We start from the raw sequence: 249,411 nt of genomic DNA on the forward strand, positions 1-249,411 counted from the left end.
TGATCCTGTTGGGTCCTCTGTATTATTCCAGCATCTACCAATGGTGTTTGGATGTTTTTTTGGAGCAATGGCTTCACATAAATAATGGACACTGGTGGGTGCCACTGAAGGTGACACAAGGGATGGCTGCATAGTTTAGCCACATGAGGTCAGCAAAGTGACAGGAGAAAGCCAGGACTGACCCTTCCACTATAATATGGCTGGCCCATGTAAGTGGGCAAGGTCACAGCTTAGAAAATCCCTTAAATGGTCTTTTTATTACTATTTTTTTTCAGAGCACCCATGGTTTGTCTGGATGAAACTGAATGCTTAAGTCTTCTGCAAAAGAAGCACCAAGCTGTCAAGCACAACACTGCTGTTAATTGTGCTGCGGCTTGCACTGTGCATAAAGAGGAGGCCAAGCTGCCTGAGCTCATGCCCACTGCCAGCTAAATGATCGCCTTTCATTGCAGATACTGCTGACTTCACTGTCTTAAAGACAAAATTGAATTATTTCCCAATACTTTAAGGACAGACAGTTTTGCAATACCCAAATAACCCCTTCTTCTCTGAAAGCTACTGCAGTAGTCACCAGTGGAGCTTTGCCTTTGTTTGCTTAATTTGGACCTATTGGTACAAATCTGATTGGGAGATAGTCATGTTTTCATCTGAAGCATTTTAAATTGGCCACGATTTGGGTCACACCACTGAACTGATTCATCCAAACCAGTATGGCAATATCAATTTTCTTGTAACTGTTTAATAATCTACTTCTATAATCTTAACTCATCCCATCCTTTAAATGATTTTTTGGTACTCTTGGGAATCTCTTGAGCTAGCACACACATTATTTGTGGATTTATTATCATGAAATACTACTTCTTTAGAATAAGGAAATCCTTTGCTTGACTTTGGTATGTTTGTGATAATTTTTTCTTCAGGGGTCTTAATAGAGCAGGTTTCTCTTGGAGGTAGTAGGGGCCAAAGTTTCTCCTGCCATCACCCATCCGTAGGCTGCTTTGTGACAAGGACCTGCTGTCGCCGGAGTAACGATGCTGGTGTAAGTGCTTATCGTTAGCTCAGCAATATTACGTGAGGTCTTTGCCTTCTGCCAGTATGCCTTCTGCAGCGGCCGGTGGCTCAGTGCTGCACAACAATGTGTCTGTGGACAGGGCAGGCAGAGACTTCGCGTGCTGCCCAATTTCCACTTCGACTAGAAGACCTAAGCGATCCTCAGAGTCTTTAGCCATAACTCTATGCAGCTTGGCAGTGTGATTTCACACAAGTAATCTTAGCTTTTGGCCCATAGCTTTAAAGCATGTCTAGATCTGTCAGGTCTTTGCTTCTAGAGAGATAAGCTACAATGGAATGTAGGGCATTATTTTTTATATATATATATTTAAGAAGTGTCAAGCACAGAGCAAGTGACAGTTCTAACCTTGTTACCAGTGTGTAGATAATGTTGGTGTTGGTGTTTTGTTTTTTGTTTGGTTTTTGCTCTTTTTTCTTTTTCTTTTTTTTTAAGGCTATTTATAATTCTTTGCTGCATTTCTCTTATTTCATCCATACCATTCAATGTTTTCCAGCAACACTAACCAGTAGTGGATTAGGCTGAGGTTCTTCGGCCAGCTCCCAGCTGATGCAGCGCAGCATGCTTCTCACTTACCAATTTCAGAGGCTGCAGGTCCATACTGGCAGGGAACCTCTTTGATATTGCTCTGTAAAAGTGTATTTCAATACAAGCTTATTCTTGATTTCTTTAATGTAGAATCCCAAAATTTCTATTTTTTTTTTCCTCAGCTAAAAATCCCTACCTCTCCACCCCATCCCCCCAAACTATCGGCGGTGAATTCTGTCTAGACGCATTTAGAATGTGGGTCAAGTAAATGAATGATACTAATTGCTATGTTGGGAGGGATTTCCACTGAGTATTTGGGCTCCAGATTCTAGCTAATGCTAAGAGGCCGTCGTACAAAGCCTATGCAGCTAAGAACAGAAGCATACGGAGTATTTTTATACTCTTAGTGACTAAAATATTTCTTTCTCAAGTCGCTAATTAGATAGGGAACATTTTGTATTCTGAAGGTGAAATGGTAGGTCAGTCCTTTGTAGCTACAAAAGTTGTAGTAGCCTATATAAGTAGCCTGGTGCTGTGATGTGGCTGCTTTGTGCTGCGGTGTTAAGGATAAACAACTAGGGACTGCAAAGGTGTGAGAACTGATTTAGATGTCAAGGTCTTTATAAATGAGAGGTAAGGATTCAGTCAACGGGCCAGGATGCTTAGGGGATCACCATCCAACTACGGGGCTGAGAGGGGGATTGCCATTTGTTTTTGCAATTATCATGTCGAGCCTTTTCTGCTTTACCAGCGTATACACCTGAACTGACTTCCTTCGTAGAAGAGTATGTCTCAGAAAACTCATTTGTAATGCTGAAATGGAGTTTGTATATTATTTTAAGCTATTGCCAGCAGTCCCTGCTCTGCCCTAAAGCCCATCTCTGTACTTTTCCCCAAGAGATAAAACCATATAGGTGAGAATGAAACATGGGAAAGCTGGATTTGTAAACTTGTCTTGCAGAAAAGATGAAAGAAATGGCAGATGAAAGGACTCCTGACATCCCAGGGAAACTTCCTAGTTCTTAATTCCTTAAAGCAGCAATGACAGTCTTTTACATTAGCTCCCCCCTTGTTTAATCTTTACTTTTCCCCTTGCTCTTCAACACTGTGCAGTACTTTTTAGGTAAAATGAATGCTTATCTGACCTCTGTATTGAATGCCATTTTCCCTTCCAACCTGCAGGTAAAAATCTTTCTGCACTTCAGCATCCTGTAATTTAGGGAGTGGAAGAGGTAGAGGGGGAAGCAGAGGCAGTGGCCGATTTTTTTTAATAGAACTGTGCTTATGCCTGACTTTGCCCCATCAGATCTGAATTCACTGGTGTTGAAGTAATGGCATCTCGCTGTCTTTGTTTGCACTGTCAGCAGGGATGAGCGTGAGTGCTTGTGTCTGTGCATGGTAAGCAGTTAAAAATAAAAACAAAAAACCACGCAAATGCAGAGTTGTTTCCTAATGCAGTAAGTGTCCCTAAATGAAGGTGTTTACCTGAACGCCGCGGGCACATTCCACTTGGTGCAACAGTAACCCCGGGTGTTTCTTTCCAAGACTGAGACCAGCTCACATTCCTCACCAACAAGCACTCGTAAATCCATCTGTGCACTGCTGTCTGATGTCTGTCTTGTTAGCAAATGTCAGCTGAAACTTGTGCTGCCCTTTTGTGTGTGTGCACAGACTGGCCTGTCTGTAGGACAGCTCTGGCGTGGTACAAAAAAAAAAAAAAAAAATTGTATCTAGTCTTCGGGTGTCATTTTTGTTGTGTAGAACTCTGCTTTCGAATGCTTTCTTCTCTAAGCTGTAAGTTAGCCAAAAAATGGCCCAGGAGGACCAGAGGTTCAGGGAAGAGGGAGAGTTGATCTCTGGGGCTGGTGTGTCCATGTTGTGAGTACATCAGTCTCCGCTGAGATTTTGCTGTGCCTTCCACAGGGCAAGTTACCTGATGTTACCCTCTTGAAGGTAAAAAACCATTGCCTGGGGCCATGAAAAACAATACCGTGTGACTCTGAGTCATTCTGCGTGTAACACCCCTAAAAAGTTTCAGCTGATCTTTCCCTTTCCCTCTGTACACGTGAACACAGTATGGGTTTGTACAAACAACTTAAATCTATTTTGAAAAAAAAAGACAGTGATAGGAATACAAAAGCACCCCCACCACCCAAAATCCTTGGTAAACTGCGTTGGAGCCTCTTCTGACTGCAGATATCCCTGTTCTTTTCCAACAGCCTGTTTAACTCTGTGTATGTGTGCTCAGTGGCCTCTCTATTTTTGTACAAGCACTGTCATCTGGATGTGTGCCCACCTGATTTTTCACACTGCAAACATGTCCATTGGGTGTAAAGAAATTGCTGTTTGTTTGTTTTGTTGTTTTTTTTCTTTTCCTTTTAAATTGTCGGCTTAGTTCTACAAGAGAACAGACTACCTGCTTTTGTAGCCTGAACATGTATGTAGTTAAGTATGTTATGCTCTTCATTTCTTGCAAATAAATATTTTCTGTAGAAAAAGCAAGTATCACCTGTTTGCTTTCCTGCTGGCTGGAAAAGGTCCGGCCTCCTGGCTTTCCCAAGCGCGGTGCCGAGCATGGTGCAGCCACCCAGAAGCTCAGTACTACACAGAAGGGCAAAAGCAGCAGTGGGGTTTCTGCTGAAGCTTCCCTTCCCTTCCCTTCCCTTCCCTTCCCTTCCCTTCCCTTCCCTTCCCTTCCCTTCCCTTCCCTTCCCTTCCCTTCCCTTCCCTTCCCTTCCCTTCCCTTCCCTTCCCTTCCCTTCCCTTCCCTTCCCTTCCCTTCCCTTCCCTTCCCTTCCCTTCCCTTCCCTTCCCTTCCCTTCCCTTCCCTTCCCTTCCCTCTGGCAATGGGGACAACTTGGCAGTGGATGGCCTAGTGCAGATGTGACTATCACCATTTGCAGAGCTGCTCTCACAAATGGTGTGGTCGTCTGTGCTCTGCCAGTTTTCTACTAGGAAATGGACCTCGTGTACCAATAGCATGCATCTCTAAAATGGCAACACAGAGCTCATCCTCTGCAGAAAATGCCAGCGATGGAAATAACGGTTCCAATTTTGCTGAACCGACCATGGGAGCATGACAAATGGGTTTGGTGCCTCCTTTTTGAGGCCTCTTAAAGCATCTCGTGTAGAGGCTGCGGCAGGCAGTGTACCATGAACACGGGAACACCCTGGCCCGCACTGAATTTGTGTCTGATGCAGATTTTCAGAAATGCCTTGATTTGGGGCCAGAGAGGTTAAGGTAGCACAAGAAATCTGCAGTGAAGCAAAAAATAGCTCTTCTCTCCTAATCCATACACCGGTGCTTTAACCCAAGGACTGCCTTTGCTGGGCACCACCACTTCATATCAGAAGAGAAGGAGATTGGAGCGAGAGGCATCGTTTTGTCTGCCCTGTCCTCTTGGTCTGCCCCATCTCACACTCTGTCTTTGTGCAGTGCTGTACGGGAACAGTCTTCAAGGTGGAGCCTGGTTCTGTCATGAAAGATGTGGGGAGAGAGGGGCTTTGCTTTGCCCTTCCAGATCTGCATCCCGCTCCTTTTCTCTGCTCTCATTGTTTCAGAGAGCACTGCAGCCGCTGTCTCTCTGTTGCTGGATGCCCCTTGCTTTCTGAGCAGATAATTTCACAGGCCAGAGCTATCGATCCGGGGCACTTGTTAGCAGCATCGAGCCTCGCAAAACATTTTTACAGGGAAATTGTTAGACCGTGACTGCTTGTGGAAGTCACCCTCAGCCTCATTTTATCTGAGCTCAGTTCCTCCGAGAACACCAAACACCAGTGGGGGATTAACAATGGGTTAAAAACCTCACCGGGTCTCAGCATCACCCTTACAGCACCATACAGCAGGCGAAGCCGTAGGGAGCCTGTGATTAAAAAAGAAACCCACGCATCCAGTGGAGAAACACTGGGTGATGAGCTGTCGTGCTCGCTACCTCTCACCCCTCGGTACGTGCTGTTCCCTGGAAAGCCTGCTTCTGCTTGGATTCAGGGCACTGACACTCTTCCTCAGGCTCATTCCCTCTGTGAAGCAGGAGGAAGGATGCAGTGCAGCTTGCACATGCCCATCCCAGCATGGTTTGGGTAGCGAATCTCCATCTTTTGCTCTTGTACAAGCCTCATGCCTGTTTTATAATCACACGGACTTCAGCCCTGCAGATATTTTGTGGTGGATGCATTAGCAGTGCTCTCTTTCCTTGTTTGTTTGCTTGGGGCTTTTTAGAAAAATAGACCCCATTAGATGGGAATTTAAAAGCAGTGAGGAAAAGCCTACACCTTTGCCATAAAGGAAATTATTCTGCGGCAGTCATGTAGAGAGCAAGGGCAGGGACTGAGGAAAGGAGCTCCTGGGACTAGCCCTGCCCATGGTGTGCGGGGAACTTGGCGGACTCTTCTCTGGGCTTCAGTTTCGTGGTCTATGAAAGGGGGATAATGGCTTTCTCCTCTACATAAAGATAAACCAAAGAAAGGAGATCTGGTGGAATTAGTAATTAAAAACAAGATCATATTTTGCTTCACGTAGAGTGAATAATGCTTGTGTGCCCTGTCTCCCTCTGATCTGGGCTTCAAAAAGTTGAAGCGGATGATTTGACTTCTCATTTTCTTGGTGCTGTCTCACAAGGGCTTTGAGCACTCCACACAGGAGCCATGTTATAAGGAATGACTTGTTTAACTTTTCATAATTGAGTTAATCTGAAGTTGTATTTGCAAGAGCTGTAGATATTACTATAAAGTTATCTTTTCTGAGTACCTCCAGTAAGGAGGAAGATGCATGGCCTGGCCCTTATCTTTGCTGTGACACAACTGACAAAAAAAAAATATTGCAGAGCAAATCCACGGCTGCTGGGTTGTCTCCCTTTGGTCAAAGTGGTGCTGAGGTTCTGGTTACCCCCCTGTTAAGCTGTTTTGGTGAATTCCTGGGCTTGATCTGTGGAGGTTGTGAGGTGCAGCACCGAGGTGCTTCCAAGCCAGGAGCAGGCCCTTGTCACTGCCACGGAGCACCTCAGCAACAGGAGCCAGGGCCTGCTTCTAGCTGTGGCAGCAGGCGTGGAGGAAGGGGAGCAGCAATGCTGCAAAATAGCTGAAATTTGGTTAAAACAAACAAACAAACAAACAAACAAACAAAAACGAAGCTCACCAGATGCAAACTGCCTGGTGAGGTTGCTCTGCCCAGCAGGAGAAGCTGAGGAGGCGAGGGCAGATCTCCATGTGTCACCTCAGCCACTGTCAGTCCCTGCAGAATAAGCAGTGCCTAAACCTCAAGCACTGACCCCAAGTGAGGGGTTGTTATTTGTGTTATATTGAGGGTGAATTTGGTATGACCCTAAGGAGTATGGGCCTTCCTAGTAGACTCCTCCCCGGCCAGCCTGGCACACCAACCATGTAAGGTTATCTCACCCCTTTCTTCCCCCTCCCTTTTTATTTTTCTTCATATTTTCACCTATTTACTCTTAGGAATTAGATTTTCAGTCCTTTCCCTTCTGAATAAAACTCATCAGCCTGTGCACACTGGGGTGTTCAGGACAGGCTTTAGCAGGCACATGAATGACGGAATAAACCTCCTTCTCCTGGCTTGACTCCAAAAGGCTGAATTCCCTCCTTCCTCAGCATTTCCTGCTCCATTCCTCCATCCACCTGCTGTAAGATCCCCCCAAGAGAAGTGCCTGCTACACACCAAAGTTCACCAGCTCCCCTGATGAGCAGGGGGCCCCGCCACTGAGCCAGCTCGAGGAAGGAGATACCTGCTGTGGGAGTTCAGGCTTTTGCCAGCACAGTGCTCCCAGATATTGCCAAAACCTGCTGGAAATCTATCTCTGTGCTCCTCTTTCCCCCCTGGTGCAGCAGTAGGTCTGCAGGCACACCTACAAGTGAATTTGAGGAAGTTTTTGCTGTCGTTGCCTGCCTAAAACCCCCACAGTTGCCAGCTGTGCCGCAGGTGTGGCTGTGTGAGCAGGGCTTTCCTTCTCCAGCCTCGGGTTCGCTCACAATCGCTCACATTCAGCAAAAGGTATAGGAAGTTGCTTTATGACTTCACGTTGCAAATGAGTCATGCAAATCGCAGCAGTCAGAGGCAAAGCAGGTAATCCCAGCACACGGTGGGTGCTACCAATGAGCAGGAGCCACAATATGTTTTTTGCTGGGAAAGGAGCATGTGGCTCACTGGTATGGATGCAGGCTGAAGGAGGGTTTGGAAACTCATTTGCTCTTGGGCTTTGCACCAGTGCTTGGGGGCAACAGGAGCAGTTTGCAGGGGCACAGCCCACGGAGCTGCTCTCCCATGGAGCGAGGGCTAAGAGGAGCAGGGCTGTGAGATGGGGAACACTGTTCTGCTCTCCAAGTGCAAAATTCGCGTGGAACCAAAGTGTTTTTGCACAAGCCACTGGCATCTTTCCAGAGCAACAGCACATATGGCTCTCAACAACACCAAAGGCTCAAAGGCGCTTTAAGTGACTGGAGCAGGGCTTATAGCAATGCTTCACGTCCCTGAAGCTGGATTTTGGGGTAGGTCTGAAAAGATCTCTGGTTCCATCCCAAAATGTTGTAGCTTCTTTCTGTGAAAAGGGTGGCCACATGCTCTTAAAGTGGATGCTTTCACTAGCACTACTGGCTGTTAGCTTCCCTGCAAGTTCATCTGGAGGCTTTCTGAGGTCCCATGGAAGAGGCAGGGAAGCTTCCAGCAGAGCTCCTGCTGCCCTGCAGATCTCTGTACGCAGCTGAGAGCAGGATCTGGACCGTAATTTAACAGCTCTGCACAACAGCTTTAGTTGTGTTTCTCCGAAGCCATGTTTTACATTGTTTAACTGTGCTTTCTTCCATGTGCTTCATTAGTAACTAAAAGTAGTCTGATGTTTGCGGGAGGAAATGTACGTACAGATTGGAGGAAGCGTGTGCACATAGATCCTTCGTGCATATGGATGGAATATAATTTTGAAGGTTGGCTAAACTTTTAAAATGCTCGAAGTGTAGCAAAGAGAGATACTTTTCATCACCCTTCTCTCCTGCCAACAGGGGATGGGAAAACATTGGTTGGACAGCTCGGGGAGCCTGTCATTACTGAAGTCGAAGCAAGTGATGTACACATGATGTGTGCTAAGTATGGATAAGCTGAAACTTTAAATAGGCTTGGAGGAGGAGCAAAGCTCAGGTTTAAAGAGCCAACTGACTGGCTTAACGCTGGCTCACTTACACCCAAGGTGTTGCAACATCTGGTGTAACTCTGGTGCCTATGGCAGCACGTAAATGCTGCTTTCCTGTGTGCCTTTGGGCTTTGTCACGGGCTGTGCTGGTGCAGTATCACAAAGTATCACAAAGAGGGAGGGGAATGGAAATTCATGAAAATGTATGAAATCTTTTCCTGTAGGGCTTGCCTTCTCAGGAGAGCAGTGATGTTCAGTTTTCTCCTCTTTTATTTATTTATTTATTCTTTCAGCTTGCCATGCTTTCTATCACTTTGCCTTGGATGGGTTTTGGATGCAGAAGATAAAGCACTTAAAGCATAATTTGTGCTACAATTTTTGTATAGCCCCAGACCTTGATCTTTTCCATTCTTTTTTAGTCTCATTCCCAATGCTAGATCATGTGCTTAAACAGGACCCACCTCCAAAGTTTTTCTTCATTTCCCCCAGTGGGCTAGGGGGCTAATGTGGTGGGAGGACAAGTCATTTTACTATTAGACACTATGAGGTTTGTGACGGAAACAGTACCCTGCTCTGTGGGGCTGGCTGTTTGGGCTGTGAGCATGTAAAGGCAGATTCCCAGAAAAAAAAAAAAAAAAAAAAAAGAAGAAGAAAAAGAAAATAATGAGGAAAAAGAAAATGAAGAAAAAGAAAATGAAAGAGAGAAAAAAAGGAAAAGATAAAAAGGAAAAGAGAAAAAAGAAAAAAAAAATAAAAGAAACGGAAAAGAAGGGAAAGAAAAAAGGGAAAGAAAAAGGGGAAGGAAAAAAAGGAAAAAGAAAAAGAAGAAAAGGGAAGAAAAAGGAAAAAAAAGAAAAAAAGAAGGAAAAAAGAAAAAGAAAATAATGTAGAACAAGAAAATGAAGAAAAGTAAAATGAAAGAGAAGAAAAAAAGGAAAAGAAAAAAGGGAAAGAAAAAGGGGAAGGAAAAAAAAGGAAAAAGAAAAAAAAAATAAAAAGGAAGAAAAAGGAAAAAAAGAAAAAGGAAGAAAAAGGAAAAAGAAAATAAAGTGGAATAAAATAAAATGGAATATAAAATAAAATAAAATAAAATAAAATAAAATAAAATAAAATAAAATAAAATAAAATAAAATAAAATAAAATAAAATAAAATAAAATAAAATAAAACAATTTTTTTAATTATTAAGCCCCCCCCCAAAGCGGCCGCCGCGCTCCCGGTCCCCGATCCCGCGGGGGCGTGTCCGGGCGTGGCGGGGCGTGTCCCGCCCGCGGCTCCCCGCGCTCCGATTGGCGGCCGGCGGCGGGGGCGTGCCCCGGGGGGGCGTGCCCCGGCCGGGAGTTTCCCACAATGCCCCGCTGCGGTGCGGCCGCCGATGGATGCTGCGCGCCCGCGCTGCCATTTGCAGCCGCCGCGGCTCGCAGCGCGCCCCGGGGCCCCGGCAGCGCCGGCGCCCCCCCCGGCCCCCGCCGCGCCCCAGCGCCTGCAGCCGCCGCCCGCCGCCCCCCGGCCGCCCCCCCCCCACCCTCCTCTTCCTCCTCCTCCTCTTCCTCGTCCTCCTTCGCGGCCCCCCGCCGCAATGAATCCCCCCGCCGCGGCCGGCGGCGAGGAGCCGGGGGCGGCGGGCGGCTGCCGGGGGGCCGAGGGCGGCGGGGAAGCGGTGGGAGCCGCGGGGGTCCCGGAGGAGCCGGGGCTGGGCGAGGAGTCGCTGGAGGAGAAGCTGCGGAGCCTCACCTTCAGGAAGCAGGTGTCCTACAGGTGGGTGCCGGTGCCCGTGCCCTGCTGCCCCCCGCTGTCCCCCGTGCGGTGTGCCGGAGCACGGGCAGGGCGCTGCTTTCATAACCAGGGTCCTGCGTTTTTGCCGCTCTGCCTCCATCCCGTGCCCGCCGTGCCGAGCACACCGGCTCCTTCCTCCTGGGAACGCACCTGTGTGGGGATGTGGGCGGTGGGGGTTTGGCCGCTCTGCTCCTACCGCCGGCGATCTGCTCGCGGTCAGCAGCTGCTGACAGCCAGGCACCGCCGTCTGAGATGCTTCATGCAAAAAAAGTTCTTCGGTCTTACCTAATTCTGGCTGCAGAGGCAGCACGCCATCAGCTACCGGTGCTGGAGCGTGCTAGGGATGAGCGCTCTTAGCCGAGAGGATAGGAAGCACTGAGCTGCTCCTCGTTCCCTCTCCGCAGCGAAAGAGGGCTTCTAGGCTTAGGTAGGCAAGAGAAGAATCTCCTCTGACACGGAGTTACTTTTTTTTTTTTCATGCTGTCAGCTTTAATCTGAGATAGCTTAGTAATGGTTTGAGTCCCTGCATGTGGTAGGGCTTAAGAATGATGTAATTAAACACTCTTCAGAGCTGAAGTTTTATATAATCATCTATGCAGGGAGACCTCCTCGTAAGGGTGATGGTCTCAGTGGTGAGTGTAAAGTTTGGGGTGATACATCCAGGATTCAGTAGGGTGAGTGATATGAAAAGGAGAAACTTAATGAACACCTAAAGGGCATTACGTTACACCAGTAACCTCTTGGTACTTTTGCACCCCTATCCTGCTAGTTTCTCTAGCACAGACCGCTTAGCAGCATGTTGCCTATTGCTGGTAAAGGCAGATTCTGTAGGTGGGCTACTGAAGTAATGGTTAACGAGGCAGGTTTGCTAATGGGTATCATCTTAGCAGAGAAGTCATGGGGTTTGTAACACATGTTTTTGGAGATACTTCTACTCAGGCTGTACGTTTTCATTTTTATTTCGTTAGTTTGGGCATCTTCCCCTTCTGAGGAGAGGTGGGGGATATTAAAATCTGTAGTACCCTGCTCTCTAGACTATCTAGAAGTGTGCTACAGCCATGGGTATTCAGGTTTTCTGCATGGTGTATATTTGTAAGGGTTTTATAATAAATGTTAGGAGAAATGCAGGGTTTATTTCTTCTTCCTCCTGCTTTTCTCCTCCTCCAGCTAGGCAGGTGTATGACAATTCCTGAACCTTTAGATAAGAAAGTCTTTTCCTAAGTGCCTCTTGATGCACATTACTCATGCAGTTTGACTTAGACTACGTGCTAGAAAGTACTTTTTCTTTGTATCCTTAGATTTCCACACTTTTTCCTCTGGAACTGGTTTTCTACAAATTATGTGTGTGCGCTCATTTATCCATGGGAATGATCGGAGTAGATAGAAGAACAGAAGACTTTCATAAAGGACCTCTGCTGAGCTCTCCACACCCTGCAACCCCCAGCCTCCTCAAATTGCTACCATTATCCCTATAAATTATGGTGTTGAAATACATTTGTAAATGTAAATGACATATATATATTTTTAAATCTATTTATGTTGGTGGTACTTGGGCTCCCTTATCCACTAGTACAATGGAAGCTATTCAAGGCTTTGTAGTGCCTTTCAAACAGCTCATATAGGATTCTCCATACGTATGTTACATTGACAAACACCCATATATCTTTATTTATATGAGCAGAAAAAACAACAACAGCAAAAAACATAATTAGAACTTGCTTTAAATAATACAGATATCTGCAAATGCACGTAACAATTCTGTTGTTGACAACGGAAGAAATGAAATATGTGGCTGAAAGAGAGGTCAAGGTATTTCTACAAGGGGGAAAAAAAGGAAAGTTGGGGAAAAAACACATTTTCCGTACCAGTTCTATGTTAATCACTCCCTATCATGCAAACATGATTTACCTGAATTTAGCTGAAAGTATTATCCTTTTTTTCCTTATTTTTGTTGCTAAAAAGCAAGAATTTTATTGTAATACATAACTATTTAACTAATGACATAGCTTTTATTGCATATGCATAACATGTTGATGCCTCCAGAAGTGTACAAAAATCTGAGCAACAGGGTTCAGAAAACAGCATTTTGCACTGGCATGGCCGGTAGCTTACAATACAGAAATGGCTGTGGCAAATATGTAGTGGATTTGTGTGGTAAATACATGTATTAGGCATGCACCTCCCCCATATCATGCCATAAGTTTTTCTGATTTAAAGGAAAAAGTTCCTGTAAATACTACAGGTATGTTGCATAGGGAGCTCCCAAGCCCCATTGACCTCGCTGTGTTCCCAGCCATCACATAGCACCTTACATCTCATGCTCCCAAAGCTTTTTTCCCTGCACCAAACACTCTTAATTCCTTTAAGAATAGATGTCTGCTTGCTGTTTTCTTTCCAGTAATGTGATATAATTATGTATACATACGCAGTGGGGATACGCCACTTATCTGTGCTTGTGCGTGAGTTAATGGCTTTAAAGCGTGCCTGTTTGTGTGCGTGTCTATGTGTTGCCAACACACATTACTTAAGCGGATCTTAATTTGCAGACGGGGTGCCTGCCCTTCCCGATACACCACGCCGTGAGCAGCGGTGCTGCCACAGCTCAGCCCACAGCTGGAGGTTACTGCTTGTCCCATTGTGGGGCTGGGTAGGGAGCAGGGAGACAGTCTGAAACCCAGGGTGTCCCCTCCTTGGTGAGGGGCATCTTGCAGAGCTGGTCTCTGTGCAATCCAAATGGAAACTCAGAGAAATGGTCGCCTTTTTCATCCTCGTGCACTTAAATGAGGACAGACTATGTAGGAGCTGCATGTGAACTTTGGAATGCCAGCAGATAAACAGCCATTTCTAGGGCTAATTTTTACCCTACAGATATGGAATTAAGCATCTTAAAGACTCTGGCTTTCCTGCTTACAAATCTGAACCATGGGCTCAGAGTGAAAAATATGTTTTTCTCATAAACTGATAGAACTCAAATTCACTGCAAAGAAATTGGCAACTGGAGAGAAGGGGGGAAAAAAAATGAATCAAATATGTATCCCTGCTAAAGAGAAATGCTCTCAGCAGATTGACTGGTTCTTGGAGTTGTATTTACCTCCTCTATTGCTAGGTCTGGCTGATATGTACTAGGTGTTGTGACATGAGCAATAGGCAAAATTTTCTTCCCTTTAAATTTTTATCGTTATTTTTGTCACTGCGGGGTGCTGTGAAGAACTCTACAGTCTCTTTTAGCTAAAGTATAAATGAACTTTCTTCCAAATATTTTTTGAAATTACAATAAATGAAGCTATTACCAAAGATAAGCTCAATAAGAATATTTGTGCAATAAAAGGCTATTGCTACAGAAAGCCTGGGCAATAAAGCTCCACCCTGCAGATTTCCTGCAGGTGTTTGCAGATTCATCTGAAAAATAATCATGTTATTTTAATTGTTTAAGCTTAAAGAAATGGTAAAATATCCAAAACGCAAACAGCGGCAACAACAACAAAACCTAAGCAAAAAAATAACTCAAACCATCAATAATGCAAATGGTTTTTAATTTCTTAATAATTATTATCTAGAAATCCAGGGAATCTTGGTTAGCGGCCTTGGGAAGGAAAAAAAAGTAAGTCTGAAGTTTTAATGGCCCTCTTGTGAGAGCTCAAGTGGCGTTTGGCAACCATTTGTCACTAGGGGATAGTTTGTCTAGAGCAATGTAATTTCACTTTGACGAAGTGGAGGAATGCTGCCTGATGTTGTGCATGGCAGACTTTAGGATTCTTACTTGTATGTGGCTTGGATTCCCCAAAACTGGGGCTGTTAGGAGACCCTTGGAACGGCCCACTGCTGGTAGGCAGCAGGCTGGTGGTGTGCTTGTTTGGCTCAGGTTGTTCGCCTGAGCTGGAGATGCTGAGTTTCACTTTTAGTAATGGAAGTGGACAGAGGTGGTGGTTTTCTTATCTTGCCATGCCCGTTGGAGCCCAGATCCGCTCAGAGGTGTCTCTGTTTGAAATGGGTGGGTTGAGCTTCCACACCTGGTGCTTCTCTGACCAGCCATGAAAAGTTGCTTGGTGCCTTCCCGTGTTAAGTGGGTAGGTCTGCAAACACACCAAGAACCAAGCTGACCTCTCCGCCCACACCATCAGCAATATGTGGCTGGTAGTTCTGGCAAAAAGGGGCCAGAATGATAATCAGAGTGGGTTTTGTTCCTGCATTTGCAGGGGAAAAGTCATGGCTGAGGAATCCTGGGAAGTTCCCCAATTCAACAGGCCTCATCACTGCTGATGTGTTTGGATGAGACAGAGAACACGAGTACCTGGGATTACAGATGAATCCTTGGACCAAAATAGAAACTTAAGGACAGGAAACATCCTTGGGCTTTGCTTTATTTATTTACAGATGTGATGATGATCATAGGACTCGCATCACATCTCAGCAAACGTTAAATAGAGAACAGGATGGTAGAGGTGTCTCCTATTACTAAAACTTAATTATTTTATGAAATATGACAGCATTTACTAGTGTACTGTGAAGCCTTATAAATAATTAAAGCTGACTGACATTTGTAAAAATGAAAACATCCAACACAAACCGCCGATCTTTTGATTTTTGTTTATTTCTTATATTCAGGTTTCCTTGCATCTTGATATGTCCTATTTCTATAAATTAGCAAGGTTGTTCTGCATGAAGATGATGGACGTATTTTTATCTTCTATCAAATGTCAAGAAAATAATGCTCGCTCTCTGGCCTAATCTTGTAAGATCTGCTTATGCCGTTCTTTTGTTAGAGTTTCGGGTATGCACTATACAGGGTTGGTACCACCCACTCGCACAACAGTGACTCAATTTACTTTGTCACCCAAAACACCCATCCCCACTTCATCATTTTCTCCCAAAGGACACCACTTCTTACTTTTAGGCACATGAAGGAACCTTTGTAATGCTGGCTTTCATGTATAAAGCTTTGAGGAAAGAAATGGAAGCCCTGTGTTGTGCTGGAACAAATGCGGAGAAAGGCTAGGGTAGTTGAGAAACAAAGACTAATACCATGGGAAAAACAGGTTTACCTTTAAAATTCCCTACTGACTTAGAGAGATGGCTGCAAGGCTGGCCATCAGTGTCTCAAGGTCACACAAAGTTACAGGACTAGTTTTTTGAAGTCAGAACATGCCTCTTCCATTCTCCCTTTTTATATGAAGTTAGCAGTACTTTGCAAAAGACACACTGTGAATGATAATTCTGAGTAAAGCTGTATGTGTGCTGCAGTGGCATTACGTATGTGCTCACAAGTAGAAAAAAAAACAAGGGATTTGAAATGGGGAGCCTCTACGAGCGCATGACAAAGCTGTTGTGTAGCACTGGCACAAACCTGTAGTCTCAGATTGCCCTGGGACTCCTGCAGATGGAAAATGTTATCAGGTAATAAATGCTGAATCAGCTGCCACGCAAGTTCGATGAGGTGGAAAGGCACTGTTGTTCTGGCCATTCCTTGGGAAGAAATGAGCAGGTAGGCAGGTCTTACCAGGGCTGGTCATGGGGCTGACTAAATGATTTGATTGAAGCTTCTCCAGGTTTTTGGCAGATTTTCGTTTGGCCAACTTGGCAACATAGATGGGATATCGGGGAGGTGATGCATACATGCACTACTCTTCTGTGCTCTTGTGCTTCACAGCCTGGACATGAGACACTGGCAATCGGCTGAAGGATTCTCCAGATATTAAAGAAGGAGGGGAGAAATTGGGTAAGGGATACTTGCAGTGTTGTGGCCACTTTTAGTTTCAGAACTGACTACGAGGAGCCTCACCTTGGAGTAAAAGGGATGCAGAAAGCTGGAGCTCCTTTCTCTCTCCCCGACACTCCCAAACCCTAAGTTTTTATTAACACTTTGTAAGTGGAAGAGATGTGTTAACTCAGTTATGCACTTGTGGGGGATGTGGTGTGTATGAAAAAAAGGTGTAAGAGTACATTGGGAAAAGCTTGTATGTGTCCATAGACATCTCTGTGTGGGCTAGTGCTGGGTATTTGCTGGCTATGTGGGTAAGGTGATGTCATGGTGCATAACCTTAGGGCAAAGGAAGGTGTGTGACAGGACAGGGACATGGAGGACTCCACTGTGTGTTTTACAGGTTGTGTTTATGTGGGAATATCACCTGTACTTTCTAGTAAATAATTTTGTGTGGGCCGAGACTTCTCTTTTTGTCTGCTCTGTGACTATGTGCAGGAACATAAGCTGAAGGGTTGCTGTTACATTACTAATTCAGTGTACTGTGTGCAGTTTTTCTCCCTTTATTTAAGTGTCTTTCTGTGGAGGTAATAGGTATTTATGAACATAAAATAATAAGGTGTTTGCTCATGGTTAAGGCCTTGGGTCTGTCTGAAAGAGCTGTAGCCATATCTAAAGCCCCCAGGTCTCTCTGGTTTCAGCTCTCATTTCACTTTATACTATTCTTTCTATTTCTCTTTCCTGCTTCTCTTGGTGTAGGTGTGCTGGCTTGTGTGTACAGTTGCTGCCCTGGGGCCCATGTAGTGGCAGTCCCTCAGCTCTCCTGTGCTGAGCTTCTGGTAAGGCCATCCCTGATGCATGTGCAACCCATCTGATGCTGCCAGCAAGGAAGATGATAGAAACCCAGTCAACTCATAAAGCCTTCCCCTAACTTCCCTGGAAATGTGCCATCTGCATTTTGCTTATTAAATGAATTCATCGATCAAGATTAAGATATGTGCAGCCCTCACACCCACACCACCTCATCTAGTGTGTGCTGGCTGTCACATGCCACAGGTTGGCCATGATCCTGCACAGCTTTCCCTATCCAGACTGTGCCTGAATGTGTCTCTGAGGATAACACTGGGCTTGGGATGACTGTGGTTAGGAAGAGAAGTGGGGTATTTCACCTTAAATTTCACTAGAATTGTGTCTCAATTATAACAGACCTTAGTCTCCCTGTCTGTAGATGAGAACTGGGAATGGAGTAGGAGACAGCATAGTGTCAAGGAACAATGCTTTGCTTTTTTAACATGAAAAAATCTGGTTTGTTGGTCAGATCCTTACCTGAAGTGGAAAATCTACTGCTTGTCCATTGTACAGTGTTTTTCAAAGTGGATTTGCAAATAGTCAAATTCTGCACTACCTTTGTTAGGCAGGTGTTACCACTTATGGATGGGGAAAGCTGAGACAAAGGAAGATAGTGACCTACATGTATTCAAGGTGGCATGTGGAGTCTGTGTGCTAAGCTGGGAACCAGTCCTCAACCCTCTAGCTCTGACAGCAAGCCGCTCTTCTAGGGGAAGGAGGAAGGATTAAAACTGCAAAATTCAGAGAAAACCTGAACTCTGGGGAAGCAGTAGAGGACATCTGTGCATGAATACTGTGGTTGGATCTTCTTAGCAAGTACCATATTCCCAGGTTTTGCCTCTGAATTATTGTGCATGGAGCAAGTGGGACAGTTCATTTTTAAAGAGCTACGCTAGCCCGAGGCTGCCACAGGGCACTAACTGGTTGTTCTGAATTTCCTAGCACCTCCAACTAATGTAATAAAATGGCTCTGCTTAAATGCAAATAAGGACTGGTGGTGGTGGTGGTGGGGAAGAGTTTATTTGTTCTAGTGGTCATCAATTACAGCACTCTTGGCAAAGTAAGTAGGTGTAGGGCTTGGTCTGTCGATGCTTTGGGACTGAGCTTGATACTTCTCCCATCCTTTCTGTACTGTGTTTTTGAGGAAACACGGTGGATTGCAACTTTTTTTTCTTTCTAGAAAAAGTCTTGGTAATGAGGTCCTGAACCTTTCAGTCCTGGATTTCCCTGCAAGTGGAGTTCTGAATGGCACTGCCAGGCTCCCCTTCTGATTAACAGCTGTTCGAAAGCTTATCTCTCTGCAAAAATTACAGTTCACGATGGGAAACTGCTTTTCATCATCTGGTGTGTCTGCACTTTGAGGGGTAGCAGTTCCCAGTTCTTCCTAGAAGGTTTTCCAGATCATTGGCCCTCCATAGTACATTACACTAATCCCCATTGTCGTAGACAAATGGCCACATATTTACAGAGAATAGAGGTGTCTAATTGAGGCATACACTAACTTTCTGCATCATTGCTCCTCCTGCATATCTTTGTGGGTAAACATGGGGTACGAGTAGCTGGAGGATGTTACTTTCTCTGGCTGCCAGTGAGGAATATGCCGTGAGCAATGAGTTTACTCACTGGGATCAGGGAATGGTGCCGCTGGCTGCCCTATAGCCTCAGCTAGGCTATAGATCCACTGCAGAGATGAATAATATTGATGGCTTTGGTTGTTTGACAGTATGTAAGAGCCCCTGGTGGAAAGATGTGGGCTCTCTTTGAATGTTCATGGACTTGGAGGGCGTTGTTTGTCTGGGTATGAGAGGTGTAGGTGCATATAGTGGGAAAGGAGTAGGTGAATACCCTGTCTTGCCTTGTTTTATCTTCTTCAGATGGATTAAAAATTCATTTTTCCCTTTCCATTACTAAATGTGTTTAATATGTACAGTCCTAACCAAACATACTTTAGATCTACAATACACAAGTGTCTGGGAGTATGACCTGACACTGTTTACAGGAGGAGAAAATGAAATTCTCATTTAATATAAACACTTATTTAAAAAAAAAATCTTGTGCGTATGCAGTGCTTGTTTCATATTTGTAATTTCTTTCTAATGTTTCTGAGCTTGACTTTCCTTAAAAACAAAGTGAACCCCCTAACAGGCAGATTATATGCCTTCTAAGCTGTATGACTCATTGGGAAACTTGACCCACTGGGGAACATTTTCCAAGTGGGGCAGGGATTAAGCTTCAATTGCACAGATTCATCAAAGATGATGAGTTGGACAACTTAGAATCCCTCTGTGCTCTGAAACTGCTCCCTGATGCTGTGTAATATGCAGGAGAGGGGACTGTCTGTGATGCCCTGAGAGGTGCCGTGGGGTTTCTGGGCACCATAGGAGAGGGTGAGGAAGTGAAATGGCTTTGAAGCCTGTTAGCATTAAAAGATGATGAGAAAATACCTTCCTGTCATCACTTTATTTCATTAGGTTGCTAATGAGTTTCCTCTAGGGATGGTAATGGGGTAGTTCTTATGCTTTTATCCAATTAGTGAATGATCCCAGGAGGACATCCTTTTGTTGTGAAAACACATCGAGTTTCATTCCAACTGGAGCGCTGCATCCTGCAGGTTCTCTGAAGGCAATGAAATGCCATGTGTAGGTGCATGCAAGGCCAGGTCCTTGGGTATTAATTGCTGATGTTAGCTTGAGTTATGGTTTCAAGATGATGCCCTAGAGGGCAATGGACTCTCCTGTGGAACAAGTGAAATGCCAGTGATGTGAATAAAGTTTCATTATGAGTTTTGAGGTTAGTTGTAAGTCGAGACACTGAGACTCATGTTAAAAACCTGTCTAGATAGGAAACAAAAGAAAAATGCCTTTGATGCTGTTGCCTTCAGGTATATCCAGTACCAGTGTGTTGCCAGCTGCTTATGCTCATAGGATCCTTAGCTGCTGGTGCTGCAGTCACCTCCAGGTTTCAGCCTAATTTAAGAAGACATTGAAGAAGGAATTAGTAGCTGTAGCGATGCAGCCGGCATGTTTGGTTGCAGGTGGCCTTCCATTAGCCGAGAGCAACTTAAGCGATTCTTCATTTTACCTCTGCAGGTAGCCAACAGTAGCAACTGTCACTTCTGCAGAGCAGTACATTTTGCTTTGAAGCAGGTCATTTCTCATTGTACTTGTGTTGTCCCTGGCCAGGTTTTGCTGAAATTGAATTCCTGGATTTCTTTAGTTTTTGTGAGCTGCTCTTTCTCCCTTTGCATTCTGTAGCTTGCCTTTGCTGCCCTGTCTTCAGCCTTGCAGCATGCTTCTGGCTTTTTCCCGATTCCTGCCGATACGCTGGTGCTTTGTGTGGGTTTATGTATCTGTGTGGTGCATGTACGCTGAACAAAGAACACACAGCTACATAGACACCATGCTTCACGTTCTACAAGGTTAAGATTAAATTATTCAGCTTGCTCCAACAGGTTTTTTCCTGTCTGCCATGGCCAGTGTGAGCTTTATAGTCTGCTGCTGCATCTCTGATCAAGATGCTGCTTCCTTTCCCCCTTTCCATCTGTAGTACTGGAGTTTCTCAAGCTCTACTGTGGAAGAGTATGTTACAGTGGCTGCAAAGTAGTACATCTTTCAAGTGCAACCGGATATAAAGACAGACAGCTTTTGGACTTCTCTGAGTCATTGCAATCCTATAGCAAAAGGAAGGAGGCAACAGTTGCTTTCTTCAGCTTTTCAGGCTTCATAACTCATTGAAGAAATGCTGAGAAGTGCTCAGCAGACCCTGCTGATACATGACAAATAGTACTGGAGTAGACTAACAGTGGCTTGAATACAAGGTATCATGGTGATGCTTGGATGGTCTCTTTTGGCCTTGTGAATCTTGATTTGCTCTTTGCTGGTCAGGCTGGAACAATGTTTTTTTCATTTCATTGAGTCTGATGTGGGCCATATCATCACTTGACAAATGTGCTATGATCCGGGGTAAACAGTAAGCTTACAAAGCGCTGGGTTATCTGGTCTCTGTCTTGTCAGCTCTTATTTTCTTTCCTTTCAGTGGATAGTGGGAGGGATGACTAATGTTGGCTGTGATGCTGGGGCAATTATGAGCTGGACTGAGACCAATATAACAGTCAAGATGTCCCCTCACAAAGCTTGTGTGCTGTGTTCAGAAACTAACCGTTTGACCAGGATTCAGACAAGTGAGCTAGCAGTGACAGTTCTGTCCTGTAATATCTCTTTTCCTAACAAACCTTATCTGTTTGAAAGGGAGAAAAGCTAACCCTCAGCAAGGGTGGCTGTTGACAGTCTGGCCTGGAGGGCTTAGCTGCCCCTCAGTGGAAGGGCTGGCTGGAGCACAGCTTTTCTGCTTTCCAGAAAGGATACTGCAAGTATTTTTTCCCTGGGAATAGCCTGGACTCCTCCAGCCCACAGCAAGTTTTTGTGCATATCGCTGCCTCATCCTTCTTGGGAGCGTGATGACCATCAACAAAAGCCAAGTATTGCATTTCCAAGCATTACATTTGCCTACATGCTTGAACAAGCACAATCAAGCTGGAAGCATGTTATGAATTGCTTCCCAGGGCACTATGGACCCAGAGAACTTGTGAGCTCTCCCATTACTGAAGAACATGTCTTAAAAGAATCTCACATATATATAATTTAAATGAAGTCAGTTCTGCTCTTTTTTTTTTTTTTTTTCTTTTTCCTTTTTTTTTTTTTCCTTTTCTTTCTTTTATGAAAAAGCACAGAGCTAAGCTATCTCTGGCAATTACTGGTAACCAGAAGACATCTTCAGTGTGACGCACAAACATTTTTAATTTCCTCAGCTGTAGTCTCCCAGTGTCAGTGTATTCAAGACCAAGTAATGCATTCTTCCCAATTTTCACCTCGAGACCGGTGAAAATGTGAGAGATCAGATAATAGAAGACTTTAAAGAAAAGCCTCTTCCTGGGTTGGGCAATATGGTCTTCTCTCCTTCTACCCACCTCCTCAAGTGCAGAAGGGAAAGTAACCAAATATAATCCTGTCATCAGCTCTGATAGGGCTGTGAAAATAGCTTCAGCCTGTTCATACAATAGCTGCTTACATTTTCAATTCCCTTTTTTCTAAGAAAGATTTGCAGCTTAGCATTCATATTAGTACCTGGTTTTGTACAGATAAAACAAATATACAAAGTGAATACAGAGAAAGAGCAAGCCACAGCTGCTGAACCCCTGTGTGGGGTTCCTCTCTCTTCACAGCCCCTGCTGTCTCTCTACTGGAAGACAAAAGGGAATGACTAATTTTGGGAGGGAAATGGAAAGAACTGGGAACCCGTGTTTGTGAAAGAGCTGTGTTCTTACCTCCTAGCTCCCCCTAATTGACAAAGGCCTTTGTTTACCCAAGGAAAGCTGTAGCACAGAGAGCAGCAGCTATGTTTTCCATCACGTGCAGACTGCACCTCTCTCCTGACTTAGCAGAAAAGAAAGGGAATTCACTTTCTTTCTAGTCTTTGGCCTTCATCCTGAGATTACTCATGCTTTTTGCTTCCTGAAATTCAGAGATCGTTCTCTTTCACACATGAACTGCCAAGACACCAGATGGCCTTGCCTTTCTGCCACCAATGACCTTATTTTGCTATTCTTTGCAGCTGTGCAATGTCCTAAATGAAAGCTGCAGCTGAAGGTCTCCTGGAGGATGTGGATGTGGTTCCCAGTTGGGTCTGGAAGCTCAGGCTATGCTTGCTTCTCCCATCTGCTTGCATTTGATGGATCTCCTGGTCATTAAAATACATTTTAATCACTTCAGCCTCTGTCATACATTTGGGCCTTTAGCTGACCAAAGACAGGAATTTCCATTGGGTCACATGTAATTGAGATGAGGAAAAGATGGGATGGTGTGAAGTATCACTTAGACTGAGGTAGATGATGCTTTAATGCAGCAAATTTCCCACGTTTAAAAGAGGCCATTAGTGATGTGAAACAAAAAAAAAAAAAAAAGAAAAAAAAAAAAAAAAGAGGAGGAAATAAGCTGGGATGGAAGACTGTAGCCCGACTTTCCCTTCTCTGATCCAAAGGCTGAAAAAATGAGAGAAAGATGTTAAATCCCCTCCACTGAGAGAAGCAGCCTGCTGTCTCAAAAGGCTGCCAAGTCAGATTTCCACCCCGTCACGCTGGGAATAGTGGCCAAAGAATGTGGGGCTCTCCTGGGTCTTGTGTCTGAGCCGTGCCCAAGCACTTACCCTCAGTGTCTACGCAGAGGCGTGCCAGATACCCCCTTCCCCAAGCCCTTCCTCACCGCCCCAGCACCCAGCCAGAGCTTTGTTTCTGATTCAGTCACTCTGAAAACAGTGTCACAATTTGTCAGGTGCTGAGAGTGATATTTGCTTGATGGAAATGTTGGCCCTATTGTGAATCAAATCTAACAGCTTTTCACAGCGAGGTTGTAAGACAATGAGGCGAATTTACTACACATGCAGACAAAGCAGCTTCTATTATGTGTGAAAACATAAATAATAGGGGGATAAATGCAAAACAGTGAGATCATCTTAAAGAATCTTTTCCAGGTATCATTAAGCTTTCGCAGGCACAATAGTACATGTCGGTGTACAACTCTGATGGCAGAGGAATACAAACTAGTCAGTGATGCAAACCAGCAGGTGTGTCTGAAGGGTTCAATCCTGAGTCACAGGTGCATGCAAAAACTTGAGGGTGGCTTCACAGACTTCCGTGAGAGAGCTGTTCAAACAGAGCAGCGATGGCAAAACCTATTACCGTTCCTTAAAATAGTGACCTCTCACTCTAAATTGAAAGAGAAGGCAAATTGTATATGAGGTAGTACCTCTGAAGGTACCACAGAATGCATATTCACTTGTAATTCGGTTCTTCTATGGTGGAGAAAGCTGAAATATTTGCCGTGAAATGTTTTTTAGTCTGCTGACATAAGCATGTTTTCCAACTGAAGTCTTCTGGGGAAGATGCTAATTTTGTTTTCAAAAAATAGATGAGCAATGAATTCAAATATTCATCATAACTTCTGATCCTATTAACTGAAATACAGAATAGTTGATATTATAATTCTTTAGAATATCTTTATGCTGAGTTATTTTTTATTTTCCTTCAGATTCAGAAGAAAAGTTATTTTGTTTTGATTTGAAATATCAAAATTTCCCAACAAATGGAAATGCTGAGTTCTGGCAAGCCAAAGTTGTTATCTCTTAGCATCAGTGAAGCTAGCTTGGTCATGATTAATCTTTTATGATAGAATAGTGTTGTCATAACCATATTTAGTGTTAATCAACCAAATGATACTTAGCCTCCTCAGAAGGACCAGAGACTAGAACCTGAAAGATGAATTGTCCTCCGACTGCTAGCAGGAGCTGCTTGATGTCATGATTAAAGTATATTAAGGGGCTAATATTGGGTACTGGATGGTTGTTCACATTTTTATGGATAAACAGGGAGGTCATTCTTCAGGGAGGTTTGAAAGCTGAATGTACACAAGGCATACAGTTAGGGTTTTGTTTTATTTTGTTTTATTCTTTGCTTCTCTTTCTGAGACTCTTCTGCACCTGCCTCCAGAGCTACTGGCAGAATGCACCTAGTAACATTAAAACCCAAGAATTCACTTATTGGGTATTAACTCTTGCCTTATACAGAGAATGAAAGTGACCACTGGTTTCTAGGGTTGGAAAGGCCTAAGGAAAATATTGCTTCCTCTCCTCCTGCATGTCTGTGTCTTCTTTCTTCCTCTGACCACAGAGCAGCCAGATTGGTATCTACACTCTCAGTGAGGGGTGGCAGGGTAGTGGGTCTTGGCTAGATGGTAGTGTCTCCCCCCAGTTCTGGGCTTGTGCCACGGTCTGCTCCAGTCAGCAGGGTTTTGTAGAAGCCAAGTTGCTGTCAGATTTGGCTTTCAGGACCAAGGAGCTCCCATCCAGCTATCTGGGCAGTAGAGGAGGAGGGAGCCATCATATTTTTAATGGCTACATGTGGAGCGTCACTGACCATCTTCTGTTTGAGACCGAAGGGTGTTGATAACTACAGCATGAAAAGGAATATAGATGAAACGCAGGATAGCAGGATGGTATTTATTATAATACATTATGTCTGGGCAATAGATTGCTGACTTGTCTGTCAAAAGAATAGTGTCTGGTTGTGCTGGTTTTGCTGTTCCCGACATCTGACTCCCACAGGATTTAAGAACTTTCTTGGGAAGAGACCGTGTGTGTGTGCAGTTCTTGCTATTAAGACTAATGCATTTCCTTCTAATGGCTCTGTTGTGATGAATCAGTCCCCACGTGTATGCATTGATGTTAAGTGTCACTTCTTACTGGCTTTGGAAAAAAATGTGAGCTCTAATATGTGTGAAGAAGTCAATATAAGGAGGGGAGGAACTATTCTTGAGGGATAATTTGGGGCTAAGAAGGCTACCTTCCCTTGGTGTCCTCAATAGTCATTAGCAAGCAAGAGAGTCTTCTCCAGAGGACAATTTTGCCAGCTTAATTCAGGCTCTGGCTCCAAATTGTCCTCTGGAAGAGCCCATTTCTATTGACTGCAGGCAGTCTGTGGTGAACAGTCTTACAAAGCTAAAATTAGTTTTTATATGGACCCCTCCTACAAAGAGGATGAATAGATGCATGTGCTCGTTAACGTCTGACAAATGTTTCCAAACAGAAAATGCAAAACATGGGAACTCTGTTTGTAAAAAATACAGGGTGAGAGTTTGGGGGATTTTTTTTTTTTTTTTTTTTTTTTTTTTTTGGCAAGAGATAAATCTGGTTTGAAGTGGAGGTGGTGACTTCTTTTAGTGGATGCTGGCAAGTACGTCAATTTTAAAAATTGCTGCAGTAGCTCTACAGCCAAATGGAGATGTTGCCATTTTGCCTGCTGTGAACTGCATCTTTAAAAGGATTTCCTTTGCCAGCTGCAAGGGCAGCTGGGAGACAGTTGTTGTTTTGTATTTCAGTCCCAGTGCAGAACACCAAAGTAAATCTCTTGCCCTCTGCCTCTCTTATCTGTGGTATCTGGGCACATTGTCGTGTTTTCTGTGAGCTACAATAAATTACTTGGAAAGTAAAATGTATGCGTTGCTCATGACTATGCTGGTCTTTAGGATTGTTCCTTAACAGTTCAGAGGCAGACCTGGACATACTAGCATCTGGTGAATGGAGCATTTATTAGAGGGGATCTGGTGTCTCTGCAGCTCTTGGCGTTCATTCTAGAGGCCAGCTGCCTTTCTTTTTTTCATGAGCTTTGATGTTAGCTTGGCTCTCCCTGGCACCCTAACTCATTCACCTCATCAGAGCTAGGCAGACTAAACTGTGGGGGGAGAAATAGAGACATAGCATCTTTGTCTTGAATATGCTACATCTCAAAATGTTGATGATGTGCTGAATGATACCTGGGTGGCTTATATTTAACCTTTTTTGTTCTTTTTCTTTCTTTCTTTCATTTGCTGTGAGCTTAAAAATATGCAGGTGACATGAAAAAAAAGACTAGAGAACAGTACTGTACACCACTTCAGGCATTCAAGCAAATTTGTGATTATTTTGCAGGAAGAGAGATGATAGACTGTGGTTATTTAGTTTTAGTAGAAGGAAATATGATGAAATAAGTGAGCCCAGGGGCTCTTCCTTTACTTGCCATACATGACTGTTTTGTGTGTATTTAATAGGGAATTCACTGCTGTGGGAAATCATAGAAGGGAAATATTTAGTAGGATCCAAAGAAGGATTAGGCTTTTATGTGAAAATGAATCATATTCATAGCAAGTCTGACTACTGAGTATACTCATACTATTGCAAGTGTTGCCAATGTTTTCTTGCTTCAGGGGGCAAATGAATCACCTGCCAGGGCTGGAAAGGGATTATCTCCATGCAAGGCAACTTTCCATCCTTCAATGGGCACACTGCTGCTTGTTTTTCTGCTTGATTTCCCTTAAAACACCAGGTATTGGTGTTTTATTGAACTGATGGGGGGGGGGGGGGGGTTCAATTCAGGGACCAGTGATTTGATCAGCCATGACAGCCACTAGGGACCTAAACAAATAACCAAGGAGCTAATTCTGTTCCCCTATCTAAAATTCTGATCCTGTTTGTGACATCATAATTGGTTACCATAGGAACAATTATGGTGTCATAAAAAGAGGATTAATTACGAGCTTAAGTGAGGAATAAGCAGCTGGAGCAGATGAACTTTCTAATAACACTTGCCTCCTCTGAAAGCTACCATTTTTATGCATAAAGATATTGTTCCAAATAAAGAGAGATGGGTTAGGAGAAATTCAGTAAAGGTGCACTGAAGGAACAGTTGTGTATCCAAAAGGATATTGCTCTAAGCTTCTAGGTCTCTCAGGATGCTGCATTATAAAAGAAATCCTGTTTATGTAGAGAGATGCTAGAATGAGCAACAGATATGCTGTCTTGTATGGGCTTTTCTAGGTGTGAATCCACAATGTTTCTTTCTATGAATCATTTTTTGTTGAGGTTTTAAATGTGGAAGACTATGTGCATTTGGGGTTAATATTTCACCCTAGCTGGTTAAAAAAATAAACATAGGTAACATGATGGTAGTGAAATTCAAAAGCTAAACAAATTTTGTAGCAACCTAACTGCTTGCTAGCTAAGGATGTTTCAAATTGTAGTGGCTTGTCTTTTTGGACTTGTTCATGTCAGGAAAATCAGGATCTCTGGAGCTAGAATATTTCAGGATAGGGAAACTGGTACTTGAGCTTTTGCCTGTGCTATTAAGGCTAAGAGGGCTTCCTAGCAGGGAGCAGACTAAATCAGGCAAATCGGAATCTAGTGCCCAAGCTGTTAGGATCTGAACTACAGGATTAAATGGTCAATTCACACAATTTCACTAACCACCTATGTAACTGCTTATCTTGCTGGGAGGGTCTACTGACATTTACAGAGTGGGAAGTTCTGTTTTATGTTTGTGGTTTTCTTTTTCTTTTGTTTTGTCTTTAATTGCTGCTGACAACATGCAATTTGTGAACAAAGTTTTGGAAGATGCTGAATTATTTCTGCATTAATATCTGTGCTGGCTGCTTTGCCCTCTCGGGTGTTCTTGGGTGTTCCCTTGGAGCCAGGCAGGAACTGCTCAGCTTGACTCTTTTTGCTGCTGTTTACTGCTCTGACCTGAGCCACTCGGTCAGTAATGTATTAGCAGAAGGGCCATTGACAAGAATTATTAATACCTAGCAGGGGACAGAAAGTGGTGTGAATAGCTGAGGATAGCACTGGGGATGGTATTGCTGGCAAGATGCTGCCTGAAGGCTTGTGTGTGGGTGTGAGTTGGTGCTTTTGTTTTGTTGCTTGCTCTTGTGACATTTGCCTAGCTCTTTTTGCCTCTCTCCTTCTCTCTCTTTTTGCAGGAGAAGAGCACATTCTTCTGCCTGTGAGGGAGCTTAACAACAGAAGTCCTGAGTTTTTTTGGGGATCCTTGCTCTTAGCCATGCTACGGTCTCTTGTTGCCTCTTTCTAAGAGGAATGAGAACAGCACTGCTTGGTTATTGTTGCTGAGTGCTCAAGCATAGCTGTTCTTGCATCCTCCATCACAGTGCATGGATACCATTGCCAGAGCTTGCAGGCAGTGACCAGTACGCCAGGTATCCCTGTGATGCTCTGCTGGGTCACCAGTGGCTGAGGCTGGCCAGGCATGAGCCCCTCTCTGAAGGTGTTTTCTGGGAAGAATGGTAAATTCTGGGGACTTCTACTGTGATTTTCAAAACACCATACAGAAATAAATTAATACCCACAGCACCACTGGGATGGCAGGGGGGCAAGTTGTTATTCTTTTACCTCAGAAGATGAGATTCAAGAATGAAGGCTAAACTGTGAATTTTCCAAAAGTTTGCTAGAGGGATGAATAGCTCTTTTGGGTACATGTTTGGGGATGCAGATGAGCCTGGGGCACTTAGGAGACTCTGTTGAGTTAGTCAGGCTGAGGATTTTTCTGCTATTATCGCAGACTTCAGTGGGTGCTACGCAGGCAGGTTTGGCTGTTCCTTCACTTACTGCTGCCTTCCTCGTATGGTCTTTCAGCTGTCACAGAATCAGAGAATGTTTTGGGTTGGACGAGACCTTAAAGATCATCTAATTCCAACCCTTCTACCATGGGCAGAGACACCTTCCACTGTTCCCACAGTCAGTTGTCCTCTCTCCCAAAGCCTTTGACCACAGCTCCTTGCAGCTGAAGCTGCCCAGTATACTGCTTTTTACCCCAATCTGCCCTAGTGCCACTGGGCAAGGGATCTGCTTGCCGAGCATCCTACCCTGCTGTAGTGCAGTGCTTTGGGAAGAGCAGCTTATAAATGCCATGAACAGTGCTGTGGCTAGTCCTAGCCACAAAGGTAGATATTTTGAGAAGTAGAAACACCATTGCTCTGAGCTGTGCAGCCATTTTGAGGAGCTCTGTGTTGTGAAGCCCCAGAGCAGTAAGTGGAGGGCAGGGCAATATTAAAAACCTAGAGGTGAGCAGATGATTGATGCTAGGACAGGGTGTCGCAACCTGGGCTTTGGTTGGGAGCTAAAACCCACTGATGCTTTGACCTGACTGGTTCCCTTTAAGAACAGGTGATGTAGTTGAGTTTCCTACCATTGGATATGCAACTTCAGTCGCTTAGAGGTTGTGATACCCAAGTGACGATGTATTTTTATTTATTTATTTATTTTTCCTTCATGTGTGCTCATCTGGTAGCCTACAAACTGTACCCTGCACATCCAGAGGTTCAGGGCTGTGCCCTGCCCTGGAATGCCTCAGCTCAGCACCAGGCTTCCCCCAAATTTGTGCCTGGACCTGGAGCAGCCTCTGCAGGGATTTTAGCTGTAAAGTCTTGCGGCTAGGCCAGGGAGTGTGTCTGGGAGCAAGCTCAGCCCTGGCTTGTTCTTGAAGATGTTTTTTTTTCCACTGAAGTCCTACATGGTTTAGAGACATTGCCCTTATGAAATCAGAGGGGTTTGTTTGTTTTCAACAGGTTTTTCCATGTTCCTTTTGGTAACAACAAAGGCGATGTGTGAAACTTGATGGAAAAGTGTCCCATTGAGGGCAGGAGGGGTGGATGGTAGAGTGGTGGCATTAGAGTGGTGGCATTAGAGTGGTGGCATTAGAGTGGTGGCATTAGAGTGGTGGCAGGGCTGTCACCTGGCATGCTGCATTGTCATCTGGCAGAGGTACTATGCAGACACCCCCTAATGCTGAGGGGTAAGGAGGCAAAGTGTCAGTGTGCCTGAGACGAAAATTGTGCTGGCTGATATAACGTGGATCTTATTCACATGTTAACCTGTGTGTAAAGCACTGTGTGAGCACAACTTAATGGGAGAGGTGTGCTGGCCTGCATGCGGCATGTGGTCAGTGGGGCATGGTACATGCCTCTGAGCTCGTCAGGAGAATATGATTCATGGCTGATCACAGGCAGCTGACAAACACATGGTGAATTTGACCTCTGGCTACCTCATACCAGAGAAAAACTGAGCTGTGCTCACTCGCTCCCCTGCTGGGGTTGGCGATGGAGGTGCTCCTCATGACTGGAGGCATTACGGCAGGCCTCTGCTGGCAGCAAGGAGCTCAGCAGGGCTGCTGCTCCATTCAGGTGGGGTACGAGATGTGTGTGCGAGTTAGCACAGCTTTTCTCAAAGTCTGTGCAGAGCTCAGAGGTGCTGGGGTCAGCACTGGGCCTCTGTGGGGAAGAGGCCACAGCCCGGCTGAAGGGTGCCTGCGAGAGGTGCACCAGAGGCATCTGCGTGGGTGCAGCTGTCTGTGCCCTGATGTCAGCCTGAGCAGAGGGAAAATATGTTAAGTAAGGGGATTTTTTCTGTCTGATGATATATAGGTAATAATTGTGAGAAAGCCGCTTTTGTGTGCGCATACATGGGTGCCTCGAGGTCTGCACACTGTGCTTTCCAAAACATAGCTGTAAGCCAAGCTTGTTCCACCTTTCATCGCATAAAATCAACGTCCAGTCACTATGTAAAAATCTTTCATTTGACGTGATCAGAAAATGATTATTTCTGTGGGTGAAGACCTTGTTCTGGCTTTATTAGCCATCTCCACGCCAAGGTCAAGGCTAGGCACTGACAATAACCTGGAGATATTTCAACGAGTGCTAAAGGGAAGCAATGGGCTGGACCCTATTAATGTCAGTGGGATCTGCTCTCCCCCACCTCCAGCTTCTTCCTTTCTTCTGGAAAAGGGTTGTAGGCTGTTAGATCAGATCCACCTCGTGGGAGCCATCAAGTCCGTGTGACTGATGGGGTGCTCATGCTGCCTCTGCCTGTGCTGCTCTGGCTGGTGGCCTGGTGACTTGTGGTGATGGTTTGTATCAGGCCTCAGCCTGGGCCTCACTCTTTAGAGCTCTCCTTTTTGGGTACTTTAACAGTATTAAGTAATAAATTCCACTGCGAGTTGTGTGTGAACAGGAGATTATTTCTGGATTGTTATTTCATTTCTGAAATGGAGCTGTTCAGTTTTATCAGGAGGATTTTGATGAAGCTAAATGAGAAAGAGAAACCCCTCTAGCAAAATATCTCTTCTTCTGAGCCCCCTTTTCATCTGAATCTAGGAACATGAAAGTGCAAATCTGTCTCTTGCTGAAAAAAAATCATTTGTGTTCTAATTTGTAATAGGTCTCTGGGTGCTGCAACAATTTTCCTTTCTCTGCAGATTTATCCTGAACATTTCTCAGTGCTCTGGAACTAAATGAATGTTTCAAGTACACTTTGCTTTCTCCTTTCTTACCCCTTACAAGTGGTACAAGGGTATGGCTAGGCCAGCTGCTGACCAAAATGAACTGTGGAGATCAAAGTGTTAAATGTGAGTCAGAGACTATCGTGCATTAGAGAGTGAGTCAGCTTTGGTTTTAAAAAAAGACATTTTAAAGAAGCAGTTTGGAAAAAATGCTGAATGGAAATATTTCAGAAGAGTCTCAGTCTCTGATAGAAATGGAGATTTATTTATCTCCATGCAGAAATGATAGCAAGTGTTGAAAGTAGTAGTAATGATGAGATCACTCTAAATTGAAGCTGCTGCTTTGGGAGTATCGTGCCCAGTGTCCTGGGTTAGTCTTTTATAGCAGAAACAGCAGATATGTTAGGTGAAGTAATAGATCAAGGTCAGCAACGCAAGCTCAAGTCAGTGGGTGCCTTGTTTTACATGACAGAGGTGTCAGAAAATTATAATTAGTGGGATGTCCAAGGAAGGAGAAGACTACAGTGCTACCTGGCTGAACTGGCTCAGTGGCCTTTGGAGCTGGGCCTGGGGGTTAACAAGTGACCGTGGAAGCTTCTTGCTGCCCTTTGGCCAGCAAAATCTGGGCAGGCTGCAGGAGGCGGTGGTTTTACCAACAGCCAGGGAAGACATTTCTTTCTGTGTGCAAAAGCTACTCCATTTTGGTAGGAGGTGTTAACAGGACGTGTGTATTCAAGGAATGGAAATATTAAAGAGGTAACAGATATCTATAAAAGCACTATACTCTTCACATTTTATTTTTTATTTTTTATTTTTTTTTTTATACCTTTTCCTTACCATATTTCATAGCTTTGCCTTTTTGTAATAGGGACTATCAGCCCAAAGGGATAATTCTCAGCTGTAAAGCTGGAAAACACCAGCAGTAAGGAACTGATGATGTGTGACACAAAACAGCAAATGAACCAACTAAACAGCCATCCAAATTCCCAACAGAAAGGACAAATTGACAAAAAGCAGAAGAGTTGCCATTAACATGGGATATGAAGTATTGCTGTGCACTGCAAATTAAGTAAATTTATTTCTGAGTCCAATCTGACTTTGTGTGTGGCTGTAAGCAAAGCTCCTAATGTTTATAAGACGAATATAGTAGCTTCTTCCTACTCTTGTAAAGATGTACTAGCAAAATGTGGTAGTGTATTATTACACTATTACAAAGGTAAGTGTTATGTGCTTTGCCAGACCTTGTTACCTATTATGAAAGGCTACAACACTTAGAGCTTTCAGCAAAGTCACAATGGTTGTTATCTGAAGCAAAGGCAAGGGATTCTTGATTTTGTACTCTTAACTCTTGATGCTCACTGTCCTTGGAGTTATTTAAAATAAGGATTTCAAGAGGATCTGGGAATTGTGTGGGTTTTTCTTGCTCTTAATTTACTTGCTGTCCTGATGTTCAAACATTGTCAGGTCCTCCATGGAAACAATAAGCTAAGGAGTTTTTTTTTTTTTTTTTTTTTTTTTTCCTTTTAGAAGTAACAGCTACTCATGCTTTGACCTAAATATATAAAAAAAAAAAAAAATGGGAAGGGAAGTGGAATGTTGATATGACAGCAGTTCCAGTGACATCTCAGGAGCCACCTCTTCCCCCTCCTCCATCTTTCTTTCCACTCAAGCCCACTGGGGCAGCCACAGGGCACACGCATCTGAAGCCTACCAGGGTCTACTGCTTTTCTGCTGTTGTGCCAGGCAGCTCATGCAGTCGGCAAGAAAGTTGGGCTCCACGTGTTGGGGGACAGGAGGTGCAGGAGCTGGCAAAAGTCCTCAGGGATGTGGGACCGGTGGAAAGACAAGCATCCTTGGAATACACGGAGGTTGGAAACTTTTATATATATTTGTGTGTGCAGATCTATATAGTCCAAGTTGTCATAGTGTGGGTGTCAATGTGCTGTCCGTTATGTGTGCCAGAATAGAGTTTATGTAGTAGAGGAGCAACGTAGTTACTTAAGGTTAAATGATTCACCCTGTTGCTTTCTGACAAGGCAATTTGAATGAGGAGCTAAAGGGGAATTTTCTCTTGAAATGTCACCAAGGACTAAGTGGCTGTAGATGGATGGTGTGGAACACTGGAAGTGCTGGCGTGTGACGAAGGACTTCGCAGGCTCTGAATAATGTTACACTTTTAATAACCTCTTGTGAATGTATGCTTTCAAGTGCAAAAATTTTTGAGGGGTTTTGTCAAGGGTGAGAGGACCCAAATTTGACCTGCTCTGGGAATAAAGTTTGCTTTAATGCTTCTGCAGTTCTCGTTCCCCATGCAATGAGGGTGTGATGTTCTGAGCACGGCAGATGCTCTCTGCTGTTGACCTGCTGGCAGCAGGCTCAGAAAGCTGGGTTACTTTGTGACTGCTTTGGTGCACTGAAGCAACCTTTACTCCATGCCTGTCCGTCTGGTTACTTGGTTGGGTAGATCCAATGCTCATGTTTAATGGTTATTCCCCATTTGATTTCCACCAGCGGGTGGAAATCCCCAGAGCTGGATTTCCTGTTTTCCTCCTCCTTTTGTTAAAATGAACTGGGTTTGAGTGCCTCAAACTTTGCAGTTTACAACACAAAACTGATGTGTTCTGAAACTCCTTGTGGACAGGTTGTTTTCCACTCTTACTGCAGCCATATCACAGTGATTTGGAAGACAGTGGTGGGGAGTTTGTAGAAGGGAAGCTCCTAATAAACCACAGCACAGAGTGTATTAATAGAATTAACAGAATAACTTGGGACAAGGGAACCCCAATTATTAGTTCTTAATTTTTACTGACTAGTCATAATATTGGGTGTAGCTCTTCATAAATGTGAATTCATAATTTCGGTGTCTTCTCTCACCTGCTCAGCAGGAAGGAGCAGCCCTACAGAAGGTTTGACACTCTTGCTCTGCTGCCTCAGGGCCATTTGTTACTGAACCCACTCCTGGGCAGGCACTGAACATCACAAGTCCCCTCTGTCCTGTTTTCTCAGCTATTTAACCATCGCGCTGCACACTGGTTTATTTCCTCATCAGCTTGCTAGTGCCCACTTCTTACTCTGGTTCTTAGACTAGTTTGAGCAGGCTTCATCCATGTCTCCTCCCATTTCATTCTGTTTCAGCAGCATCTGCCACATACAAACAAAATTAAAACGGACCCATTATTAAAAACTGTAGGATCAATTTATTCCATTTTGTGCTCAAGTCATGTCTGTTTTGGTGTCCATTAAGACAGTTAGACTCCCAGTGATTCCCATTGTCACTACATTGGTCCTTACTGCCTAGCTGTGGTTTTAGAGCATATTTTATTGATTTTTGGGTAGATATGTATGACTATGAGCAGCTCTAGCTGTAGCCCAAGACTGTTACTTGCTTATGGCCCTTATATATATAGTGTGTGTGTATATATATATATATATATATATATATATATATGTAAGTATATATACTTATTTTCAAGTTTCACCAAAGTGTTTTTTATCATTTCTTATTTATTTTTGTTATTTCTTATTTATTGTACAGCTGTGACAAGAGTTAGCTGTGTAGAACTTGAAAGTGGCATTACATTTTAATTTCACTGAAACTAGCATTTATCTAAGTTAAAGTGATTTTCTTAACTGAGTTTATAAGCAGTCAGTGTTTGTTGTTTTTTTAAAGCTGTCGAAGGTCTAATGCCATCTAGCAAGAAATCAAATTTTATGTAACTGAATATAATGCAGCAAAGTTGTTCAGGGTCTTTCTCCTAGTTATAAAAACAAACAAAAAATTATTTAAGTTATGACCCAAAAGCCATAAAACTCAGTCTTTTGATTGCATTGGTTGTGAATTTTATTCTTTAAAAATGTAATAGCTATCTAGCAGTGAGGTTTTTACTGGGGAAAATTACTATACACGAAGGGGGAAAAGTCGTTGATAATGATATGAAGTAAATGCATTTACTACTCATATTTGTTATTGTGATACAAGAATATAGGTCTATAAGCTGTTCTTTGAGTATGCCTGGGACAGAAAACCTGTTTTCTTTCATCACAGAATGTACGTATATTGGGAATATATATTTGGCTTCTTTCTGTGAGATAGGATGTTTCAGATGCACTGTGGTCCAGAGCAAGATGTGTTGCTGCTTTAGTTTTCTGCTTAGGTGTCTGCCTGTGCTCCACTCAGCTCCCTGAGAAGATGTGGCAGGTAGGGACAGATGGAGTGTAAGCCCTAGGAAGTGGTGAGTTTTGTGGGAGGAAAAAGGAGGGAAGGTGTTTTGTGTGGGGTGCTGTATTGTTTTTTCTGGTAGGTGATGTTTGAACCTCCCAAGGACAAGATTTTTCAGCTCTGTCTCAGAGCCTGCTCTATAGCTGAACCAGAAAACAGGGCTGAGTTGAGGGACTGGATGTGTTGCATGTTCTGACTTTAAATAGAGGCCATGTTGATGATGGTACCTTTCTCAGAAATAATTCCTATGGGAATGGGAGGTCAAAATGCTGCTAGAGACATCAACCAGCTGATTTTGAAGCCGTTATTTACTTAACCCCCCCTGCCAACCATGCAATTCTTCTCTCCTTCTCCCCTCCTCCAACCATCCTCTGAATCTCAGATCTCCATCTCTATTTCAGGACTTGATTGATCACAAACTTCCTGAAATAAGAGAGAAGGCTCAAGGAGGATGTTAAATTTGGATATTCAAAGATGTTAATTGCAATAGAACCAATTTCCTGATGAGAGCTCTTCTCCACAGAGAAGTGGTCTCATCATTGTAGAAACACCACCATAATTAACGAGAGCTGAGGCACTTATTGGCAGCTCATCACAGACAGAGGCCCAGGTTCGTGTGTGTCCAGATGTCGGTATCTTGTTCTCTGGCAGGAGCGATATCTTCAGGCTCAAAGACGAGAAATCATGGCAGGGTGGCGTAGCTGCTGTCACCGTTACTGCTGATGCGTTGCTGTTCTCTGAACAACTCAACTTGCAAGTCTGCTGTCCACTTACAAGGTCCCATAAGCATAGTGTTTAAACATCTCTGAGCAAAATATTCCTGTGGCATTGCTGGAGAAACCTGGAGAAGTGAAGAGGGTAACCTTTATCTTTCTCCTGGGTCTCTTCTCCCTAGTTCTGTTTTCCTCTGATGGTGTTTTATGTGTGATGCTTACGCTGCACATTTGGACACTGAGAGAAAGATAAATGCTCTGAGTGCGGAACAAAGTGAATCCAACTCCTGTTTTCCAGAAAGCAGAATAGTGCAGGGCAAATTAGAAAACTGTTCAACTGGAGACAGTGGTTGAAAATGCAATTAATGTAGGGATCTTTCACCCAAGACGGATGCAGTTCAAATCCTCTTCTAGGTCTCCAGCAGGGTCACTCTCTTATGCACATCACAGGTCAGTTGGATCTGAAAGTCACTGCTGAAAAAAGACCTTGATATTAGTGTAGGAAGAAATGGTCCATGTCAAACGCAGCTGTACTGATTGGAAACAGCAGAGCCATTTGTGCAAAAAGTGAGGCCATTTGTCCTGCTCTAGGTGTTTCTAACAGGTTGTTGGTGGTTATGAAATGAAGGCGCACAGAAGTATGCTTTGGATGTGAATGTTGCCTCTTAATCAGTGCAAAAATGAGACAGAAGATTGTAAGAACTATTACATTTGGTGCTAAGGATGCAGATGCCTTTGCCAGCTGTCAGCATTAGCAGTCTGTCCCCGTTTCTATCTGGGTGACCTGTGGCTCACAAGCCCCTGTCTCTGAGGTACTCTCTGATCTGGGCAGACAAGGCTCCCTGCACACATCCCCGAATGTCAGAAACATGTGTGCTGGCTCCTGCCACATCCTCCTTCCGCATGCACACCCCACTTGCCCCCACCCGTTGCCGGTCATGGAAGAGCAGGAACAAAGGCAAGCGTGAGCATGTGAGCAGAGCCACTAATCTGAGCAAAGCCCCAGCTCTGGCAAAGGTCTGTTTTCCTTCAGTGCCAGTTTTTCTTTGCAGCTCGTGGTCCTGCTGCTGCCAGCACAGGCAGTGGGATGCTGGGGCCGGAACAGCTCTTTTCTTGTCTTCTCTCAGCATCCTGTTCACTCACGGTGATCACACACTGCCTGCACAGCATCCATGCTCTGGTGAGAGCTTAGGGTACCAGCTGGCCCTAAAACCTGAAGAGAAGCTTTTGTTGTTGCCTGAAACTTCATTAAAGGAGGAGCAAATAGTGACATACAAATCCCTCTTGTGTGGCACCAAGCTTGGGCCTGCTGAGGAGGCAGTAGGCTGCAAAAGCAGCCTGTGGGACATTATGCCAGTGGTCTGCATGCTACCTGCAGGTTAGAGCCAGACCTCCTATGCCTCACGCACACCTAGCTGTGTCCTCTCCCCACCACGTGCCTGGTCACGGCTGTTATTCTGCAGATGACAAACCTCCACTGTACCAGGAGCTGCACTGAGGGAAGGAGAGACCTGTACTCCTGCCCCAGCCCTGTTTGTCCTGGTGTCTACCAGCTCACACCAAGATACCTGAGAGGAGCCATGCACATGGGTAAAAGCTGAGCTCATTTGGGTGGGTTTTGACTGGCTCTGTCATCCCGGGATGGGGGAGTGCAAGAACTGTGGGAGGAAAGTTGGATGAGAGAGGGTGGTCGGGGGAGGATTTTACATATGTGCAGGACTGTGTGGTTTAATGCATTGAGTGTGTGTTGGAGGTGAGGAACTAGAAAAAGAGAAGTTATCTTAATAAGCCTGAGTCACTGAGAGTGGGGGTGGTGGCAGAGAAGTCTGAGTGCAGCAGGAATCCGTAAACTGAGGAGGACCCTGTGAAAGTGGGCATGGGATGTGCTGGGGAGGGGAAGCAATGAAACAAGCTCTGTGCCAAGCTCTCGCAGCGAAGCCCTCAGGCTCTTTGAAGTACCCACCTAGTTCATTACTGCTGCTTGCCTTATGAAGTTTGTGAAAACAGAGCATGCAAAACTCCAGAGTGACAGGAAGTCTAATTTCATATAAACAGCAACTGATTAATGCTTCCTGGATAAATCTTACCCAATTTTCCCCTTGTCCCCTGGTCACCTCTTTCTAGTTCAGATATGAACTCGGGGAGGCTCAATTGTATTAGCTGAGTTTCTTTTAAGGTTGTTCAGCAGTGAATCTCTGAGCAAACCTGGAGGTGGGAAGCTCATGGCATTTGAAGCAGAAGAAAGAACCCCCACAATGTTTTAATGCTGATTCGTGCACTCTGCCAGCCTGGAATAAGCATTACAGAAAGGGGGCTAGAAAAGCTACTTGGGATTTCTGCGTTCACCTCTTTAAAAAGGCAACCCTCACAAAGAAATTAAAAAATAAAATAAGGGGGAAAAGAAAGGATGAATTGAAAAACTGCATTTCTGAAGAACAGAGACCATGTCTATCAAGGAAAAGAAACTTCTGACAGAAGGCAGATTCGTTTAAAATAGAAATTTGCAACATCCTCAGCCAGAATAAGAATGAACCTTAGTAGAACTTTCAATTAATGTTTTATTTGCTTTTTCTTCGCTTTGTGAGCTTGACCACACATGCATAAATATCTCCAGAGAAGAGTGTCTGAGTGCTGTTTCCAGCCCTCTGGGAGTTAAAAGTAGGAGGAATATTGAGAGGTCCAGATCCAAACAGACTGCAGTTTGGCAGAGAATGGGCTAGGGTGGAGACAGTATGCATTACCAGAATTGGATGTTTGACTCTTCTCCTGAACTGCACCTAAACCCTATACTGTGCATCTTAAATTTAAGGGTGTCTTATTCAAGAAATTATATACCTAAAAGGGGTGGGTAAGGAGAGGAAGCCTAGCTACAGTCAAGCTGAGCAGATGCAAGAGCATCCATATGTGTTGGGCAAGTAAGGGGCCTTATGTGCAGTAATGAGGCAACTAATTGTAAAATCTGCTGGAACAGCAGCTACTCCTCTGTCTCTGGCTTGCCTGAGCTGCCAAATCTTCCAGCTAATCTAAGATCTGCCCAGGTCTTAGGTGGAATTAGATGGAAATCATCAGTCCAACTTCTTTGAGCTGCCCCCCTACCCTCTGGGAGCAGGCTGATCCTTACAAAATCTTCCATGGGGACAGGATTCATACACTGGTGAAAAGCCAGTGAAGATGCCCGGCAGTGCCCAAATGATCTGAAACTGATTCCTCTTCCATGGTGTGTGTCGGTGTGAACATTCTGGTTTGCTAGCCTGTTTAAATGTTGTATGCAGCATGAATCCAGCCTCTTGAGCTTCCTTTTCTTCCTCTTCTTTTCTATCTTGACATTGGTAACATTCCAGGACTTTTTTTTTTTTTTCTCCTCCATATGAATGAATGAGATCAAATCATTCTTTCTCTCGGTAATATACATATACACATATATTTCTGCTAGAAAGCATTTTGAGGGGAAGAACAGCTTCAGAATCAGTGCATTTGCCATATGCATATGCCTACTGAGACAGAAAGCATGGCTAGACAATTGTACATGATGTAAAGCCAGACAGCTTTATTCTTTCACCCAGCATCCCTCACCATCTCGGTTCTTTGTATATCTCAAGTGAATACATGGAGGGGGGGGAAAAAAAAAAAAGAAAGAAAAAAAGGTGTGTTTGAGTGGGAGCTATCACCTTCTAAGCTGGCTGAAGACCAGCTGAAACAAGGTTTGCTTGCGACCTACATAGTTCTGGCCTGGATCTGTGGTCTGTGGAAACTAAAAACCTGCTTCGTGTTAAAAAGCTCTAGGCCATGGCAGACACCTTCTCTTTTTGGTGTTTCTTGTATGCTTAGGTATTTTTGCTTTCCTTTTTCAGTTTGCAGCTCCGAAATGTCTTTTCAGGGCTGTGCCCTCCTGAGTGGCATTAAAATTGCATTGCTTAAGTGGAACACACTGATGGTGTTGATCGCAGGAGATGGGAGGTGTCATTGGAAGAGTTGGAAAGCTTTCATCTAAAATAACTGTGATTGGTCTTTGTAGCATTTGGCTTTTAAGCTGTGTTACCTTACCTGTTGCTATCTGCGTTGGCTTTGCTTCCTTTCCTGTCTACTGAATCTGGAAAACACAGAGGCCTAGTTTCACTCCTCTGCACTATGGTGGCTGCCTCTGCTACATTCTGGATTTTGGACTTAAAAAGCTCACAGAAGCCACAGAGAAGGATAGAGGGGATGCAAGGAGGGTTGTCAAACATACTCTCCTCCTTTTGATCCCTATTTTGGGGGAGGGAGGGTTAAAGGGAGGAGAGGGGCTGAGCAGCCCATGGAAGAGAGTACTGATGCTCGCTTATTTAGCAAGCAAAGCAGATAAAGTTCCTATGGCAACTGGCTACCAGCAGAGGTACCTCAAGGATTTGGGGAGGAGGGGGGGATGATGAAATAGTTTAGCACAAGGCCCCAATATTGTGAATTAAAAGACCTCTTTGCAGCTGCAACAGCAGCAGCTTCTCTGCTGAGGAACACCCCTTCTGTGTAATCTGCACCAAAGGCAGAGGACACATTCTCCATGTGGGTTCAGCTAGGCCTTAAGATCATGAGCCAGAGTATTTCACAGGTGGTCCTGGAATAAGTTCCCTCTGTGGTTGAAGGAGGAGTGGGAAATTGCAGGTGATGAGAGGTGAGATGGTGGGAACTTGGGGGCTGAGTGGCAAGTGCAGAAGGGGCATTAGTTAGTGCCCGTGGATAGGATGTCTGCTCATCACTCCTCCTGGAGGTCTCAGTCACAGTGCTTCCACACAACTGTCTTGGGAGCCATGGCTCCTTCTCCTGATCCAGTAAATGCCTGAAGAGCAGCTTTATTTTCTGGCTTTCACACCACCCCATCTCAAAATCAGAGGAATACATGCATGTATAAGCTTACTCTTACAGCAGAAAACTTAGTCTTTGGCTGTTGTGGTGATTCTGTTGTTGTTGTTGTTTTGCTACATTGCTGTTGTAGCTCCAAGAGCCTGGGTGCTTGGTTCTTACGCTGTCTGCTCACTGCCAGGCCCCCTAGTGACAACAACATCTCTCACCAGGTATTGTGGGTTTCCCATTTGGAACTAAAGCACCAAAGCCTGCAGTCGCTCAATTCAGGGAGTGAGAGGAGGCTGGAGGAGGTTAAGTGTAGCTCTTGTTTAGATCAGCACAGCATGGAAAATAACCATCTTTGTACAGCCTCGAGCTTCTGTACTGGAGGTCCTACTGAATGGCTCCCTGATCAACCCCAGACCTGGGAGGTTGATTGAGAGATTTCCTTAATTGGATTTTGTTTGTCGATCTCACTCTTTTACTCTTTTAACTTTTTTTTTTTTTTTTTTTTAAATTTTAAATAATTCATTACAATCATGCCCTTCTGTCTGCTGAAAAACACACTTCATGCTGAGGGGGAACTGTATTTTTCCTTTGGTGTCTGGTGGTGGTTGTAGCTTCCATTAGAGCACACATTACTGCTGAGCAGTGGGCACAGGGCAGCATTCCCTGCTCATCCCCATGTGCATGTGCACACATCACTTCATGCCAGTAAGGCTGTGACAGGTAGCTTATCAATCAGATTACTGCTGGTAAAATCCAAAATTGATTTTGGTATCCATGCCTTTAAATAGCAAGCTGTAAGCTTGTCCCACCAGAAAGAAGAATTGTGAGAGTTGTAAGGCATAGTACATGCCTGGCTTTGTGAGCATTTGCTATCCAGGTTTAAATGATATGGTTTACCTCAGGTGAGGAAAGCAGCTGGAGGGTGATTGATGGGAGAAGATTGTAGCAGGGCTGAGGCACATGTGGGGAGCTTGTAGACACATAGAGGGATGGAGGAATGTTGGGAGAGCCCCCAGTGTCAAGGACTTTAGTCCTGATCAGAAAAACTTGTGTCCAAAACGTTGATAGGTCTTGCCTGTTAGTAAAAGGATGTATCCTAGGACAGTTAAGAGGGGAGAGGGTGGATGGGGAACATATGGGGAAAGGAAAGGGTAGGCGACAGGAAATGCACAGTAACATGAAGAAGAGAACATCTGAGCCTAGAGGAGGCTGATGCAAGAACCTGAAATCTGGGAAGTGAAATGTAATGAACAGGTTTGATACATGGGGGGAGAAAGGGCATAATGCGCGCTGTGTGGGTAGGAATGAAATGGGGGAGTAAGAAGAAAGCAGGCTAAAAGGGGAAGGGAGGAATGATTTGCAGAAAAAAGGAGCTGGGTGGGACAGGGAGAGATTTTAAGGCAAGGGGAGGGAAGGGGGCTGATGGAGAAAGTAGAAAGTAGAAGGCAGGGAAAGAAAATAAGTGCAAAGTAATGAGAATACTGAATTAAAAAGAGGAGCATGGCAGGAGGTGGGGAGGGGGGTGGGATACCAAAAGGTGCAGCAAGAAAAAGGAGGAAAGAAAGTCTTATTAGCTAGGGAGAGCAAAGGTTTTTAGAGAGACAAAGCATTCATTTAAAAATAAGATGAGGGAGGAAAAATAAGGTTAATTGCAGAGAGCTGTGGACATCAAAAATGTCAGAAGAAAGATAGAGCTATAAAAGGAAAAAGTGTGGGAAAAGTAAAAGGAGAAAGAAAAAAGAAGCAAGAGCCGAGGGAGACAGTGCGTGTTACTCTGCAGACGCTGTGCCATCAGGAGCTCCTCAAATAGACACGCTGCTGTGAACTCGCTTCTCCAGCTTATCTTTGTTTCCCCCCAGAGTCTGTAAAAACCCCATCTCCACCTAGATAGGAGGGCAGGGCACCAACGCCTCTCCCGAAGGAAACAAAATCTCCACGGCTATGGGGTATGCCCATCTTGACACACAAAGAAAAATGTCCTCCAAGCCACCTCTGCCCGTACATTTACAACATAAATTTAGGGTTAGGGCACACTTTAATTCCTGTTTCCTGTGCCTTCCTGCCATTTAAAGAGTGCCCTTCTTGTTTGCTGCCTGGGTTACATACATGCTCCTTAGCAATTTGCACAGAGAAGCAATGGGTATGTTGGCAGGGGCCTCAAGAAGCAGATGCGGTCTGTGCATCTTGAGTGGCTGGCAGACTGAACCACACAGTACGTGACCCTGCAATGCTCAAAACCTGGCCTGTGACCAATGCCCAAACAGTCCTGGGAGGGAGATTATCATCATTCCCTTTCACTTAGCTTAGGGGCAGTGATGAAAAGCTGTTAGCTGGAGCTGGACAGCCAGTAATGGCAAAACCCAGGAGGATGTGTGGGATTCTCCTGCGGGTCCATCGAGTTCTTGCAGCAACAGTGATGTGTCTCAAAATGCCACCATTTCTACGCCAGACCTCGCAGCATCTCACGCTTTGAATGAATTCACGAGTGCAGCCTGTGGCATCTATTTCTCCGTCTTTCTGGTCTGCCTGCAAAGCATCACATTAAGGAAAGCTGTGATATGTACCCCAGGCACTCACTTGTGGCTCAATTCTGTCAGAGAGGGAAGTGCCTCCTGTGGAAATGTCAAATACATGCTCCAGTTCATAAGAACTGTGAAAGAATTCTCCTAGAGGGGGTTGCAGCTGTGCCACCCCTCTGCCCACCCGAACCTTTATAAGCTTCTGGTATTTACAGTCAAAAATTGAGTGAACAGCGTAAGTGGTAGATGGGCAGGGTGAGGCCTCAGGAGGCTTCAGACAGACAGTGTCTGCTGGGCTCTGGCTGAGCCATTTGTGTGGAGTCTGACACTGGTGTTTGTAAGGTAGGTTTCCTGTCCCAGGCTTAGTTTCAACCTCCTTCTGCCTTTCTGTCTGTGGGAGGTGTTCAGGCCTGTATACAGGTGAAAAACAAACCAACCAACCTTTTTTTTTAAAAAAAATTATGTTTGAAATGATGGTGGGAAAACAACAGAAGGGGGAAAGAGAAAGGTCTGTGTGTGGTGAGGGGAGCAAAGGCTTGGGTAGGACTGTGCTGACCAGCGGGACTCATCCCTGCAAGCACAGGTAAACATTTAGCTGCTGCAGTCTGAGTTTGTAGGGAAAAGTATTTTGAATTTTTGTGTATCACGAATTGTAAGGAACTCTTATTTCCCTGTGGTAAGATTAAACTGTTTAGCAGCAAGTCTGAAAAACTCACAGAAGTGGCACGAGATGCTACCAAGAGGGCTGTCAGGCACTGCAAGCCTCCAGGGTCCTGGGGATCCGTAGGTGAAGGTACCCAGCTGAGCTTGAGGAAATGCACGGTGCTGTCTGTTATAAGGGAAGGCAGAAAAATCCTGATGGCTTCTGCTGCTCTGAGCTTGCAGGAAAGGCATTCCTGGTGCCAGGGTGGTGATTACTTTAGTCATGAGTGTGTGAGCAAAGCAGCAGCCAGGCAGCCGAGGGCCTGACCGTGCGGTTAACAGCACCCGTGTCCCCACCCAAGGTCTCCAATAGTGGTTTTCCATTGTAAGAAGGACAATCAGCGTGGAAATTAAAGGAATGTAAGATGGTATTTCCAGCCTGTGACATCCATTAAATCTATTAAAGTGAGCCAAGAGTTATAAAGGAGGTTAATTTGTTCTCTTACAGAATCTCAAAATAATAGCATAATCTATTGAGACTCCTAGCGCTGATCCCTGCTAACTGCCTCCCACTCTTTTGGTGGCGTTAACCACTTCGTGCAAGCCTGGCAAAGACAGGGAAGGTCAGTCGTTCTCTGCCTGATCCCTGGCTCTCCCCTACTGCAAAGGGAAGCTGCTTCTTTTTTATCTCCAAATGGGTTTTATCAATCTCCCATTGGTATTATTGCAGGCTGCGTCTAAAACTTCTCTTAATTTTACTGCGAGCCTTGCTGCTTTGTGTTGAACCAGCAGTCTCGTTTGGGAGAAATTCTCTTGTTTGTTTTAGACATTAAATATTTAAAGCTTCCATTTTGGTGTATGTATGTTTTGGCTGGTGAGAAGAAAAATTGTTTCAATCCTTTGTTTTCCCCTGTACAGTGCTTGCCCTCCAGCACTGGCGAGGTAAGCAATTTTATAAAAAGGGAGCTTTTTCTGTTGCTCCTGATGCAGCTTTTCTTGGTAGCTCTGGGCTACGAGCTTCTCGAGATGAAACCTCCACCTTATGCAGATCTCTAGAGCTTTTTTTAAGAAAAAGTCCTCCTACTCCTCAAACTTGCGTGGCTTTGTACCACTGTTCCTTCTGTGTGCCTGCTGCCTGGCACAGAGCTGTGCTGACGTTTGGTTTAGGTTCTTTTCTTTTCCTCTTCCCTGTACTCTGAGCTCTTGTCATGACTGGGCACTGTCTGTGTGCAATGACAGCCCGACTATGGTAAATTGCAGGAGGCAAAGAGTTTGTCTTATTGGAAGAGACATTTTTTTTTTTTTTTCATCTGAAGATTTGATTGGGAATTAGAACTAATTGTTTATTTTCATATAGCTGTTCTCCTGCAGTCTAAAATGGCTTTCAGGCTGAGATTACCACCAGGAAAAACAATGAGAAAGACCTGAGTGCATGTGCCACGTGCAACTCAATCAGCTCCAAAAAGAGAGGTAGCTACTGCAAGGACAAAACCAACGCTGATACCTCAGTACGTGCTGGGGCAAACGCCTGGCTGTGGCTGCTTTCCTTAGGCAGGATGGATTTTAAACTGCAACTTGCCTTATTTGCACTGGTGAAGCTTAGTTGGCTGCCAGAGAGTGAAACATGGCAAACAGAAAAAGCCTGTGTTAGTGCTGAGAATTTCCAGAAATAAGCATTTCACATGAGCCAAAAAAAAAAAAAAAAAAAAAAAAAAAAAAAGTAGATCTGATCAGCAAAATGCAACTAATGCAACTGGACACAGTGACTAAGACAAAAAGAGATGAGCAGTTGCTCCAGTCCAGGAACAATTTGGAGCCTGTGCCATGTTGGGTTAGCTGTTGGTAAAAGGCACACCAAGCGTGCTGAGAGCATCATGTGCTCAGCCTCCACGGCCAGAGGTAGAAACGCTCAGGGGGACCTTTGGGCCATCACTTTTGCCCCGCTTGAAGGCAGAAAGTGCCACCTGCCTTGTGAAAGACCGGTTGCTGTATGCTCACTGTAACTGAGCCAAGAGGTGAGCTGTATGCTAGGGTGAGCATGCCGGGGAGCCTGAGTGCATCTGGCAAAGGATGGTCCTGCACTGAAGGGTTGGAGGGGGCCATGAGGAGGGCCATTAGCATGAAGATGCAGCTGAAGAGCAACTGCATGGAGGAATAGCGAACCTCTCCCAGCTTTTGCCTCACTTGCTGGTGTATGAGCCAAGCACGACTAAGGGTTTTCCAGCTGGAAGCCTACCTCTGGCATTTCCTATCAAGGACAGCTCAGGAGATTGCCCCGGTGTCCAGAACCGAACTGGCAGTGGGGCTGGAGGCTTTGCTGCTGACTCAGTGCCCTCGGCAGCCTGTGCCTGGTGCCAGCCATGCAGAGACAGCTGCGATTCCCTTGCACTGGCTGATTGACAGCCTTTGCCCTCCAAGTCTGGCCTCTGAACTGCTGAGCAGGAGCACTTGTGCTCCTCAGAGATACCTTGGGGCTTGGCGCAGTTGTGAGCTTTGCTGTGTTCTCTGTCTAGCTCCTGCACGCTGTGGTAGCAGCAAGATCTGCTTGTGACCCTTCTTGGCCCTGCCTCCCGAGACCTTGGCACTAGCTAAGTATTTTGAGCTTCGTGGCTGCTGCCAAGAGGAAAAAAAGGGGGAGAGGGGGATTGGAAATTAAACCATGCTTTGCAAACTAAGCCTAAGGTTTCTTAAAATGGGTATTTTTAGCACGTCATAAAAATATAAAGCCCCACTCTTATTTTTATCCCTTCAATCTCTGCAAAATTAATTGAAAGCATTTTTACCTTGCTCTCATTTGCTTCCCTGACTTTCAGAAACTAGCTAACTTTAGGACCCAGGAGGGAGGAAAGCGTCATCAGATGTTGGCAAATGCTGGCCATGTTGTGTGTCTATTTATAGTAGGCGTGTGTCGAACCACCTTGTCGTTCTTTTCTTAGCATCAGCTGGACGAGCTTGGCTATCAATTATCCATGAAGCTGATGATAATACAAGGAAAACTATGTAAAGCAGGTGCTCAGAGGAGAGAGAAAAAGGGGAGGTGGGTGACAGGGCAGGGAGAGATGAGGTCTCAGGAACTGAAAAAAATCCTTTTGCTCAGTCTGAAAACCCTTATTATCTATAATAATTATTAATAACAGGGGTGCCTGCACAAAGTCATTGTGACTGCTTTCAGCTGGTGCGTCCCTCCCAAATGTTATTTCCCTCATTTATTTTCATTGTGTTGGCAATCAAAGGCAGTGGTTTTTTCATCTTTGTTCTCCCTCTGCTTTTAATAGAGCTTAAGCTGGGTGTTCTCCCCCCACACTATCTGTCCCAGGTTCTGGTATTTGGGTTGGTAATAGCAGGTTCTAGTTTCCCTGTGTAAAACTGAGCCTCTGGTTTTTCTCAGGCTTGGAGACTGCACATCTACGCCTGTTTTCTCTTTTGTCTCCATTTCAGAGAGAATTTTGCATGCAGGGACTGTGTGTGTAGGGGGGGGGAGAAGGGAGCAAGCAAAGGGCTGCCATTCCACTCGCTGCCGATGACAAAGCCGGTTGCTAGCTATTTGTCAGCCGTTTTTGGATGGCTCGCCTTTGTTGGTCCCCTCTCTCAGCACCGGGAAGCAGGACAGCATGAACTCTGCTCTCAGCAGCGGCTCAGGTTCTGACACCATCTGCCACTTAATCCACTTCCAAGGAAGGGGCTGACGTCTGCATGCATGTGCATGCACATATACGCTCCCCATGTAGCCATACATCATTTCGGCAGGCTCGCACTGACCAGCTCGCAAGCGCCACTTCTTTTACGAGAATTGGCCTTTCATGCTTCTTTCTTCCTCCTGGTTTAGATTTCCCCGATTCAGTTTGGCATATGGTGGTGGGAGGCAGGGGAAGGGGCTTATGAACTGACACCGGAGAAGATTTCCTCGAAAATTGAACACCTCTGTTTTCCTACCTAGCCTGGCTCTCTGAGGAGCAGGATTTTCACATTTTTGTCTTTTCCTGGAAGTTATGAGTGTGGGATGCATGGATTTCTTTTGCAAAAGCAGCAGGAAACAGAACAGGTGTAAATTGTCCGTGCCAGGCTCCTTGGATAGCTGGTAAGTGGGCTCTTGCAGGAGCCGTTGAATTATGAGCTGTTCAGTGACATAATGGCCAGTCTTGTTTGACTGCCGGCTGCAAGCACTGAACGCGTTTCAAGCTCTCTCTCTCTCTCTCCTTCCTCTAATAATACATGAAGAGTGACAGTTACCATCACGCGCGGTGCTGTGCTGTATCTGCTGATGTTTTTAGATGCACCTTATTCAGCACAGTTCACCGACTGCACTGGGTCATGTTTGCTCGTGGCATCCCGAGCTGAGAGCACGCAGCGCTGTGGAAAATGGCTTGAGGAGTGAGGTGGGGAGAGAAGAGGGGCATTGGGAAGGGTGGGTGGACGGCACAGTAGGCATTCAGAAATGCCATTTTTTTTTTTTTTTGCTTGTAGTCCTCAGCAGTCACCAATTTCCTCATTTTGGGGGGTAGGGCAATGTTTGAATTGTCTTCTGGAAACCAGGATCTGGGTGGCTCTCACACCTGAGAATTGTGATTTCCTCCTCCTGCACATGTATAACCCTTTCCTCACCACCCGAAAGGCTCTCTGTTGCAAATCTGGGCTGAGGAGGGAGGAACAGGACTCCCTTCAGAAGATGACAGTCTTTGGAGAGGCATCCTCATCCCGGACAAACGAGGGCTTGTTGAATTCAACCTGCCTGCTTGTTGCAGGCTCTATGACAGAGCCAAGCACTGCTGTATAATGCCCTGACAAGGGTTTGACTCAGAGCATCCTGAAGGAGCTGGAAAGCCTGCCATCATCTGCAGGGTGGTTCAGGTCAGGCTCAGGTTGGTTCCTGTGAAATTCTGCTTTGCTTTGTGGTTGGATCCACCCCCCCTCCACTTGCCTGAGTAGACCTTTTAACTCCCTTTCCAGGCGCACAATAATGGCAGGAAATTATATGCCTGTGACCTTCACAACAATTCCTGCATCATACTGAGTAAGGACCAGAAGAATCCTGTTGTGCAGTTGCACTTGATTTCATCAATTGCACTTAAAATGAAATAATAAAAAGAAAAGATTTCATACTGAATAATGCTCCTTAATTAGGAAAGCAAGGGAACTTCATCATATTAATTGGCAATAGATTTCTATGCAAAAAACTAGTTAGTCGGCAGTCTTTACTAAGTGCATTTTATTCCCCTCAGAAGAGAAAAATCACTTGTTAACTCTTTGAGATAGCTTGTGGAGGTATTCAAAGAAAGGTTTATATTAATACCGTACTGACATGTATTGATGAAACCTGAAAACTTCTCTCTCATTCCCACTGTAGAAGATTGCTCTCATTCGTCACTTCTAAAGGAGGCAGGGGAATAATTCTTGACCCTCAGCTACAGGTTTAAGATTGATCTGGTAAAAGTAGAATATTTCAGACAATAATCAATTGAAGGACTTGTCTTCCAACCCTAGTTCCAGTTCTTGTGTAGGATCTCATCTTGTTTGCAGCAAGGCACCTCCAAACTTTTGGGTTATTTTTGAAATCAAGCTCTCCAGAACAAAGTAACAGTTGACCTAGCAGAACCGTGGATGTTGCAGTTTTGCTTAGAGGATGTTGTGTCCTTCACATTTTGTACTTGTCGGAGTAGGAAAAATAGCCATGTGTACATGGAGGAGCTGCATTTCTGAAGCCAGTTTTTGCTTGAACTTTCAGTCATTTTTCTGTGAAATAAGATCTACGTGACAATGGAAAAAACTATGTTATGTGTTTGTAAGCATTGTGCCTCATTTTGAGTTCATAGCATTTACAGAGTTCTATTTCAAGTACATTTGGTTTCCAGTAGAAAATATTTTCTAATGACTACTAATTAATTACTGATGTATAGGTCATCTAAGATAAAAACAAACCTCCTTTCACTGCCAAAACATCTCTAGGGAATTAGAAATCATTCATTTCAGTACTAGAAAGTTTAGCTATTTGTTGTTTTCTGTTTTCATCTCTCTGCTTTTGTCTCTCTACCTTTCTTCTCAGCATGGGGACCCCGTATTATAAGCACAGCCCTTTGCCTATGTTCCCTTGAGGTTTTCATAGACCTACCCAGGCAGAGCTGAGGTGTCACAAGCCAAGTAGCAAGGAGCTCTGAAGAAAGCTGGTCCCCTTGGTATATGTAGACCAATATTGCAGGTCAAAAGCTTGGACGATCAGAATAAGCTCCTGGAAAAATATGGAAGTCTGCCTGAACCACAAATCTAAGTGTTTTGGGGTTCAGTTTCCAGAAAGAATTCACGTGTGTGAGCAGAGCAATGAAATTTGAGTACATGTTTCAGAAGATTCTTCAGTGAAATTACTAGTCAAGCTTATCCAGCTCTGTTGATAGACTGAAACAGTAAGAAAACAAACAAACAAACAAAATTCCAAACAAAGCAAAAATCATAAAGAGAGCCCAGACCCCACCTCATCATGTAACATTGAGAGTAATGGTGGGGGCAGTGGTGGGTGCTGTGAGCTTCTTGCTCTGGCAGCTTGGAGTGATTTGGGCTGTAACCAGTATGGCCTGTTTGGATGATTACAGCTGGGTGTGCTTTTCTCAGTGGAGATAATTGCTTTGCTGACTGGATAATGGGGTTTATTTGCTCATTTCCTCATCTATAAAATGCATATGTATATATGTATATATAAAAATTATGATAAACATTTCTTAAGTTGTTTTTAGACTGAATATTGATAGCTTCAGTCTCCTCTGATCAAAAGTAAAATCAGGAGTCAAATTTTTACCTGCAACTGTATAGGCAATTGGAAGGCTTTTTTTCACCTGGTCTCTAACTGATTGGCCACAGCTCCTTACAGGTGACAATAATTGCCCTATGCTGGAAGCTCTTCTGTCAGTTTTTGGTTGCCCAGTACCTTGGTTCATCCTTCCGCTGTTTGAAATGTTTGTGAGAATTGACCAGAAATGCCAGTGAGGGAGCTGGAGGTCTGATGGGATTGCTGAATCCGTGAGAAGTAAAGCTTCATTCTATTTTTATATTTCCAAGTTTTCAGACAGCAGCAATTCATGGTTGGATTCATGATAGCACACTCTGATTTGTGTGTGTTTGTGGTCATCTAGAGACAACGTTTCCCCCAACTCCCCCCCCCCCCCCCCCCAAAGGATTGAAAGTAAAATCAAGGTGCTAGCCTCATATGGAAATACTTGTTTCAAGCAAACATAAGATTTTTCCACCAGGATCAAAACATTACTCCTGATTACATACTCTTAGTACTCTGGGATTTTGATCTGTGTGTGCCTGTGTTTTATATAAAGCAACTTGAGAACCCGAGGGGCAGCCAGTCATCTAGGCCGGATGCTGCTCATCTCGGGTTACTGCAGGGAGTAAAGTGTGAAATAACAGAGGTGCTGATGAGGACACGGGATACATCCTGAAAAATCACCAGCTGTTCATGACAATTGGCCACCAGTTCCACCAATGTGGGATCTAATGCCAAAATGGAGCGGCCGAGACACAGGAAATCGTGAGATGGGTGTCTGCCCTGTAGTTGCAGGAGGGCTGCATGAGAACCTCAGGACAGCGTTGTGCTGTGCTTGGCTGGGCATGAATCCAAGGTCAAATTACCACTGCATTTGAAAGATGGAGTCTTACACCTGTCAGACTGTGGAGAATGAAATTACACAGATGTGAAGTAGCATGTAAATGCAGAATAAGCTCTATATAGTGCAGTAGACTTGAGTTACTAGCATTTCCATAGACTTTGAGTAAGTGTCAGGCCTTGGAATATGAATCATGAAGTGCTGACGATAACAATTAGAAAGTTAGTATAATTTCTACCAGCTTTGTCTCTATTCCACCAGTGAAATGCTCATTTTAGATAGTAGGTTCTTACATTTCCTAATCAGTTTGGTCTGAACCAGTACTTACATTTTATATCTCACCCTGGAGGTGGCTGAACATAGCTCACCAGAGTATTCTTATTCTTTGGTTTCTAAGAGATCTGCATGCAGCGGGTTGTTTCATCAAACATTACTAATGCTAGAACAGTCTCAAACAACAAACACGTTCAAATTCCCAAAGATGAGTGCAGTCAGGACGTATACTTTTTAAAGCTCCAGATGAGGATTTGTGAATATGCAGGATGCTGCAAGCACACGGAAATACATGTGGGGTGCTGTGACTTCATTTAGAAGAGTCTGGAAGCAGCTGCATGGTTCACAGTGGTTGGATGCCACCACAGCCCCCTGCTGTCAGCCCTGATGTTATACGGTAATCCAACTGGCATTGGAACAAGGGAAATGGAAAAACTCCCTGGGCTTTACACCCTGGGCACCCCTTCCTTTCGGGAGTGATCCCATGGCATGATGCTATCAGCATCCTGAGGTAAGGCTGAATGTAAAAACTTTCATCCATTTCTCCCCTGTGCGTTCGCTGGAGAAGTGGAGCATTGCATAGACCTATCAGCAGGGCAGTTTTTATTTGCAATAAATTCATATGTGAAAAAAGGGAGAGGAGAAAGTGCTTGGTAGAGACTGTAAAGGATGACAAAAATCTCCTGGTAGATTTCAGTGCACCAGGGTCTATGCATCACGACGATGTTTGGAATGTAACTTCTCTAAATGTCAGGTAATGTGTGCTAGCAAAAATGGTCTAAACTCACACACAGTGATGTGCTCTGAAGCTGTGGGGTTCCTCAAGGAATAAAAGCCACTGCGGATAGCTCTGTGAGGATATCTACACTGTTACTGCAGTTTGAAGGAAAGAGAGAGAGAGAGAGAGAGAAAAGGAGGGTGTTTCTGAGTAACACAGGAAAGGTAAAGTAGAAATTTGTGTATAAATGACTATCTGTGTTCATCCATGTCTTCTGCAATTTCTCAGGGATAAATCTCTCTTGCAATAATCTTATTCTAATTTCAAATTCTCGATGAAAGAGTGCACTTCCACTGTAATTAATCAAAAGCAGCACCGAGGTAGGAAACCTTTGCCTAACTCCTACTCTTGTGTTGCCTGCACAGATCTTGAATGAAACTCTCCAGGTGTTTCCATATTTACTTAAACTCCCTTAACTCAAGGTTTTCCTCAGCTTCAGGGTAGTAAATGTTGTTCTAATCATTATGAATTGTGAATGAATCACTGGAGTCCTTTGGCTGGAGAGGAGTCCCTATGAGGAGCACAGTGCTGCACCGCCAAAGACCTTTATTTTTTATTTTAATTTAAAGAAAGCAGCTGAAATGTTTTGTTTTGTCGCTTCTCTACTCTTTTTTTTTTTTTTTTTTGGCAATTATGTATGTAATTGTGAAGAACTGAAAGCAGCTCATGGCCCTGGATTTGAGTGGGAAACTGCTACTTTTAAATCAGGTTTGAAAAGATTATTTTAAAAGTGAAGGTCGTGCATTTAGCTGAAGTACTGGAGGTGCGGGGGCACAGAGAAAGCAGGGGTTGGCATGTTTAACCCTTTACTGAGCTCTAGGTTAGGATTTATGCCTCTGCATGGGAGAGAAATAGCAAGACATCTGAACTTTTTGGGAGGAGAGGGCCGGAGGCAGAGCAGTGTACAACCCATGGGGAGAAACCAAGCAAAGTCTGAGCTTGGCTTCCAACAGGAACATGTCTCAAGTTGTTGTGTGCAGCAGGTGGTGTCCAAATGAGCATGACTGGTACAAATTGCTATTAAAAGCACTTAGCAGCTCCTGAGCACAGCAACATCATGTAGGAGCAGCGTCCCGCTCGCCTCCCCAGAGATGAGGCCAGGATCAAGCGTGTGGGCTGTGTGAGATGGGGTGAGCTATGGCAGGGAGGCGAATGATGGGGGAGGGTGTAGGAGAGGCTCCCAGTGGGGTCAGCTCTTGTTTGAATGCATGGGGTTTGTCAGGTGGCTGCTGAGAGGCACTCCTCTGGGCAAACAAGGAGCCCAGCTCAGCACAGTATCTGTGTACTGCCTGGCATCCTTTGGTTCTCTCCTATAAGGTCCTGTGTGTATTTCAGGTGCATTATACCTGCTTCAGTGAAAGGTAGACAGATGACCTTTCTCTATAACTGCGTTGTACACCTTAGGTAAAACACTCTGCAGGATGTTTTAGGTGAGAAAATTAGCACTGTATAATTGGTAGCAGTGTTATCATTTATGAGCTTTCTTCTCCTTGGTCTTGAATCACCCTGTTACAGCTTTGGCTTTGCGTTGTGATGTGGTTTACACAAAAAGCGTGCCTAAAGTTAGTTACAGAGCAAAACATATTTCCTGTTATTTAATGCTTAAAAGCCCACCGACTTTTGGGGTCCACTCATATTTTGGTGAACTTGTAAATATCTGGCTGTCTCCCCAGAAAGGGTCTTACTCAAACAAAGCGGCACCTTGAGCAGTTCACAATGATGTTCTGTGAGAAGATACAAAACCGTTGTCATTGTAGAGTCAATAAACCCTTGAATCGATTTATTCTGACATTTTCTGAAGTGCATCCTTTTCTGCCGTTCCCTATATGGGAAGGAGATGGTTTTCTGAAAAACATTTCTGCTGATATCTTCGTCAGTGCTTTTAAACACAAAACAAATCCATATGTTCTGGGGTTCAGTTATAGCCTGGCACTTCTTGGTCCTGGTTAAAATGAGGTTCAGTTCTCTTACAAATGATTTGGCTTGCGTTCAGACCTCTTCCTCAACTTTACCTCAGCCTTGCAAAGTTCAAACACAGTTAACCACGGTACTTTCTGTTCCACAAGATGTACCCAGGTTTTATCTGTTTTATTTAGCATGCTGGTCTTTTCTGTTGCAGTTATGCCCTATATTACAATTTCCAATAAAGTTTTCATGTCTGTGCTGCTTGCGTTAGGAAAACTGTGCCAGCGACAATTTTCGCAATTCATTTGTAAGAGAGGGACCTCTTTGTTTGTTTTTGTCTACTCTTGCTTGTTGTGTTTAGACATACATTTATGGATAGCAAATTTCAATCTTTGTTGTCCCTTTTTGTGATCAAAATCGTTGATACAGAAGAACTGTGGTTGTACTCTTTGTCTCAGATTAGGGATGCTGATGCTCTTAAGCGGAGAAGATGAGAAAGACTTCAGAAGCGCACTTTGTTTAGAGATGTGCGTGGATTTGAATAGGTTTACAATGTTTCTCTTAAAACAACACAAAACTGAGGTCTACAGGGCTTGAAATTGAAAGAAGTCTGAGACAACAAATGGAGCTATTGGGCTGCATAGAAAATGATTGTCTGCACAGCCCAGTGAACTGAGTGGAATTGCAAAATAAGAAAATACATGCAGCAGAGCTCCCAGACTTCTTTCTTCATTGTGAGTGCTGCTTGTGAAGCCTTACTAGTGGGCTAAAATGATATAAGCTTGTTTAGTGGGTCCTCCTAAGGTATCAAGCTCCATGCCATGGAGGCCATGAACTCCTTCCCTCCTCCTCTCCTTTGTGCAGCCATTCCCAGCCTTCTGCAGGCACATGGGACATGCCAGCCTTGCTGGTGAAGCAGTGCTGGGCAGTTGCTCTGTCAGAGTTAACTGGCAGCTGAAAGGCAGCGTAAGTCTCTAAGCAGTCTGATGGCAGCAGTGGAAGAGGCTATTGAGGCACATTCTGATTGCATTTTAATTGAAATGCATCTAAATGTATTTAATCTAAAAATAAAGATGATGCTGAGCAAGCCTGCTACCTCTGTAGCAAAAAGTATTCAAGTTGTGTGCTTTAGAAAGTGAGAGATTTATTTCTCAAGTAGCTAAAAAATGTTATTCCATCTCACCTCAGCCTCTGAGTCTTCAAGTGCATTGCCCCTTTACTGCCACCTCCTCTGGACCACCACTAACACACTGTCATGAGCGAGAGCTGTGGTGTGTTTCAGCTGTAGAGGCGAGTGGCTAATGCTTTATTTCCGATACATGTGAGCTTTGAGATAACCATGAATCCTCTGGGGATTTGGATTTACCATTGATACGCAGACAAATCCCTTAGCCTGACTGTAAGAATGCTCAAGGCTGATGATGGGCTGAAGTGGCAGTATTTAGTCACAGTACTTCTGGTTCCTCTGCCAAAGCTGTTTGTTTATTTTATGATCTGATTGGCATAATGTAATTGCATTTCCTTTTCTTCTTTTTTTGAACAGCATTCCTCATCTTAGTCTGGAAGAAACTCAGTTGTACCAGTCCCTGAGTGAAGATTCTTGGCCTAAACTGATTAAAGAATAAGACTAGAGGCAAACTATCATTTTTTGTTCTACAGGGATGTTATCAGTGATTCCCACAGGGACTAGAGCTAGAATAGTTGTTGCTAAATGCACTCTTGGAAACAGTTTGGAAACAGGAAATGAACTACAGGGTGATGAAACTTGTATCTAGGCTACTCGAAGTGAAAATTAACTGCCGAGTTGCAGAAAGATCTCTTTGTAGTAAATGAATGGACTGTAAAATGGAGGAAGCGATCCTGCGTTGATAGGGCTGCTTTTCTCCATCTGCATTACTTTGCTGTTAACTATACTCACATGCAAGGAGGGACTGTGCATTAGTTATTACCCATTTGGAAAGAGATTTAGTAGTCAGTGTAGATAATTCCGTGAATATTTCTGCTTCCTGCTCACAGAAGCAAATAGAAGTCAGAGAAGCCAAGTAGAGCAATAGTAATTTGGTCAGTGAAATGGAACAGCGTATGGATGAGAAAAGACTCGATATAAAAAGTTTCACCAACCTCTGTGTCATAAGCAGCAAGCAGAAGACAGGTAGCGACTGCTAATTTATTCTCTCCCATGCCATAAGAGGCAGAGAACATCACATAAACTTATCAAACAGCTTTAAAAGAAAGGGAATTATTTTTGTTGGTGATTCATTATTATGCAGTGGAACTCATTGGCACACAATGGTAGAAGACCAGCCGAAGGAACACTGTACAAATCCTGTGGTGAGCATACAGTGGGAGGATTTGACCCAACACACCCCAGGGAAACCTTGTTCTGCTTTGCTAAAGGCAAGGTGGTGATGTGGAAGGCGATATACCTTTGTGCTTGTCTTGCTGTCGTGCTCTTTCTGTAAGCATCCATTGCCAACTGGCTATGGGCTTAGGTAAACACGTGGGCTGTCTCATTGAGATTGTTCTAGTTGGAGCACACAGAGGTGAGCTGCTTGTACTGCTTGCCCTGAGCTAGCACTAGCTGTGAGCTTGTGCCCCAAATCTATCTCACCATGTTGAGTCTGATCCAAAAAGCTCTTCCAGCAGGGTTGCTGGATCCTGCTGGCTCAGAGCAGGGTTGGTGGTGCTGAGTGGGCTGATACCTTCCACGTGCAGTGGTACCAATGCAGAGGGGCTTGCAGCTGCAGAGGCGTTGGACCGTGTGTGAGTTTGGAGCAGAGGTGGAGGCTTTCCTTGCCACATCTTCCTGGCCTTTCTGTACTAGCCAGCTTAGTCAAAATGTGGCTTGGGGGAACCTAATTCCTTTCCATAAAACAATATGTAGAGAGCCCATATTTCTTGAGTTGGGGCTAGTTATCTAAAAATGATGCATTACAAAACTCTGCTTGAAAACAGTTCTCTCATGCCTCAAGCTTTTCTTTTCTTTATTTATTTTTTATTTAATGGATGGTTCCTGCTATGTTTTGACTTGTGCTGAAAGCCAAAATTTTCACTGTGCCTGTGTGTGGTTTAATAGCCTAAAAACAACTAGGAACTGCAGAGAACTACTAAGCTTGGAAATAATGTGTTACCCGCATGGTTCTAGTTTTGCTGCTGAAGATGTGTAATCCATGATCAGAAAATCCCTCTTCCTTCATAAAAATTAGTCTGGAATAAAGGAGTTTACTTGAGCTGCCAGGCAGGGAAATGATCGCATCAGTCAGATTTTGGTTGTGTTTACAAATGGAGACAAGAATGGAAACTGAGCCATTTGCTGAGGCGATCGGCTCCGGGGCAGACGTGTTCTGCAGCGGAGCAGGGGACCGAGGCGGGCAGGGCTTTTTGTCCGGCATCGAGGCCACTCGGGGGAGCCGCCGGGACCCGGCTGTCCTCGCGAGGGAGGCTGACGAGGCGAGGGCGGAGCCAGCAGCGCCCCCTCCCAGGCTGTTTAAAAGCTGCCCCTAGGGAGCGCGAGCGACCGGGAGCGCGGCGACCAGGACGGGCAAACAGGGCGTGGCACGTCGAAGGGCGTGGCAGTTTGCGCGGCAGTTCGCGCGGGCAGGGCGAGCGGGGGGCCCATCGTCGCTCTGTTGCAGCTGCCTCTCCCTTCGGTGCTTGTAACCTGCTTGCGTAGAACCTGACCATGGTATCGACCAGGCAGAAAACCGTGGCCTCCGCATCTCGTGAGGCATCTCCAGCCACGGTCGCCAGTGTGGCTACTCAGACGGAGGGCTCGGGGAAACACGCAGCCGTCCAGGTCCTGGGCTGCAGAGTGTGCCCCAGCCTTCTGTCGGTCTCTGACAGCAGTGGTGGGTATGCCTGCGGGAGGTGTGCCCAGGTTGAAGAACTGCTCAGCCAGGTAGCGGAGCTCCGGGAGGAGGTGAACAGGCTCGGGAGCATCAGGGAATCAGAGAGGGAAATTGACTGGTGGAGGTGCGCTCTACCCTCTCTGAGGCAGGCTCACGAGCCTGCCACAGCACAGGCGTCTCCTGTTATGCAGAAGACGGAGGTTCCCTCCTCCTGCCAGGCAGCGGGAGGAGACCTAGATCAAGGGGGGGAATGGAGGCAGGTGCCTATTCGGGGTGGTAGGCGAGCCCTCTCTCTGCCCGCCTCACCTTCTCATCTACCCTTAAATAATCGATATGAAGGACTAGAGCAAGACAATCTAAATGACAAAGTAGACAAACACCCGTCCCAGTTGGAGGGGGCGCCTAAGACAATGCGACCTACACGTCGCATTGCCACATCATCCTTCAAAAAAGAAAGAAGGGCTATTGTTATGGGGGGCTCCCTTCTGAAAGGGACAGAGGGACCGATATGCCGACCGGACCCAACCTGCAGAGAAGTCTGTTGCCTCCCTGGGGCTCGGGTGAGAGACTTTGCCAAGAAAGTCAAGCGCCTGGTACGGCCCACTGACTACTACCCGCTACTGGTCTTTCAGGCTGGTAGCGATGAAGTAGCAACGAGAAGTCCGAAGGCGATCAAAAGAGACTTTAGGGATTTGGGGCAACTACTTAGAGGATCAGGGGCGCAGGTGGTGTTTGCCTCTGTCCTTCCGATAGGGGGGATCGAAGCTGAAAGACGTACTGTTCGCATAAACTCGTGGCTTCGAGACTGGTGTGACCGGCAGAATTTCAGTTTCTTTGATCATGGGAAGGTCTACGCTACACCGGGCCTGATGGCACCGGATGGGATGCGCCTCTCTCGGAGAGGGGTAAGGATCTTAGGTCAGGAGTTGGCAGGGCTGATAGATAGGGCTTTAAACTAGAGTCGAAGGGGGAAGGGGCTAAAACCAGGCGCGCCGGTGAAGACCTAAGGGATGGTACGCTAGAATCAGAGGGGCTGTGTGCCAGTGGGGTCCTTTGGTCAGATCCACAAGGTGCTGAGTGTAAGGAGACGCACCTGAAGTGCTTTTACACAAACGCACGCAGTATGAGGAATAAAATAGATGAGCTAGAAGTCCTGGCCCAGTCCTGCAACTACGACATCATCGGCATAAGCGAAACCTGGTGGGATGAATCCTGTGACTGGGGTGTTGCGATAGATGGTTACAGGCTCTTCAGGAGGGACAGGCAGGGTAGGCGAGGTGGTGGGGTGGCGATGTATGTGAAGCAGGGGCTGGACTGTGTGGAACTTCAGGTCGGCAATGGCAAAGTTGAGAGCCTCTGGGTAAGGATCAAGGGACGAACGAATAAAGGGGATGTCGTTGTGGGAGTCTATTACAGACCCCCTGGCCAGGATGATAGCGCCGATAAATTATTCTTTACAGAACTAAGAGAGGCCTCGAGATTAACTCCCCTTGTCCTTATGGGGGACTTCAACTTGCCGGACGTTAACTGGGAGTGCCACACGGCTGACACGAGCAAGTACAGGAGGTTCATGAAGCACCTAGATGATAACTTCTTGGTGCAGGTGCTAACGGAGCCAACTAGGAAAGGTGCCCTCCTAGACCTGTTGCTAGAAAACAGAGAGGGTCTGGTGGGAGATGTGGTGATTGGTGGCCGCCTCGGTCAGAGCGACCATGAAGTGGTTGAGTTCAAAATTTATGGTGACAGAAGGAAAAGTGCCACCAAAACCTCATCCCTAGATATGGGGAAAGCGGACTTCAGGCTGCTCAGGGAACTAGTCAGTAAGGTCCCCTGGGAAACTGCTCTTGAAGGCCTCGATGTCCACCAGTGCTGGTCACTCTTTAAGCGATGCCTCCTAGAAGCACAAGATAAGGCAATTCCAAAATATCGCAAGTCAGGCAGGCGGGGCAGGAGGCCGGCGTGGCTGACCAGGAATGTTCTAATGGAGATTAGGCGGAAACAGAGAGTGTTTCGCTACTGGAAGGAGGGCCAGGCGTCATGGAAAGAATACAGGGATGCTGTTCGTGTTTGTAGGGAGAAAGTTCGAGTGGCCAAAGCACAGCTAGAGTTGAAGCTGGCTGTGTCTGTGAGAGAAAATAAAAAGGGTTTTTTTAGATATGTAAATGGAAAAAGGAGAACTAAAGAATACATAGGGCCGCTCCTTGATAGGGAAGGTCTCCTCACAGACGATGACGTAGGCAAAGCAGAGACGCTTAACGCCTTCTTTGCCTCTGTCTTCAATGCCGATGATGGGCTTCGGGACCCAGGGCGCCCTGAGCTGGAGGACCGGGACGGTGGGGATGACAAACTCCCAACTGACCCTGAACGTGTGCGGGATTTGCTACTCCACCTGGATCCCTACAAGTCCATGGGTCCGGATGGGATTCATCCCCGGGTGCTGAAAGAGCTGGCGGATGTCATCGCGGAACCTCTATCAATTATTTTTCAACGATCCTGGGAATTTGGAGAGGTCCCGGTAGACTGGAAGCTGGCAAATGTTGTGCCGATTTTCAAGAAGGGTCAGAAAGAAGACCCTAGCAATTACAGGCCTGTCAGTCTCACGTCAGTGCCTGGTAAAATCATGGAGAAGTTGGTTCTCGGACTTATTGAGGCGCACCTGGGGGACAAAGCAGTCATTGGTCCCAGCCAGCATGGGTTTGTGAAGGGTAGGTCCTGCCTAACTAACCTGATTTCCTTTTATGATAAGATCACCCGTATGGTGGACCAAGGGAAACCAGCTGATGTGATTTTTTTTGGACTTCAGCAAGGCTTTTGACACGGTTTCCCATAGGATCCTACTGGACAAAATGTCCACCATACAGCTAAATAAAAACATCATACGATGGGTGAGCAATTGGCTAACGGGCAGGGCCCAAAGGGTTATGGTAAATGGGGCTGTGTCAGGCTGGCGGGCGGTCACCAGTGGGGTCCCTCAAGGCTCCATTTTAGGGCCGGTACTTTTCAATATTTTTATAAACGATCTGGATGTAGGAATAGAGGGTATTTTGAGCAAGTTTGCTGATGACACCAAACTTGGAGGAGTTGTGGACTCAAATGAGGGTGGAAAGGCCTTGCAGAGGGATCTGGACAGGTTGGAGAGCTGGGCGATCACCAACCGCATGAAGTTCAATAAGAGCAAGTGCCGGGTCCTGCACCTGGGACGGGGAAACCCTGGCTGCATGTACAGACTGGGCGATGAGACGCTGGAGAGCAGCCTAGAAGAGAGGGATCTGGGGGTCGTGATAGACAGCAAGTTGAATATGAGCCAGCAGTGTGCCCTGGCAGCCAGGAGGGCCAATCGTATCCTGGGGTGCATCAAGCACGGCATCGCTAGTAGGTCAAGGGAGATGATTGTCCCGCTCTACTCTGCGCTGGTACGGCCTCACCTCGAGTACTGTGTGCAGTTCTGGGCACCACAGTATAAAAAGGACATGAAACTGTTGGAGAGTGTCCAGAGGAGGGCTACGAAGATGGTGAAAGGCCTTGAGGGGAAGACGTACGAGGAACGGCTGAGGTCACTGGGCCTGTTCAGCCTGGAGAAGAGGAGGCTGAGGGGGGACCTCATCACAGTCTACAACTTCCTCACAAGGGGTTGTCAAGAGGCAGGAGACCTTTTCTCCATTAACACCAGTGACAGGACCCGCGGGAACGGGGTTAAGCTGAGGCAGGGGAAATTTAGGCTGGACGTCAGGAGGGGGTTCTTCACAGAGAGGGTGGTTGCACACTGGAACAGGCTCCCCAGGGAAGTGGTCACTGCACCGAGCCTGTCTGAATTTAAGAAAAGATTGGACTGTGAACTTAGGCACATGGTCTGAACTTTTGGGTAGACCTGTGCGGTGTCAAGAGTTGGACTTGATGATCCTTAAGGGTCCCTTCCAACTCAGGATATTCTATGATTCTATGATTCTATGATTCTGTCTCCCCACTGTCCTGATGCTGTAGTTCTCATTGCAGAGCTGTGCAGAGCAATGTGGGCCACTGCACACTCCTGTTGCTCAGACGTGCCGTTGTAGTTTGTATCAGCTGAAAATCTGAAGAGTGAGGAGCTCAGCAGTTGCTTTTTGGTCAAAAGTTATAGCTCATTGAAGTCAATGAGCTCAGTTTATATCCACTTGTCCTTCAGCATGTGGCATCCTAGAGATCCATGCCAAAAGAGATTCTCTGCAGAAACTGGAATATAGTTTCCAGGAAAAGCAATGAAAAGTGCTTTCCAGTTCCTGTGTATGCGTACACGGTGCCCTCCACCAGCCCTCTGAGGCTTGGCTGTCACATTAAGGAAGAGTAATGTAGTATAAAGAAAGAAAACACTGGCTTTTTGTAAACCTCATTTCTTTGCTGTAGTTTCCAGTTCAGATGTCTTGTTTTTCTGTCTTTTTTGTTTGTTTGTTTGTTTTTGTTTTGTTTTGTTTTGTTTTTGATTCTCTTCCCTGACTCTTTGTAGCAGGGGTTAAAGGAGAATTCAAGGTGGTCTCCCCAGTTCTACTCCAAGAAGTATGTGGCTCCTTTGAAGAAAGCAAAAGTTTTGAGAGGGTCAAGTGATTTTTCAAGTACCTTAGTCTACCTACCTTTGTTCTCAAGGATCTGCAATTTTCTGGCAAACTAGAAAAAAGAAATGTTTTGCTTTGCCTGTGCAAAGCAATTTGTGGGGAGAGGAAAAGAACCTTTAAAAAAAACAAAGCAACCGAACTAAAAAACCCATCCCCAAAATACAGAGAAAGTGGGTCTAACAAAAAGAAAAAAAAATGTGGGGGAGAGAAGAAAAGCTATCTGAAGAAAAAAATAATTTCTTAATTGTGTATAAAGAACCAAAATTGAGGTGCAGGGGTCAGATAACATTGCCTCCCTTCAAGTAGGTCTTCGCACCTTTGTGTTGGTCTTTTAGGGATTGTCTTTGGTCTGTGGGATTGGCCATGGGAAATGGCCTTTCCTGGCACTGTGATGATGTGGGCAAAACTACCTGCCTTGCTCCCTGTGGGGTCCAGGGCTGGCCTTCCTAACCTGGAACAAGTGGTTTCTCAGCCTCTGAGCAGACCAGGATGCTCGGGCTTGGGGTGTTCCCCCTTGGCTTGGTGAGTCCTGCTCAGTATGGCTCTTTAGAGACGCAAGTTATGTGTGTGGTATGGAAACAGGAGAACTGGGTCAGTGGAGGCCGGTGCTACCCGAGCTGTCTCAGTCCTGGTTTTGGGAACAGCTGAGGAATGATGCAGGTGGTGGCACCTTCTTGGTACAACAGGTGCTGACACATTCCTGGATGAAACTACCAGCCAAAGGAGCAGTGTCCTTTACCTGCTCTCATTTATCTTGTACATCTCCCTGGCACCTCTCAGCTCCAGCAGCAAGGGCATGGTGAATGAGCAGCTTATTGTTTTTGCTGGCTGGAGAGACATTTTCCTCCCAGACAGTTCAGCTCAGAGAGAGGGAAGAAAAAAAAAAAAAAAAAAAGAAAACAAAATCCTGTAGGTGTTGTTAAATATCAGTCTTATCTAAGATATGGGGAAATGAAGTTTTGGGGGAGTTTAATTCTTTTCTTCACGGTGGGGGTGCCAGTTGAGTGGGATTTGTTAGTCATTAGTATAATACAAGTAATAAAGGTATCCTGATTTGCCTGAAATGAGCAACCTGGATATTCACATGAAAGATTGATTGCAAGGGGTTCCCTCTGTTCTTTTTAGACTCTGAGTTCACACAAGGACCTGCCCTTCTGGCTGCTTATTTTCAGAACCCTTCTGAGGTGTACCCAGTGCATAAAATGACTTCCCAGCACATAATGTATCGCAAGGTAACGCACCAAACAGAAAATATACACTTTGACAGAAAGTTCTGCACTAAAAAAAGCAACATACCTTCCTGCTTTCCATTCTTTTGGTTAGGCGTTTAAAAAAAGCAAACAAAAAAATGACAAAAAACCAACAATCCCACCAAAAGAATTTAGCTGCTAACTCTATACTAGGAGAGCATGCGGTATCAATGTAGTTCCAGAACCTGGGTTTTTTATCCTAACACAGAAGGGAAAGTCCTGCTTCTTTCTACTTAAGAGGCATTTAGGCAGAGAACACAAAGCCATTTCACTCCATGTTGGTTTATAGTGGGAGAAGAGGAGCAGTATGGATGAAAGATATTTTTCACAACTCTTTCTTGAAGAGGATGGAAGAAATGTCATTCTGATACTTGAGATATTCTCTTTTTGTTTACCATAGATCTGATGCATGCAAAAATTTTGATTATTAAAAACACCAACCAACCAAAAAAAACCTGTGAAAACTGATACTTTATGAGATGAACTGAAATAAATTAATAAATAATATGACAGTGTACTAGGAATCTTAAAGTAGACGTACAAAAATATTATCTGGATTTCATTCCCTCTATCGATTCAAAAAGTTTCATGACTATTTGTGCTGATTTTGCATTTTAATTCATTGGGCTAGCCTACTTAAGGATCATGGCTAAATTTTTCTTTATATCTAAGCTGTGATAACATCTGGTGCATGCTAGGCACTGTCCAAACCCAAGGGAAATATAATCATTGCTTTGAAATTGAAAGGCCTGGGAGGGATGAAGGGTGGTGCAAGCAGTATGGTTTGTTAATGATGCCCCTAAGTGATAGGCATGTAGTTCAGTAGCTGTTGCCCTGTTTGACTTATACATTTATTTTTTAAAAAGATCCCTGTTCCTCTTTTTTCAACATTTTTTATACTTCAGCTCCGTTTCCCGTGCTTTGACTCTTGGCCCACACGATAATTAGGTGAAGAGAATGAAGACCATGCTGAGTTCGTTTCCTATAAGTAACACGGGAGACATAGGCCTTCATATGGGATTTAAAAGGGAAGAGGATAATCATTTAAACTTGGACAGGAAGTAAACAAGGGATATAGAATCTAATCTGTGTGGTGGATCACCAGGACAGTAAGGAAGAATATTCAAGTTACTCATGCTGCTCATTCCAGACCTCTTACATGGTGTCTGTATTTGGCGGTCTTTTGTGCATGAGAAGTTCATTAGAGCCCAAGTGGAGAATCAAGACTATTTTAGCCCAGGTCACTGCAGTGAGGATTTCCTCCCCCTTTGATTTCCCAACCTGCATGGACTAACTTCATTTGTCTGAAGCAGCTGAACAGAACCAGGCACGACTCCAACACATTATGGATGTTATGTGTCAAAGTAGCTCTTATGTTTTCTCTCTCTTTCACATTACCATTGCAAATACTTGCATTCTTGCTCCTCTGCTTTTCTAAATGCAGTAGGATGCACTTTATATTAGGAGGTTTTTGTTTGTATTTTATTTATTTATTTATTTTTCTGGAATCTCCAAAGAAAAGAGAAATGGAGATGATTAAGGAGGCAAATTATTTGGCAAAGTAAGATTGTATGGAGAGGGGAAGATGCAATGTTTTAACTTCTGACATAAATTTAATTTCACAGTATTTTTCTGGACACCAATATTTTTGCTGACATTACTTTTCTTAGTGCAGCCTTGGCTGACTGTTAGGGCCAGGCTTAAAGGAAACCCTTTAAATCCAAGTCCAGGGCTTCACACTGTGTATGTGTGTGTGTGTATATATATATATATATACATATATATATATATGTATATGTGTGCGTACATATAGATATATATATATACGCACACACATACACATATAGTTCTCCTATCACTTTCAAATGAACGGAGCATTCCTAGCTGTTTAAAAAATACCTAGGTGACTTCAGAGCTTTCATTTTATGTTGAGCCTCTGTCTGCTCATTTACTGGCATGGGTGAGGAACCAGCAGCTCCCTGGGCAGCTCCCTGGGCAGCTCCCTGGGCAGCTCTGAGGCAGCTGGTGGAGGTACAGGAGCTTCAGGAGCTGTCCGTGGATGTCCCCAGAGTAAAATCTCCAGGACATGGAAGTGTTAGGGCCACCGGGTCAGACTGCTCTCTGTGCATCACTGGGTTCTGAGCCCATGGTGTAGCCTCCAGTAGGGCTGGCTTCAGCCCTGCTCCAGGTGTTTGCTTCCCCTCTGTTCCCCTCGTGGCCTTGGCACAGGTTTCTGCCCTCCTCTCCCACTGCATTCCCTGCTGAGAACGTCTTGTCTTCAGTTTGTGTTCCTTTGACACTTGTCTCCTGTCTCTGCCCTCAGTCTGTAGTCTAACTGTAGACTTGACTGCCAAGTTGTTGCACTAAATTTCTGAGGCTATTTTTAGGTTTTCAAGCTCTTAAGCATTTTTGAAAACTGTTCTCAGTTTTCAAAGCCTCTTTGAAACTAGAGAAAGAACACCTCTTACAAAATAGTACTTTAAAATGAACCAAGTTTTGCACTGGAGCTCTGCTGTAGTAGAACCACGATTCACTCATACTGAAGCTAACTGGTAGTAGATGAAATGTTGCTGGAAATTATTTTCTAGCAATTATGACTGCCAGATTTACTTGTATATTGAGTTCAAATCTGAGCGTGAATTGCTGGTGGTAGGCAGTGGAAGCATAAATAAATATAACTTAGGGCAGTAGCCCAAAAGCAGTTAACTGCAGCAATTTGAGTTAATGCTGAAGGGAAGGAACTCTCAAGAATGAGGGCATAAATTGGTTAGCAGATGGAACTGGGATGGAAATTTTCTAGTCGTGCTGGGATTTTTCTACCTGCAACAGAGCTGTCTGAAAGAATCACATCCACTATTGCTGCTGTTCTTTATTTCCTCTGAAGCAGTCTACGTGGACCAGCTGCAGATATATGTTTCTGGGGAGACTGAACTGAACTTCTGCACCAGAATTGATGCCCTAATGTGAATTTATAGCTCCCAAGACACAGGAAAAATATGTTTTTCTTGAGATAATCTTGGATTAAATTGACTTGCAGCACATATTCTGTCATTTGTTAGTCTGTCCCTCATTGTATGTATTATTACAGTATGGAGGGTTGGTTTGCTTTGGTAACAAAGCTGCAAACTCTTTGTTTCATGCTACATAGTAGGAGATATGGGAAGAACTAGCTGGGAATGTTCTGAGCAAACTGTGTGCAGTTGATTTAGAACAGACTGTGATGGTCTATTAAAATGGAGTCTTGGCTGGGTTATTGCACATATTACCATGTGTTTTTGTGAAGGTTATAAGGTGGTTGTCATGGAGCACGTGCTGGAAGGAAGAAATGGATCCATTGTATGCCTACAGAGCCGAAGGCACGTCCATTTTTGTTGATCTAGTTTCACCCTCTTCTGAGTTTCCCAGGGTGCTTTGAGAAGTATTATGGGTGGCTTTAAGATGGGCTTTGAAGCACAGGGAAGAGGGAGAAAAAGCAGACACCCGTATTATCCAGATGCTAAAGCACATCTGCCTGTGGCTTTGTAAACAGATCGTGCTAGCAAGACAGCTTGTCATGTCCCCTCTCCTCAAGCTTTTTACTCTGCTGTGCTTTGTTCCTAGGACTCGTCTTAAATGATGCTCTGTTCTGATGTCGTCCATGACTTGATTATTAAAAAGGAGAGAAGCTAGCTAACCCTAGTTGAATCAGCATGTTAGGAGTAGTTTCTGGGAGATGCTGGTGTGCCCCAGAACCTAGTTTGAGGATTGGGTGTCATGAGAAATGAGGGTGAACAGTGCTACCTGAGGAAGAATGGTCAGAGCAGATGGGACTGGGGGCAGAGATGCAGCTACTCCGAGGACACAATGGTACTCTGTTTCTTGATAGCTGTTTTCTATTCCCCCTGTTCCTCCACATGCTTTCAGTGAACAGGCAGGGGAGGTGAAAATTACAAAACTTGCTATATAATAAAATCATAGTTCACTCATTATGAAATAACACCTAATATCAAATGACTGGAAGAATCACAAGCTTTTCAATAGGTAATCCAAATGTAAAACCTGACCTTCCTCCTTTCTTTCTTTGGAAGTGAGTACAGTACAGTCAGCCCCTGGAGTCCTCGAGTCACTGCGTTGGCTTTGAGGTGGAATAATTTAAACCCAAAGCATATCTCTGCAAGAGGAGGAAACAATGCATATCAACAGCCTCTGAACTGCCCACATAATGCTTCAAGTGGCAAAAAATAGACTATCGGAATCCAATTATTCATTATCACATGTTTTGTTGGCAGGCGGGAGTTATGGGAGGAAGGGGGAGAATTTGCCCGAACTAGTGTGGCATATGAGCTGGGTTAGGTGGCTGTAGCCAATTTAAGTCCCTTAAAAGGAGGCACTGTTAAGATTTTCCTCCTTTCTTCCCCCACCCCTTCACTGATGCTGCAACAATCCTTTGACAGCTTGGTGTTGGAAGCTTTTCCCTTAGCGACTGACTTCTGTTCCTCTGGGTTCCCATCTCCTGAGTTACTGTAAGGTGCCTGTGCATGATAGTCTTTGTGCACTGACTGCAGTCTTCTTTTAAAGGCTGTTTTTGTAGTACCCACACCCTTTGCACTGCATTTATTACCTTTCCAGTTAATGCTATACACACACACACACACATATATATATATATATATATAGTGAAGCTTTTATAATGGAAATATGAAAATATAATAATATTATATATATATATATTATTTTTTTTCCAGGGGGTAGATATCGAAACAGACCTGTTCTTCTAATTTTGTTTCAGGATATTTTCATAGTGTGAAGGGAAAACCGTCGCAGGTTTGGGCACTCTCCCCAGTACCCTTTACGCCAGGTCATGGCCATCCTCGCTGTGATGCAAGGGCACAGACTGACAGCCGCACCTGTGCAGAAGTGGTTCAGCAGGGTGCAGCGCTTGATCCGGGGAGCACAATGCTGAATTGCAGCCTCGAGTGTTCGTTTACATACTGGACACATATTCATGCCCTATAGAAGAAGAGTGCCATCAGGACTGCAAAATCAAACGTGCAAAAGTTAGGAAATGCCAGGACATTAATTTTCCCACCCGCTTGCGCATATGTGTTATGATTCAGCCTTTAATTACGCAGTTGCACGCTGTTTTTCCATGGAACTCCTGCGTCCCTCTGTGCACAGGATGTCCACTGCTGCTTGGACGAGAAGCTATTCAATATTTTGTTTCCTCCTTGTGGTTTCTTGTGACATGGTTCAGGCCATGCAGCAGGGGTAGAATTACTGATGGCCGTGCGGTTTTTATTTCTTTGCTGGTCTTCACCACAGCACAAGTGGGCGGTGTTTGGTGGGCACTCTTTGCAGTGGCCCCGTCTCATCCTGGATGCTGTGCTGTCCCCATTTGTGAACTGGGAAAGGAACAACACTGAGTGTCTTTGAGTCTCCTCAGGCAGTCAGCCTTGCTAAGTGTTTCTGATTTCCTTACCTCCAATCTTCACGATTTCCCACATCAGATCCCAGACCAAGGTTTAGTCTCCCCTCCTGCCTGGCTTCGGTTCTTGGTAGATTCCTCAGTGGCCAGCTGCCACGTGTGGCACAGTGCTGTGCAGAGGCACGAGCAGCTGGTGCAGGCTGAAGCACCTCTGTGGTTCGGCACAGCAGCCCTGGGCTTCCTGCCAGGGTGGGTTATGCCAGCCCAAGTGTCGTGCTAACGTGTCTGTACGTCCTCCGATGCCAGAGCACCTTGACATGGAATGACACGCTGCAGCATAGGCTTAAACTCAGTTCTCAAGAGGTGTTCTTGCAGTGCCTTTCAGAAGCAGTTAGCTGCATTAGGTTTAGGCATGAAGAAAAGGAAGTTATTTAGAAAAATGTCTTTGCTGCTTTGTAATTTCGACTTTGCTCAGATAGCACAGATTCTGCCTCATAAATACAATTAAGAAGAATTTCATGAGCAGCTTGGTCTTTTTTATTACTTTACCTCTCAGCATCCATAACTGTGCTGATTACTGTAATGGACTGTGGGTTTGTAATTTTCACCCCCAAAACTGTATGTTATTCTAAACTGCTGCTCATTTTGCTTTTACTTGTTTTTTAAATTGTTATTTTTTTCTTTTATTTTTTATTATCTCTGTGGCTTTTAAACCTTCTCTACAGATATCTGTACCAGAATAAAGTCCCAAGCCACTTCCTAAATTAATGCTTAGAGAATGACAGGGGAGAGAAATATGAAAGATCGGGAAAGACAATGTTGTTGTTACGCCCGCTTTCCATCTCTTTTCACATTGTGCTTGGCCTTGCCTGCTTCAGTAAAATTTTTCCATTTGTTTGCTGTGAGAACAGCTTTGAGAAGATTTAAATGTCATCCATCAGCTTTCTCTAAGCTGGTAGGTAGGCACAGCAGTCTGCTACTGGTAAGTGTTTGTAGAAATGAAAAAGAACAGGTGGGTCTTCAGGCAATGGTGTGGGATTCTCGCTTTCATTTCCTTCAGTGCTTTTGAGATTTTGTAAGGAGTTGAGTAAAACACTAATGTTTCCATTTTCATTTCTGAAAGTCAAAATATTATTGTTTCTCTTTCTCATGGTGACATTATTAGAAAAAATCAATAAATGCTGGAGGATGCTGAAATAGTTATATGTAGTGAGAGCTAAATAAGTTGATTGTTGTTCTGCTCAGATGGTTACATTTTAATTGATTTACAGGTATATTAGCTTCAAAGACAATCCCAGCATAAAATACATTGACATTGTAGATATGACACCATGATTCATACATTTGCTGTAATCAATATCACAGATTGTGTTTAATGTTTATATTTTGTTTTCATTGAGTTTACCCAAAACATGAAGTTATTTCTGGTCCTGGTCTTTTTGTAAAGCTGAGTTTTGGAGTCTGAGTTGGCAAAGCACGGCTACATTTGATTAGTATGGTTTAAAATGAAACAAATTAACTGTTCTTTTCATCTGCATTGTCCTCCACTTCATCAAAGTGCCTGAAGAGTCCTATTTCAATGTGATATAGTTGGGCTGGTGTCATTGTGACTAGGCTTAAAGGTGATCATGATGGTCAGTGTAGGATCAGATTGTTTGAGAGACCTCCCTAGGGCTTTTTGACTTGACCATATTTCAAATCGAAGGAAGGGAAACACAACTGTAGTATGAGTCATCTAAATGTATTGTTTTTTTTGCTAAAAATACGTTTGTTGCAGGTAGTACTGTATGCATATTTAATGCATATTACTCCGAAAATTAGTCTTGCTCTCTGAATTCCAGGTCTTTGTACAACATGTGGTTAATATAGCTCTTCTGAATTACCTATGAAAAATGGTAATTTTTTCCAGATTAATGTGTAGAATCATTGCAGCATTTGGGAAATTCTGTGTATAAGAGGTTTCTCTTGCATATATTTTCTCTGTATCTGACTCACAGTGAGATCTACTGAGGGTTTCATGTTCAAACTAACCTAAAAACTTCTGAAAGGTTGCCAAGGTTTTATTCTAATCTATGCAAAACAATCACCTTTGGCATTCCTTCTACCCTGTGGTGCCCTGAGCACATATGGGCAGAGGCCAAGGCCCCATTTTGTACAGACCTGGCAAGAAGAGTCCAAGATTTCCAGATCTGATGCCCCAGAACCCCAGTGTTTGACTTCACAACTTGTTGTCATGTAAGGGACCCTGGACAGGTCTGCTTTGTGGACTGACTTTGAGCTGCTCTCTTTTATGGATCCAGATTTGGGGAGGGCAAAGGAAATACTTTTTTTCTATATGCTATCTCTTTATGGCCTTGTGTACCTAGATGAACACACACACAGTTAGGTCTGATTTCTTTTTTTTTTTACTTATGTAGGTTTTGGTATACAATTTTGATGTCCTGAAAAACAGTAACCTGACAGGCATTTTCCAAGTGTGTGTGACATACAACTTTTATTTGTCCTATGCAGTGTTTTCTCTTTTTTTCTTTTTTTCTTTTTTTTTCTTCTTCCCTTTGTTGGATCTGAAGGCTTCACTTGAAGGCACTCTCTGACCCACGTGTGGAGGACTGTTTCCTTGACACTTCACTACCCCTATGGTGGGTGGCAAATCTTTACTCAAATCCTCTCCTTTGGATGGGCACCATGCAAAACAATCTTGCACTTTGTTTGAAATGTTTTAAAAACTCTAGTTCTGCTCAGTGGAAAACAACGATAATCCAGTTAGGACAAATGGAGACTCGGGACGTGTTGAAGCAAATGAACAAAGCAAAAGAATGACTGGAGTCATGGATTCATCCAGAGTTCAGGTTGGCCAGGGTGAGTCTTAGCACAGCATTGTGGCAGCGCTGCCCAGTGGCTGAGAAATGTGATGGGCCTTGGGGAAACCTGGTTCTCTCATCTTGGCCATGGCAAAGGCTGTGAGCCTGGGTGAGCCATTTCACCCTTCTGCTCCCTTTCCATTCTCAGCTTAGATGGATAGGTCTTAACCCAGCAGGGTCTTTTATTTAGAGCATGTTTCCCTAGCTCAGAAATCCTTGATTTTCATTTCAGGTCATGCTGTAACCCTGATAATCTCAAGCACAGTGATCTAGGGCAGTCCTTTTGAGTCCCCAGGATCTAGCCATGGGTGGCAGTGCTCGGTTAAACCAAGATACAGACACATTGCGAGGGGGCTGGAGCGTGGCAACACATTTATAGTGTTGCTTTTATTAAAGCTGCCCTTTCTTTCTCCTCCTCCTCCTCTTCCTCCTTCAGATGATGATGACATTTTTTTTTATTTGTTTTAATTCTATAGTTAGCAAACTTAGTTAGCAAGCCAGCTTTAAAAATAAAGCAACAACCCTCCTCTGTTCTGACACTGTGAGCTCTGTTTCTGCTGGAACTCTGAGGGTACAAAAGGAGCATCGGATCCTACCCCTAACTGGGGGAATTGTGAGTTGGATTGACACACCACTGAGTAGCTGGTAATTTCTGTCCCCTTTCTCTCTTTTGTGCGACTGCAGACACCTGATCATTAATGTCATCCTGGTTAAGGAGCTAGGTCCTTATTTCCATGGAAACATGGGGAAATGGCTTTAGAGACTTAAAGGTCCCTTATTTATTGGGTAGCATTTTGTCTCCTGTTTAAGCACTTAAAACATTTCAGCATTGTAGGTTTCTTTGTTTTAAGAGCTACCATGTTTAATGAGGTGGACAGTTATAAAAATGGATGACATTTAACTTCTCTGCTCCCTAATCCTGTAACAATGTATGTATCAGCTGGTGGAAATCAGTCTGGCAATACTGAGGCCAAGGGTACTAGACCAGTTTGCAACAGCCAGGAATTTGTCTCAGAGCTCCGGCACCCTGTGGGTTGATTGGAAGTTGAGCCTAGAAAAGGTAAATCTCTCAACAACTATTGAAATATAAGTTCTACTTCTGCTGCAGAATGAACAGGGTCATCTAAAACATTTTTTCTGATTTCCTGATGTAAGATTGATTAAATCTAACATCTATAAGATGTATTGTTTTTATTTTATTTTTATTATTTTTCAGTGTCAAAGGAAGCTAGTAACTGTGCAAACAGTTCTTTTCTTCTCCTTTTTTTTTTTTTTTTTTTTTTCCTCTTTAGATCAACGGTGGTAGCCAGTTAGTACGATAGATGTACAAACGAATATATTTTTTTCATATTCCATTTTTTTGGGTATTTGCATTATATTGACTGCAAAACACCAATAAAATACTGTGTAACATACTTGGTACAGAAAGTACAGAAATGCACAGAAATATGGAATGTGTAAAAGGCAAAATAAAGGAGATGGTTAAAAAGGCTTAACCTAGTGGTATAGAAAAATACAATTTTAACCCATATACTGAAGTTGAGTAATAAAATACTAATCCAGTCAATGCCAGTGGTAATATTTTTATTGTCTTAACTGAAATCTGGCTCAACCAAAGGTATTTCACATTATACATCCATTTGTTTTCCCTCACAAACCACCAAATCTCTTCCATATCTGAGACAAATCCCTGGTCTGATTTAAAAACATCCTCTCTCTCTCTCCACTTGAATATAAACTGTTCCTGTTTATGCTGCATCTGAACTTCTTTCATTTCTGTCACAACCTTCAGAAAAGTTTCCAACTGCAAATATTAAACCTGTTTGGAATAATGAGAACTATGTACATAAATGTCCTTTTACTCCCTTGCCAGCATGGCAAAGGAGCAGTGTAGATGATTAAACCTAGAACGTGACAAGATACCTGCATGAAGCATCACCTATAAATAGTAAAATGAGAACACTGAGGTGGCTTTGGATTCAGCAGTGGTGTTAATTTTGTTTCCATCTGACTCCTTCATGTACTGCGACCTTGACAAAATCAAGTTTTGCCTCCCTGAACCTTGCTGTTGAAGGGAGGTAACATATTTTTGCTTTGAGCTCCTTGAATGTAGGACATCACATAAGGAGCTGAACCAAAGATGGCAAGCGTATCTGCTTTTGCTTCAGTGTCAGGCAGCTCCTAAAAATTATGAGAAGACAGGGCTGTGTAGGTGTCTGGGGGGGAAATGTTCCAGCTGGGGGGACTAGCACCAGGTTTGCTGCTTTTCTTCAGTGCGAGAGGGAAATTCCGAAATGTGGGGGATGCAGGAGAGGCTCAAAGCACCTGTGACAGACCGCTTATTTCTGGGCAACCTACTTCTGTAAGTTTCTAGTTTAGTTGCCTCTGCATAGGGTCTGGCCTCATTTTCTTGTGAGTGCCTCTTGTCAGGTGAATTTATGGGGAGAGATGAAGTTGGTGAGCTGTGCAATTAGGGGTGATTAGCTCAATGGGAAGTTTGTTTTCAGGTGGCCTTTGGAAGAAGGTAATGTTAGTGAGAGAGATGATGTATATGATAGTGTCAAATAATCATTTACTCCCTTTCCCAAAGATGTTCCCTAAATGTACTTCTCAGAAAACAATTGTTAGCGCTTTCCCTTCTTGTTGGAATTTGAAGACAGTGACAATAGACAGTAAAATGAACAAGGTCTTGTATAGATTAGGAGGTCAAGACACAGCTCTGCATCTGAGATGCAGTAGTTCAGTTGAGGTATGGTAGAAAGTTCCTTTTATTTCTGTTTGAAAAGGAAACAAACAAACAAACAAACAAAAAAAACCCACCACAAATCCTAATCCTAAGAATCCAATGAAAATATTAGCTACTCTGGCCAAATCTGATTCTGAGATCCAGAGCTCTGTGGGAACAGCCTGTGGTTGAAACAGATATCTCTGTCGGTTCATGTCTGCATGATGCTGGCTTACTCCCTGCTTTATAATGTATTTTGAAATCTACAATATGAACAACACTACAGAAATGAAATTCCACAAGTTAAAGTGCTATAAAGTTGTTTTTTGTCACTGAGCTTAAAGTGAAGTCACAAATACACTGTTATTTTAATTAACAGTATATTTTGGCGTTATAAATTATCTCATAAGTCAGAACAAATAGTTTCTCTCAAGGTTCAATTGCTCTTTATATTTCTTCTGCTGCTTCTGGAAAAGCTCCTGAAACATTTTATTGATGAAACATTTTATTGATGCACTCTCATCTGCATGCAGTACTTCTGTAGCTCCGGCAAAGGTTTCTGGTGACATGATAGACCACAAGAACAAAGCTCAAATTTATCACATTCCCCCAGGTGGAATTACAGTCTTCATCAGTTAGTGCAACATTTCTCAACTTCGGAAAGTTGAATCCTGACCTGCCAAGAAAATGAAACTTAACAGTACTGCTGCTGCTACCAGCAATGTTGTTTTAAAAGCCTACTCAAAATGAGCAGTCACTCAAATAGGCTGTGTAGGTATTCATCCTCATCTCTCCTACATGCTTCAATTAGCAGTGCATTGTCAACAGTGTTGAAGTAATGTCATTGGCATTTGAATCATGACCCCTTTATAACCAAAATTACTGCATCAGTTTCTCCGCAAATTCAGGCAGTTGCTGCTGCATTATGGATGGGCTGTGGTTTCAGTACTTCTCCTTGTAACCAGATGCCTTAAAACCCAGGCAATCAGAATAACAAAATATATGGATGTCCTGGAGGACATGTGGGAATCTGCCACTTAGTATTCATTCCACAGTAGTTTGGACAGTTTTTATTGTACATGATTTAGTGTTTCCTTTTTCTTAAAGCTTTACTAAGCAGGAAGTCTGTACTTGAGTCACCTGCCAGGGTAGGTGCTCTGAAGCTATCCAAGTTCACAGCTTCCTCTGTAGGCACTCAGAGCAGTTGTTTAAGGTTACTTTAAATCCATGAAGCACAGATTCGATCTCAGTCACAATAAGGTGTTATTAAGAGGAAGTCATTTCCACTTTCCAATTTGCACTACTAAGACTAAAGTAGATAAACACTCATTTAAGTTGTAGCACTGCAATTTTCTCACATAAACAAGGTGTTTGTCTTTCTCCGGGTTCTGTACTTTTTTGCTGTTGTTGTTTGGGTTATAATGTTATCTTAGCTCTTGTCTTCATAAAAGTTATCTGCTTACATGCTTCCAACAGCTATACAAATTGGAGAGTTTTCTTTATCTTTTTAATTTTCCCTGGAAATTTGCTTTACAGAAGTGACCTGCATGCAATTGCTGGGATCTGATGAGTGTTTGTAATTGCCTTTCTGGTGGATTTTAATTTGTAAGAACTTCTCTTAACCTTTTAGTATCACTTTGTGGCTTGAAAGCCTGAACGCTGCTGTTGGGAGGTAGTGATGCCTGTGGAGTTGTCAGGACAACCTGCTGCGATGACGGGTGGGTAAGGATGGCTCTTGTGGTCACAGTAACTTTGCCAGTTAGGTGGTACTTGCAAAATTTGGAAGCTCTGAATTGCCTCTCTCATTCCCAGTTGCAGATGTAGATGTGTATGTTCACTCTTTGCTTTTTTTTTTTTTTTTTTTTTTTTTTTTTTGCTATGAGATATTTGGGTTCCTTCGTCTTCACTGTGCTGCCCTGTCTTCCTTCTCTGTACTCTGTGGGGCTGATTCTCAAGTCTGCTCGAGCTGTGCTGTGTTATATTGGTAATATTACTGGAATGGTGTCAATGATACCACTTCAGTAGAAATGTATTTACAATATTTCTTCTCTCACCTTCAATCCATCTCTGCTCTCCACCATTATTTTGTGAAAGCTCTTTTTATTCAAAAGATATACAGAGGGGAGCTTGGGGGAGAATTACTTTTTTAAATTTAAATTTAAAATTTTTATTTATTTATTTATTTTTCCTGGGAAAATGATATTAGAAGTAACCATAAGGTTCAAGGCCTTGTGAGCTGATTTTAAGCCAGTAGAGTTTCTTCTGGCTGAGAATGCCAGACTGCTCAGTTGTAAAATGAGGGGACGTTCCCACATGGGCCAAATCTTGGGGGATGTGTATTTTTATGGCATACAGGATGAAAAATTGTAAGGTCAAAGGTGGATTGACTTTGGTGGTTGACCTACTTTGCAGAAGTAACACTTCTGTAAGTGTTACTTCTGTGCTGAGGATGAGGCACTGCAGGGTGAAAGTGGGCAGGATGTTTGTACAGTTGACACCTCTTTGCTCTGGTAATTTAGTGGTAAAGGATTCTACTCTCCCATCCTGTTATCTTCACATCTTAATGCTCGCTGGTAGGAGGAAGCCTCAGAAACTGGTCTTTTTGCTTTCATAATAAAAACAATGCATAAATGGGTATTATTTTACTTTGATCCCACGGCAGTCTTGTTCAGCGACTTCATTTCAAATCAGTATTTCTCTCCAAATGACTCTGGCAAATAAATAATACCCTAACACAGGAGCCAAGAGCATGCCATTACAAGTCCCCTTTGTATTGTCAAAATCTTTCAGATTAAAAAAATGTCCAAGTAGTGTGGCATGACCCACTGTGAGGTTAATGTCCAGATCTGTCCCAGCTCTAGGTGTGCTGGAGTTGCGAGGCTGCTGTCAAGTCGTGGCATCTGAGATTTATCTGACCCTGAAGGAGCACCATCCATTTACTCTCCTTTTCTGGAGCTGTATAGGCACTACTGAAGTAACATCCAGCATTACAGTAGCCAAAAAGATATTAGAGGAAAATAAATCTTTTCCTCCCTGCTGTTTGCTTGTTATGTGCATTTGACAGTGCTTTGTCTTGTCTCTCTTAGCTTGCTTATATACAACTGGTGAGTCAACAGGGAGGAAGAAAAAGCCCATATGTATATTTTAACAGAATTTAGATGAAAAAAGAGAAACTGTTTAAAGGGCAGGTCATGAGAAAAATGAGCATTTTTGAAATTGGTTCCAACAAATAAAAAGACTCCAGATACAACATCGTTTTAATTAAAGCTAGCAGAGCTGCTAATGACTGCTGAAGACCTCCGCTTTCTTCTCACCCACGAAGATCTTTGCTCTAGCAGGTGGGACATCTGCACTTCCTCGCCATCGTGTCACCCCAGAAGCTTCCCCAACCGAACACTCAAAGCAGACCTGGGCATGGCCCCATGATGGCTGTCCCTTGGAGTCAGAGGGGTGCAGAAGTTTCCCTCCTGGCTGATGGTGCCTTGGAGTATCACCAGGGCACCGCTTTAGTGCCCACAGCATGCTGAAGGCAGCAGGCCCTCCATATAATTCCAGAGAGATTTGTAACGTTACATGACACAGACGATGCTTTCTTAATCTGATGTGAAATGCTCCTCCGGGCAGAAATGTTAGAGTCTGGTACAAAGAGATTGATTTGTGAATGGTTACACGTAACTGCAAAGTTGATTATCACAAATAAGCTTAGAACATAAGTATTTTTGGTAGACAACTCATGTTTTATTCAGGACTAAATGAGTATGAATTGATGTTTTATAAACACTCTGGGTATTCTGAGGTTAATGCTTCTCTGACTCAAGCCCTTCTCTGTTTCTCCTGCAGCTCTAGAAGTTTATTTTAAGCATCTTCCTAAGTTTTCTGCTTTCTCTGCAATGAAAGAGGGTGGCCACGAGCATATTGTCACATCGGGTGTGACATCAGGTGTACTTTTTTCTTCTCACTTTGGTGTTGCCAGCCAATTGTTGAGGAGTGGGGTGGTTGTCAGAAAGGCGGTGACTTATTATGAATTAGTTTTACTACCCAGATCACTCATTCCTTGTTCAGGCACAAGTTCCATGAACAAAAAAGAAGGTGTTTTTTGCTTCTGTAAAGACCTGAAGAACTATCACCAAGTCTCCAGTCTTTCATCCTGAAACTTATTAAAAATAGGTGAAACCTTTTGATTTAATTGGATGAGCTTTGCAGAGGCCCTGCAGGAGCAGGATGCTACGCAGACTTGCTCGGGAATCTCACTTTTGTTTTGTTTTTGTCTGCATTTTACTTACCTTCCGTCCTCTTTCTCTACCCTGTGCTGTACTTTGTCTCAGACGCAGGAATTGGGAGCAGTGGGCATGTGTCTACTTCCTTGAGACTTAGGCTGAGCCATGCACACAATGCCAGAGGAAATGGAATTCAGAAATGCTGTGGAGGGGACAAAGGCTCAGATTCATGGTAGAGCTTGTTCACTGCTGTGAGCAGGAGTTAGGGGCCTCTTGCTCCAGGTGCTCAATACATAAGGTTGCCTAAGGACAGCACTGTCTGCTGTTGAACTGTATATTGAACTGTATAGTCTTTGTGGTGAGGAATGAAAAGAAAAGGGTACTGGTTGATTTTTATTTTTTTTGGTCTCTGTTTTTATTTCTCATACTATCCTGGAGAGGGAGGGTGGAACAAAAGCTTTGTCATATCTCAGTTACTGGCTTCCTTCCTTGGAGAGAAAATAGAATTTATTTATTTATTTTTTGAAGATAGTTTTAGTTTTTATCTGCCTTTCTCAAGTGTCACTCTAATGAAAAGTAAATGTATTTTTTTTTCCTTTCTCTCTCTCTCTTTTTTTCCCTCCTCAAGAACCATGCAGGCGAAGCCTGAGCTTCTATCCATGCTCTGTTATCTAGACTCTCTTCTTTCTGTAAAAATCGTATTTGGAATTTTAAGTCTAATTGGCTTTTCAGAAGCAAGACTGTTTGTCTGTCCTTTGTGCTTTCAGAATCTCTTGTTAGAAAAACTGTTTTCCTAGATTGTTTTAAAGCTTGCTTTTGTTCTTGATCATTTCTTCAGTCCTAGGTATTTGTGTGTCCTGGAGGAAGAGAATTTGATTCTTGGATCAATATTTGGTAACAAAATTCTTCTGGCATAAAACACAATATTCCTCTATTTAATCTACAACCTAAAAAACTCTTGAAGTATTTCTCACTTGACTAGTGATTATGGATTTTTATTCCCTATTTCAATTTTTGTTTTCATACTCTGAAAAAGGAAGTTCTTTATTTTTAATCCATGAATCCCTTATATTTACTAAATGGAAGCTTGCAAATGGGGAACAAATGTGGAGATGGGTAGTGAAGATTTCAGATTGTTTCCATATCCAATGAAGAGAGACTACACAACAGAGAGGAAAAACACTTAATGATTCAGGCTTATGGAAATAGATTCTAAAACGTTCACATTTGTAACAACTGTCTGTAGCTTGCAGTGCAAAACTGCAAGGCACACATTAGATTTGTAGAAAAGAAAAAAAAACAGAATACTTCATTACATAGTTTGTGTGAGGCCATATAGTTCTTGAGTCATAATGACATTTCAGCTTGTGTAAATAGCTTATGCCAGCAGAGGATCCAGGTCTGATACAGAAATTACCTTAAATTAGTTTATTTTTGAAAGCAATGTGCTAGCATCTGAGAGGCAAGAAAACATTTTCAGGACTAATGTTAAAAGATAAAAATAAAAATCTTCTCCCCTTCCTTTTTTTTTTTTTTTTTCTTCCTAATTTGCTCTTCCGAATTAGTGAGGATTTAGTACCATTCCCTCCCTGTCTTGCATTGTTTCCCCCCACCCATTCTTTATCTTCTAGATCAAATGAAGAATATTTGATGCCACCAAGAATCTCACTCAAAAAAACACTTCAGTCTTTACTTATTTTCCTCTGGTTGGCAGAGTGCTATTATAGATTATCAGTACCCCTTTTGAAAATCAGTATATATGATTTCAGCATATGATAGAAGACATAAATAGCATAATTATACCATAGTCATCTCCATCCAATTTGCTCATCATTTTGTATCTACAGTAGAACTACAGAACACAGGTCCTGGAATATGCTATGATTTTGTCTGGATCAAATGTATTTTCATGAAAAGGCTTCACACTCAGACTCCTTTGCTTTTTGAAACAGTAAAAACATATCAATCTTCTGTGATGCTGATGTCCATTCTGTGATACAGCTGGAAATCATTTATACTCAGAGTTCCCTAGAGCGTTTCTCATTGTTTACTTGGAAAGACGGTGATTAAATTTTATCATCCCAGTTGCTCGATTGATTCCAGAATCTCTGAAATTTGAGATTCCAAATCGCTATGCATGCCTCTGTCCTAACATAACCTCAGTCAAAGAGTTTGGACCAAAGAGTTTCAAGATTTCTAAATCAAGGCATTAAGGTGCCTTGATCCCTTTAATTCTGTAGAAGGGTCATGTAAAAGTTGGAACTTGTAGATTCAGTTTTTATTCTCTGGATAAAATGCGAAAGTCCTAACAACAGTAATTTAAGGATTTATACAGGGAACACATGGGATGAAAATTACAAAAAAAAAAAAAAAAAAAAAAAAAAATCATGAGAGGAGTGAAGAACTGGTGTAGATGCTCAGTAGAAATAAAAATAAATAAATAAATAAAAATAATAATAATAAAAAAAAGGAACAACTGGACCAAATAGATGGGTCTTGACAACTTCATGAATGCAAACATATGATAAGTTTGCCTAACAGAGAAAAATTTTCCAGGTCTTTTCCAAACCTGGCATTCAAGGCTTTGAACACTGAAGACTGCAGAAAAATAAAGCAAAGCAATTTAGTTCAAGAAAGCATTTTTTTTCCTTCTTCCTGCTTTCCTAGGCACCTTTATTAGTCTCTCTCATGGTGAATTACAGGGATAAAGGGCATTCTTTGTCTTTGTTAAATTACTACCCGCATCATTTCTTTCCTTTCCTCTTCGCACAAACTTACATTGACATTTCTGTTATGGCAAGGAGTCCTTCAAGGACTGTCGCTTTTTGCCGTAAGAGGAATTACCACATTTGTACTTATGTCAGAAACAGCATATTTAAGTAAAAGCTTGGGAAGGACCTTGTTGATCCTAAAATCTAGTTGTCTTCTACTGTCAGTGTCCCCTTGGCAAGAATTGATAAGATGATGTAAGCTTTTAATGACTTCTGAGAAGATGGACTCTTGATGTAAGAAAAGATTTTAAGAACTGAGGAATTTAGCATAACCCTGCATCTAATTAAATCCATAATTTACTTTTTAGAAGGTAAAAAATGGCACTTAATATATGCCTATGAGTGAAGCTGAGCAGAGAGTAGAGAAATTAATACGCTGGAGAAATTTGGCTGGCATTTGCACTACTCTGACCTGTGCTATTTGACACTAACCTAAGCTCCAAGCATAACTGTAGGGCAGTGGCAATTTCCATGTTCGTGCTTAAGAACCCACCAGCATATTCATAATGCAGGCTGGGATTGCCTCTTTTAACACACAGGTTGTTTCATAATCTATTTGGGATAGGAAAAGTAACCTACTACTTTTGTACCCAGAGTTTGGGGAGCAAGAGTACATTTTAAAGAAGTATCTCTTCATGTGCAGAACACAGGAATGGATGTGTATGCTCCGAAAACACAACACCATGTGGTAGATGCTCTTTTTTGTCCTGATCAAACTTTCGGCAGGTCTTCTACTCCTTTTGTTTTATCTCCTCTTTAGGAGACTCTCCCAGGAGTCCCATGTATTACTTGTGTCTCTAGTTGATTTGCCGTTTTATGGAGAAGTGATGACAGAAAGTCTGGCTGTCTCTCTTTGGTCAGCTAAAATTTGTTTAAATTTTAAATTTGGGTATGGTGTTTTATTTGGTAATCTGGGTGCTCCTACCAGAATTTACTCAGGGATCTGACATACAGTAGTTGCCTCCCAGCTTTGGGCTTGCTGCTGGAAATCCTCAATTAGATAATTAGTGAAATTTATTTCATTGTCTCTAGGTTGGTCTCTTGTGGACGTGAGCTGTCTTACTAGGTGGAGGAGGCTGAAGGCTGCAAGCAGAGCTGGTCAGAGCTGCTTGGAGCTGCAGCATTGTGTGGAGACAGAGCAGTTTCCATGCAGATTTTGTTGTGCTGGTCTGTGTGTCGAGGAGTTAAGAGTGAGGGAGGAAAGGATCTGCTGAGGATGTTGAGTGGTTGGGAAGCTACCTACATCTCTGCTTTTCCATACCCTGTTCCTTGGGCTGTCAGTGACATGCAGAAGCGGGTATTTATTGGAGTCTATTTCTCCTTACCACTAATTGAATTTCTTGCATCAGTGTTCACCGCTGAGGATGCCTGAGAGTGTTGTAGGCTGAGCTGTTATTTGTGTGGATGAACCTGAGGAAAATGGGAGACTTAATGTAAGAGGCTGAAGAATACATTGACATAAGGGCCAATAACTAATCGATAGGATTTCATCTTGCTAAGTATTCTGAAGGAATCCAAACAATAAATAGCTGAGAGAGCTTTATAATCTCTCTTTTAAATCATCCTCAGTCCAAAATGAGCAGGGGTGATCACATTAGGGCTTACACGGTGCTGCTGTGGGTAGCCCAGCAGTAAGTTCTAATCTGTGAGGTAAACTGGTAGAGCTGTTGATAAAATGCAGGATTAGTAAACACAGAACTGAATGTGATGTGCTGGAGGAGAGCCAGCGCTGCTTTTTTCAGGGAAGCCAGGGCTCATGAGCCTCGCAGACATCACTGGCAGAGGCACCAGGGCCATGCCCTGGGGTGGTCTGGCTGAGGGAGTACACACAGCTTCCATTGAGGTGGGGGGAAAAACTCCTGGTTCAGAAAGTAGGGGTAAAAGGGATCTTCATGTGCTCAAATAACAATTAAAATGTAGCATGCAACCGGGGGATGGGTTTTCAAGTGGGAGGAGGTTACCTATGGGGACCATGGGGTAATGTAATGGGAACAGTGCTGTTCAACACACACTTTAATGGCCTGGCAAAGAGCAAAGTGTGAGGGGGGCAAGCTTGCTGCTGCTCTGCACAGCCACTTGGGGTGACCATAGGCTGATTGGTAAGTTGCAGAAGGATCTTCTGATGAAGAAGGCCATGAATTGCAGCTGAAAGTGAGACTGATGAGGGAAAAGTCATGCACCTGAGGAGGTGGGGAAAGTTTAAAAATTTGGACTTTTTTTTAGCATTTATCACTCAGGAAAGGGATCTTTGGATAAATGAGTACTATGAAATGGTTAATTTTATTCTCACAGTGATAGGTGAGTAAAAGGCTGAGAATATGAAGGAAATAGAAAAAGAGAACAAAACACGAAGTTTGATGATGTCACTGAATAAATTTTGGTACAGCCAGAACTTGAATACTTCTTGTTCTGGCAATCCTACCAAAATAAATAAAAAAAAAAATAAAATATAGAATTTAGCTAGAAAATGTTGATAACGTTGGAAAAATTTCAGCACCAGCAAAAGCCCAAATGGTGTAGGGTGCTTTCAAGTTGGGGGAAGGAAAAAAAAGGATGAATGAAGGGGTATCTGAACAGAGATTCATAAAATCACAGAAGGTGTAGAGAGGCAGATGATTACTCACTGTTCCTCACAATATGATACACGGATTAGATTATCAAACAGAATTTTAAAAACAGACAGAAGGAAGTACTTTACACTGCCCATAATCAAATTGTGGAGCTCATTACACAGGCTGCTGTGGAGACCAAGAGTATAAATGGTTCAGGGAAGGACCAACACATTCCTAGAGTAAAGAGCCATTACAGGCTATTAAGCACAAAGGTCTGGAAGCAGCCTCCAGCTCAGGAAGTCCTTAAACTACTGATTACTGGAAGCTGGGACTGGACTATGTCAGGGGAAGGATCACCCAATTTGTGCCAGTGCTTCTCTAAGCACCTGCTACTGGCTGTAGCCAGAAAAGTAACAGCGGACCAGACGTTTTTATTTATTTTTATTTTTTATTTTTATTTAACTGAAGATGGCTCCTTTCATATCTAATGCAGAAAAAAAAAAAAAAAAAAAAAAAAAAAAAAAAAAAAAAATAAATATAAATATTGAAAGTTACAGTGGATTTGAGATGTTGCCCTGTAGTTAGCTGCAAAGGAGAACATTACATGCCTTGAAGGCAAACTGGGAACAGCAGGTTGCAGGAGTGCAGTGCAGTCAGTGGAGATGCATGTGGAAAACTGAAATAATGTCAGAGTTTAGCCAGTACATTTTGTTCATGACTTTCATAAGGACCAAATTGCAGGAGTGAAAACCACCTCCAACAGACTCTGGCACAAAGATTGTTCATATAGAGTGCAGGTACTGGCTGGCTGTGTGCAGGAATTTTCTAATTGTGGTTGGCAGACCTGAGAGCTTGCAAGTATAGGGTTTGTCTACACTGAATATTTAAGAAAAACAGAGCACTGTAACTTAAACATTGTTATACAACGGACTATTCTTTTCTTGCTAAATATCTAGGTTATCTCCATCTGAGAAAAGACGCCCAAAATATGCCTCCTGGTGGGTGTCCTTGCCATAGGCCCTGTGGAAGTCAATCCCTGTGTTATTCTGATTTCTCAGCCTTCCATCTTAAATACTATCCTAATAATAGCTAATGTACACTCCTGTGAAAAGGAGGATAATAACCCCAGCCTGGAAATGCAGCAGCTCCAACCCCAGTGATGGCTGAAATCATGCTCAAACCTATTAACCATGTGCAGCTCTACCGTACTCTTTCCTTTGCAGGTAGTTTTTGTGAAAATTTAAATGAGACAAACACTACTGACTTGTATGGTCTTTGAGGATTTGGGCATAACTATTCAGTATAAACCAAACATTGGAGGACTTTTTTATGTGCAAGTTGGAGGAAAAGGCCTTTATAAGGCAGTTGGCTTCTGTGTTGGAGCTTCTCTAATAGCATGAGATATGGAACTAGTATCAGAATTTTTTTATGCTGTATTTTTAATGACATACGTGTGTATGTACACCTATGCTTGTTCACAGTAGTAGTGTGTGAAATCAGTTGATAATACCATCTATTGCAAATTACTGCTACTTGGTCTGTAAAAGTAATTATTAAAATACAACTCTTTACATTATGATGCAGCATTTTCTTGCTGCTTGTTGCCACGTTTGTTTATTCTCCTGAGTTTGCAAGCAGGCTGGTGTGCCCATTTTAGCAAAGTTGTGGACTTCATTGTCTGAAGAATGGAATATATTAGGAAGATACAGATTCACTTTTCCTGGCTATCTCTTATCAGGTGAATAGTGATTACTCTCACTTCTATGGGGAAAGGCTGCCTGTTGAGCCTCTGCTTTCATTCATGCACTCAGCACAGTAGAGATGAAATTGCTGGGGAAGATAACTGAAAGCCTCTTGTTACCTTTCTATTGGAAAAATGCCAGATGGTGTGATGTGCTAGTTAGGGCAATATGCGATAGTCACCTGGATACTCTGCATCTGCTCTGTTATTGAATTTATTCTGTACTTCTTTCCCCTATTTTTCCCTCTCTCTTCTGAATTAAAATTTTTAGAAATGCACTTGCTTGCTCTTTAGTCCAACCTCTTATATATGTGTATAAATATATATATTATTTTTGCTTTTGTGGTGCACACTGTGTTGTCTCTCTTTGTCCCAAGACAAAATTCTGATAAGAACCTGTGTGGGAGTAGGCATTTTTAGCTTGCCCTTGGGTCTAAGTGTCATTTCTGCCTAGTTCATGCAATATCCTGATCCCTGAGATCATTTTAAGGCTTCTGTGTTCAAACAAAGTTGAAAAAAAAAAAAAAAAAAAAAGCATTTCCATGCCTGTGTTTTCCAGCCAAAGCCCTAGATCCAGCCTGGCATGCGAAGGAATGGCTGGCTGTTTGCATAAAGCTCTGCCAAGTCTCCCCCAAAAGACTCATTGACCTCGGCTTGCCTTTGAGTGGGTTCTGCTACAGGAGGCTTACACGTCTCTAATTCTGACTTGAAAGAGTGTCGAAAGCTGGATGCTGTGATGCCTGTAGCCATTCATTAGATATATTTACCTAAGTCTGCTGAATTTGCCTTCCAGCTGGAAGCCTTGTCCTCAGACTGGTCAGATGAATTTATTCATGGAATAGTCATAGCAAACTTTGCTTTATTAGGTTATTGTAGTGGAGGGATCCAACTTTACTGGTTGTATTGCCTGACAAGTGATAGGCTGTGAGCAGAGTTAGCTGAAATGTTGGTCTTTTTCATCAAATAAAGATTAATTGCTAACACGTATTCAGTCACTTTTGCTTAAGTACTTTGCACAAAATAGAAACTTCCTCTGCTATGAGGGCAGGACTAAGTAACCACTAGTTGAGTTTATTGCTGTCAGTGATGCAGGATGGAAAATGTGATGCAGTCCCATTTTCACCAGAACAAATTGTAATGTTATAACTGACTAGACAAGAGGATGTATCATTGTGTGTAGGAATAATTAATAACTAAATTGATAGCAAAACAACATGGAAGGAGACTGCCAAATATTGGACTTTTTTAGAAATATTTGAAAATGTATTTTTGTAGTTTCTTTTGGTTCATTTCTTTAAGGCCTTCAACTGGTCATTGAGAAGGCATGTTAGATTATGTTGTGCTGAAATATATGGCATACAATCTTTTTGGCTAAATTGTTCATTCCTGATACATTGCCAAGTAGTGACAGTCTTTTCATTGGCTTGCTTGTTCTAATGGGTTTTAGTCAAATGTAAAATATCTTGGAAAAACCTTTTAATGTCAATGTCTTTCCCACTGTTAAGTGGAAAGGGAACACTGGATGACCAGAGGCTATTGTTAATGTGCTGAGTTGCTCATGCTACCCACAAGAAAGGGAATTTAAGACATTCTGACTCAGCCGTCTTGTTTTTTCCGGACATATGCTGTGAGCAACGATGCTTCTGAGCTCCTTTACCATGGATATGTACTGCACTGTATATTTTCAGGACAATGAAAAGATTTATTTAGCATATGGCTGACCTGGATTGTCATCACTGGCTCAATTGACCTTTATTGCCATGGGACAGTGGTAAGATTAGGAGATGCTATAAATAGCCATAAATAGCTGTTGCACTGTGGGAGTGGTATCACAAAAATGTACTTTACCCAAACAGACTGTCACTTCATTTTGTGAGGGATGAGTGCATGGGGCATATGAAAGGAGATCTCTCTTTGAGAGTTGGTTTTTGGTTTTGCTTATTTTTAAGTCCTGTTCTAAATCATTGCTGGATCTGTAAGATTGTTTTGGCTGCTGCCATCAGCTGCTAAAATATAAAACACAATAGTGTTATGAAGCTTTATGAATCCTATCATCCAGGAGCAGCTGAACTTTGTATCAGCAGTGTGTTGTTCTCCTACCTAATGTCTTGCTATTCAAGACTGATTTTGCAGGGTTGAGTGCAGCTGGGGGAGCAGCTTGGTGGAAATGCTCACAGTCCTTGTGAGCTCCAGGAGTGCTTCTGGTCAACATCTGTGACCTTTGAAGGAGGCCGTATTTATGTCTCAAGAAGGGCTTTGGAATAAAAAGATAGAATTGAAATATAAGTGGAAAGCAGCTGTAATACCTTGAGGGCATGCTGATACGATCAGGAAGGGTAGTGCATAACTCTCTTTCCTAAGTGGTGTCCCAGTGTCATGTTTACATATTCTGATGCTGAATGGAAGACTTTCCTCAGCCTACAAAGTAAAGCTGCCAGATGTTGCATTTTTGGCATAAACTCATATTTCATTCCTCCAATAAAAGCTATTTGGAATTATGCATAAATTGATTCAGCAGGTTCTGCTGGTATGTAAAGAATAAGTGTAATGAATGGGGACTCCGCTGAAACTGGCAAACAGAACCATATGCAGCCCACTGGATTGATGTTTCAGCTTAGTGCCAGATGAGTAACTGATCTTCATTAAACAGTAATTTTCAGTGATCAGATTACTTTATGCTTTTCCTAAACTGCTTTAGCAGAAGATGGCATTCAAGCACCATTTCACCCAAACTGAAATTAGATGCTGTGCTTCCTCTTCTGATTTCTGGAGAAGGGTGGGGTGGATAATAATATTGGATGATTATATGTGATATATGCACCATTTATTTCCTTTTTTTTTTTTTTTTATCTTTTCAATTTGCAGGAAAGCTATCTCCAGGTCAGGCCTCCAGCACTTGGCTCCTGTGCATTCCCTCAACATTGCAGTCTCCAATGGACCTGTGAAGGAACCAAGAGCAGCATTAGAGTGGACTGTAGGTGTTTGTTTCTATGGCAATGTATTTGAGCTGTATCTCTGGCTAGTGTTCCCTCCAACCCTAAAACAGCATTACATGTTGCATCATTATCAGAATTAGTGCTGGTTATTAGGAACTTCTATTATGAAACAAAGCACATGTCAGAGACCTGAAAACTTGTGGTGACTTGAGCAACACAGGACAGAACTGTTAAGACTTTCCACCTTAGGAACTGTCTGGCTACATTTGCTCACTGCTGTCTTGACAAGGTCTGACATCCAAAGGTGAACTGATTTTAGCACAGCAGGATTTTGTATTTTTGCTTTGTGGGCCAAAATTTAAGACTCAGAATACATGTTGGGTTTGCTGAGTCTGTAGGAGCAGTAGTAGAAATCTTTGTTCATAATGTTTTGCAAGCATTGCAAAATGTTGTTTGGGTCCAAGCTGGGCTATAGACACAGAGAGTGTGTTTCTATCTCCTCAGTCTTGCTTCTCCTGCTTCTGTTTCTGGACCAGTTCAGAAGGGGCTGGTTTAGCACTGTCTGCACCTTCTCATGTGGTTATATGCTGGTGTGTGTTGAGAAGCTGAGCCTTAACCCAGGAGGTGTAAATTAAACACCTTTCAAATTTGTAATTTAAAAAACAAACAAAAAAACAACCTTCTTAAGAGTGTCACTGTCTGCTACTCATTTTTGCCAGGTGATTCCTCTTGTAATCCCAATACTTACATTTTGCATTTTAATTCCTGGTTTGTGAATTAGATGTTGATCAGTGTCTCACATCAGCACTGCTGCTTTACCTAACACTTTGACTGGAGAAGTGAGGCATGTGGGGAAGGGCACAGGATATGAGTGGAAGATACCTGAGGATGGGAGGAACCTGCACTGACCAGCTGTAGTAACTAGTGAATGTGGGGGAGAAATGGACTTCTGCAAATCAGAGGTGCAGCACAAGAAAAAGAGATAACAGGGAGGTGGTTTGGAGGTGTGAAGAAGCTAAAATGGATGGAAGTTTATAATTAGTAATGAACGTCAATTAAAAAATATATATACATTAAATTTTCAATTCTGATGTTGATTTCCTGAGGTGTATTTAGTAAAGTGAATGGCTGTTTGCATTAAGATATATTGGAGCCAGACAGGAAGTCTTTGTATTGAATCACTGGAACTTATCATTAATCGGTGCATATTGTATCTCCATCTATATCATCCTGCTCTTTCTTTTGGTATTTCCAACATGATTCTCCAAGGACCCATGATGGGAGATCTTTCCGAAGTCCAAGTGGCATGAACATAACTTGTTGCTTGACCTTTCAGCAGAAAATGCAGTAGGAATCTGTCCTTGTCTTCACAGTAATGATGAAAAAATTCTTGGCTATATTCTCCATTTTCGATTATTCTTTGCAAATGATTTGCCATTATCAGATGGCCTTGTGAATGGGACAGTGATTCAGGGAGTGGGATTTCTGTTCCCTGCTCTGCTACTGACCTTGTGAGTGAGCTGATTAATTGTTTTGCCTCTTGGAACATCAGCTGATCTAGCTGTAGAATGGGTGTGATGATTCTGATGTCTTAAAAGACCCTTTACATAAAAGACCCTTTACATAAGAAACAATATTATTGCATTGCTGTGATTACTGTCGATCATCCCTGAGGCTTATTTTCTCTCACATACTTACAGATACCTAGTTTCATCATATTTTCTACACCTAATTCAAGTTAACGTGCAGCTTCTTTTTAAAATTTAATGCTATTTATTCACAGCAGTCATACAGAATATATTCTCAAGAGTAGGTGATATAACCAGAGGACAATGCAGAAGATGCCTTACCAAAAGGAACCACCTTAACTGCTTGTCCCTGTGATATGTTTATTATGTCCAACCCCTTCTCTATCTCTCCACGATTTTAGGCAACCATCCTACAAAATAATAATAATAAAGTTAGCAATAATAAATAAATAATGATCTAAGCAATTGTAGCCCAGATCCTCAAATAAGTATGGATTGAGGCACCTCATACAGTCATACAGTGCCTGCATATCATTGAGAATCCTGGTCATTTTTTATTTTTCATACTTCCTTTTTTTTTTTTTTTTTTTTTTTTTTTTTTTTTTTTTTTTTTTTTTTTCCCCAAGGAAAATAACCATAACTTTTTGTGTGAATTCATCTTGTAATTTCCTTCTAAATGCTGTCTTCTAGCTTTTACCTTCTTTTTGGTGTCTACAAAAAAATCTTGACAGTCACTAGGATATTAATGAAACTGGCCAAAGCTGTGTCGTTATTTTCTTATATTTGCCCATCATGTATTTGTTAATTGGTTAAAGTCTCATCTTCTTTTTAGTAGGTATTTATTGGACCATGAGCACACAGCCTCAGGACCCATAGCTATTATGTCCCTTAAGGGGTTTTTGAAAGCATGCAGCTTCCATTCTTGGAGTCAATGAGAAAACTTTAGACTGGTCTGTACTTTATGTACTGTGAATGCACAACACAGTTATGTAGGTGCAAACTGAATGTTCTCCAGAGGAGAAATATTGTAACCTCAAACCATAAATTATCATGTTAAAGAGAACAAACTTATAGGTCTTAACAAGAATAAAAACACTATGCAGATGAGTAGAAGTTAAAAGCTATAACATTTAGTGATATGAAATACCAGTTTTGGAGGATTTACATATACCTGCTCCTGTAAAACTAATTGGTTGAGAAGGTCTATTTAGTTTTATAGGATGCTTTAACATCCAAGGAAAAAAATATTTTTTCTATTTTCTACCAAGCAGTAGAAGATTGTAGGGCTATGACCTCACCGAGATCACAGAGACATGGTATAATAGCACTTGCATCTTGAATGTCAAAATGTATACACGTGGACTTTTTAGGAAGGATGAGGCTAGGATGGTGAGGAGGGGAAGTTGTCCTTCACATGTGAGAGTAGCAAGAATGCTTGAAGCTCTGCTGTGGGATGGATGATGAAATTTATGAAGAGCTTATGTGTCAGGATTAGAGGGCTTACCAGCACAGGTGATGCTGTGGGTGCCTGCTTCGGATGTCTTTAGGAAGAAGGAGGTGATGAGGTCTTCAGGCAACTGGAAGAAGCCTCGTGTTCACAGGCTCTGGTCCTCAAGTGAGATGTAAACCACTCTGATATTTGCTAGAGGAAGAGCAGGGAACAAGCAGTCCGGGAGGTTTCTGGAATACATTGATAATTTCCTGACATAAGTGACTGAGGAATCGATGAGAGGACATGCTCTGCTGGATCTCATATTACAAACAAGGAAGACCTTGCAAGAACTGTAAAGGTCACTGGCAATTTTTGCCTTCAATGACTGTGAGATGGTGGAGTTCAGGATCCTGAGAAAAGGAAACATGGCAAACAGCAGAATCCCAGTCCTGGACTTCAGGAGAGCAGACTTTGGCCTGTTCAAGGACCTGCTTGGAAGAATAATATGTGATATGACTCTGAAGAGAAAAGGCGACAAAGAAAACTAGTTAATACTCAAAGATACCTCCTCCATGTTCAAGAATCATCCATCCCCACATGTGGTACATCAACCAAAAGCAGCAGAAAGCCTGCATGGATGTGCAAAGAGCTCTAGACAAAACTAAGACAGAAAAACAGATATAAAAACTCAAACATAAAAAAGCACACTGAGTTGGAAACAGAGTCAGGCCAGCCAGGAGGAATGTAGTCACAAGCACTGCCCAATTGCACAGGGATGGATTAAGGAAAGCTAGAATATATCTGGAGTTGAATCTGGTAGGAACAAGAAGGGCAATAATAATGGCTTCTGTAGACATATCAATAACAGTAAGAACAAAGTAACATGCAAAGAGGACAGAGCCATGTTATTTTCAGTGATGTCAAGTGACAGGACAAGAGGCAATGGGCACAAACTGGAGAACTGGTTCAGGAAGCACGTTACTATGCAGGTGACAGAGCACTGGCACAGGTTGCTCAGAGAGGTTGTAGCCTCCCACGTTGGAGATACTCAGAAGCTGCCTGGACATGGTTCCGGGCAACCTTCTCTAAGTTTCCCTGCTTGAGTAGGAGGTTGAACCAGTTTATCTCCAGAGGTCCCTTCCAACCATAACCATTCTGTGATTCTGAATGCTGTGGAAAATTTTGGGCCACTGCTGAATGGGTCAGGGATTTTGGTGACAAAAGACATGTAAAAAATATGTCTTCAATGCCTTTTTTCTTCTTCCATTTTTACTGTTAAGACCTGCCTTCAGGAATCCCAGCCCCCTGAGACTAGCAGCTGAAGCAAGGAACTTGATGGAATGCATGCAGGGAGCTGTCTGATATCGTTGCAAGTCCACTCTACTGTCTTTGAAAAGTTGTGGTGATCAGAGGATGTTCCTGAGGACTGCAACAAAGCAAGTGTTATTCCTGTCTTCAAGAAAGTGGAGGAACCAGGGAGCTACAGCGATCAGCCTTATACTGATTCCTGGGAAAGTGATGGAGCAAATCCTCCTGGAAGCCACTTCCAAAAATATTAAGGATCAGAAAGTGATTGGGAGTAAGCAGCAGGGATTTATGGAGGGTAGATTATGCCCGTCCAACCTGACAGCCTTCTATAATGAATTGACTGTCATGGTAGATGAGAGGAGAGTAATGGACGTTACACTGAGTTTTGCAAAGCTTTCAACACTGTCTCCTATAACATTGTTGTAGTAGAAATGATGGAGTTACGGGCTAGATAAATACAGTGAGCTGGCCTGAGATAAAATTGTAATCACTGAATGTGACTTTGCAATGAATCTATTGCATTGTATTCTGAATATTTTTGATATTAATCAGTAGTGTTGACCACTTATTTTCATGGACAGTGAGCGTTTGTATAAGAGCCTAGTGATATATGACACTTAAGATAATTAACACACATTAATATATTAATATGTCTTCTGCATATGATGAAGTATTTCCCTCACTAACATAGATAAATGTATTTCTTTTCCGTGTGAATGGTTTGGCTTCTGTATCATCATTTCCTAAAAGCTATACTCATTTTTACACCAAACGATATTTCCCTTTCATTACAGTTTCTGCAAGACTAAGTTTTGTAATTGGGAACTGAAAATTCAATTGAAAATACATGTACATCATCACATGCTCACATGAGAAAGGAAGACCCTGGGGTATGGGTATTCCATTAGTCACATAAAAACATGACAAGGCACTGGGAACTTTAGTTCCCCTGAAATAGTGATGAGTGCAAGCCCATGCATAATTAAAAAAAAAAAAAAAAAAAAAAAAAAAAAGCTGCAGAAATTTTGTGTACAAATGACTTATGAAGCAATGTGTTCAGGATCAATAATCCTACATTGCTGTTTCTTTTTTCCTGGAGAAGAACTAATGCTCTTTCTAGAGAGATCAAAGGAGGAAAAGGGGGCTGTCATATTTCAAAATGGTGGCCATCTGTAATTTCTCAGAGGTATAGAGGTTACAATGATATTACAGAAAGTGCCCTTTCTAAAATATTTTTCCCCATTGTTGCCAAAAAGACTGAAGTTGAGCTACTGTCAGCTAAAATAATGGTTCATGAAAGCATAGGGAATCATCATCTCAGTTGATAGCATCTGGACATTGCTCCTCCATGAAGACAAATACAGTTGTTCTCCTTTTGCATAAAGATAAATTTTCAGATGATGGTAATGACAATCTTAAAAGCTCAGCAGAGAATACAGGAGTGGGCAATGGATGCAGGGACATGGGAAAGCCTGGTGGGGTGGGAAACAAGAATAGCAGAAAACAGATGGAGAATGTGGTGAACCTAAACTTAAAAGCTGAAGCTCCCTAAAGTAATTCAGAATTTTGGATATTCATATCTTCAAGGCTGCTTTTTTTTTATCTTTTTTTTTTTTTTTTTTTTTTTTAAATAATGATACAGTATCATATCTCTGTTTTGGGTTTTACTTTGTTTTATATTCATGCATTACACTTGTAATAATTAAAGAGAAAGTGACTTCTACAAAAAAAAATATTCTCAAATTGAAATGTGTGAAGATGGAGTTAAAACTGAGAATATAAGTCAACAACAACAAAAAATGTTTGGGATATTTTGGTTTCCAACATGAGCATTACCAACTCTGAAATTTCAAGGTTTAGAGTAAAACATAAGCCAAGCATAAGAAACAGACAGTTGGGAAAAAGACATTGAAACAAATTTGTTTCTGCTTGATAGTGCCCTTGTCAAGAAAAGGGCTAAATCTGATCATTTTTGCTTGCAAATATGTTTAATTACATTAGTATTGATGAACACTAATTATATATTAATCATAACTTTATCATCCAAATGTGTATGTGTAAGAAGATTAATCTCTGTCACTGTAGTGTTAACAAAGGAAAAAAAAAAAAAAACACCTTAATAATGTATCTTAGAAATCTATCTTACAGATTTTTATTTTTTTTTTTCAAATGCCAGCCATGGCAGGAGTGGACTAGAGCTCCACTCCTGTTACAAGGGCTTTTACAGGTCCTTAAAACTAAAACTTTGGGAGGACTGGCTAATCTGTTTGGCTGAATGTCCATGTATCCTTAACAGCAAATTCCTCAAGTTTGTTTGCATTGCCTTTGAAACCATGACTGCAGCTTGAAGAGCAGTAAAGTATGGAGATACTGGAGGGCTTTAGGAAAAAACCTGTAACACCTGCTCTGTCATTTAACCATGCTGGGTCACTTAAATGAAGAAACCAAGTTGACGTAGTGAAATGTGCAAAGCAAGTTATGATCAGATGCATGCAATTACATTGTTCCCAGACTCCTAGTCCATGATTTCCTGTTTTTCTTTCACTCGGGGGGGGGGGGGGGGGGGGGGGGGGGGGGGGGGGGGTGAGGAGAGGAGGGGGATTGCACATTTCTTGTTTCATATGTAAAGAATGTTTGTCATACTGAAACTATTTTAGTTTGCTATAAGGTGGTAGCAGATCAAGAACAATCAAATGGGAGGTCTCCATCTGGGAGAGCATATTGAGTCTGCATGGCCCCTGTGGGGCAGGCTGCATCTGCCAGGAAAGCACTGCTGCCTCTGCATCAGTGAGCGGGGGCTCTTTCTCATCACAGGGCATTGCACACACTTGCAACAGTTGGAAAGCCAGGTGAGGAATCAGAGTTCCCAGTCCTCCTTTTAACAGGCCATGCTCATTCTTGTTTTATCCAAGATGATGGACAGTGTCCCTTTTCTAAAGAGCAAGTCAAAGCAAAGCACATCAGCCTAAAAGCATGATTTGACATATCAGCTAACCTGTTCTAATGCTGGGTTGGTACCAAAAGCATCAGTCCTACTTAACCCACCACTCCCTGTGTCAGATCCAGCAGTTGTGGGGTCACAGGGTGAGTCAGTTTGTCTATCTGTTTTAGTAGGTTTTTTATTTTTTTCCCAGCAGTAGAACTGATTCATGTATAGCTTCACAGCCACCAGATCTAACACGAGGGAAATGGCAAGAGCATGAGAGTAGGGTCTGTGGGGTCAGGGACAGAAAGAGGATGGCTGCCTCTTTAGCTGCCATTTACGCCTAAACCCAACATAAAAACATCAAGTGCGAAATGAACTAAACTGGCAAATTATTTATGAAAAGGTTGCTGAACTCAAATCTTCTGCAGAAAAATCTCTGTCAAAATCCACATGTGATGATGTAGACTTTACTGTGCTTCAGTTTTGTGTTATGCAGAAGCTCATTCTAGGGGTGATCCCAGTGATCTCTGTCAGCTTATGCATTGGCAGGCGGATACCCTTTTGTCCAGTAAGTTGTGGAATACTGCCTGTAAATTTGAGTGGTAATACCAATTTGTTGAAGTCAAAATGCATAGTATAAATGTATTGATTTTTTTCAGATCTTCCTATTGTAAGTGAATGAAAAATTGGGCTTGGAAAAGGTCAAAGCATTTTCCTTTGACTATATAATTTTGATTTTCATAAGCAGTAACAAAACATGCCATCTGTGGTACGACAGTGCCCTGTAAAATTCAAAATGGTGAAGTCCAAATAATTCCTTTTGATCTTATTGAGACAAAGTAATTTGCAGTCAAATCTCTTTGGGGGAGGGTTTCGCTCTTTGGGAAAGCTTTTTTTTTCTTTTTTCTTTTTTTTCTCTGATTCAGGATGAAAAGATTTTTGAGATGTCAGTTTGCTAGAATTGAAATTGTGAATTTTCTTGCACAATGTTGTGAAATTGTTTGTGGCAGTGGATATCTGGAGGCACAGATCAGGTTATTTACACTCTTATTATCTAGTCTTGTCTAAACTCTCTCATTGCATGAACTAGAAAGGTCATCCCTGTAGACTACTTACTTTATTTACACTGTGATGGAAAATCAGACATGAATCTATGATAGAGCCTGGGAACAATGGAGAACAAACTCAATCAGTCTAAACTAGGTTATGGAAATAGGCCACTTTATCTTTAGAAATCCTGGATGGCAAGTTATGTGCATGTAGTCTGTATGAAGGAATATTTAATCTATTTTTTAATGGAATTTTTATTCCTGATTAAAAGTTATGTCCCAGGAGCTTTGAGCTTTCTTACTTAGCTTCCCAAGTTGATCCTTCCTAACCATCTTTTATAATCTGTAAAATTGAACTCTGGGTTATAACGTGAGCTTGCATTCCCTGCTACTTCAGCAGGGAAACTGCTCAGGTCAAACACTCTGAGCTCATATCCTCATGCTTTGGTCCTCGTTCTATCTGTCTCCTCATAAACTAGACAGGAATTTAATATTTTGGTCAATACTGTGGGCATAGTAATTTTATTAGCATGATGTGACTAGGCTTCCATGAAGTGCTGTAAAACTGATACAGTTCTTGCTGGGGAAAACTGCTTTAATATAAGCATAAACTTGAAGGGAAAGAATTTCTAGTCTCAATATATTTTTATCGTCCGAGTAAGGCTTGAAAACTTTAAGTGAGTTCAAGTCCTTGGAAGCTATTTTGAATTATGAAGCCTCAGCTCTAAGCTATTATGTACTGAACAGTACAGTTCAGGAAAATCTCTGTCCCAAAGAGCCTGTGATTCAGGCAGATGATAGGATAAGAAGGAATGAAGGTACAGAATAGTGTGCAGCCAACTGAAGTTTAGTTAGTGCAATGGCAGTAGACTGGAATCCACATCTTGTTTTTGTCCAGCTCCTAGTGCTGAGAGGTAATACTGAGTATGATGTTAATGGGATAATTTCTGATGAAGTTAGGTGGCCTGTGGACAGGTAGGTCTCTCACCAGAAAAACCTGTATTGTTCTTTTCCTTTTGTTTTATTGGAAGTGAGCATCATATTTGTGGTAGGCACCATGTGCAGATTTGCCTAAATCTTGGCTTTTGTGGATGCACGTGTACTCCAGAACACAAAGGATTTTGCCACTTCTGCTTCTCTGTTTTACTTAAGAAATCCACATGGCAAGAGAAACTTTATCGTTTAGTCACTTTGAAACTGTCAGTGGAATTTAAAATAAATTATTTTAGCCAAAATGGCTATTTCAGAGCATCCTGCTGTCGGACGCCATCTGTTTGGTAAGCGTCATCGTTTGTGACTTCTGCAGTGTGGGAACCAAATGTCAGAGACTGTCAAAGCGTTTTCCATCATGCTCTAATTCTGGCTGAGCAGAAATCCTGTTTATTCACTTTGCTCAAATAGTGTACAGTAAACTTCTTAGTCTTTTTAGCTGAGCCAGAATTATAGCAGAGTGAAAACCATAGTCTTTCTACAACTGAATTTCCTCAGACCAAGAATTTTTAAAGAAGTAAGGGGCAGATTTGGTTAAATGAGGAGACTGCTGAAGAAAATCAGATTGCCTTGTTAATCACTAATAACTATCAGTGTGCTAGGTAGATTTCTGAGAGTATTGCTCAGCTGAATGCATCATACTTTCAGATAAAAATTTAAAGTCTGGTCTCTTCTGGATAGTTCATATTTTGTGGATGTTTTCATAAGCATGTGCTGATCCATCTATTTTAAAGATTTTATTTTTCCTTGTCTAAACTATCCTGTCATCCTAAAGCAATATGTCATTTTTGCATTTCTAGAGCCAGTTCTTGGATTTTGGAGCTTTTGTAATTGAAAGCTCACTAGTCATCATTTAGCTTCATTTCTCTTGCTTTCTATTTCTTTAGAATTCTGTATACGTCCTATAAACTCATAAGCATCAATTGATGAAATTTAGAGTCTCAGTTAAACTAGGCACAGTGGGAAGAAAATGGGTGAAGTCTTTCTGTGCTGTTCATTGAAATAGTTTGGTTCTCACTGGTGACAAATCATTCCTTGCATCATCACTTTGAAGAGGGGTGTTCAGCTAGCTTAATATTTTCATGTCTTAGTGTTGCAGAAAATCAAAACAACACATGGTGTGTTTACTTATTTATTATTTATTTTATTTATGGTGAAAATAGGATATAACATTTTTTCCTTCTCTGTCCTCATGGCTGAATTTCACAAACCAGTTTAACAATTATCTTTTTTTTTTTTTTTTTTTTTTTTTTTTTTTCTCATAGGAAAATGCTGTGAATGGAGAGCATCTGTGGCTGGAGACAAATGTTTCTGGGGACCTGTGCTACCTGGGGGAGGAAAGCTGCCAAGTCAAATTCTCAGTGAGTTATTTTCAGATTTTCTTCTCTGCTTCTGATGTAATGAGCCTGACTTTGAATTGGTGCACTGCTCGGAAGCTTGGTAGTTTGAATTGTTTGCTTCTGTTGTTGACGCCTGTGTTCTGAAAGAAAGAATGCAAAAAAGACAAAAGACTGCTGATTAAATACTTCATTGCATGGAAAACAAAAAGCCCCAAACAATTTTGAATGACCCAGATTATTTACGCAATGAGAGTGAATTTAATGAGTAGTTTTGATTAATATGGCAAGAAAAAAAACTAAGATACTGAGATATTTCAGAAATGTTAAGATGAATGAGCCTATATCATTTATATATACACACATTATCATTTGCTGGGATGTCTGAGCAGGATTCTGATCACATTTTTGTGATTTTCTCACTGCAAGTATTTGAACTGAATTTTCTGAACTATTGAGTGCACTCACCAGCAATGAATAGAATATTCAAAGTTGGACTTCTATTGAGGCTTTTCTGCTGTATATTAAAAATTTTCATTGGCTCTAACTCATGTTCCTCTATTCTTTGACTATGGAGTCGCTGTTATACTTTCTACTTTCTTTGGTAACTCTTCATTTTCCTAATATTTAAGTTAAATTGCTTCAGCAGAAGAGATGAAAAGAAATGAAAAAAAATATACTTCCTTTGGTAAGGTGAGAAATTTTATTAGAGAATGGCAATCCTGTGTTCAAACCCTTGCTTTGAATCAATGCACAAGTGAGTTTCCTGGCTCTTGGACTGCAAAATGTAATGGGAGTCTTTCTTTGTGATGTCTGTGAATAGTGCCTCTGCTTTTCTGCGATGCTGTCTTTTTGCTTCGTTTAAGCCCCTGCTGCCTGCCTCAAAAAAAAACGCAACAAGAACTCAGATCACTTGATTCAAACTGAGGTATTTTGATTTACCAGTTACCTCCAGTGTTAGTAGCACATTGTTTGATCCAAACCAGCAGTGATTCATGTAGCTCCAATTTCTATGATTCTAATTTAATATCCATCTCCCATAACTTCTCAAGCAAATTAGTTACTTCATGGTGTAAAACGTGAAGGACAAACCTGGGAAGTGTGTGCTTGTTTACAGAGACTGCTGAAGTCGCAGATATTACGATACATACTGTGGGGTAATATTCAAGTGAAACATCATGTGTTTGCCTTGCAGTTACACTGGTCCTGAGGCAATGGGTTTGGGCAAAGGCAGGAGACAGGATTTTTGTCTGCCAATATGACTGTTCTTATGTTCTTAATAGAACAAATAAACATCTTCTCATGATTTAGCTTATTGAGAGTAGCATGAAAATGTTATAATGTGTTGCATATGACTGCAAGGCTGAGACTTAGATTTTTAGAAGAGCATCTCTACGGAAGGTGGAAACACTGCCTGTAATAGCTGGTGAATTACACCCACTGACTTGCACTTTTATTTGGTAATGTTGGAGCATGTTTTACATGGCAGCATTTAGGAAGTCACATTTAGGAAGAAGCAGAGTTTAAAGTTGCTCAGTTTTTAATTGCCTGGCCTTTGCTTGACCTGACTGAGATTATTTTCTATTTTAAGTACTATTGGCTCCCTTTGGGAAAAGTGGTATCTGTTTTTATAACATGTTACAGTGCAAAAGGCTTTTGTTAGTTTAGAGAGATGGAGGTGGAAATGCAGTTAATATTATTTGTGGATGGTTTAATCTGAACTGTCAAAAAGATAATGCTTCTCCGGTTGCAATCATTTGAAGACATTGAATCTTTCATGTCTATCCTGATTTTTGTTTGTCTTAGCTCTTTTACTTGTGGCCTATGTAAGACCAGAGGTTTTTAATGGAGAAATGGCCAAAAATATATCTAAGCTATAAATGAAAAGACTTTGTAAAAAATGCTAGCCTATACAGAACATTAATTCATATTCTTTGGAATATGGAGCTGAAATTTTGTGATAAATCAAATAAGTCAGAAGTAGTATAAAAGACAAAGCCTGAATTTTTACTATTCTCTCAATATAAATGGCTTTAACTACTTATAGTGCCACCAGCAACATACTCAAATCAAGATATTCAAAAGTAGCTGCTTGTAAGGCATTATCTTTATTTGATTTTTGCAGTTTTTCATCGTAGGGATTGATTCCTGTGTATTATTCCTCAGTCTCTTTGGTAAATACGGAGACTGGAAAGTTAACGTGTCACAAAACACATGAAATATTGGAGAGTTATATAGTGCCACGGTTCTTCTGGTGAAACATTAAAATGTACAAGGAAGCACACAGAATGAGGGTATTTTTACTTAATTATGAGACTCCATAAAAATTTTAATGACTATAATGTAAGGCAAAGATGTATTTTTCCCTGCTTCTTCTAGAGTTTATTTACAATTTACTGAAAATTCTAATGAAATAATTTATTAGAAATTTAAATTAACTTGAAAAAAATGAATGTAAAAATCTTAAACCAGTCTCAATATACTGTGTGTTTATAACATTTCTGTCCCTCAAGTGCAGGTCTTTAAATTAAAGTTTGTATAAAATTAATTTCATCTGGTTTATTAAATTGAGTATATGCAATGAAAAAAAAAAAAAGAAAAAATTAATGTACTCTCTCTCCTGGATGCATTCTCTTCTCTATGTTATGCTTTGGCCCATGGGAGTCAATGGAAATTATTTTAAAAGCCCTACTGAAATTAATAAAACTAACCAACATAATTAGGTTGAGAATTTTGTCCCTGTTGTAACATTTCATAAACATTTAAGAACATTCAGTGAGAAGGTTATCATTCTCAGATAAATGACTTCATTTTTTTTTTCTACAAGGCAGTGGTCAAGCACATCAAAATCAATATTGTATGATAAAGATGTGATGATACACTCTTCCTAATTGGTCTGAGTCCTCTGACTTGCTTGTATGTTTTTTCTCTTCTTTTCACTGGCTCTGCCAATACTCTTTGTAGGCTGCTTGCTCTTAGAATGGTGATCTGTGCTGTAACCTCCTTATCTGCTACCTAAAATGAGACTTGTACGGTTAGTTCACAAGCTGGAGTACCACTGTCTTCTGTCTTTCATGAAGTCCAATTTTTAACTGGAAGAGCTTCAGAATCCTTTTTCAATATACAGGACAGCTGAGAACACCAAGATGAAAAAACGTGTATTCTATAAAGAGAAAAACATCTGTTTCACAGCTAACTTTTTTTTTCCTGTAGAGAATAGTGCACGTCCATCCACATACTTCTTTTCCTCTTGCAGAAATCTGCTCTGCGGAGGAAGTGTGCTGCGTGCAAGATTGTGGTCCACAATGCTTGTATGGAGCAGTTAGAGAAGGTAAGACATTGCCATCTTCTGGAGCATGATGCAGGCAACACGCGTTTATTTAATTCTCATACTGAGCTTTCAGTCTGGAAAACACCATATGCCAAATTAGGTTTTCAGAGCTGTTTTGACAATGTATTTGTTAAAAAGTTGACTTAAAATTTCAGCTTATCTTTTAAAATAGATTTTTTTTCAAACCCTGTGAACCGTTAGGGGAAAAAAAATGCTTTCACATTTTTATAATTAAAGATATTTTCCTTTTATTTCTAGATTGAAAATTGAAACTAGAAAATGCAGTATTCTGTCATGTGCAAAATTGGCCTTTCAAAATTCCCAGCTAAACCCAGAATAATTCATCTTATGACAGCTATATTTATTATGAGCAATGCAGCATAAGGTGCTACTATGAATATTTTCCACTGTATTTACTAGGCTATGCTGTTTTCTCCTCAAAGCCTCAGAAGTAAAATTCTTGTTTCTGAGGTATAAAACATGAAACTTTTCTTTATAGTGCCATTATTTCTATGGACATCTTTTCTGTTTATCAACTTCTTCAGGGAGCCCTCTTTCCCTCCAAGTGCTTATAGAATATTGATTATGGAGTTCAGGCTTCCCATCAGTGTTTCTTGTTCATTACACCTAACTGGGAATGTGAAAAAGGAATCCTCCCCCTCTGCTGTTTTTCATTCTTGGTGGGGTATGTGTGATGAAACAAGTGGGAATATACCCATGGATTTTATAGGAGCTTCATTTTCACTCCTAGATGTTTTGCAGTGTTGTTCTCCATAAAAGAAGTTGATGCAAAACAAATTTATAGCAGCAACCCTTTGGAAAGGGTTTTTATTTTCCCAGTATTTGGGCTTGTGTTGACAAATGTCACAGTGATTGCCGTAATACCAAGTTGGAGAGGTACCATTTCCACCCCCAATGCTTTTACCCACAGTGAAATTAGCATTAGCACATGCTTTCAGCACAAAATGTTACCAGTGAATTTTTCATGACTTCCAATCATCAGGGATGCTGGCTCTCCATAGCCCAGTAAGGTGGTGGCTTTGCCAGCAGTAGCAAATGAGCACTTAGATAAAACCCATTCTGTTGAGCTTGTCTGTGCTATTCTAGAAAACAAAATTCACCTCTTGGCAGAAGGTTGTTAAGTTTGCATGCATCTTAAACTCTGTGGAGTTTAAAACTTGTATATAAGTCTTCTGTTTTTCTCTGCAAAGGTCTAAGTTGTAAGTAAAATAAATTTAAGAAATAGAGATCTTTCTAACCTACTAGGACTCAGAAATGGAATGATAGATTACAATTCCTCATGAAGAGCAATGGAGGAAGACAAATGACTATGGCTACAGTTTGTGTTATGGCTTTGTTTTCTTTTTAAGTAATGTCGTTCATTTTTTTCTTTTTCCTCCCTTGAGCTATAGTTTTGAAGGCCATGATTATATGAGAATAAAAACTTATTTCTGTGGGAAGTAGGAGGTTGTGTTCAAAACTGGGGAACTCGATCCTTCTACTTCCATAACAAAAGCATGGTTGTGTAGTATCCTTAAGAGTTTTACTCTTCAAAGAGTAGTCATCTTAAGTTTGAATCCATTCAATTTAGTGAATTCATTTATCCTTTGGCCTTTTCTCCTGGCTCTTTCCCTTCTTCAAAATATATTATAAATATGTCTATGTATATATATATTCCCCTGCTTACATTTCTGTTGATTTTCTTTTCTCAAAAGATCATAAAATCATAGAATGATTTGGGTTTGGGTTGGAAGGGACCTTTAAAGGTCATCTAGTTCCAAAGCTCCACCATAGGCAGGGAAACCTCCCACTAGACCAGGTTGCTCAAGGCCTCATCCAGTCTCACTTTGGTCACTTCCAGGGATGGCACATTCCAAACTTCTTTGGGCAACCTGCTCCAGTGCCTCCTCCCTGCCCCCACCCCCTATCCCTCAGCAAAGAATTTCTTTCTAAACTCTAATCTAAATCTACTGTATTACTTTAAAAATCATTATCCCTTGTCTTATAATTACAGTCACTAGTAAATTATTTAGGATTTTCTCATCAGATTCCCTTGTTAATTATTCTATGCCTTTTCTTTTTGACTTCCTAAAAAGTTCTTCTCTCCATTGAAGTTCCTGCTGTCCTCTTTCTGCCTTTCCTCTCCCATCTGAAGGAGACAATACCACTGCATGAGACAGTATTATATTCCCCAAGTGGCTTGTGATTGGGGATTGAGTGGATAAAAGCAGCCTGATCTAAACAAAAGGTAGAAATTTAGGATAATGTACACTTCCCCCCCCCCCCCCCCCGTAAATTAGGATGATTTTTGCACAGAACTTATTTATAAAGGCATAATGCTGGGATGTGCAAAAAGGTCTTAAAGAGTTAAATTTCCAGATCCTATAAACTTCTGAGAACTTAAGTACACTTTGGTTGCAAATGACATTCTTCAGGAAAAAAACACAGATGAAATGGTTGCCTTCTTGGCAAGGGAGAGATGGTTTAAATAATGGAACTGAGAAGGCAGCCGTAGCTTTAATGAAGGTGAAGGCTTTGTAGAGATTTAGCAAGGAGTATTATTTTGGCATGTGAAGAGATTTTCTGACATCCAGGTAAGTTACTTTCTTCAACTAGTGAAATAAATATTTTAATAGGTAACAATTACTGTGGAAGTGTGGACTAGATCAACATATTGGAATAACCTCTCAGCTCATTTTCAGTTCTAACACCTTTATTTCAATGCCAGATTAATTTTCGCTGCAAACCAACTTTCCGAGAAGGGGGTTCCAGGTCTCCAAGAGAGGTAAGTAATGGACAAATGATGGTTGCTTTTCATTTGATTTGTGGGCTGATTCACCTGGTGTGGAGCTGCAGCAGTGCTTCTAGATTCAGAGGAGTCTTAGAGTATTGATTTCCTGTGGGACCTGTTCTTCACCCCAGAATAAATGTAAAATGAATTCTAGCTGAATCGCTACATTACTTATACTGACAGGAACCACTTTGTCTTTCTGCTGTCTCTTTTCCCATTCACTCAGCCATTCTCTCTCTCTCTGTTTTTTTTTTTTTTGTTTTTTTTTTTTTGTAGCATTTCATTTTTCTTTCTGACCTTTTTAGGTCCCTTTTTAGGACCCTGAATTAGTATTTTGGCTTTTCTGTGCTTTCCTAAACTTCCACTGAACATTTCCCTCATCATTATTATTATTTTCTTTAAAGCAACTTGAGTGTTCAAAGGTTTTTGTTAGTCAAAATATCATTCTAAAACCCCATGGTTTGCATCCAACTACTGTATGAATTCAGCTCCCTTTAAGGTATTGGGTATTTACTGTTCTTACATCTGTTTTTATAGCTATATTTATATATTTTTTACAGAGTTGGAAGTCAGTGGTTCCAAAAGAAAACAAAACAAATGAATAAAAAGCCCTAATCCCCAAACCCCTCAACAACAAAACCACCACCAACAAAAAAGGATAGTTGTTGAAACTTATTTACACATTAGATTGTGGTGGTGGTTTTTGTTGTTGTTTTTGTTTGATTGTTTTAATTAAAGAGGGAATAAAAAAACAAAACAAAAAAACAACAACAAAAAACAAACAAACAAACAAACAAAAAACAAACAACCAAAAAAAAACCCACAACCCTTACTGCTATAGTTGTTTTGGCTGCTAGTCTGGTATGATGGAAGCCCTTTTTCCATGAGTAATCACAGTACAGAAGAAGACTTGGAAGTGACTTCTGTTGCTTGTTCTGTTTCATTTTTGGTAGCTATGGGGGAGAAATATAATGCAACTTGTTTAAGAAAGAACCACTGTTCATCTTCATTTCCCCAAAAGCAGAGATGGGGAAACTCAGAGACTCTCCTCCTCTTTCTTTGGTAGGATCATGTCACAGCTTGCTCTTAGTAGAGGTAGCTCTGTTCCCTGCCACGTGAGTTCTGCTGTGCAGGCTGGCATAACAGCAGGGCACAAGTGAGGCTCCTTCTAACACCCTTGCCTGCACAGGAGCACTGCAATCCTGCACATCCTCCATTCTCTTGCCCACCTCTTGATGCCATCCAGGGTGTAAAGACTCCAGACTACTTCACTGACTTGCAATATTTTTGCCTTTTAAGGGTGTATTTCCAAGTAAAATATAACAAGGCCCTGTGTTGTGGCTAAATACATTGGCCTTTTGGTCCTTCTGTGCTCTTTATTTAGGTACTGCTTATTTTCATGTAATGTGCTTTCTTCTTTTTATAGGAGGACAACAAAGAAGTAGTTCTGGACACACTTTGACATGGATAAATAACCCTGTCTTGTCCTTTTGCTTCATGTAGTTTTGATTGTCTCTGAGGTTTTCAAGGGGGGACTACTGCATTTTACTCCAGAAATGACTGGGGGGAAGGGACCCTTTCTTTGATGTCTGTAAATCAATTTCACATAGGTGGTACCTTCTGAATGCAAGCTGCCATCACTTTCTGTAACATTTTCCTTGTCCTTCTCATGCAGAACTTTGTCCGACATCACTGGGTGCACAGGCGGAGACAGGAGGGGAAATGTAAGCAGTGTGGAAAGGTAAGACTGCCCATGCAGCACAAACACAACTCTAGGCACATATGCTTTCAGGGTAGTCAGTAGCTACTTCCCGTCATGGAATTTTTTCTTTGCTAAATACTTAACCTCTCTTAAGCAGAAAATGACAAGACTGATGTGTTGAGTGGTAGCAGCCCTGATTCACGCATGGTAAGAGAAAAGGCAGTTACACCTATGCAGGAATGAGCATATCCTATGAACTGGACCATTGTGCTGCACTGGCTAATGAAAATGATGAGGAAGAAGTCAGTGGCTCCTTGAGTTTTTTTTTTTTTCTTGGTTAAATCAACCCTGTGCCAATATTGTGCTCTTATAGTACTATTCTCTGCACCAAAATTGTGATTGCATATTTTTTTCAGGCTTCTGGGAAAAAAAAAAAAAAAGGCTGTTGCTTTCTGTCAGCAGACTAGGATTTGTGAGACTGCTTCACATTCACTATTGATGTGGCAAAACAAAAATTTGTTTCCAAAAAGCTATTAAAAGGAGTAAGAAGAGCCTTATCTCCTGAGGACATTTCTTCTGAAATTTTATGAACCTCTGAAATTTGGTGAGAGATATTTAAATAACACGGGGATTTGATTTTCTTTCTCTAGCACTTTTTTATGTTTTTGTTTCCGTCTTACCATCAACTGGTAAGAAAGATTGTGTCTAATCTCCATGGCGTGGCACTTTAGTCAGAAGAAATCAGATTTGTATCTGAATGCTGGTGTAGATTATTAGTTGCGGCAAGGCACACCATACAAACATGGTACCCTTTTATAAAAAGTGACATGTGAACAGTGCAAGGAGGCACTTCACAGGCAGCATTTGTATGGCATGCCATCTCTGCCATTCTACATTGGATCTCCCCTAACGGCATTTGGATTTCATTTTGCAAGGGGAGTTTTTGCTGTCTGTTACATCAAGACCTGTGCTGGTTACATGAATGTGGCCAGTGTAACCAGTCTGTCCTAAAATTCCTATCAGTCCTTACTGGTGGGGGGAAGTTCAGAAGGAATTGTATTTTTCTGCAGATGTCATGATAAAGAGGTTAAAAGAGGTTAGAGGATATAGCCAAAATATGTTGGAGCTATGGAACCCTATGTGCTATGTATGTGTGTGTGAGTGCCTTTATTAATGGGGGCTTTGATCCCCAATTATTTACGCAGATTGTAATAACCAGTTCAGTCTGGGGATTCAGGTGCTCTTTTCCTCCAAATGTGTTTCCTCTGGTATGCACAAATATTTACTTACACAGGAACAATTCACAGCAAGGAATTTCATATGTTGCACAGAAATTGATTGCCAGTGAATCAGGGCTAATGAGGTACTGATAGACTGATATTCTCACAAAGTTTTTCTCAGTGAGGAAAGGAGGAAGAGTGAATTTTTGGTGGAGTATGGGGTCCCACAATGTTTCAACCTAATAGTCCACATCAAATCTCACTGTGACCTGTAGTACATCACTTTATTTCATCACTTTCTTTATTTGAAAATTTAGCTTTCAAATAATTACTATCTTACTTCAAACACTTATCTTTAGGAAGAATTAGTTCATATTTTTAATGCAAGTTGAGGGTGAAAAGTGTTTCATTGTTACTTACCATTAATATATTTTTATTGCTGTATCATTTTCTCTTATGACTCCCTAAAAGACAAATAGTTTACTGAATAAATGAAAAGCAGTCCACCCAGAACCAGACAAGCTGCTCAGTCAGTCCATGTGTTTAAAATATATCATTGATGGGCTGAGGAATTAATGTCCTGAATTTTAGGATTTTTAGTATAGATTTTGGGAGACGATTTCTCTCCTGCTCGTTACAGACCAGAACAAAACTAAACATTTCATGACCATGAGGGGATGATTATTTTTAATACTTTGGGACAAGAAAGAGTAAGATTTGTAAGAAACAGTAAGAAGCACTAGACTAAGTGAATAAGAATAAAGTGCTTTGTCCAGTTTCAGCACTTGTCATACATACTGTCTCTCTGTTTGCTCTTGTGCAATGGAAATGCTTTTGTACTGAATAGAAGATTGGATCTGCCCAGGCAGAAGCAGCTGGATGGCTTGTCTTTGTGAAGCCATTTAGACATGATCTGTTACTAAACTCGAACATACTAAATCATCCCCATTATGAAGAACCTGCTCTTTGAGTTTCTCTGAATTTAAGACCTTAGATACCAGGGTAAGGATTTAAAAAAAATTCTAGACAGAAGTGGCGTAAGTTAAAAGTTTAGGGACTTGTCCTAAGTTAGTGGTGTGGTCTATCTGGCAAGTTGGTTTGAATACACACTGGGGACACCTGAAGAACTAGCTGAAGTGTATATTTCTGCATAGCAGGTAGATGGGGAGAACCTCCTCCCCATCAGTGCACTGATAGGGCTGTCCTCAGCTCCTGCTTATGGACAGACTGTAGCTCAGTCTTGCAGCTGACAAGAGCATTGTACCTCTGGATGAGTTTTTGGTTGTTTATTTCTCCTTGCTCTGTTTGTCATTGTCAAGCATACCATTAGTGTCCTAATAGTCTCATTTTTCCTGCATGTATCCGTCTTGCATATATTCATCTCATTCCACAGCAGCTAGGACCTTAATTATGGATGCAGTGAAGAAACGTCCTTCTAGATGTTACTAAATCAGATTACTATAATTCTTTTCCTTGGGTCTTGGATATTGACCAGCATGTGGGAAATTTAGGTAGTACTCAGTTTATCAAAAAGAAAACTGACTCATAACCTCACGACCTGATAGAGAGACTTTCAATTAGGCAGAAAATTCTGGGTACTGAAAGGCTACTTAATGTGGTAAAGAAAGGCCTGATAAAAGACAGAGAAAAAAGGATCCAGACAACTGCAAATTGAAATAAATCTAGACTTAACATTGAAGGTGTCTATGACAAACTGTTCAGTGGAGTGCTGGACATTAACCCAGATCAACTCTTTTTCAGGTTAAATAAGCTTTAAGTGAACACAAATTTTTAGGCTATAACTCTAGTTACACTTTGTCACCTGTGTTATGTGCAAGAAGAGTATATTTGACCCAATGGTCTTTTCCAGACTTAGAATTTAGAGGAAAAAGATACATCTGCTGAAATAGCATTCTACAAAATTAAACTCTTCTGTAGGAGAATAAAATCTCATATTTGATGATAATGTTTTTTTTTTTTTTTTTTTTTTTCTCTTTAAACCTATAGAAATATACATATAAATAACTTTTTTATTTGAATTAGACTTTTTTTTTTTTTTTTGAGTTGACTAAAAGGATTTTGATCTGAGTCAGCTTAATAAAACAGTAAACTTAATTTCCCAAATGAAACATTTCCAGACGGACAACATAGTTGATTCAACTGTGCATTAAAAAAAAATAAATAATAACAATAATAAAAAAAAACCATTTTTTTAAATATATGTATATATTTAGGAAAAAAAAGACTGCAATGAAAGAATGTTCTGTTCCACAGAAAATCTGAATCTTAGTCATATCTCTAGAAACCCATTAAAATAGTCATTCCTTGTCTGTTTCTTCTTCTTCCTTTCCCTGTTTAACTCTACAATTTTAAAAATGCATTAAAATGTTTCTGTCTCTAAAGACTGGGGGGAGGGTGGGGATGAGGGAGTGAGATAGAGAGATAGAGGAGTGCGCACATGCCTTAGCTGAAGAACCTTCTCTATGAATCCTGTTATTATTATATCCCTACAAAATCATTTTGATGGTTAAGAGCTTGGAGGCTGGACCAAAGTATCTGACTGCACTGAACTGATTTAGCCTATCAGTTTCCCAACAAGAGCTTAAGTTGTAAATTTTGTTGTAGTCAGGAGGAATTTAATTCTTTTTCTCCTGTTTGTTGTAGGGCTTTCAGCAGAAGTTCTCCTTCCATAGTAAAGAGATTGTGGCCATCAGTTGTTCCTGGTGCAAGCTGGCGGTAAGTGGACAGTATTCAAGGCAAGTGGTAGCAGCTTCACTGAGTGGCCTCAAAGCAATTAATTCTGTTTGTCCCTGCTTTCAGGGTTCCTTCTCTCAGTGAATCACCCCCAGTTTTGCCATTTCTTTTCCTTTTGCTCAAAACCACCATAATTTTAGCTGATTAACACATGAATCCTTCCAGGAGAAGAGTCTTGCTGCCCAGTGTAGTCACTGGCTACCTACCATCAACACAACACTGCTGCCAGCTCAAAGAGTCAAAGGGATTTTAATACATTTAGCACTGTCAGGATGGTTTATGAGCTTTAATCTTTGTTTATCTATGTAGGAGAGATTTTTTTTTCCCCATTGGTATAAACCATGGCTAAGAAAGGTGATCTTTAGTTTTATGTTCTTAAAGCTCCTAGGATTTGGGGGTGAACTTGAGGATGACACAATTGGGAGCATTGGTCCAGTTTTCTCAGTGTCATTCTCTTCTTCCTCTCCATGCTTCTCCTTTGTCTTTCGTGACCTCCTTATTGACTGTACTCATTTGCTTCTCTCCAGTTTCACAACAAAGTCACCTGCTTCATGCTACATCACATTGAGGAGCCTTGTTCCCTGGGGGCTCACGCAGCTGTCATTGTGCCTCCCACCTGGATCATTAAGGTGAAGAAACCTCAGGTAACTGCATGCTGCTGTCTGTTTCTGAAGCTGTATGGCTGTACAGGGCCAGCCTGGCTTCGGCACTCAGTAGTCCTCCACTAAGGCATGCTTATTCAACCTTGTCTCTCTCCCTGATACCCAGCATACATCCATGGTGACTATGAACCCGTATCCTCCTTCCCTTCCATCTAGCCATCAGTAGGTTTCCCTCTTTGGGTTGATTACTAGCAAACATGACTTTTGTTCTGAGCAATGCAGCTCAGGTTTGTTCCTCTTAACTGTGACTTCAGCTAGCATACTGCAAGAAATACACTGTGTTGGAGGTCAAGCATGCTCCATTAAATAGAGCTGAGCAAATACAGGGAAAAACTGTTAACAAACATTCACTTGAACTGCAGTAAGAATTCACTGTAACTGATCTGACATGCCTCTGAATTTTTCATCAAAGAACTCTTAAACAATCATGTCTTATTCACATCAGCTTACTGCTAGCAGTAAGCCCACATGCTCATTTAGTTGCAGGGAAAAAGGACAAGAGTTCAAAGCTTTGCAATGGATGTGATATGTTTTAGAGAGGTTAATTCACTAATCAACACAATAGGGAGAGAAGGTATCCAAAAGAGAACTGGCCAAAAATTAAAAGGGGATTTCTGTCATGGAAGACATAGGTGGTGGTTGTAGTTGTTTTGATTCCAGGTAGAACTGAAAGAAATATGAGCCAGCAGTGTGCTCAGGTGGCCAAGAAGGCCAACGGCATCCTGGCTTGTATCAGGAACAGCGTGACCAGCAGGGCTAGGGAGGTGATCGTCCCCCTGTACTCAGCTCTGGTGAGGCCGCACCTCGAGTACTGTGTTCAGTTTTGGGCCTCTCGCTACAAGAAGGACATCGAGGTGCTTGAGCGGGTGCAGAGAAGGGCGACGAAGCTGGTGAGGGCCCTGGAGAACAAGTCCTACGAGGAGCGGCTGAGGGAGCTGGGCTTGTTCAGCCTGGAGAAGAGGAGGCTCAGGGGTGACCTTATCGCTCTTTTTAGGTACCTCAAGGGAGGCTGTAGCGAGGTGGGGGTTGGCCTGTTCTCCCACGTGCCTGGTGACAGGACGAGGGGGAATGGGCTTAAGTTGAGCCAGGGGAGTTTTAGGTTAGATGTTAGGAAGAACTTCTTCACTGAAAGGGTTGTGAGGCACTGGAACAGGCTGCCCAGGGAAGTGGTGGAGTCACCATCCCTGGAAGTCTTCAAAAGACGCTTAGATGTAGAGCTTAGGGATATGGTTTAGTGGAGGGCTGTTAGTGTTAGGTTGGAGGTTGGACTCGATGACCTTGAGGTCTCTTCCAACCTAGAAAATTCTGTGATTCTGTGAAACAGACAAACACACACTGAACAAAAGCGACTTTCATACACTTTTTGGTATAGTGCCTTACAAAAACAGGAAGATTATTGAATTTGTTACATAATTTCTAGCTTACTAACCCTCCTCCTCCCCCCACCCCCCTTTTTTGTGAGCCAACAGTACACTACTGTTACCTTTATTTATAAACAAAATCAGGAAGAGGTTATTAAAAACAACAAATACTAATTTTAATGAAAAGAAAATAAACTAATAAAAACAATATTATCCATATTTGAACTAATTAAGAAGCCTTTCTTTATTCTTTTAAGCTTTTATTTTGGTCTATTTTATTTATTTTGGGGGTTTCTATTAATTTTTGCTTTTTTTTTTTTTTTTTTTTTTTTTTCATTTTTTATTTTGCATTTGTCTTATTTTTATATTAAAAAATACACTTGTAGTTTTCTCCTGATTTGATGGTTGCCCAAAGAAGGATAATTTTCTTAGAATATTTTTAGACAGTTTGCTTTCTTGTCCATTATTTTTTCAGAAAAGTTCAAAAGAGAATCTTATCTAGTTAATTATAATTCATGGGGAAAAAAGTACTTTAAATGCATGTTGTAAAAGTTAGGCTTAATGAAAATATCTATTAGTTCTGTCTGCCTGAGTCATGAATGGAAAGGAAGTACTTCAGTCCAATTTTCCCTCCCATCATGTGTCAAGTCTTTGAAATTCATGGTCAGTAGCATGCAAAAATCTTACCTTGAATAACTGAGGCCTTAGATAAATTGGAATGATACGTAGCACAGAGAATGGGCAAGTTTCCACAACATTTCTGAACAACAATACCCAGTGCAGTATTAGTTTTGTGGAATGCATCTGTTGCTGTGGAAAATATTAATACATCTTTCAGATGCATCTTTAGATTTTTGGCAGAAATCTTGTTTGCTTTTACTCTTATTTTATTATCATTATTATTTTAGGAAGTTTTCTTTCCTCCTGCTGTTTCTGGCCAGCTCTACTTCTGTGTACTGTGACCCCTTTAACCCTATATGTGTGTTTGGTGAACACTATGGTTGCATTCAATCCACATAATACAAACACAATATTCAAGTTTTTGTAAATTCAGATAGTAAATAAGTATGTGTAATGAGCAATCTGTTTTTCACATAATTCCATAATTGGAGTAAATTTGGCTAGAAGCTTTTTGGTTATAAATTATTTTCTCAGCTCTAATTAACTACTCATATTGATCACGGGCAACTCCTGAAGTGAATTCCCTACTCATGAAGCTGATTTTAGTCGTGCCTTCGTACTTTTTATTGTTTTTTAGTTTCAAGCAAATAAGGTGGCTTTTTTTTTTAGCAAATCCTTGTCCTGATTTTTGATTTTTCTTTTTACTGCTACGAAAAATGTTTTCACATGCTTAGCTACAACATGGGTCACCACCTTTCAGATATTGGACTTGAATAAAGAGCATACTCCCCTTCTGATTACCAGCAATGTTGTAGTAGTAAAACTTGATGTAACTGGTTAAGGATAAATCTTTGCTTATACCCTTAACTTTCTAAGCGGGGAGTTTTTGCTGCTTGCAAGCAATTGATTGCAAGAAGAAGAATATTACAAATGGTTCAAATAGTTCTGGGATAGGTGGTAGCCCTGTCTGTAATGACCCATTTTCATAAATGGAAAATTCCCGGTACTGATTTCATTTTATTCAGAATGTGAGCCAATTCCGTAATGCCTTTACTGATTTCCAGTATTTATGTACTGTGTTAGCAGCACTTTGATACCACCTCTGATTTCCTGGGGTTCAAATCAATTCTGTCTTCTAGTCTGTGAAAGCTGTCAACCCTATTGACCTGTCGCATTTTGTTATAAGTCAGGCTTGGTAGTGCAAGTGGTGTTAGTGCTAGGAATAGACTATCTGTGCGTATGCTCTGGGAGAAAAGAAGACAATGAGAAGGTGTACATCTGGCTGATGAACTTAATAATTCCATCTCTCTTCTGTTTGGGAAGGCAAAGGCAGTAACTGTAAGATTCCATTTTATTTTATTTTATTATTTTATTTTTCCTCTTCAAGGTGAGTAAACATATTTTCTCCTTCTACTCCTCCTTCAAGGACCTTCAAAAAGTGTTAGTGAATCTTTATACTTCTGAGTTTATTTCTTTCCTCAATTGCTGGCTACAGCTGTCTTGCCCGACTGCAGTTTGTGAACAACCAGAAGATGGTCAAGATTGACCTTCTCAGAAGCTGTTAATTGTTTACATCATTTGAAGCCCAACATGTCTAAAGCCTTTGAAAGTGAAGACTGAAATGTTCCAAAGGAAAAGGTTGAATGGGTTCATTAAATCTGCTCAAGATAGTCTGTGGCCCTCACACCAACCAATACCATGCAAGGACTCTAATTCTTTTGTTCATTTAGCTAAGCTTGCTTAGAACTATAGTGACCATGCAATAATACCAAAAATCTCTCTTTGAAGATGGCCAAACTGACATCCACAAAGGAGAGGTTTCCTCTCTAGATGCAAGTTAGGATTTACTTATGGTGCACAGTTAAAGGTATGCTTTGCTATCAAGTATTATGCTGAATAACGTTATATGTTTGTAAAAATACTCATCACCTTGTTATGTGGACAAGGTAGTACACATCCATTTCTTCAGTTCCATGTGTGAAGACTGATGATTACTCTTGGCTGTTATTCTGCATGTTTGCAAAGAGAACCTGCATATGTTTAATCAGCTTTTTGCCTTTCGTCTGCTATAGATGTGCAGTTATCATTATTATAACAAAGATTTAGGTTCTCTTAACACTATACACATAAGCATGCTAAAAAAAAAGAAAAGCAAAATAACATAGTTGTGTGGTAACATATGTTATTGCTTTTTGAGTGTAGAAATGAAAAAAATATTATGATGGAGGCTTAGACTAAAACCCTTTCTGTAATATAGTTGTATGCCTCTTCCCAACCCAACCATAGGCAAGAAAAGAGTTATGCTATGATGGGATTTAATGACAATTACACTTAAACAGTCTTTAAATTATTTGTTGAAGTAGGCAATACTTTGTTGAACTATCTTTACTCTTTCCAGAAGAATTTCACTGGCCTTAAGTCCATCTATTGTGGAGGCAGAATAACATGTACAGTCCTTCAAGTGGTACAGTTAAGTACTTTCCTGACATAATACCTGACTTGAGTTACAGGCTATGATTTGCCCGTAGAGTTCACTGCACATTACCAATAAGATAAGTATTTTAAATTTTACACCGGGAGAGACTGGAGCACAAGGAAAAGTCTTGATATGCCCATGACCTTTCAGCAGGTAGCTGGGAAGATATAACTGTGGATAGACTAATCTCTCATCTGTCCTATTTTGCCCCACTTCAGGGAGGATCCTTTAACAGAAATCAGCTGAGAAAATAGGCCAAGAACCCTACTGCTTGCGGCTGCCTGTTGGAGCTCTGAGGCCAATGTACTGTACCTTTATACTGATATAAAGACTTTTGTCTACCTTCAGTCTGACTCCTATGTAGGGCAATGAAAGACTATGAAGGTGATACTGTCCATCCACTTCTGTGGTCAGTGCAGTCTTCATGATTTATCATGTTTTCAAGATCACTTGGTATCAGAGTAGGGAAGAATAAGAATGCCTTCTTAGATAGTTTCTCAAACTATGACATAAGAGGGCAAATACCAAGGAATTGCTTTGCTGAGCCATATTTTCTTCAGTATTTTCAGTAAGCAATGAGGCACGAATACATCAATGTCCACAAGAAAAGTTGGGAGGTGACAAAAAGTTTGGGACCTTTTGCTCTACAGCAGGCTTCTCTTGGTCTGGTTGAAAAAGAAGAGGATAGTGTCTTTAGCAATTTAAATTAACTGTTAATGTTTCCACATTTCAGAGAAGCCAGGAAACACTAACTTCTGCATCTGATGTGTTGTACTGGGGTTTTGAAATTCTGGAAGTAGCTGTTAGGTATACCAAGAGAGAATCTAGTACCTTTTCTTATTAACATAATGGCATTACTGCTTAGTGAACAGGATTAAGTAGGGACATATCACTACTTACAGGCTTGGTGATCTCTGATCATTAATTTCTTTTGAATACACTTTTGAATAACATTGGGACAGAAATTAACTTCTGGATGAGCTGAGTGATCTTGCTTCCCTCTTGAAGCCAGAAAAAATCAATTAACTTTCTTTTAATTTCCTGTGTTACTTTCTTTCCTAGTAATGCATAGACTAAGAGCTGAAATACTTGGGAAATATTTACGTTATTTCCTATAATACAAAATCTCATTCATATGGAAAAGGAAAGGTTTTCCTGCTGATATGATATCAGGTAATACATTTTAAGGAAAAACAATAATTCCTTTTTTGGTATGTTCTTATCAACCAGAAGACCTTTATGGTTCAGTGTTATTAAGTAGGCTATTACCAACCTGGATTAGCTGCAGGTTTTTTTAGTTTCTGCAAAAATGCAAGCAATTTTGCATTCCATCCCCTCCCTCTCCCTGTGGTTCAGTGATATTATTTAAACCAAGCAAACAAACAAAAACCACAAATCCTTAAATGTTAACAGGTCACACTGTTCCTCACCAGATGATCACACAAGCTTCCTGACAAGCTGGAACTATCTCTGCAGTGCCAGCATCATACACCATAGTGCCTATGTTATGTTGAGTCATAGTGGTTGCCAGTGCTAAAACTTGCTTTCTTTCCTAAAAAAAAAATAAAAAAAAATCAAAAACCAAAACACACACAAAAAAACATGAAAAATATCTCATTTATCATGTTTTTTATTACATCTTTATGCAGGTGGTCTCCATACCAGGAGACGAGCCTGATTGGGCAGGAGACTGGAGCCCCGAAGGGGAAATGGGCGTCTCCTACCCCTATTGGGAGGGTTGGCAGGTACAACATGTGGTGTTATGTGAGTCTATGGGAGCATCTGATCTTTTTCCCCCCTCACAGCGTGGGAAAGTTTCCAGTTCCAAAGCACCAGTCTGGTCTCCGTGTGTGGCTTTCTCCATAAACGGTGGTGTGGAAGTGTAAAGCATGCAGCGCATGTGATTTAAATCTTGAGCATGAGCCAAATACTCTTATCATTCTCCAAGTGGACATGCATGGAAGAGCTTCATAAAGGGGCTCTGTCTGTGCCTGTCTTCTCAATTTTGTTTTGCTTTTCATGTGTTTTGTTTTTTTTTTTTTTCTTTGACATAGAACTCATTAAAGACTTCAACGCGACGAAAGAAGAGAACATCTTTTAAAAGAAAAGCCAGCAAAAGAGGCAATGAAGTAAGTATTTCAGAGCTTTGAAAATCAGTCTCCTTTTATTTGAATATATAAATGCAGATTTTAAAGTTTTTTTTTTTTTACTTTTTTTTTAATATATATATATTTTAAAAATATTATTTTTTACTGCAAAATTTCATATTACTGAATATGTTGTGAGAAAAGACATATTTTGTCAAAAACTCATGAGAAGTCTCTTATTTGCTGAATTAATTTTTTCAAGAAACAACATAGCAGACTCCAGGACTACCACCAGACTAATGAAACAGTATTCCCTTGGGGTGTAAAAGACTCAGCTTAGTCACCTGGTTTCAACTAGGTGGAACAGGATTGTAAAAATGGGGTTGTGAGATCCATGGTGAGTGTATTGACTGCAAGGGTCTCAGTTTGGGGGTGGTTTGCAGGTCCAGTTGGAGAATGTCTCCCTTGGTTGATCTCCAGTTGGAGATATTCTGCTTGTGTGAAATTTGACGTTGGGCCACAGAGAAAAAAATCATACTAATGGTCCTATGGTTAGGTTTACTTATTTTCTTACTAAATTGTCTTAGCTGGATACATTTAGTCTCAGCTGAGCACCATATTATCATGGCTATGCTGCTTCTAACACCCAAAGTAGTTTTGGGTCTTCTGCATGTGTTATGCCAGGGAAGTTTACCCATTATGTAGCTTTTACTAAAGTTATTTCTTGCTTCTGTTTCTTAGGATAACAAAGGTCGGCCATTTGTGATAAAGCCTATCTCCTCTCCACTCATGAAACCATTGCTGGTTTTTGTCAATCCAAAAAGTGGAGGGAACCAGGTAAGGTTTAGTCTAATAAGTGTTTCTGCAGATAAGAATAGTTCTCAGTCTATTATGAATAAGAACTCTATGCAACTGAATTGCAGTCTCCTAAAAGAAGTGCTTGCTGTTGAATGCCCATTATACCTCCATCTAATTCTATTGAAGTGGAAGGAAAGGATACTTGAACATATGAGCGGTTGTCTCAAGCCGAAAGGAATCTGAAGTATTATTTTGGAAGTTTTCAGAACTCAACTTTCCACAGAAATTTTAGATTCCTGGTGAACGGTCTTAGACTTCTTTTATGCAAAATATGATGTAATTTTATGAGGAAAGCCCAATGAATGTGAAATGCCACATTGTTATGGCATTTAATAAATCACTTCTGTTCCTGTAGTATACCTTATAGAACCAGGTGATATTTCGGTGAAAGGTTGACCAATCTGCACTAAGTTGAGGGAGCAGTGGTGCAGCTACTGCCCACAGAGTCCTTGGTTTCTGCTTCACAAGATAGTAGAAGCTTACAGTTATAAGTGTTCATGGTGGTGATGGAGGATGTCGAAGAAGCATAATTGCTTGGATGTTGGGTAGGACACTGTTCACTATGGTGACTTTGCCTGCAAGCTTTTTCATCGTTTTGCTGTCATGGATTGCAGGCTGAGGCTGAGTGGGATAACAGAGGTTTATAGTTGCATGTGGTCAGAGGTAGAACAGGTTTCTGTAGGAAATGAATCTTTGGTCTGAACCCGAGTTCTTGTTCTTGCGAACTGTTAGTGATCTGTGTGGTTAAATTCAATTTATATGTATACATGTGCACCCTGCATGAATTATTGGGTCTCTATTGGGGGGTCATCGGCTACACCACTTTTTATTTTGTATTTTTATTGGTTTATTTTTGCATTATAAAGCACAGAGGAAGGAAAAGCAGTCCAAATATAGTGAATAATGAGCACTATTAATTCTAATAATCATTATACAATTCATAATTTCCCTTCCTTTAATTTTTCTCTTTTCCCAGGGCACCAAGATTCTCCAAACGTTTATGTGGTATTTGAATCCACGCCAAGTCTTTGATCTCTCTCAGGAAGGGCCAAAAGATGCGTAAGTCCTCAAGCACTCACCATGTGAACCATAATTCTTTTTATATCAGGAAAGCAGATGAACATCTAACTTGGATAGATTGGTAGACTAATGATGCTGATATATGTTATCTAGAATCAGAGTTTCAGAGTATAGTTAAGCCCTTAAAATGACTTCAGATAAGGTCCTTAATCATGTGAATGAAAATGACAAGGCTTGGGGGTCTTAACACTTGTTTTAAATACCTATGAGGAAGCTACTGAGAAGACAGAGCCTGACCCTTTACAGCAGCATGGCAGGAGGGGCAAGAAACAGTGGACAAATTGTCAAAAGAGATGCTTGAAATGAGAGGGGATCCATCTGGATATAATGAAAGACTTTTTCACTGTGGGGACGGTTACCCATTGGAATAGGTTCTCTTCATATGAGGAGATTTTTGAGCCCCAGCTTGATGAAACCCTGAGAAACATGGTCTGATCTGTGTTGACTCTGCTTTGAGCTGGAGCTGAACTAGAAGTTCCTTCAAACTCAAATTATCTATGACAAGTTAGTAGGTTATCTGTTAAATAGGAGGTTACTTCTATTACATTTTTTCTGTTGTGTTGTCTGCAAATTCCATCCTCATGTATAAAGATGTATATCTAAATAAATATGTATATACATATGTGGAGACAACCAATTGGAGTTGATGTTCTGGTATTGTGGGTGAAAGAAAATATTCAAGAAAAGGTAGTTCATATGAAACAAGATGGGGATGGTATATACACCATTCTAATAGATGTATGAGAGGTATGGCAGCTTGGTTATTGAGATACAATCTTTTACATTTGTCAAGGAGCACCCTCTATTGGCCAGATTTTGATTGTTGTTCCTTTTGTTAAATGACTTGGGAGTGCCCACAGCAAGTGACAGAAGCAGAGATAAAGGATGCTACATGATCTCCTGTTCATATTGTAAGCAGATACACAGATGATGTTTTAAGAATTCTGTCTACAAGAGAAGAAGGACAAACCTGTAGAAGGCTATCCTTTAATACAAAATCATGTATTAGGAAAACATCATTGAATTTTGTTCATAGTTACAGCTTTAAAATGTACATCAGAGCACCAACTGAAGGCAATTGCACGGGTGACCAGATTCATATATTTGAAGTAGGGAGTTCACTCAACAGTACACTATGCCTAAATCTCAGTAGAGTCTATGTGCTGTGGATCCCACAGTGCCTGACCATTGACTAGTGGCTGATCATTATGAAGGGGTGAAGCTGCTTTTATATTCCCATAGATGACAGCAGCATGCAACTATCTTCCCTTTGCTGACTATCTGATGCTGCTTATCTGGGCAGTGGTTGAAGGGTGAGTGTCCCTCAGGAGGACCTGTCCTTAAAGGGGTGATTCTCACTGCTAAAAGTTATTTGAGATAATTTTTATTTGAGATAAGGATTTTTGCTTTACTTAACTATCTGTTCAGTGATATTTTGACAACCTAGGCAGCACAAAAGGACACTGATAATTTAAAATCATATATTTACCTATATGAATGGACCAAGTGTTTGCTATTCATACTTCTAAAGCACTCATTTTTATTTATTTTTTTCCTGCTGAAACACCTGCCTCTGTTCTCATGATGTACAGAAGCTTTCAAGTAGATTTATGGTTTTCAGAGTTGTGTAATGGAATTAAAGGAGAATTAGATCCTCAGTTCACTATGTCTCTACCTGTGAATGTATCCCCTCCACTGGGAGATGTTTAATTAGGACTCTCTTTCACACAACTGATAGAACAGGCCTTTTTTGGCTTTCCTTTTGGTATCTTATATCAGATAGCCAGAGAAGGAGCTCTGTTAGGTGATATTGCCTTCCATGGTATTAAAGAAATACAATTATCAGTTGAAGGAGCTGTCATGCTCTAAACGCTTCAGAAATAGAGCTCAGCATGCCCTGATGAGAAACACTATGTTTGGTTTAAAAACCCCAATGTTTACATTTGTTGCCTTAGGATAAGAGGGCAATGCAAGGTGTTATCATCTCCAGAGGGAGAAGAGCATCTGGCCTTTCAGACTACATGTTCCCATGTTAAACAGATAAAATACTTCTCAGGAGGGGTTGTCTAGCTGTGAAAGAAGGCCTCATCTCATTTTTTTTAATTTTATTTTTCTACCTCCACTCTATGCCACTGATAATATTCTAGAGAGAAATAAGTGGCTGATAAACTGTCACTCAGCAAAATGCATGAATATTACTTGCATTGTTCTATTGACTTTTTTGTTTTTTTCACTTTTTTTTTTTTTTTTTTTTTCCCCTCTCTCGACCAGGCTGGAGCTGTACAGAAAAGTGCCAAACCTGCGGATCCTGGCCTGTGGTGGGGATGGGACGGTAGGTGACCAGTGCCTGGCAGTCCTTTGGTCATTGCCGAGAGATGAAAGGGGTCACAGTCATGGGTTTCCCACCTTGTGGTGCCTGCAGAGCTAGATAACCTACCTTACATTTATTAAATCTACTATTTTTTTTTTCGTCTTTTCTATGTGATCTGGCCTGCTTAGTGATGGGGCTATATCATTCTGTCCTAATGTCCTAGGTTCTGTCTGCTTTATGCATTAAGATTTGGCAACGCTTACAAAATAAAGACCTTCTTTGTTGGCTTTCTCTTAATATTTGCACAGATCTGAGGATCTAACAGGTTAAATTAGTGTCTGGGGGTCATTAAATCTTAACTTCTGTCATGTTCTGCTGTTGTCTTCATGATGTCCAAGTACTGTCAAATGGGGTCTCTGTGCCTCAAGTTTCCTCACTTTCTTTAAAAATTCACTGTGAGGAAGTGGTCATACTATCAGCCTGGAATCTGGAAGATTTAGGTTCGGTAGTTTCCTTGCCATTGATTGCTATGTGTTCTTGGATAAGTGAGTAGGATCAGATCTTTAAAGAATTTAGGCACCTTCAGATGAGGACAGGCTCTTGCAGTTTTGGGGCCTGGAGGCCAAGAGTAATAATGAAGTAATTACAACTGTGTTAATCTTGCCAGTACTTAAGAATATTATAAATCTCACTCTGTGCCACCGAGTGTCAAAATACAGTTGAAAAACTGACCTTTAGTCTCTGTGAAGCTCAGTTCCCCAGACATAACATTTGATAATACTCATAACCATATAGATATAACCATAACCATATAGATATAATACTCATAACCACATAGATATAATATTCATAACCATATAAAATGCATTTCTGACTGAAAGGTACAATGGTTGGCCAGGATATATAAATATAAATATATATATAAGAAGATATTTAGGGCACCTAAACAGATTATTATTATTTTTTTTTAATATATATATAATTTTTGGTTTTATTTATTTTTGTTTGTTTTTAATAAGTGAGCCGAACCTGCTCTGAAACACTCTCTGCTTGAATTTCTGGGGAAAGCTTCTGTTCAGCTTCTGTGGGTTCTTTTAAACCCCCAGATGTAAAGGTTATTAATTCTAGTGCTTCCCCTGAAAGAATAAAGAAAAAATGTGATTTGAATGCCATCTTTCTGGTACCTGGGACAATAAGATATTACTGTCACTGAACTGGGAACACTCCTTGAAAAACCTGTGAGGTATTACTGCAAAAAAAGAGGTATTAGCTGCAAAAAAGAGAGGTTTTCAGTCAGTTTCTGAAAGTGTTTGCAGTTGCTGTCTGAGGAAGCCAGAATTTTAATAGGAGGAAAACCTTATTTTTCTGAAAAAATTAAAATAGAAATTAATACAACTATATTGAATCTTAGCATCCTGGTTTTTCTTCACTGAGCATTGCAAGCAACAGGGGGCAGCACCTTCGCATTAGTATGAGCAGCGCTCGACTATTACCTTTGCTGCTTCTCAGTTTGAAGCAAATTAATATCTAGCTATTCCCAAAGCCATTACATCTAGAAATGAGAAATCTGGCTCAAATGGACTTAGTGAATATTCAATGAGACCAGATGTTATCTTGCATTATTGAGGTGAGTCAGAACTTATTGTAACTTTTCCATTATCGTTACTTGTTCCTTTCTAGGGTGTAAGCTTTCAAAGCAGTCAGGAGCTTTCCTTTTAGAGTGAAGTGATACTCTTTTTCATCATTGACTATAAAACATCTTTGATGTTTTATAAAACAAGGTTTAGAAATGACCTCAAATTAAAGAGCAATGTTGTAAATATAAATTAGTAATTTGAAGTTTCTGTTTATCAGTTACAAGCATTTACAAAAGTGGTTGGTATTTGTAATGTTACCTGTCCCAGTGTGAGATGGAGGTGCAGATGTATGGATTAAGTCAGTGACAATGACAAAGGGCTGTTCAAATAGTTCTGGAATTATATAAGTCTCTACTCTCTCCCATTCTCAATACCAGAGGACTTATTTTTTAGAAGGTTACTTACCTCTGACAATCTGGTAAGATTTGAAATCACAGAAATAATAGTTGGAAGAAGAGAAGTCCTTTCCAGGTGAAGTCAGTAGTTTCATGTCTTTTTAAAACCTTACATTTTCAGTAGTGATGGCATCTTTGAACACTGGTATCAGGAAAAATATATATATATATTTTTCCCCCTATATTTATCTGCTTTTTTTTTTTTTTTTTAATAATCATTATTTAAAATGCACCCCATATTCTTTTAACTTTTTTTTTTTTTTTTTTTTTTTTTTTTTTTAAAGTTGAGAATTAACCTAAGTAATGGTGCTATTTTCTTAGAGCAAGAATTTCAGTCATAAAAAGCTTGAGAATATTTTCAGCAACACTCCTTTCACTGATGGAAATTACCTTTTAAAGAAAACAAAACATTTATGGTACTTTGTTCCTTTTAGCCAGATTTGTATTGAAAAGTTTTATGTAGTCCTGAACAGGGGAAGAGAGAGAATCAGCTTTCTAAAATAACCAATGGCTTATGGTGCAAAAGATCCAGACTCATTTTTCCAACCCACAGTGGTCAGTCCTCAGCATTATAGTTTAGCTCATCTTTTATCAAGACAAGTCCTGTATCAATATATATATTTATATTATGTTTTGCTCACAGTGAAATAATTCAGCACTAAGGTATGAATTATCTGGGGAATGGGAGACCTCTGGGTGAATCAGTGCTTGAGCTGACTGGGACCTTTTATTCCAGGACATGCTCTGAGATACCATGCTGCTCTAAAGCATCTCTTGAGTCTTCTTTCATGGCAGTTCTCAAAGTTTTAGTTTCCTTTAGCGTAAGAGTAATTTAAAATATTTTGCTTGAGCTGTCCATATTATTCCTAACTCATTGTTAATCACTCTTCATTAATTTTAACTTACTATATTTTTAAGAAAAATTGTAGGCAGCCTTAAAAATACCTGGCATGATTCTACGTCCTATTATTTCTTAAGAATAGCAACTTCTCTATTGACATTCCTTAGAACCTCTGTGTGCCTTTAACAATAGCCAGTGTTTACATCCTATTGCTTCTGCTTGCACAGGAGCTTCATGAAGACTCCTTTACTAGCTCTCTGGAAGCCAAAACCTTGGATGGGGCAGTTGTACAGTTAAATTTCTGATATCCTCATTTTTCCTTCTCTCTTTTGCTTTATTTGAACTTTTGTGTGGTGGGGATACAACTAAAACATGCATTTTTTTCCTTCATTGCTTCCCTCTTCATCATCATGACTAACAGTTTTTTGCATTTCTGGTTTTATAGGTTGGGTGGATCCTCTCCATCCTAGATGAACTGCAGCTCAACCCCCAGCCTCCCGTGGCTGTCCTTCCACTTGGCACTGGGAATGACCTTGCCCGCACCCTCAACTGGGGTGGGGTAAGCACTGACTGGGGTTACCCTTACATGTGGGTTCTCAACTTGCTGCTCTTATTTATAGTGTAGTAGTGTGGAACTTCCTTTTGGCTAAAATAGCTGGTGGGGCTTCTTGCAAGGTCTGCTTCACTTGCACACAACAGCTCAGTTCAATTTCCAGTTTGGTGGCTTGAATTATTAATGATGTAATTGTTGTAATAAGAGTGGGCATAGACGCATCTGTCTGGTATTTCAGGCCAAATACTGAGAATAATAGGTAGATTTATATTTTAAGCATATATCTAACATTTTTTTTTTTCTCTCAATATTTATCCTTGACTACACACTGGAGTTATTTCATAAAGGGCAAACACACTCTGGTTCTTCTCATTATGGTCTTACCATGCCTGTCCAAGACTTATGTTCCTAAGCAACAGTTTTTCAAAATGTTTCATATATCAAAATTTAGCAATATTTTGAGGTGTTCTAAAGAACGTTTGTCCACTGTTTTAAATCTGCATGAAAAGAGGGAGGTCTTCCAGGTAATTGGTGAACAACTTGCTTTGCTTTGGCTATCCATGGCTGATATTCTGGTGACACTCATTCCACTGCCAGGGTTACACGGATGAACCAGTGTCCAAGATCCTGTGCCATGTAGAAGATGGAACCATTGTCCAGCTGGACCGGTGGAATCTCCAGGTTGAGCGCAACCCAGATTTACCGCAGGATGAGTTGGAGGATGGGGCTCGTAAGGTTAGAGCCTTCTTTTTCCCAGGGACACTATAGTATGCTTAAGAGGATTTTTGAGATACACCATAAGATGTATGAGTGGGGAAGTTCCAAAACTTTTTAATTTTCTAGTTGCATCTTCACCTTTTGCTCTTTTATTGTCTCAGTGCTTCCAGTGACATGCGAACCATAATGCATATCAGCCATCGTATTTGTTGTTATACTCTCAGACTTCAAACGTTTATCTCAAGAACCAAATTCTGGCAAAACCCCCATGGCATCTTATCTAAAAGGTCACTGTTTTTTCTCTAGTTAACCTGAGGTGGCAGGAGAAGGAATAGTATGACCACCATCCATTAGAGGCACATCTAAAAAATGATGTAGAATTATATTCCTTAGGATTCTGCTGATGGATACCAACTGTTCCTTTCGTTTCAGCAAGGAGTAGTGTATGTTTAGATTTAACATCTTTTTGTGGGGGTCTCCATATGATCTCCATTAGTGTACCTTGAGAGTTGAAGAACAGTAAAATCTTTGTGAGGGGATCACATTTGTAGTGGTATGTCATTTGGACTGGAGATGTTGAAAGTGTCACTATCATCAAAAAATGATTCTGTGCACCATTTTCCTCTTCTCAGTTATAATTTCCAGTTTATCTGTTGGATGTTATTTTTATCTCTCTATGGCCATGATGGGTCAGTATAATGATGAAGAGGCCAGATGCGTTCTTCCCTGCTTCATGCATCCTCAGTAGAATTAGGCCTTCTTGTCTGGGACTTGCATTGCTCCTGGTTATATATGAAGCAGGAAGAACACAGCTTGAGTTTCATTCGCAATGCTGAGCTTGAAGTGCCAGCAATTAGGAAAACCTTTGTATTGACATGTTAAGTGGAGTAATGTTCAGGGAAATCTCAATGAGAAAATAAATGAAGAACCTTGTGATGTGTTTACAAAGATACTTATATGATCATAAAACTCTGTAGATGTGTTTGTGTTCTTTAGGCTTTTGTATTTGAATATCTTCCACAAGCTATTACTAGGCTTCAGAACAACTTCTGCATACACTTCCCTGATGTATTCCATTTCCTTAGTTTTTCATGAGGTGCCAGATTTAAAATAGTTAGTGCCTGGTGTGTCACGGAATATTTAATTTGTGTTATTTTTACATGTCTTTCTATTATCCAATTATAGCTTCCACTCAGTGTCTTCAATAATTACTTCAGCCTTGGGTTTGATGCACATGTTACACTGGAGTTCCATGAATCTAGAGGTAAGAGGAGCTTTTTTTTTTTTTTTTTTAAACCTTGGACAGTTATTTTATGAATTACAAATGGATTTGAATTTAATGCTTTCTTATAATTCAAAGAGTGTTGGAACATACAAACCCAAGGTACACACCACAGGTAGCAAGGAAATGATTGTATCATGAGTTTCCAAGGGATTTTGTGATTTAAAAATAAAAAAAGTACAAGAAAAAATGGCATTCACTGGAGTAAAATGGCTAAATGGGGAGATTTCATATTCTTGACCTTTTAAAGGAGATGCCAAATACAATTATAAAGACAGCTTACACTGACATACAAGTGTCAGAATAAGAGCAGAAAGAACAAATGCAAGCCAGGTGCAAGTTTTTCCTGCCATGTGAAGGGGGAGAAAGGATAAGATCAGTGAGGATGTGAAAGTAGCAGGAGGATAGCTGATCTAGAAATGCACAACTGTTACCTATGGATGAGTATAACATAATGTCATTGGACTTGGTACAGACCCAGAAGGTATCTCTGCAAATGAAATGCTTTAATGAACTGCCAGCAATTTGAGCTGTTGCAGAATCTTGCTTGTCCCCTTGCTGATGGCAGTTATTACCACACAATCCAAACGTGGCTTAACAGGTAGACCTTGGAGTGATGTGAACTGTTAGATTTGTATGGTTTAGGCAAGCATGCTTGTATAAACAGACCTTGTCCAATTGCCTGTGTTCACTTTTTGATCATTTCAGCTTCATATTCATGTTTTTCTTCTGAACAGCAGCCTTCCTTATCTTCACTTTCATATCATCAGTGTCATTACAAAACAAAAAGATAGCACCTGAATGCCTTGCTAAATAAAGAGCAGAGTACATGATGGAATAAGCTAATGCATATTTTATAATGTTTAGGACTGCTTCAAGCTTTAGGAATAATAATGAGGGGGCATAAAAGGGCACACGAATGAAATGATGACAGCTGTATGCTTTTTTTTTTTTTTGTGTGTGCATGCATATCAACATGAATTGCTAATGTGAATGTGAATATACTGTATAGATGAAATGCACGGCTACTTTCTCACTTAATGGAGGCATTACTTAATAATGAAGTTATGGAGCCCTATAAAGAATGAATGTTATTCCAGAGATGCCAGTGCTTTAAAAATTTATGTGGGTGAAAAATACTTGGCAGAGCAAGCTGTCTATCTGTGAGTGGGTATGTATGGACAGAAGAGTTTTTCATAGCACTAGTGCATGCTCTCACAAGTCATTCTGTTAGTGTTTCCTTACCCTCTTGAATGCTAAAAGATATGAAGTCACTCCTATATGTTGTAGGAGAGAAAAGCTTATAGCTTTGGAGGTGTTGCTGATGTATGGGTTTTATTGTGTTTCATGTGGAATTAAGCAATACAGAACAGATTTTGATCTCTTTGCACTTGGCCCGATAAGACAAGTGGTTGTATGCAGTTTCTTATGTGGAACATTTGTAATCACATGTAGCGTTAAAACAAACATACAAAAACTAACCAATCAACCCCTCCGCCCCCCCAACAAACAACAACAACAAAAACACAGAAAACCTAAATCCAAAATAAATTAAGATTGATTTGAACTCTTAGGCTATCAGGCCATTTTATGCTATGGAGATTGCTAAATTGTTATATTTTAACTAAACAGTGATTGCAGTGTCTCAGAGGAACCTGTATGTGACCATGGCTATTTCCATGGCAACCTCTACACTTTTCTTGTGACTAATGAGATTGAGCCTTGAGGGTTGGCTCCAAGCTTTGCTTCTACAGGAAGCATTCTGGATAGCAACTCTCCAGAGCCACAGTTTCCCCCTTTGTTATGCTTATGCTCTGGTGGAGCGGGGACTATGCATTTTACTTCATCCCTGTTGACATTGATAGTGTTGAAGGGTGAGGATGGAGTGAGCTTTGGATATGCAGTCATTGATTTGCTTCTACAATCGAAATCACACTCTAGTCAACTTTAGGCTCTATTCAGCTTGGTAGAAAGAGTCTTTCCTCCCTGCCAATGTTCATCTGCCATGCCAATGGTAGGAGCAGTTTAGTATGTTGAAAGACTGCTGAGTCCCTGGCCTCACAAAGTCTCCTTTTCTGTTTAGCTGCCTCCAAACGGGGCTTTGATTCAGGTCAATATTTGTCACAAGATCTGTGTAAGAGTCAGTACCCTGGTGGCTGCTGCCACTGGGGATAACCACATCAGAGAACATGAAGCATGGGCACTTGAGCATTTGGGAGCCACCCACTTCTTAGCATGGGGTTCTGAGAATTTCTGTAGAGCTGTCAGCTCAGTAAGTGAATAAAAGATGAGATTTACTTACGCAATTAAATGAATAATTTTAAGAAGAGGTGACCCTGACTGCACAACAGAACAAATGCATGATACAATAATGGGGCAGACAATCACACAAGAAATAACGTAACTCTTATGAAATGGAGCATTATATTGTGAGATGTAGTGACTTCAAAGAGAACTAGATGAGTTGTTACAAATAATAATTTGAGATGAAGTAATTTGGAAGTGTTTATACCAGTGTTCTACTTTAGCCAGAAGGACTAAGGTCATTTCTTGGATGATTTTGCTAGAAAATCACTGAGCAAGAGTAGGTGAATGGTTCTATTGCTGTATACAGTATCAGAAGAACTGCTTCTGAAACCTCTGGATGCTGCAGACTTGGAAAGCAGTCCCCAGGGAGGCATGAAAGTGACCTTTATTCTGAGAAATATGCTGTGTACTGGAAGATCAAAGGAGCTCCATTTAGCTTATCGGAGAGAAGGTTAGGAGGAGATTTAATCACCACCCATAAGTATTTACTCAGGGAGAAGATATCTGATAGTTGAGGGCCTTTTAATCTAATAGACAGAGAAATATGATAAGATTTAGCAGTTAGCAGTAGAAGCCAGAAACACTCAAAATAAGAAAAAAAAAATCCACAGATTTATTTTAATTGTGAGAATAATTAACCACTGCACTGGTGTTACTAATGGACTACTAAAATTCCCTATCCCTTTGAGTCTAATCCAAATGAACAGCTCTTTAAATAGGTTTTGGAATAACCACATAATTTGCTGCAGGAATACTCGGGTAGAGATGGCAATTCCTGAGTACCTTTCTGGATATCCTCTTTGTAATGCATCAGAATTTATTTTTCATCTCATAATTTACTAACAGTTTAGTCCTGCTTTGGAGCATGGGTTAGTGTTTCATAGGTTTCTGATAACTGTTAAAGAAATCTGTTCTATGTTGGTGAAAACAGAAGTCTCACAGATGGTATGGAGGGGTCTTGAGATGAATAGTCTGAGAGGTGCTAAACAAGCTGGTTTTATTTTTGTTACCCCTTTGTTCATGTTTCCATCTATTTTCACTGTACAGGAAAGGGGAAGAATTCAATATCAATGTTTGGAATCTGATAGCAGATAATGGCACAGATGCAGGAACCTCACATGAGAAAAATGTATTCATGTTAATACTTTTACTGAGTGATATGTGCTGAAAGCACTATAGTGTTCATAGAAAATCTGAAAGTACAATGGAATCTACTCAATTTATTAAGGTGTTCATATTTTTCTTTTGTATCTTTTCACAGAAGCGAATCCAGAGAAATTCAACAGCCGATTTAGAAATAAAATGTTTTATGCAGGGGTGAGTTGTGATTCATTTTACAGAATAATGTTATTTTATATTATTGAATGTTTTACTGTATCCTTTCTCCCTTCCATTCTCACACCAGCAGTTTGTACTGATTCATTTTGCCTGCTGCAATTTAGAAATACACATGTACTCTTTCTGGCAATGACACATGTCTGTTGGAGAGTGCTGATTGTATTACAGTATTGGATACAGTACTGATCATATTTTACCCAAGGACATTCTCTTGCTAACCTTTCAAAAGGAGAAGTATTATAAGTTTTATAACTATAACTATATATATATACTCGCGTGTATATGTATATATATATATATATATTTAAAAAATCATATTTCCTGAGATCAGGAAAGAATAGGTTTGACAAAATAATGGCATTTTGTTATAAGCTCTTCGGTGGGATAAGAAATGAGGAAATAGAGAAGACGATGATGATTCCTACTCTTATTTCTGTTGTAGGCAGCCTTTTCAGACTTTCTGCAAAGAAGCTCAAAAGATTTATCCAAGCACGTTAAAGTTGTGGTAAGTATAGGAAATTGTGTCATAGTATTTTGGAAAGAGGGGGAATGGAGAAAGAGTGAGGTGAGAGTTTAATGGCTCTGTTACTTTTCAGTTTTGAGCATGACATTTGCAACACATTCCAAGGAAAGTCTTGGGAAAGCTGTTACAAAGCAGCAACACTTCTCTTGTCTGTGGCTCCATTCAGCAATTTCTCTGTGCTCTGTCACTTTGGCTTTGTAGTGTGATGGTACAGACCTGACTCCAAAGATCCAGGAGCTGAAGTTCCAGTGTATAGTGTTTTTAAATATTCCCAGGTAAGCTCAAGACAGATGCTTGGAGTTATAATAGAAAATAATATTAATAATAAAATCAATATCTGCAAGTTGTCCTCTGTTGGATGGATGTGCAGGAAACATATTGCTACTGTGCTTCTTTCCCGAGAGTTAGGTGCTTATAATACTGTTAATTAGCAACACGGAATAGGATGGGAGTTCAGGGTGCAACAATATTCTTTAAAAAGTTGAATATCCTTTGATATGGAATTAGTAGAAGGGATTGTTTAACAAACTGGCTTTCAAAAGTTGTGTGCCTAACCTGCAAACCAGATAGCAAACCAGACAAGAATGACTGGTCTTCTGCCTAATTAGAAACAATGTGGGAAATGGAAAAAGAAAATCAATATTTTTAAAGAAACAAACATGAAATTTGTTGAAATAAATGTTTTTTCTTAATTTAGTAGAAGATAGCCCAAATAGAAGTAAGTCTGTATCTTTAAAAGTTGTCTGTCTCCTGCTCTCTAGACCAGTGGTCTCCAAAATCTTTTGTTTGTGCACCCCTAATGTTAAAAAAATAAAAAATGAGCATGAATATGTATGTTTATTTACAACTTACATACAAGTATTAGTATACTAATATGTACATTATAAAACAGACACAAAAAGATAAATTAGAAAAGGAAGTCACAAAGATGAAATAAACACTATTGAAATAATAATTTTATTAACAGTAAGAAAAATACTTTCTTCCTGCGCCTCAAATGGGTTTTCTTGTGCCCCACACTTTGGAGCCTATCTCTTTACTCCATGTGCAAGCCCAAACACCTGGTGGTCCAGTACTGCCCTCTCTGCAAGGAGACACTTGGTGTCTCCTCTACAAAGTTCTCTCCTGTTGCTTTTAGATCACTTTTATATCCATTCTATAATGGTAGGAAAGGTATACATGATGGCTGCATCTGTTCCTCTTTATTTCTCCCTTGCCTCCTCAAGCTATGCATTTTTTTTTTGCAGTCCTTGTGCTGTCAGAGCTTATGAGACAGCAGAGAGAGAAAAAACAATGCTCTGAGGCTGGGGCTGCTGCTGCACCCCTGTGCCTTCCTAGCAGAGGGGATAAGCAAATTTCTGGCAGGCAAATCACAGGTGCCAGTGAAGCTGAATCCTGATCTGCAGAGAGCAGAGCAAATAGGAAGAACAAAATGCTGCTGCTCTGTTGCCTGTTGCTTAGTGTTTCTCCCACTTCCTTGTTGGGGAGGAACCTTCCAAAGACTGTGATGGTTAAATTTGTGAATGCTGTACCAGCTTAGAAATTAGAGACCAAGTTTCTCCTTTTGTCCATTCCATGTCAACATAACTTTTAATTGTACCTCGACTACATCCTGAAATAGATGTTTCAGTGTTTCTTCTGGAGATCAGAGCAGGCCAATAGTCAAGCTAATAGTCAGGACCCATCAGGGAAAACTGCTTTCTCAAAGCTTGCTTTCCAAACTTTCTGTAGGTATTGTGCTGGCACAATGCCCTGGGGAAACCCTGGAGATCACAGAGACTTCGAGCCTCAGCGGCATGATGATGGCTACATTGAAGTCATTGGGTTCACAATGGCCTCACTGGTGAGTATATGGCAGGTGCTGCCCCTCCTGAAGGTAGGAGGAGATTCAGTAAATTCTATGGGCAGCATTACAGAGGAAAAATTGTTTTAAATACTGAAAAAAAACACCACAATTCTGTGTTTTCAGCTAAGGCCAAAATATGCTCTGCTGTTAGGTTTTAAATGAGGGGGAAAAACAGTAATTTATAAATATAATAAGTGCTTTTTAATAATAGCAATATTTTGCAAGCAGTGAATTTTTTAATTTATACATTTAGCAGTGCTTTAAAATGCTCTCAAATTAAACAGCAAGATCATGACAGTGAAACAAACAGCACGTAGGCATGTTTTTACTGTGGGAATATTCTATGGTCAAATAATTACTGCTGTTTCTTTTTAGATTTTGTATAATTTAATCTGTGACATAAAAGTTCCATTTTTTTTTTTTTTTTTTCCTAAAACTGGCTTCTGTTCTGGAGACAATTATGACAAATTATATTTAATTATTTTCCTTAGATATTTTTCTCCTAAAAAAAAGTTGTTTTGACACATTAAAATAATGTTTATCTCAAAATACTTTGGAAAATCTTCTGCTTTTGAAGGTTAGGGTACTTAGTGAAAGACTGCATGCTATTCAGATGAGTGTATTCTCAGCTGCTGTGGAGCAAAAGAGACAGACGCAATTTGAAAGATATGTACTGTCGATGTTGATTGTCAAGTTGTAGAAGTGGAAGTGATCTGCACCCTGCTAGTGTTTTGCAGTATAGGGACTTAGCAGTCTTTGAAGGCAATGTCTACATTTTGAAACTGAGTCTGGGTCATTCTTGACAACTTAATTGGTTCTATTTGAATGCCTGTACTACTGTCCTAAAAACATTCTTTTTTCTTTTCACTTGGGGAATAAAAAAAAAAAAAGCATTAAGAAAATCAGAATTTTCTGAATATTGTTGGCAATATAAGTTTAGCCAATACAGATATTAAGTTGAAATTGTTGAAATATTGTACAGTATATCTATTTTGCCTTGCAGTTTAATAGTTTGTTCTTTGCTCTAAAGGTATACAAGTCTCATAAATCATGCATAAAGCCAATGGGATCAGTATATTTTGTACTTAATTCGAACAAAACAGACATTAAAAATAGGTTTTTATACTGTATGTCAGTACCTAAGGTGATGCTAGTGTACTATTACAGAAGATGTACACAAACAAGAACGAGCATCCCTTATCAGTCTTAGTACCAGGTCATCACCTTGTATATTCATAACATAAATGTACAAAATAACAGGACAACATAGGACTGGTATCCAGAAACATCGCCATTTCTACTTCCATGTGACTCTTGTTAATATAATTGTCTAAATCCATTTACTGAAAATAGAATAGTAATAACTTCCGTATGGCCAACCAAAATGTTGTGAAAATTGAGTATTATTTTTCTTTTTGTTCCATTATGGAAAGAAAATTCAACCAACAGTTTTAAATTGGCAGTTAACTTTTTGTCAATGCTATCCTTAAAGTGATCTAAAACTGAGTTACAAAAGTGCTCCAGAGTTCTACTATCAAAGTGGTCAAACACAATGTCAGTCTCTTCAGAGGATGATTATATGCAGTGGTAGATATCTCCATAATTGTGTTAATCTACCAAAGGTACTTAGTGTGGCCAGGTATCTGGGCTTCTTAGCAAATTTGTACAGATCATGCTCAGGCCCCTGCTCTTAATGACTGAATACCTCTGATAATGTTATTTGTTTCCTCAAAGATATATTTAGACAAATCAGATCTTCAAAGTGAGAAAAAGTAAAAGGTCACTTTGATCAGCAATCATTTGTCTGTTTAGATTATGGATTCTTTTATAGCTTCTATTTTTGATCAATCCTAGTGAGCTATGGAAATAACCTATAGGTAGGAAAAACTCTATTAGCATCATAGATCTTGTGGAATTAACTTTCATCACTTCATTCCTGAATATTTATTTATTATATATTTTTTAAGAAGCATGGACCTTTGAGCTGCTATTTCTCTCTAAAAGAAACTTAGTTCAGAACTGATTATCTACAAATCTGCATTGCTTTTGGTGCTGAGGATGTAACTCTAGAACACACATATAATTCTGACTTGCTTTGTAGGACTCCCAGATGAGCTTGATCATACCCAAGAAGGTCTGTGAGACCTATGAGGAGAACTACTTCATAAGGAGTATTATTAATCATATTTTTTTTCCATAATATGATGTGTACAGAACAACACTAAGTTTCTGACTAGTATTTAGGCTGCTCTCTTAATAGTGCACTAATACAGTGTTTTGTTTTGTTTTTTCCTGCATATGGCAGTTGACAGCTAACGGTCATATTCCTCACTAATAAAATACATTTCTGCCCAAACATGTCTGCCTAAAACTTGAAGAATCTGCTCATGTCCATGCATTCATTGTCTCATTTCTTTGGAATGAATTCTTGAACACTATATTTAATTGTTTTTAACAAGGTCCTTCTGCTTGCTCTTTTCAGCCTGTCTGGTCTTGATGTTGAGCTGCAGCGTAACCTCTCATAATTAAGGATTTTAGATTTATCTAATTCGCATTAAGGATTCTATTCTGTTCAGGAAGGGGAAATCATCCTTCTGTCTCCTAGATTTACAGAATTATGGTGGTTGTTTCAAAGACAAAAAAAAAAAAAAGTAGCATTGCTGTTAGTGTTAAAAACAAAGCAACAAAACTCATATTGAAACCCTTAGGAATGAACACATATATGCATTTGTGTATATGTATCTTGTAAGTTTGTGTAAAATATCCTTGACTTACACAAGGTGATGAGGTGTGATATATGGTTAGTACCTGTCCTGATATATCTGATGTTGCCTACTGTTTTTCTTTGTAAAATGTTAATTTTAAATTTTAAATTTTTGAATCAAAGTACATCCGTTGTCCCTCATGGGAATGTCTTACACATATGCTATGTAACTCATGCTGTCAGCAAAACAGTGTATTCTGGATTTTATTAACTGACTCAAATACCTGTTTTGAGGTGTATTTTTCTCCTTCCTCCCTCCCCTCTTCCAGGCTGCTCTCCAAGTGGGTGGTCATGGAGAGAGGCTGCATCAGTGTCGTGAGGTGACGCTTTTAACATACAAGTCTATCCCCATGCAAGTGGATGGCGAACCTTGTCGTTTGGCTCCCTCACTCATTCGGATTTCATTAAGGAACCAAGCCAACATGGTGCAGAAGAGCAAGAGGAGAACATCCATGCCTCTGCTGAATGAGTGAGTTGGATATGTGCATGTCCTATGCCAGGAAGCCTGTCTGAGGCAGCGTATTCAGTTATAGATTTTGCATGTACTGGACTTGCAGTGTGTTTAAAAAGAAAAAAAAATCACATCTCCTGAACTTTTTCTCTACTGTATTGTAATTAATTTACGGGCTTTCTCCTGTTCTTTTACCTTCTGGGTTCTCCTCTGTCTTGCTTTTAGAAAGGTGTTGTATCTTTCAGTTATATATTTAGAGAAGTCTGCGTAGGCTCAGCAGTATGCCTCTTGGCTTATGGCAGCTCTGCATTATCTATGCTACTTGCCGTTACAGTTCTTATGATTTGTTTTCTGAGCTCTATCAGCCTGCTTTTTAAGCTCCATTAGAGACTATAACAAATAGCCACAATCAAGAGCTACTCAGGACTTCTTGCAGTCTGTACTGTGAGAGCATGCTGCCTGGGACTGCTAAAGGAGAGAGTCCTGGAGTCCTGGAAAGGGATTTTTGCACTTTTGTAGGGAACCTTGTTCCAGTATAGAAACCCAAATGAGAAAATCCAGTGCAACTTAGCTAAAAGTAAGAAATCTTCCTCTAGTCTCCTGTGCTCAATGGCAGTAGACTGTACTATTGAAGATTAGATCAGATTGGTGGATTAAGGAACCAGCAACTAGGGGAAAAGTAAGGAAAGATAATCAGAAAATAAGAATATATAGCATGAGATGGAGGTAGCACAAGTAGTGTAAAGATGAACAGGGAAAAGCAAAAGCAACTGGAAACCAGGAACACGCAAAGAAGAAAGTACAAGACTAACTTTCCTTTTCATAATTACAATTTATTTATAAGTATTACAGCAATATTTTAATAGAAAAAAGATATTTTCATTTTAACCTATGAAAATGTTCACCCAACAAAATAACTCAGGTTATTTTTGTAGACCTAATTATTATACTACTCATACAGGAGGTCTTCATTTGTGCTAAAATGAGGGATAAGTGCCTTTGCAGTTTTTCATCAAATTTTAGAAGTGATGCAAAATAGTCTGTCCATTATACATAGAGGTACTGACCTAAAAGTTTTAAGTTATGAAGGATACACAGTTCATTCATGCATCCATGCACTGAAGATTTCACTTTTCTGGGGAGCTGGGTGAGAGATTTTGTTGTTGCAGGTGTTATCGTGTCAGGGAATAAGTGAGGAAACACTTGTGAAGAGAAGTAATGTCTTTCATTAGACTAATCTAGTTGGAAAAAGCCAACAAGGTCTCAGATACACCTTTTTCTCTTTAGGTATTTTAAAGGTTGTCTGTGTTTTCAGTCTGTGTTGTGGAGTGAAAGATATTGTTTCTCTTCAAACTTCGTCTTCAACCCTTCAGAGATTCTTGTTATTCTGTTTGTCAGTCTGTTCATGTAATCAAGGCCTCCTTGGTTACTTTCAACATCTTCCTATTCAGTTTAGCACTTAGTGTTCTCTTACTGAGACTGATGCTTTAAGCTTCAGTAGACCCTTGTATCTGTAATGTGCAATTCCTGTTTGTCAGGAAAATACATAGGGCTTGCTCATCGCTCTTAAAGAGTGAAGAATAGCCTGTGAGCAGTGATGCCTGATTTCATCCAGCCACCACAGCTCAATCATTTGTGAAAGCTGGAATTGGACGGAGAGCAATCCTGAGGCATCTCTTTTTACACCAATGCAAGCTAATGCAAATGAGAAAAGAAAATTCCTGGTATTTTAATCTGATAATTTGATCTGATAATTAGCATGGCTAGGCTTGGATTTTGATGTCTGAATTTGAACTGTCATAGGGAAATGCAGCCGTAGTGTATGCCAGTTGTAAAGAAGATAATTTTTCTGACTTAGCTTGACTTGGATAAGTTATGATGACATGCTTTGTTGTTATCTGAGTCTTTTGATTTGGCTAAGAAGCTTCCCTGTAGATATGTGTTCTGTAAAAGTACAAATGATCTGTTGAATATTTTAGTTTCAGATTCATGTATTGACAATAGTGTGAATATATCTATATATGCATGTTTATGTACGTTGCTCTGAAATGTGGAAGGGGAATGAGAGATAGGAATTGCTTATTCTAGTGTGACAAAAAGTAAATGACACGTTAAAGGTTAAACTCGAGGAGGCATTTAATATTTTAAGAAGTACATTCATTATGAGGCTGTATTGCAGTATTTCACAAGAGAAAATATTCAATTAAATATGTTTATCTATGCTTAACTTGATAGCTAGAATGTCTCCTCATTCCATTAAAATCTACTAGAAATTCTTATATTTGATTGAACATAATATTTATTTATTTATTTTTTCCTTAAGACTGTCATCTGAATATTATATGTTTGAGATTAGTAGGTGGGTCTGGAGCTACTCACTCAATTGTTAGGCAGCTGTTCATAAGCTCCTTGCAAGGAAAGTGATTATAAAATTATCATGTATCACAGTAACTCAGAGTTGCTATTATTGTTGGCCACAATGTTATTGATAGATAAGGAGAATAAGTAGGAGAGCTCTTTGCAGTTTTATCTAATCCAGTGTCATAAGTGGAAAAAGATATGATTTTTAAGATGCCTCACACTGTGTTTTTGTTTTCTTATTATATTTTTCTTTGTTCTGTGAGTTTTGAGGAGAAAGTGTTTATAGAGTATAGTGAGTTTGTCATTTGCCTTGTAGATGTACTCTAGTTTCTGGGGAAAAATAGTATTGTAAAATTGAAGAACCCATATTTAGTGTAACTGAGAAGGAACTGAGATTACATCCTTTTCTTGCTTGGGAGCAGGAAGGCTTTAGAAACACGGTTCTCTTGAGACTGTAACAGTTGCCCATCTTCCTGATTGCAGCTGCTCTCCTTTCAAATGTGGAGATGCTCCTAGAGAGGACACCTGTATATAGCAGAAAAGGATTGGACCTTGTTTGACATGTTTCTTCCCTCCACTTTCCTACTTTTATGCTTCTAGCACCTTATAATTGCACAGACATTGCCTCACATGGTTCTACGCAGCCCTTCAGGGTTGAAATTCCTTTATGTTGATTCTGTTTTATCTGTTACTGAATAATTTGACCTTTTCAAGGTGTCAGGGAAATTAAGCAGCACTTCAGAACAGTGTAAAATTTCTTAGTTTGTTAAAAATAATTAATAAAACCAGTGACTATGCAATTAAATTAAGGAAAAAAAAAAACAACAACTTGTTTTTGTGGGGTTACTTGAACTGAAGGAGCATGCCTTTCCTGTTGATAGCAGCAACAGAGTGAATAGCTTCGTTGAAGCTATTAGGGAACGAGTAAATATGCTGTGCTGAATTTTGTCTGAGCTGAGCAAATTTCTAGTAATTAATATTTTATTTAGTTACTTAATTTTTCTTTCACTGCTGAATTGCCTGCAAACAAATAATGACTTTCTTGGTATATTAAGTATTTCAAATTAATTATGGGCTACTTACTGCAAATAGTGAATTCTTCTTATTGTTCATCAAGCATTTATTTCTCAATATTTTCTTTTGGAAGGTAAAGGATTTTTGATATGACAAACAGATTATAAGCATACTCTTGAGCAAGAGAAGATGGTCTATTTTCAGTTTGTACTCTTGTGACGATTTTAAATTTTTGAGTTGCAGCACAGTGGAGGACAGTCATTGCTTGGTGAACACAGTTACAATACTTGTTCTAGTTTGTTTCTAATGGAGGCTGATCAAACATAAAAGGCAGACATAATCTCTTTGTTATCCTACAATGCATTAAAAATAGAGATAAATAACAAACCAGTAAAGTGTTTCAATCCAGAAACAACTTTTTAGATGCAAGGAATATAGGTGCAAGAATGAGGTGATGCAGTTGACACTTGATTATGGATGGAAACAAGGCAGATAGTGAGGTTGTGGCAAAAAAGGCAGGTTTATTTTCTTCTCATATGTCTCTTCTGTTGGTTTTCCCCATCGTGTTTTGCTAAATGCACCAGCAAAAGCAAGTTTTTGCTACTGTCAGATCAGCAGATTTTTTTTTTTTTTTAAATTATAATAATAATAATGTTCTTACTCTCTTTCTCTAAAAAGACTTACCAGCTAATTTCTGATTCCCGAATCTCCATTATCGAAGGTAGTTTGCAAAAGAGACAACATGAGAGCTTGGTTTTCTACGATCAAGCAAGGAATGTGGTCTTGTGAATTAAAAGTAAAATGTGTGTGGAATAACAAGAGAAGCCATAGCTCAATTTTATAGGAATCATTTTCTAGTTGGAAACTACAGTTTAGTATGCTGCTCAGTGAGTTTCAGTTAGTGATCATTGTGTGAACCCCAAAAGATAGATTTTAGTTCAGGTTGAGGAAGAATGGTCTGCATGGTAGAAGAGACAGAAGAAGGAACAGCTTATAGGTAAAATGATGTTTCATATGCTTGAAGAAAACAAAGGGACCATTTGAATATAAACACTAAGAGTCAGTCTTGGGAGACACTTTATATAAAATGCATGTTTCCCTAAGGTACATGAAAGAAGAATGGAGACTGCAATTTTTCATTGTGGATACAAAATCTCTAGTAAGGGTATTTTTCTTTCTTAAAAGTTAACTAAAGTTAACCAGTCTTTGTAGACAATTCCATCCATTTGGATCTTGGCTTTGATGTTCGTTTGCATTTCTGGACTTGCTTCCAAAGTCTGCTGCCTTGAAATATTTCAGTGCCTGTGGAACACATATCCTGGAGCTCCTAGTCTTCTTTGTACAGCTGTGTACCTAGCTTGTCATTGGTCCTCCTTGCTCATGTCTTTAGAAAGCTCCTAAGTGCTGTGTAGAAGTGTTTTTCTCCATTTGCATGTCTTCTGTTGCTCTTGGCTTCTTAGCGTGACCTTGGAGCTCTGCATGTCTCTCATTCAACTTTTATGTGACACATTCTTTTTGTTTCTGTTTAAATGTTGTATGTCTTTCTCTTTCTTTCTTCTCTTCTGCTCTTTCTTTCCAATCTCTCTCTCTTCTTCCTTTTTCCTTGTCTGTCCACACTTGTGCTGCCTTTCACCTGGCCACTCATTTCCTGCTGCCTATAGTATCCATAAAGTGCAGTCTGCTGACCTGAGGAGAGTCTCAGCTCCCCCTGATTCCTTCACTGTGTGAGTATCCAGCTTTTTTCTACCTTTGAAGTTCCATAATTTGTTGCTCTTACATTGTGCATTGTTCAACCAGAAGACATGCCAGTAAAATCTAATAACAAAGGGGAAATGGGAACCCAGGACACAGCATGGCAGGCGTGGAGCAATGGTCTAGCCAGTTAAGGTGCAGTCGCACAGTACCTAAGGAAAGGGGGCAGGGCAGGTCTGGTAATTGTGACTATATTCAGCCCAGAGTACAGATTGCCAGACAAATCCATAGTGACAGGCATGTCTGAGAAGTGCCAGGTACCACCCACAAGACAAGTTTAGATGACAGGCATTTGTCCTTTGGTTTAAATAGAAAACATGGTATGAACACAGCCATAAAACATTTCTAGATAAGAAATGAACAAAATAGAAAACTGGTCTACCAAAGAAGTAGCACGATAAATGTCATGATATTGACTGCAGCTGCACTGAAGATGGAGACCCCTCCCCCCCACTTCAATAATGTTTTGATTGTTAGCAAGTCCCATGTAGTAACTTGCTAGATTGCAGCTACAATATTGAAAATACTAATATTTTTAAATATGTTGAATTGGCACTTTTATCATTATATGTAGGTATCTTCTAATTCATCCCCTTTATGGAAACATGCTGTATTATGAAAAGATCTTTGTGTGCGCAATTAAAAAAATAAAAAAATTTAAAAAATCCCAACTTAATATATAAGCTCAGGCAATACAGTGTGTCTTCAGAAATACTTCCTGATTATTCAGTCAAAAAAAAAAAAACAAACAAAACACCACACACACACAAATTTTCTTTTTATCGACATCCCTTTTGTCTTCTTGCTTTGCCAGTCTTATGCTGGATATCTTTTCAAATGGGACTACCAAATAAATTGGAGATGCATGATGGAAAATAGTAAAGTGCTGAGCTATAAATCCAAATATTCACAGCAGAAACTTGATTCCAGGCATAATTCTTATTTCATCATAGAAGAAAAGCAATGGATTATGTAAAACAAAACAAAACCAACCAACCAACCAACCAAAAAAACAACAACCACAAAACCAAACAACAAAAAAAACACCAACATTTCCCTGCCCTAAAAAATGGGTATGTGCAATAGACGACATAATTTTTCAGCCAATCAAGGATTATTTGGAAAATTGATTGAATATATATATATATATATATATATATTCTAAAGCAGATCTCAGATTTGCAGAAAAGGACCTGAAGGTCCTCCACCATGAGCCAGTAACATGCGTCTGTGGCAAAGAAGTCCTAATGGTGTCATGAGCTGTGTTAGGAAGAATGCGGCCAGCAGGTGAAAGGTGGTTATCCTTACATTCTACTCAGCACTGGTGATACCACACCTGGAGTGCTGGGTCCAGTTCTGGGCTCCTCAGTACAAGAGACATGGACATACTGGAGGAAACCCAACAAAGGGTGACAACGATGTTTAAGGGACTGGCACCTCTCTCCTGTGAAGAAAGGCTGAGAGAGTTGTGACTCTTCAATCTGGAGAAGAGAAGGCTTGGTGTGGGTATTCATCAGGATCTTTACATATCTAAAGGGAGGATGTAAACATCAAACCAGCCACTTTTCAGTGGTTTCCAGCAACAGGACAAGAGGCAATGGGTTCCAACTAACACACAGAAGGTCCCATCTGAAGATAAGGAAAAGTGTTTTTATTGTGAGGTTGATCAAACTCTGGCGCAGGCTGTCCAGAGAGGTCATGTAGTCTGGCTTATTGGAGATACTCAAAAGCTGTCTGGGCATGCTCCTGGGCTACTGGCTCTGGGTGTCCCTGCTTGAGCAGGGTGGTTGAACAAGATGACCTCCAGATGTCCTGTCCAACCTCAATGATTCGGTCACATTTCAGAAAACTGCAAGTTCCTCCTTTGTTATTTTGCAAACAAGGAATGATTTCCAATTCAGTGTGCCATTGTGTCATATTGGCTGTACTCAGCTGAGGAAAAAATAATACAAATAACTTCTCTATCATTGATTTAGTATCCTAAGTAAGCCTTTAAAAATACTTGAGATATGCCTTATTGCTTACACAGAACATTAAACAAGCTGTAAGTCTGGGAGAAGGAGGATTGTTGCCAAGTTGAGGGATATCCCTTGGAGAATGACATCCAAGTTTTGATACACTTCATTTAAATGTCTCAGTTGATATCAGTTCTCAGGATAAGGAAGAGAGAACAGAGAGACTCATAAGTCACAAACTAATTTGAAAGTCAAAGATATTCTCTATCCTAAAATCTGTAAAAGACAAACAAACAAACAAAAATAGATTAAACATGCTTCTGTACTGTGGCTGCCAATTAATGTGTCTGACAAATTAAAATAAGAACCCATGAGGTATCAAGGATTTGGGTTGTGATGGCTTTGAGATTCAATTTTTTTTTTTTTTTTTTTTTTTTTGGTGTTTGTTTGTTGAACAATATATAAAGAGCCTGAATTATAGTTAGTACTGAACAGCATGATGGATTCTTCAGAGTCATGGTGATAGATACAGCTTGTGTTAGATAAATTCCAAGTTTTTTTTGCAGCAGTGTATGCATGGGAGCTTGAGGCAGCCAAAATTATTAGGCACATATGGTCTTTGTTGTAGAGACAGTAGAACTGTAGTGTGATCTGTTTCAAATGTTTGTACAGGGTGTAAATACAAGTGCTGAAATTTTAACTGGGACTGTTTTAAAAGGAAGGTAAAGACTTGCAGGAGGATATACATATGACAGTGCATCTGCATTATGTGGTTAATTAAAAGAAGTTCTGAAAAAAAAATCCCATTTAAAAATTGACTCACATAGGCTGTACAGTTCTTCTTACAATCAAAACAAACTGTGGATATACTGTGATTTTTTTTTTTTTTAAAATATAATCTCTGTGCAAATGAGAATGTGAACACTGCCTTATTGGTAAAGAGATTTTATTAATAGAGTTGATCGCAATAGGGTGTGCCTGGAAAGTTTGTATGCATGGCATGCAGGCTATGTGAATAGCAAAGGGGTAAAAGGAATAATTTTTGTGTATAGAGATCAGCTTTGTGGGTTGGGTTGAATATGGGTATTGTGTATAGGAGGAGAATCTAATGATGATCAGGGAGAAATGAGGCAAAAGGAAGAAAGTGTTACAAAGTGAGCTATTCTCCAAATGCATAATTAAAGATGAAAGTGCTTGTATACATCTTCCTTTTCTTTACTAAATGAATTACCAGAAATTGAGTCTCGTATTTATTTTGACAGATTTTCCTGTTTAGCAAGTGGGTACCTGTTTAGTGAGATCGTTACTATTGGAGAATCCACAGTGCTTGTGGAGGGAAGCATGGGAGGACCAGAGCTAGCCTGGTGAAATTAAAGAAAACAAAGACAGGGATTCTATGTGGCACCTGGGCAAGTGTTTTAAGTGTATGGGTGGGTCTAGCTTTTACACAGAAAAATTTTTGAACTCTTGCTGAAGCAAGTGTGAAGTAAAAAAGGGCAAAAAGGTTTAGTAGAACTGGGTTAACCTGGCTTATCTGGGATAAAACTCATCAAACAGAAGGAAAAAAAAAGTCTTTCCCTGGTGGAACAGTGAAACTTATATATATGTGTATATATATATATATATATATATATAAATATATATATATATATGTTTTAGGTAAAAAGCTCAGAAAGAGCTTTGCCTTAAAATAGCAGCGGACGGCTATTTTAATAGCAAATACTGCTAAGTATTGAAATTTGCCCATTAGAAGAAGCTAGATTATTCTGGTTTGTTGTGCCAGTACTTATGTATTAAGCAGAGAATAGCTGTCAAAAACACATTTTTAATATATCATTTGCAAGCTCTGTGAATGAGATCTCAAAAGTAAGGTTAAATTATTTTTCTCCTCTGGTTGCTATTTTCCTTTTTACAATTGTTCTAAACACTGGAACACTTAATCAGTTTTGCATGTTTATTTCTTCTCTAGGAGATAGGCAATTCATTAATCTGTCACTGCAAACGTGCCCCAGAGGAATGTGGTGTTTTCTAAAGTTTAATTTTTGCAAGGGAGGGGCAGGAGAAGATTTTATTTTCCTTTACTGTTTGCCTAATCAAATTAAAATCTGTATGTGGGTAGCTTGATGTGGCTTGTATTCTGGAAGGCCTATCAGAAATTTGTCACTGGATACTGTAGAATTGTTGGACCGTTTTTATCATCATCATTACTTCCTTTATGCAGACACAAAGAATACGAAATGGTTCACAGGGTTTATTAATAATTAATATGTGGATTAGGACATACATAATTTAAAAGTTTCTCTTCCCATTTGTATCAGGCTGGTGACATAGTAGCAGTGTTATCCAGCTGCTGTGCAGGAGCACCTAGGACAGGACCTAATCTTGCTCTGCCTGTATTCTCTTTCCTGGGTGACTGGATGCAGGAGTACATTTCTTAGGAGAAACAGCTGTGCTCCAAGTGAGTTGGCTGGTATCCTCTTTCCAGTTGCTGAATGATTAATAGGGGTGAGAGGAGGAAGTTACAGCTTTAGGCAAAGCTGAGTGGGTTTTATTGGTGAGTGGAATAGATCAGGTCACAGTCTCAGAATAGGTACATGCGACTGCTTCTGGGGGTTTGAACCGCAAGCAATGGAATCGGGGAAAAAAATAAGCTCTTCTCATTCTTCTCATTTTTGTAAGGTGTTTGCTGTTTTTATTATTCCCTCCTTCCTCCCCCCCCAATCTTGCTAGAATTGCAGAAATGCTATGGCTCAGGTGTAGGAGGGAAACAAACATACCTCTACAGTAAGCAATTTGCAGCAGGTATGGGGGTTTGTGTGTGTGTTAAAAATGAGTCCACCTTATAAACAGTTTATTCAGCATGACATTGACTTTCTAAGAGCTACCTCTGTAGAGTGGTTTCAATTCCAGTGTGCACCCTGGTGTGCCATTTGATGAATATCTACTTAGAGAGGAGTAGGCTTTAAAGCAAACAATTTTTATGCTATTTTTTATATTTATACTACTTATTTTTTATATATTTTTTGCCGTTTTTAGGTTAAAGCAAACAATTTTTATGCTTTATTTACATTTAATTTTTTAAACTATGTTTATGACTGTCTACAAGTTTTAAGAGTTCCCAGAAAACATCCCATTTCCCTTAAATTAAGAATTATTCAATATCTGTCATGTTCTGTATTGTGGAAAAATGAAATCATATTTGTTTGATAGAAACTAATACTATTTCCTTGTACTTTACAGCTACTTTGCAAGCCAGAAAAGGAAAGAAAATAATTCTTTATTACTGAAATTACATAATTTTTGATGAGGGTGAATTAGAGTAATTTTGAGAAGACTTCATAACATCTGCATACAATCATTTATAGTTTGTTTCAGTGAACTAATATTTGTAGGTTTTTCTACAAGGCTCATTTGGATTATTATTAAATAATGTCTCAAATGTGCACTTCTGGTCCATGTTAATCAAAAGTCCATCGTATAAAATTCAATATGGTAAAATAGCCTATCCATGCTCCTGCTTTGAGAAGTTTGATATTTAGGTTTGTATTTAAATGAAACCATTATAGCTAATCAACACGAATGAACAGAATGGTTCAGTTGACCTGAATCTGTACTTATGGTCCTGTGGGGCATATGACCTTTGGAATGTAATTCTGTGGATTGACCCGCTTGGGGAATGAGGTTCTTAAGTAGGTTCTATAGGAACTAATGGAATTCATTCATCTGTGCTTTAAATTACTTTTCATTGACTATGTAATACACTATTTTGAAGAATAATAGGTGCAAGAAATTTAAATATGTTAGGTTGAATTGCAGTGCAGCAGTTTGTGAAGATTTATATATAAATTTTCTACTGCTCTATCTGGAATGCTTTTCTTCCTGTCCTTACACACGGGCAAGCTGTTATATGCAGTATTTAGAAACATCAATTTCTATTAATACAATGTCAACATTTGCTTTCAGTGACATTCAGCACTGTATTATTAGTTTTTGCATAGATACACTTGTGTCCTTGAGCCTTGTGGTTTCTGAATATGCTCAATATGTCTAAACAAAAGGAATAGTGCAATTTGTATAATAGTAAGGATTATTATACAGTATCTGTGGTGATTACAGAAGTATTTATGGTGGAAGTGTTTTGCTCAACAGTGTTTAAGAGAGCTCTGTATGCAGCTCATGAGTTGTGTGACTGAATGAGTCAATTATTTAGTTGATGAGGACAATACTCTTAACACGTCAGATATCACAAAGAGTGAATATTCATAGTGAATTTTTAGAGGCAAAGCTATTTTAAATAGGTTATAAAATTCCGTAAGAAAGTATAATGTCAGCCAACAACTATATTCTGATAGAGCAAAGAGTATTTGAAAATAAATCATAACCAAAAGTTCAGATTTAAGCCACTGAATAAATTTTTTTGCATGTGTATGTATTTGTGCATATATACACATACATGTACTTATATGTATTTGAGTTGCAACTGCATTATTTGTGTCTGGACTTAGCTAAGTATATAAAATCTCTACCCCGCAGAAAGGGCCTCTGAGCTCTCATGTTTCTGAAAATAGCTAATTTTCTCTAGAAACTGTAGTTTCTGAGGTTATGCTTTTATGAGTAAAATAGCTGAATTTCTCAAATGGGCAAAATGGCAAGTTCAGTTGTATCTTTTAACACATACATCTTATTTATGTAGTAGTATCTTAATGTTCCGTGTCTTTGAAGAAAGGTGGTGAGCAGGAGAAGAAAATAGGAAACCCTGATGACACTTTTCAGCTGATTATGCTCCTGCACTTGACCTGGAAAGGAGCTATTTCTCCTCAAGTAATACATTACATTTAAGATAGTGTTCTTGCTTCATCATGGATGCTAATTCAGAGATATTCAGTGCACTGATGTACCAGGAAATTCACCCAGTATTTCTTGCAGTAGAGCATAGCTTGTCTGCAGTTGCCTGTATCTGACACATTCCTGTCCTGCCGTGCACCAAGGAACACAAGAAAGGCCACAGTGTGTGAAAAGAGAGGAAGTGAAATGTTGAGTACGAAGTACTAAAGACTTCACAGCCTTAGTAAATCCCACATAGACATTGCAGAGACACAAAAACACATTAAAAAAATCATCTTTCACAGTGAAGAATGCCAGCAGGTGCTGGATGAACCAGTCTGGTGGGAAACAATATATGGTAAAAGGACAAATATCAGTCAGATATCTCCTATGGGTGATCAAAAAGGATTAATCAAGGAGAAAAAGGACTAAGTGATCTCTTAGGAGTTGCAATTGCAGCTTACCTTGTGAATTAAACTGAAGTGTTTTCCCTCTGGTATGGAGAGCAGTGCTGTGGTCACAGAGTGGAACTGGGAGGCCTGAACGTTACACACTAATGAGATGTGTAGCAAGGAAGAAATGGAAAAGGGTGAGTAGAGAACAGATGGTTCTGGTTCAGAGTGCAAACATCACCAGTCCTGGGCTAAGAAAGTCCTATTTGGGTAAGAGTTTTTGGTAAAATGCTTATTTTTTCAGTGGGGATTGGAAAGTGTGTTTTTATTTATTTATTTATTTATTTATTTATTTTGTGTGTGTGTGTGTGCAATACAATTCCAGTTTTGGTAGTTCAGACTTCAGAAGAATAATATAGATTTGGTTCTGGTTTCAGACAAAACAACAGTTTGAGACAATTTTTGGTTTGGGTTTACACTTGGCTTAATTCAGGGCATAACAAGGATGTCTGTCTTTATAGCATGGTTGAGTGTTACAGGAGAAATAAGACATTGTTGAGTTCTCCTGTCTCTCCATCCCCTTTCTTTCCAGCTGAGCTCAAAGAAGAGGTGATTCATAACCAGTCACTCCTCCAGACCTAATGATAATCCCCAGGTTATAAGCATATCTGCTGGAAGACTGAGCTACCGTCATAATAATATGTGGTGGTAGCAGCATAGGTTCGTCTCATGTTGTACCAGTGCATAAAAGATTTCACTTTTCAAGGCTGTCAGTCTGTCATTTTCATGAACCCTCCTAAGTGCAATGAATTCATTTTTTTCCCCTCAGACAAAGACTATGCAGTTAAATTCCTGTGTTTCCTGACTTAAACATTTTATTATCTTTTCTTGGCTAAAAATAAAACCCCCCATGATTTTTATTTTTGAGACTTGCATTTTGTATAATTTGGAAGGGAAGGAACACAGTTCCTTAGACTGTGTTCATTTCTGATCCGGCAATGTGACAATAAAGTTATCTATGAGAAAAAAAAAAGAAGTGTCAGACTCACTGCAATTACAGTCTTTTTCCATCTACGTACCTTTCCCTCCAGCTTGTGTGTGATGATATTCCCTGGGTTGCTGAGCCAGCTTTAGAGTCTGCAGGTGGAGACTGTGGATCTGTAGGATGATATAATGGCACCTGAGTTAGCAGCCTGCCCCTGAAGCTCTGCTGAAAGTTACCATCCCAGGTGTCTGTCAAGCAAACTGCAAAAGCTTACCTTAAATATGAACAGTGTGCCTATGTCTTTATGCAACAGTCCCCGTCATTCAGCAAAGGAAACACATTGGGCAGCCTACGTGCTACTGGGTGCATCAGTCTTACAGCTACTATTAAGGATTACTTATTTCTAAGTTATTCTCCATGTATCTTAGGGTTATTTTCATTTTTAATACAGAAATTCCTGTTCAGAACAGAAGGAGTGCAGCTCTTTGTAACATGTTGTCTTACACTTCAATTATTGAGGCACCCTGAATTCATTATCCTTTATCACTTTTTAGGCTGAGAGTACTTGTGCCAGTAGAGCTTTTTTTATACTGGGATTTGATTTTTAATCTCTACTTTCATCTGTCCGTGTGTGACAGAGCTGTCCATAAGTGACAGACAAAAAGTATGCAGTTAAGAAAACTCTGAAATATTTGCTAATTACCATCTCAGTGGCTTTACCAAGAGATGGTTCCAAACTATGTGTTAGATCTGCAGTATTTTCAGGCCATAAAGAAAATGGCTCACTTAAAAAGGAAAAAAAATGTGGATTGTGCTCATTGGTATTTAAACTAGCAGTACAAATGTTGTAGGTCAAATATTTTAAAACTGAAACGAAGGGAACAGTAAGTCTGTCTACGGCAGTGCACAGAATGCTAACTTTTAAAAGGCTGTGTGTATGTTAGGTGCTCTGTCATCAACTAAAATAAAATATAGTGAAAATAGTCTTTCAGTGGAAGCACTGAATGAATAATCTACTTTTAAATGGGACAGACCTGCCAGGACAGACTTTTGATCTGTGAATTACAATACACAAGCTATCTTTCTCTTTTTAGAATTGGAAAATGCAAATGTGATGAAGTTAATTTACATAGCATTTGGTTAAAAAAAATAAAGTAGTAACAGCAAGATGAAATATGAAAACAAAACAAAGCACTTCAGAACAACTTTCTGTCAACATATGGGCACTTAAATTTATAGATGGGAACCCATGGACAATTTCAAAAGTATGCAGGCAGCTGAGGTATCTAAATCAGTAGAAAAGAAGTGTCAGTTTTTTTGTTTGTTTGTTTTTGTTTTTGTTTTTGTTTTTGAAAGTCCCCTTGTAATTTGTGTATGGGACTCTACTTTAGAAATCCAGTTCTTGGCAACATGTTTGTTGCCTGCTACCCAGGACAGAGCTGCTGAAACAGGATCTTCTGAAGATCTGGGTGGATGTTCTCATGGACAGAGAAATAATTGTCCTGAGAGATGTCCCAAGAAATCATCTGCATCCTGAATCAAAGCTTTTCTAACTTTAATAGGTCTGTAGATATGTACAAAAAGGCAGATTGCAGCAGGGAGGGCTATTTATATAGAGACTGAAGAGCTCAGAAAAGCCTGCACAATTCCAGACCACAGAGCCAGTAAATGGGCTTCTTGATCTTGCTTGTCATTTAGGATGTAACAGGTATTTTGTACAGTGGGTAGTCCTAATCTTGTACAAACATGGTGATGGGCCTGGGAGGAGCTGGCCCAGTTTAGAGGAGGCTTGCTCTTATTCTTCTTTTACAGAAGATTAAAATCTCTTCATATCTTATTTTTATCTTTATTCTTCCATGGAAAACCTTGTCTAACAAGTTTTCTTCTTTTCTTACAGTCCTCATTCCATCCCAGATCGCCTGCGGATCAGAGTGAACCGGATTAATTTGCAAGAATATGAGGGACTACTTTACGACAAGGAAAAACTGCGTGAAGCTTGTAAGTTGGAAGAAGCCAGGTTGTAGCTGCTTTTGGTAGAACATTCCATATAGATCTTATATTAGCATTAACAACAAAACAAAAACAAACCAGGGTCAAGTACACATTTTGAATGAGCCATATATGGACTATACGTTCATCTATAGATCTGTGCATATGCATATATACATTCTGTCTATATAAATACTGCCTGTATAAAGGGCATACGCAGACAATTCAGGTGTTTTCTTACTTAATTATGCCTTCTGCAAGTTGATTTTATTTGCTGTAAAATAAGTGTTTTTCATACCTCTTTTATTTTATTTGTGTGTCTCTGTTGATTCTACTGGGTTTCTCCTAGCATATGAAACTTATTAAGGTTTTATGATTAGCACCAAATTTGAAACTGAATGAGCGACCACGATTAATTTCATATTGCAAGGGCAACCTGATCTTGAACATGGTTTTAGCGCAGGTGCATTTATCTTGAGAAGCAAATCTGGTTTCCCTTACTCTTTAAGAGCCTTCAGTTTTGCACATAAGAAAATAATCACTGTTTTGTTTCCTCATGTAATGGTTTAATTGCCACATTCAGGGGTAAGTCAAAAGCAGACAGACGGTTGCGTTGGCAACACTGATGATGATGATCCATGCTTAGAAATGGAGTTCCTTTCCTTGGTGACACACAGTCATTAATCAATGAGGGACACGTCTGCTTGTGATAACAATTTAATAGAGTCTTGTTCATGCATCTGGCTCATTATTCATATTAAATTATAAGCATGACTGTTTGTTGTGTAACAAAGCTTCAGTTCCCTCTGTAATATAGAGTGCTCTGGTAATTACAGGATGACACTCCTTTTAATTGGTTTGCTTATCTTACTGTTGGAAGATAGTTAAACTGTTTCACTTTCACCCCTCCAGTTCCACCCCTCCTTATTCTTCTCTCAGTTCATCTGCTCTCTTTCCAACAAAAGAACTGAAATGGCTTGAATTTTAATGTAGGTCCTGACAGTCTTTTTCTGAAGTTTGTTAGTACATTTGAGCCATAATTAAAGCAATCTAAGCCTTCATCTCTGGACTGAGAGGAATAATAACAAGAAGAGCATTATGGCTCACTGGAGAAGGATTTCTTTAATGTTTAAGTTGAGAGTTTGACCTTGAGCATCCTTAGGGCCATGTTGGATAGATGTTTCCAACCCTGTTGGAAATGATCTGGTTCCTTTGGTGGTTCTTCCTATGCCTTTCTAGCTGAGGATGACTATTCTCATCCAACCTTACTACAGACGTAAATTTTGTTTATTTAGTATTCATTAAATAGTCCTTATGAGTTATTTATGTGGTCTGACAAGAGATGTACAACCTTTTACACTGTTGTCACTGCAACTGCAAATAAGTATTTATTTGTCACCTTCAAAACCATTATGGTAACATTTTAAAAAGAAAATGTCCAGATAATGATCTTGCTGCTTTGAAACTTGGTATTAGACTACACATGCATTTGATCACTTGCTGATCATGTGTTTAAGAGGTTTTCATTCAAAAAATAGATGTTTGCACACCAAAAGTTAAAACGGTTCTTTTCAGACATTGGCAGACTATCTTCAGGGGGATCCTTTTGTATCATTTTCAAATTTGTGTATAGTCAGCTTGACAATATAACATAGCTTGGCTAGAGTATTCTTCCCTGACTGTGTTCATGAGGTTGTTTTTCCTGTCTGCCCTCCTTTACCTGTCTCAATGATTATTGAGTATTACTGTTTTCACATTAAAATATCAGAAAGCAAATAACATCCCATCAGCCTACAAGAAGAAAATCAGAAAAGATATCTCACATTACCCTCTGCAGGTATTAGGAAAGCCCTGTGTAAGGCACACAACTCACAGCATACAATAATAGTCATCAGCCTGTTTTTCTGGACATAAATCTTAATGTGTCCTATCAGAATTGTCTAACCTAAGGGTTGGACTAACAAGTTTACAGGAGGCTGATCTTGATTTGAAGACTCCTAGCTAATGCTAACTATGACTGAAGAAAATCCTGTGTGGGCAGAGAAGCACTCTCTAAACAGTCAGAAATCAAACTGTTTAAAATATGAGCTCCTTGAATTCCATGAAGCAGAAAAATGGAAAATCCCTGTGGTTCACTGAGCATGGAACTAAGATCCCAGCTTCCCTGTGACTTATGGCAAGATGCTTGTATCTCCTCTGGGAACTGAGATGTAGTCAGACATCAAGCTGAATCATTATACTAGGGGACTGTACAACTTCAGTTTTTGAGGAAGGAAGTTGGAAAATCACATAAATGTTCCTTTTAAGAAGAGCAGATAGCCATTTTAATTGTATTTCTGACATAGATAATTGGATACATATTAAATGGTTTTCTGATGGGAAGTCTATAGATCACTGCCTGCCTGTCCCTATCATTTACTAAACACATCTGTGGAATAAGCATGCCACCTCAGTCCTCACTAGCAAACCTTTTTCATAGAGCATTGCCACTAGAATTTATTTGGTTAGAGGAGGAAGAGGGGAGTGATGAGGCATAAGAAGTAACTCCTATTCTTTACCTAGGAGTCTATAATGGGCAGGGTGGGTTGAGGAGAAAGAGTTTTGCTGTCCAAAATAAATCACCATGACAAGTTAATGATTGAAATTTTGCCAGTCTGAATCTAAAATTAAAACACAGATAATATTTGTGCACTAGCAAAATACAATGAGTTTGATACTAATTTAGGAGGAGTTGTTGACTTCCTTGAAAGTAGAGAGACCTTGCAGAGAGCACTCAACAAATTAGAGGGCTTGACAATCACCAACAGTAAGAAGTTTTACAAGAGTAACTGCCAGATTCTGTACCTGGAATGGGGCAACTGTGGGTATATGTACAGACTGGGGCATGAGAGACCGGAGAGCAGCCTCATGGAAAGGGATCTGAGGGCTGTATTTGATGTCAAGTTGAATAGGAGTCAGCAGTGTGCCCTGGAAGAAAAAAGGGCCAAGCACATTCTGGGGTGCATCAGGCACAGCACTGCTAGCTGGCTGAAGGAAGGGATTGTCCTGCTCTGCTCTGCACTGGTGCATCCTCACCTTCGCTACTGTGTGCAGTTATGGGTGCTCCAATGTAAGAAGGACATAAAACTATTAGCATCCAAAGGAGGACTATGGACATGCTGAAGCATCTAGAGAGCAAGACATATGAGGAGCAGCTGAGGTCCTCATTGGGTCCACTTGGATTGTTCAGCCCAGAGCAGAGCAGGCTGAGGGGAGGCCTCATGGCGGCCTGCAGCTTCCTCACAAGGGGAGTGGAGGGGCAGGCACTGAGCTCTGCTCTCTGGGGACAGTGACATGACCAGAGGGAACGGCATGGAGGGGAGGGTCAGGCTGGGTGTTAGGAAAAGGTTCTTCTGCACTGAGAGGTTGGTCAGGCACTGCAGCAGGCTCCCCAGGGAGCCTCTGCCAGTGTTCGTTTGGGCAATATGTTGCCAAACATATGTTCTATTTTTTATGTATTCTTGTGTTGAGCTAGGAGTTGGACTCAATGATCTTTGTGGGTCCCTTCTGACTCAGGATATTCTGTGATTCTAAAAGCACTCACATTGGGTCTTGTTACAGTAGTATTTCTTCAGCGCCTATTTTAAGAGGGGTAGCTTCCTACAGCACAAATATAGCTCTCAGGTGCATGTGTGTCTTTCTTGATACTCACAAGAGACTCACTTTGCATATCTGTCAAGGCTTTGGCAGAACACCTGCAACTTAATTCCAGAATACTGTGCCTTACCATTCATTCCCTGCCCACACCAATTAAAAGCACTTTTACCTCCCCAGATCTTTTGAAAACTAAACCAGAATCCCACAGCAATCTGAAAAGGAAAGGGAAGCCAGTTAATAACAAATCATGCTGTTATCCCTAAAGGAACAATAGCAAAGAAGCTATTATGGTTTTTGCCTGTCACATGTCTCCATAATAGAGTTTTGAAAGCTCTGACATCAGTGTAATAATCTGGATCACTTTAACTCACAGTAAATACATTTCACTCCCCTTGTTTGCTTGAAATACTGATTTGATTCTATCAGCTGCTTCATCTGAAATTGTACTTCCTGACATCTAACAACTCATCATACAAACTGTTCCATGAAGATTAATCTTCATTGTACTGGAGGCAGACACCTCATTCTGAAAACTTGAGCAATTAAAGAATGTCATTTTGTCCTCTGAAGGTCAAAACTCCTCTTAGCCTGGTCTCTTCTGTTGCTCTCTATTTATTTATTTAATTATTTTTTAAAGCACTGCAGCTGCCATTTAACCAAGACACTGTTTCTGAATTTCCCCTTCCTTCTCTCTCCTATGTTATTCTTCTCCTTCATTCTTTCTTCTGTCAGCATCTCAGTATTGTCTGTGCGATGATTGATGCTGGTACAAGGGATGCTTATTGATCCTTCTGTGAGGGGGTGAATGCTTCCATGCACTCTCTTAGGAAAGGGATATATCCTCTCCATTTTATGTTGTAATGTTCTTTGTTGCTGCAAATGTAATTGTCAACTCTAATGCCTTCCTTATATATCCCAAGCACTTGTCACCCTAATCACCAGTTTCACTTCCTCTTGCCCAATATGATAGTTGATCCAAAGCAGCATTATAAATCACAGAATCACAAAATGACCGGAGGTGGAAGGGATCTCTGAAGTCCAACGGCCCTGCTGAGCAGGAACACCTAGAGCACATTGCGCAGGATGGCATCCAGACAGGTTTTCAATATTTCCAGAGAAGGAGACTCCACAACCTCTCTGGGCAACCTGTTCCAGTGCTTTCACTCTCACAGTAAAGAAGTGCCCTCTCATATTCAGCTGTGCTGAATATTTCCTGTGCTTAACTTTGTGTCTGTTGCCTCTTATCCTGTCGCTGGGCACAATTGGAAAGAGACTAGCTCCATCCTCTTGACACCCTTTCCTCAGATATTTATATACACTGATGAGGTCTCCCCTCAGTCCTCTCTTTTCTAGGCTAAACAGGCCCAGCTCTCTCAGCCTGTCCTTGTATGATCATCTTTGTAGCCCTCCTCTGGACTCGAACCGGTAGCTCCATGTCCCTCTTGTACTGGGGAGCCCAAAACTGGACACAATGCTCCAGGTGTGGCCTCACCAGGGCCGAGTAGAGGGGGAGGATCACCTCCCTTGACCTGCTGGCAACACTCTTCCGAATGCACCCCAGGATACCATTGGCCTTCTTGGCCACAAGGGCCCATTGCTGACTCACGGTCAGTCTGCTGTCCACCAGGACTCCCAGGCCCCTCTCTGCAGAGCTGCACTCCAGCAGGGCACCCCCCCCCAGCCTGTACTGGTGCTTGGCATTATTCCTACCATTAGAACATTAGGACACTGCACTTGCCCTTGTTGAGCTTCATGAGGTTCCTCTTGGCCTTACCCTCCTGCCTGTTGAGGCCCTCTGAATGGTAGCACAGCCCTGTGGGGTGTCAGCAACTCCAAGCTTTGTGTCATCAGCAAATATGCTGAGGGTGCACTCCATTCCATCATCTAGGTCCTTGATGATTAAGTTGAAGAACACTGGACCCAGGACTGACCCCTGGGGGGTACTACTAGCTACAGGCCTCCAGCCAGACTGCACTGCGAAGCACAACCCTCTGAACATGGGGGAACAATAGGATTATTCTTAAAAAAGGCAAAATCTTTCTGTTTACGATACCCAATTTTCCCCATTCCATTGCCACTAAGGAATTCTTGACAATGGAGGTATATGCAGAAATAATTATTAAAACCAAACACATCCATAAGTTAATTAGTGACCAAGAGGTCCTCACACCTTCTTCGTCCTTCCTAGCAACATTGTTGTAGATTTGCACTGTGAAGATGGAGGGGTGAATTAGCTCACCAGCAGCAGTAAATGCACAGGATATTTTAAATTTATTTTTTATAATTTTTATTATTTTTTTAATAGAACCTGTCAGCTCTTAGTGCCTTTTACATGTTTTGCATACCGTAGTCCTGCAGATCCCATCTTAGTAGCTCAACACCACTAAAATTAAGAGGGAATCACACTCAATCACAGTGGCAGCAGTATCAGAAATAAGTCTCAGCTCTGTGACAGCTCTCAGTCTCTCACACCACCATCTTTAACACAGAACCAGCCATTCCTCATCTCCTCTGGATTAAGATGGCACAGTAAATTAAATAGCTTTCTCTTTTACCTCCTTGCTTTTTTTGTTTGTGTGTGTGTAGGGATGGAGGGTAACATGATGTGACATCAACCTCAGATTCTTATTTCTCCTCCAGTAACCTTTCCCTTACTGATTATATCTAGCCAAATAGCTATGTTGCATATGTCACTGCCTTCAATTTCTGTAGGTTATCTGAGGGTTTTGGGGTCATCTGATGAGTTCTTATTGAGTACATGGGCTAACAAGGTTGTGGGTAATTTGAGTTGTGTACATGTACAGAGGTAACGTGGTTTCCCTAAGCACAGCGGTGTACTTAGCACAGTTTGAGAATCCCAGATCTATGAAATGTATTATGATTCTTTAAAGCTCAGGGATATAGTGGGTGAAGACAGTTTGGAGAGTATTTCATATGATTTTGAGCAACTAGCTAAATAAGAAGAGGTCAGTGCTGAGGATTTGGTGTTTACATCTTGAATCCTCATAATGTAAAGGACATAGGATCTTCTACTAGGCATCAATTTTAAAGAGGGAAATCTGATCTAGCAGATGAAGTCAGGGCAAGGCTGATTAGCCATCTAAGGAAATGTGCTCAGATTGGGAGGCTACTTTGATCTGGATGGGTGTAGGTGGAATGCATTGCACAACCCCCCTCCTTTGCCCTATAACATAAGTACCAACGGTCACTTATTTGTCAGGAGGTGTCTTAGAGTACATGGTGGCTTATTTGTAGAGGTTCTGTAAAAGGCAACATTGCCCAAAGTCTACTAGATTTCACTCTGCTTAAAAGTCACCATATTGCTCTAACAGCTTTGCTTTCTCAACATTTGTTGTTCAGATATTAGCTAATTCATGTATTTTTCTCTCACAGTGGTGTAATAAGATCTGAAACTGAGAGGGTTGAATGGGTTGCCTTAGCAAGATGATAAACCAAGAGGATTAGAAGTCAGCTGTGAGTTAAATATTGGAAACTCTGCTGTTTCTGTACTCCTAGATTCTCATGCTGGTGTTTACAGATGTAAACCAGTGATGAATGTTTGTAAATGAAACAGAAATGACAAAAACAAAGATGAAGTTACCAAAGGCATTGTTTGTGTCAAAGAAAATCTTTTTTTCCATCTTTTGTTGGATGAGACCTTGTGGGCTTTGTCCAGACAGCACAATAAATTACATTTCTCTTTTTGACACATGCACACACGCATGCATGTGTGCATACACACATGTATTCAAAGATTAGAAAGACACAGGAGTCCAACAGAAGAAAAAATATGATGTGATCAGATAATTAAAGGCAGTATATAAGTATACACACACATTTTGAAATAGGCAACTTTAATCTTGGCTTTTTCTAATTTGAGCTATTGATTTTGTAGTCATAACAACATTTGTTTAACAGAATATCTCATTGCCTGGATTAAAAAAACAACAACAACATAAGAATAAACCCAAACCACTGAACTTCCATCTCACATCGTGGCATTGATTCCACATAGAGCAGCAATATCCACAACTAACACAGTCTCTTGCCTTCTGAGCTAGTGGGGGAACTGTCACATGTAGGTTGTCCTCCTCTTTGACCTAGAAGAGATGGGCAGTATTCCAATACATTTCATAAATATATATTGACCCCACAGGAGTAGGAGAAAGAAAATACTGAGTTCCATTGCAGACTTTACAGGAAATCATGCTGTAGTTTGACTTTATGGCATAGACTTTTCTGAGAGATTTTTCTGTGCATATTCCACTTCTGCTGTTTTGTCTCCTAACACTTTCCTTGTGTGATTTCCTCTTACCGTATTCCTGGTCTTCCCCTTTGGTGTCCTGTCCCGCTCATATCCTTCCTGCCCATCTTTGTATATTTCTCCAGATCTCACAGCTCATGTTCCTGTTCTTAATGCTAAACACGTACATGTATGCATTGCTTAGTCAGGCCTCTTTCAGCTCTTAGCCCTAATACCTCTTCCTTACCAGTTTCAATTCCAAGCTCTTCATGGTCTTCGTCCTTGGTGTGGCAAGGTTTTGGAGAAGTCACTGACAGCCTGGAGGGGATGACCACCCTCTCAAATGTTCTAAAACAGGTCTAGTAACTACCTCCATTGTGTTTTACTTCCTGACATATGAGGATTTTAAAATTGAATCACTACTGCTGAAAAAAACTAGCAAACAGCCAAGCCAACTGAATGAGGCTTAATTTCTGTCAGTAGAATAAACAAAAAAGATGTGAAGAGACACATGGCTTAGATTTGTTTGGGAAGAAAATCTTTTCATATAAACTTAGTTGTATTAAAACCATGCTGGAAAAGTCAAACCTCTTAATTTAAGTGTCTGAATATTTTAGATTTCTCTCACAAGAACTTGGTTCTACACACTTCTAATATCAGTGGAAACCCCTCAGGAAAATGACATTCTTATAACATCTTCAGTAGTGAGGATCCTTTATTTGCTACATTAAACATTTACAGTCTAATGTCTAATCTTCCCTTTCCCCCTTGAGGTATGTCAGAATAGGAATGAGTTTTCCTGGCACTCACATCTACCTTAATGATCTGTCTTGGGGCTGTTTTGTTTGGGATTTGTGTGGGTTAATCATGGTGTTAAGATCACAAATTGAATCCTTTCATAACAATAAATGGGGAAGTTAATTGAATTTTACTTTTTCTTGATGGTGTAGTATGCAATATTTTCAGGCTTCTTCCATTTATGTTCTCGGTACTATTAAAGAGGTTGATAGCTTTAGGTATTCAATCTAATGGACAGTTAATAGGAATATTTCTTCTTTGTTTATAAATTCCATATCTAATTTCATGAAGACTTAGGAAATCACTACTAATCTTGCAGTCATTAGAGCATCACATTAGCCATACTGCTGCACCTACCTCACCCTCCTCCTGCTGATACTTGATTGTGCTTAGCACTGCTAGGAACAAAAAAGCTTTCCGCAGTGCTGGTTCAGAATATGAATCAACTGCATGCCTGTCTCATCTCCTAGGGTTCTTGCACTGCTGCTCATCACTGCAATATTAGTCTGTATCCACAGCTCCTTGGACAGAGTTCTTTTCACCATTCAGGGAGCACAATGAAGCTGGGAGCTGGATGCAAGCAGCCAGAAGAGCAGGCGCCTCAGGAGAAAAATTTCTGGCACTCGAATGCTGTGGCTTGGCCCGTGATCTGAGACTATCTGATATTTGGCATATTCCCGCGCATGGATATATCCATGTAGTCATAGGAGCGGACAGTGTGTGGGTGTATGGGAAAGTTGATCTGCGGTGCTTGTGATCTTAACACGTGCAAGGCTTTGTCTTCCCCTCCCACCTCTGACCTGACACGTGTAGTAATGACCGTGTCCCATGGCACTGTTTTGTATTGTTCACATCCTCATCCACACTGAGATATTCAGGAAAGGTAGAAGTCCCTTTATTCCCCAATGAAAGCGTCCACAATGACATTGAATGCCAGGCATTGTATGCAGGTTAACTTTATGCCTTTAACTGATTCATCATAACTTACCCCATTTTGGCTTTGTTACACAGTGTTGCCCTATATTTAGAAGGAGCAACAATCCTGCAGTTTCAATCCTATTGTCAACCAGCAAGGGCTTGCTTTTGTTTCCAAACAGCAGCTCTTGTGAAGTGTTTTGAAAATCTTGGCTGCACGATGTATTGTGCATGCTTACCATGGTTTATGATATAAATGAGGGCTGGAAACATTTTACTTGCTGGAAGGCAAATGGGTCTCACAATCCCCAACCCACATCCCACCCTCCCCAAAAGCAACTTTTGGCAAGCAAAATTTTAGCTTGTGTTGTAGCGTTACTTCTTTACCGAAAGGGTTGTTAGGCATTGGAATGGGCTGCCCAGGGAAGTGGTTGAGTCACGATCCCTCGAGGTCTTTAAAAGACATTTATATGTTGAGCTTAGTGATATGGTTTAGTGAAGGACTTGTTAGTGTTAGGTCAGAGGTTGAACTAGGTGATCTTGGAGGTTTCTTCCAACCTAGATGATTCTGTGATTCTGTTATCCATTTAAAAAGGTTTTAAAGCATGAACTACATGGGAGGGAACCATCTGAGACCCACCTCACACACTTTATCTCTTGGCTAGCCATTGACCCATAAAACCAGAGGCTGTGCTTGTTCCAGATTTCCAGGTAGCAGAAGTCACACAGCTCTTTTTAAGAGCAAGGTCACATGACCAAAAATTCTTCTATAGCCACCGAGAACAGATGTGATATAATTTAATTGCACCTGTGAATTATCACTTGCTTTTTCAGTCATGCAGATAAGGCTCAGAAGTGCCACAACTAAACTATCTATTGCATACTAATGTTTTATTTTCAGATTTATTTTTTTTTGTTATTTCTTTTTGTGGATTTCTTTAGAATTCCAAATGTTTTTAAGGTCCTTCTGCTTTGGGCTGTCAGGAATGGTAATGGTTAAGGATTGCCGTTCTGTGTTAGCTGCATTGTTTCAGTGGGTCAAAGCTCTGGTCCCCATTAAGTGCATATACACCTTCATGGAGGAAGGAACTGGATAGACAAGACAAAATGTGTGGTGACAATTTATGAGTCAGTGGTGTAGCTCCCTAGTGCCTTTGTAACTGTTGGAGGACTATGTCTGCTGCAATTCACTTTTTAGAGCTATAAAAGATCTTAACAAACATTCCTTCAGTAAGGGCTGCAGAGGGATCTCCTGAATTGAAACTAGATAGTCATTAAGTACTCTTTGCAAAGAGCTTAAGGGTCTGCTGTCAGAGCAGGTTAAGCAATAGCAAACACTAAGCAAAGAGAATCAGTCTGTAACCCAGAGTGTCAGCAGACGTAAAACAAACCCAGCCGGCGATTGACCCTTGTTGCACTTGTCTCACAAGCTCTGTTGGGTAATGAAAAAACCCTAGAGATTGAAATAAGCATTGTTGCCTGCTGGCCTTTCTGAAAAAGAGCAGGTGGATTGGGATCACTGTTAGATGTCAGTGTTACTTCAGGAGATGTGCAGGCAGCTCCTTTCTTTCCGAGTTTTTCTACTTAGCACTTTCCTTGTTTCTCCCTCCCTGCCATTTGTTGTTGTTTTGGTGGTGTTTTGTTTGTTTGTTTCCTGTTTCTGTTTTTCCCAGACTCATAGCTGCTCTGCTGTTTAAATTGCCTTCCGAATATGATGCTGCCAGCACTGGTGATGTATCTCTGGAGTCCTGCACTGGCCTCTGAGGCCCATAATGACCTTGGCAGCTGTAGGTGCTGCCTGACTCTCCTCCCTGAGACCACTAAATTTCTCTGTGTGCTTCCAGCCTCAGTGGGCCACAGAGACCTTCCCCATTACCTGTTATCACTGTCTTGTTCTGTTATCAGAATGGAGAGCTTCTCAGTAGATAAGTATCTCAGGCTCCCTCTTAATCAACTTTTTTTGAATGACAGGAGGAGCTGCAGCACAGTTATTTTTTCTAGTTACTTCAGTACCTTCAGTGACCTGAAGTTGCTTCTTGTTTTTCAGTTACCAAAATTGTTTATGAGATGATATTCTTCTCTCCTTCTGGAATATTTCATATGATGATTTAAATCTCTCTCCTGCTGCTTCCCTATGTTTGGGGGCATTGTTTGATTAAAGACTCTCCAGGGAGGAAAAATAATGTAATTTAGAGATTCAGTTTCAGGCGTTCAGGTGCTTGAGGATTTTCTTATTTGTTTCCTTTTATTTAATGAGATTTAGTAGGCAGCTCTCCTGATACCTTCCTGGTAGACTCACACGTTTTCACGTTTTCAGTCCCTCTCTTTTTTTTTTTTTTTTTTTTTTTTTTTTCCTCCTAGTGGCTGCACGAATTGAATGGTTGTGAAAAGCTAAAACCCATGTTATTAAAAATGCTGCTTTCATCTGAGGGAAATTATTTGTTGTATTTTTACTTTTTTTTTTTTTTTTTTCCTGAGAAAATATGGACATACGTCAGTGTTGTTTGTAGATGGAATAATACCTGTTTTGATTTAAAAGCACCCTTACATCAAAATAGTACAATGCTGGACAGTTTTGTTTTAAGTGAGGCTGTGACTTCAGGGATACCCTTTAACTTTGGTTTACTTTTACTATGGATGCTTTCTATGGTTGCCACATTGCTTTGGAGATACAAAGCTGAAGCTGATAACATCTGAGTATTTTTTCTTTTCCCTTAAATACTAGTATGAAATGAAGTGAAGTAATACCCATGCTGCAGTGGTTTTTTTTTTTGTATAATTATAAAATAAATCTCTATCCTTACTTATCATAGAATCATAGAATATATATATATAATATATATATATATTGTTTGTTTGTTGACATATATATATATATATCAACAAACAAACAAGCTCAGGCTGGAAAACTGAAGCAGCCCTATTCTTTCATATTAGTTGATGTAGTTCCACGATAGATCTGCTGGAGAATAAAGAGGAAAACCCAAAAATACTGTTTACAACAAAATCCTAGTAGAATTTAAAAATAAATTAGAAAATATATTTATTTTTTAACCATCTGAGTATTTTTTTCTTATTTTTCTATACTTTGAATCATTTCTGTAGAATTTTAAGAGTTTTGAAAACGAAATTTCACTCATATTTGAATGCACAAGAACTCCTCCCTGAACTGTTGTTCTGCAGGGTGTTCTTTTCATTGCATTAATTAATTGATGTCCACATTAGACAATGAAGTACAGGATTTAACTGAATCTGCTTTAGCTTCTTCAGTATGAAAGGCAGTTGAAAGCCAGAATCTTTAATAATTACAAATGGGTAAGACTAATGATATTTTTCATCATAATAATGAATATTTTATTCCTGTTTTTAAGTGACTGTTAAGATATAGATAACAGAGAGCTTTAGTAAGGATACTAAAAAGCCACAACAACAACGAAATATTGCAAATCTTCTTTTAAAGTGCAACAGGCCTCATTTAAGGACATTTTTTTCTTTGTTTTTGCTTTCCCAGCCATCCCCTTAGGAATTATAGTTGTACGAGGAGATTGTGACTTGGAGACCTGTCGGATGTACATTGACCGTCTTCAGGAGGTGAGTTGTTTGTGAATTTAAGTGTCATTTATTAATCTGTGCTCTGCTTCTTCTAGTCCCGAGTGCAGAGGTCTAATAGTTGAAACAACCTTGTATTGAGAGTACTGCAGTTTGCCTACTGCTGAAAACAAAACTTAGAGTTTTGATATGCTAACAAAAGAAGAACATTTCCTAAACAGCAAATAATAGATCACACTGAAACCATTTAAATGATAACAGAATTGACATGGATGATTGTGTCTGCTTCTGCTTGAACATGAACAAAATACTAGGATTCTTCATGTACATTGCTGAAATTATACAAATCTCTAAGCAAAATAGATATTAGAAAGTGTGTTATATAAGGATAAATATAGTATTTGAATGGATCTAATTATGCAAATATCATTCTCTAACACTGCTATGGAGTAAACAGAGACACCAACAGTGGATATCAATTTGAAATTTCCAAATATACAGAAATGTATGCTGATAAACTAAAAATAATGTTGCTTTTATCATCTTGAATGTTGTGCCATAAGAGAGTTCATTCTACAGTACAGTATGGAAAATGGAGAATCCAAATACCCCATTACCTGAATAATTTTAAATGTGTATGCATTAGTGATAAAGCTGATGTATTTTCATAAACATAGTACCTCTCACTGCTTCTTAATCATTTACTGATATCTTTCAAAACCATTTTAAAGTGTGAGGACTTTACACGGGTTTCTAAATATCTGTCCCAATTGACATGGGAGCTATGGATCTCATTCTTCCCATTAAACTATTTGAGAGGCACTGAATTGCTGTGATTATGAAACTCTGCCACCTGCATCCAGAATATGGACCTTTGTATAGACTACAGGCTTTCACCTTTTTGCATTTCAGACCAGATTTATGACTATTATTGGGCATAAAAGCTTACTGTAAAGCAATGTTAAATACTTAAGATATCTGATGATGGAAAAATACAATAAAATAATTGGGATGATGTTCACAGCAGTTTACAAATCACATGTGATCTCAGACTGAGTTCAAAACTGCCTAATATGGACAGTATTTGATGGAGAGTGGTTCTGCAGCGATGGAGGAAGCATAGCTAGAAAATGAATTACCCACAGTGGTTGTGGATGAATTGTGTTTTTCCAGCCTTTTGCAAGGGTCTAATTTATTTATTTATTTATTTGGCTTGATTTGGCTCAGTCCCATATGCTGGGAATGGAGGTGCCAAGGCCTTCTGCACTCTGCCAACTTGCATGCTAAATGGGGAGCTATAGCCTGTAGGTCAGGATTTTTGGTAGGCTACATCATAAGCTAAAATTGTATGACAAAATATCTGTCAAAATAAATTAGATTCCTGAAGCCTGCTAAGCAGCACAGTCATTCTGATATGACCTCTCTGGCATGAGGTTGTCTTAAAACAGGGAGAATTTCCAGTGGTTTTCTTTAGTATATTAATTGCTCAGAAATATTTCCAAAAATGATTTAGGGCTTATAGCATTTTTATTTCATTTTGCTGCTGATATTTCTAAATTTAGGTTTTATAGAACAAATACGTCTACGATATGGTAAAGATCCATTAACATAACCTTTGTAAAAGTTTTTGTAGACGTCTTTTTTTTTTTCTTTTTTTCTTTTTTTCTTTTTTGACCAAATGCATGCAAATCTAAGCTTTAAGTGAGCTTTCCATAGCTATTCTTTGGTAGTTGTTTAATGCCCTTAAAAACAATGAGAAATACTTGTAAAATTATTTTATGGTGTTTGCCCAACCACTTCATATAGCAGAACTGTAAATAACTTCTGATAATTTATTTTTTTCATCATTGGCATGTCTTTCATCCTCCTACTAGGACCTACAGTCGGTATCTTCTACTACACAGAGAGTTCACTACCAGGTAAGATGAACTTTCTTTTTATTAAATGAGAAAAAAAAAAAAAAAGGAAAAAGAAAAAAGACACTAAACAATGTAAACTGCACTCTGCATTTGAACCCAGATTTTCTTTTTATGAGAAAACATGTTAGAGGAATTTTTGATTATCACTTGCCCCCAAATGATGGAAGTTCATTCTGGTTTCCCTAGGACAATCCTTTTCCTTGCAACCTTATGGAATCTTTGAAATTAACACAACATGATGTGCCTTGCCTCTTGAAGTGATTGGGAAAATGTTTGCTTTAGGACAAATGACAGAAGTAAAATTGTTTCTCTGAGAAATGGAACAACATGTTATATTGCATAGATGTAGTAATAATGTCTACCACTGAGAAAAGAGGTGTACTAGAAGGCCTAACCTCTAATAATTCTGTGCACCACAGTCATCTACCTCTCATTTAACATAATCTGCAGAGTAATTTTTGGATCCATTCTGAACATGAATCTGTCTTTTGTATGTGATGACATTCTATTTCTAGGTGGCTAGTTTTCAAAATTGTGTTCTTTGTGTGCTTTAGAGCTATATTCTACAGTTTATAAAATACAGAACTTGGCTTTATAGTTGGAAGCATTGTTCAAGAGCACATATTACTCTCAGTAAAATATTGCACTGCACAGTGCTTTATTTGGGAGTAAACTAATTTAGACTAACTCTACTGACTCCTCAGCTAACTTGACATTAGTGCAGAGACTTGACACAAACAATGGTCAGTTGACACGGTGCCTGGGACCACAAGACTGAAGCTTGCATGGTGTTGATAGCCTTTTCCTAGGTTTAACAATGAAAGTCTTGTTGGGATCAGCAGGAATGTGTTCACTGAGAAAACATGCAGAGATCCAGTGGATAAGAATGCATAGTGGTGAAACTGTAGATGATTTCTCAGGGCTTAATGATTACCTGGGTGATACAGAATTCCAGTTTGGCAGGACTGCCAGTAAATTTGCTGAACCTAGGAAGACACTATGAGAAAATGCAGATTTGGCATGGTTTTCTAAAGTTGTCTTTTTCATACCAGTTCATGGTTTGTTTCTGCATTTCAGCATCCAAATTTAACCTCATATTTTTGACATTTGTGTCAATCATTGCCCTGGAACTGAGTTTTAGCACAACATTAGTGTCTAGTGAATTGCCTAATAAACCAGCATGTATTATTCTGTTCCACTCCCTATAAATTAACCTGAGTGGCTGCTGACTGTTCCATGTGTAGGAAACTGCCTGAGGTAAAATGAAGAACTAAATCTGTGCATATGGTGAGGGCCAAAACAGAGAATGAAATGTCAGAAATCAGCCCCATAGTCGGCTCTAACCTCTGCAGTTACAGCAGTATATAAATTAACTGCCCAGCCATTTCCTCTGGTGCTCATCAGTGTGAGATCCCTAACTTGCTATCAATTTTTTATGATGCTGCTTTTTGAATGCACCCCCTCTGTGTTTTGTCTTCGGTACTTGTTTATCCTGAATTCTTCAAATACTGTTTTATTCTCAGCAGATCATTTCTACAAACTGTCTTGCTAGGTTAATTTGAAGTTTGTTCCACATTTGCTGGCATCTCTCTATAAATTACAGAAGGGGAGAAAAACGGGATAAAGGGTATGAAAAAGTTCTTGAGTTGATGAAACTTCTTATCTCACTAATAAGGTGTCACGGGTTCTTTTAGGTCTCATAAACATGGTTTTCTTGTGTGATTCCTCTGCAGCTTAACACATGTGGAGTCAGCAAAAACAATATCAGCAAGCCTGAGTGCAAATGAGAAAAATGATGCTAGAGTTGTTCTTCATTCTGCTTTCTTTCTCTAACAAGCTAAATGTATAAGAAATATTATTCTCATGGGCCTGAGACTTCCCAAGTTAGTTCTTCTTTTGAGCTGTAGGACATTCTTCAAAAGAGCCCATGCAGTTTGTGACTTACATTTACATTTACCAGCATTATCACTATCTTCATTTTCCCATTGTACCAGCTCTAAAAACTTTTACTCATGTCTCCTGTTCATATCATCTACCATTTTCATATGAATAATTATCTTTGGGTGCTTTCTTCCTTCTTTCCTTTGTATCTCAGCCCAAACCTTTACTCAAATAGTGGGGTAAATATTAAGACACATACAGCTTTATGCATTTAGATATATTGAAGTTAGCAAATGTAGTGGATTTCAGAAAGCCCTTGATTCTCAAACATACACCTCAGCTGTGATAGAAGTAGACCTAAATCCCACAACTCAATAAACCCATACTAGAGAAAGAAATAAGTGTATTTTAAACCTGACGTTTCAACGACTGAGATATGTTTTTTGGTCCATGTCTGCAGAAATAGTTCACGTTGTTGAGTTTTATGCTGTCCTCTTCATCTCTCCTGTAATGCAGAGAAGTTGGAGACAAAACCAGTACATTAGGGCAATGTTTAAGGGATCAAGTAGAATCTGTGAGTCTAAATATGGGATAGAACTGAGGTTTGATTTTTGTCAGAGTGGCTATAGATGCAGATTCATAATATAGATTCATGAATCTCTTCTGATTTGTTTTTGTTGTTGTTGTTGTTATTTGTTTGTTGTTTGTTTGTTTGTTTTGAGCAAAATCTGTAAGAAGCTGTAACATTGCAGACAAGATCTGTTGCCAGGACAATAGCCAAGTTCCAAAGTCTAGGGCACTGAGAAGAAGCCACATGAGCTGTCTGGAGCTGTCTTTGCTTTTCTGTCCTGGATAACCAGAAAGGAAAGGCAATAATAGGAAGTTTCAGTCAATCCCAGTGGCAGAAGCTAATAATATGAATCATACAAAACCTGTAATGATACCAGATAAAATTGTTAACATTTTGCAGTGGCATCATGCCAGGCACTGAGATCAGTTCACCTGGCTGAGAAATGAGTATCTATCAAAATTTAAAGTGCTAATTGTCATCACACCTGCCTGAAAACAACACTTAGTGCATGCAGACACTCTGCTGACTGGGAATATAGGGATACCAAAGACTCGCTTGTATCCATACAACGTCAACACAACCTCTTTTTTTTTTTTTTTTCTCAGCTGAAAATGTGTCAGATACCTTTATGCAAATCAAAGAGTGAGGTCTGTCTCTTGACATATGAGGGCACCATTTGTTCTGTAATCAGTTTGGAAGTCTTTTTATCCCCTCAAATGGAAATGACAACTTCCTTCAGTATTCTCTGAGATTTTCCTCAGGTTGAAGAAAGCAATTAGCTTCTTCCTCTCAGTCTTACTGAGTCATGAGTGGGCAGTCTGGGGAAGAGAACCAGTGAAACAGCCATTTTTCTGTGGACATATTCTTTATTTTTTTCTTAACTTTTTCTCATGCATGGCAATTTGGATTAGAAATGTATTAGGAATATGTCAGATTTGCAAAATGTAAGATAAATTGACAAGAAATAGCTAATACTTCTAGGGTTTCTTGATGATATAGACAGCAGGCAGTATAACCAGAGTGAAATATATAAAATAATTCAAACCTTTGAGAATCTGTATGAATGTTCCAGGTGTGTTGGATGTGCATGATGTAGCATAAACTTTCGATTTCTGTTGTGGTGTTTCTGCACTTTCCCTCTTGTATACAAAGCAGTCTCACTTTCCTCCTTTAAACCATGGACATGATGCCAGCTGCCTGAGGGATTGGTGTTTTTTTTTTGTCTCTTGGAGTCTATCACCTAGGCTGGATGCCTTTCTAAAAGTCTGCTGTAGTTCAGACTGGAGTGGTAACTTTGAAGCATGAGCTGTAGTGTGGATTTCTGCGTTATGCTAGTGGTTAAATGTTCATAGCCCTGTTAGAAGGCTAGCTGAAAACCCATGATTGTTTGAAATCTGTTTTTGGAACTTCCTCCTTCAGCCAGCCTTTGCTTTCTGATGCTAGACCTTTAAATGACTACTCACTAAATATAGCTGTACAATCTCCAAAACAGAAGTCATTTGTCCTGAATCCTGCAGTCAGGAAAGGTGGTGACCTTGTTCACGATATTCTGGCAAGTCCTAGTGAGATTGTATCCTAGTCTGTGGTCACCTCTCTATGTTATGAATATACATGGATTATTTGCATCCTGTGATTTCTGTGCAAAGCACAGTGCTTTTCTTAAAGGTACTTTTCTTAAAGGCACTTTTCCTCCCCATTGCTTCCACTTTTCATTTTTTTGCCTTGCACACTGGTATATCTGCCCATAGTCTGTTGTCTTCAGGAGGAATAAACTTTAATCTTGAGCCAGTATGTGCCTGAATTTACATCATTTGAAGGTGCGCTGATTTTATTGCCTAAGATATAAACAAGGAAAGAATCTCCCTCTATGCAAATTGTGTGTGGGTGTCCACAATCCATGCTGTTGTGATTTGTCTTGTGCAAATCTGTGTTTTGATGTTGTGTTTCAGTGGCTTTAGGAAGTTAGCTGGCCATCCACTGGCAGCATGGCACAGAGCCATGGCCACCTTCATTCTGAGATCCCTTTTGTCTCCAGCTCAGTGAGAGCTGAGAAAGCAAAGGGCAGGCGGTCTGAAGTCCTTTGTTCCTCCCCAGACATTTGGTTTGGTTCTTGAAGTAATGTTCCTTGGCCCCCAAGGAGCAGGTCTTTTTAGCCAGAATGGGAATATATTGATGCAGGATGTCTGCTGTCTTGGCTGATGGTGGTCCCCATGCCTACACTGTCTGTATTTTGGATGCAGAGAATAACATTATTTTTTTTTTTTCACCCTGATGTGCATTTGGGACATACTAGGAACAAGCAAAGTGGGCAATTGCTTTGAGTGGCAGATTGACAGAGGTGGGAAAGGGCATAAAAACACTGCTCTGGGATAAATGAAAATGACAGGCACACATCAAACAAGCATAGTAATTAGAGCTCATAGCTGTTGTTTGTTACTGATGTGTATCTTTGACCTTCTCTTTCACCTCCCTCTCTTTTCCTGTCCCTACAAATAAAGGGAGCTGTAGACAACTGAGAAAGCTAGTTTTGATGCAACACTTTTTGATATTGCTGAGCTGAAGGGAAGATAGCTGAGGATGTAGTTGAAGTTTACTTACAAAGAGTAAATTGTTTGCTCTCTTGTTATAATACATTAAATTGGTTATAATACATTAAATATAATTCTAACAATTATAACAATTATTATAATACGTTATATTATCTACATTAATTATAACAATTGTTATAATACATTAAAACCTTGATGTCAGTGTGGAACATATCCAGGGAATTTGAGTTATGCAGGTATTGCAAATCGTGTGATATCAGCAGAGAAAAGTAAAAAAGTGGATACTAGGAAATAGTTCTTTTAAGAGATTTGTTTTTTATTTTATGTCATTTCCCTGCCCTATCCAGGACCAAGAAAGCTCTTTCCCAAGAGTCCTTTCTGTTCAGAGGCTCTCTCCTAGATGGTGCTTCCTAGATGGTAAGTGCATCTCCCTTCTGTTGTGCCTAGCATAGTGCTTGCTTCTGATGCAGATGTGGAGGATAACGCATCTAAGAGTACCACCATGAAGGGGTAGCTTTCTTTCTTGCTATGCTGAGCAGTTGAAAAGAGAGCTGTGTGTCTCCCTTTCTCCTCTGAAAAATGAAACAGGGCCTTCATTTAGCAATCAAAGTGTCTTCTGTAGCATTGTTGCCCCAAGGAGTCATGTTCTTCCACGGGTGGTTTGGGATCTGTGTTATTAGCGTCTATGCTGTGATGCAGCCCTTATCACGTGGCAGTATCTGGACTCATAGTGCAGGTGGTTGTGGCAGCACACTGCTGTCAGCAAGACAATGTTCTTCATTCCCTTTTCTGTGTAAGTACTGCAGCGTTTAGGTGATGGAAAAGTGTTGCCCTCCCCTGTTAAGAGTGCACTTCATGTAACTCTTGTATTTGACCCAAACTTTGCCAAAGCAGACAGTTTAACTGGGCTTTACATCAGGTTCCAGAGCACTAGAATTAGCAGCCAAAATGGATGGCATCTGCTTTTGCAGAAGCTTCAGCATGTGGTGACTGATTTTTTATTGTTCAAAACAAAACCAGTTTCTCCCTGATGGTTTCTAATCACTTTTCCTTGTCTCTCATGAGGGAAATTGATAAAACATGCATTTAGGATCTGTTTGGTTTTCAGATAAAGCTGGTTGGGTAGATGCATTCAGTTTTTGTCTTTAGGTATTTGATATTCCCTTGAAATGCCAAAAATTACAATGCTATATTACTGCACTGCTGTGTCAAAAGCCTAGAATGAACAAATCTGTGATTTCACTGGCCAAACTAAATGCAAAGCAGAAACAACAACAACAAAATGCATCTGATGAAGTGAATTGTAGGAGATAAAATACTTCTGGTTTTATCAAAATAGATTATTTGGCAATGCCAAAATTCATATTAGGACTTCATTTAGTGATTCTCTCTAATCACTGTGTGTGATTTTCATGTGCTGTTCATGAGCAGAATAAATTTTCCTGAGTGTATTGGTAATTCAGGCTGAATATTTGAGCATTTAATTTACAAGGAGATTCCAAGCACATTACAATTTTTTTTGGATTCAAAATTTGAATTAATACTATTAGACCTATAAATTCTACGATGTGCTTGCTCTACTGTCATTGGAAGAATGCATCTCTTCCTGTCACACATTTTAATGTAATTAAGTCTTCTTATATGCCTGAAACCCAATTTTCTTGCATTTTTAACTATTTATTTCAAGTCAGTACTTTCAGTGAATATTTGTTTTGTTAAGCCCAACATTTAAATTCATCATTTAATGGGGTAGAAATATGGAAATGATGAATGAATCAAATTATATTCTTATGAAACCCATGTCACTTCACTGACACAGAGATTGTCTTTACATGGTGCTGATGTCAGTTCAGCCCATCTTGTTCATGCAGTCCTGCTCAGACCACTTGCTTCACTGCTGCTTTCTTGTTTGTTTTCCTTGCAGCAACTTCTGCTGATCGTTTTTACCGCATTGACAGATCTCAGGTAAATCTCTATTTGGTTACTGTTTCTATAAATCTTTTTCTAAAGCTATGCCACATGCAGCTTAAAATGAATTATCTGCCATTGCTTTCATGTATTCTAGGATGTTGCTGATGCCTTGTGAAAATCAGAGAAAAAACTCTGGGCCTTTTTTTTAGTTGATATAATTCACATCATTTCACTGAGCTCACTGAAGATTTATATCTGCTGATGGTGTGCTTTTCTGCCAACCTGATATACAAATCGAGATTTTCTATATTTGTCATTCTTATCATGTCTTTCTAAGGGTATCTGTGTGACACTAGCTTATTTGATTTTATCTTTTCACTAATGATGTTTTTGGTCACCAGAAGACCTGATCCTCTGCGTGACATGAAATAGCTGTGGAAATTAATGTGATGTTACAAGTTGAGAATGATGAGCAGAGCTGTATCAAATATTCCCAAGGAAACCCAAAACAGCATGTAGTTTCATTAGATTCAAACCTGTGGTGTAGATCTGCCAATCTGAATTTATTTTCTGAAAGACACTGAAAATTTTACAGAGCTTTTGGTGTTCCTGGTTTGTAGCCAGAACAGATCAATTAGTGGCTCAGCATTAAGTGTAAACTGTTGCTTCACCTATTGGTCATTTGCACCTGGTCCCCCTAAGAACTATGTAAGCAGTTTTTGAATTACATGGACATATGCAGCTGGTGTTTTAGTTCAAGCAGAAGAAGCTGTGACTTTAGCTCAGAGGTCCCAGGTTCAGTGTCTGCATATAGCCACCAAGGGCCTTTGCACACAGCCATATACATGCTTTAATGAAGTTGTGCTTTAACATTTGTAAAGCAAAGATGAAGAAGATGCTGCTATAGGTTAAACTGGACAGTGTCATTCTGTTTGGTTTATTCTGCATTTCTTTAATTCAGACTCTGTACAAATTGTCATCCTTCCCTCCTACTTCATCGCCCTATGTTTCTGTGGGCAAAAGACCAATGCTATGTGATGGTCCCTGTGCACAAAATGTCGGAAGTTTCCTGTCCATCCACCTACTTAGACAGGCCTACTCACACTCAGTGTTTTTGAAAGACAATGGGACTTCTGTGTCAATAACAGAAAAGAGGGATTGAGAAAGAGAGCTTTGGTAATGGAGATGCAAAAACAGAATATACAAGCAATTGAGGGTTGAGAAAATACCTGCAAACTATGAAAAATCCTGTCAGATGTCAGCTGAGGGCAGATCTTAGATGATGGTCCTCATTTGGAAATGCAAACCTCAGCTTTTTGGGTAGACGTCCAGTTTTCAGCTGAATGGCGTTGACAGGGCCTGAGTCACTGAGCAACAGCCTTTTAAGTGTTGCTGTGAATGTGAAGCTTGTTGGTTGGGAATCTTGTTTTGTTTAAAATCTAAGAATTGCTTATTTACAACCACAGTAGCATTGCTATTACTGTGTGTGTATATGTATGCACTTAAATAAATACACACACAGAGTCACATGAATGCTCTTCAGACTGATCTACTGCCAGGTTTCCTGTAGCCATTTGGGCTTTCTGTTTGACCAGTGATGCCACAGGTTTGTTATCTGTTCCTTATATCACTCCGACAGGAACATTTGCACTTTGTGACGGAAATTTCGCAGGACGAGATTTTTATTCTGGACCCAGAGCTGGTAATGTCACAGCAGGGGGGGACGCCACCCGGAATGCCTGATCTGGTAGTGGAGCAGGCCTCTGGGTGAGTGGTGCTAGAATCTGGCCTTCAGCAGCCACATTAGAGTTGGGCATTCCTTTTCTGGTCCCCTTTTCAGAAGAGGGTGGGGGTGTTATGGTAAAGGGTGGGGACTTGGGGACAGGATCAGGTGCAGCAATGGTAATGTCAGAAGGACAGCAGAGTAAAATCTACTGTATTACACATCCTGAAGCAAACAGCAGGACTAAAGAGGTATCTTCAGCACCTTTCAATGTCCTCACACCCTCACAGACCATCTGCCCCTGGCATAAATCTGTATCTAACAAGTTACAAAGCTGTTCTCTGCATGGTCAAGGCTTTGATACCAGTATATAAGTCCATGAAGTCCTTTGAGCCTCAGAATGGTGGTGAAATGTCTCTTTCTTCTCATCCTCTGGGCAGACCAGAAATGTTCCTTATCTTCTGTAGGAAGAGTCTTGTACTTACAGTGAATTTAGCTAAACTAGCTTGCTGTGGGCTGAAAAATCGTGGGGACAAACAGACATAAAAGAGCTTCAAAGTGGTGCATGCAAAGTAATTTCTGGAGTTGAATGCCTTTCTCTTCATTTTTCCCTCCCTAGAATATCAGATCGATGGAACCCTGCAGTTCGAAAGAGGATGCTGAGTGACAGTGGCCTCAGCAAGATTTCCCCACACTACGAGGTACCTGACAAACAAAAGGACGCCAGCCAGACCCATATGCTGCAGTAAGAGCCCTCTGCATTTCTCTGCTTGATGACACACTGTCACCATCACCACAGACTAGTGGCTTTTTTAAGCTATTGAGTTGTGCTGACATGCCAAAATAACAGAAGTCATTCTAATTCTTCTCTTTTTTTAATCACTTCTGTTTCATCCTCTTTCTCCATTATTATATGTTCTTGCCTTTGGTATTTTTATTTGTTTAATTGTTACTTTTTATTTATTTATTTATTTCCCCCCCTCCGTGTCACTCCACTCTCTTAAAAATGTATATCCATATTTCCAAAAGTAAATACATTATTTTAGGATGTCTGATGTTCCAGTAGGAACCTTCACAACAATTGTTAATGAAAAAGACCGATGCACTCACCCTTAAGGTAATTCTGATGCAACATGCAAAAGCAGAAACTTCTACAATTACTGCTTACTTTCAAAGCTGTAGGCAATAATTTTCATATTGTCTTTAGCCAGTGATATCATTGCAGGTATAGGATGACTGGAGTTGGCCTCGATGATCCTTATGGGTCCCTTCCAACTCAGACATTGTGATTCTATGATTAAACAGTGGTTTTGCTGTTGATAAACATAGAATATACATAGTTAGAAGGGGCCCACAAGGATCATTGAGTCCAGCTCCTGGCTCCACACAGGACCACCCAAAAATCAAGCCTGAGAGTCTCTCCAAACACTCCTTGAACTCTGTCAGGCTCAGTGCCATGACCACTGCCCCGGGGAGCCTGTTGCAGTGCCCGACCACCCTCTGGGTGTAGAACCTTTCCCTAACCCCCAGCCTGACCCTCCCCTGTCCCAGCTCCATGCCGTTCCCTCGGGTCCTGTCACTGTCCCCAGAGAGCAGAGCTCAGCGCCTGCCCCTCCGCTCCCCTCGTGAGGGAGCTGCAGGCTGCCATGAGGCCTCCCCTCAGCCTGCTGTGCTCTGGGCTGAACAAACCAAGGGGCCTCAGCCACTCCTCATAGACCCTTCACCATCTCTGTAACCCTCTTTTGGATGCTAATAGTTTTATCTCCTTCTTACATTGAGGCACCCAAAACTGCACACAGCAGTTGAGATGAGGCTGCACCAGGGCAGAGCGCAGCAGGCCAGTCACTTCCCTCAACTGGCTAGCAATGCCGTGCCTGAAGCACACCAGTGTATGGTTGGCCCTTTTGGCTGCCATGACCATGATGAAAGCTCTTGAGCAAGATGTTTGTAAAATAGCTTTTAAAGTAATGACATCTTAGGTCATTAAATGTTTAAATAAAATGTGCAGCTTTGTCCTTTTAAGAAGGTATACAAAATTGTGTCTTCACCAAAGATTCAGTAAAATGAGCATCAGTTTCTACACTAGTATGTTTTAAAAATATTTCTTAAGGAATAATAAATTATAAAAACTCCAGTTGGAATAAAAGCATTGTCCTAGGAGAGGAAAAGCTTTAAAGTTCAAAAAATAGGCTATGGACTCTGTGATCCTGTTTGCTTTGTTTCTAATTCTTCTAGCCCATTTTAGAAGTGTTTCTCAGGTTTTTGGTCCTTCAACTTTAGATTTTTGAAACCAGGTGTTCTGTCTCAGATGTGCTCAAACTGAGGCTGCATGGTGCCTGCTGAGTACTGCTTCAGGGCAGATACAGTGTGGGTGGGAGTTTGTAGCTGCACGGCTACAAACCAGAAACTTCGCAGCAAAATGGATGCTGCTGAAAGGAGGATTTTTTGTGGGAAGGAATGGTAATCTGCAGTTTCACTGACAGAAAATGCTCACCAGGCTTTCCCCCATTACTCTGGGGGAATTCTGGATCAGTTCTTGTTTTTGTGCTAGGGATAGCGAACTCAGGTGCACTTTTCATCAGACAGGAATGGACAGCCTGAAATTTGGGTCTTACCAAGCTGGGGGAAAAATGATGCTTAGACACTTCTAGGCAGTGTGGAGAGATGGTGACAACACGTGGACTTGCTTCTAACTGATGAAAGGAATGATTTTATTTACGCCAGTGTGACTGGAAATGTTTGTTTAGCTGGAACAATTATGTTTATCTGGTAGGTTTATTAATTATCAGCACAGTAGTATTGCCCAGAGTAAAGTGTACCCGTCACTGTTTACTGTAAGGCATAGTTTCCTTTAAAGCTTTTCTAAACTGTAATTGTTTTGGCTGATTTTTTTTTTTTTTTTTTGGTAAGACTCAGTCTTTGAATCTTTCTCTTTTTCTTCTAGTTTAAAGTTTAACAAAATTCAGTAGTTTCTGAATACAAGATTTGGGGAAAATGTATTGCTTTAAATTACTTTCTGTAAATTAAATAAATCCAGAAATTGTTTCCTGAGAAGTTTTAGTGCTGTTAGTGCACTGAAGTTTTTGAGTCTTTACATTTAAAAGTATCCCCATTATACTGAGGAAATGCCTTTTGCTGTCTTGTGCTCCTGAGTTTGCCCTGAGGCTGTTGATACCTGTTGGAGACCTCAGATTCAGGAGCTGTGTTTTCAAAAATTTGTGTCTGTACATGCTCAGGGAGGTTTTGAGTGGGGTCTCTCTGTGCTTACTCCTGGCTGCAGGAGGCTCACAGAAGCTGAGGAGGGGCACTGTGCTGCTGATCTCCAGCAGGAAGGAAAAAAACAGGAGGAACAATCTTGGTCAAATGGGGATAGGCTGGTAAAGATGTATGGAGGAGCAGGGAAAATAGGACGAAAAAAAAAAACAAAAGAAGGAGTAGAAAAAAAAAACAAATGAGTGTATGCAGCAACTTGGGGAGCAGCATTAGGAGATGGGAAGTAGCCATGGAGGAGCCCAGAGGACAGTCAGGTATCTGGGGAAGAGGAAGAGGGAACAGGAGGAAAAGGAAGTGAAGGAGAAAATGTCAGCCCGCAGGGACTTTGGGCTGTAACAGATGAGAAGAGACAGGCTGCTGTGCAGGCTTAGGGGGCTGTTGGAGAGAAGCAGAGAAAGCAAAGAACAAGAAATCACAACGGGAAATAAAAATAAAAAGAAAAAAGAAAAAGAAAAAAAAAAAAAAAAAAAAAAAGGAGGAGAACATGGGGTGAGGATAGATAAGAGAAGGAGACAGGCTAGGGACCTGGTGGCCGTTTCTCTCCAGAATCTAGAGTTCTGAGCTGATGCAGATTATTCGTTATTCAGGTGGGCACGCTCTGAAGTATGTTTAGACATTGCCTCATTTGCTGCAAAGCTGAAAGATGTATTGTAAATGAAGCAGAGGATTGCAGTGGAGAAAGCAAGATATTACACTTAAGGCAGCTGAAAGCTACTCTGGAGGACTGGTTTCTCTCCTCAGTTTCCTCCACAAAATTTCTGACTGATGCAGATTAAAAACAAACTTCACAAATGGCCAGTAACAACAGGCTCCTCATTTTATGCATGTCTGCTATGAAGTAGGCTGGGAGGCCATTGCAAGGAGACTTTGAAACAGAGTGAAGGACTGGAAACTGAGTAATATGCTTCCTGTGTGCCTTAGGTTGTGTTACTAAAATTAATGGGAAGTTTGTGCCTTCTTTCTTCCGACTCTCATTTTCCCACCTGCGGAATACAGATAATGTTGCAACCTCACCTTAGAGGAACACAGCGAGGGTAAATTTCACAGTCACAAGAAACTTGGATATTATGGGGAGACTCTGTCAGAGATGCTTAGGAGAAAATTAATCATTTTACATTCTGTGCACAGTTTTGGTAGTGTGGGATAAATGAACCTCGAGGCTGTGCGCTGCTTATACAGAATGCAAAAGGATATTAAGCAGGTCTTTTTAAACATCAAAGCAAGAGTCCAATAGAAGAAAGTAGCACGTGGCAATGTAATTAAAGGTTGTTGTAATGTATGAGTGCAACAGGGCTGGAGCATGATGTTCAGATAACACGAGCTCTGGTATTTCCAAGCTTCTGAGTATTTGACTTTCCAACTAAGCATTTGACTTTCCAACCAAACTTAGGTTGGAAAGTCAAGCATTTATAACCTGTCATTTTAAAGCAAAAGCTTAGAAAGTTCTTTTATATTTTTGGCAGCTGAAAGCAGCTCAGAGGTTTGTCCTTTCAGATTTTTTTATTTTTTTTTTCAAATAGAATTTGCAGAGAGGATCTTAATGAGTTGGAGTACAGTTCCCTAAAAAGGAATATGGCAGAGCATGAAGGAGACACCTCCTCCCACCCATGGAGTTCTCATGGACCCTGTGAAGGTCATCTTTGTCCAGTGTTTTATGTTTGGCCTGAAATATTGCACATCACCTCCAGCTCAAAGTGTGAGACCCTATATCCTGTCACTAGGGCAAGTGACATGGGATTTGCAGTGAGAGAACGCGTCAGTCAGTTGACCAGCTGGGGCTGTTTTCTCAGTAGTCATTTGTCTTTGAAACATGAATCAGTAGTGATACTCCTCAGATGTTAAAAGCAGATTAGACCACAGCCGATCATAGTATGGCTGCAGGCTGCTTGGAGTGTCTCTGGCACTATTATATATATATTTAATCTCTCTAAGATGTAATAATGCTTTCTGAGAAGTGAGGAATGAAGATAAAAAGACAAAATCTACTAATACAGAGATGCCTTAAATGACTTAATTCAATGAAAGTAGAGATGAGAATGTTATCTAAAAATAATGGTGAGATTTGGAATTTTTCCTGATCGCAACCTTTTGGGGTAAAAAACAATTCGTCTGTAATGTTTCTGAGGCAGTGGTTTTCTGAGAGAAAATTATTTACACTTTTAATCAGGTGAGCCTCATGCTAATTAATTTTCAGATGGCATTTGGTTAATGATATTTTACATTTTGTTCCTCCTTCCCTTACCCTTTCTGAAGGCTCTTTGATGTGTGACCAATTTGTGGAGTGTAAAGGACATGAAAATTAGCATCTTGATGCAGTAATCTGGAGCTGGGGAGGATCATATCTTAATAGGAACATCAAATCAGTGTGAAAGGTGCATACGACACCAATGGGAAGACAGTTACTTGGATTACTGGTGCTTGATCTTGAAAAAAGACAAGTATTCTGGGCTGGCTTCACAGAAGAATGTAATTGGACTCTTTCTTTGAACATGAGTGGATTCATCATCCTAATTTATTCTGTGATCAAATGGTATGGTGAGGTGGGCATGATCAATGCCTTACAGGCTGTTGCAAGTATTCATTGTTGACCATGTATTTCTTTTTGTAGGTATGTGTTTGTCACCCTGTTTTATGATGAAAGATAGAAAATAAAAACAAATAACACAACGGCGTACAAAAATGAAAAGGTGACTATTGCTTCATAGATGTTTAACCTATGTCTTTTAAGTGAAGTCACTTATTTACCCATTGTTTGGAGCAATAACAACCACTCTTCCAGCGTCTGCCCACCTAACACATGTAAAGGGAATGAGTTCCAAAGCTGCTAGATTCATTGTCTGAATTGAGTGTATGGCTCGTGAAGGGTGGATGAAGGTTGGCCAGAGTGCCATCTGGCCCTGTCAGAGAAAGAAAGAAAAAGCAGCTAAAGGGGCTGGAAGCTCTTTACACTAAATAGACATTAATTAGCTAGTAATACCACCCAAGCACTGCTTTATGAGGCAATAATAACCTAGTTCCTGAGAGGAAAGAAGAAAAAGGCTAAATGCCAAGTGTTTTAACTCAACCACAAGAAACAGATCATTGCCCAGGAAATCAGTGTGACTGTACAGACATTACAAGTTTTGTTGTTGTTTTGTTTTTAAGAGAAATTTTGGTGTGGTACAAGGTGAAAAGAGCATTTGGGATACAAGGTCGCATGCAGAAAGGAAAAGGAATGCTCATCTAGTGAAAGTTAGGAAAATATGAAGAGGTCACTTGCATTTGAATGTAATGAGCAGGAGCTGCCTAGTAATAGTGAACATTTAAAGGTTTAAAGGTTGGCGAAGGACAGAAAAATTCCAGTGTTTCCCCAAAACTCTTGCACTGGAAAACTCTGCATCAGCTCTTAAATAGTCAATAAGTCTGTCCTGGTGAGTTTTGATAGTAAAATGTGAATTAGTGTTCTGGTTCAGATTTAGTTTACAGGCTAAAGCCATAAGAGTAAAATGTGTATGTTTTAACCACCTATTTGTGTACAACTAAACAAATGACTCTTCTATTGTTTAAAGTCCCAGGTGAGGCTACATGAGTAGTGATTACTTTTAGTGAAGCCTTATTTGAGTGATGGTGTAGATCATATCTCACTTTCACTGTACACTCATGTAGTCCTTATAATAGAATTAGAACATAATGAAATGCAGCGTCTGTACTCAGCTCCATTTCCTTTTTCTTCTGTTGTCTAGATACTTTTACAAATAGCTTGTAAGGCATCATTCTTATTACCTTAAGATGGAACATGAAAAAGGTGTGCTTAAATCAGCTCTCCATCTCTTGCTAGGATAGTGATATTAAAAATGAAGGATGTTAGCGAAAGAAAGATGAGGACTAAAAGAAAAGGAAAAATGCTGTATAGAAAGCTGAGAATGGTTAAGGGAAAGGTACATGTGGGTTAAATAGGAAAGTACTTTGAAGAATGCAAAAAAAAAAAAAAAATCATGTAATTATAAGAATGTAGCAAATAGGTAATAAATTGTTTGAGTGAAAGCAAGTTTCCTCAGTAAGACTGAGCAGTAAAAATTGATGTATCTGAATGTGGAGTCTGGTCCTGTATTTTGAAAACTCTCACTACTGTCAGTGTAATGCAGTCACAGTAGCTAAAATCTTATAGTTGATCCTGTAAATCTTCCATTGTTCCCATTTCTTGACAAAGAAGGCACCTCTTAATTGTTCTATGCTATTGCACTCAGACATGGTGAATAGTGAATTTCAAGTACTTTATGCTCCTGATGTGAATATTTATTCTCTCCATATACTTCAATATTTTGGCCTTCTTCATTGTTTCTGGAGATTTTCAGTTGGAAAAAAAAAGGAGCAGTTACTGCTTTCCTTTGGAATTCTACCTTGATGATAGGTGCCTGCGGTTCTGAGAAGAAATATTCATGCCCTTTCACATTCCTTAAAAAAACTTACTATGTAACAATGAAAATCCAAGAGAATTGTGGCATTACTTGAGTAATTTGTTTTCAAGCTTCATTTCTTGCTATACAGATATTATTTTTTTTCATCCTGACAAATAGCAACACACTTAAAATGGTTGAATTTGGCTTACAAAAAGAAGTGTGTTTTCTCTGTGACATCTATATCTTCAAGATCAAGCCCTGCCTGAAAAGCTTGATTCTCTTATTTTCTTAATATAGACAGTTCAGTAAAGAGATTCTCAAAAACAGGATAGTTATTTTGATTTTGTGGTACAGTCATTGTATATAAGAACAATCTGGAGACTGTAGAACTGTGGATAGAAATACTTCCCAGTGAAATTCGTACTCCTTCCAGATTGACAGCAAATAAAAATCTTGCTTAGTGCCTTGTGCTTCTTAGTAGCCTGTGGGATTTCAAAAGTTTCTTTAATGACACCTGATGCTGCTGGTATCTGTTACTATCTGGAAGCTAACTTAATTGTCCAGCTCTGACATTTTTTCTAGAAAAATTTTTCCTTTTCCTTCAAGTGCTGCTTGTACAACAAGCTTGATCATATCCAGCTGTATATACAGGGTATAGATGAATTTCTTAAATGGCATGTCATGAAACTGGAAATAAGACTTACACCTAGACAAATCTTAATTCACAAGTTAGTCTTGAATCTCTCCAACCTTGTTAATTAATTCATGTCCACTTTCCCTGGGAAATGTATCTTGTAGTGATACTCATCCCTATCATAGCCAGGATGACGGATTCCTAGACATGTCTGAATACAGTCAACTACACCTTGACCAAACTGCAGAAGAAAAGAACACAGTTTAGAGAGAAAAGCAATGCTTAAAATCATGGGGGATGGAGAGGAATATTATTACCCAAATACTTCTTTCCAAAGACTGGCCCACAAAATGTTTTTGGTGTATCCTGGCTGTATCACACACAGACTGCGCATGTGAGGCTAAACCCGAGAACAGTCATTTTCAACTCAAGATTCAAGAGGTTTTGCATGACCTTGGCCATGATGTTACCAATTCAATGACAGCTCTGGGCATGGGAAAATTATGGCATTTTGCTCTGACACCTGAAGATGCAGATACAGGACTGGGAACTTGTTACCACATACCTTCCCTGCTGTATCAGGGGATGAACCACACCTCTACAGTTATTGCACCCACCAGACCTGAGGGAACTCTGCAAACAGTGAAAATGAGATGATTCTGAAAACTGTTAATATGAACTTTTAGCAACTTGTACTGTCTCTGTTAAGTGACTGAATCCAGGGAAGACCTTCTTTAATCACCACTTCCATTAATTAATAAGATTTTGATGTCACTACTGCCAAAGTTTAGCTTTATATACAGAGAACTTGTGCTGTGTAGAAAAACATGTTTTTTACTTACTAAAATGTCTTCAATAGTCATTAGTATTTGGTACTTACACAACCTAGACACATCATCCTGACAACCCCTTTCCCAGAGCTTTAAGCTTTTTTTTACTGAGCTTTAAGACATTGTCTTTTGCTTCTGCTCTTGTTGAGTGTAATTAGAAGAGGAAGAAACTAGAATTTGATTTTGATTTGCATGTGTATGACCTTATTTGTGCATGTGAGTGCAATGCAAATAGTTCTTATTTTTTCTTCCAGAATTAAGTCTCCAGCCTATGCTGTTGAGATGCTGAATTGCTAAGGGGTTTTAACAACAGCAGGCACATCTGAGGTGGTGGGTTTGTGTTTCTGCCCCTTCAGTATGTGATAGAAATAGAGTACATCCTGTACTGTATCCTGTAGGATGTTTTTTTCTCTCGTCAGTACTTATTATCAAATAATTCTGTTATTCAGGATATAGATCCCCAGAGTGGATGGGGTGGGATTTGAGCTTCCTCTTTTCCCACCCACCTGCCCCTGAGCCCTCAGAATGAGGGCTCTTAAGGATTTTGTAGCATCTCAACTGAGATGCTGAGGATATTCACCCTGCTGACATGTTATTTTGGCAGACAGTAACATGCAAAATGTTCTTATGCACCATGAGACTACAAATTGGCATCTTAGAGAGATCTTGCTTCTAGACTGGCAAGCCACTTTCCAAAAGAGAAATGTAAGCAGTCCAGTTCTCTTCTTCTTATATGACTTGAAGCAACAGAATATGCAGGTGCTTGAGAAAGGCACCTACCTACTGGATGTTGAGAAAGTCAACTGCCATCTAGCTTGAAAACACTTACCAAATATTTCCAGTAGATAAGGCAAGGGAAATGAGTTTTCAAAGTGGAATGGAAGTTTTGGAGTGTGTTTAAAGGATGAAATTGATGTTGACAGACTACAGATAGCTGGGTGCCTTAGTTTTAAATTGTTTACCATAACAGCTATAAATCTGTTTTTGCTCTCTGGCTGACTGCCAAGGCCAAAGTAGAAAAGTTCTTTCTTTTTTCTTTTTCTTTTTTTTTTCTCTTTTCTCACTTCAACTTTTTTTTTTTTTTTTTTTTTTTTTTTCATTTTTTTTTTTTTCATTTGCTTCCATTCTTCTGGCTTGCTTAGTTTAGCCCCTGGAGTGAGAAGCAAAATCCATGCTGAGAAGTAAAGCAGCTGTATAGCATGGAAGACAGGGGATTGTATCAAGGCAGTCACTTCTTGTACAATTGTTTTATGTTTTGCTGGGTAAAAGAAAATGACATTGGATAATTTGATCTTTAGGGCCTACTGCTGTCCTGCAAATATCAGGCATGTGGTAACTGTAACTGGCAAGAGATGGGTAGAGGAGAGAGTGGAGTTGATGATGCCACTGTGGGATATAAATGGCTTTCTGGAGTGGAAATAGCAGACCCAGGGCCCCCAGTGACATTACAGACACGGGAAGAAGGGCTAGTTAGGTTTAGTAGTGTGATACAGGATGATTGACAGAAAGGGAGCCTGTATTATTCTGGGCTTGCTTTAAGCAATCTGATAAATATAGGATAAATATTCTCCAGCGTTATAAGATTCCAGTCCAATAGATACTGGAAAAGTAGTGAACCTTGTTGTCTTAGGTAACATGTACGTATGTATTTGTGTATTCTTTTTCTTTATTTGTAAGAGTTGAAGTAAAAAAAAAATATCAACAAAACCCACCAACATCTAGGTCTTAGTTTTCTGAGGAACAGCAAGCTTGTGTCCCTGTTCTATGTCCCTGCCATAAGGATCAGCCATCTGTTTGGAGAGGAGACCAGTTCTTAATGTGCTCTCATTCAGTACTAAGCTTTATCAAAGCCAAGGCTAATAAGCTTTTAGAGCTTCAGGGCACGGGTATGATGCATAGTCCTGTACATATGTAACACATGCATTTAAATACATAGTGTGTCCAATCTTTCACACTAGGACATCTCATAATTTGAATTCAGACTGTATTTATTGACTTCCTATTCATATTCTTAAGTTCTGGCTTAACAGGCCTGCAACAAGAATAGAAAGGCAATATTGTAAAACAAACAAACAAAATAAAACAAAACCAACAACAAAACAAACAAACAAACAAAAAGCTGCTCTAAATTATCACACAGAAGCACTACTTTGTCTGAATTGACTGTGTTACACTCCTAAAAGCTAAACCTTTGCCAACTTTCTCTAACTCTTTAGATATCTACATGTTTTAATTTCAGCTGTGCCTGGAAACTGAAAAGGCGAGTGTCAAAATACTATGCAGAAAAAGTTAGAGGCTAAGCACAGTCACGTGAAATAGGTCATTGTTTGAGGTTTGCAATTTAGTGTTTTGGACCCACAAAGTTCACAGAATTTTGATGAGGCTGAGAGCAATATTTTGACATGAATATTCACTGGAATCTTGAATTAAAAGTGATTTTTTTTTCACTAGGGCTGCTTGAAAAATATCTTGGTGATCTGTTTTTGCTTGGTGTAGTTGTGTGTGTGCCAGAGGTTTATTTCTACGGAAAATGTTGCTTTGTTGAAAAACTACTTGTGAATATGGCCTGGGTTTAACATGCTCAGGCTGAGGAGAGACTCTCCAGTTTGTCTGGGAACTGTTGAGGATGAGGAAGCTCTTTTCCCAGGTTGGGTGTCTTGGTGTTGCTGCCCTTGTTCTTCCATGCCTTGGTTGCATGTTCTAGGTCCCTGGCTGCAGCCTTAGATGTCACGATGTAGAAGACACTGTCTGTTCTTGAAAAGCCTGATAAAGGTTATCTTGAGCAAGAGGAGAAAATCCTGACATCTGGAAAATATTCAAAGTGAGAGGGAGAAAAGTTGTCCCTGCTTGCCTGCTACCTCTCTGTGCTGGGAAAGGAGCACTAAAACCCACAGCTTTGTCTCAGGAGCTGAGACTGAGTGAGCATTTAGCAGTTTTGGCACAGAGGTGTGTGTTTGAGAGTGAAATACATGAAGAGTGGGGCCGTAGCACATAGCCTAGCTGCAGTTCCTGGCAGCGTTGATGCCCATGGGCAAGCAGACACAGATGGACCTGGCTAAATTATGCCAAGAGCTGAAATCAGAGAGCCAGAGGTGGCTTAGAGCCAGTATAACCCTGACTCCTAGATTCTTGTTTGTCTGCCAGGCCTCTAAAAGTGTAGCACAAAACCATATATGAAACTCCCATTACAAAGTTTTATTCTTCATTATTTATCCCATAGCAGAAGTGTAAAGAGCTCAGCAATTCTGCTCTGCCTAGGATTATAGAAAGACCTGTGTGTTATTTTCATTAACTGAAGTTTTTTGTTTGTTTGTTTGTCTGTTTAAATCGATGGTAAACAAGTGAGGTTTGCTTGATGCTTAGCACTTGTGAAAATCAGGCCACTTATTTATGAACATTATTGCAAGCACCTTTTTGTAAAGGATTCCTATGTTTCAGTCTCCCTTCTCCCAAAACCACTAAAGGCAATTTACCAGGAGTCACTGGTTTGCTTTGTGGTAACAAACATACCACTTAGGGCAGTTTCTAAGCTGTTTAGAAACCAAAGATGGCCTGAAATTATTTGGATGGTGTCTCAGGATACCAAGCTGCTGTTGTGCTTTCCCTTTATCCAGCCTCAGGGCAAAACTGGGATGTGACTTAATCAGGGTATACCTAATGTGCAAGCAGTGTGGCTGGCATGACTTTGCAGTTACCAAAAATCAATTGTTTCTTTGTGTTAAACAAAAAGTTAAGGTTGAAAAAAAAAAAAAAAAAAAAAAAAAAAAGACATTTGAGGTAATCTTTTCCTGAGAAATGTAAAAGTACACAAATTGGTTATTGAGAAAAGAAGTCAGATGTTTTGCTACCTGCTTGTTCTTAACATCTTTTTTTTTTTTAATTAAATTTCACGTAGGAAGTTAAGGTGGTGCTTATATCCAGCAGCCAGTTCCTTAACAGTCTGTCATTTCAACTGAATATTGAATGATCTGTCTAGATCTCACTTTATTTTTTTAGGGCTAGTGCCACATCAGCCACTGCCTTTCTTTTGCCTCTCCTCCTCCAATCTCTCCCCCCACCCAGGATTTGTTCAACAATTGTCAGAGTAGACCAGTGAAAATTTTAAAGATTTAATTCAAGTCTGGAAATGGAAGAATACCTATTCAAAGAGGCTTGGATAAGCCTTCTTAAAACCGAGTGTCTTATGTTCCCCTGAGATACTTTGGTGTCATGTGATGGTGAGAGAAACAGGAGCCAAGTATTAAAACAAAACAAACAAACAAAAAAATCACCTAGATCACCCTACATTGATCATGCTGGTCATGCTTTTTTTTTTTTTTTTTTTTTTTTTTTTTTTTTTTTTCTGGAAAAGCCTTCTTCTCTATGGATGCAATACAGTTTTATTAACTTATGTTTTGATGGTGATTCCAAGGTAAAGCATTCTATTCTAATACGGACATTAGAACATTCTTCCCTGCCCTGCCCTCCTCTCTTAACATTTTGTTCTGAGATTTTTTTATTCCTTAGTTAAGCAGCAATTCCCAGAACACTCCTCTGGGTGTCAGTACAATTTCAGGTATAGCAGCATTGTGGTGCTCCACACCTTCATTCAAAGTATTTTACAGTGGACAGAGAAATACAGTAAATGCTAAGAGGTAAAAATTTAGATAGTGGTGAGACAAGATATGGAATGTTTAAGGGACAGACATGCCTGAGACACAGTAAGGAATACATCAGAGCTGTCTTCATTTTTGTAAGAAGCACCAGATTACAATCCTGCATGTTGGGCTGTTCATGAACAGCCTGAGGCAGCAGTTTATGTGCAGGTATAGACTGAGGCTGCAGGAAGAAGCTACAGAGACACCAGAAAAAATGCTATGCTGATCTTTGTCTTTAACAGAATTAGAAAAAAATTAGATTCTCCAGACTGTTGGTACAGATTAACAGGGTATGTCTGAACAAATTTCTGCAAAATAATAAAAAACTTGGATGGAATTTTTTAGATTTAGGGAGCATAGCTGGTCAGAATTTTCCTGCATGCAACAGACAGTGTTGCCATTGCCTATTTATCATCATTGCATATGAGAAATATCTGAGAGAAAAGAATGACAGAAAAGCTGGAGTAATAGTAGAAGAAAGCCTTGTAGAGAGGTTTATAAGATAGTTGAAAAAAATAGGTCAGAAAAGACCTCTGAAGGTCTAATGCACACCCCTGCTTGAAATAAGTCGTGTTGTAGATGAAGATGTTCAGAGGCTGGTCTGGTTGAGTTCTGAATGTCTGCAAGGCTGGAGATTCAACAATCTCTTTGCACAACCCGTTTTCCCCTTTGGTCATCTGCATGATAACTTTTTTTTTTTTTTTTTTCCCCTACTATCCAATTTTCCATGTTTCAACTTGTGACTGTTGCTTTTCATCCTGTTTTTCCTCCTCCTTCTTACTTCAAGAATGCTCTCATTTCTTTATACCTTCCCATTAGATAGCTGAAGGCATCAATAAGATTTCTCCCGAGCCTTTTCTTCGTTTACTGAATGACTCTAGCTCCCTCAGCCTCTCCTTGCCCTCACCATCTTTGTGATAATCACTCCAGTTTGTCAATGTCTGTCTTGTTTCTGGGAAACTCCAGTCTCAGCACAATACACCTGATGCAGTCTCGCAAGTACTGACTAGAGGGGAAAAGTCCTTTCCATCTACCTTATGTCTATGCTCTTGCGAGTACAGCCCAGTATACAGTTGGCCTCCACTGTCATGAGATCACGCTGTTGATTGACATTCAATTTGTGGTCAGCTAACATCATACGCCCTTTTCTGAAAAGCTATTTTCCAGCTGGTAGCCCCTAGCCTGCCTTTTTTGCATGGGTTTGTTCCTTCCTAGGTGCAGGACTTTGAATCTGCCTTTGTTGGACTTGCTAACCCATTCTTCCAGCCTGTCAGGGTTGGAATTGGGCATGTGTAGGTTGAAAGGTGGGGAAGCTCTCAGTAATTCCTAGACTTGTATTTTCCATCAAGTGCCGTTGAAGAAAATAGTGTTGTCCAGGCTGAACACTATATTTAACTCTCATTGGGTTTCTCCAAGTAGGAGATGCTGAGGGAGCAGGAAAGCAAGCAGTTCTGCTCTTCTGCCAGTAAAATACAAGGAACCATCTGCAGCAAGGGCTGCAGGAAACTTGCCAGTCCCAGAGGGATTGATGCAGAGTGGTAAATGAGGGCGTTTCTTTGCCTTTATTTGAAAAAATACTTAATTTGCTAAAACTTTTCTTTCATTACAACCGGAGAATATGTGAATAAATGCCACGGGGATGCCACTGTCAGTTCCAAAGAGATGTATGCAAAAAATGAGGAGGAGTGGATTTAATCTAAAAGCTCTTCCCTTTCGTTGCTCACAGGCAGGTATTGTCAGAGTGAATGAGAAAGTTTGCAGAAATACATTGCTTAAGCAGGGAAAAAGAGGAATGGTCATAAAACCCAGCAGAAAGGCTGCACATGGATTGTTATTTGGGCTTTAAATTCTAAATGGCTGGTTTTAAATAGACCTGGTGCAGATGCTTTCTGCTACAGGTTTATTGATTAAAATAGCTGCTTTACATCAGCTCTGGGTTTGTTTCTCCAGAGGCTTTGTCTTCATGAATAATGTACCCAGTTCCTGAAATTTTGTTAGAATTTGTCTGCTGGAGGCTGGCTGTGTTTCTCTAGGTTCTTAAGCCTTGGTTGACTAGGCTCTAAATTGTGACAGTCCCTGCCCTGCCTTCCTTGGAAATGAATATTCCCTCTTTCATCCCTCCAGTGCTGAATAAATCTTGTGCTTGCACATTGGAGAGCGCACTGGGAAACAGCTGCAAGTGTTTGGCTGTTTGGGGAAGGTTTGCATGATGCTGAAGGCTGTCTTGGCTATACTGGGGATTAGAGTTTTGCCAGTAATTGATCCCAAGCCTGTAAAAGTGGAATGATTCCAGTGTGCTTTGGATCAGACCCTGAACTCTGAAGCACGGTGCTGCTTTAGGTGGGCACATCTCATGCCGTCAGTACCATAAGTCTTCCAATTTCCTGGAAGCATCTCATGACTGTATGATTAGAAGGCTTTTTACATTGTTATTCAGGCTTTTTTGTGCATTCTAAATATTTACTGGGAGGGCTTTGTGCATTTCATGTACGAACAGAAAGTACTGCTTTGTTTGCATAAGGAATGGTGGAGCAGGTAAAGTGCAGCTTCCACTTCAGACTGAGGCTTGCAAGGGCTGATATGTCTTCTGAGCAGAGCTTGCTACTTTGCAGCAGGAAGAGAACGCCACTGCAGGACCTGTAGCAAAAAGAGGGGTACAAACAGCATGGAAAGAAAATGGAGGTGGTAACATTATTTCTGTCCTCCTCTCTTCTCATCCTCTTCCTTATCATCACAGTAAAATTTGTCTAACTAGTCACTAAAGCAATAACTCTTCATAAAGCCAACACAGGGCAGGGGAGAAGTCAAGTTGCTACCTTTTTGTGAAAATATTAGAAATTGAGCTTCCCTTTCACACTTAAGTGTGTGAAAGTGCATTGCTGGTAAAAGAATGTCACAATTCTGAAAATGTAGCCAGCCATAGACATTCTATCCTCTTTACGCTCTTCTGGGAAGGATGGGGTGGTGGGGTGATGAGCCTAGAAGCTAATTTTAGCAGCACCGTTAATTTTCTGCAAGTTACATTTCCAGAAGGTAAGAACACAAGCAAGTAACTGTCGATATGAGAAAATAAGCAATTCTGTTCTGAAATGGCTAAGATTAGGATATTGCAGTGCCTGACGCTTTTCCTGTTTTTTTTTTTTTTTTTTTTTTGTTTTTGTTTTTGTTTTTTGTTTTTTTGTTTGTTTGTTTGTTTTTAATTTAATTTAATTTAATTTTATTTTATTTTAAGCAAATGGAAGTCTTTTCTTGATTTCATTTGGTAAAGTGTATTTATCCAGGTGGGGGCAAACATCTTGACATCATATTAGTTCTTCTGAAATATCTCTGACTTTTCTCTATTTTTTTAAGACATGGAAGTTGTGAGAATGATAACTTGACTCTTTATGACTGTAAAACAACTAAAATCATACTCAGAGGGCAGCTGCCAGAGGCTAGCTAGATGTTTTCTTTGTGGACATTAGCAGCTGAGAATCCACCCTTCTCAGGACACCCATTTGGTGACCATTGCTGCCACAGTATATCCCTCGCACTTGTTAAAGAACTGAAAGAAAGATGTGTGACCGGAAATATGAGCATCCACCAGATTTTTTGCTGTCAGGCAAGCCCCCTGTGACTGTAGAGTGAGTGGATGTGGTTTAGAGCAGGTCATTAGGCTTTCTTTCTTTCCTTCCTCCCTGTCATAAGCATGGGGTAGCCCAAACAGTGCATAAAGTGCCCAGCACTATCAGCCTGGACTCTAAAAAAACTCAGCAGCCTCACTTCCTTATGCTATAGTTACAAGCAAGACTTCCTTGGGCGTAGTTAGGACAGTGCTTGAATGCTTTGGAAAAATCTCTCCTTCTTAAATGCATGGCCTGAAATTGTAGGAGAGTGTTGAAAGTCTGCTCTACTCTTTGCCAAAATGCTCTTTCTGTGAGTAGTGGAATAAAGGAAGCCTAGTTTATTATGGTTCATCCTTCAGTATCACACATTGTGGAAGCTCTTGTTGAGGCTTTCCTGTGGCTGAGGTATTCAGAACCTCTCTTTGTGTCTTCAAAGCTACCTCAGAAAGTTTGAGCGCATGTTATTGCATTTCCTTGTGAAAGCAATAATTGGGTCTCTGCCCCCTCTGTTAAAAAAGGATTAAGTCAGCCAATGGGCTCAAATTTTATTAAGTTGAGGCAGAGATATACACATAATCAGAGCACCTTGGTGTGTGCATAGACCTTATTTTCTTAGGATACCAGCCTATGGAAAAGATGCTTGATGAAGCTTTACAAATGAAAACACTGCTAGTAGTGACAGTACTACCTGTTAGATTACTCACTGTTTAACCACTAAGTTCAAGGAATGCAAAAAAAGGATCAGAAGTACATGGGATTAGCATTTTTTAAAATACATTCTAATTTTGGGCTCATTAAATGCGCACAAACATTTTTCATTTCTCTTTTCAGTGTTTGTATGGAGATAGTCACGTTATTGCAATAGTATCTCTTTATTTTTTAAGGGGCAAGTAACATATGGTTTACCATACATAATGATGATCTAAATTATGTGATAATCCAACTGTTTAGTTTATTTTATTGTTTCACATAAAGATCTAAAAGGTGATGAAACTGTGCAATTAAGAAATGAAACAAAGGAATAAATTCCTCTGATACTGTGGGATACTGTGTTTGGAAATGGGTCTAGTGTCAGGATAGGTGAACGAAGGACCCTGGCATGACTCCTGCATGTAAAAATATCTTTAAGGACCTAAGCATTACACCTTTTGATATGGCCCATTCTGCATGGTGTAACCTTTTAGGAAATTCTATGTCTTGAGTTTTGACCCTCATAAGGGCTTCTGCTGAGGGTTGGCTTGCTGATTAAAGCTGTGGGAGTCTGAGTGATGCCTACTAATCCTCTGGGTTACCTGCATTCGTACCATATTTCCAGAGACATGGCTGAAGTTGAAGGGTATAGCTGGTTTGGTTGGCAGCAGAGTGGGAAACATAGTTATGATGTGCAGCAGTAGTGCGAGGATTTAATGGGAGTAGGGATTAATTAATTCTGATCCATACAGATACATTGGCTTCTAGCACAGTCAGAATCTTAATTAGGTAATCACGTTTTTCCTTTCACAGTGACTGTTGCTCCAGCCATGCTGTAACTCTTTCATCTCTTTCTCTGCAATTTTATATTTTACAAATAAAAATCTGCATACCTCATTAGGAAAACTTCCTTTTTTTTTTTTTTTTTTTTCCTTCTTTCCATCCACATGTGTGCATATCTGTTTCTGATGTCCTATGATCATTCAACCTTACCTTTCAAACCCCTATTATGGAATAAGACCAAGAATCCTTCCCCAGCTCCTCTGTTCCTCTAAATCCAGGATTTCCAACCCTTTGCTTTCCCTCTATCCCCCACTGACTCAGTTAAATATATATCTTTTCTTTCCCCTTTTGTTCCTTGTGTACTTTATTTTCCCTTCTCTGGCTGATTTTCAGATGTCAGCTTTGATCTGTTTGTTGACGACTCTAACAGTTTTAAATTTTTAGTAATTTGTTAGTTTTGTATATTGGTGCAGAATTAAATATATATTGGTAAGGAAGCATAAGTTGTTCCATTCGCTGCAGGAACAAACTTCTTGTTACCTGTGTGGGAAGACTTTATATGCAGTTGAAAATCATTGTCAGAGAGGCGCTGAGGCAATGATCCAATCCACTGTGTTGTCAAACTGAGTCTCAATGAGCAAGGCATATCCAGATTTGGCTGTACAATTAGCCCAATTTTTCTGAGCCAAGCTATTGCAGCAAAGGCAAAAATGAAGGGCCAATAATTTACACCTCTTATGTTCTTTTTGTCATGTGTGTTGGGCAATACGATGAGGAGTGAGTTCTTTAGTGAAGGGAACTGTGAAACAGATCCCTGAAATTTAGTGGGGACCTTCTGTTTATCAGCCAGAGCACTGAGATATCGTTTTATAATGCCTTGCTCTTGGAGTATTGTCAGAGGTTTAAGTCAATGGTAGGGTATCCTCTAACTCTTGCATTGGTGCTGTTAAGTTTATTTTTGCAGCACTTACATCTGTCCAGAGAGTGTTGTTTGTTTTTTTTTTTTTTTTTTTTTTTTTCTTTGTCCATTTCTGTTGCCTTTGTGAAAGCAGCATTGGCTTATTATTATTATTATTAATTCATTAATTATGAGTAGTAAGAGAAATGGCCTCCTTAGTAACTGCTATTTCCTCTGAGGCTATTATTTCTTACACCACCTCTAGCTGTGAGGTTTCCTCCCGGCTTGCACTTAATTATGGTCCCTTTGATAATCTCTGGGGGATCAGGACTTTCTCAACAGGAACATCAGCTATTTTTGACAGTAACAGTAGTAGGTAAGTTCTTTGCCATGTATCCAAAAGAAACTATTTTCCTGAGTGCTTAATAGTGAGATCATGGTCTTATGAACATAATTCTATATGGCCGCTCTGGTCTGCAGGACCTGCTGCTAGAGAAGGTCTTTGCATTTTTCTGCACATTTTTTTTGTTAGCTGTCTTCCATTCCTTCCTTCTAAGTAAGCCCAGGAATAAAACCTTTCAATTCCTCCATATCCAATTCCCCACAGTACAATTTGAAACTTCTTTGTGACCTTTTCATGCCAAAGTTTGATTGGACTTTGTGTTTTTTTTTTTTCTTTCTTTTTTTTTTCCTTTTTTTTTCTTTTTTTTTTTTTTATATTTCAGGTCACCCGTCTCTTCAGAAGATCAAGGTAAGATCTGTTTTATGTATACAAATAACATTAAAAATGAGATTAATGACAGTTGTGTTGGGCAAAAATGACTTTATAAAAATGAAAGTTCAATGTTGCTCAAACATTCACACCTAGACATGAAGTACTGGTTCATTTAGTTGGGCCTGGCAGAAGCTAAGGCTATGCTGACTTATTTGTAAAATGAATCTTGCTCAAGCAACCCGAACCATTGGAAGTGTTTGCAATTTATACACATGACTGCATAGAGAACCTACGGAAAGTTATTTGTGGACTTAAAGAACGATACATGGTTTTAGTGAAGATGAACTGATCTCTTATGGCTCACAGGACAGTACTTTTGTAACAGAGTAGAGAGGATTATGCTTTAAAGGCTTGAACCTAAGTTATCTTGGGTTACCTCAAAAATAAAATCAGTAGCAGGGTATGGAATTTAGCACAGCTAGGAGCTTCTACATGTAAAAATATCATTGTTTGAGTAGCAAGAGTTGGAGGCTATGGTAATGTGCTTGTTCTGAAGAAGGCTGAAGGGTTTAATCTTTCCCTATGGACTAAAGCAGAAGAATGCAGTGACTAGCTGGTTAATAACTTGACCAACTTAGGTTCTTAGAGCTAAGTTGTACATATATCCCTTTAGAGGACATTAAAGTATGGTGGCACTGATACTGAGGTCCAGAGGCATGCTGCAAGTCAGGAGGGAATCACACTGGCAGAGTTGCACAAGGAATGGGGAAAAAAAAAGAGGAGAATGAAACTGAGAGGGGAAAGTTCATTATGTAGCTCTGAATCTGTAATATTATTTTGGACTGCAAAAGAAATAAATATCTTTTTTTTTTTTTTTTTTTTTTTTTTTTCTGGCATCCAAATTATATGCAGTTACAAAATCAGCAAAATTTCCGGACAATACAATAAGCATTATTGAAGAAAGGTCCAGATGTGAAATAGCAAAGACAATTGCATATGAAGATGTAAGGGGAGTCTGAGCATGGAAATGTGTGGAGTGCTACACAAGTGAGCAATAAAAATACTAATTGAGGTTTTGTGGGACTCTAGAGATGCTACAGAGTGTAACTGATGTATGTTTGCTTGGAGTGGGAGGTTACTAGTTAGGTATTGACCCGCATTGTCCTTTGCCTCAACCGAGACCTTTTTAATCCAGTATAGTGGCTGTCAAACATACCATCATTAATATTTTTTTTTTCTATCTCCTTGACATGTTATTTCTTAGTAAAGAAAGCTATAGGAATGGATAAAGAGGTTAGACCAAAGATCCACCTAGTCCATTCCTACTGCCTGATAGCAGTGGATCCCCTGACAAGATGCATGCAGTTTGACTTTGCTGCTCACTCTACTTCCAGTGATTTGCAGCACACTGACTTTGTGAGCGAAAGGTAGCTTTCTTATTTAATAGTTCATCTGTGTTTTATCATGACTATATCTTCTTAATACAAAGTACTAGAGACGTGTGAGATGTTAACAGTATTTACCATTTCCCTAGCCCTCAGAATAAATTTGAAAACATTATGGTTTATTATGCTGTTTCAAGATCAGGACTTAATCTTCTTAGTGGATAAGATTGTTAGTGATAGACTGCTCTTGCTTTTCCATTTCCCTTCTATTTATTCTATTGCTTCATTTTTTATCTATTAATGGAGAAACAGACAGTGTAGAATGTATTTCCCACTATAACTTTAAACCTCAGTATTTTCTACTATCATAATGCATTCCTTCTTTCCAGTATTTTTATACTGTTCTATTCTTTCTCAAAATCTTCCTGTTTTCCATCTACCATCTGCTGCGAAGGGTCTGGCTTTTCAGCCTTGATAAACATCTCAGAGTAGCCTCCTCTTTCTTACTCTTCCCTTTCTGCTTTAAGAAACCTTCTCTGAAGTGCAGGATGAAAGGCCAGTGTCTCCTTGACCAATTACTGATGGCGTAGTGCTAGTTATTCAAATTTTTATGTTTCATGACTGTGACATATCTGGCTAGATTTGTCAAACATTTAAATATGTAAGAATGTATCTCAAACACAAAAGATTTCCCATGCCCCAATGATTTTTTCAGAAAGAGAGGACCAATACTTTGGATTTCCTCTGCCCTGCTGTGCCACATGCAGACCATGGTAAATGAGCACAATACCAAAAGGAAAACATGACAGATGTGCTGTACCACAAGCTGATTTGAGCCTAGGTGCTTCTCAGCCCACTTTAAGCATAACTGAGAAAGCATTTCAAATTAGTCTTTGATCTGAAATCTATCTAAGCACAAAATGAGCTAATCCACGACAGAGCTGAAAATTTCTCTCTGACCTGTCTGCCTTTTAAAGTGTTTATGCACACTTCTGCTGGCATATTTTTCTTGGAGTAGGGATCCAGGAATCAGTATTAGGACTTTTATTTTCATTAATAACCAGTACTCAACTGTCTGCTTATTCAACATGTTAAACAGTTATAAGTTGATGTATAAGCCAGTATTGCTTTGGGGTATATAGCGGGTTAAAATCCAACCATAGAATAATCTACGTCAATGCCATTGCGTTTTTCAGCTGGTTTTCCCTATTACGAGGCACCTTTCTAGTGCTGATTTACTGATGTGTTGGCCATAACCGAGAAAAGACACTTTCTCTGTTGTGTTGGATCTTTTATATTAACTTCCCATTTGGTTCCTGGTCTTTGTTTTTTCTTCTTTAATCTTCGGTATTTTTTTTTTTCCCCTAAAATTTCTGTGTTTTTCTTTCCCATCATCCTTGTCTTCCTTTTCAAATGTCTCTTTCTCCTTGTCTATGATCTTCTGGTTGCATTGTGAATAGGTTCTTGCATTGTGCTCATCACTTTGGTTTCTCAATGTTCAGTGTTCAGCACCTGCTTCCTGTTTCTAGTTGTAAGCAGTAGTTTTAGCATCTGTAGTGTAGTAACAGAGTTGCTATCAGAATTAGCATCTTATATGTCACTTCCATTAATCCCTGAAAGGACAACGCATTGTGCTGTATGAGGAGAGGGTGAGGATAAAGCACCATCTGTCTGGGACTGGGCATCTATTGAACAATTGTAGTAGTGCACAATGCTCCTTGTTGTGAACACGTGTTAAAGGCACCTTTATCAGCTACAAAACAGAACCACTTTAATTGCCACAGAAAGGGAAACAGTGCTAATAGAAAATCCCAAGCCTCACAAGCAAATAAACAAAATCTCTCAAAGATTTTGAGAAGGTTTTTGTCTTTGTCTTTGGTACAGGTATTTAGGAAATGAGTATTTAAAGAATGAAATTCATCCACTTTCTTTGTTTTTAAACAAAACAAAGCACCAAAACACAAAAAGAACAGATAGAAAAGCTAACCCCAAATTCCCTAATTGTCTGACAAAATGGAACTAGCTAAGTAAAATTCAAAGCATAGTAGTTTAGAGAGGAGCTTAGAGTGGAAGCCCACAAAACTGAGCTTTTTGCCTTTTCTTCTAGCAGATGAGCTTTATGTTGCATCAGCATAATTTCTAGCAGGCTCTGCTATGTTAAACTTAATATCTTTTTGCTGCATTACATTCCAAATTCATGAGGGAGTAGGGCACAAATGAGAAATTAAGGCAAGAGGCAAATATATTCAAAGGAGATATTTTGGAGACAGTCAGTTATTACATTGTCATAATATGACACAATGGGTGAAGATGAAGAGTGATTTTCTTTTTAAAAAGACAAACGGAGACACCCAAAGATCTCTCAGATTCTGTCAGGGAATGCTTTTATGATAGTCACCCAGTCTGGATATATTGTCCTTAGGAGGTATTTTTGCAGAGCTAGGGGTACATTAGAAGTGAAGTGGGGGTTAAATGGTGACCTTCAAATTAACATTTTTTGAAGAATTTTCTACAGGAATTGCTTGGCATAGTTTCAAACTGGAAGCTTAGGGTTGGAGATACAAACCTCTAGATGCCCCTCTGGGAGAAGAGAGCTGCTGTATGAATTATAAGGAAGGGAGTGATCAAGTGTTTATACAGAAGGTGGTGACAATTCCATTCCATACAGCAAAATGCTTTGCTGTTCAATACAAACTTCTCCCTTTGAGGCAGGATGTGCTGTGCTTTATGGTGTGTACTCCAGTACTGTCTGCCCCATTAAGGAGAAGTCAGAACCCGTGAAAAAAGAAGAAGGCTGTAGGAGTCTCATAAAAGAGCACAAGAGCTGAGAACACACTGGCACATGAGGATTTCCTGTTCTCCCTGGAAGCCTTGGGAGGCTGGCCTTCATGCTGTCAACATTCTTTCCTATTTTTGGAGTTACTGTTAGTCTTGCTAGTCATAGTTTGCAAAAGAACAGTCTCCTCAGGAGTTTTTTGTATTTTTTATTTTTTTAAGTATTCTGCTATCTGAATAAAAGGAAGAGCAGAGAACTTCAGAGGAACCTAAACCTCTCAGTGCTGGTAGAATCATTTAAAAAAAAAGAAAAAAAAAAAAAGCACCTCTCTTTTATACACCATATTCCATCATTCCATCAAAAGAGAGTGATGGTTTTGCACAGCTCCAACTGAGAAGCTATATTCTTCAGAGTGATGTTGCAGCCATTTACCTAGCAACAAATTAAGATGTCTTGGAATGCTTTCACTGCGCAAATCAAAGACAGTGCTGTGGGGGGGCTCCTGACTGCAGGTATTTATTTTGATTAATTAGCCACTTTGGGAAGAAAGCCCTCCTGGACAGTGTTTTGAAAGTCTGTCTGTGGCCAGCTGAGCCAACAGTTGTGTGGGGATCTGCTCTGAATTTGTTCACTCACTTCTCAGCTCAGCAGAGGGTGGGATTGGTGTATAGCCATGGTACCTATGGCAAGAGAAAGTGTTCTGTCAAACCACTCCTCCAGGCATGAGGGAGATCCTCTTAGTCTGAAATCTTTAAAAGGTGCCCACACCCCAGCTCCTATAATATCTAAGCAGGCTGAGGGATCAGTAGGCAGCTGGGAGGGAGAGATCTGGCAGATGTGGGCATCTGAATGACTTGCAGAGGAAAAATGGGAAATGTTTCTTTCCCATTGGCCGCTATCTTTATCCCTTTCCTCTTAGAAGGAAGTAGGAGCAATGAAAGTGTTGTCTGGATCAGGGGCCCTGTTTTCAAGCAGAAGCCCTGAGTAACCTTGCAATGTACTTCACTCCTGGTTTTTGTTTCTGGTGGAGGCAGTGATGCTGTTTGTGGTCAGATAAACATGGTAACCTATTAATGTAAAAGAGGAAAACAATTCCCTCCACCCACTCAAGACCTCCTCCAGCAAATAAATGCTTGAATTGACTTTCAGATTATTTAGTCCTACTATGAAGACCTATTTGCTGAAGATGAGTTACTTAGATATTCCTAGGCAAAGGCACTGCAGCCAGCCTTGCAGTGGCAAAAACCTGAAGGGATTGCGATAGGAGTGCCTAGGATAGGAATGATCTACCAAGTTAGGAAAGGGGGAGGGATAGCATGACTCACAGTGTTCCTTTTTTGTTATGCTTTCTTATTTTTAAATATAAAAATAAATCACTGCTTAATCATTTTACCTAGAACTCCCTTCCTGCCAAAGTAATACAACCCTACTGATAAAGTGGCTGCATTAGTCAGCCGAAGTCTCCCTGCCTGGTGTTCTTGCTTGATCAGAGACATTCTCTTCCACCACATCACTCCTGAAAATGACAGTAATTGTTCCTGTCTTGGCTTAAAAATAAAAATGGTGGATGGGAAAAAGGAAAAAAAAAAGTCACGATGCCTGCCAGATAGTACTTAGTTTATCTGCAACTCTTTGTTTTTTTTTTTTTTTTTTTTTTCTTGACCATCTATAAAGGAAGTCCTTTTTCCTTATGGTTATCCTTTCTCTTTGTAAAACTGATTGAAATGGTCTTGCAGGAAAAGTTCAGCATTAGTGTTTGAATACTTTCACTCCTAACTTTTAATTGCACTCTTAGCTCAGCACCAATGCCACATAAACAATTCAGGGTGGACTCTAATTGGCATCAAATTACCTTTAAACTAGTCTGACAGTGCAAATGGGACCTTAAAGACAGTTTGAGTGTAATTTACATCTGCTTGAAAGCCTCTTTATCCTTCCAGAGTTTTATGAAGGGACTTCTGTGTAAGCGAGAATTTGGCCTTCCTTTCCTTCATGAAGCCTGTGTATGATTATTTTTTTTTTCTCTCTAAACAGTGTTTTGATACTGCGTGTTGTTTAAATCTAAAATTCTTAAAAGGAAAAGGTTTTTAATGCATATTTATAACCACCTGAGTAATGGATGTTTTTTTCATGATAAGTTTTTTTTTTTTTTTTTTTTTTAATTCCCAAACAGCTGCAGTTAAAACTGTGTCAGTTCTCTCCTTTGTATTTGCACAGGATGTGGTACTTTTGTAGCTAAAGGACAACCCAAAATGTTTAGAAAGACTTTCTAACTCTTTGTGCAATCCTAGAAATAAATGTTATTGAAGTATGACTTATTCAGGCGTCCAGCATGCTTCAAAGGTGTCTCTTAAACCACAGGAGACTGTATGCTTATGCACATGTTTTTCCTGTACAGATGGATTAGCTGGAGATGCTATGTGAAGGCCTTCATAATATTCCCCTTGCTGAATAGTTGTCAGACTTCTGTCTGGCTGCTGTTCAGCTGATGTGCTTTTGAGCTTTTGGTTGCAGCAGGTTGCTGCATTGTGTTTTCTTGGTCTCTTGGGAAGATTTTGAACTCTTGGGCTCTTTATCTGGTTTTCTTTCATGGAAATAGTGCCTCACAGCACTGCTCTCGTGAGCTACCTAGACCAGTGCTGAAACTCTCAGATTCCCTAAGAAGCCTAAGCCTTTCCCAAAGCTGAAATCCTGTGGGGAAATCTTGTTTACCATCAGTTTCTTTTGGGTACTGCATAGTGGCAGCAAACAGAAACGTTTTGTAAAGTTTCAAAATCAATCAATCCTTGCTGTAGTCAGCATGAGAAACACTGTGTCCTGTAGGCAAGAAATCACCAAATTGTTTATATTTTTCCTGTCTTATTTCCATCATGGTTTTTAAACAGTCTTTAGGCTGAGGTGTAACTTCTCTAGGAAGTCAAGAAACCTTTGCCTCTTCCCAATCCGCATGCCACACTGCTCCTTCAGTAAGGAATAAACTTCTCAAAAGGGATAGTGAGAGGGTTTTTTTTTTTTTAATTTTTAATTTTTTATTTTTAGTTATAAATAACTTTAAAAACTGATGTCTCTTTGGGCTTACAGGCAAATTTCCTGCCAAAATATCCCTTGTTTGGTTATAATGGTTATAACAGTTTGGTTATAATTCTCAAGTATTGAAATGTGAGGCTGGTATGTTAACCATCTTTTTGCTCAGCATCAGAATTGTCAGAGTTCAAAAACAACAGAAAAATGTTATTCTGTTTGGTGCAAGATTTTATTTTTATTTTATTTTTTTCCTGCTGCAATACATGAGCTTTAGTTTAATGTGAAGGTAAAAATCAGCATAAAAAGAAAACAAGATCAAGGTTATCATCTGACAGATATACCCAAGAGTCTTGCTATGAAACACCATTACTCAGCTTTATTTTCAGGCAGATTCCCATGGCAGATTTTACAGTGTGTTCTCATGAAAGTGGGCTTTTTTTTTTTTCTTTTTTTTTTTTTTTTTTCTTTTTTCCCTTTTCCTACATGCAGCAGTAAGAAAAAAATCATTCTGTTGTGCACCATTGTAATAATAGGTTCCAAAGTCAGTGGGCATCCCTTACTAGGGCTTGGTGCAGGTTTTTGGCCCAGCTGATGAAAATTTGGTTGTAAGAGTCAGACAGCTATTTAATGCAAAGTCCTGTTTCAGTGAACATAGAAGTTATTTTCTTGTGCAGAAATTCAAGCAAGTCTTTCTAGTGGACAATTTGATTTGTTGTGGACATTTTTGTTAGCTAGTCTTTTGACTCTCATACCCACGTAGAGCTGTTTGTTTCTGTGTGTTTTTTGTTTGCTTTATTTTTGTTTGTTTGTTTGTCTCAGCATCTAGGAAACCCATCTACCAACAAGGCTTTTTTCCATTTACTTTTCTTTTTCATTATCTCCAGTAGTTGTTTCCAATACTCGCAGGTGCATAAAATACATGAAGAAACATTTAATTGCTCTTTCCACTTAGCTTAGCTTCAAAGAGAAATGTTTAAGCATCACCAGCTTTGGTAAGCCCTGAGACTTTCTGTAAATCAAAGACCTGAAAGCTTGTATTCATTCCAATAAAGCATTATTAATTTTTAAATTTAATTTCTCTATTTTGTAGATAGTTTGGCAAACATATTTTAAAGTGTTTTTTTTTTTTTTTTTTTTTTTTTTCCCTGTAACTTTAAAAGCAGATTAAATAGTAGGATGAAGTAACTAGCTTGTATGTAGAGATTCAAATGTAGAGATTTTTAACCTTTCTTTTCTGTGGATCCCTAAAATCTGTCTATGGGACTGGCAGACCCTTCAGATATGTCATGTGTATGCTCTGCTGTATAATTTAGAAGCTTGGTTTTTATAGTCATCTTGGAAGGCAAGTAGTCCACAGACCACCTTCTGCCAGCCAAGGCTGAAGATTGTGGCTAGAGTAGAAAAAGAGTCAGTTCTGTACATTTCTAGGAAAGTTATGTTATTGTCAGTTTTTGGTATTAGATTTGATCTTTACTGGATTGTACAAAGCTGTTACAAGAAAATTGTTGTTTTATAGAGAAAACAATGTATTTCTGAATGATAATCTATCTGGACTTCACACTCACTTGAAAGCTTAGCTTTTCGAGTGATTGAAATATACGTTATTATTGATTTATATGAAACCGGTGTGAAATTAGGAATAAGAGCTTGTTTTCTTACCATTTTTGTATTGCTGATCTTTAATAGCTCAGAAGAATCCAGCTGTGTAAAAAGAACACCCTTCTAGTCTGGGTCTGCTTTTAACTTCTCAATGTGTAAAACAGTAATTACTTTAAATTTCCAGTTCTATGAATTTCACATAGTCCTCTACAGTAATAAAGAGCTGGAAATGTTCTGGAAGTTAATGATTGGCCAAGTTAAGTTTAATAACTGTCAAGAAATTTGATGATGTCATCTTCTGCTGCAGTTTCTTTATCATTATCAGCTCAGCAAGGTTTGAGTGAGGCAGTATTTGAGGAGGTGATCCTTAAGAATTCCCTTGAGCAAATCTAGCAGGAAATGGTGTTGCACACTAAGATTCAAATTCAGAAGGATTGACAGAAAAGCCTTAATGTCTAATATATTAATTAGCTGCCTCTAACCAGAAAGAAATACCCAGTACTGCAATGTGGATGGTGTATTAATTCCATGTTCTGTATCTTAGAATGAGATGGATAGCTGTAGGCACTGTCCGACTGAAATTTCTGCAAGGTCCTGATCCCTTCAAATCATCAGCTATCTTACTCTGTCTTTTGAAAGAGCTAAAGATTTTATCAGCCCTAACTTTGTTATGTGTTGGAGTTATAGTAGGTAAATCCCAACAGAATTCCCCATGTACTTAAATGCATGAATCCTTATTTATTGTTATACACTGTTCAGATGCATAGTTAGCCTTGCATTTTTTAACCCATTTTAAGGTGTATTGTCATAAATAATACTTTGCTCTCACACAGCACATTTCATTCGTAGGCCTCCAGTTAGCTTCATTTTATCTATGGACATGACAACTCGTTTGTGCAGTACTTACACTTTAAAGCAGTTTTCAATAATTCTGCTCCCTCCAGTGACTCTCCTTACACCCTCCATGGAAGGATTCCTTGGAGATGGTGAAAGCTTCAAAGGAGCCACAGAATTTTATCAACATTCACTGGGGTTTAGTTTGCATAATGTCAGCAGTTGCAACTATGATCAGGGAAGGGTCAAATCAAATGTGCAATATGACTGTTAAAATCTGGAGAGTGTTTATGGCTATCAGTCTCACTAACGATTATTTATGTAACTTGCTAAATATCCTGAGCATTGCTTGGTACCAGGAGTATCATCCTCATTTTAAGGAGTAGTTGAAATGAGGATGCTCCATTTTGTCCATTTTTGGCTGTTTTTGCAGGCATTTGGGCATGTCTCCTGGCATAATGCACTCCTGAAGAATCTCCTCGCTGTCTTACTTCAGCTCTTAATTTAGCTGCTCCAGCTGGGAGGTCATTTCCTGTAAAACTTAGATTGTCTGTGGAGGGTGATGCACAACAGGAGCTGTAGCAGGGGTTCCCAGTTACTTTCTCTGGAAGATTACTTCTCTTCTGGCCATCCAGGCAGCTCTGTGAGACCAGCCTCCTCTAGGTATCTCACAGCATCTGAAGTTACTGAGTGCAAATACTTGACTTCTTTGTTATCTTCCCAGTGTTTAATGACTGGTTTTGCAGCGCTAAGTTGTAATGCTGCCAACACATATACAAAACCAGGGAGCAACTGTGGCTCAGTAGGTTAATTATATGAATAGGAAACAAAAATGTTTATTACAACTCTGTGACCTTAAAATTTATTCTTAGAATAGGAAATAAAAATAGCTGTTTCCAATAGAAAAACTGGGTGCTAACATGGAAATAGCATGAATAAGGCATACCACAGGAAATGTATTATTATGTGGATGTGCTGGGAGGTAATTTTTATTTCTTAAGCTGCACTAGCTTGCAGAATTACCAGAATTCAATTAGCAGCCTTTTTAACCTGGCTTTTTTTTTTTTTTCTTCTTTTTTTTTTTTTTTTTTCCCTGTTAGTGCATTATTCACTTTGAATGGTTTAATATTTAATTTACAATTCAAATGTATGTTTTGTTACGTTTTTATTTTTAATGCAGCACCTTTTGTAAGTTGACCTAGGGAGGTAGCTAGAACCATGTGTCAAAATTCACCCCAAGTTGCTGCTCCCTAGCAGCCGTTATACACATAAACTGAATTTCTGTCTGTCCATATCTTTGCAGGTAAGGTCTCTGTCAAGATCCATCTCCCCAGTCAGTGATTTATATTTGCTGGCTGTTTCAGCAGAGCAGTTGGTGACGCTGCAGAGAAGGGATAGAGGCTGTCTGTAGGGGTGTACTGGTACAGAGGGTTGAACTTTGCTGAGAAGGCAGCCCAGGGTGTCTAGCACTGCGACAGGCTGAGTGATTCCTAGTTATATGGACAGAGCACTTGAGTCTCCAGTCTTGTCAAGCTGTCACATTTCATCAGCAATAAATCTGCTTGCTAAATAAATGAAAAAGGTAATAAAACATTTCTATTAGTCATGACAAATGCTTGTCTCAGGAAAAGCTGAGGAAAAAAAAAAAAAAGACTTAATTTAAATATTTATTAAATCAAGTAATTTCTGAGGCTTCTTTAAGACCTGAAGGTATGTTATGATATAAAACAATTGAATAATTCATGTTATATATTACATGAGTGGTGCAGTGTTGCTCAGAAGAAATAAAACCATTCTTACTTTAATGTTTCTAATTTTAAGGTAGTTTGGCATTGCATGTTAACCATGTTTTTGTCCAATTTCTCATTCAACTCTCTTTTCAATACCATCTGCTTGCTTGTTTTAACAACTTCTTTTACAATCAGGTGATTTTTGCTATCTTCACCCTCCTCCTGAATATGCCCAGCAGTCCCATCTGAATTTATTGGGTTAGTGTGCTAAGCAATATTCATAAGCGTATGCAAATGTGAACCCTGTTCTAAAAAAACTTTCCCCATTTCTAGTTCAATACCTTCCAAGTCTTCCAGAGTTGTGGCTTATTTTACAGTAGTCTAATCTACTTGTTATGCCTGTTGGTTTTGTTGATCTGTAATGTATTCATTTATGCAATAGGTTCTACTCTAACAAAGCACTTAAAATTAAGATTGAAGGTAGGCTTGGTGACAAGACTGTGATTAGCTCAAAGCTAAGTACCTGCCTAAATGCTTTGCTGGATTGGATGCTTAGAAAATATAGGAAAAGATTAGTTTAATTTTGTTGAATGTGTTTTAGAGCTGTTTTACCCTAATATCATCAGACCATCCTCTGGTTATGAGTACTCAATGAAGAAGATTTGCCATAGATTGCTAGGCTTTTCTTTTGACTTCACTATTTTCTAGATCTTGTTGCTGTCTTTTCTGAGCTATAACCTTAGCTAGCAGCTCTGTTTTGCATGAGAAAGTGCATCTTTGTCTCTTAACAAGTAATTTCAGGGCAACTGTGTATTAAAATACTGGATGTAGATGGCAATGAAAAGCTGATGTCACCAATTCATTTGATTTCTGCACGTGTGAGGAGAGCAGAATAATTATACAATCCCAGACTGCAGCAGCCCACCCAGTAACTGTATCTCTGAGATCCAACCTGTGATTAAGGAGGAAAAAGATGAAATGAATGGCACAAGGGCCACATTCTGCTCTTGTATTAATTTGTCCTGAGCCAGTATTAGAAATGCTGGGAAGAAAAAAAAAAAAAAAAAAGGCTGTCCCCCCCTGAAAATGAAATCTGAGGAAAAGATGTGTCTGTATTTTTCCAGTTCGTTATCTTACCTGCTGGTGTTTGTTTTTTCCATTCCTCAAAGCAGTGTGTCCTAGCCCCCAACAGATGCCAGGGGATTTACAGGACTTAGTTTAACTTATGCTCACTGTAAAACAGCTCCAAATCCAATGTTACAAGAATTACCCGTGATTGCAGCTCCTGCTTTCCTGAATTAGCTAGACTGTTTTTTCTTTTTCTTTTTCTTTTCCCATTGCTATGAGACCAGGGCATTAGGCATTGCTGAGACCCCTGAAAGCCACACACAACTCCAGGTGTTTTCAGAGAAAGGGACATTTGTTGAGTCATCTTTGCATACCCTTCTTCTTCTGCAGTGTTTAGCTTGGATGTGTTGTCACTTCTGGAGCTATAACAAGCTCCTCATGAAATTCACACTGTGCAGTTCCTGTGTGTTATTTCTCAGGGGCAAGTCTGTACTATGGATTTCTTTCCCCCTTGTTCCTCTCTACTTGAGTTTTTGGCGCCTTTATCAAGGATAGTACTTGAGCAAATGCTTCACTTGATTGCACTGCCTAGCCTTGAGGGTAGAAATGGGGTTAGGCACACTTGAAAAGATACGAACTGAGGCAAATGTTTAAAGCTTTCTTTGAATCTTCTTCTTCGCATCAGCAAACTAAATAACTGCTTTCCCAGAAAGACTACTCATAATTGTTTTTACTATAAATATTATGATAGCGAGAAGGAGAAAAGAAGGTGGTTACTTGCTTGCTACCTGTAGTGTTACTGAATGTAGCCTATACCCAGGGCAATACAGAGTTCCAGGCTCTTGCCCAACTTGTTCTTTCTCCTGGACTTGTCCCAACAGGTGTTGGCAGTGAGTAGACCTGGGCTCTATTCACAGCTCTGCCCTGCCTTGCTGTGAGCCCTTGTTTACTTTTCCTCTCTTTGTCTCTCTTTCCTTCTGCATCCCTTTACATTACAAAGGGTGAGGACTGACTCTTGCTCTGTGTTTGACCCTGCCTACACAACTGGCAGTACTTGCTGTCCAGCTGGCATATCAAGGTGTTCTTGTAATACAAATAAATATTAAGAAATCTCTATTTTGCCCCTCAGTCATCTGTCACTTGGGACTCTCTGTGTCATTGACACTGACTGACCACGTCACCATCACTATGAATGGTCTGAGGGTTCTTTGTGTTGGACATAGGTGTCCTCAATTAAGGCTCAGGTGCCAGGGTCTCAGCCCCAACCTGTGAACACTGTTGAAAATTCCCTAAAGTGCTTCAAGGCAATAATTCAGACAGAAGCATGTAATTCCAGGACAGCGTTGGAAACACTGCCTTGATGTCCATATAGCATTCACTCAACATGGGCAATCTTCCTTCTGCCTTCCTCACGTGTCAGTCCAGAGTCCTCATCAATTCTGGTAGTATATGAGTGCACAAGTGGGTTGAGGCATTTGTCTTAATCCAGACATACTGTGAGGTATGTTCTCAGCTGAGAGGCCATATGCAGAATACTTTCTGACTAACATTAGTTTTCTGTTTGTCTTTTACAGCACTTTTACAGGCAGTCATAGCTGGTGATCTGCTGAAGGTAAGCACAGAGCACTGAGTGTCCACGTTTTCACAGCTATTTGCAGGTCTGATATACTGTAAATTATATCACACCTCTGCTCAGAACATAAATAGACTGCTGTAGGGACTGCTGGCAAATGCTATTTTACAACCTTTCCAGGAAACCTTGAATATTAGGGGAACACATCAGTCAGGTGAGGTGTGAAATTCGAGTGAATAGGATCTGGTGTTAGGCAGCACCTTTCAGCCCAGGATCCATAGTGCACTGTGTGGAGCAATGTGTCAGTTACTAACAGGGAAATTACTATACTAGCAGAGGCAGCACTGAACCGGGTAGTTCTGGTGCAGCCTTACACGGTAAATGAGATTTTATTGTAGTGATATTGGTGACCAAGCCACTAGAGTTGTTAGAGACATCTTAACTTCTTCCTACATAGTGACAGGATCAGGTAGAGTGAAACTCAGTTTAGTGTCTTATGGTCTGATGGACATCTCAAAACACATAATGTCTTGGTATTGTCAGATTTTGGTACCCTGCTTTGGGAGGAAAAGGCACCTGTGTTAAAAAGTTTTGTTCCCAAAGTCTGACATTTATTCAGGCTGTGTTTTTCAGTAGCCAAGTCAGGGTTTGCAAACTTGCTCCAGAATTTGGATGAAGGCTGTGATTAATGACTGCAATATTATCTGGGAAAAGCCAGCTTGGAGCCATTTGTAAAAATGACAGTACTGTTAGCCCAACTCTTTGCCTGCAGGTGCACCTTCCATACCTCCTCCTTGGCTGTGGTGGCTGTAGAACCTAGGGAGCATTCCTCAATCAAGCAGTCATAAACATATATTCCAGTTTCTGCTTCTTGAAAGCTTTTTGCCCGTGTTTGGTTTGACAGGGAAATTTCTTGCCTTCATTCACATGTTTTACATCATAAATAATGCCCCACTGTGACAAGCTGCTGCTTCTTTTCTGCATTAATCTGTACTGGAAGCCCCCACAGAGTCTGCAGCAATTCTGAGAGCTAACCAGTGGGTGTTCCCTGTCCCTTCTTACCCTGGATAGTGTTTTCCCCTCAGAGCGCCCTGGACAAGGTAGAGTGTGTGAGAAGGGAGATCTGGGGCAGCTCAACTCCAGCTCCCTGTGGATTTCTGAGTTTTCTGATTTATTCAGAAAGTGTTTGCCTTGGGTATGCCTCCCTTACTGAGGAAAAAAAAATGGAATTTTCAGCAAATGAACCAACATTTTCTATCAAATATGTATATTTTTAAATATCCCAACAACTTCACTGGACATGGGTTTGCAAGCATGGCTAGCAAACAGTAACTCAGTGCTTGTAAAGCAGCAATGCCTCATTATACAGGAAATATGACCTGGTCTTATTAACCCATACAGTTGTCAATACTTCCAGTTTCAGATGTTATTCACTGAGGCCTAAAAACAGACTTGAAAGTAATATTATACTTCATCACATTGCATTGCATTGTTGTACTGATTTCCTACAAAAAAATGATAAATGATTTGCCTTCATATTTGTTTTTCTGCTTCTCCTTCCTTATCCTTTTCCCATGTGTGTGTATGCATTTTTTTGTTTGTTTGTTTGTTTATTTGTTTTTTCCAGTTCATAGAATGCTGTAAAAAAGGAGCCAATTTGTTAATCCAAGGACCCGACCATGGCTCCTTGTTGCACCACGCTGCCAAGACTGGGCACGGAGAGATTGTGAAATATATCCTGGAGCACGGTGAGTCACAGTGGGCAAACCCACAGAGAACTGTACTTCAGCCAAGTGTCAGTAGGTAAAATTGCACAGCACAGCATGGTTGGGAGTGCCCTCACTCCTTATGGTCACCCTCAGCCAAATGCCCATCTGCAGCATGTGTGAGCAAGAGGCTTGGAGCGTGTTAGAAATGGCAGTGGTGACTCCAGATAAAGGGAAACTAAAATAATTATTCTTTTTGAGGAGAATAGGTATTTGCACAGTTGCATCAGTTGTAAGGCTGTGAAGACCCAGTGTGATGCTCTAGCTTGATCTCTGGCATGGGACTCCTCTGAACTAATTTGTTTTTCAATTAGAGCATCTGTTGTAGAAAGCATCTAATCTCTATGAAAACATTTACAGCGATGGAGAGCCCCTGCTATCACTGATATTATTTCAGTGTTTAATAACACTCTGCTTAGGAAACCGTGCATTTGACTAAATTTGCCTTGTGTATTCTCCAACCTTCCAATATTACGTCTCAGTTAAATTCAAGATTTGTAACAAAAATTGTGATCTGTATTTTATGTATATATATTTATAGTCTATGATCTTGCCATGTTCCTTTTTTCCTTTGGACTCTTTTTATCTTTGTCAGTAACAGGACTGCAGGCATGCTTACATGGGCTATACAACAATTTGTGTGTGCCCATATGTTTGAGGCAGTAGATTCTCTGCCTGTTGGAACTTCAGTAATCTTGTTCCATGGTTGCTAGAGAATGATACAGACAATAACAGTCACTGCTCTGAATGCAGAGCTACAGTCCAGTGATCATCCTCTTGTTCTGCAGGATATGATTGAGTCCTTTAAACATTCTTGTAAGTATTCTCTGACCCCCTCTCCAAAATATCAATGGCTGTTTTGACTTTTGGGTGTCAGAATCAGATATATTAATTCATCAGAAGTCTTAGCACTAAACACAGAGACTGTCTCTGACAAATGGAATGTGTTAGCTAATGCTTGAAAGTTACTGCAGAAACTGTACAGAGAGGAGAAAAAACCACTCCTCATAGTAAAGGAAGAGACAATAATTCATCTGTTAATGTTTGTTTTAATTGGGGTGGTATTTAACTTCAGTTTGACTTCTAACATTTAGATGTTTACATACAGGTGTCATGTAGTCTATAGGTGTAAGTTCCCATACTGTCAAGAGAGATTAAGTTCATTTGTCCATGTATGATAGAGGTACTAGAGAAGACGTCTTCTTTCAGTGTCAGATGGAAGTGAGATGAGCTTCTTCAATAGAGTACTCTTCCAGTGTGAGTAGCTAAAGGGAGATCCTAGGCACAGTAGACATTGGAGCCCAGCAAGTGATCCACGTTACAGCTACCTGTGTGTTTCATTCATTTAGCTAAAAATAACTGTCTAATGTAATTTGCCCCTGAACATCCAGGACATCTGCATGGGTGTACAAGGTAACATAAAGGCCTGTTGGAGGCTCATATCCTTCTGGACTGGTAGCTAGAGCCAGGAAAACATCCCTGTCATTGCAAATGCAAACCAAGGCTTGCCCTTCAAGAGATCAAATGGCACAAAAAAACAACAACAAAAAAGTGTATGCAACTGAACTACGCCCCAGATATTTGGCTGAGGGGGATCTGAATTGCCCTTTTTAATGTGTAAATACCTCCATAAGATTAGATATGTGTAGTTGGTCTTACATTCAAATACTAGCTGTTTTTCTCACAACAAGTCTTATTATTACTAACTAGTATTACTAACTCTATCAACATCTCTGGGTTATCTCATTAGTCACAGTTCATATATGTGCCTCTAAATTCAGTAAATAGGTGTAATTACACATACATTGGTTTACTGTTTCTAGTTTCTTCTCTCAGTGCACATGACTTGTGCCACTTCACTGTCATGGATGCCTCTCCAGGATTTTTTTTAGGCTCATATGCCTTAGTTTACAAACTGACCCAGTTACCATTCCTTCGGTGAAGGTTTAGAATGAGGTAATTTAAGCTGGTAAGGATGTGAGTAGGATATCCATGGGAATTTTTGAAGTGAATAGAGAAATGTGAGGGATTACGGGCTGCTAGACAAAGACAAACCAGAAGGTTGAGCAAATGTCAGCTCAGTTCCTCTCTCCCCCCTCTATCCCCAGGGATGGCAGGAAGCTTTTGCAGCTTTCCAGACATATGTCTTCTGGGCTTCTCCAAATGCATTGTTTGTTTAACATTCTCTAGGGATCAGAGAGTGCATGGGACAATACTGTAATAGAAAGAGGCCTTCTCTATTCTACCAAGCAATTAATGAAACTCATTTCTACCCCGGGTACTTCTCAGTCACAAACGAGCCCTCTTGCTGAATCATCATCATCATCATAATGTCCTTGTTTTTCTGTTGCGTTCTCTGGCACCTGGCATCTTCTCAACTTTAATTAGCGTATGAGACCTAATCCAACGCTACTAATATCTGAGTCTTTCCCTGTATCTAGCTTCTCATTTCTGCTGATACCCACCCCTGATAAAAATGGATCTTACGCTTGTTCTGGCAATTACCTCCGCCCACTTTTACTTCCCTCATAGTTTGTCTGCTTTCCATACATGGCTGGAGATTATTAACATCGGGAGTTCCACAGCAAAATACCCTCCAGCACACAGCACAGAAAACCTATTATTAATCACAGGGAAAATCTTCTGAATATATTTTAAAGTAACAAAACCAGCAAGACAAAACCCACCATACCAAGAGTTTTAACTACCTCATGTGAAGCTACTGGTGTGAATCAAATGTGGTAAAGAGGTGGGAAATTCTCTCCCCCCCCTTCCCCAACAAACACACCACATCCATAAGACTGGCAGGAAAAATGGTGTTGTGATGCTGAGGCTGTTCTTTTCAGTGATGGCTTTACACCTTCTGCAAACATGCAGGGGAATTAATACAAGAGGTTATTCTGTGATCTCGATCAGAATGATTTCAGATGTCAAGGGGAAAAAAATAACCCTTCTCAAGCTAGAAAAAAGCAGAGATGAGTCACACAAACAAACTGCTGTGCAGTGTTGCCAGATACTTATCAGAGGACTAGCACAAGCCTGGAATAGAAGCTGAAGCGCCGATGTAGTAGGTGGTGGAACGACAGCTGCTTACTGCTGCAGGAATGGTCATGCTGGTTGCTGTTCCTGCAAAACAGTTTCTCTTTATCCTTTGTGTACAAAGGGCAGAAACACAGACCTAAATGTTGTTCAAGAGGGCCTTCATAAATCAGGGGTCCTTTGCTTGTATTGGGAAGGTCACCTTTTAAGATCTGTCTGTAGCTAGGCTAAGAAACACTTCGCAAGAAACTGAGGGCCAAACTCAGTAGGTATCAGAACCACATCTGCTTATGGCTGCAGTCAGCAACTGTCTCACAACCCAATGCTTGCACATTATAAAAGAGTTAACTGTTTACTTGCTTAACACAATCAGAAGTAGGGAAGGCTTAAGAAGATCTCCTAAATCAACATTTGTATTTGGAATCAAACTTGACTTGGAATCTTCATCTGCCAGTTCTGAACTATTTATAATCTATAACCGTTATTCAAGACAAACAATCCAAGGCTGATCTTCTCCTTCTTTTATCTTCTTCTCTAGAGGCTCAAAAGACAAGCAAGAATTCTCTATTAGTTTTAAACAGAATATAGGAAAGTTAATTACAGTTGCTTAGGATTTTGTGTTGGAAACTTCTAGTGGGATAGTCAGTCGGTAGAGCATTTCTGTAACCTCAGGTTTCAATGTCCTTGGTCCACTGGACAGCATCCTCCAGTAAGCAAGAAGAGTCTTTAGTTACTTTTTTGTTATGATTGGAAAGCAAATTCTTCTGTGACAGAGATGTATGTCAGGGACAAAATTTGGATAGCCATCAGAAAGTAACACTGTAGGAGAGTGAGTATGCCTGACATTCACTACTATCTCTAGATTTGCAGAGTGTTTTATGGTGGGAGGACATTTGTGAGGGCCCTAAGCAGAAAACAGCTCAATTTTCCTAGAAGGCACAAGGTATAAAATAGGCTATTTTATTTTCTAAATTTACCAAATTTCAGGTTAACATGGGTGAGAGACTGTTCAAATGGAAGGTGTGATCCTGTAATCAGACTACACTCCATGTTACAGTGGAAATTCAAAGCCAAAAGACACTAGTAGTACAAAAGAGACACTATTAATCTTCACATCAGGTAAAAATGAGGAGTGCAGAGTTGGGTGAAAACCTGAAATAGTTCTGCCTTTTCGTATTACTGCTGTTTTAAAAATATTCTCTCTTCAGCTGTAAGGAACCAAATACATTTTTGTTCCACAGTTAAAAACCTTAATCAAATTATTGACCAAAGAGGTTTTTGACAGATAAACACCCAGAAATGCTGCTAATGGAAGACGTTGCTGTTTAAGGTAAATTCACTTCTTCCTCAGTTCTACAAAGAAGGGACTGACAAGACAAGGGACTGGCAGGGGTTAATAGCTGTGGGTCTCCTGGGGGTAGCTGTAACCACCTCCATTGGAGAGGGCAGGGTGTGCTGCAGGCCTGGAGGCCTTTTGTACTGCATGGTGCTGTATGTTTTGGAAATGCCTCAGAAATATGGTCATTTTGCCTCTCTTTTATGTTGTAGTGAGCTCAGCTAAAGGGCAGCTGCTTCTCCTTCCCTTCCCTCCTCCCATCCCCAGCTTAGGCTGCTCTGCCTCCTGAGAAATTGGAGAGGGGCTTTAGTGGAGTGAAAGAGCATAGAAGGAGAGAAGGAAAAAAGTTAATAATTCTACACAGACAGTCTATCAGAGATGTTAAGGGAAGAAAGTGATCTCAGCTGGGCTTCCCCTCAGTGCGTCATGCTTTTCAGCTCCTTTCATGCGAACTTCTCCCCCTGCGTCCCCATCCTGCCATTCTTTAGTCCCCATGTCTCTCTCTTTCTCTCTCTCTCTTTTTTTTTTCTTTTTTCTTTTTTTCTCCCTCCACCTCTCCACACATTTCTATCTTTTGTTTTTATTTCCCCCCCTGCTGCTTTCCTTGATAGAAATCTCACTCATGCATTTCCCTTCCGGATTTCTATGGGGTTATTTTGTCCTCTCTCTCTCTGCGCCTTGGTCCCCTTTTCTTTCTTTGCCTCTTGTCCTAGAGTAAAACAGCCGCCTCCCTGCTGGGCCAGGATGACAGTGCTGTTAGCTTTCCCAGTACCAGCCCTTCCCACATCTGTGCAGCTTTTGTCCCAGGGCAGAGGGGGATTTGGAATGGTCGGTTGGCAGCGCCAGGGAGACTGATGTAAAAATGAGGTCCAAAAGAGAGGGGAAAGGGAATTAGGAGGAGGGCGTGAGATGGTTTAAGAGAAGCACGAGCAAAAATAAAATAAAGAAGTGCGGGGCACAGATCAGACTGTGTGTGAGTTGGAACCATCTAATTTCAGAGATAGAGCAGAGGGAATGAAATGAACAAATTCTGGATGTTGCTGCAAATTGAGTAACCCCAATATCTAGGTCTTAAGTATGTCTGGGGTGGAACTGGGTTGCTCCCATGAGATGCTTTATTTGGAACAGTTTGCTGGAGAGCCCTCTTTGTACGTGGCACCTACTTAGGTTTGTACTCATGGACTGCCCACTCAGTCCTCAGCACTTGGTTCCTCTGACATAGTGTTGCTGTTTCTTCCTGTTCCTGACCAGTTTTCCTTTATCCTTGGTTTTCCATCTCACCAGACCTGCTCTGCTCTGGCTCTTCTGTCCTCTCAGATCATATTCTTCTAACTTATCTCCTTCTTTACTCCTAATGTTTTAACCTTTTTTTTCTGTTTTTCTCAACTTACCAGGGTAAGTACCTCTATGCCCAGTACAGCCAGTCCAGACACTGTGCTCTACCATTGCATCACAACCTTCATTGTCCCATCTATGAACAGAAATAGACTATTATTAAGTTAACATTGCAGGTCATTCCTTGTTACCCACCTGGGGGATGTGGTGTTGTAGTAAGCCATGGGGAATCACATTTATTTTTGAACAACGTGATGTGATTTTCTTTAGAATGCACTGTGTTTTAAAAAAGGAGAGAGGCTAATGAGCTTGGAGAATTGCCATAGTAGGCATGCAGGTGCACTGTGCCCTGGGGACTAGGCATGCTAGTTTTTTTGACCACCTCTTTCACAGAATGGTGGAATATAAAGGTAACGAGCTATCTGCAGTTCCAGGAGCTATGGCAGCCAGCTTCCCCGACAATACTGCCTGTATATGTTGTAAAAGGAGTGAGGGAGAGACGAACAGCACTGACCCACTTCAACACATATTCAGTGAAATAAGTGAAGAGAAGTTGTGTGTAGGTCTTTGTAAGTAAATAGTGTGAAATTCCTCAGTTTCAGGTGAGATTTTGCTGTAAGCTTGAGGACCCTTGAATCTGAAACTCACACTGTGATGAAGAGAAATATTCATGAAAAAGAAGTAAAATTCCTATAAAGTTTCACTGTTCCCTTTGCTAACTGCCCCATACCATCTGGCACTATGCTCCAGAGCAGTGGAGAGAAGAATAATAAAGCAGACTGCAAAGGGAAAAGTTCTTCTTTTTTCAAATGCAATCTAGATCCTAGCTTTTCCATATCGTTGTGATTCAATGATGGAATTTACTGCTATAAACATCTGCCTGCAGTGAATATCAAGAACAAAAGGACATTAATGTAAATGAATTATTTTGTCCCACTTAACAAAAATCTTTTCTATTTTTCTTAATCTTACTTTCCCGATCATTGCTGACCAGTAGAGTACAGGATTTGCATATCAATATAAAGACCGCTGGGAATATTCCACCCTGATCTACATTCTATATAGTGCTATTAAATGAAGTAGCACACGGATGTCATTCACAACAGAATTTGGCTAATTTCAACTTCTTAATGACATTTTCCGTCTAATACTAACAATAGATTTTAACTTGTTATATATCAGGGTTTCCAGTATATCAGCATTTTCAATGCGCTGTACTTATGTGAACCACTTAATTGAGCAAGGTGAAGAGTGAGAAAATAAGATCCATGAATATTCATTTCCAGTATAATTTAGAGGCTGCTCCTCTCTGACGCTGACACTCCAGCAGTGACTGTGCATTCAGAATTTTGCTAGTGCAAGGGCTTGTGCAAACATTACCTTGAAGTTTAGCATATGCGTGCTAATTGAGCTTTCAGTTGGTTTCTTTTACATATTTGCACTGAATACTTTCTCCTGATAGTTGTGCTCCTAAAGTCATGCAAACAAATGCTACGTGACATACTTGACTGTCTTTTGCAGGTCCATCTGAATTACTGGACATGACAGACAGTGAAACGTAAGTACAATCTACCCTATCTCCTCAATACATGTGTTACAGTAGCAGACGTCTCTCATTTTTCATAGTGGCACATCTCTTCAAAAACAATCAATCAACTATAACCCTCCCCCCCCAAACACAAACAACAGCAGCAACACATATGGCTTTCTGGCCTAAAACAAATGTTTCTCGAGCTCCAAAAAGGTTTTCCTCTCTATTGCTTCCCATTACTCATTAGTCTTTCTAGAGAGATACAAGTCCAGCATTGTGCTTCAGTGTTTCCAGAGTCTAGTAGCTGAGGGACCAACATGTAGGATTAATTCCAAAAGTCAAGACGTAACTTTTCTTGCTCAATGCCTTTTCTTTAGTCCCTTTTTGGTTCATCCAGAATGCTCTGCTTTAGCTGTTCTAAATGGCCAGAGCAAATGCAAAGATTTCTATCAATTACTTAGAACCTCAGTCATCTCTGATATTATTTAAAAAGTCTTTACTTTCCAATTCCCAGCTGTTCAATATCTTGTTGTATAATCACGATATCACAAAGAGTATGGGAGGGATCCATGAATAATCCTGGAAAGCATATGAAATATATGGGAAACAAAACAGCCTTTCTCATAGGGGTTTAGCCTATAATTCGCCATCCCACAGTTGTCCTCAGCTAATGAAGAATGTCAGGAAGGTTCTGCACAGGGTCTGTGGGCAATCCAGGGGTGATGGAGTCTAGATGGACTGCCTGCTTCTCCTCATGCAGTTGTAACAGCACAGACACTGAAATAAAGTTCAAGTGAATGTAGCTATGAGGGATTCCCTTTACAAAGGTTCCTCTACTCCTAACTCTTGAAAAGGGAAGGTTCAAGCTGTATGTGCCAGCATGAATTTGCCTTTTGATCCTCAGTGTGAAATCAGGTAGCACCCCATTCTTAATTTAGCTCTCATGCAGCAGAGAGAAATTCATTGCAATGCTGCCTATTAATATTTCAACTTGCCCTGTCAAGGATTGAGACTGAAATTCCTTTCTGGTCAGGTATGTGCAAGATCTGCCCTACTAAAGGCAATTCTTGTCCTTTGTTATTTTAGGGGATATGTAACAGCTGTTCTTGTTTGACACTAGTCTTATGGACACCACTTGCAACCCACACAAAGCATACCTCCTCTTCTTTCTAGTCAAAGCTGGACAGACTTTTTTAACCTTGTTGGCACAGCCAGCCTCAGAATCCTGTTACATGTAGCTCTGGCCTGAGTTGAGGAGCTTTGCAATAAACCTGCACTGACTACACAGCCTTCTGTTTTGAAAAGCATGTGTTCAAGCTTCTCTAGTAGCTTACTAGTCCAACGGTAGAGAACAAAACCACAAAACTCCTCTCATATATCCATGAGAGCCAGGTGTCAGAACCAGGGCAGTAAAGGTAGCTGTCATGGCTTTGATGGACATGATTTTTCTATTATGCCTCCAAGAAAGAGGCTCACGTAAGAAATAGTAGGAAGAAAAAAATGCTGTTACAGTTTAGCCTACTGTGAAATAAGGTCTTTGGTTTGCCTTTGCAGCAGTTAACAGAAGTGCTGGTTGGATGGGAATGTGACGTTCAGCTCTCTGAATATAAAAAATCTGTGCATGTTTCTTTCCCACTCCTCAGAAGTTCTCCATCTGCAATTTGCGCATTACAAGTTTTCTTACCGAATCAAACGATGTAGATGGTAAGGGAGAGAGGGTACAAGTCCACCTCTGCTGGCAAAATGCAGCTTTGCAGAAATACATCATCTATTCATCGCACCTTATACTTCATAAATGTACATTGGTGGGATGCATCTCACTGCTGGTTTCTGTACTTTGGTCTAGGGGTGAGACGGCATTACATAAGGCAGCCTGCCAGCGCCATCGTGCCATCTGCCAGCTCCTGGTGGATGCAGGAGCCTCGCTGAGAAAGACGGACTCCAAGGTAACCCAGCCCAGTCGACCAGTTATAAAACACTGCAGCCAAGCGAGACTGATCAGCATCCGTCCCTGCTGTGTGCATGATTGAGGCTTCCTTGTGTGTGCCAAGAGCAGCTCTTTTTTACGCAAGCTATTTTTATTTAGAAAACTGTATTGATTGAAACAAGTACAAGAGACTTCAGTTCAGTCCCCAACATGGGTCATCTTCACTATAGTGAGAGCCTGGCCTCAAACTATTCAGTGTGCTGGGTGTGAATGAGGCATCTCCATGGCACAGCAACATCCTTCTCCTGTGTGGTCAAAAGAGAGGCCTGTGGGCAGGGACCACCTGGGGGAGTCTTGGTTTTTGATTGCATAGTGTCTGTGAGGCTTGATTGTTGTGGCTGACTTGCTTTGTGAGGAGGGCTAACCATCATCTACTGCCCTCACTTGCCCCCGTGTTTATTAATGCAAAGCTAACCACAACCCTCTCTCCATGTAAGCTTAGCAGACGAAGATGTCTGGGAAAAAATAAATCCTAGGAACAGCCTCTCAATACAACAATCTGATCGCTTGGGAACATGGTACAGAAGCTGCCCCTCTGGCATTTCTAAACATAACAGACCTGTGACCAGTATCTGAAAATTGGTTGGATGTCTGGATTCTAGAGTTAGAAGCAGTTTCACTGCAACAAGACAAAAAATTCCATGTTATGCTCTATGGAGTAGCCTATAAACCAGAGAGACCATCACTTTTTCATATAAGAGTACTATACATTGTAAAAGATAATTTCTGCAACATCTAAAATCCAGATAAGTGGCTTCTAAGTTGTTAATTTTCATCTATGCAGAAATCCAGGAAGCAAGAATGGTTTTGTGGAGATAAATTAATGTGTTTTCAATATTTTTGATGGTTCATGATCAAGACTGTCCAATTCTACAGTAATCGTAGGGTAGCTCGGATAACAAAATAGCAAAGTGATGCACTGAAAAATAAAAAAAATTGACATGAGACAGAATGAACCACATTGAGCTCATCTCAAATGTTAGGAATCTCACTCTCCACATCCTTAGTAAAATTGTGCGTAGTTTGTGAAGTATGCTTTTCAAGTGTTATCTACAGTACTTTGCATTATATTCATTCACAGAGGGACTATAGCCCTTGAATGAAAACTCAGATCCTTCCAGCATGTGAGTCCTTCTGTGCAAGGTATCAAATAGCATGTCCTTATAGAGCTGAATTATTTGTCCTAAACCACACAAGGATTTTGAAAATCTTCAGAATCTCATGACTCTCATAGAAAACCTTGACTTGATACCAACTTTATTTGTTGGGAAAATAAGTAAATTCTCTGGATGCACTTCTGTACTTCCTGTAGTAATTTCTCTGGGTTGCACTCTCATCTGTTCTAAATATGTTGGCACAAGACTTTTTCTTCATCTTTCTTTGTTTTAGGGTAAGACCCCTCGTGACAGGGCTCAGCAAGCTGGTGACCCAGATCTGGCCTCCTACCTGGAGAGTCGACAGAACTACCAAATGGTTCCCCATGAGGATCTGGAGACAGCAGTCTGATGTCTGAAAGCGGCTAAGAGGATCCTTGGAAATAGCAAGGCTGCACCTGAGCACTTGGGCATCGTGTGAGGAAGAAGCTGATGGAATCAACGTGTCTCTTGCCCTCGTGGAAAATATCTGAGGACATGCCACCAGTTTCTAAGGGCTACTGAGTCTTGCCACGGAACAGTTAGGTTCCATAAGATAGCCCATGATGGATGAGGTGGGACACTCAAAGGTCTGTGGAATCCATGGGCCACGGAAATTTACCTTTATTGCTTCCAGCAAGTAGCATGAACTTCTCCCATGTTCATCTGTACAATTTATTAAAAAACAAGAAAAAGAAAAAAGAGAAGTTGGTGTGGGGGAACCAAACTAACTGGGACATTAAAACACCAAGCCAGGCCCTCCTCCATCCCTACATTTTCCTGCATACCTTTAATTCTCCCATTCATCTCACTTGTCATCAGTTAAATAGTACCTGTTATCTCTGTGTTTTCACAAATGGTCAGGCAGTAGCAGAAATTTTGAGGAGCTCTGGATGCCCTTAGGAAAAAACATTTTTACCTGCTGTGTTCCCTCCCTTGCTGTCCCATCAGAAGCTGCTTCCTCAGTGTTCAATCACTGGGGAGTTTTCTCACTGTTGGAGAGAATTCTGCCTATTGCCTTGCTTTCTAGGGTGTGGGACACAGTTAAATTTACAGCAGTAACAAAATCGAACGTCCTCATTGTTGCTGGGTATGTGGTTACGGTATCCTCATGAGACAGGCGTTTGATTGGAAAGGAGTTATATGGGATATTAAGCATTGTATGACAGAGCAGAAATCTACCCCTAAGGTTTCTTGCATCACCGTTGAGCTTATAATGACCAACTGGGTTTGCTCAGGTTTCAGACCAATCTAAAAGCTGATAGCTATTTTTACTTCTGGCAAGATGGGTTTTACGATGGGGAGAGGAAACCTGGAAGGCTATCTGTCAGCCATGAACAAATGAACAGGCATTGCCCTGGTCATATTGGGAATAGGAAAACATCCTCTGGCTGAGCCTGTAAACTACCTGATTCCCCAAGGGATGGGGAACAAAGTTCTAAAGAGAGGATCTCCCCCTGGAGAAGGACAGGCAGCAGCTCTTTGCCTCATTACTTTCTATAGACTTGGAAACTTAAACTTGTTTAGCCACTATAAAGGCCAGTTGTGTCTACTGTACTCGTCTGTTCTCTGTCTTACCTCAAAGATTATAACCACAAAAGAAGAAAAAGCAGACATACACAGACATACGTAAAATGTTCATCTTCAGGTTTTCAATCACTAAAGACAATTCAGCTGCCAGAAATAGCAGAGCTTCCACTTTGCTCAGTTCTTATGAAGATCCTCATGGCCCACTTTTGGCATAATTCTTGCAATAGATTTTTGAATTTTGCTTTGCTGTTTGCTTTGAAAGATCCAATGGTGTTTGGTTTCACATGCATTGCTAGGGGAAGGTCTCCATTAGATGGTGATCATCAGGATTACATGCAATTTGGAAACCATGGAAATAACTCAGGTCATTATTCAGATAAGATTTTCTTCTTCCTTATTAGAAGTTGTAAAAATGAAATGAATGAGATTCCTTCCTTTTTCTTTTCTTCCCTCCCTCCTTCCCACCCTCTCTCCCTTCTCTTTTCTCCTTCCCTTCCTTTCCCTCCCTGCCTTCTTTCATTCCTGCCTCCTTTTTTTCTTTTTTCTTATTTTTTTTTCATTTTTTTCCTTTTCCTTTTTTCTTTTTTTTTCTTTTTTTTTTTTTTTTCTTTTCTCTTCTCTTTCACTCTTTCCTTCCTTCCTACCTTCCTCTCTCCCTCCCTCTGTCCCTCCCTCCTTCTCTCCTTTCTCTCCTCCTTTCTTTCTTGACAAGAGTGATTGTTGTGGCAGAAAGGGAAGAGCTAAAATATATATATATTATTTTTTTTTTTTTCAGTTTTCAAAAGTTCATTTGATATGAGCAAAATATTTCTTTAGTATTTCTTCCTCTGGAAGGAAACTATATATATTTGTAATCTATAGATCAATGGTGACATGAAATGTATTTTGTCTTATTTTCTATCTTTACTTTACCTTTCTTGTTTAAAAAATAAAATATGAAAGCCAAATTCCTTCCCTTGATAATAATCCAGGGGCTTGTGGCAAAGGTGTATATATTAGAACAGAATTTGGCAAATGTTAAAACATCCGAGTATAATTTTTGTGTATGTGAAACTTGCATAAGGAAGATCCTCATGCTGTGGTTTCATAGTAGGCCTTGCATCATTTCCCAGCTGTGAGGAAAGACAACACTGTAATATTTCTATATATTTGACTAAAAATATGAATGATATTAGTATCAGTTGTATCTTTTTGCTGTTTTACTGATGTAAGAAACCAAGGAAGCTTCAACGATACCGGGGGCTGGATTCTGTCCTGTGCTGAGGCCAGACTGGGGCCTGAGCAGAGGATGCTGAGAGAGCACCTTGCAGCTCCCTCGTCCTGAAGTCCCATGAAGAAGGTGGAACAATAAAGGCTTGCTCTGATCACAGGTAGCCTCCAGAGGCCACGTGCAAATTGTTGCAATGAAGCCAGGTCCGATCCCTTTCCATCCCCAGTAGTCCATCCCTTGTGATGCATCCCTCTTCTATGGGGGGTGCCCACAGCAGGGACTGGCTCTGGAGCAGCTTGTCAGGAATGGTCAGACTTCCCGAGCTCCTTGGTGCCATTCAGGCTGCTGAAAGGAGCTGGAGCACACAACAGAGCCTGGCATGCTTTCTCCCCTGGCAGCTGGAGTGCCATGCTATGATCAGAGTGAGGTGGTCATGCCTCTGGAAAGCTTCCTGCTGTGTATATGTGGTAGGAGGCAGTTACTGCGTGATGAAAATTAAACCCCAGCACTGGAGATAGGAGAGGAGCTGGCTGTATGTAGTGCCTTTTAATATTCAAGGTGTCCCAAAGCACTGCACAAGTAATGCATAGATACTGGCAATCTATTGTATATGTAGATAACAGAGCATGTACTTTTTTTTTTTTTCTGTGATGGCTCACACACAGCCAGGGATATCAGAGAGTGGTTCACTAAGGGATAGAGCTTGGGGCCAGGATACTGCAGGGTTATTTCCTACTCCTTCCCCAGTGCTACTGTATTCTCAATTTTGGACAGCCACCACAAGTGGCTCTGCAGCAGTTAACAGTGACACATACATATTGAATCTCTTGAGCACTGGGGGCTTAGCTTAGTACAGTATCGTTGTGCCTACACTGTGCAGGGCCCAAATTTCAGCATGCAGCTGGGAGCCCACTTAAATTACATGTAAAACATTTTGATTTACTAAAATTGTCTGTGGCTGTGTCTATTTATGTGTGTATATTGCTATATATATGTATATTTATGAATATCAGTATGCATATATATAGACTCATGCACACTTTTAGAACTGTGCCATTTGAATGACAAAGTACCTAGGGATGCTCAGCTACTGAGGTTGCCGGACTGACAAAATGTCATTTTCCATTTTAATTTGTTATTAAAGGGGACCCTTTTCAGTAGAACTGAGGAGCTCCTGAACTGTTCCATTGTACTGGTTTGACTATCTCATTCTGGAGTAACATGGAGGGAAATAAAGTATTTATAATGTTGATAAAATAAACTTACTTTTGTTATTTAATAGCATCAGTTACTTTTATTATTTCACACTTCAGTGCTAGAAATATATTTATGTGTTCCAAGGCACGATAGTGTCATACATTTCTCACTAATTATAGCATCCTTCAATAGTGTGAGGTGTGAGTCTGAATGACTCATATAAGACAGGAGTTCAAGGCAAATATTTGCACTGGCTTACAAAATGTACCTCAGAGTCCAGTGGCTCTTTCACCATTTTACATGGTGGCTTTTCCACGGTTTTACACTTTAAGATGTCTGTAGATGTTTTTACTGACACCTGTCACCCTTCCTTTTCTCCAGCAGACATGGAATTGCTCAGTCTCCACTCATGATGCTGTAGCCTGGATTTCTGACTACATGAGATGTCCCCTGCTACATAAGGACCATCACATAGAAGCACTATAGGCACAAAGAAAATAGAACAAAACCAATGTTTGTTGCCATCGATCTTCCCAGTTGTATTTGCAGAGATGAAGCCGTTGTAGATGAATAGATTTATTTTTTTTTTCCTGGTGGTATGGAAGTGTAAGTTCTGTTTTAGCAGTATTTTTTGTATTCTTTTGCTCATTTTTGTCTTTTTTTTTTTTTTTTTTTTAACTTATTATTTTTCTGTGACAATGACATGCATGGTAATGAAAATCAGTAACGCACAACCTCACCTGGAAGGTAGCTATTTTCTTTTCAGCCAACCCAGATACCTACTATGGGGTGTGTTTATGTGTTCCAGTTTGTCAAGAACATGTGGAGGAGATCTGTCTGGGCAAAAACTATGACATGGGCATGGTACATTGGTAGCCTCAAGTAGCCTTAGTCTTGCAGGTGTTTAATGGTACTCAAGAAATTTATGGATGTACTGGAAACATGAATGCATTGCAGTCACTCCAAGGACAATTCTGTTCTTGCATTTCCCTCCAAAAGGGAAGCAGTTCTCCTGCAGATCTATATGAGTGTGTAATTTTCTTTCCCTCATTTTTTTGCTTCTTTTCCATCAGACTTAACATCCATGGAGGAGTACTTTGTAAGAATGGAGTTTAAAATTCTGTATAACAGCTCTTCTACCATGTTGAAAGTAACATTTCTTTTTCCATTATATCTGTTCTTTTCCATTCATCAGACATTATTTCCTCCCTTTATTTTCCTGACTAAATCTGAGCCAAAACAATATTGGGTCGTTTGCTTCCTAATTAATCTAAACAATCAAATGTGAGTATCTTCAATTATTTCAGCAGTCTTTAAAAGACCTTACCATAAATCTGTGCCTTTCTGGATACTTGTGAAGCTACAGGACATAGTGTTACAGGGTTCGCTGCGGTGGTACTCATCTTTTCATTTTGCTTTCTTAGCAACAATGCAGACAACTATTTTTCTTAGTAATGGATAGCTGCAGCTTTTAAATCCCAGAGCTGCCTGCCAAGATCAGTTGATTGCAATGGAGACTCAGTAATGTGCCAAAAGTGACTTGCCAGCATATTGATGAAGACCTGAATTTTATATGGAGAATGGGTCTTGAGCTTCAGAGCTTTAACTCCGTTTGGAAGTGCCAGAGGCAGCGCATGGCTGCCCTGTGGAAATGCTTTAAGAGGAGTTATAACCTAACCCAGCACTCAGGGCAAACAGATTATACAGAGGGGCAACATGTCCCAGCATTTGCTGAGGCATTACCAACGCCAACAGACAGCACCATCTTGGCTTAGGCTGCCCAAAAGTGGGCTATAGGTAGCTGGGAAGTTCCTCACTTACAATTCTCTTTCAAAGTTGGCTTGGGAGGGATGAGCTACCCGGCAGTCAAAGCAGTGACTGTGGTTAAGCGTACTCCAAGCTATGCTGTGGGGCACCATGCTGCTTCTGACTGCCTTGCCTGAGGCCCTCTGTAGGTACCAGAGCTCAGGGGCCCCCCTTTCTTTCCCCAGCACATTTCCAGCACCCCTGGCCAGGACGGTGCCAACAGAAAGCAGCATTCTCTTGCCCCCCGTAGTTATGTGCTGGCGCAGTGCCCCCTACCTTGGCCAAGGGATTTCCTGGCCTGCCTATGGTGCTGCTACTGCAAAGGGGGAAAATTCCTCCCTCAGGCCTTGATCATGCCAGTAACTTCATTACATTTGACTTCAGTGATTAGGCAGGCTTAGAGCTGAATAACCTTACTGTGTTCAGCCATCAGAGTGCATCTTGTCTCCTGCCTTATTTATAAGGTGCCACATTCCAATCTCAGCTGCAGTTTCTTGTTTCCCAGATTTTTTTTTTTTTTTAAAGACAATCTATCCTATGCAGTACACATGTATTCAGTTACCTAGGGAGTGGGGAAGACAAGCAGCTTGTTTTAAAATTCCTCATTCTGATGTAGCACGTCTTCTTCTAAGAAGTCTAAGTGGGGGGTGCCTTGCAACAAAAGCAGGTTTTGACATAAACACATCTATAATTCTGGAAAGAATTTTATACTTAGCCCTTTAAAAGCATTCAGCTTATGATCCTGCCTCCCTTATGTGGAGGAGATTTGGGGAATCTAAGGCAGCAGTGATTCTCTTGACACAGACATACAAAAGGTGAATACCTCCGAGAGCAAATGACAGACAATCTTCAGAAAATGGTTTATATTATTTTGTCCTCATCTACTAGAGACAGAACTCTGATTTGGGAATGCTATTTCAGAGTTCCCAAGTATGCTAACAGCTCCAGCTCTCATATACAAAGTACATGGAAGCTGTAGCAATTTGACATGCGAGAAATAAGCACTATTTGTTTTAGCAATACAGTACTACATATGTAATTGCTTCATCTAGACCAGCCTCCTTTTGCGGGCAGAGTGTAACACCTGGCTCTTCAATTAGTCCCTGTCTAGGAGGATGCTTGATGTGTAACCTACCACTCAGCAAAGTGTGCGTGGTGCCAATCTGGTGCTCCATTATGACAAGTGCTGCAGCAATTAGCTAACTGCTAATGCATGAAACACAGCCGCAATTCATTTCTAAGCTTCACCCTTTATTTTAATGAGAAAAATGACCTTCTGGTTCCAACTGTCTTAACGACCTTCAATTATCACTTTTTTTTTGTTTTTGTTTTTTTTTTTCCTTTTTTTTTTCACTCAAGCCTGTGGCCAAGCAAAGGGAGAACACAGCACCTGTTCCTCCAGGTATTCAGGAATGTAGGTCCTGTCTGGGAACTGTAGGAACCAGTAAGGTTTGTAGGTATGGAGGAGAAACTCAAGAAGGTTTTGAGCATGATTCAACAGACATGAACAAATTCTACTTGGCTAGTTTGGCTCTAATGGGTAGTCTGCCTTTTCTAGGATTTTTTCTTTCCTTTTCACTTTCTCTCTCTCTCTCTCTTTTTATTGTTATTAATTATTATTATTATTATTAGCTATTAACACAGGAAATGAAAGAAGGCAAGATTAGAAAAGTAAAACTAAGCTGGAACCTGGGAATGGGGACCCTACAGAATGGATTCCATAGTCATTGTTATTTTCTGGGCAGAGTTGCAGTGCTAGTTGTTGAAGATCACTGTAATGAGCAATTTTGCACCATAATCAGATTTATCCACTTTTAATAATGTGAGAAGGGGCTATTTCTTCTCCAAGCTCACTGCTCCCAATATTTATGTCATCCATATGCAGGGGGCATCTTGTTCCTGCCCCCACTGGTATCACCACACAAGCTTCTGGAGCTCACTGTTCTCTTTGCAAGTCTTGAGACCTCATGAGGCGATATAAGATGCACATCACCTCTCCCTTTTCCTTAGCCATATCAAAGATTTTGTTTGTAAATTAATGTAAACAAAGCCACATCAAAAGATATGACTACTACAGGCCACAAAGCAAATTGCTGTCTTCTCTCTACTGTTCTCCATTTCAGACCTCTTCCCAGAACCATTTTTTTTTTCTTGATCAGAATGGGACAACTGTTGTTAGTTACGTTTACTTTAATAGGAGCTGGGTGCAGCTGTGAGTTGTTTTCTCCTGTGGTTTTGCCACCATTGTAACAGTGTCCCTATCTCCATCGCACAAGGGAGCAGCACATTCATGTCAAAGCTAAGAAAAGAAGTACGCTTGCTGACAGCTAATGGCAGGAAGGAAATGGAACATAATTTTATTTAAATTTGATTTAAAATCATCTTGAATGCTTTTTTTTTTTTTTTTTTTTTTTTTTTTTCTACTTTGTCCTTTTCAGTCCCTTTTCACTGAAGTCTTTGCTTCTTCTATCACTGCACTTTTCCTTAACTCATGTTACCTTGATTTTTGATGGAAAGGTCAAAACCCTGCTCAGTTGTTTGCCTCTGGGACACTTTTGCTTGACCAGTGTCACAGATGGCTGGATGTCCTCTGACCACACCCAAACATGGATAGGAATAATAAAATTCTGCTGTGCTAGCAGTGAGTCAGACATGCAGCACTAAAGGCACCTCTGAGGATAACTGTAACGTGCCAGGATTAAGCAGATGGGAAGCATGATAGGCTGGGGCATTTCACACCTGTGGGGTTGATTACAACCTTTCCAGGCTTAGTTTTAATATGAAGAGGGGAAAAGTCTTTTTTTTTTTTTTTTTTTTTTCTGTTAAGTATTTTTTGCCTAGGCAAATGTGACCATACTGCTCTGTGACATACTCGCAAGAAGTGGCAGCTGCTTTCAATTGGCGAGCAAGTGTGCTGGTCTCTGGTGTGAAATGGCTGGCCTTGCTGCCGCACTGTTTTCTGCTCAGCTTGCATCTCAGAAAAATCACAGGGAGATGGCAGAGGCTTATAATTTTTTTTTCTTCTGTTCCATTTGCATGTCACTGCAGAGTGATTCTCTTCCATCTGCCTCCTTTGATCACAAAACAGCTTTGGGAGAAAAGAAAATAAGTGGCTGAGCCTTCAAAGCCTGAAGAGGCCCCTGGGAACTTCGCATCCCTCTAGCTCAGTGCTGCACCTCACAGATCTAGGGAAAGGGGGTGGCTTACGTGCAGAAAAATCCATATATCACCTTTCTGGCAAAAGTATCACCTCTTTGGAGGCTACGTATTCTAGGCACCCTACCACGAGCCAGGCAGAATCTAAAATACGTAAGGACATTGGTAAGCCTGTAGGAGCTGCCTTCTTTACATAAGGGCTCTTCAAAGCTCTTCTCATCAAGTGTGTTTCTCTTCCTAGTGCTGGGGCAGGGCAGCAGCTCCAGTGGCAGTGGGGTCTCTTACCTATTTCCTTGCACAGCAGACAGCACTGGACTGCCCTTTGTGGTGACATCCAGCTACCCTCACACTGCGGACTGCATGTGCTCCATGTCCTGCAACTCCACTGGAAAGCAACATAAATAAGGGTTAAAATCCCTCCTCTAGGTTGATGGGTTTGGGAGTTGCTAGACTTGGCCATTGGCCTGCAGTGCATTGCGGAGGGGAATGGAGAGAATTGGGACTGCCAGCATCTCTCTAGAAGTGTCTGCAAGGTGAAGTGTGCTTTCACAGAGGGAAATGAAAGTTATTTTTCTTCTATCTTTATTATTTTGTGCTGTAAGCTCTGTGCCAGTCATTTTGGATGCAGCCAGTCTTTTAGAAACAGGAGTCTGTTGAATGATTTTGGAAAATCTAAAAAATGATGTAGCTGAGGACTTGTGTTCTGCGTCTCCCATGCAAACCTTCTGGCAGTCCATGGAGGTTTCAGTGTCCTCTCTGAGTCAGTGAGCAGAACATTTTGCTACAAACTACAGGCCTTCCTCTGTGCCACAGTTATTGCCACTTTTCTTCTGCACAGCTCTTACAACAGCTATGGCTTTGTAGCCTCTCACTGGGAAAAACTAAAATGCGTTCTGAGGAAAGATTATTTTCTTATGGATACAAATATCAGGCTGCAAATGCGTGCTAATGAAAATGCAATGTACGTAAGGGCTGGAGATGGTTTATGAGGCTGTCACTGCTAGCTCAGTGGGGATTTATTCTGAGCAAGAATCGACCTCTTATTTTATTAAAAAACATAAAGGTTATAAAAAAATTGATCACTATGTTTAATGATATGCTACTGTGTCATGGTAGTTTACAAGTCTGATCATGTGTCACATGAACATGTCACAGAATAGGGAAACACTGTGTGTTGTAATTAATCAGCATATCTCACCAGAGGTACTGTGGTTAAAGGAATAGGGCAGAGGGTAACAAATCAAGGGGCTGAGGTTTTATTCCTGCCACTGTCTTTGAGTCTCTATTGGGGAAGTTGTTTAACCTTGCTGTGCCTCAGTTTCCTTTTCTGTCTGATGGGAATGATATCACCACCACCCACAACCACACACTCAAGTAAGGTGTTTTGCTTTGCATGGCCAAAAACTTATGTATATTAACCATTCATCAGTTTCTCATTGTGTATAGTAATGTTGCTCCCACATGATATCCAGCTTCATCTGGAATCATTCCTGATGGAAAGTGGGAGTAGCTCTGTCCCATGCTTTTTAGTTAGGTTGACTTAATTGCAATAGTAAAGAGTGCTCAGGTGACATGTCTAGTCAATAAAAGCATTCAGGCCCTCCCTCCAGAGGATATTTTACTGAATTTTAGAGCAGTTGTATGCCATCATATTGAGTTCATTGAGCACTGTGGGTTTCATTTGTGAGGGCTTGTTGGGTTTGTCTCAGAAAACACCTCTATCTGTTGCCTCTGTTCTACCATTGAGGTATCACAGTAGCTTTTCCAACAACCCAGAAATCACCATCCTGTCTGTTGATGCAAAATGTTTCTAGGGAAGGAAGCCAAACATCTGAGGGAGAAGACTCCCTGGCCTTCACACTGGTATCTGCTCTGGCCACTGGGGAAGTGAGAGATAAAAACCGATGAACAAGGACAAGAGTAAGTGAAGAGCTAGAGAGCTGGGGATGTCACCTGCAAAAAAGAACAAGGCTAAGACTGTGGTTTATCAAAGAAGGAGCTGTGGTCAGGAGAGATGCTGATGAACAGGCTCAAGATGGAAAGGCTGTTTCCATCAGACTATACAATGGATACTCACTTGCTGCTTCCTAGAGGTGGTAGAGGATAAAATATAGATCCTGATCTGAATTCGCTCCAGATGAACGAAGGTGTGACAGAGGTCAGAATCTGGATGAATCCGTAATGTGTTTAGTCCCCTACACAGAATAGTAAAGCCAAATAATAAATGCGCATATTCAGCCAACATTTCATGGGCATCCAGAGTTCCAGTATTTGTACATATCCTATTATCTGAACCTACATCTGCTCCAGGAGTAGTAATAACATCACAAAGGGCTCTTTTATGCTGTCTGACCCCATGCATAATGCCCCGGAGCTGTGCGTCATGAGGCTGCCAGCTGGCAAAAGGAATCAGAGGCACACAGCAGCACCCATGAAATGAAGCTACATTTAACAGAAAATTAGGGTCCAGGTAACCAGCAGTGAAGAGGGACATGGGAAGGGGAAGGTGTTTTTCAATTTATTTATTATTATTATTATTATTTTTTAACTAAGAAAGTATTTTCTTCCCTCATTTTCTTGCATTTCCTCTTTATATGAAGTATCTTGATCACTGTGTTGCTAAACAAGGAGATTTTAAACAGGGGGAAGGAGGAAATCTGTATGCAGTGAAAGAGCTGGTTACTGTTCCTTTTGGACACTTTTTCTGTATTGTGACTTGTGTGGAAATGTACAGAATAAAAGTGAAGAAGCGCATGCCGTGGCTGGGCTGAGTTTCCTTCTGTTATTTGCCAGCAGAGCTGGGCTGCTGCTTCTGGCAGAGCTGTAAAACTAGCGTGACTCAAAAGCTGTGAGGAGTTAGGGGCAGTGGAAGAAAGGGACGCAAGGATAAAAGTTCTGCACGTGTGCCTTGGTGGGGGAGTGGATGGGAAGGGAGCGGTAGGCCTTTAGGTAGGCCATCTTCAGACTTGTGGTAACAAAAAGGGTTAAATCTTCTCAGTCTCTTAGTATGCCCAAATTGTTAGAAGAGATCAAGCAGAGACCAGCAGGACTGTAACACAGGCATATAGGTCACCTCAGGGCTGTATCTATACCTCTCAAGAGCATTTTGCCAGTGCACGCACTGATTCACTGCCCAGTTTAGTTTAGGTTCTTCATTTAACACTGTTTCGGGCTAACCCATAATCACATAATGGCGTCGTTTGTTTCTGCCCAGCTGTGTGTGGCTGACAAAATTTCTGTCATGTCCATTGCCTGCTCTCTCGCCTTCTTCAGCAGCTGCCCTGCCTGCCACACTTGTGAGCTTCCATGCTGTTCAGGCACTGAGATCCTTGTGGACTCTCCTGTGCAGCGTGGTACTTCCCCACGGTTCTGTTGTCACTCTTCCATCCTGAAGCCATATTCCTGAATCATTTCGTGGTGTTTCCCCTGCCCTGTCTGCCTGGGACAGGGCATGCCACAAACACACCTCCCTCACACATGGTTCTGGCCCCCACCTCTGCCCTGGGCCCTTTGATGTTCACCACTGCTGCTAGCAGCCAGCTGTGTGCTTGTCTCTTTTAAAAGATATCTTAAACGCCCTTTTCCTGCTGTCTCAGACAGCCCAAGAATATTATTATTAATAATAATGGTGCTAAGAAGACTAAAAGTTTTGCTTGTACTGGACTGGCTGGAGCTGGCAAAGGATTTGGTCTGGTTGTGGGTTATTCTGGGCCTTCCTGCACCATACAAAAGCAGTACCAAGCACAGCTTTGACATTTGTACGTGCTGCGGTACAAAGCACTAGCTCCTCTGGGGTACCCTGCTGTAACAAGCTGCGCCAAATGGCTGGCAGCTGCTCGTTGGGAATGCCTGTTGAGAAGAGGTGCTCTCTGATGTGTTCAGAGCTGCCCTTACAGCAACATCTGGAGGTGTTCCACCACCTGCAGGCAGAGCTGCTTGGCCTGCCATTAAAAGAAAAAAAAAAAAAAGATTGAAAGATTGTGCAGCTTCGCATACAATCCTTGCACCCCAAAACTCTTGAGTGTGGATGCAGCTCTGAAGAGAGCCCAATTCTTGCTTCAAATTCTTGCTGTAATTTTCCCTTGTTCTTCATCAGTTCAGCTGTTTTAGCTGCTTCAAAGCTGGTTTCTAGCCAACTTACCCTACAAAAATCTTTCATAAAGCTGGTGAAATTCATATATATGTGTATCCATATAAACATATGCACACACATACATAAAAATATCTTTCTCATGCACTTTCTTAAGTGGGGAATTCCCTCCTTCTTTTACATCTGAAATGTAATTTTTTAAAAATGTTTCTTTAAAAATCTTTGCCTCTCATAATTGCAACTACAATGGAAAAAAAAAAAAAGCCATTCTCAGGAGAAAAAAGAAAGAAAGAATCCTGATGGGAATCATTTGCTTTGGGAAAACAACAACAAAACCAACACAAAAACAACAGCAACAACAACAAAAACCATCCTTGCAGTTTCACTTCAGCCAAGTGACTTCAGTATTTCCCTGCAGTTAAACTGCTGTTCTCTCTCACAAGGGATCTTTTAAACTAGGTAGTGATGCTTGTAAGAGACGTTGCCAAGGTTGTTAAGTTTAAAAACAGGTAAATATTGGAAGTGGTCCCATAATTTCAAGGTGTTGGCTCTCATATTTTCATGTTGAAGTGTTGATATTGATAGATGGGTATTACATTTGCAGCCGTATTAGTTCACAGCAGGCGTAACTCAGGACAGGGGAACTTTCAGAGCTGCTCCCTTTTTCTCCTTCTGATCCATCCATCTATAATCTTACGTGGCACTAGGTGCACATTTGTATTTCTGATTGACTGACTGTAGTGATAAGTGTAGTTTAACTATGACCGTGCCAACTACATGGGTACTACCAGAGAAATCAAAAAATTAAAAAAAAAAAAAAAAAAATAGGGATGAGTGGTGCTGCTGCTCTCATTTGTTAACGCAAGCAATCCTGCAGGTAGGAAAGTGAGCTGTGAATCCCAAGACCCAGAAAAATGAAGATTTTGTATCCCATGAACCTGAAACAGGAGCTACCCTGTGGGACTTAAACTCACATGGACAATCTGTAGCTTGATGGGAAACCAGGTGAATCACTGCCTGCTTAATATCTCTAATCAATTTGCTATCTAACAAGGGAGGTAACAGAAAGCAGTAGCACTGAGTATCAGAGGAATTTTTGTTGTCAGCCTAGTCTGTTCTGCATTTGCTACCAAAGCATCTAATTGCCTGAGAGGGAACTGTATGGGGTAATTCACTGTCATTTGAGAGGTATTTGGTTTTGGGATGCAGCATTCTGTCAAAGTTACAGGGAAGTAGAAGGCCTCTCATCAAGGGGTGGGTATAGGTCAATTTAGGTGCATATTTCTTTTATGCTGGACAAAAGGTTGAGTACACATTGTAGATGGAAAGTTATTTTTTTTTCCTTTGTTTGTTAAAGGTGATAGGAGAATAAAGAAGAGATTTAAAAATGTAATAGTAAGATTTAAAAGGTAGCTCTGAATGGTATTTTGGCTCCTGTAGCCCTATCCAGTCTGAACAAATCAAACAAAGCTATTGTGTGATTCAGAATAATATTTTGTGTCTAAAATTTTGTGGTTTTGTTGCTGACATATTTATCCAGTGGCCTGAGGATTGTATTCTCTAGAAATAGCGTATGATTACCTGCCTACTTCTGTTAATGTGTGCATGTATCACATCCATTTCTTTGCTGGCAGAACTAATGATGTTCTAACAAGCTCTGGTCTTTCTTATTCCATGGATGAATATATATTTATCTCCAGGAGTATCTGCATTTTGCTAATGGGTCTCAGTATCCTCCCATAAGTAGGTAATAGTGGGTTGCAAGGCACCATATATACTTTTGAGAGTCATTATTCTGGCTGTTTTCTTGTTCTCCTTGTTCCTCCATTCTGCCTTTCATCAAATGTAAGATGGAAGAACAGATATAATCAGTTGTGTCCAACTGAACGAGGTGATAGCAGAATAAAAGGTCACTCAGTAACCAACAGTTTCTCAGTGTCATACAGATATAAAAAGTTCTTTGTAGTCTTCACAGTCACTTGAGCTTTTAATTTTCAGTTATCCATAATCTAATGTTGCAGTGAGGGATGGAAATTTGGGATATAATAACAGATACAACCAAAAATGTGTTACAGTAAACTGCTAGACAGTTTGTAGATTTTAGATTTAAGCTTGTAGACAGAAATAAGTGTCCCCTAATATAAAACCATATGAGCAGTATGTCTGTAGCTGCATGAGTGCATGACTCTACAAGTCAGCCTGAAATTCTGACACTGGATTTCCAGTCAATCTGAATTGTGTTTGTAGTGCTCATTTCTAAAAAGTGACCTCCCCCTGGGAGACCTAGTTTGGTATTGCAGTGATTTGCAGCTCATTTTGGATATTTTTTCCCTTTGATAATGAGGGAGGTCAGACTTGTAGCTGGAAGTTAGGCATCTGTGTGCCTATGTGAGGAAAAGAGAATAAGGAATAATTAGGTTTGTTGGTCATTGTTTGATTTGGCATATTAATATTTTCTAACATTCTCATATTTGAAAGTGTTTTTTTTTTTTTTTCCAAAGCCTCTATAACTTTTACACTTTTTTTTCTGTATTCTGATCTTAAAAGCCAGCAATCTAGATTTTTATTTTATTTTATTTTATTTTATTTTATTTTATTTTATTTTATTTTATTTTATTTTATTTTATTTTATTTTATTTTATTTTATTTTATTTTACTTTTTAATTAGCAAACACTTACATTAGTTTTTCCAAAATACAGATTCACAGATACTTCTAAGTGTCAGCCTTTTTCACTGTTGCAACTCAGACATCCAAAAAAAATCACATCTATAAAAATTGTGGTAAGTATGTGAAGGCCTTAGATTCAGGAACCTGGGGGTTCAGAAATATCATTGCAAGTGCAGTGCTTTTTATTTTTTTCCCTTTAGCCCTTTTTTTTTTTTTTTTTTTTTTTTTTTCCCTACCTAACATCTGGGGAGTTGGATCTTTTTGATGTCAGAAATGAACTTTCTGCTTCCAGGCTGAGATGCTTATTTATAATTGTCTCAGATCTGCATTTCTGTCTTACCCAGACGTATCAAACCTCCCTGTTTCTGCTTCACATCTACTCTAAACAATATGGGGCATTTAGTTTTTGTAGCCCTTTGCCATGTATCCTCACGAGTTCAGAAACAACATAATCAAACAAAAGCTGGTTGGTATGGGCCTTCTTTGGACATACAGCAAGAGAATTTTTTTATTTTTTTTTTCTGTTTAACTGGAAAGAAAGCTCACTTTAAGTTCTGTAGCCATAGCATTTAATCCAAGCTTGATGGATTATTTCAACAGGAGACGAGATGGATGCTACAAATTCAGTGTGTTCTCCAGTGTCTGTTTCCTCATAGGCAATGCATGCAGTATCCCCTTCTGCTGAATACAGCAGAGATCCTTAATTGCAAGGGGTAAATATTTTTCTTGAGGTTTCCAGTTCTGCCACTACTGGGAGAGTTGCACAAAGCCTTTTCAATTCTGAGTGACTTTACTGGCTATTTTGGGGAGAATCATTGGGTCATAGAATATCCCATGTTGGAAAGGGCTTGCAAATACAAAATAATTATGTCTGCTAGCTTCCCTTGCTTGACTAGATGGGTAATCTTGTCATAAAAGGAAATTAAGCTAAGTTAGAAGGAAAGGGTTAGCTCTCACTGTGTGACTGATTGCCTTCATGAATTGTCTTTTCTGTTCCTTGGTATCATCAGCAATAGGCTTAACTGCACCTTCTGTTTAATCTGAGAGATGGGTTATTGCTCACCAACTATACACAGATATATGAGCCTGCTGAACCCAAGATGAATGTGGGAGTCACTGTGAGTAATGTCCAACAAGTTGACTTTAGGAACTGCAGCAACCTGTCTAGTTCCCTAAGCTGCAGTTTGACAATGTGCAGACTTTCATGACCAACCTGTCTGCTTATTAAAAGCACTGAATTTCTATTGCAGTGACATAGAACCACAGGCTAATTTATGTTGGGTTGGACATCTGGTCCAACTCAAACCAGGGTTAACTTCCAAGTTTGGTCAGGGTGTTTGGGGTCATATTGTTGTTTAGAACCCTTATTTAGATCAAGGCTTTCCTTGGTGTTATATAAAAACAGAAAACAAAAGGCAGGGGGAAAAAAAAAGTACTTGTGAAAAGCTAGGAACATGAATTGACAAATGCGATCTTATTGCCCCCACTTTGGTAATCTGAGGCAACACTAAATGTATGGGACTTTCCATATCAGGAACTGAAAACACCAAATCCATCTAAAGAGTAGTTTCTATCATTTACTTAAAGGCACCCAGGAAACCACTGTTAGAAAAAACAGCAGGCCTGCAAGTCCCCTGTCTCCCACTTCTTTAACCTCACATCTGGCAAATTTTATTGCAGTATATGTCTGCTATTGAGTTTTCTAGTTGCTGCAGTCTCTCTTGTACCGAGGCTTGTTTCATGAACTTATGCACTTTGTTTTGTGTCTTTTTTTTTTTTTTTTTTCCCCTTCCTTTCCCTGTAGCTAAGAGTTGCATCCCTATTGTGCAGAAAATAAGAAACAGATTTGTTCTTCTGGATTCTGTTGGGCCTTTAAGTGGGAAACTAGGAGGAGAAGGAGGGGACAGCCTGCAGCCTTCCACATTCTTTCCATTGATACGCATTTACACAAGGCAAAAGTCTGATTCTGAGACCCTAAAACAATAGATAGGGGAATGTTTTCTGTTTTGTTTTGTTTTCTTCTCCCTTTTAAAGGGAGCATAATGCACTATGGAGCCTAGCCTGGTCTGGTGTTCTCTGTTAGTCCATAGAATAAGAAGGAGTTCCTTACCCCACAAGTTCAAACACCAGCGTACCTGCCAACAACAACAACAAAATGGTTTTATCTCAGTGTGAGCCGAGCACAACAGTTAAAAAATGATCTGCTCAAGGGTACAGCTGCATTCATGCTTGCCTTACTGTGGCCTTGGAGAAGCCGTTTACTTGCCTGGAAGAAGCAAAAGCAATTTCCAGACAAGCAGGTAATTCATTCCTCACCTTTCTGCCACAAGGTATAGGTTTCTGATCATGACACCACATAACACTGTAGACACAGTTCAGCGTTCTGACTCAGGTCTCAGACACCAGTCATTCAGTCACCAGTGTTTACTTGTGTATCCATAAAATAAAGAAGTCTAATGAGGTCTGGTGTAACCACAAGACAAAAGAGCAAGCTGTGCTACTGCTGTTTGTCATGGGATCAGAGCAGGCACAAAATATGGATTGAAACTGGTGGTAGGGAGAATCCAGTTAGTATCCTACACACATGCAAGCTAGCACCCAGTGGCTTGAACTTAGACTCATTTGTTTCGCTTACCAATTTAAAGAAAATAAATGCTGGATTTATCTTTTCTTAACAATCAGTTTTACTATCAAAATATGGATGAAAATATTGATGAATCTATAGATTTTCAGATGAAATGTTCTACTATTATTAATAAGAATTAGATAAAACTAAATATTCTTTAGGTAAAACTGCTGTTCTAAGCCTTTCTTTCTTTCTTTCTTTCTTTCTTTCTTTCTTTCTTTCTTTCTTTCTTTCTTTCTTTCTTTCTTTCTTTCTTTCTTTCTTTCTTTCTTTCTTTCTTTCTTTCATGTTCCAATCTATTATCCTCTTCTTGAAATAAATATATCTATTCTTAGCTGCAATTCTGAAGTATCAATCAAAACAATTAAAAATAATCTACCATCCTTATTAGAGAAACAAACCTTGAGCAGAAATGGCTAATTTGCTCTGCTTTATATGTTAATTTAAGAAACGCATTACAGAAGTCATATTCCAAAATTTGGCAATGGAATTGTCATCAAAAATAGAAGTTCAGCCTTGTCCCATATTTAAGTATTAATGAGATGTTCCTACACCTCACTGAAACCTCATCAGTTTGGAAGACGTTCAGTTAACAACTTTAGCAGTTATGAATATTATAGTTTTCACAATATTGGTGAAGTAATTCTGCACACAGGGAACAGGAAATCACTTTCCATTTTCTTTAATTTGTCTTCATTTTTCAGACAGCCTGAGCTTAACAGTGATCTGGATTCTGAAGTAGCTCCAGATACAATGCACTTCCTGTTCTCAACTGTCCCAAGTAACGAGGCACCTGAATTTTAAAATGGTATTGCTGGCCTCTCTCAAATTCCATTCAGTAATCTTAGTGGGTGAGATCTGAATTTTGAAAAGTTGTAGCCAGAGGAGAGTTTAAATCAATAGCATTTTTGTGACACTTGGGTGATAGCTTGATGATCAGTGAGTCTGAGTAGCTGCGATCCTGAAGTATTCTGAATGCATTCTTATCCCAGCCCAAGAAGGTGTAAATTTCAATGAATTTTCTTTTTTTTTTTTTTTTTTTTTTCCGTCTTCTTTAATAACAGTAAACCCAGCAAAACTTACCGTAAGCCCCCTTCCTAGATCAATTTTTCTAGCAAAGTGTTAGGCAATTTTTCTGACTCACTTATGCAGCTGGCTTATTATGTCGATGTGGCAAATCAGAGGTGAGAATAGGCACCATGGTGAGAAGATTTTGAATGTGTGTCTGTCTACTCTGCCTGTAGTATGACCTGGGTGTTTCTTGTGAAATGAAGCTGAGTGTTGGCTGCAGAGAAAACTCCAGCTGTCAGGGTTCGTGTAGGATTGAATAAAAAATGTTATTCCTATTAATAAACCAGGTCTCCATGAAGGATGACTTTTTCCTGGCCAGACCAGGTAGTGTATCAGTTTGCAGGGACCTCTCCCATCTTCACTTTTCAATTTCATGAATAATAAAAAACACAGAAAACACACTTGCTAAACAAGTTCATAAATTCCCAGCACTTCTTTCATCATCAGAACAACCAAGGGAAAAACATTATTTAAAGAGCATTGAATTACACTCATGACCTGGTCCAATGACTATGCTTCAAAATTAGGTGTCTCAGTTTTTTGACCAACATTGCAGGAACAATTTGAGACTTATGGGGAGTATCATTTTACAACATTCCAAAACAATATTTCAACTGAAAAATGAACGGTACCTGTAGATGCTAGAGTAAAGACAGGCAAGCCAACAATTAAAGTGTTTCTCATTTCCTATCCCAGACAGCTGAAACAAAACAGATGTCACACACACAAACAGAGACAAAAAAAGTTAATCAAAATTTAAAATATGTTAATAAAGAAAGAGTTCAGACAACAACAGTGCTGCAGGGTCATTGACACATACAAGCTCCTCATTGAAGCCTCATGTTTTTTATTTCCTAAGAACAAATGATGGAGGAAATGTAAGTAGGTAAATTATACCAGGCACACGAACATTTTTTAAATATTGTGAACATTTCATTATATATTATACTGTCTTCAGGCAGCTAACAGTGGTTCCAATCATAAATCTTGTGTTGTTATTGCTTTCGACTCCTTCATAATGGTGCAATTCCTAAATATGCAGTATTTACACCGTCCTAATAGGATCTTGTTCATGTCATTCAGGTAAAGAGGAGGATGTAAGATATTTAAAGAGAATGTGAAGAATGCTGAAGAGGGTAGAGATGCAGAAAGGGTGAAGGAGCTCAATCTGTTTGGAAAGGTCTACTTTGCTATATTATAGTGTTTAGCCTGAGTAATTGGAAAGTAAATAGCTTGGGGAGGCAAAAACAATTCTGAATTAAAAGTATATGCAATCTCTTATAGTGTTGAAAAGCAAATTTGAAAAAAAAAAAAAAAAGAAAAAAGAAAAAAAGAATATTGCTACTGAGATACAACTTCATCTATCCTCTTATGTTCTACAACCCTATTAATATAATTTCATCCCTAATGTAGTATACTAATTATCATTAATACTAAAAATAGAACAAAAGATAGTACAGATCTTAGCTAAGATTGTGTTCCTTTGTTTTAAACGTTGCATATATAACACTAAAAGATTTCAGGGTCATCAAAAGGTATAAAATGCCTGATAGATCTCAGAAGACTGAGTATGAGACCCTACTTCATATCCATTTCTTAGTAGTAATAATGAGCCCAAAGATGAGTACAGCTGTAGATTTTGTACAGTTACACAGATTGTTCCTACTTCTTGAAGTGGAACTAAAAATGTTTTATCAGACCCACTTCCTTTTAAAATCTCCATAGTTTCCCTCCAAAAATGACTAATATGGAAAAAACAATTACTGGAAATAGCTATAATAGTTTTGTCAAAATGAGCCTAAAATCAGGGTCTTTTGAGAGATGTCAGAATTTATACTGCACAGGAAGATACCTTCCTTGTGTTCTGCCCCCTTTTAATTTCTGATGTGAAGAAAGAACCACTGAATTGCAAAATATGCTGGAGGAGAAACCAGAAGAAACCAACGTAGAACTTAAGTATGGATTTGTTAGGTCTTTATCACTATATTGACAATTCAGATTTAAAATGTGTAAAAAGTAAGGCTTCCAAATTTTAACATTTATATGTTTATCATATCATTACGTTACATTACATCATAGCATATGTTTATTTTATATGTTATATGTGTATCCATATGTCTATGTTACAGATTTTAACACATATTCTGAACATTTTCATTAACTTTGGAATTTTTAACAGCCTTTTAACATTTATATTTTCAAGCTTTTCCCTTAAAAGTGGGAGTGGAATAACAAGGACTTCCTCTCCTTTGTTCGCTTGTTCATTTTTTGCTATTAAAAAATGCATGTCTAATGCAATCACATAATGTTGAGAACTAGGTCTCTGGGGAAAAACACATTTCATTCAGCCACAGTAGTCTCCATACTTTGACACAATATGATTTTTTTAATGTGGGTGTTAAAGGTTTTTAATGTATTAATTTTTTATATAACAATCAGGTTTAGCTTTATGGATGATGATGCCATGTTTTGTTAAACTCTTGAGTGTGAAAACTATATTGTTTTTGTGTGGCAATGTTTTGGTAGTGGGGACTTGCAGGGGTGGCCTCTGTGAGAAGGGTCCAGAAGCTGCCCCATGTTAGATAAGGGCCAGTTTCAGCCTTCTCCAAAGGGGCCTGCTGCTGGGCAGAGCCAAGCCAGTAAGTGATGTTTGTGCCTCTGGGAGAGCAGATTTAAGAAATGGGGGAAAAAAAATGCTGTGCAACAGCAGCTGGGAGAGAGGAGTGAGAAAGTGTAGAGAGAAACAGCCCTGTAGAAACCAAGGTCATTGCAGAAGTAGGGGGAGTGAGAGACTGGTTGTGGTGGAGTTCAGCTGCCCAGCTGGGTAAAACCACCACGAAAACCTAGATCAAGCTGATGTTGAAGGCAACAGCATCCCACAGGAGTTTCCATCAAAGATGTATTGTGCTTTATTAGGGCCATGCAACTGGCTCAAATCTCAAGCAAGAAATTGCCAGTAAGTTAAGAACAGATGTACCTAATTTTGTTCTTATGGAGGAAAATCATGGCCATTATATTAACTAATATGGTATGCACATGCACAGGATAATGCTGTTCATTTTCCAGTTTCTGTATTTCTGACAATAGACTTTTATATTGGTTACTCATTATGTGTGTGTCTATGTCTATACATTACATATTTCCTAAATTTCCCATTTTGCCATAATTATTTCTAAAATGGTAGCATGGAGAGGGTACTACTTAACCTTAAAATGAATTCAGTTTTTATTTTATTCTCATGAAAACATCTAGCTACCAAGCTGGCACTTGAATAGCTTTGCGACCCCATCATCCTCAGCAGCGACCATTTTTAGGGCCCCAATTTTATTATGTCCTACTTTATGGATGAGCTGCTGCTACTTAACAACTGTTAGTTTCAGTCTGTACAGGCTTGACTTTACTCCAGTGAGTGCAACTAGCTAAACTGAAGACAAAAATCTCAGATAATATACACAAGCTTTTACTATATTCTTTGAAATAGTAAGCTGATAAGCTAAATTATGAACTGAGGCTGAAACACTATAGTCTTGGAAGATATTTGCGGCAGAATAAACACACCAGCTATAAACCAGTCTTGATAATGGTATTTCTGAGCATGTTTGATTATTAGTTGTCAATATTATATTCTCAGTGTTCCTTTTTTACTGCTGTGATTTCACTAAAATTCATAATCAAGGACTTAGCTGTCTGTTCAACACTTGCACTGAAGGAGAACATCTCATCATTTGATTACACGTAAGGAAAACTTTTCAAAACCACTTAAGTCTTTAAATGTGAAGTTTAGCATAATCATAATTACACAGGTGAACCCTTTACAAATTGACAAACAAATCATTTTAAAAGGTAAGAGAACATTTTTGTAAGCAGAAATTCTTCTTTGTTCATACATTCAGCTCAGAGTTGTAAATTCAGGGCATGCCTAATGGTATCTCCCCACAGAAGGACTAATTAATTTTTAAAGGAATATATTAAGAAACATTTCTTTAAATTGTATAAACATTGAATGAAATGGTACTGATTTTGTATATCAAAATTTGATTAATGTAGTTTTACTTTTAACTGGAAAATTGTTGCGTGTTATGTCTGAGCTTATAGGCAAATGATTATAGTAGTGTTGTGTTTTTTTTTTTTTTAATACAAATACAGTGACAAAGAAAAAAAAAAAAAAGAAGCTTTTATTCAGCCCTTCAAAATAAAATGCCATTTTGTTATATTTCATACTTCTCCCCAAACTCTAAAACTAATTAGAATGAGCATGTTCATTTAAACAGGGGAAGAAAGAAAAAGTGGTAGTCTATCTACTCATAACATCAATTTCTTTACCAGAGCTATGATTATATTTCTTTCTATCTATCTATCTATCTATCTATCTATCTATCTATCTATCTATCTAATAGATTTCAAATCCTGGATATGTAGGACTTCCATTCCCAGGATTGCCAACACAAAAGAAGAAAATAGTGAGAGGAGCCAACATACGAATGGCATTCTTTTAAATGCTGGGGTCTGGAAAGGCCTGCTGTGTTGCATTATGTTTGTGGGTTTCAAACTGCAACATGCAGATGTATGCACATGAATAATTTTGAGCACAAGAGCTTTAATTCCATTGTAGAAAATAGAATCAGTCAAATGTGTAAAGTTGCAACGTGTATTCATGGTTTGGTGACTGAAGCATAAGACCAAGTCCTGGGACAGTGACTTATTATTTTAAAATATCTGAAGATTTTAGCATATGTGCATGAAAAAAAATAACTCTTCTGGGTTCGCACTCTCTGTTTGCCTTCTTCTGCATACATCTGGGAAAACTGATTTTTAATATACTAGAGAACTTATACTAGAGAATGAGGTATGAATTATTATTTTTGAACTCCATGGATTTTTCCACTCTAATTATAGGGTTGATAGTCCCTGTGACAATAAGCTTGCCATTGTGTGGACTTGAAATGAAAGATGGAGTGAGAAGGAACACAGCTCAGAAGTGGTTGATTTCCATGTTTGATGCATTCACTAAATAATTCAGTATCACTAATGGAAATCTGATCTTAGTGGAGCAATAGGGATGCTGGGCACTCAGTTGCCAGAGTTTGGCAGCTCAATAGCTTGGGAACAACAATAGAGCAAAAGGTGAAAAAATCTTTAAGCTGTTCTCGAGTTCTCTATTTTCTTTTCCTGGAATCACATTACATCTTCCTGGAGCTGCTGTTGCTGATGGCTAGAGAGGACTGGAGAAAGAAATTGATACTTACAGTGTTTGTGAAACAAACAAAGCAAGCTCAGGCCAAGCTGACCTTTTAACTGGTGCACAAGTGGTTTTGTTTGCTTTTTGAAAAGTGCAGCCTCCTTCTACTCAGCTGTGGGACCAAAACCAGTGAAGCACTTCTTGGGAGAAAATTACTGACTTTGTAGGTTTGGAGTCAGAATTTTTCAAGGTCATCTTAGAAAAGAAGTGCTAAACTCCTGTTAGAAGGTCACAAGATCCAAGTATCTCCTTCAGGTTGCTGATGAAATGATTGACTGGAAGTACAGAAAACAAAACAAAACAAAACAACAACAACAACAAAAACACAAAACAAAACAAAGCAAAACAAAACACAGCAGTTTCAGATGATAAAATTGTTTACTACTCTGCAAAAGAAGAAAAAATAAACAACAACAAAAACTCAGTAAGAGGAAATTTATTATGAGGATCTTTCTAAATCTTGGCACAAATCACATCTCATGTTGTGAGCTTCTTTCCCCCAAACAGCCTTGAACATTTACAGATAGAAATATTTGGGATCCAATACTTTTGGATTGCCTATAAGAGCACTTACATGTGGCATGAATAAGAAGTCCTTCTATAACTTCTTATGCTCCTACCCCTCATCTTTCCTTTTTCAAAGGAAATTCAGCTCATTAGGCTGTAGTTTTGGGAAGCAAAGTGGATACATGAAAGTGCTTGTTTGACTTCCACAGCTGCTGGTCCATTCTTCACTTATTTTTTG

General features: G+C 40.4%; 1 protein-coding gene across 2 annotated transcripts; it reads left to right on the forward strand.

Annotated features, from left to right (window-relative positions):
• The first annotated feature begins 10,447 nt into the window (after nt 1-10,447).
• DGKI (diacylglycerol kinase iota) lies at nt 10,448-226,031 on the forward strand. 2 transcript variants are annotated; one of them, XM_032199161.1, is made up of 33 exons: nt 10,448-10,486; nt 100,566-100,661; nt 103,894-103,968; nt 106,697-106,753; nt 108,435-108,500; nt 112,346-112,417; nt 112,963-113,079; nt 119,610-119,684; nt 120,384-120,479; nt 121,477-121,559; nt 123,852-123,912; nt 127,210-127,323; nt 127,915-128,052; nt 129,220-129,298; nt 132,885-132,940; nt 133,404-133,466; nt 133,686-133,759; nt 135,216-135,327; nt 138,364-138,563; nt 143,582-143,644; nt 153,726-153,826; nt 166,921-167,000; nt 168,833-168,877; nt 174,226-174,295; nt 175,803-175,843; nt 177,429-177,556; nt 178,132-178,257; nt 197,967-197,992; nt 211,947-211,984; nt 213,573-213,693; nt 220,943-220,979; nt 222,799-222,898; nt 224,329-226,031. In XM_032199161.1, exons 3-33 carry the CDS (start codon nt 103,951-103,953, stop codon nt 224,443-224,445), a joined length of 2,574 nt encoding a protein of 857 aa, XP_032055052.1. In that variant the 5' UTR covers nt 10,448-10,486; nt 100,566-100,661; nt 103,894-103,950; the 3' UTR covers nt 224,446-226,031. The 2 variants fall into 2 exon arrangements, with proteins under 2 accessions (XP_032055052.1, XP_032055043.1); XM_032199152.1 differs by lacking the exons at nt 10,448-10,486; nt 100,566-100,661 and having other exon boundaries at nt 103,900-103,968; nt 112,963-113,064.
• Nucleotides 226,032-249,411: the final 23,380 nt, after the last annotated feature.

This window comes from Aythya fuligula, chromosome 1 (genome assembly GCF_009819795.1).
Source record: "Aythya fuligula isolate bAytFul2 chromosome 1, bAytFul2.pri, whole genome shotgun sequence".
Lineage (NCBI taxonomy): Eukaryota > Metazoa > Chordata > Aves > Anseriformes > Anatidae > Aythya > Aythya fuligula.

Coding starts and splice junctions, on each gene's coding strand:
- DGKI (XM_032199161.1), top strand. Junction 112,418..112,962: donor GTTCCTGGTGCAAGCTGGCG/GTAAGTGGACAG, acceptor GCTTCTCTCCAG/TTTCACAACAAAGTCACCTG. Junction 133,467..133,685: donor CCAAGCACGTTAAAGTTGTG/GTAAGTATAGGA, acceptor TTGGCTTTGTAG/TGTGATGGTACAGACCTGAC.